General features: G+C 43.2%; 1 protein-coding gene across 1 annotated transcript; it reads right to left on the reverse strand.

The window, feature by feature from the left end:
* Window positions 1-39692: 39692 nt before the first annotated feature.
* Window positions 39693-222395, reverse strand: LOC124606016 (protein TMEPAI-like). Its single transcript, XM_047137979.1, has 4 exons — window positions 222158-222395; window positions 47743-47936; window positions 43753-43923; window positions 39693-40367 (listed from the first exon to the last, which is right to left on the reverse strand). Exons 1-4 carry the CDS (start codon window positions 222393-222395, stop codon window positions 40026-40028), a joined length of 945 nt encoding a protein of 314 aa, XP_046993935.1. The 3' UTR covers window positions 39693-40025.
* Between the last annotated feature and the right edge of the window lie 65963 nt (window positions 222396-288358).

Consider the following 288358-nt stretch of genomic DNA (forward strand, 5'->3'; position numbering starts at 1 on the left):
AAAAGAACAAAAGAGTACTGGCAACTGCCAAAATGGCAAAGCTGTTGCATTAAAATAAGAAACTGTGATATATTTCTCATGTTTAACTTAGACTCTTCTTCGTTTCCCAAACCCCTCCCCAGTGACTATAACATCACTCCTACAGAACAAAACAGCTATACATAGCCTGGAACGCAATCCATATTGTATCATCCTTCCCACAGACAAAGGCTCCACCATATTCATCATGAATCAGAGGGACTATGTGGATGAAGATCTCCATCAATAATTCTGACACCCCCTCATTTGAATTTCACAACAGTAGCCCCATCTCAGAATTCCAACGGGAACCCCAGGACCTCTTCAAGGTCTTAGGTTCATCCCAAAACCTCACACCAGCAACCCTTCACACTCCAACCTTTTGCCTCCTCAAACCCAACAATACAGGTCTCCCTACTGGTAGTCCCAATGTGGCTGGGTACAATGCTCCCATAGAACAAAACTCCACCATTGTTGACCAACACCTTCAAACTGTTGTCCACAACATCCCATACTACCTTAACTTTCTCCACTGCTTTTCCACACTTCCTGCCTCATTTCCTTCATACTTCCTGCTGGTCAGTGTGGATGCCACATCCTTATACACCGACATGGCCTTGCAGCTATGGAACACTACCTATCACAATGCCCTTCTAATGCTAAACCCACCTCATAGCCAACCACCTTCTCACCCACAATTATTTCACTTTTAAACACCAAATCTATAAACGAATTTGTATCAACTTATTTATGGGTCATCCCTACTCCAGTCCTCCTTCCAACACTTCACCCAAGGAGCCAAGTGCAAGACCAATCACATGCACCCACCCACCATCTCCTATCACAATCCAGTCACAGGTATTCCCTACTGTATAAAAGGCAGGACCAAATGTGAAAGCAGCTATGTTGTATATCAGCTATATTGCAGCTACTGTGCAGCATCCTGTGTGAGCATGACAGGAAACCAACTGTCTACTCATGGGAATGGACACTACCAACTGCTGGCTATCTGCAAACTGGGGCACCCAGATGCTGATCATGCTGTGCACCACACGACAAATTACTTCAACAGCTCCTTCACTATGCGAACCATATGGATACTTCCTTTCCGTACAAGTTCATATCCTGGCTTAACCTCTGATAACCTGTTTCCACTGACTCACCTTACTTTTTCACTTCACGCTGCTATCTCCACCACTTCTTCCCCATCCACATTATGTACTGACTCCCCCCCCCCTCCCCATGTGAGCATATTCTCTGTCTGTCTCTCTCTCTCTCTCTCTCTCTCTCTCTATCTATCTATCTTTCTCCTCCCCCCATCTGTTTCCCCATCTACCTCCCCTCTTTCCCAACCCTCAACCTTTTCCACTTCCCTCCCTGTCTCCCCCTTCATCTCCATGTTCAGTTCCTTTCCTTGCCATACTTTCACCCCTCCCTCTCTCTACCTCTTATATGCTCTACCCTCTGAACTCCTTTCATCTTGATGTGCAGCCATTGATTTATCTGTTGGAAGACCTGCCTCACACCATCCCAATAAACTCTCCTTACCTCATGCATGTTTCCCCATCATCTCCCCAACTCTATCTACCCAGGCAACTGCCCTCAAAGATCAATAACCAACAGCCAGTCTTGCCAGAGGTGTTAGCATTTGTGTGTCTGCGTGGTTGCGAATGTGAATGTGGACATTTGTACTTTTGCTAGAGAAAACTAGTGTAAATACTATATTCTCCATATAAAACAATGGAAAATTCAAGAAGTAATAATGATAATGTTATTCAAAGGAATAGATTGCTACTCACCATACAAAGGAGATGTTGAGTCATGGACAGATATAACAAAAGGACTGTTATACATTCGAACTTGTGGCCAAAAGGGCTTCTTCTAAATTAGGTAGAATGTTCACACAAGTACAATTCACATGCACATGACCTCTGACTCATGTGTGTGAGTTGTGCTTGTGCTGGTGTGAATGTGTTTGTGTGTTCTTCACTAGATCTTTTGGCCAAAAGCTCAAATGTATAGCAGTCTTTTTGTTGTACCTGTCTGCGACACAGTGTCTCTTTGTATATTGTATCCTCCATATATGTTTACTTCTTTTATTGTGATTAGGTGGGTTGCAGTTTATTCTAGAATGATTTTTCTCATTATCCAGAAATTTGATTACAGGGTACACTTTCTTGGAAGTATGGTCTTGGAAGCGTCCTCTCTCTGCCAAAATGTTTGGTTATTTTCTTGACATAATATGTTTCTCATTCACACCCAGAGAATAAATATAGTATTCACTTCTGCTGAGTTATTGCAGGAGGCACTAAAAAGAAAACAGGACAGCGCCTTAATGAAAAGAAGACGGGAGAATCCCTTGCCCTTAGATAAAACTTACTTAATCATTGTGTAGTAATATGTGCATGACATTTTTCGGTAGGTTTCCCAGAAAAATGAAAACCTAGGGCAACAAACTACAAATTCAAAGAAATACAGATATAAATTAAATAAAAATAGGTGTCATTTATGTCTATATTCCTACACAGGAAGTGTTCTTCTTACAATAAACTCTCTTTATCATGTTAGTAGCTGTTTATTCCCTTTTGATACGTTACTCATTTGCAAAAGAAAATCATGTAGATTTATTATGTGATTAATGGTGTTTAGTGTTACTTCTGATAACTGCATATTATTGGTATTTTTTGAAGCTGCTTTCCACCTGGAAACAGTCAGATCACTGGCTGTATATGTTTGAAGTCATTATTTAATTTGCTTTTGTCATCTGCGGATATCACAGTTTTCAAGAAGTTATTTAATGTGTTTGGTGAGTCTTATAAGAAAGTCATGTATAATAAGACAGAGCACAAATGCTCATCACATGCCTTATTTAACATCCACATATTGTAAATTTATTTTTACTCTGCTATGAAGCGTGTTAAGGTTAATCATAGATTCTGAAGTGGGTGAAGACTTCATCATCACCAAAGCATACCAGCAATGCCATAACATTTCAGTTCCTTTATCAGAGATGTATAATCTCTACAATTAAAGTCCTTTGAAAGATCATTGAATATCAACAGTACAATTATTAGCATTCCTCTCTGCTGGACTCATTTGTGATATGAGCATAAAAGAGTCAAAGTCAACAATAGCAGACAGAGTCAAAGCAATAGCCCAGCAAGTCTGTAACTGCTTCAGAGAAAACAGTTTAAATCTTACACATACAAAAGGACACAAAATCTGATTAATTCAAAAGTAATGAAATTGATTCTTAGCTTGGAGGATAATATTTTTAACCCTTTCACAAGTCATGGGGGACATACTCCCCACTCAATGTATTTCTGTTCAGCTTTTAAGGGAGTTTGTGTTACCACTTCTGTACACTCCTGGCATCTAGTGACAGTGTGCTGCACCAGCTGTAGTTTCTGTTTGTTGTGAAATATAGCATTCAGAACTGTGAGAAGTATATATTGCACCAAATAATGATGTTTTAATGGTTGTTGGGAAGCATGATTACCACCAAAGTAATTTCTGGAGGGGGCCTGGGAAGTATACGAACTACAAAATTAATCTCTCATTTGTGGTTCTCAGGAAGCGTGCTTATCACTGACTTAATGGTATCCAAAAGCTTTTGGGGATACATCTTACCACCTCTGTCTATGCCTGACATCGTGTGGTAGTACAGTGCACCAGATGTATGAAAACTGCTACAACAATCAGTTTCTGTTTGCTGTGGGATCACTACTGTTGTCAGAACACATTGCTTTGCTTCTGCAATATGCATTACTTGACCTGTATCAGCTTGTACCTCTGTTGTGTGATAAAGTTTCAAGGATTGTTTTCACATTGTGGTAAGTAAACTTTAGTACTGGTGACAAATATTTTTAAATAAATTAAAAGAAAACAGAAAATAAAAATAGAAAACACAGTTCATTATTTTTTTACATGTAATAGCAACATTTAACAGCTCATGAAAGGGAAGTGGGAAATCCATCTGTTATAACTTCAGGTTGAACAAATATATTTCAAGGCCGACGCAATACATGAAAGTCACAGATCAAGTAAACAGAGTAAGACGCGTGTCACTTTAACAGTCAAATCATAACTGAGTCCGAGTCTAGCGGCTGCTGGCTGGCTGGCCGCTTAGGTGGCGCTGCTGCTGCATGGCTGGCAGACAGCGCCGCATGTAGAGAACACGCGTAACTGCTCGGTGGCACTTTGAATGATCGGCGAGTCACAACACTTTTCCCCCCTTTGAAGTTTTTGGACAGATCTTGATTGAGGTGGCCTGTAGATTGCTAACGTCCATAGGTGTTGTTTGACTGGCCGTAAAGTCTCGAGGAGGAGGCTTCCCATACGGACGGAAGTGTCCCCGATGATAACGGGTCGAGATGATAGGAGATGTGGGGGTCAAATCTGCTGGGGCCCCATGCCCGTTGCAGCAAGTCTGGTTGTTATGACCGGGCGATGTGTCTGCGTCCATAGGAGAAGGAGGCGAGTAGAGTTGCTCCAACAGATGGTGGTCATCTGGTTCCTGCATGGGCACGTCTCCTGTTGGCATCAGTTCTTGTGCTCACACCAATGTGGTGGTGAGAAGATTGCGTTGTGAGTAATGAGAGATTCCAGGATCCTGAGCGTCAGGTAGAGCCGAAGGTGGTGTAGCAGCATCCGGAACAAGTGTTGCTGGCACACGAGGCCGAAGCTGGTCCGAGTGACGCACTGCAACACCCGTGTCCGTCTGGATTTCATACAGGTGTCGGCCACGGTGTCGTAAGATGTGGCCAGGACTCCATTTTGGCCGCCTGCCATATCCCCATACCCATACAAGATCGCCGGCCGTGAACCAGCCGAGGAAAGGCACCCGCAGCCGTGAGATGGAAGGCCACAGAAGATGAAGTAGCTTGCGGTGCTGTTGGCCATGTAAGAGCTCAGCTGGGCTGTGGTCGCCCATGGGGGTGAAACGGGAAGAAACCAGAAATTGGAGAAGCACATCATTCTGAGCCTTAAATGTGCGGACCAGTTGTTCAGCCTCACCGTTTGACTGTGGATGGAACGGAGGGGCCGTGACATGCATGACACCGTGATGGGCACAAAAATCCACAAAATCGGAAGAGGCAAATTACGGACCATTATCAGTAACAAGAGTAGAGGGACGGCCTTTCAAAGAGAAAACACAAACTAGAGCATTGGTGGTTGCCGCGGTGGTAGGCGATGTGCAACGGACAATGAAAGGAAAGTTAGAATAGGCGTCAATAACGAGAAGCCAATAAGCACCTAAAAAAGGTCCCGCAAAGTCAGCATGAATATGCTCCCAGGGCTTCTCAGGCAAAGGCCACGGTGACAAAGATGACTTCGGGGCGGCGGCCTGTGACGCACAAGGGCCACAGGCAGGAACCATGTGTGCGATTTCAGAGTCGATGTTGGGCCAGTACACATGACGGCGCGCCAGAGATATTGTGCGAGAGACACCCCAGTGCCCTTGGTGAAGGAGGCGCAAGACTGAAGCACGCAAAGACGCAGGTACCACAACACACAGCGAAGCATTTTCGGTGGAATGGAGGATAACACCATCCCTAGATGTTAGGCAGTAACGCAAAGCGTAGTAGTTCTGCAACGGATCAGAAGCCTTAGTGGACGGATGATCTGGCCAACCCTTCTGAATACAGCATAAAACCTGGGAGAGGGTAAGGTCAGAACCTGTAGCAGCTGCCAGCCGGTCCCCGGTGATTGGGAATCTGTCCACAACCCGCTGCTCAGCAACATCCAGGTGGAAACACAAAAGTTCGTCCCTATTGAATGCCAGATCGGGACCCATGGGAAGGCGAGACAGTGCATCAGCATTCACATGTTGAGCCGTCAGTCGGAAATGAATCTCATAATTGAAACGAGACAAGTAAAGAGCCCAACACTGGAGGCAGTGTGCAGCCTTGTCGGGAAGTGATGTTGATGGATGAAACAAGGAAACAAGTGGTTTGTGATCCATAAAAGATGAAATTTGGATCCATAGAGAAAAACACCAAATTTATGAAGAGCATAAATAATGGCCAAAGCTTCTTTTTCAATTTGAGAATACCTTTGTTGGGTATCCGTGAGCGTTTTGGAGGCATGAGCAATGGGTTGTTCAGAACCGTCAGAAAAACGATGCATAAGGACTGCACCGACCCCATCTTGAGAGGCGTTCGTGGCAAGAACAAGATGTTGGCCAGGTCAATAAGTAGCCAGGCATGGGGCCTGTTTCAGCATAGTCTTCAATTTCTGGAAAGCCACATAGCATGATGTGGACTAGTGAAAAGGTATGTTTTTATGCAACAGCTGAGCCACCGAAGCAGCAGACGGTAAAAACCTGTGATAGTATGCTATTTTCCCCAAGAAGGCCTGCAGTTCCTTAACAGATGTAGGGTGAGGAAGACCATTGATCGGAGCAACAGTTTGCTGAAGCAGACGAATACCATCCCGAGAGAGTTGAAACCCCAAGTACGTGATAGATGCCTGAAAAAATTTTGATTTCTGAAGATTACACTTAAGACCGGCAGTCTGTAAGACATGAAAAAGTATGCAGAGATTCTGAAGATGTTCTTCAGTGGTGGAACCAGTGACAACAGTGTCGTCCATGTAATTTATACACCCAGGGACAGTGAGCAATAATTGTCCCAAGAATCGCTGAAAGAGAGCAGGGGCGCTGGCAACCCCGAATGGCAATTGTTGGTATTGATAGAGGCCGAAAGGCATTTTTAAGGACCAGAAACTGCCGGGGAGCAGCGTCGAGAGGAAGTTGATGATAGGCTTCTGACAGGTCAAGTTTAGAAAAATACTGGCCTCCAGCAAGTATAGTAAACAATTCTTCAAGTCGAGGCATAGGGTAAGTGTCGATAAGGCATTGAGCATTTACAGTGGCCTTGAAATCGCCACAGAGATGAATATCACCATTTGGCTTAGCAATGACAATGACAGGAGAGGACCACTCACTGGAAGTGACAGGAAGCATGACCCCTGAAGCAGTGAGATGATCCAGCTCCCATTTGACCTGATCACGAAGGGCCACAGGAATGGGCCGAGCCCGAAAAAACTTAGGCCGAGCAGTGGGTTTGAAAGTGATATGAGCTTCAAAATTGTTTGCACGGCCTAACCCAGGAGAAAAAAGGGATGAAAATGTCGTCAACAATGAATTCAATTGAGCATAAGGAATAGCATCAGAGACGATATTGACAGAGTCATCTTTGGAGAACCCAAAAATGCGAAAGGCATCAAAACCAAAAAGATTCTCCACGTTACTATGGTCAACCACAAATATGGGAACAGTGCGAACGACAGATTTGTAAGATACCTCAGCATCGAATTGTCCCAAGAGAGAAATCTTCTGTTTATTGTAAGTCCGTAATTGCCTAGTGACAGGTGACAGGATTGGAGAACCCAACTGAAGATACATCTGAGAATTGATGATATTGGCAGCAGGACCAGTAACCACCTGCATGCGAACACCTCAACCAAGTATTTGGACAGTGAGGAATAACTTCCCTGAAACGGAAGAAGTACAATTGACAGACAACACAGAATCGGAATCAGAGCCATGTTCATGAACACCATGTATGCGGAAGGATTTGCAAACAGATGACACATGACCCTGTTTTTTTTTGCATTTGTGCCACATGGCACAACGTTGTGGACAATCCTCTCATGAATGTTTTGTAAAACACCGTAGACATGAAGGAAGTTGCCATGGGTTTTGCTGCAGTTTCGTAGAGGTTTGTTTACGGTTAGGCCGAGGCTGCGCTTGGGAGCATACTGCGGCCATGTCGGCCGGCGGGGACACGCCGCACGCTTCGTCAACAGCGCACAGAGGTTGTACTTCCCCGACGTCACCCCATGCCCCTATTTGCACTCCAGCAGTGCGAGAAATTTCAAAAGACTGAGCGATGGATAGGACTTCATCTAGAGTCGGATTTGCCAACTGAAGGGCGCATTGCCTAACTTCTTTGTTGGGTGCCGACCAGATAATAGCATCCTGTACCATGGAATCAGCATAGGATTCTTTGTGAACTTCAGTAACAAATTGACACTTTCTACTGAGGCCATGAAGTTCAGCAGCCCAAGTGTGATAGGATTGATTTGGTTGTTTTTGACAATGATAAAAGGCAACATGGGAGGCTACCACATGCGTGTGCTTTTGAACATAAACGGACAGAAGTGAACACATTTCAGCAAAGGACAAAGACGCAGGATCTTTCAAAGGAGCCAATTGCGACAACAACAGATACATTTGAGGTGAAATCCATGAAAGGAACAGAGACTTACATGTTTCGTCCACAACATGAAATGCCAAGAAGTGCTGTCGAAGACGTTTTTTGTAATCAGACCAGTCTTCTGCCATCTTGTCATAAGGAGGAAAGGGAGGTAGAGATGACAAGAGACGCTCCGCATTTGATGCCATGACGAAATCACGAATCGCGTTTGTGAGAAGCGTTTGCTGTTCTATGAGACCTTGCAATAGTTGCTCTAAAGTAGCCATGGAAACATGTGGGTCAACAATGAAAAAGAAAAATTCACTACCTCATCGCCAATTGTTATAACTTCAGGTTGAACAAATATATTTCAAGGACGACGCAATACATGAAAGTCACAGATCTAGTAAACAGAGTAAGACGTGTGTCACTTTAACAGTCAAATAATAACTGAGTCTGAGTCTAGTGGCCGCTGGCTAGCTGGCTGCTTAGGTGGCACTGCTGCTGCATGGCTGGCAGACAGCGCCATATGTAGAGGACACGTGTAACTGCACGGTGGCACTTTGAAAGATCAGCGAGTCACAACTCCATCCACCACAACAGTTTAAATACCTCACAAAGGTGCCTTGGTGATATATATACCGTCAGTTTTTGGTCCTGAATCACAAAAATAAAACTATCAAAAAATGAATATAGTCAGTTGATCACAATTCTAATAGGACAGCAAAAAAAATATCTTTGTTGAGGTGCAACAAAACATGGACCCACAGGAGGGTTCATCCATCAGTCTTTTGGATGAACTTTGCTGTCCTCCCCTCCTTCTCTCTTTGTTTCTTTGTGCAACCATATGTAATCTCTTCAGTAATCTTGCCATGTGCTCCAAGTTTGTCTCCTTGAACATGTTGTTCCCATCATTGTTTCCTCTTGTCCAAGTTATTTCCTACTACAACAATTAGTATTTTACACATAGATTTCTCCTATGCTAATTTTATAATACTTCTGATATTCAGTGTGTTTTTCCATTATTCCTCTCCAGATTTTCTACAATTGACTTCCATAATATCCTGCACAGTTTCAAAAACTTCATTGGGTTTATGGTATTTCGTTTGTTAAATGTTCCTTACAACACGTGAACAGTTTTTATTTATTAAACGATGTGAAATGAGTCGGTTTACAAGATATATATACATAACTAGATTTAACATTAAAGATCATATTATCTTTCAGTCCTCCTCGTGCAAATATGCCTAAAAACTAGGTTTTTTAATTTGTACATTTTAAAAGGCTACTGATTTTTAAATAAATATTTTACTATGGAATAGAAAGAGTTGTCAGGGATACCGGGTTTCAACTCTCATTTAAAACTTAAGTTTGCTACCTGTAAGACATTTTGTGTTATCTGCATCTACATCTATATGCTGCAAACCACCATGAGTTGCATGGCAGAGGGTATGTTCTATTGTAACAGTTATTAGGGTTTCTTCCTGTTCCATTCACATATGGAGCAGAGAAGAATGATTGTTTGAATGTCTCTGCATGTGCAGTAATTATTCTGATCTTATTCTCATGATTCCTATGTGAGCAATACATAGGGGAATGTTGTATATTCCTTGAGTCACTACTTAAAGTCGGCTCTTGAAACTTTGTTAATAGACTTTCTTGAGATAGTTTACATTTATCTGCAAGAGCCTTGCAGTTCAGTTCCTTTAGTATCTCTGTGACACTCTCCCATGGATTAAACAAACCTGTGACCATTTGTACTGCCCTTCTCTGTATACTTTCAGTATCCCCTGTTAGTTGTATTTGGAATGGGTCCCACACACTTGAGCAATATTCTAGAACCAGTCACACGAGTGATTTGTAAGCAATCTCCTATGTAGATTGATTGCACGTGCCCAGTATTCTACCAATAAACCGAAGTGTACCACCTGCTTTACCCATGACTGTTTGCATGATCAAAGATTTTTGTTAATGGATAGTGGAACTCCTTTCTGAGCCCCTGACAGCCTTAATAAAGGTAATAATAGCAATTTTTTCTTCTAGTGTTGTACTGTGGTTATCAGTATTCTTCTCAAGTTATGAATGATTAATTATAATAAATTTCATTACCAAATAAATGTATTGTGGAGGTGCAGTTAAATTAAAGCGTAACTCCTTGAACAGATATCTACAAGATGACTATGGCTGGACACCAAATATTATTATTCTTAATGCTTGCTTTTGTGCAAGCAATACTTTCTTTTAAGTGATGAATTACTCAAGAAAATTTCTCCCAGAGACATTATCATGTGGAAATGAGCAAAATGAGTTACAAGATTGATTTGTTTATTTCCAAGAGTAGCAATTATACAAAGAGCAAAAGTAGCTGCACTAACTACATGAACATCTCAGTGTTATGATTCTTCCAGTTCAAATTTTTATCAGTATGTACTCCCAAAAATTGGGAGCATTCTGCCCTGTTTACTGACTCCTGTTCATGCGCTATATCAATTTTAGCATGACTCTATCTACATCTACAGGGATACTCTGCAAATCACACTCAAGTGCCTGACAGAGGGTTCATGGAACCACCTTCACAATAATTCTCTATTTTTCCACACTCGAACTGTGTGCAGAAAAAATGAACCCCTGTGTATTTCCGCACAAGCTCTGATGTCCTGTATTTTATTATGATAATTGTTTCTCCCTATGCAGATTGGCATCAACGAAATGATTTCACTTTCTGAGGAGAAAGTTGATGACTGAAATTTTGTGAGAAGGTTCCACTGCAACGAAAAAGGCTTTTATTTTAATGGTATCCATCCCAAATCTTGTATCATGTCCATAACACTCTCTCCCCTATTTTGCAATAATATAAAATGTGCTGCTCTTCATTGAACTTTGTCAATATACTCCATTAATCCTATCTGGTAAGGATCCCAGACAATGCAGCAGTAATCCAAAAGAGGATGGACAAGCATAGTGTAGGCAGTCTCTTTGGTAGATCTGTTATATTTTCAAAGTGTTTTGCCAGTAAAACACAGTCTTTGGTTTGCCTTCCCCACAAAATTTTCATGTGTCCTTTCCAATTTAAATTGTTTGTAATTGTAATTACTAGGTATTTAGTCCAACTTACAGCCTTTAGATTAGACTGATTTATCATGTAACTGAAGTTTAATAGATTCCTTTTAGCACTCATGTGGATGAACATGCTTTTCATTATTTACAGTCAATTGCCAATTTTTGCACCATTCAGATATCTTTTCTAAATCATTTTACAATTTTTTATCTTCTGATGAGTTTATTAGATGATAAATGACAGCATCATCTACAAACAACCTAATACAGCTAATTAGATTGTCTCCTAAATCGTTTGTATAGATAGGGAACAGCAGAGGGCCAATAATACTACCTTGGAGGAACGCCAGAAATTAATTCCATTTTACTCAATGACTTTCCATCAATTGCTACAGACTGTGACCTCTCTGACAGGAAATCATGAATCCAGTCACATAACTGAGATGATATTCCATAAGAATGCAATTTCAAATAAAAGCTGCTTGTGTGATACAGTGTTAAAAGCCTTTTGGAAATCTAGAAAGATGGAATCAATTTGAAATCTCTTGTCAATAGGACTCAACATTTCATGTGTGAAGAGCTAGTTGGATTTCACAAGAACGATGTTTTCTAAATCCGTGTTGACTGTGTGTCAGTAGACAGTTCTGTTTGAGGTAATTCAGAATGTTCAGACACAATATACGTTCCAAAATCCTGCTGCATATTGATGTTTATGATGTGGGTCTGTAATTTAGTGGATTACTTCTACTACTTATCTTGAATATTGGTGTGACCTGTGCAACTTTCCAGTCTGTGGGTATGGATCTTTCGTCGAGCGAGCAGTTGTATAAGATTGTTAATTTTGTTGTATATTACTGAATATAATGTGTTTTCTCAAAATTCAGGTGGTAGTCTGGTCCTAGTGTCTTCCCCACTTCATTCACCTAGCAATATTGCAATTCTTACATATAATGACTTCTGAAAGTCAACTACCCAGCTGTTTAGCCAGGATTTCATCCTCATTGCCAACTATATTTGGTGTTTCATATGAGCGTTTATTTCCTGTAGTGTTCTCTAATATCTCTGTGCTCTCAGGATTTTGTGATTCTGGTAGATGGTAGGGTCATAAAAAAGTATTAACAAATCAAGTGGCAGCTGCATAGCTTTCAGATCACTGCCCCAGTTTATTATGGATACTGTTGTCAAACTCCAGAAACTACTAAGCTAAGACTGAGCTTCTTGACTGCTTCAGTCAGATGAGTGATTAGCAATCCTTTGAACTATTTTACTCCTTACACTATGTGTTTGATAAGGTAGTTTAGCAAGTTTTCAGCAGATTTTATCCCATTTCTTGCATAAAATAAAAAATAAAGAAAAGAAAGAAAAACCCGTAGTCGATCAATACCTAAAACGGATTGAAAATGCAGCTGAGTCTTACAGCATTGTCTTTCTTTAGAGTTAACACAAAACACACATACTGTTTGTTAGCTCTGAAGGATGTTGTCCAAAAGCTCAGTAACATTTTCAATCTTGCTTGTGTGCCTATCAATTGATCAACGTCTCAACTATATGGTGAATTTCTACCTGCCATTAACCCAAGACTTTCCATTATCGTACTTGCAAGAAAATTGTGTCAGTCACTTGTGAGATGCGTGTAGGGATAGTGGAGTCCTTATTTTCTTTACGATAGGGACAAAACTGGCTTGACAGTATTAGACACACCCAACATATTAAAATGGAAAGTCTAATTATTTCATCTTTATGTTAAATTTATTTTGGACATTTCCAGCTGTGTACATGGAAGAATTACCTTGGAAGATTCAGTCTCCGAATGGAGATATGTCTCGTTCCTTGAATGAGCATGGTCATCAAAATGTTTTCATAGACCTCATCAGTTAGCTTTCTTTTCCATGAAACCTCATAATCTGTAGGAAACGTAATACAACTGGCCATATTCTACAGCTGGAGGAAGATTGTCTGGATGTTGATTATACATAAACACATTCTACAGCTGAACACAATATGAAAGTAGACTTATCACACTATGTAACAATTTTATTTGTTGGCAGTCTACACCTCTTGCCAATTGCACCACTGAAACACCTTTTCATTCCAGAATGAGATTTTCACTCTGCAGCGGAGTGTGCACTGATATGAAACTTCCTGGCAGATTAAAACTGTGTGCCAGACTGAGACTCGAACTCGGGACATTTGCCTTTCGTGGACAAGTGCTCTACCATCAAAGCTATCCAAACACTACTCAAGACATGCTTAGGTAGCTCAGTTGGTAGAGCACTTGCCCACAAAAGGCAAAGGTCCTAAGTTTGAGTTTCGGTCTGGCACACAGTATTAATCTGCCAGGAAGTTTCATCTTTGCATTCATTTGATTTGTTAAAAGTTTAAACATAGAAAGTTTTCACATGTGTGCTGCTATAATGTAGATACAACACCTATACACAGTGCTCCATTTAAAATAATAATAATAATAATAATATGTTCAGTACTGTCACTTTCCAGGAGGGCGTTTTTGAAATTTAGATTTTTTAAAATGTTATTTTAATGCTTTTTTAAGCATTTTGAAAGTATGAATACAACATTTGTACTGGTAAAAATAAAATTCCCATGTGCACCAACATCAGTTATTACATGTTTTATTAACCAAGTTAAATTTTATTTCTCAGTTTATGATTTCATAGCAAAATGAAATTACAGTAAGGTGAACACATGTAAATTTGAACTATAAGATACTGAAAAATGGAAAAATCATAAATGTTTTAACCCACAGTTTACAAAACTGTCCAAAGTTTAAAAATGTTTTTGTTGCACATCCCTCTTCTCTCTCTTTCCTTGCTATTGGTGTCTATAGCAGAGTGCACCGAGCGAGGTGGCGCAGTGGTTAGACACTGGACTCGCATTCGGAAGGACGACGGTTCAATCCCGCGTCCGGCCATCCTGATTTAGGTTTTCCGTGATTTCCCTAAATCACTCCAGGCAAATGCCGGGATGGTTCCTCTGAAAGGGCACGGCCGACTTCCTTCCCCATCCTTCCCTAATCCGATGAGACCGATGACCAAGCTGTCTGGTCTTCCCCAAACCAACCAACCAATCTATAGCAGAGTGCAGTCCACAAAGCAGCTAAGATTCCATGTACTTTGAAGAGTCAAACTGAGTCACTGGCAAGACATTCAACTTCAGAAAAAGTAGTGAAGAAACAGTTTTTGTTAACACAAAGACTCTGCTGACAGTAATGATCATAGTCATTTGGAAAAATCCTCTCTCACATTCACTAGATGACACTGGAATTGTCTTACTGGTAGTTGCCAACAGAAGTAAACTTGTGGGATACACTTGTTTTATTTTTGCAATTTCCACTGAAGTTTTTCAATTAATATTTTAAATTAATTGATATTCATAATTTTCTTTAGTATATCACTCACACAAAGTTCAAGGCTATGATTACAGCAATGTCAAACAATAAAGGATGGAAACTTGTCTTTTACAAAAGCCCCATTTCCATATTTTTGTTCAGTGATCACTGTCGCAGCATTAGATGCCACAGAAATCAATCTACTCTTTAAAATTTTTCACGTGATTTCCTTCAAGACAATGAACCACAGCAAGAAAAATGCCAAGAGAAGTCACAGTTTCAAGTTCAGCTCGGCCTAAAAATAAATTTACATAGGATTCTATACTCAGTTCTGTAAGACAACTGCAGTGTATAAAATTAGAGTTAATTTTTTGCTTAAAGTAGTTGATTCATTGATGATGATCACAAACTAATCGCCCACTTGTACTATTTCCTGTATAATATGTTGTCTCAGTTTTGCACTGATATGATTATTCAAATGTAGAAGTCGACCCATATTTAATCCATTGAGCTCTTGAAAATCAGTTTCTGATTCAAAGTTGTTGAAAGATTGCTTCTCTTTTGCAACCTTATAGGCAGTACAAAATGTTCTTTCCCTTGCTTCTTTCTCTTTTGGTATGGTTTACAAACAAATGTTTTCCAGTGTTCCTTGTTGGGTCTCTGCTAAAATTTTTACAACTGCTCCATACCCAGCTTTGTCTTTGTGATCAAATATCTATTTTCTTGACATTGTTTGTTGCTGGGCTCTTGTTTCCCCAAAACTAATGGTATCACATCCAGTCCGCTGCTTAGATATTTTCATACCAGTTTTTGTCCCAACATCCTGAGAGAGCCAACTTTTTGACAAACCTCACAGCCAAATTTTTTGTTGTGTACAAGAAGCCAACTGTATTTTTAAGAAAAAACTCACTCTTTTGTTCAAAAGTCCAACATTCTGGTCACTATCACCTTCTTTGAAATCCTCAATAGAAGCAAATAAAGTGATGCTGGATGAAGCAGGCAGTGGTGAGTTTGGGTGTGACATTCAGATGTAACAGTAGACAGATAGGCTGTCTTATCAATGACATTACTTGTTGCGATCTGTTTGCCTTTCATGTACAAATCTATCTGTGCCTTTTGGCACCATGTTGTACAACTAGTTATACAAGGTGGGCAGTTTGAGAATGGATTAGTCAGCCCAAAATCAGTAACCACTGCTGCAATAAATTGTATATTCATGCAAATGAGATGGACAAAATAAAAATTTATCAAATTTTCCTGAATACTATACAGTTGTGGACCTACCATCCCAACGCAGCATGCCTTGAATCAGCAAAAATGGTGATTCCATTTCAATAGTTTCCATTGGCTGTGGCAGGCATTTTTCATCTACTTCACCTAGTTTTTGTTTTTTAGGTTTTTTACTGAAATAACTGGTTACTTTATCCATTGTAAATGATGAACGAAAACTTCACATGCTTTAATTTTAGAATGTTACTTGAGCGAACTGAGCAAGCACAACAGAACACTGATGGGCACTTGACACACCAAATCAAGTTGAATCAATACTGACTGTAGTGACTTATGGTAGTATAGTCTAACCCATAAAGAGAGATGGACCAGGCAGAGAGAAAGGAGAAGAATCAGCTGGCCACAGCCATCTCCCACTGCCTGCCACTGGGTATGTCTAGATAAAATACAGTCTAGTCTTGCACCAAGTAGGCACAGTTTTACATTGTTTCAACCACAACAAAAGTTTTATCGTACTACACCCCAAAAATCTTCGGTTCTGGTTTTATTTCATCAGAGGTACCTCTACAGCGCAACGGTGTGTATCATTACAAATCAAGCACTGCCTATATATACCATTAGTAAATTTGTAACTATTAACACAAAGCTGTCAACTAAATGAGCCCTTACAAATTGCCTTTGTTGGAAGTCTGTAAGATCCAACAACAAGAGTATACCCAGGATTTAAGGAAGGAGTATGGAGGCGAGGGGGTGGGGGGTGAGACAACGTCAGAACACTCATATTAGTACTGTGATGAATGGTGAAATAGGTTTGAAATTTTGCAACTCTGTATGCATTTCCTACTAATCAATATTCTAAGTAATGCTGTACTGATGTGCCTGTCTGTTTGGTGGGACAAGATGTGAGTTTATTTTGAGAAAAAGTTTCTACTGAAAGGGGGGGGGGGGGGGTATGAGGTGCAGCTAGCCTCTCCTGCCTCTCTACCTCACTGTATAACATGCTAACAGATTTATGTAACAACACCACAAGATTGCAGATGTCCTACCAGTACATAACACTTCTAGAGATATTATAGAAGAAGAGGAAAATGAAAGACAATATCAGTATATTGCAGAGAAGTTGGGTAAAAAGCACAATAAATATATTTTTGGAAAAAAATGACATACTGTCTTGGAAATTAAGTGAGTAACTTATATCCTTTCATATTCAAACTTCACATCACAAATGCATGATTCACAATATTATAAGCACTTTTGATCAGCTAATGGTCAGCTTCAGAAGAAAGGTACATGCTGCAAACAGTTTCAGTTTTTGAATGTCTTCTGATCAAATGTAGTTGCAGAGCATCCTATCAGTTCTGTGCACTGTGCACAGCCTCCATAAGCCAATTAATATTTATAATTTTTCCCAATGAATCTTTTACAATGTTCCAATTTTTATGCATTTCATATGCTATCTGGCAACAAGTCTGACAGGAGCAATGGTGAAGATTTTCAACCCTGTCTTACACTCTTAAAATTGAATTTGTCTTTCCTGATTTTTCCGTTCTTTTTATTCCCTGTTATGTAAATGATGTTATTCATCTTCAGTCCAAAAACCAGCTTAATGCAGCTCTCCATGCTAGTCTATACCATTCAGGTCTATTCATCTCTGCTTAATTGACTATTGTAATCCACATGCATTTGAATCTGCTTGCTGTAATCAAGCTTTGGTTTCCTCTACAATTTTTACACCCTGCACTTTCCTCCATTACCAAATTAATAATTACTTAATTCTTCATGATGTGTCCTATCAACTAATCTCTTTTTTACTCAATTTGTGCCATAAATTTCTTTTCTCCCAAATTCAATTCAACATGTGCTCATTAGTAATCTGATCTACCCACTGAATCTTTAGCATTCTTTTGTGGTACCACATTTCAAAAGGTTCTTATTCTCTTCTTGTCTGTAGTGTATTTTCATATAAGGGTACATTTCACACCAATATTTTCAGAAAATACTTCCCAACATACAAATTAATATTAGATATTTACTTACTGTCTTTTTCAGAAACACTTTCCTTTCTACTGTCATTCTGTCTTTTGTATCATCCCTACCTCAGCCATCATCAGTTATTCTGCTACTGATACTGCAAATTTCATCCATTACTCTTAGTGTCTTATTTCCTAATCTAATTCTCTTGGCATTGCCAGATTTCATTCGAGTACACTCGTTTAAGGGGCTCCAGAAAGGCTCAAAATCATGAAAAGTTCAATTTTTACTTTTTTGCGTTTTCTGAATCTGCAGACTATTACCTTTTAATAGATATATAATTTATTCAATTCCGAAGACTACAACTATTTTTAAATTTTTTTTTGAAATGTGTTCTACATGGGCGTGACCCACTGTGGCGCTGTTAAACTGCTGTCAAATGGTGTTATTATTAACGTCCGTGTTCATCAGGTACATTTTAGTGATGTGAGATAAAGTATGTGTTGTGGCTAACCTGTGATGGTTCAATATATATCGCTGGTGTGATTGTCGATTGTTTCATGTTTATTTACTCTGTCGTTATCTCGAAAATATTCGTAATTAATTCTGTTTCTTGAGTCTCTGTTTTGTTGAAGTATAATAATGAGTAAAAGTAAAGTTATTAGAAATCCTCTGAAGGCTTTTAAGAAAAGGAGAAATGTTGGAAAGCCAAAGGTATGTGTTATTACTGTAAACAATAAAGACGATAACCAAGTGAGTGAACCTAACCTCTCAAGTACACCTGCCCATAGCAGTCAAAGTGGGAAAGAAAATACTTCACAGAAGAAGCTTGGTTCAATGAGTGAAAACTATGAATGTTTTATGGGCGAATCTGATGTGAATGAAATATTTGATATGTCGGTTCTGAAAGGAATTTTTTCAAACTGTGTAAGATGTATTCATTGTAGTGAAGTTGGTCTGGAACTCTCCATAATAAAGCACGTAGGACTTGCTAGTGAAAGACAACTGAAATGTGATAAGTGTTCATACATGACCACCTTTTGGAACAGTGTTGCAGTAACTGCAACTGAAGAAAATGGTAGCAAAATCTACGAACACAACAACGAGCAATGCTTGCTTTAGACGAGGAATGCCTTCGGGCTGCAGACAGGGCTGTAAAGAGTCTAGAAATACAAGCAAGAGTAAACAGGAGGAGGAACAAGAGGAAGCTGGAGGAGGAGTTTGCAGAGGATGAAGATAATCCATCCTATGGACCTGGAATGCACTAAAAAGTTAATCCAATCTTTGTCGCTCGATTCCCAAAACTTTTATTTTTTCGTACTAATTACATGTTTTCTAAGGATCTTTCAAACATATTTGTTTCAAACTTTCAGTAAATGTTACACAGTACCTTCTGCATAATTTAACACAGCCTTTTTCCAAAAAACTGTATATTTTTAAATATATAAATAAAAAATTGCAAAAAAATGTTGTGAATTTTCATTACAATTGAAAAAAAAAAAATCATCTTTAATAACTGAACTAAAATTTTGTAAAATTCCTGTGTTAAGTTGTAGCCCATATTCCAATAAATAATCTGTAAAAAGTTCAACTTCCTACCTCAAATACTTTGTGAGGAAAGATGTAATTTATAAGCGTTATTTTAACATTGCAAGTATAGGGCGTTCCGGAGCCCCTTAATATCGTTACACCTTAGTCGACGTTCACCATAAAACCTCTTGCAAAACACAATCCATAATGTTCAACTGATCCTGGAAGTTCTTTGGCATTGCTAAAGAATTATTATGTCACTGGCAAACTTAAAATATTTTATTTCTAAACCTTTATCTCAACATTAATTCCTTTCCAAATTTGGCTTTAGTTTCCTTTACTGCTTGTTTAGTGTGCAGAAAGTATAACATTGGGGATAGGCTACAATTCTTTCTCCCTGCCTTCCCAACTACCATCTTCTGTTCATGTCCTTTGACTCTTATAAATGCAATCTAGTTTCTGTACAAGCTTCTGACAGCCTTTCACTCCCTGTATTTTGTTTCTGCTACCTTCAGAATTTTGAAGAGTTTATACCAGTCAATATTGTCAGACACTTTATGAAAATCCACAAATGTTACGAACATAGGTTTGTCTTTCTTAGCTAAATAGCTTACAGCATCTACAACTGTCCCCTCAGTACTTCATCCCCTTCAAGGTTTTGAACATCTTACACAATTTTACACTGTGACAAATTTCTCAAGGCTCATGAATGGCATGAAAGCATCCCGAATTTTGTTAAGTGTGTTTCCTTTTGACAAATATAGTCCACAATTGTTTCTTGGTTTATTTTACTTCTCTGAAGTCAGACTGCTGTTTACGCAGTATGACTTCAGTTGTTTCTGTTTATTTGTATTTTATGCCAGCTTATAAGTCACAAGTACTAGAAGTCAAGCCAACTGTAAATAGTCCTCACATCTGTCTGCCCATGTCTTTATTGACAATGTGTTTGATGTTAATGCATTTTTGAAATCTGATAATGTCTCTCATTTGTTACATATTCTGGTTGTTAGGCCAGACAAACTGGTTTCTAAATCTCCAATTGATTATAGTAGCTCTGTAGGTACGATATCAACTAGTACTGACATGTTTCACATTGAGACATTCAGATCTTTGAAACTTAATTTATCACCTATTTCTTCCTTTGAAACTTTCTTGTCTTTTCCTGGAATTTTCAACAGAAAACAACTGGAACTATTAGAAAAAGGCCTAGGAAAGTCATCCTGCTACAACTACGCTCAGAGATAATCTGCACTCTATGAAAGGAGTCCTTCACAATCAGTAACACCATACAGTTGAAATGCAATGAGTTTAGCGAACAGCAACATCACATGCTATATCAACTGAAAATCTCCTCCCGGGCACCATTATAAAGATGAATTTTATTCATGCTTACCTAGAAACATCTCATTAATAACTCCGTATTCTAGTGCTGTAAGATACCAAGTGGAACTGAACCAAACATTGGTACGGGGATGCGCACATGCTCTATTTGTTGGCATATATAGTGCACATCCCTGATTTGTTTAACAACTGCAGAAACAACCAGTCATTGGCTAGCAATTGACAATTGAATATGTGAAAGTGATAGTTGTTGGATTTTTGTGTTGTGTGCAAAATGACAGGAAAAGTGGAACAACATTACTGCATCACATTTTGTTTTAAGTGTGGTGATTCTCAAGTTGAAACAATTTACAAGATTCAACAAGTGTTTGAAAATGATGCAATGTGTATCACACAGTTAAAGGAGTAGTACAATCACTTCAAAGATGGCAGCCCATCAGTGAAGAAAGAAGTGCATTCAGGTAGGCCCTCAACATTAGTTGTTATTGATCACATAATGACCCTGGTGGTCCATGATCAGAGAACTTGCAGACAAAGTTAAAATTAGTATTAGAGTCATACATTTCATTTTAAAAGAACACTTGGACTTCAGGAGGTTCTCAGAAAAATTTGTGCCGAAGTTGCTAACAACTGAGTAGAAGCAACTCCATTCGGAGGTAGCACAGGATATGCCAGATACTTTCTCAACACAGTGACCACTGCTGATGAGTCCAGGTGTTCGTTCCTGCGACCAAAGAAAGTGAGGCAGGTCCGCAGCAATGTGAAACTCATCTGTCTGTCTTTTTTTTTACTCCAGCAGCATGGTCCATCACAAGTACACTCCAGAAGATAATGTCAATAAGGAATACTACTGAGAGGTTCTGCATCACCTTCATGAAGCAGTGAGATGCACACAGCCAGATTTGTGGGCAGTAGGAAGTTTGCACATTCGCCAAGTAACACACTAATTCTTTATTCTCAATTAATTCAGTTTTTTGGCCAAACACAACACAGCTGTGGTTTTTCAGGCTCTCTATTCCCCTGACTTAGCACCAAATGATTTATCACTTTTCTCTAAAGTGAAAAAGACTTAAAAAGCCACTAGATTTCATAACAGGGAAGATATTATTCAGAATCTGATGTAGCAGCTGCATACTAAAAGAGGCTTTCCAGTGATGCTACAGCAGTGGCAGTAGCATTGGGAGGTGTGTGGAAATTGAGGTGAATAGTGTCAAACAATTGTATCTGAATAAAGACTGATTTTATAAATAAACTTTGGATACTTTTTGAACAGCCCTTGTTTTAATACACCAGATATAAGTGTTTTTAATTCTGTGTTGGGCCAGGTAGTTTCTCTGGATCAACTAACACATTTTAACTGATGGGAACATCTGGCAGGGAATAACAGCATAGTGATGCACATGACATCCTAATATGACAGTGGAGCATAGAAATCACTATTGGCAAACATAGACATTTGTACAATAGGAGAACGACTTTGGCCAAGCTTGAGAAGGTTAAGTTCTTAATATTTCTGACATACACATATAAAAGCACAAGAAACCAGCCTGGTTTTTGGAACAAATAGTTCCTTCCTCAGCAAGAACAGCAGGATAGGCTGGGGAAGCTTATAAAATGGAGGTACAGATCCCTCACATCCCCGAACGAGAGGAGCTCACAGGTCATGTGGACAGGTGGATCCCTTTCATTTCAGGCTCTGAGTGGTCTGCTTTCCCTTTTTAGCCTTCAATAATTTTCCCCTTGTCCTCCTCAAGGAAACACATAATACTTCTGAAAGTTAGGACAGTTCCTTACACTTTTCGTCATACACAGGTATACATAAATTCCGGGAACACTTTCAATTATTTATTGCATGAGAACCAAACGTTGTACAGATATCATACATATGTCATTTTGAAGGGAAACCCTGAAAGGTTTTTTTCATGTATACCACCACAGTGTAGTTTGGTAATTTGCCAATAATCAGCACTAGTCGCAAACAGGGCGAGTTCAGCTGCGGAACGTGTTGGAGTTCGAAAAAAACAAGTGTGCTACAGCTGTTCAATGGATGTTTAGAACCAAGTACGGTAAGATGCCACCAACAAAGAAGGCCATTTACCACTGGCACAACAAATTCATTACGACGTGTTGCTTGTGTCTGGCAAAGAGAAGCGGACATCCCAGTGTGAGTGAAGTGAATGTGGAGCATGTACAAGACACATTCACAAGGAGTCCAAAGAAATTGGTGCATCATGCATTCTGTGAACTCAAAATGGCTCCACTGACAGTGTGGAAAGTCCTGTGACAGAAGCTGTCTATGAAACTATTCAAATTGGAGCTAGTGCAAAAGCTCAATAACAATGGCAAAGACAAGCGTTTTGAGGGTTTTTTTTCCCCCCCGACAAAGCCACTTTTCACACTAATGGGATTGTGAACAGGCATAACTGTCGAATCTGGGATGCAAAGCATCCACATGAACGCACTGAATTTGAGTGTGATTCCCCAAAGGTGACTTGTCATGTTGAAAACTGTACGGACCACTCTTCTTCACTGAGAGCAGCACTGTCACTGGATATTCCTACATGGACATTTTGCAGCAATGGCTGATGCCTCAAATGCAATTGGATTCTCCATTCATCTTTTAGCAGGCTGGGGCTCCACCCCATTTTCATCATGAAGTTCGTGGGTACCTGAACATGGAGCTGCTGGATCAATGGATCGGCCATGCTACAGAAGGGGCAGCTGTTTCATGAAATGGCCTCCCCAATCACCGGATCTCACTCCCTGTGACTGTTTTTCTGTGGGGAAACATTAAATATCTGGTTGATGTACCGCCTCTAACATATGATACAGCAGAGCTCCGGGAGAGAATATGGGAAGCAACTGCCATAGTCGACGATGCCATGCTGGGACAGGTATGGCAAGAATTCGATTACTATATTGACGTCTGGCAGGTCACTCATGGTTCGCATATCGAATGTATGTAGAAAAAGTTTCAGTGTTCCCGGAGTTTATGTACATCCTGTATATGCTTATGTATAATTCAACACCTTTCTTTCTTATACGGTTCGCATTCCAACAAGGTCTTTCCAGTATTCAGTTACTGTTCCATGTAAATCAGTCGAGGCTATACACCATTGTGCTTACATGATGATGAAACTGCACTGATATATCAGACATGACAGAGGTCATAACTCACTAAAATTTGCTGAGAAGAACAGCATATTTCCTTGATCAAATTCTTCCATAAGAAAACAAATATAAAAAGACTAACTAAGTAATAAAAAAACTGGCTATATTTTATCAAACAATAAAGAAATTGTGCAGAATATGGTGATCCTGAGTAACTTTCAAACTGTAATAAATTACAGACTACTAAGAAGTGAAGTAAATATAGATACAACACTAGAACCACACTCATAAGCCAGGGAGTCAGAAATGTAGATTACGGAAATTTATTTAAGAACAGAGAGGAATGTAAAATTAAATTAACCTTCAAGTACAACATTATAGATAATGGAGGTTATACAGAATAATCTTAAAATGACAGTTGTTTAACAAAGGTACTAATGCAAACAACAAAATAAACTGCAATTATGAAGAAAGTAAAAGAGCAAAATCTTAAATGGAACAAGGCAGCTATTAAAGGTAGGATGAGGATTCTAAATATATAAGAAGAATATTCAAAACCAAACAAAAAACTCGGAACAACTTCAAGAGTATGTGAAGATATACTGAAAATTTGGTAAGAGAAACAATAGGAAACAATAACAGCATGAAAAACACAAAACAGTAACTTATGGTGGATATGTCATATGACACCATATGTCATCAGTTAAGATAGCAGATGGCAAGGTGTGTACTAATAGAGAAAAAAATTGTACACACATTCCAAGACATTGTAAAAAGTTTATACAGTTTAAGAAATGAATCAGAAACACAGATAGTCATTCAGGGTACATAGAAAGGGATGGCAACTAGAAATGATGGTGTTTCTGTACAAATTATTAAAGCTGGAAGAAAAGTTATACAACAGGAACTTGCAGATTTAGTGTACAGTACAGCATGTTTACAAAAGAAGACAATTTTCAAAAAGAACTTAGGAAAAAGTCTGAATTTTAATAAGGCAAAGGAAAAAGCTAGGTTTTGAAGTGGTGAGTATGAATTACCACTTTTTATGGAAGTCATAGTTTAAAAAAAAATGCCTTTTGATTCAGAGTCAGTAGAATGTGTATTAACAGCTCATATGAAATTGATTCAGACTACTTTTATAAGGTTCGGTTCCGTGTGAGATGGGTGTGCTAGTGACTGTATTTATTTGAAGTTGAGAAAATGACCAACAGTCAGTCACTAATAATCTGTTTATTGCAGATCTAGATTTCAATCACTATGTAGCTATTATCAGTGCAGTAAGATGCAAGTCAGATTATCAGTATTGCTTGTCTATATGAAAATGAAATAATCGTATGGCATTGTTGGCCGGGAGGTCCCAGTAGGGCTCGGCTGCCAAGTGCAAGTCTTATTTCAGTTGGCGGCACATTGGACGACTTGTCGCTGATGATGAGCATGAAATGATGATGAAGGCAACATAACACCCAGCCCCAAGTGGAGAAAATCTCCAACCCGGCCGGGGATCGAACCCAGGCCCATTCCATGGGAGGTAAGCACGTTACCACCCAGCTAAGCAGGTGGACGATTGTCTATATGAGTAGTCCCTGCTAGACTATCACATCAGTACTTCAGTTAACTCTCAAGTCCTATTCCTTGATGTCTCAGGATGTATACTACCAACTAATCCCTTCTTTAGTCAAGTGTGAACTGAAATACTGACATGGATTGTCTAGTAGGGGCTATTTGTATAGACAAGTGATAAAGATAATTTGACTTGCATTGTACCACACTGATGATAGCCACACAGTGGTTGAAATCTAGATCTGCAATAAGCAGATCATTAGCGACATTGCTGCACATTTTCTCAATTTTAGATTCAGATAATGTTAATGAACTGAAGAGTGTACACACCAATGCCACAATTGCTATTAAACTTAATCAAGGCAGTGGTAAATTAAAAACTAAAAGAGGAGAGAGGAAAGAAGATACCATATCACCAAAATTGTTCTCAGCGCTCCTACAGAAAGTTAACAAAACCTTGATCTGGGAAAATGAAGAAGGAATGCATTTTAATGGACCATGTCTGTTAATGGTAATGTACTATTTGGCACTAGTGCAAATATATTTCAACAATGAATGCAAGAACTTAATAGAGCAAGTTGACATAAGCCTGAAATTGCTTATAACATGACAAAAATGATGTACAACCAACATGTTGATCTTGTGGTCTTCAGTGTGAATACTGGCTTGATACAGTTCTCCACACTACTCAATTCTGTCTTAGTCTCCTCATTTCCTCAAAAATACTGCAACCTGCATCCACTTTAACCTTTTACCATAGACATTTCTTTGTCTTCCTCTATAATTCTTATCAGCCAGACTTCCCTCCGTTACCAAATTAACTTTTCTTGATGCTCAGGATATATACCATTAACTAATCCCTCCTTTTAATCAAGTTGTGCCATAAATTTCTTTTTATTCTAGATTGATTTAGTACATTGCCATTTCAGTCATTAGTTATCCTATTTACCAAGCAACACCATATTTCAAAAGCTTTAGCTCCCTTCTTGTCTGTACTGTTCATATTCACATTTCACTTCCACACAAGGTTACACTTCAGAAAAAAGTTTTCAGAAAATACTGTTTATATTTTAAGTTTAAATATTTTCTCTTTATCACCAACACTTTTCTTTCTACTGCCAGTTTGCATTTTATACCCTCCTCTTCTCAACTTATCTACTTTTTTTAAGTATCTCATTTCCTAATCTAATTCCTTCAGCGTCGCCTAACAAAATTAGATTAAAATCAGTTAATACAGTCTCTATTTCTTCCGCATGAACTTTAATTCCCTTTTCAAATTTCTCTTTGGTTTCCTTTATTGCTTGCTCAACATACAGATTGAATACTGCCTCACACGCTTGTACATTTCTCAGGAAACATCTTAGCCCCATCTCAGATTCAGTCAGTCATTCCATTCTTTTGTGGATAATTCATGTTTTGTTATTATTTTTTTATTTTATTTATTTATTTTTGCAACCATGACTTATGGAACTGATGATTTGGTAACACTCACACCTATCACCACCTTGCTTCTTTGCCACTTTTTTGAGTCTAATGGTCCCTTGCCTGTCTCATATATCCTACATACCACATAGAACAGTTCTATCATGGTTGGTTCTTTCAAGGGTCTTAATCATTCTGAGGGAATGTCATCTATGCCAGATGTCTTGTTTAGACTTAGGTCTCCCAGTGCTCTGTTTAGTTTTTCTCACAGGACCGCATCCCCATCTCGTACTCTTCCAGTTCTCTTCCTTCATAGTGACATTATCTTCAGATTTGTCTTGTTTATAGAACTTTTCTCTTTATGCCTTTCATTCTTCAGATTTTTCTTCTCTGTTTAGTATTGATTTAGTGCCTGTGCTCTTGTTGTTATACAGCTGCTTCTCTTTTGTGCAAAGGTTTCTTAACTTTTCCTGTAAGTGACACTCCTTCTTTCCTTCCTTTCCAGTGCCTTTCATATGGCCATTGCTGGGTCAGGACTGGCATGGTGTGTCTCCAGTTTCATGGGGAATCCACCATACCTATTTACAGGCTATTATTTTGAAGTGGTCACCACACCCAAAGAGTTTTAAAGCTACCGACATCTCTCTCATGGGGAGGAATATGTATACCCCTTTCTATCTGCATCTAGTGTAAGCAAAAGGTTAAATGTGCCACCAGTTTCCACAGTGCTCACACATCACGTATCTAAGGTGGGGCATGGCAACCAGCCTGGTATTTTACTCAGTGGATGTAGAAAACCATATCCAGGCTGGCCAGCATGCCGTGTGGATTTGATCCAGCGCCAGTGCGCCTCCACTTGCCCAGAAGCGTGGTAGTGGTTTTTTACACTCAGCTCTCTGGATGGATTGTATGTGACATCTACCTTTAATCTTGTCTTGCATGCTCCTATCACTTAACATTTCATTTTTAGCCTTTTATGCTTTGCCACTCTATACTTCCTGCCAATATAATCTGTATACCCTTTTGCTTGTTTTGTTTTTGAATTTTCTTCTTTCACTGATTAAATTTCATGTCTCATGTCATCTAATGATTCCTGCTAAAACTCTTCTTTTTGCCAAGTTGTTTCTCTGCTGCTTTCACTATTTCATATCTCTAAGTTGCCCAATCTTTATTATTTTATTTCTTTCACCCATTTCAGTTAGTTGTTGCTTAAAGTTCCACTTGAAAGCTCAACAATCTCTAGTTGTTTAAACTCATCCATATCCCGTGTTTTTTTAATATATTACTTTTCTGCAACTTATTAAGTAATAATTATTGCAGGAGTCCACATCAGTCCTGAAAAAGTTCTGCAGTTTACATTCTGTTTTTCTAAATCTCTGTCTTACCATTACACAGTCTGTTTGAAACCATCCAGTATCTCCATATCTCCTCTGCACACATAACCTTCTTTCATAAGTTATAAACTTGGTGCTCTGTGTAAAATTACACCAGAATGTACTTAATATATTATTTTATCGTGCTATATGTTTTTCAATCCCTTCCTGTCCTGCAAAGCTATTAGGTGTACTACTGTGATGCATTGTGATTATGTCTCTCTCTTGGCTGTGATAATTCATTCATTATGTTGGTTTTAGTAACATAAATGTACTAAATAGAAAATAGTACAAATTAAGTATGAAATTATGGAACTCTTTAATGAGTTTCTGTATTAAGCTATTTAGCATGGTTGTAGGCTATTACTGAATGAACAAATAAATAAACTCAAGAGCAAAAATGGCTTGGAGTGCTTTTGATAAAATGAGTAGGGTTTACAAATGGCTTCTGATGTGTCTTAAAAGAAAGGTTTACAATCAATGTTTATAATCAGTTCTGGCTTATGGCTGAGAGACATGTACTTTTAATATAAAAAAACAGTTCAAAAACTGATAGTTACTCTCCAAGCAATTCAAAGATACATGCTTGGAACCATCAGGACAGACAAGGACACAAACAAATTTATGAGGTAACAGACTGGAGTGGAGGATATATTATGACCACAATTAATATGAATTGGAGGTGTAACCACATGCACCCACACAAACAGATGATTGATAGAGAGGAAGTCCTTAGCTAGATTTGAAGGGGTAAAAAAAGGAAGACTGAAACAGTAACCTAGTAGAAGATGGAAGTTGGGTAGGTGACATTAGTAGGTATGCAGAGGCAATTTATGTCCAAAAAGCTAAAAACTGTAATACACTTAAAAGTCTAGAAGAGGCCTTTATCTAGTAGTGAATGTCAAATGACTGGTGATAATAATTTTTATTAAATATATTCAACAAGAAATCAAGTTTTTCATTGTACTGAATAGGGCTATATGATGAAACTCTTTTAACAGTCTTCAGCTCTGAAGCGCCTCATTCAGAAATTAAGATCTTTTTTCTGCAGCAGCCACTTGGTCCTATGCCTCTTCTATTGGGTAAGTGATTATCTCTCTTCAGTTAAGTATTATATACAGTCCTGGATTTGACATTAGCTATAAGACACTCGCTAATTAATTGGATCAAAAGGAAAATCTACTTGGTAACATGGTAAATATTTAAGGAGACAGAATATCTGGTCAGTACTTACCCTTAGGAGACAGAATTCTATGTAGTGCTGACAGATACATATAAAAAGATGTCCCTCCATGTCTACATAACATGAGTCCCCCTCAACCTGAGGTCCATTGCTATTTCACCCCTGAAGAAGAAACTAATTCTTCCAAAAGTTATGATAATTGTTTGTAGTTTTATAAGTACCTATTAGGAATGAAAAATATTGTTGTGGAATCCACCAAACACAACAGAAATAAGTGAAGGGTACCTTGTCAGGCACTGAAAGCGAGCCATTGACATGCTTACTTTACGATAGCTGTCCTATGACAACGAAGATCTGCAGTTCTCAAAATATTGACAGTAAATAGCTCTATGATGTCCCTACCTTTAGCAGCTATCTTCAGAAACAGCCAATATGCTGAATACGCAAAAGTGTCAAAAATTATAGCAGCTTTCACACTGTGGCAAGTTCATCATGGTGCTTATGTGTGTGTGTGTGTGGGGGGGGGGGGGGGGGGGGGCAGCAGGGGGGAGGGGGGGGAGTGTGGTAGCTCGCAAGTGTGGTTAATTTCATTTGGAAATTTTTGAGAGTGCTATGTCGGAAAATTCATAACTTTCACTTACCTATCTGATCAGAACATTCACAGATATGCTGCTCTGAAATCAAAATATCCCTCTCCTCATTTCTTTACCCTCTACTGATTTAAGAACAAAAGCGCATAATGAGATTTAGTTTATTAAATGAGTATGTAATACAAATGTTAAAATTGAGTAATGTTCTTCATCTTACAATGAGAAGTGAACACTGCTTCCTTCAAGTTAACATAAACAGTAAACACAGGGTAGCACAAGAAAAAAGGATATTTCATAAATTTTGTTTAAAGCTAGTAACCTATAAAACATCTCTCTCGACATTATTGTATCATGCTGAAGAAGAAGAAGAATGTTCAAACTCAGGAATATAACAGAGAATAGAAACTTAATAACTGGCAGATTATGCAGCAAGAATTTAAACTACCAAAAAAATAATGTGTGAGAATAATTATCAGCAGTCACACACAACGAGCAACCAGAATTAGTATCTCATATTCATCAAGTGATATAAAATGGTAACTGAAAGAAACAATATATGCAGCTTTAATGAAGGAAAGTAAGGAATGTTTGATGAATATTTTCTGCACAGCTGTTTTTTGTGGCTTTCATTAAGGTGTGAGGTTTGGTAGTGTAGCTTCTACTGAGTACCTTAACAGCATTTGAACAGATTTTAGGATTGCAGCCAGTTGTCATAAACTTCATTCCATGATAAACTTGCCAGTCATCTTCAGGTGAGCCATCGAAGACTCTTCGATGGTTCACCTGAAGATGACTGGCAGGTGTCCATTTGTGGAATAAAGTTTATGACAAACAGCTGCAATCCTGAAATCTCTTTGAACATTTAATTCACCAGGAAAATTTTAAATTTCGCACACAGTATCTGTAATAAGTTGTAACAATGACTGTGGGATCTACAAGTCCCATCAACTGTGAAATATGAGGAGTAATTTGTTTATGCAATTGGAAATGTTAGACCTGTGGTATTTATTGCACCTTTGCTACATTTTATGGTGAATTACGAATGCAAACCAATGGCTGGGAGTAGTTTCATCACAGATCAGCAGAAATAAAGATACATCACTTTATTAAACAGTCACTGCTTCACCATTAGCTAAATGACCACAATACATGTAAAAGTTAAATTATTATCAGATCACACAATATGAGTCTACTTACAGCAGAGTCAAACTGCTAGAATGCATCATTTTTCAAATTGTCTGTGTGGAGAAGCAGATGATGTGTATTATGTTCTTGTAGAATAGTAAATTAAACTTTTTATGACAAATTCTTTGCATTTTCTGAGTGATCCTCACACATACGTTAGTGAACAGCTGGAATTTTTGACGTATACAAGTGAAATAAAAAGGAAAATTTTGTACTCCTTAATACAAATTGAAACAATATTGATATCTTTTTTCTGTTGTATCAACTAACTTCAGCAAATGGGACAACTCAGGACAATATACACCAAGTATGCTTTCTCTAGCTGTGTTTGGTTAAACACATTTTCTTTCATGTTTTTCTGAACGAATATTGGTGTACAGAAATGTGAATGTCATGTATTTCTGCCTCTAACCAATATTAATTTTAAGTAATTGTAAGAGTCAGAAAACAAATCAACTACTTTTGAATTAAAAAGAAAAAGAAAGAAACACAAGTGTATTACAGCACTTGTGGAGGTTCTCCCCCCTTGCTGATTTTTTAAACTCATTCTCTACATTAAGATTTTATGTAATCAACTGCAAACAAAAAAACTAATTACATTGACAGCATTCAAGTTTCATGTTCTGTATAAAACTTGATGAAAATGGGTGATGTAGTGTATCACAGCTTTGAAATACAGCTTACTTTGAAGAACAGTGAGGAAATGTGTTATTTAGCCTAGTAGTGGAGCTAACAATGAGTGGGTGATCTTATCCCAGTGGTAATCAACCTAGGTATGGAACAACGAATTCACCATGAAACTTGCACTTTTAAAGTTAATATGGTTTCACATCTTTGTTAACCTCTTTTTTTGAGGTATGGATTGCATGATACTTATTTTATGTAATACATTAATTAAGACTATCCATTTTATATTTAAGATTATGATGTTTTGCAGTGAAGTGCAGTGGTGTACACTGAAGTGTTGAATAACATTATGCATATAACATAAAAATAAGTGTTATATTGAAAATATGAAGCGAAAATCCAATTTTTGCTACACAGATTACATGTGGATGAGAACAATAATGTAACTGTGAAGGAGTACTGCAATCATAGTGTGATTTTTGTATAATAGAGAAATATGGTGCTTATTATTGCATGATTATTATTAACTTAAAATCACGCAACCTGTAAAGATAATAGGATAGTTGTTAGTTTAAGCCCCAAGGCAGTCAAGTCCCCAGTCAGTCCATTGGCAAATATTTTCCAAGAAAAATTGGATAATTTATCTTGTACAGCTTCAAATTATTTTTTTTACAACTACTGGTACACCTGATTAAAATTTCATAATTACTGAGCATTTATTCCATATGTAACACCAAACAATTTGAAAATACGTCTTGGGGGCTGCAAGAATGAAGAAAATGCCTATCTGTCTGCTCCCCTTCACTGAAAGTGAAAAATGTGAAAGAAAATTTAAATGAAAACATCATTAGTATTGAGATAATATATTATGCCTAAGATATTCCTGAATGCATCAGCAAGAAAGAGCATTTTCTACATGAAAAAAATTCTAATAAATTAATTGAATTGAAAATGCTAATACCTGCTGCCTTGAGAACAAGAGGAAATAAATGCACTCTCCATGAAAGAGAAAAGTTCAGCAGAAACATACAAGAACCCTTTACTAATGTTACTGACAGTTTTGCAAACAAGGGAAGTCCATTAAATAATGAGTTTTTAATTTTTGCTGATTTAATGGATCACTACCTGTGTAGTATGCATCCCATTAAATGAAACTGGGTGTGGAGAGGGATGTTATCACTTACAGAACACAGTTTTTTTTACTTGATGCCAAATGATGCACAAGCAAGCCTCTCATCAATGACAATTACAACATCTGAATTGCAATTCATTTACATTGGTACAACTTTCTTTCATTCAAGGTCAAAGTATCAAACATTATGTATTCTCTGTACCTCAATTAATTGGTGATTGTTCACAAATTTCTGTTTCTCCCCTTCTTCTTATTTAAAGCCACCAAAAGAAACATACAACAACAAATGACAAAGCGAAAATTTAAGCCACAAGATGCACAAAAGTCACTCTTGTGAGATATTTTTCATTCATTATGAAAGACTGAGGAGATTATCATTTGTTTATTTAATAAAGTGTGACAGGGGCATTATACTATTGTGATTAGTAACATGAAAGCCCATCTTCGCAGATGTGTGAATTGAGCTGCCAGCACTGCAAGTTGCAGGGAATAAATGAAAGAGTGATCAAGTAATACAAGGGCACATGGATGAGAGCATGTCAAGATTTTAAGCCAAATGTAGTTTCTTTCTTTCTTACTCAAATGATGACAGACCCAATAAGAGATACATAGTTGCTTGGGACTGACTGACAGTAACACAATGCTTTTAGAGTAATGGAAATCATTACATTTAATGGGTAATGAGGCGAAAGAGATGATGAGTGACCACTAAAAATACTATGACTGACCAGGGATTGAACTCAGACCTTTGGATCTGTAGTCTGCCACTTAATCACTCAAGAGCACATAAAATTTTGTGAACAATTTAAGTGCATGAAAGAAAAGCTGAAAGCAATGAAAGAGTAACTACCACAAAAGAATAAGAATCAGAACCTGAAAGAGATGAACAGTAAAATTAAGAGACTATTATACTACCACAGCATCATCTCCATCCCTCAAATCTGTCTCATTAAACTGTCTTCTTCACCACCACTGACAGAACCTGTATTATGGAAATGAAGAACACACTTTGTATGCTGTGATCGCAGTATAGAAACTTTTACTGTTCCAAGATGACTGATTTTAGCTATCTTATGCTGGCATCATCTGATCTTATGGAACTTGTTATAAAAATGCCATGTTACATTACAAGGAGTCAAAGCACAAAAGGCACTCCACACATATACATAGCTTAATAAAAATCACAGAGTTGATAAAATGCACTTTTTTAAATCAAGATATGTATGTCTGTCTGCCTTCTGTGTTTTGACTTCACATAATGTAACATGGCACTTTTATAACAAGTTCCATAAGATCAGATGATGGCAACATAAGACTGTGGAAACCAGTCATCTAAGAACAATAAAAGATTTGTACTGCGGGCACAGTGTACAAAGTGTGTTCTTCATTTTCAACCGTACAGATCGCCATAAAGCACAACATGTGTACTTTACCTATGACAGACACACCCATGGAAAAATTGTCATGTTCGAATTGATGTGTTACTGCACAGCTTTCTATGTGGATACAACGATCACAACGCTTTGGTGTGTATGGACACACTAAGAGTACAAAATGGGAAAACTTTTACACAGCAACTGAACATTCATTATGAATTACTCACATGCTGCACTAAATATGCTATTTATATCTTCCCATCCTCTTACTGGCTTACCATCTTTCCTTTGTTTTCACTCTATGTCAAGTTTCTAGGCAGTTCAATGAATAAATTTACAGAAAATTTTAAGTAAGTTTTTTGTGCTGGGAAAAACACAGAAAAAATTAAACATCAAAATGACAACTAGTGCATCAAACTGCTGTTCACCACTCTGATTTTCAAATCATACCTATCTTAATCTTGTTTTGCTGTATCTACCAAGAAATCAAATCCTGAAGAAACCACACAACTTCCTCCAATCTTTCCCTGTTTTACTGCTTGGTCAAACCCCTGGTTTAAAAGCTACTGTTTCAGTCAAGACTTGTTTATATGTCTCTGTCTGGTAGCAAGCAGTTTTTCATCTTTGTTTGGTCAAGTTTCTTCTCATAGAAATATCTAATATATGGAACTAAAATTCTGCTCTCGTAAATAACTGGATTGTTTCACGTGCTCGTCAGTGCAAAATGAAGGGGTTTGGTTTCAAAACAAAATTTCCAGTTGTATAGAATGCTGGGAATCATCATATAAAAATTTAAACACACATTCTTCTGAAAAAGCACATATACAATGCTCCTGTAGTTACAAAACTTTTGCACCTAATTTCAACATGAAATACATACTACATGATCAATCATAATTACTATATTAGTTGTAAGACTGATTCGACGAAGCTTCCCCTGCTAGTCTATCCTCTGCATGCCTCATCATCTCTGTGCAACTGGCACAACCCACATCCATTTGCAGTGCACTTGCTTCATGCAATCAACCTTTGATCTGCCTCTACAATTTTCACTAACCAGACGTCTCGCCATTACCAAACGGATGACTCCATGATGCCTCAGGATCTGCTCTATCAACAAATTCCCTTATTTAGTCAATTTTTTTTCCGTAAATCACTTTTTGCCCCCGGTTCAGTTCATAATCTCCTCATTAGTTAACCCAATCTTTCCATTTAATCTTCAGCATTCTTCTGTAGCACTGTGTTTCAGAAGGTGGCCTGTATTTCAAAAAGGTACTCTCTTCTTGTCTGAACTGTTCACAGTCCACATTTCACTTTTTCTCTGCCATACAATGCTACATTAAAAATTTCGGCAATAATTTCCATTCTGCATTTTGGCCATCATCAGTGATTCTGCTACCCAAATAGCAAAAGTAATCTACTTTTTGCATCTCATTTCCTAACCTAATTCCCTCAGTATTACATAATTTAATTCAACTACACTCCACAATTCTTGCTTTACTGAAGTTTATGTTACTCTTATCATCTCATTTCGAGATACAGTCCATTCTGCTCAATTTATCTTCCATGATTCAATGCCACCTCCGAGAGACTTAGTTATCAGAAAATAAAAGTTTTGCTTTATTCTCTATTAACATTAATTTGCTCTTTTCTTAACTGCTTGCTTAGTGGTACAGATTGGAAAACATTGGGGATATGCTATAACTCCATTATGAATTACTGTTTCCCTTTCATGTCCTTAGGCTCACAATCACAGTTTGAGTTCGATGCAAGTTTTAGATAACCTATCACTCTCTATATTTTATCTTTCTACTTTCAGAATTTCAAACGGTACACTCCAGTCAACAATGCCAAAAGTTCTCTCTAAATCTATATATACTGTACGCATAGGTTCGCCTTTCTTCGACATTACATTGTAGGGTCAGTATTGCCTCGTGTTTCTAAATTTTTCCAGAACCCAAACTGTTGTTCCCTGAAATCAGCATCTGTCAGTCTTTCCAGTCTTTAAATAATTCCTATCAGTATTTTTCAACCACAAAATGTGGTGCAAAGATTGGTAACTTTCTCTAAATGTTTAGAAATGTAAAATTTTTGCACTCCAAAAACTGAAAGAACTTAGTATCCTATGAATATAATATCAATGAGTCACTATTGGAATCAGCCGACTCATACAAATACCTTGGTTTAACACTTTGCAGGGACATGAAATGGAATGATCATGTGGTGTCACCGCCAGACACCACACTTGCTAGGTGGTAGCCTTTAAATCGGCCGCGATCCATTAGTATACGTCGGACCCGCGTGTCGCCACTGTCAGTGATAGCAGACCGAGCGCCACCACACGGCAGGTCTAGAGACGTACTGGCACTCGCCCCAGTTGTACAGCCGACTTTGCTAGCGAAGCTACACTGACCGATACGCTCTCATTTGCCGAGACGATAGTTAGCATAGCCTTCAGCTACATTTGCTACGACCTAGCAAGGCGCCGTATTCAATTGATATTTACTATGTGAAGCATGTATCATCAAGAGAGATGTTCTACAATTGTGGATTAAAGTTAAGTATTACATCATCTACGTACTTTATTTGCAATTCTCAAGATATTGTCCTGTTCCAGACCTCACGCCAGTCAGCGTGTAATTAAACGCATGCATTTCGGCCTCCTCTAGAAAAACAGTGTTGGCTCTTCTGCCAACACTACAGATCACATAGGTCTAGTCATGAGTAAAGCAGGTGGTAGACTTCAGTTTACTGATAGAAAACTGGGGAAATGCAATCTGTCTACAAAGGAGATTGCATACAAATCATTTATAAAACCGGTTCTAGGATATTACTCAAGTGTGGGACCCTTACCAGATAGGACTAACAGGGGATATTGAAGATATACAGAGAAGGGCAGCACAGATAGTAACAGGTTTGTTTAATCTGTGGGAAGAGTGTCACAGAGATACTGAAGGTACTGAACTGGAAGACTAAGATAGATGTAAACTATCCTGAGAAAGACTGTTAAAAGTTTCTAGAACTGGCTTTAAACAATTATTCTAGGCATATACTACAACCCGCTATGTATCACTCACAGATCGTGAGGATAATTTTAGAATAATTACTGCATGCACAGAGGCATTTAAACAATCATTCTCCCCACACGCAATATGTTAATTGAAGGGAAAGAAACCCTAATAACTGGTATAATTGGACATACCCTCCGCCATTCACCTCACGGTGGTTTGCAGAGTATAAATGTAGATCATTGGTAACACTCACATATCAGCAAAGACTTTCTCTGGAACTGAAATTATTACATTTTTTTGCATGTCTGAAGATATTTCATCTGTCTCATAACTTGCATACCATGTGGAATCTGTTTGCCATGTATGCTCTTCCAACGTTCTCAATAATTCTTACAAAAATGTCATCTAATACAATTGCTTTTTTTCGCGTTTGGTACTTCAGTGCTCCATTAAATGACTAGTATATTATCCACACATAATATAGACCAAGAATGTATTTCCCTATGTGCTCATTCCAATCTGTTATGGAGTGTCGTACCCTTGGCTTAAGTGAAGTAGCTAGTTTTTCTGTATCTAAAAAGAGAATCAGGTTGCCAGAGGCCTGATAATTTTTAAACTCAAGGCAACAATAGCAATGGTACTCTCCTTTCCCAATATTGTTCTGTATTAACTTCTTATGTGATTGGTGCTGTTAGCTAACTTGTTTCCATCTACAGCGATTCTCCACAAACTATTCAATCTATTCCATCAACTGCTATAGGCTTCACACAGCAACTTATTCTGCCACAATGGTTTTATATCATCTTCTATTGCCAGTAAATGTACAAGCATTCCCAAATTAAAGCATGTTACATTATTTTGAAATTTTGTGCTGCTATTTACAAAAATAAATATCCAAGCACATACCAATGAAATGTATCAACCATCAAAGCCACTGCAACTCTAAAACTAACAAGGTAATAACTTCTTATAAATTATGGTCTTGAAACGTCATGTGCCTTTATGATCAGAAATATGTAAGTTATATTTAAGATATTATTATTATTACATGGATGAAAAATTGTTTCCTAAGAGCAGAATACACATTACTTTCTAAAGAAGAATGTGAGCAAGCACTCATAAGTTTCCATGTAGTACAATCTCACTATCTGGAAATCAAGGTGTTATTCTTCTCTGCAATAAAAGATGTCAAATCACGAGGAGACTGAGCAGTACTGGTATTCCGCTCCAAGGGATGAAATCTTTAGTACTGTCAATAAACAATTTAAAAGTAGAAAACACAAAATTAACTTTTGTAAATGTTAAGTTTCTTCCTGAAAGAAGAAAATAAGGACAGTGTTGGAAAGGAGGGCTATCTGTTATTAGAGATGGGCTGCTCTTAATGCGTGGTTCACATGACTTACCCTGCATTCCCAACCTTTACCAACCTACTCCCTTCCCTCTCTTGGGTAAGGATCTGAAAGTTAGTTTTTCTTTCTAGATTTTCAGCAGTACTGTTAATGTGTTGGCTGCTGCATGCTCAGTGACTGATGTTTCACCACAGGCCAAGCCAGGCACATGGCGTTGTGCACGAGAATTTGCTGTGGCTGTTGGCAGTCACACGGCGTCAGGTATGTAGTCCTGTTGTGGCAGCCAGTGGCCCCAAGGCAGTCAATGTGTTGGTTTTGTCTTCTAAAGTGCTGCCTAACCATTCTGTCTCCTTGCAATTCTACAATTCTTTATAGTGAATTATTCTTTTGATATAACAGAATATGTCTCTGTTAGCAGTCTGCTTTTCTTTTCTTGTGAAAATGATAACTTCTGAATTTGTACGGTGGAACAATGTTTTACCATGATGACAGATGTTTAAATAATCAGGACCACAAACCTCTCCATTCCAGGTTGTAGTATGGTGGCCATATTCAAAAGAAAGGTAATTTATGTATGTTGTCTGCTGTCAATGAATACTGGTATTACACTGCTGTTTTGTTGTAACCTGCATCTTACTCTTAACATATTCTAAATAAAAATTGCTTTCAGTAAGGTAGTTTTGTCAGTTCATGCCAATGAGAAAAAAAGAAAAAAAGTCAGAAAAACTTACGACTATCTCTGCAAAGCTGTTGATGAGTCAAAATTCTTCTTTCAACAAACATAGAAAAGTAATTGCACAAGATTTATTCATTCATTTATTTATTTCATTTTAGTCTGAAATTTCTTGAGTCATTCAGTTATTCAAAGTTATAGTTCCAAGCAGCTCTGCTTCAGAAATACATTTTACAGCAAGAACTGACATTCAATATATTATATATATTAAACTTAAAACACAGGTACATTAGGGTATGAAGCCCCGCAAAAGAAATTTCTCTCAGATGAATATTGCAGAGCATTTTTAACTTTTTGAGGTCTGTATGGGGAATGGTGTATAATCAGGTTAATAAAAAAACAAAAATGCATTGTAATAACACACGATTTATCGAATCACATGTGTAATGTGTGCTGACCAGCCCACAAACTATATATTATTATCACAAAGTAATGTATCCCAGTACATCGTCAAATGCAGCTACTACTCTCAACAATGTTACACATGTTCATCAATTACACTCTTGCACATCGGTCACCTTCAGAATTACATCCTCCTTGAGATCTCAAACGATAGCTAAATCTATACATATACATACACATATATATATTTTTACACGCATCAGTGTCAGATGACCCATTCACACACTGCACACAATCCCGAAACATATGACACATGACAGCACACTGTCGATGCAGACTACTGCGCTGGGCCCCCTGGCGGAGTCCGCCGGCCTTCGGTCCGGCAGGGCACCAGTGTCAGATCGGACACAGCAACGGGGACGGGCGAGTCTGAGAAGGCAGAAAGTCGCCGTGCACGGGTGGCCACAGCAGACGCGGTGGATGGAACCACAACAGCAGGTGTGGTACATGGCAAACCTGCCGATGACAAGCTATGGCATCGTACGACATGCGTAGACGCCCAGTCCCCACCACCTCCGAGGAGACCTGTCGAGCTTGACCGATAAGGGGGTGGCGATTCCCCATCGAACACTGTTCGGTTTGGAGGTGGCCGGATGCACTTTTGGTAGATTTCACTCTCCTGTAAACAGAAATGCTTAAACTTTACACCTCACATTGTTGAACTAATGCGTTATACAGAACAAAGTATAAAAAAATTACATTCAAAATCTTTTGTTCTCACAAGTTGTGCGTTCTGCTGGAACTTTTTTTTTGTAAAGTGGTCATTTGGCTATGAAAAATTCAAACTCTGAAGCCAAAAGGCATATAGTGTTTGTTTCTTCACTGGTATCAATTTTAGCGTTTCCAGCATACGTGAAAACTTAACAGGTGTATGCAAGAGAAAAAGCTTTCATTTACATAGATGTACAGGTAAATCTTGTTATTTGCAATTGTTACATTCTGTGGAGCTTTCGTGCATACCAGATTCATGAAAATTGAGTCATTTTATATGTAAAATATGGGTTAAGTTCTCATCTACCCACATACTAATTTTAAAGTAGCACAGTATCTTGGTATTTTTACCAAAGATAACCATTACCATATCTCCAAATGCTAAATTTATATGCTAAAACACAGTAATACACAAAATCATTTTTCCACGTCCAATGAAATCTCAGCCTGCTCCTGACCCAACCCTTGAATGCCATAGGATTTTAAGAGTGATATATCATAAAGGGTTTTAATTTGTAATTCCCTGCAGCATTTCCTCCAAAAAGAAGGGTACATCAGTTTTTGGCAGTCTTAGATCCAGGTGTTTTCTCTTCAGTAGAAACGAAGGTGTGGCTTGACATTCATTTCCAAACTAAACCTGTTTCATCAAGATTGAATACCTCCATTGCAGTATAGCCTTTTTCTGCCCTGTTTCTTTAAACACCTTTTTAAATTCCTCGGCTCCATATCTGTCTGCCGCAGCTGCACTCTTTCCTGTCATTTTAATGTTGCAAAAGCCAACAATGCTGGAAGTGATCAAATCAATCTGGACCGGCCAAGAAAGGTGCTGTATCATCATCTTCTGTTCAATCTGCTTGTAAGCTCTTGGCTTTGACTTGAATACCAGCTGCAGGGAGAGACATGGTAGTGGTGATCAATCCAATGGCTTAATATTTTTTCCATTCTTTCCTTCACCTCCAAGATTTGGTCTCTCTAATCACACTCAAATCAATTAAGCATTAAGCAAATTTTCAAACTGATTCCACGATGTCACAAGCAATTCACACAGTGGATTCACAAAGTCCAAAAGCACATGGAATGTCAACAATATGGTCACCTATCCCATAGTGATGCAAAACCTCTTTTTTCTAATGAATACAGCTTTTGTACATACTTCTTTCTCTCAATAGGCACACTTTCTTTCCATTTACCTGACATTTTAAAAACATACGCTGTCAAGTACAACTTCACAGCTCTACTGACCTCATAAGATGACATGTCTCGACAAACATGACAGAAGACGCTTGCTGAGATTGCTGACACAGTAACACTTCCGTGTACAGTGAACAGATGGCAGCACATGACTTAAAACTAAAATCATGTGTATAGGAAAAAGCAGATAACGAATCTGTGTACAACAAAGTCAACCTGTACTACACAATCTATGAACAACAGAGAGAAAAAGTTCAGAAATATTTGAAAAAATTTGTAACTGGAGTCCAGATTTTTGTCTGTTACTATTCTGAAACTCTAATATGCATATAGTATGTTGATAAACTTAACACTCTTTAAACTTAACATTTACTCTTTCCACTAAGCACATTTGTAAAAGTGGTCCTCAGAAATACAGAATTTATAAATATTTATGTAAACAAGGCTCTTGGGAAAACTCTACAACCATGAGCACTTTGAACAAAACTACAATTATTTTCATGATTTCTGACTAAATTTGACAGCACATGGTACCAACTGTTATCACCTAAATAATATGCTGCATTATGATCACAGTAAAATTTCATATTTCAGCTGATATGTGAAAATACAAGCAAAAAAATAACACTAAATGAAAACAGAACAGCAACAATAGAAATATTAGGGAAATACAAAAATAGAAATATTAGAAAAATACCTAAAAATAAAAGTGCTTTTTAAATATTTACTTGTCATTCACTATTAACTTAAATTACCATAGTCACAATGAGATACCTGCCAAATCACACAGAAAGACACCAATCAAAATTCCGATTGCTTCTGCTTGTTAAACTGTTTGTAATGGAACCAGCAGTCTTAAGCAAACTGCTGTTCTTAAACTTATTCAGTTAATGTTCACTGCACAATCTTCAAACATTTCAAATTTGACATTTATTGAAGGAAGTCATTGTCCTGCAGATGATGTTTTTATTTTGGAAATAAAACACTTTATTTAATGCTTTTGTGTTATTTGCTAATTTTGCACCCTTAGTAATTTCCAACCTACTTGGTAGTGAAACAAATGACAGAAGCTACAGAAGCTTCAGGAATAGAAAAATTCATAAATGTACACCAAAAAAATTATATGTCTCCATGACAGCAAAAAACTGTAGTTGTTTAACTCAAATGACATAACTTACTTTCACAGATGTGAATTCCATATGTAAAATGATAAAATCCAACCCTCATGCACGTCTTTGTTGCCATGCCAGCATAAATCACGTCAAAGTCTCTTAGTTCACATGTCAAATAAAATTGCTCGACATAGTAAACAAGTAACAATCAAATGTCAATAGATTTAATTGCACGATTGTGTTGTCAGAGGTATAAAAATTGCTTAAACAAAAGAAATAAACATTCACTCAAAAGAATTACTACATATGCCTAACCTAAAGTAAAAGTTATGCAGAAAATCTCTTGTGTGAAACGTGCTGTATCAGAGACAGGTGAAGCTTTAAAAATTTTTGATGGTGTCCCAGGAATGTAAAAATTTCTTATTACATGTCTGAGTGAGCAACAAGCCAGCCAAAACACAACACAAATACAGATCAGTCACAAATTGTCAATTGGGCAACTACTGATGTGTATGGGGGTTGTGCCGATTACCATCACATTCACAAGTTAGTTTCATTAGGGATACCATTAGAAGGCTGTTTCTGCACACTAATTTGTGGACAAGATGTGTGACTGCAGCGTTTCAATGTGACAGGTGTGTGTAAAAAGTTTTTATGTATATTTGTGACTATCTATCTAATCTTGAAGCTGCTGTAACTTTTGCCATTTGTTTGAGTTCTGGTAGCTTGAAAATTCCCAAACGGGGCAAAATTAGCTAACTGTGCAAAATCATGAAATAAAATGTTTTTGTTTTTGAAGTAGAAAACCTATGCAGGATGACTTTCCTCAGTAACTTTGTAGCAACTGTGGACCCACACATACTATTAGGAAATCTGACATTACTTTACAGGCTAAAAAAAAAAAAGAGAGATCAGCAATTGCTTTAATGTATGATTTTCAATGATAAAATGTAGTGGTTTCGTATTGCATGTAGTATTTGCTCTACTGACCTGCTCCGGGTCCCGAATTTTCAGTCGTGTCGAACTGCCATAAGGGAGTTCCTCCCCATCTGGCAAGGCAATATTTGGTGGCAGTCCCAATTCCAAGTCTGTACTCACTGAGTGGAGGCGTACCTGTCTGTCCCGCAGCTCGCGGCTCAACCGTTCCATCCCCACCACCATCTGCAAGACAATGCAATCTTTGTTACTTAAAAATCACTTACATATTTAATTTTACCAATTTTTGACAAATGCAACATTATTTTATATTTAAGACAACTGGGTGAATCTGAGAGCTTTTGCTGATAACTAAAACAAGTTCTCACTAATAACCACTTATTAAGAAAAGGGTAGACTGCTACTCACCCCACAGAAGAGGTGCCGAGTCACAGACAGGCACAATGAAAAGACCACTAATTTACGCTTTTGACCAAAAGGTCTTTTTTGGAAACACAAAGCACACAGCCACTGCGGCCGGAGACAATGGCCATGTGCATGCAAGTTGTACATGTGTCAATACGTGCGTGCTTTCTATTTCCGAAGAAGGCTTTTTGGCCAAAAGCTTAAGTGCTTAGTAGTCTTTTCACTGTGCCTGTCTGTGACTCAACGTTGCCTCTATGGGGTGAGAAGCAACTACACTTTTCAGAATATTATTGTTAATCCATCCTGGACTTTCCATTTTTTAATTTTCGCTTACTGATGTCATCTGATGTGTGAGAGACAATCTTTCACTTTAAGTAAAAGCATAACACATTTATCAAACAAAGTAAGAGGCTTCGGGTCACCTGTTTTCACATAACAAGGTAGCTTACTCTAATATCACCTTTGAAAATCTGCATTCATCTCATGACAAGAAGTTTTTTTACTGTGCATGTGAGCTTTATTTACTAAACTAAAAATTCTAATAACTGCTGTAGAAATACCAACAACATGACACACAAAGTAACATGACACTAAAATAATGAGTTTTTCTAACAACAAAGCTAAGTACATTTTTTAGCACTTATATGTGCAATTCCACTTTATTTGTGTACTACAATTATCCTTAAAACAACTTTCTGCTATACTGCTTCACACTGTCTTGTGTTCTAATATGCAAGCTCCAGTCTGCTAACTTGCACTAACACTTAAAGAAAATGTTTTTTTTTATATATTTTTTCTTTTCCTCATTTATATCCAAACATCTTTCAACCAGAGCAGTACTGTCCCATGCATTACTCCCTCAAAATATTTACTATATGTGTTGTGCTTTGCAGTAATGAAAGCAAGTTATTCCCACCTAATCTTGATGACAGCATTTTACAGCCTGCTCTTCACCTACAACTAAGCCCTTTACTCAAAATAAACTTCTGCTTCTGAGATGTGCATGGTGCAATCACTGTCTATATTACGAGGGCTATCCACAAAGTACATTACGTTTTGGAATTAAAAATAAATAAAGTATTGGATTTTTTTTATTATATACAGATGAAAGCCACACTTAAATTCTACTTTTCTACATAGTTGCCATTTAAATTAAGGCACTGATCATAGCGATGGACGAGCTTGGAAATTCCTTCGTCGTAAAATTCGGCCGCCTGCGCCTTCAACCACGTGGTTACCTCTTCTTGAAGCTGTGCGTCGTCATCAAAATACTGCATAGCCAACCACTTCTTCATTGCTGGGAATAAGTGGAAGTCGCTCTGTGCCAGGTCGGGACTGTACGGCGGATGAGGAAACAACTCCCACTTAAAAGATTTGAGAACTTCACGAGTGGCATTTGCCGTGTAGGCCTGGGCATTGTCGTGAATCAGCAAGATCTTTGAGCCCAACTTTCCCCTGCACTTGTTTTGTATTGATCTTCTGAGGTTGTGCAGAGTTTGGCAATACCTTTGAGAGTTTGTTGTAGTGACTCTTTCCAGGAAATCCACAAAAATAACACCTTTTCTGTCCCAAAAGAGGTAACCACGTGGTTGAAGGTGCAGGCGGCCGAATTTTACGACGAAGGAATTTCCAAGCTCGTCCATCGCTACGATAAGTGACTTAATTTAAATGGCAACTATGTAGAAAAGTAGTATTTAAGTGTGGCTTTCATCTGTATATAATAAAAAAAAATGTCCAATACTTTATTTATTTTTAATTCCAAAACTTTGTGGATAGCCCTCGTATTTATAGTTTGTTTTGCTTCCAGCACTATAACATTCCTCACTAGTGTAGTTTCGTTTAGTTGGCTGCTCATTCTGCAGACCTCTCACTATGATGTGGAATGAGTAAATTTTCAATTATTTTACACTTCCTCAGCGAAAATATGGAAGTGTGGACATTGCTCAGGAGATAAAATTTTAATTTGTGTTTGAAGGTTATTTTATTATTTACTACATTCTTTACATCACTGGGTAGGTAACCAAAGATTTTTATGGCTAAAACATCATTCTTTTCTGTACCAACCTAAGGTTGAGGAGGTTATTTCTCCTTCTAATATTATAATTATAAATATAGCTGCTATTTTAAAACTGTGATTGGGTGCTGACAACATACTTTATAAAGGAGGTTGTTAGTATTCACAACTATTTAAAGAACCAAAAAGAGGTTCTAGAGTCCGCACCATAAATTATTGTTATTACTTGCTACAGTGCAACAAACACTTCTTTTCCTTCAATGACAAATTACCCCAAAATTTTCCACCATAAGACAATTGGAAAAGCAAGTCAATTTGATGATATTTTCCTCTCCAATATCTGATACCAGTAGCATAAAAGTTTCACAGCTTAAATCTTGTAGATGATCTGTGATATGTGATTACTGGTTTAGGTTCTTATCAATGATATAAAAATCCGAGAATTCAGAACATTGTTTCATTTATTTCTAATGATGTGGTCAGGCATACAGTAAACAACTGTATATAGTGTGTCTTATCTATGTGTAAAGACAATCCATTTGCAAAGAACTAGTTATTCATTTTTCAAGGTAATTTTATTTACATTTTCAAATGTTGAATTTTCTCCAATAGACTCAATTATAATACCTGCATGAACAGGAAAAAGAATTATTCCTGCTTCTTGGACATATAAAGGTGAATGATTTACATATAACCAAAGGAAGTAGTTTTCTCATTTCTAAAAGAAAGGAAAAATTGAATTATAAATCTATTGAGCACTAATGTTCCAATCTGTCTGTACGGAATACGTTTCTCGTGTCTAATAATGAAAAGACTGCATCCAAATCTTTCTTTTTCTTACCCACCACAATTCAAATTTTAGATGCTTTGATACAATATGTAAAGTCTGCTGTACATCCTGTCTACATAAACTGTTGCAGAATTTAACTGAAGTTAGAAGTAAATGTATCAACAACAGTTGAGGCCAAGGACAGTGCATACACCTGTAACTTTATCTTTAGTTGGTTTCTACTTGCATAGAAATTTTGAATTTTAATCTTAACTTTTAATGCACTGTTAATTAACAATCCTTCTCTGCATTTTGAATGTGTCTTGATCGCGGTCTTGGAGTGACTTTCTTTCTACCAGCATCCGCGAATCTAAGTTTTGCATCTGTCTTGTCATGACTGTGTGTGATGCAAAGATAGTTTTCTTGTTTTTCCACCACAATGACAACTACTTCTGCCAGTATCTCGTCTCCTACCTCCCAAACTTTACAGAAGCTCTCCTGCAGTTTGCAGGGGAGCTTCTGTAAAGTTTTGAAGGTAAGAGACAAGATACTGGCAGAAGTAAAGCTGTGAGGATGGGGCGTGAGTTGTGCTTGGGTAGCTCAGATGGTAGAGCACTTGCCCGCAAAAGGCAAAGGTCTCAAGTTCGAGTCTCGGTTCGGCACACAGTTTTAATCTGCCAGGAAGTTTCATATCAGTGCACACTCCGCTGCAGAGTGAAAATCTCTTTCTGGACACAAAAAATTGTTTCCTTTTGCACCATAAAAGTTGCTTGTTTCAGGAGGAAAGAACTTCATACATTTTACAAGGCAAAATAAATATACTGCCACTACATAAATGTTTGAGTCAGTACATTACCATACTTACGGGGGCAGGTGGAGGTACAGGTGGGCCGGCGGGGGCGGGGGGCGGTGGCTCACTCTTGTGCCAGGAGCGCGCGCGCCCCCCCAGGCCACCGCCAGTCGTTCGGTAGTGGCTCACGACGCACGTCACCAGGCCCAGAGTGGCCAGCACCACAGCCACAACCAACACTAATACTGCCAGCCCAGGCACTTTAAGAGAAGAAGAGAATACAAGGTGGTTAAAATACATTGAAGCATTTTTTTTTTTTTTTTTTTTACATTTTGTAAGTAAAACAAGAAAGTGAGTGTATACGAAGGATATCAGACTATAGGGTTTCTGTGTTTACTCTGAACATTTTGCTGAAACCAATTAAGCATTTTTAAAACAATTGCATGTCTCTCAATAATAAGATGACAAAAGTGGTATATAAAAGACCTGTTTGTAAAAAACAATGACTCTTGTACTGAAACGAGTATCAACTTAATGACTGACACTAAAAATTTATGTACACCAGTATCAGAACTCAAACCAAACTTTATCAGGGCCAGGTATTTGATGATTTGTATATACAACAAATAAGTCAAAAGTTTTCAATACTTGTATAATTTCTAAACCATATTTTTTTTTCTTTTTTCTTTCAATGCACATTATGCTACAGATATGGATACCTCATCAGCACCAAGATGATGATCGAAATAGTAAAGCAAAATGGTGACAATCTCCAGAACAAGTGCATGCTATGATTAACTGGATACATACATACATACAACTTTACTGCTATTAGCAGGTAGATCTTACTAACTTACTGCGAGTGTAACATTCCATACTAAGCGGCTCCATTTTGCATGAAAAATTATTCCTACAGGAGGATGAGTGGATCAAAACACACATGCAGAGAGAGAGAGAGAGAGAGAGAGAGAGAGAGAGAGCTATTTGCATGCTTTAATACACAAATGGATATGTACAATCTTTTCTATATTAAGCACACATTTTTTTGTAAGTAACAACGATCACTTAAGTCAGTAAACAAAAGCTTTATGTATTCTGTAAATTGAAACACCTTCTTGCTGCAACCTATATTTATTTATGTTCTAGACACATTTCGCTCTTTACGTTAACAGATCTTCAGTGTATTTAATTGGGAATAATACAGTTTTTTAATACACGATACTTCTAGATTAGAAAACATTTGACATAATTTTTACATCATTAATCTATATGTACCGCATATAAAAAAAACTATATTCTTTGCAATTAAATCTGCTGACGATGCTTTAAGGTAAGCAGTGTCTGGAACATGAATAAATACAGACTGGATCAAGAGAAAGGCATTTCAGTTTATGAAACTGAATATTTATATACTTGCTGCAGATAACAGCCACACCAACAAAGTTGTTAAAAGCTTTATTGCACACCTGCGAAGCCACTTTACAAAGAAAACAGTGAATTCTCAATAAGAATAATCATGCACTGTACATCAAACTACACAATCAAAAAATTCCTCATATGCAAACAATATTCTCAATGAACAAATTGAACAGGAATGAACAGACCAGAAGTAATATGAAACTGTGAAGAATTCTGACATACTGAAACAAAAATGAGATGAACTTCACTGCAAAGTAGTAATGAATGTTGCAGGGAAAGTTATGAGGGCTAACTGTATTTCATACTGTTCATGATTTTCCTAAAGATTTTAAGCAATCAACAAAAATGTGCCAATAAACGAAGAAAACTTTAAGCAATAAATCCAGAAATGTGCAAAAATGAGACTATTTAATATTAACTGCTGAGATAATCGCAGTACACAGGCCCTACATGTTCAAATGACAAGTGCACAGAAATACACAGATACTGACAGTGCTAAGGAAGTGAATTCATAGAGAATGCTAAAAGGGGGGGCTAACAATATTATGGTAGTAACAGCAGCATTTTGATTCCCAAGGAGAATAATATGGAGCACGAAAATTAATGACACACATGCACGCACGCACTCACTCTCACTCCCCCCCCCCCCCCCTTTCCAATACTGTATATACTTTAATTGCTGATACAGCTACCACAGATCTGTAGCAAGGCCTGTGAAGAATATATCACCACTTAAAGTAATGGCAGTGACAATTTTTTTCCAAAATAAAATTCATATGGAAAAGACAATAATGGTGCTATGACAACCACAATACAACGGTTACCACAGTGTTTTTATTGGCAAACTGGTACACAAAGTACGAGTTCCTACCAGTTAATGGCAAAATTAAATTTGGAATGAAGGAACACTAAAAAATATGTCAATGAAAAAAAAAAAATACATGATGTATGAATAATAATGGCAATATCAACATACAATGCACATAGCCTGGCCTTTTTGTGTAGGGTTGTCCCCGAAAATACAGTACAGTAGGCAATTATAAGATAATTAGGATGGTTTGTGTAAGTAAATATTACTTTCTGTGAATTACATGGCTGGCTTGAGATTATTTGTCACAGACTGTCAAACGTTAATCAAAAAAAGAGTATGACAGGATCCAACTTCAACATTCATCATTGATGACAAATGTTTAACAGAACATACAGTTTTCCTCTACTGAAACAAACAGCTCTCACTGACAACCTTACTGCCTACTTCTAGGTGAAATGACATCAAGAGTTGAATAATCATCTAACATAGTAAGAAATTCACAGCTTTGAAACCTCCAGTACAAAACCTCCTATCCTTCAGTAAACTTAACTACAGCAATGTACTGCCAGCATATACTTTTTTCTCTTTCAACTGCTTAACAAGAAGATTACCACAAGATAAATGAGCTTGCAGCCACAACAGTTTAATGATTTATATCACGCAAGGTAGAAAATAAACACCACAGCAAGACAGTGGTGTTAAAATGATACTACAAAGTGGCACATCAAAAAGCTTCAATTCAAATGCTCTATTGCAAAATGAGACTGCAGCTCAACCCATTCCAAAAGCAGAGTAAAAAGCAGAGAATGGTCATTTGCCAAAGAGAAGAGTGGAGCTCACCTCATCTGTTCGATCGTCTCTTGCAATACACACTTTGCTTCAACTGTGATGTCAACCTGAAAGTATACCAGGCAATCAGATGAATGTGGCATACTGCACACTCAATGGCTGACACTTCATATCTGTCTGATATGGAACTGAAAACTGTGGCGATATTTGGCAATAGTGTCTAGTGATATGTTGGTGACTCAATCATATATGTGTGGATAAAGTTAGGAAGGTTGTCCAAGTATTGCACGTGAATGCAAAAAATGGGGCAAAGGAGAAGGAAATTTATGAACTGTGTAATTTACTCTCGTCAATAATGAAAGAATATACAGATTCTTCAACACCACACAAAGACCTCTCTGACATTCACATACTGTTTATAGCGACAAAGACAACAGACTTTCAGTTGTGGTCCGCTCGGAAAAAGTTAAAAAAATTGGGAAACTTCTGCTACATAATAAAACACCTGGGATAATACGTCCACATTGTAACTATCTTAATGATCAAACGTTCCTGTAAACTATTTGACAATATAATAAAGAATGTTTGACAGGATTTGTGCTATGCACCGGCTATACATTTTTCCTGTTGCGACTTTAACACTGTATTCAGGCTACTGCTGATGTACCGCAACTATTTTGACGTACTGACATTAACTATGAGCTGCCTCAGTGCGTTACTTGATACTTCCAAAAATCTGCTTTCTTTTAATCTCTGGTAGTAATTAATCCTTGACGCTTTGCGTCCGCTTATTAATAACTGCCAATGCACATAGCTATATAAACGAAAACGTGTTCAAAAAAAGACTTACCGAATTAGAATCATTGCACTATAAATGGTTGCCTTTTTTTAACCCGAAGACAACACTGCCGACATAATCTCTTCTCATGTTTCTTTTCCTTCTTTTTTTCTTAACCGAGAAAACACCAAACTGGCCAAATGCCACTCTTGAAACCACTGAGGGCCAGGAAACACAATCGTTACCGAAGCTGCATGTTTCATTCGAACATTTTAAATAACAGAAAGAAATCATATGCACTTTGTTCAGCAAACGTTACTGTATATGAATGACATATCCATATCTGGGTATAACATAATTGACACTTTTCACAGCAACACGTTAATTTATTCATTAACAACAAGTACAGATTCTCAATTCCGAGCAACACACCACTGTACGCGCCCCCGCCCCTTCACCTGTCAAACAAAATATTCTATGCAAACTGTCACTCAAAGGGTGTACACACTGCCACCTATATTATTCTTATTTCTCACCAACACATATGAAATTACTGCAGCGGTTAAGTCTTCCAAAGCCATATATGAACATGTAACTGTCTCTCGTTATCGCAGAAAAATGATACCCGATGTGTGTTAAGGACATGAAAATATGAATTTAATGGCTAGAAAGCACAAAATACAATAACTTTAAGTACTAAACTATCCGCAAAACTTGTGATTGCAGCGTGGTATTGAACGATAACTATAGGATCAAATGTGTAGCACCAACATTAGAATTTAGGAACGATCTACGCTCAATGTGTTACAGACGGAATGCATATTTTCGCACAATTTCATTTCATCAAACTGTTGATCTAAACGATAACTTAAACCTCACCACGGAGAGGATGCATATATGAAAGCTGAGATCAGTGGAGAGTAGCCTGCCGGTGTTGGCAACACTGCTGCTATGCAGTGACTACCGCCTCTAGCGGCAGCTCCGGGAACTATTCTCAGGCTCTCGTGGGTTTCAAATTTTTTGATTGTAATACTGTATTTGGTATCCGTCTGGTCGAAAGAAGTACGATCGTATGTCATACAGATACATTCTGCATAGAATGATTGACATAAAAACATATGAAACGCTATACGGAAGTTTTAAAACAAGAGGCACTAAACTTCGTACTTACGACGAAACAATTTTTTTGCTTTAATATTGTGTCAGCAGCAGCTGTTAACTAACCTCTTGTTCTCCATGTAGAGATGAAATATTGAAGATTAAAAAATGATGTGCAAAGTTGAAGCAATTTAGTACAATTTGGCAACTACACAGCAAAAGGCTGCAAATGTTCATTTCTTGGGTACCCCGCCTTTTTCTCCCGTTTTAGCTAGTGTTTGATGCCGTCAGTTTCCTCGGCGTTGATCACTTCATTCTATAGGCAGTAATCTTTCGGAAACATTTCTACTATGTAGACGATGCGAAACCAAATAACAATCTGTCTGCGTGACTACAAGGGATGGAACATAAGTAAGCTATGAGTCATTACAGACGCGAAACTTGTCATCGTGGGAATAAATGAAGGTAGATGGAGCCAATCGTTCGTGACTTTATAATGGAAGAACTACAGTATTCGCTCGAAATAATTGTTAGTTTAAGAGCGAGTGTAAACCCAAGACAGCAGCTCTAAAATCAGTGGTATAGTGGAATGTTTTTCACAGGATGAATGGATGTGCGGATATGATCGTTGCAGATTAAGAGCATACATTGTTGCAAAAACGTTTAATAATCCAGCTTTTGACAGCAGCTAATCAGATCAGTTGCGAAGGATTCATGCAGAAAGCCGTGAAACTTGTAGAAAAATTGTGCAGGTAAAACGAGACCAGATTACGTATACCGTACCTGTACCTATACCAATAAACAAAACTGAGAGGGTAATTAGATCAACGAAGAATTAAAAAAAATACATTGATGTGGAGGATGTTTCACTTAGACTTCCGATACTGGAAATCTGCTGTTAAACTATTAGCAAATTACTCTCTCACATAGTCAATGAATCCTTTCAGCAAGGAACTGTTCCCAACAGACTGTCAAACCGCTATTCAAAACAGGTGATAAAACACACGATACAAAATTGCAGTCCATTCTTCCTATCGATAAGTTTACAAAAATATTAGAAATTGTATGTTCAGCAAGACTGTTAACCACACGTAACAAATTAACTATCAACACCACGAATGGCGACTTGTAAGTAGCCATAAAAAGTTCCAGTTCTGGCCAAGTTAAAAACCTGCGTAATACCAACTTTTAAATTATTTTCTTGAAAGAAAGCTGCTTGTAGAATAACCGTTACAGTGTCATATGCTTACCGCTGCATTCTTAGGTCTACAGAGCGATGAAGCATCACAGTGGAAGAATGAAACGCTTCTAATCTAAATTCGCGGCGTAGTACTTCATGATCCTATGAAAACATACGGTTAATACAGAAAGTCCAGTATGCTGTGGAACCGTCCATGTTGCGCCTACAGATAAATTTGTGCAACGCGTTGCGTTATCACAAAGCGTTGTTGTTTATTATTAATGGAGAGGATTTGGGGTTGACCTTTCGCTACGTGGCAATGACAAGATAAAGGGTTACAAGAACGCTCTGATTGTTTTTTATCGTATATTATAAAATGTAGCTTTAGAGCAGGTGATGTGCTTAGAAAAATGAATGGGGGTAGTGTCGGTACGAATGTTGTATAGTTGATGGTGAAACTACTTAACAAGAAAGGGCGTTGTGGTTGTACGATTTAACCAGTATAAAAACTAGCGCAGTTTTTAGACCGAACTACAATTTCACTGAAATGGTTGGAGACCTTTAAACTCTACAGTGCGTGCCAACATCTCAAAACGTTATTTTACTTGAAATAACAGCTTTCAAGTTCTTCTTTTTAAATTAAATTGCTGACACTCTCTCAATTCCTGAAATTTTGATTCTTCTAAAGTCCACAATATTATTTTTAAGTAGACATCGACGCTAATCTTTTTTATTTAATCTTAATGACTTTTTGCAGTTTCTTTGACTCGCGAAGAACAAAATCTTTGGATTCTCTGCTCTGTTGTCAACCCCGTGTTCTCTGCGATACAATTTCAAATGGAATTTGATACAAAAATTTAATTACTGTTTGCTTCTTCCAATCTTGTTTTCAAACGAAAAGTATTTATTTCGAGCTCAAGCTACAAGGTAAGTAAACATTTTGCCAACAGACATTGGGCATTAATGTAGAAGCATAAGGGCAAATACTGTATTTCCCTTTGTCTTTTCATGCTAATAGCTATGGAATTGCCTAGAACCAGCGTGACGCGTACAATATATGTGGATGTAGCTGACTGTCAGTGACCATGTTCTTGCGAATTATTGAAACTTCAAGCTGCAGATAACGGTGAGTGCACCACTAACGGTAAAATACTTTTTAACTGAGAAAAAATATTTTAATGATACTGTTGCTCACGGTGTAACGGACATTCCGCGCGAAATACTGAAAAATGTATTAGTCACGATTTCTGTCCGAGGTTACACAATTCTGTCGTGAAGATCACACGCTCAAATTCAAATTTCGACAACGTTAGCAAAAAATGATGGTTAATCAGTCTCGCAATACATTCCGTATTTACGATATCTTCATCAGATATGAATTTAAAACTTACAAGCAAAGATCTTAAGTCACGTATACAATCACTTCACCAAATCGAAGCACTCGGAACAGAATCAAGATCTATTTCGACATTCCACAGTTCGATGTATATTGTCGATGGAGGTGGCAGGAGACCAACACAGAGTACAAATACAGGGCTGTTACAAATGATTCGTTCCTTTTCAAGGCTCTGTTTTCCAAAGAACTGCGTGTACAAATATGATTGATTTATGAAAAGAACCGTAAACTCACCAAGTTTACATTTTGCAATCCACAGATGTTCTATGACTACCCGTTTGGTCACACGATACACATCCAAACGGTAGTCAGTTTCATACCACGTACCAACATCTTGCCAGTTATTATCACCGTAGAACTGATGCGATCTCTGAGCTGTTCCAGCGTTCTTTTCAGTGGAGGCACGTAAACACGGTCCTTAACGTACTCCCAGTGAAAGAGTCACGAGGCGTTAGGTCACACGTTCTTGGGGCCAAATAAACAGAGCCAAACCATCTTCACTATTACTTCCAATTCAGCGATACGGAAGTTCGTCGTTTAGGAAGTGAACATCGATGCTCGAATGAAGGGGAGCCTCGTCTTGTTAGAATATGAAATTCTACGAATCAGCAGTCAGTTGTGGAAACAACAATTGCAAGATAAGAGGTACCAGTCAGTCCTCGCACCAAAAAAAATGAAAAGCCTTATATACGTCTTCCATAGAAAACATTATTCTCTGGCGAATCTCATTCATGCGCCACTATTTCATGATGCTGTTCAGTGTCCCACACTCTTACGTTGTGGCCATTAACCTTTTCAGATAAATGGAACGTTTCTTCGTCGCTGAATATCAGCTTGGAGGCGAAATGTTCAAGTGCTGCAATACTGAAGGCGCCGCCCATACTGTTACTGCACGAGCTGCAGACGGCGCAGTCTGAAATATAACCTCTATCTCAAAATCGTCCACACAGTTTGCTGCAGTATTCCAAGTTCGTGGCTTGGGTGGACCGTTGACTTTTTCTGGACGGCCTTACCCTCCCCACGACTGCATCTGGCATACTTGGTCGAATAGTACTTTTCTGTTCACAAAAACAACCAGTGCCCCTAAATTGTCGATACCAACGCACACTGCTCCGTTACATGGCGGTTCTCTTCCATGATTCTTTCTGAATTCACGCTGCACAGAACAAATAAACATCTTGCATATTCCGATAAACAAAAGGTGTTTTCTTGCTTTGTTGCACTTTTGTCAAGGCACTGCGCTCGTAACGCCAACTGGTGAGCACAGTGCAAACTCTGTGAGCTTACGGTTCTGTCCATGCGCCAATCACATTCGAACGTGTGATACTTTGGAAAACATAGAACTTTGAAAACGAATGAATCATTTATAGTAGCCCCGTACTATGCAGACATGGATGTCTATAGAAACTGATCCAGGAGGGGAGGGGAGGGAAAGATTCTCAAATCATCATTTTTCGTACACATAACTGACTCTGAAGACGTGTCGTGACTCAAGAACAAGATTTGGTAAGAAAGTGACTTGTACGAAACGTACTGTATCTCAGAATATTGATAGATACCAATTCACATATTTCTGAATTATTTTAAAGACTAAAGATAAACACATTTACAGTGGAGTACATGAAGTTTACAGTGGAATATATGAAGTCCATAATTTTGTATTATTAATCTCTTTCAAGGTAATGTAGTGTGAAAACAGGGAATGAGCTTTACAAAATTTATTCAATTTTGATACCATTTGTATTTTCAGGACTTCCATCATTTTGTCCGCAGCTCGTGGTCTCGCGGTCGCGTTCTCGCTTCCCGAGCTCGGGGTCCAGGGTTCGGTTCCCGGTCAGGGATTCTCGCCTGCCTCGAGATGACTGGGAGTATGTGTTGTCCTCATCATTTCATCATTCATGAAAGTGGCGAGATTGGGCTGGGCGCCGCACAAAACAAACATCATCATCATGTTTTTAAAGTAATAGTTTTGTGTTACTGATATGAATTTTATCAATGCGAGAGTACCTATTCTGTTGCGTTTTCACGACTAAACCGCTGAACCGATTTCCATGGAATTTGGTATGGAGGTAGCTTGAACCATGGGGAAGAATTTTGGTTACTTTAGTAAGTTTTTTCTTAAAAAAAAAAAAGAAGAAGAAACGACGCCTAGGAGGTGAAGTTGGGAATGGAGCACCACTTCTTACATCCGTGAACATACGCCACGTTAAAGAATTATGAAATTTGTTACGTAATGTACACGTTGTATAATGTATAGCAGTTTCAATAGCTCAGTGCATAGGTAGATGGACGCTCCTTCCTACACCCCTCTGCACGCACCGCTCAGCAGCGAAACTGTGCGTGCCATGGCATGTCGTCTTGCGTACGGGCAGCCATGTTAGGGCAGATGACGTTATGTCATGTACGATAGCTTAATTACTTACCATCACTCATCATAACAAAATTACTGACACGCGAGTGCGATAAGTGTAACTTACAAGGTTCAAATGGTTCAAATGGCTCTGGGCACTATGGGACTCAACTGCTGTGGTCATAAGTCCCCTAGAACTTAGAACTACTTAAACCTAACTAACCTAAGGACAGCACACAACACCCAGCCATCACGAGGCAGAGAAAATCCCTGACCCCGCCGGGAATCGAACCCGGGAACCCGGGCGTGGGAAGCGAGAACGCTACCGCACGACCACGAGATGCGGGCGTAACTTGCAAGGAAACATCACCAACTTGACCTAATATTTTAGAGAGAAAAAGAGCACTCTTGCTGGGTATCAGCCTCAGAAATCGATCCCTAGAGAAGATCTGTGCCATAATTCTGTGTGAGATTGACATATTACATATCATACTCATATTATTTATTATTTCTTGGGTAAAATAACTTTTTCTTGAACGAGATTTCAAAACACTTTGGGCAGATGTGTCCACCTTGATGTGTCGACAGAAGTGCCGACACAGTGTGGTTTGAGGAGACCGAAATGCACGCTATAAGCTCACGCAGGCTGGCGAGAGGTCTTAAACAGGATACGTAATGAATGCTATAAAGAAAAGTACGTAGCTTCTGGAATACTTAAGTTTAATCCATCATTTGTATACAGCGTTCTTGATGATACAAGTGAGACTCTCTCTAGAAATGGTTAATGGCGCCTTGCTAGGTCGTAGCCATGGACTTAGCTGAAGGCTATTCTAACTATCTCTCGGCAAATGAGAGAAAGGCTTCGTCAGTGTAGTCGCTAGCAAAGTCGTCCGTACAACTGGGGCGAGTGCTAGTAAGTCTCTCGAGACCTGCCGTGTGGTGGCGCTCGGTCTGCGATCACTGACAGTGGCGACACGCGGGTCCGACATGTACTAATGGACCGCGGCCGATTTAAAGCTACCACCTAGCAAGTGTGGTGGCTGGCGGTGACACCACACACCTACTGCCTCCTCTTCCTTCAACTTCAACATCCTGTGAATAGCAGGGCTTCGGTTGTCACTGCACTCTCTACATTTACAAGCGACACATCTTCCGAAAGACGGAAACGGAATTTCGGAAACTGTTTTTCGCTGTCGTGTTTACATGTTAAAGTCTGAAGCGGATTTTCTAGCCCAGTTAAATATAGCGTCTGGAAAATAGCTGATCCAGTTTCTGATTCAGTCAACCCAATCGTTATTTCTCTTCACTTAAATAGAACAGGTAGATAGCTTCATGCTCAGTGCAATATTTCTGCTTCTCCTTCACTGCACAATAAGTCCATATTAACCGAATATTCTGTAAACAACACGTAACTTGACAACCCAAGCACGTTTCAAAACCGGTTGCGTTTACATGGAAGCAAAATCGATTGCGGATTCGGAAAATCGGCAACTAGAAGCAGATTTCCAGAATCTGTTTTCAAGAGTTTACATGAGCACCCAGAAGCGGTATTGAGAAATCGGTTTACGAAATCCGGTTTTGGGGAGCCCTATGTAAATGGGGTGACTGTATAATATTTCGCGCATGAGTATTAGGCGGCTGCAGTGGGGTGGACCGAGTAACAAGCAAGCAGTGCGCGCCAGAGTTTAAAAGCTGTGCTTTCAGTAGGTCAGAATTATGTCACAAATTTTCGCACAGGATAGATTGCTCGGGCTGATATCTTGTACCAATACGTTTTTCTCCTTAAAATATGGGGTCAAGCTGGTAATGTTTCCTTCTTAGACTCAGCAGTCGACTAAATGGATGTGGGAAAGAGGTCTGAACCAAGACGGCTCTCGTCCCCTCAGCTTGACACGTTATTGTGCGGATTTGCCGAGTGGACTGCAGAATTTGAAACTGTGTAGCTGCAAGTTGTACGGTGCTGCTCTTGTAGAGAACGCAGAAATGGACGAGAAAAGTTTTGGAAATATTTCTCGGATATGTTCTGTAAAGTTCGTGTTCGCCTTGACTGCAAGACACCGCCGAACTGGGAGAAGGGCTACAACATAATTTCATCAACAGTGTGACAACCGTACATAATTGCAAGTCAAGTGTGACAACCAAACAAGTCTAAGTTACGTAGCGATTTCTGAAGCCACAGTATTCTCGCCATGGCAGAGCTAAATCTACTCTTCAGTACAATGGCAAACAAGAATTGCGAAATTAGTGGCAAGTCTTTACACCAGATTTCAGTTGGGGCAAGCGCCGCTCTTGCCCCCTTTGGGGACGTATGTATACTAACCGTTAGCAAGTAATTCCTAGCTTCTGGTGAACCAAAATGCAAGGCTTCTATTTTGATAGAAATCGGAACAATTCTGCATATCCACGACTGTATTTAGAATATTGTAGCTGTTTAGTTTTTAATAATGAACTATTATGCTCGTTGCTGCTCTGTGGGCAACATGAAGGAGTTAGACAATGTCACCAGCAGGTGAAAGCAGACACCAGCGTTAGATAACACAACACTGTGTGTCTTATCTGACACAGTAAACAGAGAAAGCTGATAAAATATGCATTCGCAATCACTGTCTGGTAATCCAGGCGTGTCGCACACTGACTTAACATTTCCTTTCAAAAACAATCCATTAAAACACTTTTAACCTGACCAAAGGAACACACAGAGATCCTGCCATGGCACTGCATTGGGTTATCTTTTGTTACAGCAATAAAGATGCAGCCACATCTAGACACACAGTAAATGTGTGCTTTGCTTTATGAATCGGAGAAGAGAAACCCAATCTGAGATTCGTGCACGCGGAAAGGGGGGGGGGGAGGGGGGGAATTCAGCACGAAGATTCTGTGCGTGTCTATTTTACCTTTTTTTCTCTTAAGCTAACGCTATAAGCATTACACTCTACAAGCAGGTCTATCAAATCAGGTAGCAAATTGTTAAATTTGTCAAAGATATCCGATCTAATCCAGAAGCGAAATTTCTGGATTAAGCAAAATAAAAATATTCACTATAAAATTAATATCAAGGGATCAGCTACAAATAGCATAAATGCTGTCAATGTGAATCCATCCTTCTTATGCGGAACTTCAAATTCTGCGGCCCCTCAACTCTTTTAGAGAAGCGCATACGAATCTCATCCCTTCCATTTTATGCATATCCGTCTAACAGTAAAGTGCACGGACTCTGACTGTAATGTACCGCACATGGTGCAGTTCACATGTGTCTCATTGTGAGGATAGAAATAGTATACCAACTCCAATAACACACCTCGTCCAGAACAGAAAAGCAAGATTCCTGCATTGCTCGATGCTCTATGCATGTCGGGCAGAATATTAGTGTGTATTTATGAGTATGAGCAGATAGTGAAAATTAATTCCCGAGATTTGCAGCGGCACGCCAGTATTTCATACCCCCCCTTGTTGCCAAAGACAGTCTCTGATACCCGCAACTCGGCTGTGGGATTCCTTACCTCCAGACCGTGGAATAACAACTTCCGCAGCCGTATGCTGAATAACGCTGTAGTACAGATGATGAGTACATTTAATATCGCAGCTGCTTTGCCCGTTTTTGTGGCCAATACCGACCCCACAGAGGTCTCCTTCCCTTATAGACCCAAGCTGCTAAAGTGTCTTGATAAACAGAGCTCGAATCCAATTGGAAACCTGAGTTCAGATTTGATGCTAATGATAGGGCGCCTTATCGAATGATTTCGAGTGTTGGTAGACGGCCTAGCAGTAAGTCATCTTTCGCGACGAATCTCGACTGAGAATATATGAAGCAAATTCCTGCTGGGGACTTTCACCAACAATCGACATCATCGCCTGAAAACGACAAGCAGATGCTTCGTCGAAACATCACAAACTTTTGGTGATACCATCTGACGCATCACCAGTGTGTGTCATCAACATTTACTACGCGCAGGAAGCCGTCAGATTTAGATTGTGCTTAATTTCCCTAAAATGACTTGAGTCTACTACCAGAATTATTTCAACAAGACCAAGGTCAGTTCCCAGCCCCTACCCTTGTCCAACTGGCCTAATGCTGTGTCGTCATGATCTCAATGTCGATATCAAGTCCTAAGCCAACTTCCCTTTTTCCTTCGAATCAAGAACACACGACTGCGCGACACACTGCAATCATCTACTTTCAACGACTGCGAGAAACATTTCCAGTATTGCTGCTGCGAAATGCATATGGTCTCCCATACATTAAAACATGCAAGCAGGAACTTTTCAATTTCATTGGCCTTTACTATGCGTGCGGAGCGACTGAAAGAGGAACTACCACATAAAACAAATCGCAGGTAAGGTAGATGCCAAATTGAGATTCATTGGAAAAATCGTCGGGAAAAGTAGTCCATCCACAAAGGGTCAGAAAGCATTTGAAACAGTGTCTGACTGCAGACTGTTAACGAACGTCCGAGCGGACGGATTAGGTTCCCATATATATTTGACTCCTTGAAGACTTGTTAAGTAATAGAACCCACAACGTTTCCCCCGATGGCGAGTGTTCATCAGAGAGAAGAGTATCGTTAGGAGTGTCCCAGGGAAGTTTGGTAGGACCGCTCTTACTCCCTGTATACATAAATTATTTGACGAACAAGGTCTGCCGGCCGCGGTGGTCTAGCGGTTCTGGCGCTGCAGTCCGGAACCGCGGGACTGCTACGGTCGCAGGTTCGAATCCTGCCTCGGGCATGGGTGTGTGTGATGTCCTTAGGTTAGTTAGGTTTAAGTAGTTCTAAGTTCTAGGGGACTTATGACCTAAGATGTTGAGTCCCATAGTGCTCAGAGCCATTTGAACCATTTGACAAGGTCTGTTTGCTGGTGACGTTGTAGTGTATGGGAAGGTGTCGTCGCTGAGTGACTGTAAAAGGATACAAGGTGACTCATGCAGTATTTCTACTTCTTGTGATGAATTGCAGCTTGCTCTAAATGTAGAAAAATGTACGTTAATGAGGATGAGAAGGAAAAATGCTCCTGTAATGTTCGAATATAAAATTAGTAATGCGCTGCTTGACACAGCGACGGCGTAACGTTGCAAGAAGCGCATGTTCGAGTTAGTGTTATTGAGAGAATTTGGGGAAAGTGTAGCTCATACATAAAGGAGACGGCGTGTAGAACGCTAGTGCGACCCACGCTTGAGTACTACTCTAATGTTTGGGATCCCCACGAGGTCGGAGTAAAGGAAGTCATCGAAGCTGCTAGATTTGTTACCGGTAGGTTCGATCAGCGCCCATATTACTAAGGAGATGTTTCGTGAACTCAAAAGTGAATCCCCGGAGGGAAGACGGGGCTCTTTTCGCGGGGTACTACCGCGGAAATTTAGGGAACTGGCATTTGATGTCCACTGTAGATCGATTTTACTGTCACCAATGTACATTTCACGTAAGGAGCACGAAGATAAGATGAGAGAAATTAGGGGCTCGTCTGGAGGCTTATAGACTGGTTTTTCTCTCGCTTTTATTTGCGAGTGGAACAGGAAAGGAAATGCTAGTAGTGGTTCGTGGTACGTTCTGCCATGACCTGTACGGTAACTTCCGGTTTATGTACATAGACGTAGATGTAGATGTCAGTCTGAGATCCGCACCAGACAAGTATGATAAAGGAATAGAGGAAATACAAAGAAGAGCAGCGCATTTCTTTACATGTTTATCTAGGAAGCGTCGCCGATATGCCCATCCAGCTTAAGTGGCAGACTCTGTAAGAGAGGCATTCTGCATGATGATATGGTTTACTGTTGAAGTTCAGAGATCATATATTTCTGGAAGAGACACCCAATATATTGCTTCCTCCTACGTGTGTCTAGCGAAAAGAATATGAAGGTAAAATGAGAGTGTTTCGAACTCACACAGAGGCTTACAAGTAATCGTTTTACCCAACAGTCATAAGCGACTGTAACTGGAAAAGGGAGAGGTGACAGTGGTACGCAAAGTAACCTCCGCCACAAACCATACGACGACTTGTGGAATATAGATGAAGATGTAAATGAGACGACATTAAGATCACGGAAACTTAAGCTTTTTAGAAAGCTAAGAAAAGAAAATACATTGATGGGAAAATATCGCAATATAACAAAGTAGAGTAATGAAATTTCGGAAATACATTTCTCTAGGTATCATGTTTAAGTGATCACCATTGCAAGACCACATGTTAATGTAAGCGTGAGAAACTCGTAAGCCATTGCTAACGTGAAATACTGGTACATTAGTAGCAGGTGTAACCGCCAGAATGTTGAAGCATGCAAACGTGCATGCATTGTGTTGTATAGCTGCCGGATGTCAGTTTGTGGGATGGAGTTCCATGCTTGTTGCACTTGGTCGGTCAATACAGAGGCGGTTAAAGCTGTCTGTGGTTGACACAGTAGTTGTCGTCCGATGGTATCCCATATATGCTCGATTGGAGACAGATGTGGTGAAAAAGCAGATCCAAGGCAACATGTAGACACTCGGTAGAGCATGTTGGGTTACAACAGCGGTATGTGGGCGAGCGTTGTCGTGTTGGAAAACTCCCCCTGGAATGCTGTTGATGAAAGGCAGCACAACAGGTCGAATCACCGGTGTGACACACAAATTTGCAGTCATGGTGCGTGGGATAACCACGAACGATCGTTCAGGGTGTCTTTAATACAGACCCGATTTGCATTCTCGTAGTGGCACTACTAGTCCCACTCCTAAGCGACTGGCGCAAAATTTGAAGAGACAAAATCTTTCAGATGTTGTTACACGCCCACCAACTTTCTTTTATGTTGTACAACTCCTCTTGGTGTTGCGATTTTTTCCCCCAACAGTGCAGTTAATCTGTCTCGATGGAATCTGGGCAACTAATTTTTGAAGGCTGGCATATGAGGAAGCATCCACTGAACCCATCACCACCTAGTATCGATACAGCAGCCTACAGTAGACGGCGAAGAGACCGGCGGGCGTTATCTGTCGAAGGTCGCGCCAGACGCACCTCAGCCGTCGCATCGGCGCTGACTCAGCGTCTACAGCTGACAGCTGATGCCGGCGTAAATCTGGTCGGCCCTGGCTCTCTCTAGTGGGGACAGCCGCTCGCTGCGACAAGCGGCTTCTTATCGGGAAGTATGCGCCGCTGCAAATATCTAGACAACAATAGAGCGGTTGTTCATGGTCGCCAGACTAAGATACCGTTTGCGCACACGTTTCTACACACTTCTTCTCCATCGTTACTGTCTCAGCACGCAATGTGCGCTTGTATTATATTGTATCTCGCCACATTGGTTATTCAGAGCACATTGTTAGGTCTGTTGAAATACCGAGTGAGATGATACGACGGTTAACATACACTGCTGGCCATTGAAATTGCTACACCAAGAAGAAATGCAGATAATAAACGGGTATTCATTGGACAAACATATTATACTAGAACTGACGTGTGATTACATTTCCACACAATTTGGGTGCATAGATCCTAAGAAATCAGTACCCAGAACAACCACCTCTGCCGTAATAACGGCCTTGATACGCCTGGGCATTGAGTCAAACAGAGCTTGGATGGCGTATTCAGGTACAGCTGTCCATGCAGCTTCAACACGATACGACAGTTCATCAAGAGTAGTGACTGGCGTATTGTGACGAGGCAGTTGCTCGACCACCACTGACCAGACGTTTTCAGTTGGTGAGAGATCTGGCCAGAGCAGCAGTCGAACATTTTCTGTATCCAGAAAGGCCCGTACAGAACCTGCAACACGCGGTCGTGCATTATCCTGCTGAAATGTAGGGTTTCGCGGGGATCGAATGAAGAGTAGAGCCACGGGTCGTAACACATCTCAAACGTAACTCCACTGTTCAAAGTGCCGTCAATGCGAACAAGAGCTGACCGAGACGTGTAACCAATGACACCCCATACCATCACGCCGGGTGATACGCCAGTATGGCGATGACGAATACATGCTTCCAACGTGCGTTCACCGCGATGTTGCCAAAGACGGATGCGACCATCATGATGCTGTAAACAGAACCTGGATTCATCCGAAAAAATGACGTTTTGCCATTCGTGCACTCAGGTTCGTCGTTAAGTACACCATTGCAGGCACTCCTGTCTGTGATGCAGCGTCAAGGGTAACCGCAGCCATGGTCTCCGAGCTGATAGTCCATGCTGCTGCAAACGTCGTCGAACTGTTCGTGTAGATGGTTGTTGTCTTGCAAACGTCCCCATCTGTTGACTCAGGTATCGAGACGTGGCTGCACGATACGTTACAGCCATGCGGATAAGATGCCTGTCATCTTGACTGCTAGTGATACGAGGCCGTTGGGATCCAGCACGGCGTTCCGCATTACCCTCCTGACCCACCGATTCCATATTCTACTAACAGTCATTGGATCTCGACCAACGCGAGCTACAATGTCGCTATACGATAAACCGCAATCGCAATACGCTACAATCCGACCTTTATCAAAGTCGGAAACGTGATGGTACGCATTTCTCCTCCTTACACGAGGCATCACAACAACGTTTCACCAGGCAACGCCGGTCAACTGCTGTTTGTGTATGAGAAATCGGCGCCAACCTTGTGTGAATGCCCTGAAAAGCTAAACATTTGCATATCACTGCATCTTCTTCCTATCGGTTAAATTTCGCGTCTGTAGCACGTCATCTTCGTGGTGTAGCAATTTTAATGGCCAGTAGTGTAGTTGTTTAGTATTTGGGATAGGTTGAATTTCCCGTTTGATCATCCTGACTTGGGCCAAGCTCACATCTGGCCAATTCTGGGGAGATTCGTTCGCACCTTTTGTTTGTTTCCATTAAGTGATTTCTTTGTAGTTTCGTGCTTAAATCATACCGCCATCCCATCAGTTATGAAATGCTTGCCACGTTGCTTCTGCTCGTTTAAACGCACAAATTATTTTTCTCACTTAAGTGTAGTGATGAATACAAATATTCCTCGGTCATGCGGAGGACCCGTGAAAGCTGCAAGAAAGGCGTGTAGCACTTGCTTGGGGTACAGTATAAGTCATTTGGCCGTCTCCGTGTACAGAGAACAGGGAAATGTGCCTACTTACGGGTCTTCGACAAAAGGCTGATTGTGGTGGCCCGGCAGCGGGGAATGAGGACATGAAAACGCTGACACTCATCGAGTGTTCACATACAGCAGTGTAGGTGAAACGATTAGTTAGCGTTCAGGTGTCATTCAAGAAGCGCTCTCTCTCTCTCTCTCTCTCTCTCTCTCTCTCTCTCTCTCTCTCTCTCTCTCTAACATGAGAGTACACAAACATATGTGTAAAATGCTCGTGATTGTATATGTATTTGATTGTAACAAATAGATCGAATTAGGGATCTTCAGCAGGCGACTGTCACTCGTGATCTTGTTGAAGCCGGCCGCGGTGGCCGTGCGGTTCTAGGCGCTGCAGTCTGGAATCCTGTTCTGCTGGGCCGGCCGAAGTGGCCGTGCGGTTAAAGGCGCTGCAGTCTGGAACCGCAAGACCGCTACGGTCGCAGGTTCGAATCCTTAGTTAGGTTTAACTAGTTCTAAGTTCTAGGGGACTATTGACTTCAGCAGTTGAGTCTCATAGTGCTCAGAGCCAATTGAACCATTTTTTTTGTTCTGCTGCCCCTTTCACCCTTTCCATTTTTCCACCACAACGATGGTTCATGTCCCAAACCCAAACCTGTGTTACAACGAGTAACCCCGCCCCCTTTCCCCATCCCAGTCCCAACTCTTTAAGGAACTGAACGTCATTCTTGATGCTGAAGTTTTACCGCGTGAACAACGAACATTTAGTAAGCGATAAACTGTTTTCTTTCATTATTTTGTGCGACTGTAAAGCGTAAGCGAGAAAAAGTTCCGAAAAAGTTTGAAAGTATGTTTAAAGTTTGTTGGATGTCGCTAAATGCACTGATTATCGAAATACTGGATGTGTGTACTCTGGGTAATTTGCGCTCCGTTTTAAGAAAAACTATTTTTTCATACATCTCAATTTTTATGACATACCCTGTGAGATATGTGTCACACAATGTTGTAATTTTGCAGGTACATCCACTGGTATATTTTGATACTGTCTGAAAGTGTGCTGCGAATAGAGTTAGTAGTAAATAAGTAATAAATTAAAACATCACGCCTAGTGCTGAAATTTTGCCACGTGACCAGGAAGTCTTAGTAAGGGAAACTTTTTTCCGTTTATTGGTTCAAATGGCTCTGAGCACTATGGGACTTAACATCTGTGGTCATCAGTCCCCTAGAACCTAGAACTAGTTAAACCTAACTAACCTAAGAACATCACACACATCCATGCCCGAGGCAGGATTCGAACCTGCGACCGTAGCAGTCGTGCGGTTCCGGACTGAGCGCCTAGAACCGCTAGACCACCGCGGCCGTCTTTCCGTTTATTATTTTCTGCCGGAGTGGGTTTCGTAAAGTTTTGAAACTGTGAGTAAAGTTCGCTGGAAGTCACTAAGTGCTCTCATGAATATAGTCTGTAGTTTGGGCGCCGTAAGTTACTCTGCATCAAGATACCTACACAGTTTCTAACTTTAAAACTTGACTTAATGTGGTAAACCTTTAACACAAGCTTACACATCTTAATGAGTAGATTATGACTATATTTTAAATTTTTAAATTCGTTCAATAATTATATGAAATACTGAAAATAAAATTTTTGTTACACTTGAAAGTCATTATATAGTCAAACAGCAGCAATCTGTACCTGGTACCGTACACCGTTTTGGATGTTTAACACTGCAAGGGTGGCTTAAAGGATACCGCAATGATCACTTGTTACCCTGGTTCTAGTATCTCCCTCATGTCATCCCTAAAACGAATACATTTATGATGTTATATCAGGTTATAGACTGTAGCAACTTACACTTAGTACGCAGGAACTTCGTGACATGAACATGGAGGCCTGGTACCACGTATGACATATTTTAAGAATTCAAGCCAAAATAAGCGGCAACTGAGATGATACAGTCACAAGCTGTTAAAACTGTCAAAGGACAGGCTAACGAATGTTCTTCATAAATACGACTGCAGTACCTTAAGTACTGCGCCATCTTGCTCGGTGTTTGGTTAAAATAACAAGGGAACGTAATACAGTAGTTCACGAATATTAGAAGCACTAAGAATCTTCTGTTTTAGAACATGAAATTAAGACCCGTCTTGAAATAACATCTATAATCCTGGCTTGCAACAGCACATTGCACTAAAGAAAAGGACTTTAAAAGTCGTCGTTATTCTTAAAGCTCTTTGTTGTATTCGTAGTAAAACTCTGTCGGGAACACTAAACAGCTTTCTCGATTTCCTTGTGCCCCATAAATTACTGTGCATAATACAGCCGAGCAAAGGCCTTGTTTTGTGAGCAACGTCATTAAGAGTTCCAACAAAGGACGAAGAGAACTATCTGATGCTTGAATGCTGTGGGGGGAGGGGGGGGGGGGTGTAAGGTAGTATGATAAGGACGAAATAAAATGAGAATCGTGTCCCTGGAGTGTTTACTCTCCTGAATTGCATACTCTGCTGATCGTAAACTCGCAGTGGGGTTAATGAAACCAACTCCGCACCGTGTCAGCAATAAACGGTTCGCTCGTGATGTGTCACCCAACTGGCTGTGCTTGTTAATTATGTTCTTCGAGTATGCGTTTCACTAGCTGTAAGTACTTCGCGCAGCTCCAATTTTAACACCTGATTGTCCACTGTGGCGGACGATAGCAAAGGCAGTTGCGATGAACCTTTTCACCTTTTTTAGGTCTGTCTTGCGCAGTCGCAGTTTTACAAGTAATGTGTGAGTTATTCCGTCTTTTGTGACTATAAAGTCTTATTTTAAATGGAACGCTTTTCGATTTATTTAAAGGTATCAATAGAGTCATTGTAACATGTTTTTTTTTAATGTCAGTTTAACGAGATTACAAATAGTTTTCATGTTTTAAAATTTCTTTTTAGTATTCACGCATTGTTTACTCCTAAATTATTTTCATTTGTTCAGTACAGAATCGTCCGATTTGTAATGTACTGAGCTGAAATATGTACCAAATTTTCATGTTTTATATGTCCGCAATGTGAATATGGGTGCCCGTGTTTAAGAAAACACATGGAAGCAATGTAGGAGTTAAAAAAGTGTGTACTAAAAATCATTTTAAAGACCCGAACTGGTCGTAACCGTGTTAAATCGATTTGCAATCAAAACCGCATTTGTTACGGTGACCACCATGATACTTTTAAATAAAGTGAAACGCGTTTGGTTCACGTAAGGCGTTATACAATCGCGAAAGATAGCTTAACTCCCACATTACTTGTGTAACTTTTTTGATAGCAACTACACTTAACAAGTCTCAGTGTTTTTCACCGGTGCTTTAATAGGAGTAAATATTTTATATCTACCGACGTATTTCATATCCTCTTAAACTAGCGGAAGCGGGAAACTTCGTACACATTCAACGACAGAAACAGTCCGCTTGTACGCTATTCTGAACAGAACCAACGCTGAAGCAAATCTGAATCCTTAGCATCGGCAGTTTGAATTCTTATCATCATCTGTGCTTATAATCAAACAAAAGATTTTGTTATACGGAGAAACGTCCTCAGTTCACTTACCTAGCGATAGACATTCAATAGTATTAGTTATAGGACTAGGGACCGGCCGTTGACCCCGAGGGTAAATAAATGTAATGTATTAGGCATAAATAGGTGGAGAGATCCACTAGTTGATATACTTAACGGCAATCATCCGGAGCGACCGAAAGCGCAACAAGAAATTCCAGGAAAAGCAGGTACCAGGCTTAGATTCATTGGTAGAATGTTAAGGAAATGTAATTCATTCTCGAAAAAATGTGGCTTACAGAACACTTGCTCGACCGACTCTTGAATCCCGAGTATTGCTCACCACTGTGCGGCTCTTACCAAGTGGGAGTAATAGAAGAGATACGCAAGATCCAGTCGTCACGGGATCATTTAGTCGACGCGATAGCGTTACAGAGAAGCTCAACAACTCCCCTAGCATAGACAAGAGGAGTTGTAGACCACGGAGAACTTGACTGTGGGAATTCCGAGGGCATACGTCGCAGGAAGTGTTGCACAACATATTACTTCCTCCTTTATACCTCCACGATTAGGAAATGAGGGCTCACGCGGTGGTTTACTGGCAGTCGTTCTTCTTAACGAATCGAACAGGAAAAGGGAGAAACTGACAGAGGTACCACAAGTATCCTCAGCTACACAACTTGGTATAGCTTGCGGAGTGTAGGTGTAGATGTTAGCCGAAGCTGAGAAGGCCCCGTATTTTTAGTAACAGCGAAATTTTCTTCAAGATTCCTACACTCACCCTTCCGTTAGCGACAATTCGGTAACAAGTCCGATTACATGGGATTAAATTGCAGCCAGCATAATTAACAGCTTACGTGACAGGATACGCAGGTTGCTCTATAGCCCTTTAGTAGAGTGAGCAACATTCAGCACCGACTGCTTCACAAACATGCAAACAAGAACTCGCGAATGCTAGCTCGAGATACCTCTTATGACGTTCGGCACGCAGATGTCTCACTGGTGCAAAAAGTGCGTGACAATCACAGACAAGCTACCCGTCGCTCACTGAACTGCCCGAACATTAATTGCCTTCCCCTAGGTGCGGAGGTGCAGCGATGCGATAGCGGGATAAGATAACATGCCTCCAGAACGACTCCGTCTCGCTGAGTCTACAAGTGAATACACTGGCAGATAAAAGGCAGGGGGCCGGTCAAAAAGGGTACTGGTTAAGATACGCCATGCTGCGCTAAGAATCACGTCCTCTCTTCACATTGCCTTACGACGATCGGTACATCGTTCGGCCTATTCTGTTTTGATATTAATTCTACATGTTCCGCAACATGATGGTTAGTCGAAGGGGCGGTATCTCGGCACAGTTTGTATCATTTAGGAGTTAGCGTCACATAGTTCAGCAGTTTTCTTTTTTATTATTAATTAGTGCTGTCAGTAAACCCGCCCGGACAGCCAAGCGTGTTAAAGCGCTGTTTCCGGGATAAGGGGACGTGGTTCTGCCCTGGATCTAATCTGGCTCGCGTGTTAACGGCTGGGAGTGGTTAGCCGCCCAAACTGTATGAGGTTTTCGGTTGGTGTCCCACACCCATCTAGGTGAACGCCGGGCCGTTCCCCACTTTCTGCCTCAGGTACAATTACGAAAATATTTAGAAGACGTTCTCATACACACGTTTACTCTAGACGCAAATAAATGGGGCACAGATTCTGCCCCCCCCCCACCTCCACACACACACACACACACACACACACACACACACACACACACACACACACACCACTCTCTCGCGGGGAGTGGGGTGAGGGGTGAGGGAAAGTATCCGGCCGCTCATCAATTACCGCTAACACTGCCTGAACTCCGACCACGTAGTAGAAACACGGAAAGACAATAAGAAGAAGAGCGCTGTTAATTAGAAACTACTCTTTCTTTTACTCTTCTGTTATCTATACAAAGAACGTTAACTATTCATCTTGAGGTTAAAGCGCGCTTTCCACATCTTTGTTTGCTTTCAAATCAATTCCTTCTCGAACAAACATGCTTTTCCTGTTTTCCACCTACACATGTTCCACTGAAATTTCACAATCACCAGTGGGTCTCAGGACTAATTTCTTTTTCCTTTCAACACCAGCATAAGTAATGTAGTGTAGAAAATACTCTTTCACGCAGAGAACTCTATAATCAACGTAGCTCCAGGTGTCGTCTTACGCCAAAGTGGGTCACATCACCCGTCACTATCAAGCGAGTCAGAACTAGTCGCAATAGCAGATAAAAATGAGTATCTATCTGGTACAGCTCTTCCAATAACAGTAGGCCATCCAGGGATGGTGTGTTCGAAATAAGCGATGTGCTAGGCAGATACACGACTACACGAGGGAAAATCTTGCACATGTGTCTCTAGCTGAGAAAACAGTTTGATCGATGGATACTAAAATATTAATCACTGATCAAAGGTAGTCAGCTATCATGAGTCAGATAAGTGTTTAGCGCTGCTGCAGAGAAACAGTATTAAATTTCTTACCATATACACTGTGTGGCCGAAGGTCGACGGACACACGTTATGGTGATTCCAAAGACGTCAGTATTAATAAATAGTGTGCAGCACCTTTTTTTTTACTGTGTGTAATCTTCGAGAAGATTTTCCAGTACATTTCTTTAAACTGAAGATGGAATTCGACTCCGTTGCACCTGGCGCATGGACAGTAGTTGTACTGGATTTCGCAACAAATTGATCCGACGCAGGAACGACGAATATGTACTCTCCGTCCGAACAGGCCTCACAAGGCCAAGTGGTAGCGACCGACCGCCGTATCGTCCTCAGCGATAGGCTTGTGTATATACAATTGCCCAATAAAATAGTCGGTAACGGATTTAAATCCAAATAAGCGCGATATTTTACATATGTTCTGCAGAAATGATATTAGATATCTTTTGACGGACATCATCCTCTAAACCATTTTTATTACACTAAAAAATTTTAAAAGCAAAAACTTTTAATGCCTAGACCGCAATTTTCCTATCAAAAAGTTCGATAACCAGTTTCGGTAGCTATTTCAACCATCTGCAGATCGTTCAAAATTTAAAGAGGCGTGAATAAACATTGGAAATCATCATTAGCTGTAGTCGCGCAACAAAATGGATTCGTAAATACCAAATCAATAACAGTACATAGTTGAACACGTCACCGTGAGCAAATCAGGTGGTAGACGGTAATTTCGCAGGTTGACGGTCATATAGGAAATTGTCCAGTTGCATGAGTAGAAGCTGGATCAAAAGCGCATTACTTGCAATAGTGTAACAGGTATTATCGTTGAGAACAGTATATACAACGGTTCCAGAAATTGGCAGTCGTTCTGTAGCATGGCTCGTGCTTATTCACCGCCTTTTCACATTTTGAACGATCTGAAGATGGTTGCAGATAGAAATCGAAATTAGTTATCGAACTTAAATTGTGATAGAAAAATTGCGCTCTAGGCATTGGAAGTTTTTGCTATAAAAAATTCTATTTAATAAACCACATTAAAACCGCCGTCTCCCCTCTGACCACGTCAGGATTCACTGCTAACCCATATTATTCAGTATAAAATTTCAATGAACTTTTCTTTGAGCAAAACTGTTGACTTAACGTAAATGTACGTATTTCTCTAGAGGTGACTTTTCTGTATGAAAGCTCAATTTTTGTGTCCGTGTTTGCTTCAACAATAATTATGATTCTAAAAGATTTTACTCTAGATTAAAACATGCTTTCTTTTTTCACCCGCACATGTTTCGGTGATGTTTCATCATCACTGGGTTCCATTTATATCCTTTTATACTGCTTAACAGTACATGCTGCTGTTCATGTTGCTGTCTGTCATCTGCAGCACAGCTGATATTTAATAATAGTATAATATTATGGAATAGCTCTGCGAGTAAAGTTTCATCATTGGCACCAATATATCTGTCGCAGTTGGATTACTACATCAGTTACATCTCTCCAGTTTCGTTATTTCTTCGGGAACAGGTGTTTTCTTGACTGTGACAAGGATGGACGTTGTCGAAAGCTGGGATTTTTGTAGAGAACTAGCTTTTTATCCGGGGTTTCTCGCGTGTATGCGCATGTCTAGTACATTGCGCTCATGTACACAATGTGATCAAAAGTATCAGGACACCCCCAAAAACATACGTTTTTCGTATTAGGTACATTGTGCTGCCACCTACTGCCAGGTACTCCATATCAGGGACCTCAGTAGTCATCAGACATCGTGAGAGAGCAGAACGGGGCGCTCCGCGGAACTCACGGACTCAGAAGCCATACGTCTGTGCGCGAGATTTCCACACTCCTAAACATCCCTAGGTCCTCTGTTTCCGATGTGATAATGAGTGGTAAGCATCAAGGGACACGTACAGCACAAAGGCGTACAGGCCGACCTCGTCCGTTGACTGACAGTTACCGCCGACAGTTGAAGAGGGTCGTAATGTGTAATAGGCAGACATCTATCCCGACCGTCACACAGGAATTAGAAACTGCATCAGGATCCACTGCAAGTTCTATGACAGTTAGGTGGGAGGTGAGAAAACTTGGATTCCATGGTCGAGCGGATGCTCACAAGCCACACATCACACCGGTATATGCCAAACGACGCCTCGCTTGGTGTAAGAAGCGTAAACATTGGACGATTCAACAGTGGAAAAACGTTGTGTTGAGTGACGGGGTACACAATGTGGCGATCCGATGGCAGGGTTTGGGTATGGCGAATACTCGGTGAACATCATATGCCAGCTTGTGTAGTGCCAACAGAAAAATTCGGAGGCGGTGGTGTTATGGTGTGGTCGTGTTTTTCATAGAGGGGGCTTGCACCAATTGTTTTGTTTGGCACTATCACAGCGCAGCCTATACTGATATTTTAAGACCTCCTTGCTTCCCACTGTTGAAGAGCAATGCGGGGATGGTGACTGCATCTGTCAACACGATCGAGCACCTATTCATAATGCACGGCGTGTGGTGGAGTGGTTACACGACAATAACATACCTGTAATGGACTGCCCTGCACAGAGTCCTGACCTGAGTCTCATAGGACACCTTTGGGATGTTTTGGAACGCCGACTTCGTGCCAGGCGTCACCGATCGACATCGATATCTCTCCTCAGTGCAGCACTCCGTGAAGCATGGCCTGTCATTTCCCAAGAAAGCCTCAAGCGCCAGACTGAACGTATGCCTGCGAGAGTGGAAGCTGTCATCAAGGCTAAGGGTGGGCCAACACCATATTGAGTTCCAGTAATACCGATGGAGGGCGCCACGAGCTTGAAAGTCATTTTCAGCCAGGTGTCCGGATACTTTTAATCACATAGTGTATCTGGAACACGGCGCCACAGTTAATTCACAGCGGTACGTGGACACACTAAAGGAACTGGAGCGCGGTGTTTAGCCCACACGCACGGGAATATTGACGGACGGCGTCATTCTGTTGCAGGATAATTCTCGCCTACATACTGACAAGGTTGTTTCGATCACGCTGTATAAGTTTCGGTGAGAAGCCCGTACTCGATCTCCACATAGTCCTGGTCTCTATCCATGCAGTTTCTATATTTTAGGAGCCCTGAAGAAAGGCACTCACGGCCGTCGATTTGCTTCGGACTAAGAGGGACAGACTGTGGTACATCTGTGGTTCCTAGGCAACCGCAGACATTATTCCATGAAGGCACTGATCCTCTTGCCGCATAGCGGGATGAATGTATTGACAGTTATAACGATTACTTTTGAAATAATAAACAGTCTGTAAAGACGAAACCCCTATAGGATCGCTCTGTTGTCCGCCCGTCTGTCTGTCTTTCTATCCGACTGTTAAGGAATTCTGTTTCTCATGGACAGGTGGACGTATGGAGTTCAAATTTATGTCACGTATTAAAGTCTTACGTCCTAGGAGCTTCTAAGTTACTTCATTCGAAAGATAAGGTCATTTATGTGACATGTTTCGATACTCTAAGACTGCCTCCTGTAGGATGGTTCCCGTTGACCTAGAATCATGAAATTTGACAATAAGCAAGGAAGAAATCCAAAAACTGTTAATTTGTAATTATATATCACGAAAAATACTTTATTTTAATTTTTTATCCGTATGTCTGTCTGTCTGTCCATCTATTAAGACATTTTTCTCTGGAACAGTTTGACGTATCAAATTTAAATTTATGTCACCTACGGAAGTCTATGCTCCCTTGGCGGTGTAAAAATTAAGCTAATTCAATGCAATCAAAAAATTCCATCATTTATGTCATGTATTTTGGATCCTCGCGAACTCTCTCATCGAAACCTATGGGGACTTCCCGTTGATCTAGAATTATAGAAATTCGGCAAGAAACAAGGCTTTAAACTAGAAGTAAAGTAAAAAATCTGAAATTTGTTAAATTGCCACTTGAACGTACATTGCATTCCTCATTTATTAAAAGCACAAGGAAATATAAAATGTAAGTTGCGGTCATGTTTTAGTAAGTACATGAAAAATTGATTAATAAATCTTTTCTCAGTACCCTGCTCGCTTCTTTTTGTATGTCGAGGCTAGTCTGAGAAATTACTGTTGAGATTTTGATGCGGTCTTGGAATTCCCTGGACCAATACCAATAACAGACAAAAATCGTTGAGATTCTCGGTTCCTTGGATGGATAAACTACATATCGCGAATCCTTTATGCAATTAGCCTGTTTTTTACCCCACCTACCCCGTTTTCATTTGGCTGCCCCGTATAGCTTAACGTGACAAGTGCGCCGAGATTTAATGGAACAAATCTGTAGCGAAGTACTTTCGAGCTAAGGAACGAGCACTGCAGTTTAGGTTTCTAAGATGTGAAAATATGCTGGTATTTAGGATTTTACAAAAGCATATGATTCAGTATTGCAATCAAAATTGTACAGAATTCTTTTGGAACTTGGAATACCAAAGAAGTATGTTAGACTTATAGAAGCGAGTTTGAAAAACACAAAAGGTAGAGTACGCGTCGGGAAATTGGAGTCAGAAGAATTTGTAATAAAGAACGGACTTAAGCAGGGAGATGCCCTCTCTCCACTACTTTTAGTCGTAGAATATATTGTACGAATGGCAGCAGATAATTCAGAGGGTATGGAGTTAAATGGAAATATTAAGATATTAGGGTATGCAGATGATCTAAACATCATTAGCGATAGGAAAGAATCTGTAACAGCAAATGCGAATGCGTTAATCAAGGCTAGTGAAGATGTAGGTCTAAGGATAAGCGAAGACAAAACTAAATACCTGGTTACTACTAGAATGCCAACAGCAGTAGATCAGGAAATGTTAAGAGTTGGAGACATGCAGTTTGAAAAAGTGAACACATTTAAGTATCTAGGCGTGGACATCACTTCGAGAAATGAGATTGAATCCGAACTGAAGAAGAGATTACGGGCGGGAAATGCGTGCTACTTCTCACTGAATAGATTACTTTCATCACAGATATTGTCTAGGAATTTAAAGATTAGAATATACAAAACTATTATTCTATCAGTTATGAAACTTCCTGGCAGATTAAAACTGTGTGCCGGACCGAGACTCGAACTCGGGACCTTTGCCTTTCGCGGGCAAGTGCTCTATCAACTGAGGTACCCAAGCACGACTCACGCCTCGTCCTCACAGCTTTACTTCTGCCAGTATCTCGTCTCCTACCTTCCAAACTTTACAGAAGCTCTCCTGCGAACCTTGCAGAACTAGCACTCCTGAAAGAAAGGATTTTGCGGAGACATGGCTTAGCCACAGCCTGGGGGATGTTTCCAGAATGAGATTTTCACCCTGCAAGAAGTAAAGCTGTGAGGACGGGGCGTGAGTCGTGCTTGGGTAGCTCAGTTGGTAGAGCACTTGCCCGCGAAAGGCAAAGATCCCGAGTTCGAGCCTCGGTCCGGCACACAGTTTTAATATGCCTGGAAGTTTCATACTAGCGCACACTCCGCTGCAGGGTGAAAATCTCATTCTGGATCTATCAGTTATGCTGTATGGGTGTGAGACTTGGTCTCTCACTGTGCAAAATGAAAACCCATTTCGAGTATTTGAAAACAAACTTTTGAGGAAAATTTTCGGAGCAAAAAGGGACGACATTAGCGGAGAGTGGCGAAAACTGCATAATGAAGAGGTTCACGAACTCTATTCAAGACCTGACATAATCAGTATTATTAAATCACGTAGGCTGCAATGGGCGGGTCACGTAGCTCGAATGGATGAGGGCAGGGCAGAGCGCAGAGTACTGGTAGGGCACCTAGAGGGAAATCGTCCTGTGGGGAGACCGAGGCGTAGATGCGAGGACAATGTGAAGGCTGATTTGAGGAGCCTAGGTATTGAAGGTGAATGGAAGGAAACAGCCTAAGACAGGGACAGATGGCGAAAATACGTTGCTGCAGTAATGGACTCTCGAGTCCGGTATGACCAGTGAGTAAGTAAGTAAGTATTTAGGATCGTGGAGACAAGGCAAATCCTAATATTTTCGTGACTGAGTTTTCGGGAGAAAGTGCTGTCTATTTCGGCCCGTAGCGGTATTTTTGGAAATAGTTTTGTCTCGAAAGAGAACTAACAAATACGGTTGTAAGGTAGGTGCGCGCAAGGAGTTTTTAGCGGGCTTTGTCGCTGTCAGAAAGAAGATCGGCCGGCTGCAGCGAGAGTCGAAGCGTGGCCCGTGCACAGTGACGAGCGGGGCCGAGCGGGCCCGAGCGCAGCCGAGGCGAGGCGGGACGAGACGGCGGCCGCTGGCGGGCACGCCACGTGTAGCTGTGACCCTGGCGCGCGAGCAATGACCTTGCGCGCCGCCGCGCCGCGCCGCGCCGCCTGCGTTCCTTGACCCGCGCACGCTGTGCGCCGGGCCGCTCGCACCTCGCCGAATGCACCGCGCCGCGCACTTCGCAGGCGACACGGCCACGGGCGCGCCCGCACCTCGCGGCGCACCGACCCCTCGACTGACGCTCTTAACTCGCTGCCGCGCTGTCAAGTATTCGCCGCACGGCACGAAAAATCGCCGCACCTGCCTGCACGCCTGCCGCCTAGCGATTTACACACCCGATCGGCGGGCGTGATAATCATCGCTACGACCGGTAATCGCCGCGGTGCAAGCGAGGAATCTCGTTACGCCCCGCCACTGTAAATCTCCTCGCGCGCGCGCCGCGAACCAGTAAGGTACTAATGCATGGGCGTACCCAGTGGGATGCAGAGAAGGATAGGTGAGCGGGGGAGGGGCGGGGGGCAGCGTGAATCTTGCCACGCTCCCCAGACAGACGTATCAATTCAGTAACAGTTGGAAACATGCGTTGGATACTCGTAGTAACAAGTGTGACGAGAACCATTTGTCGTGAAATGTTAACAGTAGTTCACCATGTAAGTAGGCTGTTTAGGTTCAAAAATGGTTCAAATGGCTCTAAGCACTATGGGACTTAACATCTGTGGTTATCAGTCCCCTAGAACTTAGAACTACTTAAACCTAATTAACCTATGGACATCACGCACATCCACGCCCGAGGCAGGATTCGAACCTGCGACCGTAGTAGTCGCGCGGTTCCGGACAGAGCGCCTGAACCGCTAGACCACCGCGGCCGGCGGCTGCTTAGGTTTTTTATTGGTAACGCCACGTAGCGCTCTGTATGAAAATCACTGGCTGTGCTGTGTGCAGTCTGTGGCTGGTTTGCATTGTTGTTGGCTGTTGTAGTGTTGGGCAGCTGGATGTTAACAGCGCGTAGCGTTGCGCAGTTGGAGGTGAGCCGCCAGTAGTGGTGGATGTGGGAAGTGAGATGGCGGAGTTTTGAGAGCGGATGATCTGGACAGACAGTAAATTTGTAAGACTGTATGTCATGAACTGATATATATATATTATGACTTTTGAACACTATTAAGGTAAATACATTGTTTGTTCTTTATCAAAATCTTTCATTTGCTAACTATGCCTATCAGTAGTTAGTGCCTTCAGTAGTTCAGAATCTTTTATTTAGCTGGCAGCGGTGGCGCTCACTGTATTCCAGTAGTTCGAGTAACGAAGGTTTTTGTGAGGTAAGTGATTCATGAAAGGTATAGGATGTTGTTAGTCAGGGCCATTCTTTTGTAGGGATTATTGAAAGTTAGATTGTGTTGCGCTAAAAAATATTGTGTGTCAGTTTAGTGATGATCAGAATAAGTAGAGAGAGAAATGTCTGACTACGTTCAGTTTTGCTCAGCTGTTTGAAAATCAAATAATATAAGAGGTTTATCAGCACAGTCATTCATTAATTTTTCTAAGGGGACGTTACAACCACTCACCCCAGACTTTTCGTAGCTGGTGTAGTTATCTATAATGAGCTACTCTCTGAAGAATGAGCACAAATAAAATACTCATTTACTTCTGGATAAGATCTGAAAATGGTGCCAAGATTGACTACTTCTCTTAGATATTCAAAAATGTAAAATTGTGTACTAAATAAAACGAAAAACCATAGTGTCTAAAGCAGAGTCTAATCCATGACTTTGATTTTGGTGACGGGGGAGGAGAGGTGGGGGGGGGGGGGTGTCAGAGCTCACAGAAATTTTGCATCTCTAGAGCTAGAGTAAACGAAAGTGTTTTCTTTATCGATTATGATATACCAACTACAACAGCGAAAAATTTTAGATATTGTTAAGTTCAAAATGGCTCTGAGCACTATTGGACTTAACTGCTGAGGTCATCAGTCCCCTAGAAGTTAGAACTACTTAAACCTTACTAACCTAATGACATCACACACATCCATGCCCGAGGCAGGATTCGAACCTGCGACCGTAGCGGTCGCGCGGTTTCAGATTGTAGCGCCTAGAACCACTTGGCCACTCCGGCCGGCTATTGTTAAGTCTGAAAGCTGTGCTGCAAAGATTTTTTTCCTTCTTTTGAGATTAAAAAGAAACATGTCTATTTCGGGGGGAGGGGGGAGCAGACTGCAACCACATAGCTCCCCTCCCCTGGATTCGCATCTGGGCTCCTATGATAACCATATCAATGAGTCAGAATTGGAATATGTCAACTCGTACAGGTGGTGTTGCAATTTGCGGGGATATGAAATGGAAGCTATCATAGACTCAGTCGTAAGGTAAAGCAGATGGAGGATTCCAGTTCATTGGTAGAACATTAGGGAAATACAGTCAGTCTGCAAAAGAGATTTATTACAAAACACTCGTGCGACCCATCATAAGCTATTGCTGAAGCATGTGAGACACGTACCAAATATGACTATTAGGAGAAAAGAACGTATAGCCGGCCCTTCGTGGCCGAGCGGTTCTAGGCGCTTCAATCCGGAACCGCGCTGCTGCTACGGTCGCAGGCTCGAATCCTGCCTCGGGCATGGATGTGTGTGATGTCCTAAGGTTAGTTAGGTCTAAGTAGTTCTAAGTCTAGGGGACTCATGACCTCATATGTTAAGTCCCATAATGCTTAGAGCCATTTGAACCATTTTGAAGAACGTATACAATGAAGTGCAGCAAGAATGGCTGGCTCTGAGTACTATGGGACTTAACAGCTGTGGTCATCAGTCCCCAAGAACTTAGAACTACTTAAACCTAACTAACGTAAGGACATCATACATATCCATGCCCAAGGCAGGATTCGAACCTGCGACCGTAGCAGTCGCGCGGTTCCGGGCTGCGCGCCTAGAACCGCGAGACCACCGCGGCCGGCGCAACAAGTATGGTCGCAGTTTTGTATGACCCATGGGAGAGTGTCACAGAGATGCTGAAGAAACTCAATTGGCAGGCCCATGAAATAGACGCAGACTATCCCGGAAAAGCATACTTAGAAGTTTCAAGAACGAGCTTTCAGTAAAGACTCTAAGAGTGTACTACAACACCCTGCGTATTGCTCCTGCGGATATGTGGCGCTAGGTGGGAGTGTGGATAGGCCGAGAGGCGTAACGAGGTAGTCCGTGCAATAAACAATGTGTCCAGGTGGCACATTGGTTAACGCAACTACCTAGTAAGCAGGAGATCCCTTGTTCAAATCCCGGTCCGGCACACATTTTAACTCGTCGCCGCTGATTCCGCATGAAGTCCCGGTGCAGATGACATCATTAACCCCTTCCCTTTCCTCCCCCCCCCCTCTCCACTCCACCTTCAATTTACATAATGCGAGAGCTGCTGATTCCGCGTACTGTCTCTTCTGTGGGACACGCATTCATGTAAGATTAGACTTATTACAGCTCGCGCTCCTTACGTGAATGGAACGGGAAGAAGCTATAATAACCTGTGCAGAGGGATGTACCCTCTCCCATGCACTTCACGGTGGTTTACAGAGTGTAGATTAAGATGTATAAACCAGTATGAGTAAATTTACAGTTATTTATACGTTCCCGTCTTTCTCGCTGTGATTATTACAACGCAAGTACATAACAGCGTTTGAATCAATCATAAACTTTGACTGAATTAAAAATAGGGAGACTCGTTGCGGCGATTTCCAGTAGCGGGGGAAAGGCCGGCCACCATTCCAAACAAGCAAGGGGGGCGCTGAGCTGTAAATGATACAGAGTGGAATGTCGACTGGGAAAAGTTTTCGTTTAACAGAGGAGCGAAGGTAGTTTCAAAAGTGTATAAAAGTGTATACCCACACGTAGGTGTGGGTAGGCTGCAGCAGGAGAAAGCGTGGCAAGGAAATGGTTTTTCTGGTATCAAGAAGGGCCGTATTAAAATTACCGACTCTTCTCATTTGGTCAGGCCTCCAGGATTTGACGAGTTAGTTTAATCGCTTTAAACTATGATGGTGGAGAGCAGTTTGGCTGAGAATAGTTATATTTGATGAACTGTGATCGTTCCACAGAAGTGAGACATTTTCTTGTGATGGACAAGGTTCAGAATTCGGATATGATAGTACAAAGATGCTCTAATCCAAATTAACAAATATAAATCGGTGCTTATATGTGCGTTTTTGCTTTCTCGTCATTGGTTATTTCGTGATTAACATCGCCCATTCGCATCCTATATCGTAACTGGCGTCGAGAAGTGACGCATTTAAGTTGCATTCGGAAAAAGAAAGAAATAAAGGAGCCCTAACACTAAATAATGTCCCCAAACAAACGCCAGAGCCCATCAATAAGATAATATTAATCATATGTTGGGAGAGGGAGGCTGTTAACCATTACTATATACATTTCTTGCCGACCGTTGAATCGCCTTGGTGTCGCAGAGCAACGGCAATGACCAAGACGGCTGCATCAAGCGTTGCTATTGGACGATAACACCCGTAATCATTCTGTTAACCCGACGAAAAAAGCTATGCTTAAGCTTGGTTGGGAGGTCATTCCATACTCCTCTTATTCTCTTGAATTCGTGCCCTCAAATTTTCATCTTTTTCTTCTCTATAGCCAACACCCACCTTCATATAAGTTTCTTTTCGGACGAAAATGGGTTTCAGACTTGTCTTTTCGGATTCTTAAAAGCCAAAAATTTCTGCAGGCATTAAATCTAAAAACTACTCGACCACTGGCAAACTATTTTAGGCCATTCAGGAACATGTATCATGAATGATTAATTTATGTCCCATAAACATCTGAATATAGCAAGTAATTTGTTGATATTAACACTGATGTTATTAAATCACGTAATTGTTTATCTCTTGCTTTTTCTTTTTTAAAAGCTAGAAATTGAAAAATGAAAACAAGAAAATTGGAAGTAGTTCATTACAGAATTTTGTCGCAAACAATTCTGATACCTGTATCATGAATATGTTCTGAATGGGATGAACTATATATAAAATAATTTAGAAACTGTAGACTCTTGTTAAAGCTTTGATCGATTCCAAAAGAAACTTTCGCAGTTTCCAGCAGCTTCCTAAACTTCGCCAGTTAAGATAAGTATGTTGTTGTTGTTGTCGTTGTGGTCTTCAGTCCAGAGACTGGTTTGATGCAGCTCTCCATGGTACTCTAGCCTGTGCAAGCTTCATCATCTCCCAGTAACTACTGCAACCTACATCCTTCTGAATCTGCTTAGTGTATTCATCTCTTGTTTTCCCTCTACGGTTTTTACTCTCCACGCTGCCCTCCAATACTAAATTAGTGATCCGTTGATGCATCAGAACATGTCCTACGAACCGATCCCTTCTTCTAGTCAACATGTGCCAGAAATTTCTGTTTTCTTCAATTCTATTCAGTACCTCCTCATTAGTTACTCAGCAAATCTTCAGCATTTTTCTGTAGCACCACATTTCGAAAGCTTCTATTCTCTTCTTGTCCAAACTACTGATCGTCCATGTTTCACTTCCATACATGGCTACACTCCATGCAAATACTTTCAGAAACGACTTCCTGACACTTAAATCTATACTCGATGTTAACAAATTTCTCTTCTTCAGAAACGCTTTTCTTGCCATTGCCAGTCTACATTTTATATCCTCTCTACTTCGACCATAATCAGTTATTTTGTTTTCCAAATTGCAAAACTCATCTACTACTTCAAGTGTCTCATTTCCTAATCTAATACCCTCAGCACGACCTGATTTAATTCAACTACATTCCATTATCCTCGTTTTGCTTTTCTTGATGTTCATCTTATATGCTCCTTTCAAAACACCGTCCATTCCGTTCAATTGCTCTTCCAGGTGCTTTGCTGTCTCTGACAGCCGGTCGTGGTGGCCAAGCGGTTAAAGGCGCTACAGTCTGGAACCGCGCGGCCGCTACGGTCGCAGGTTCGAATCCTGCCTCGGGCATGGATGTGTGTGATGTCCTTAGGTTAGTTAGGTTTAAGTAGTTCTAGATTTTTATTTCTCCTCCATGGATGTTAATTCCAACTCCGAATTTTTCTTTTGTTCCCTTTACTGTTTGCTCAATTTACAGCTTGAATAACATCGGGGTAGGATACGACCCTGTCTTATTCCCTTCCAACCACTGCTTCCCTTTCATGCCCCTCGACTCTTATAACTGCCATCTGATTTCTGTACAACTTGTAATTAGCATTTCGCTCCCTGTATTTGACCCCTGCCACCTACAGAATTTGAAAGAGAGTATTCCAGTCAACATTGTCAAAAGCCTTCTCTAAGTCTACAAATGCTAGAAACGTAGGTTTGCCTTTTCTCGATCTATCTTCTAAGATAAGTCGTAGGGTCAGTAGAGTGAAGGAGAATAAAATGTTCCGTTTTTATCTTCTGTTTCTTTTTGTATTTGATCTTTCCTTTGCCGCCTCCATCGTCGTTAAAAGTTAAATCGGGAATTTACATAAACATTAAAATGAGCATTGGCGAGTGAGTGATTACAGTCTAAGATCTCTTAATTCATAAGAATACCAATCCAATATCTGTGCCTATGTGCCGGCCGGAGTGGCCGAGCGGTTAAAGGCGCTACAGTCTGGAACCGCACGACCGCTACGGTCGCAGGTTCGAATCCTGCCTCGGGCATGGACGTGTGTGATGTCCTTAGGTTAGGTTTAAGTAGTTCTAAGTTCTAGGGGACTTATGACCACAGCAGTTGAGTCCCATAGTGCTCAGAGCCATTTGAACCATTTTTGCGCCTATGTATTCGATTCAGTTGCCCATATGTTTATGAAGAGGAAGACGACTTACACGTAGTTCAGTTCCTATCCGCCATTAGACGAAAAATTAGGTAACAAAAGCAGTTGTAATGATACTGAAAATAATAGTCAGTGGAGGACACTGTTTCATTGGTGCACCATAGACTCAAGGAAAGTAGGTACGATGGATAGTGTTTGCTTTTCTCTTTATTAGTATTTAACGTCCCTCCACAGCGGCGTAAATAGACCGGAAAATCTAAATCACTCAGAACGATGATACTCAGATTCGCGTGACAACACCTACAGAATGATTATAGCGTAATTTAAGGGAATAGGTATTTGAACACGGCTCCTCCCGACTCCAAGTCATTCTGTTTAGAGCTATGTTGAATCATTTGATTTCGTAACTCTTCAAATAAAATTTTGGTGCAGCAACTGACATGCAGTACTGATGACATACGATGCAAGCGTGTGTGCATACTCCACCGGAAGCACAGTGCATATTTCAATGGCATTGTTGTTTAGTTGTTTTTTAAAACTGACGAGCACTAAATTAAATCCGAAATTCCTCGCCTAAGGGCTGGCATGCTCGCCATGTGCATGGAGCAGCACTTTATCTCTCCGTTCTGCAGCCGCCTGGGACGGCGCCTAGCGCGGGCGGAGTGACGTCAGACATATTTTTGCGTCGAACGGCAGGCAGGTGGGTCGAGAACCGCTTGTCGTCTTCCCAGAGACATCGATCGTTTAAGGGCGTCGTTCAGAAGGCGTGTGTGTGTGTGTGTGTGTGTGTGTGTGTGTGTGTGTGTGTGTGTGTGTGCGCGCGCGCGCGCGCGCAATTTTACGGATTAGATGAATATGTAGGAGCTGGCCGGGGTGGCCGAGCGGTTCTAGGCGCTACAGTCTGGAACCGCGCGACCGCTATGGTCGCAGGTTCGAATACTGCCTCGGGCATGGATGTGTGTGATGTCCTTAGGTTAGTTAGGTTTAAGTAGTTCTAAGTTCTAGGGGACTGATGACCTCAGCAGTTAAGTCCCATAGTGCTCAGAGCCATTTGAACCATTTGAATATGTAGGAAGATGAGTGGAAGCATTATTTACAGGAAAATATTTTTTAAAATTGCTCTTTTTTTCTCTTCATATTCTTGAAATGAACTCCTCTGAGTCACATAGTCAGGCGATATGCACTGAGAATATTGGGGTATCTCACGTTTCTTGAGGTGGTGTTGTCTTCACTGAGATTTAATCTGTATCGTCTGTCTATATGAATGATGAGTTAGCATGCAGAGCAATTTGTACTGTTATGAACGGACATCGAATCAAAGAAGAAGGGTGAAACCGATCACCAGCATACAGCTTCCTTCTCTTCAAATAGCTCCGAAGAGTTATCGAGCTTTCAACTACTCTCGTCCCCTCCCCTATCTCATCAACAGACGATCATCTTTATTCGGAATGTCTCATAAGAGTGAGGTGTGGAATTTAACCCACGGTATTGCTGAAAAGTCTGCAGAGTACACACTTTACGTCACTATCGGTCCTCTCCTTGCGGGCCGAATACTGGTGAGGGCCTTTTTTTTTCACCTCTAGTATTCGAACAGAGTACATCCGCATAGTGCTCTACGGTTTATTGGCGACCTCTCCCACTGCAGCATGCATGCACACCTTTACTCTCATTCAATTAGAACAGATGTGTCAAGGTAATGAAAATATTAGAAACCATAGCAACGCAAAGAACTGAACAGAAACAAATTGCGAGGACGGGTCGTCAGTCGTGCTTGGATAGCACAATCGGTAGAAGACATGCCCGCGAAACACAAAGGTCGCAGGTTGGAGTAATTGTCCGGAACACAGTTTCAAACTGCCAGGAAGTTTCACAAGAACACATAATCTTAACTGAAGTAAAAAGGCGAATGGTTTCATCAGACGCCTGGGAACAGGTAAATGTCACGAAACACTCAAAATCGCAACTGAAGTTTGATAGTTAATCTGTCAGGCGCCAGGGGAATAAAGACCATCGATGAGACAGCTAACAATGCAGGACAAATCAGTAGCTCTGCATATGTACCTCCCTCTCCCTCCCCCCCCCCCCCCCCTCTCTCTCTCTCTCTCTCTCTCTCTCTCTCTCTCTCTCTCTCTCTCTCTCACTCTCTCTCTCTCTCTCTCTCTATCTATCTCTCTTCGAATGTTTGAAAGCTAGATATTCCAGAGCTCGCACGATGTTTATAGGTTCCATAATATAAACACGGTTTAAAAAAAAAAAGAAACGGAGAAGTAAGTTAGGGCGCTGAAAAATCGAAGGGACCGGTTTCTGTTACAGTGTAATAAACCAACTAATAATAAATCAGACTAAAAATTATTCCTCACTTAATAATCATGATTGACACTGAGTGAGAGATTACGTCCATTAACTGAAATATCTCATTCTTTTTCGCTATAAATGACAGGAAAACGCTATGGCGATGAGTGATAAGTGCTCTCTCTTTTCCACTCGGAAAACTGCATTTTTCGAGAAAATCTCTCAGAAAACTTATGAGAGAGAAAGCACGAATTCAATTTGTACAAGGATGGCGAAAGAAACCTGACGTACTTATGCTGAACGTATCGTCTGAACTTTCATACGCCAGACTATTTTAAGGAAACTTCGGGAAATCTAAATCGAACGATTTCAAGTAAATACTTGTTGAATAAGAATCGAGGTTATGATGTTCAGCATTGCAGTCGGTTTTATCTTTCTTTCATCGTCGGTTGTATTCTCCATAATTAAAGTTCCAGTTTCTAAATGCTGTAAAAGAGAACCACTGCTCAGAATGGCGTCAAATTTGGACAGCATGTTATTGATGCAGGGGGAAACGTCGTGAGGAAAAAAAAAAAAAACGAAAATTTGACTCCATGAAGGATCGCGCGCTGCTGGTAAAGCTTTTTTACAAGTACGGTGACTGTGCGCCAGTAGCCTTGCAGAAACCAGTGAAGCTCTTGCTGCAGAGGCATTAAAATTATCAGCCATCATTTCCATATAGCCTGTCCGTCCAGATCACCTGTTGTTCTTAAACCGTGTGACTTCTCGCTGTGGGGTTATCTGAAAGATGTGTTAAACGACCCATCTACGAAGGCGCGCACTGCGCAACGCATTCTGAATGTGATCCCCTAGACACTCTGATCCGTTGTGGAATGTGCTGTTTCTCGACTTCATAGCCGGTCGTTTCTAGCCGAGTGGATCTAGGCGCTACAGTCTGGAACCGCGCGACCACTAAGATTGCAGGTTCGAATCCTGCCTTGGGTATGGATGTGTGTGATGTCCTTAGGTTAGTTAGGTTTAAGTAGTTCTAAGGTCTAGGGGACTGACGACATCAGACGTTAAGTCCCATAGTGCTCAGAGCCATTTGAACCATTTCGACTTCATATTGTGGCAGAAAACCGTGGGCGGGATATTGTACGTGCCTTGCGCAAGTCTCGTGACAATTAGAAACCGATGTAGTTTTGCTATTTACACTGTTTTTGGCCTTAGGACAATTAAAAACCGATCTTTCCCATCCGATGTGATGCGACGTTGGTGTAGCGGATGGCCTCACCTAACATTGCCACAACTGTCGACTGCCGAACTTGTGCACATTGAACAGTACCGATGGTATAATATACTACTCAAACCATATCGGTCGTATTGCGATTCAGCTGTCATTTGTAGCCGACCTCATAGATAAAATCTGCTGGTAAAATTTTCGTTAATTTCATTTTATTTTAATTCGCTTTTTTTTGTTGTTCCGCGGCGTTCCCTCCCGCCTCAATAATATAATGTTCAAATGTAACGTCAGCCTGAGCAGTGGTTCTCTTTCTACGGCGCTTTGAAACTGGAAACTTAATTATGGACACTGTTTATTTAGCAGCTGAAGCATGCCTCTGTTGCTGGTACTTTATTGCTGCAGTGTATATTGCAAGAGCACAGGAGAAAACTGCGCTACGTCACTGTAGCTTGCGCCAAAATTAACGATGGCTATGCGGAGTACCTATCACGTACGAGGCCGTTCGACAGCATCTGCGAGTATGGCGGATCGGAGGCCCGTCCCAGTTATCTAAATTGGGCCCCAAACTAGACGTCGGCGCGGTGCTTAACAGTCTGGTGGCGGCGACAGATAAGGCCCCAGCTAACGAGTCTGCGTCAATGAGGCCCGAAGCGGCGCGTGAGGCCAGGCCGAGCCAGTCTCGACGTCACTAATCACCCACAGCCCGACATCTGCCCCGGTGGCTGACCCTGCGCTTGCATTAAGCAGGAGTTACCAAGGACGCGCTGTCCTGTGCAGTACCACAAACCACTGCTGCTTTCACCTCGCTGCCAACTGTTGTGCGCTATTTTTTTTATAATTCTCAGTTGATTACTAGGGCAACTGTCTAATCAGCTTTTCAAGAATTTGGCACTTGCATCTGTCACTCAACGTTATACAGGGGTTGGGCAAAAATACGGAGACACCAAAAATACATCTACATTTATACTCCGCAAGCCACCCAATGGTGTGTGGCGGAGGGCAGTTTACGTGCCACTGTCATTGCCTCCCTTTCCTGTTCCAGTCGCGTATGGTTCGCGGGAAGAACGACTGCCAGAAAGCCTCCGTGCGCGCTCGAATCTCTCTAGTTTTACATTCGTGATCTCCTCGGGAGGTATAAGTAGGGGGAAACAATATATTCGATACTTCATCCAGAAACGCATCCTCTCGAAACCTGGCCAGCAAGCTACACCGCGATGCAGAGCGCCTCTCTTGCAGAGTCTGCCACTTGAGTTTGCTAAACATCTCCGTAACGCTATCACGCCTACCAGATAACCCTGTGACGAGACGCGCCGCTCTTCTTTGGATCTTCTCTATCTCCTCTGTTAACCCGACCTGGTACAGATCCCACACTGATGAGCAATACTCAAGTATAGGTCGAACGAGTGTTTTGTAAGCCACCTCCTTTGTTGATGGACTACTTTTCTAAGGACTCTCCCAATGTATCTCAACCTGGTACCCGCCTTACCAACAATTAATTTTATATGATCATTCCACTTCAAATCGTTCCGCACGCATACTCCCAGATATGTTACAGAAGTAACTGCTACCAGTGTTTGTTCCGCTATCATATAATCATACAATAAAGGATCCTTCTTTCTATGTATTCGCTATACATTACATTTGTCTATGTTAAGGGTCAGTTGCCACTCCCTGCACCAAGTGCCTATCCGCTGCAGAATACCATCCGTAATAAGGCGTAGCAGTTTCTACTCGTCTCGGAATGGTTACATTCAGTTCCTGTATGTTTTCACGGCAATTTTATGCCACTCTCCCTGGAAACTATGGGCAAGTTCAGGTAAAGATGATGGATGTGGATAGCGATCGCACACCCTTCTCTCCAAAGTAGACCACAAAAGTTCCATTGAGATCTGGTGAGTGGTGGCCAGGAGAGATGCCGACAATTCTTTCTTGTACTCAAAACCAGTCGTGGACGATGCGAGCTGTGTGAACAGGGTCCTTGTCGTCGTGTAGCACAGCATCACCACTGGGGAATAAACGCTGCACCATAGGATGTACCTGAACAGCCAAAATGGTCACATAATTCTTGGCAGAAATGCAGCTTTGCAGAGTACCCATGGTGCCCATGGAACACCACGCTATGGCTGCCCAAATCGCCAACGAACACCCGCCGTGTTTCACTCTTGGGACGTAAATTCGGCCATAAGTTGGAAACAGTGTGCAACAAGACTCATTCGATAAGATGATTTCCTTCGAACGCTCCACAGTTCGGATTTTATGGCTTTGGCACCCATTTTTTCCTGATACGGGCATTTGCACTAAAAATATGTGGTTTTTGCAGTACCAGCTCGCCCTACAATTCCCAGACTCGTGTTGTTTTGGTGCTGACAGGGTTCGCGAGTGCAACATTCAGTTCTGTAGTGAATTTTGAAGTTGTCGTCTTCTTATTTTTCATCACAATCATCTTCAGTGACCATCTGTTACTATCCCTTAACACACCCTTTCGTCCACGTTGTGACTTAGCGGATTACGTTTTTCCGCTTTCCCTGTATACGGTATGTATCTTCGATAGAGTGCCTCTTGAAACACCAAACACTTCGGATACCTTGTTTGTGTTAGCACCAGCCATACGAGCACCAGCAATTTTCCAGCGTTTCAGGCCACACAGAACACTTTCTGACCACGACTGACACTTGAAACGTACTTATATCGCTGAGGCGCCGTTCGTGGCCAGATACAACAGCGCAACCTATAGGCTTAGCTCGCATCTGAATTTACACTATGTGATCAAAAGTATCCGGACACCTGGCTGAAAATGACTTATAAGTTTGTGGCGCTCTCCATAGGTAATGTTGGAATTTAGTATGGTGTTGGCCCACCCTTAGCCTTGATGACAGCTTCCACTCTCGCAGGCATTCGTTCAGTCATGCGCTGGAAGGTTTCTTGGGGAATGGCAGCCGATTCTTCACGGAGTGCTGCACTGAGGAGAGGTATCGATGTCGGTCGGTGAGGTCTGGCACGAAGTCGGCGTTCCAGAACACCCGAAAGGTGTTCTATAGGATTCAGGCCAGGACTCTGTGCAGACCAGTCCATTACAGGGATGTTATGGTCGTGTAACCACTCCACCACAGGCCGTGCATTATGAACAGGTGCTCGATCGTGTTGACAGATGCAATCGCCATCCCCGCATTGCTCTTCAACAGTGGGATGCAAGAAGATGCTTAAAACATCAGTGTAGGCTGTTCTGTGATAGTGCCACGCAAAACAATTGGTGCAAGCCCCCCCCCCCCCTCCCAAAAAAAAAACACGACCACACCATAACAACACCGCCTCCGAATTTTACTGTTGGCACTACACATGCTGGCAGATGACGTTCACCGGGCATTCGTCATACCCACAACCCGCCATCGGATCGCCACATTGTGTACCGTAATTCGTCACTCAACACAACGTTTTTCCACTGTTGAATCGTCCAGTATTTACGCTCCTTACACCAAGCGTGGCGTCGTTTGGCATTTACCGGCGTGATGTGTGGCTTATGAGCAGCCAACCAACCATGACATCCAAGTTTTCTCACCTCCTGCCTAACTTTCATAATACTTGCAGTGGATCCTGATGCAGTTTGGAATCCCTGTGCGGTGGTGTGGATAGATGTCTGCCTATTACACAGTACGACCCTCTTCAACTGTTGGCGGTCCCTGTCTGTCAACAGACGAGATCGGCCTGTATGCCTTTATGCTGTACATGTCCTTTCACGTTTCCACTTCACTATCACATTGGAAACAGTGGACCTAGGGATACTTAGAAGAGTGGAAATCTCGCGTACAGACGTGACACCCAATCCCCTGACCACGTTCGAAGTCCGTGAGTTCCGCGGAGCGCCCCACTCTGCTCTCTCACGATGTCTAATGACAACTGAGGTCTCTGATATGGAGCACCTGGCAGTAGGTGGCAGCACAATTCATATAATAAGAAAAACGAAGGTTTTGGGGGTGTTCGGGTACTTCCGATCACATAGTGTATGTTCAAGCATGCATTTCTCGCAGTGTTTCTCTATTTGTGTCTAACCCGTGTATTTATTTGTTAAAATTAATTTCTTTGTTTTTCAATAGCATGTTTTCACCGTCCCTCTTCATCCTTTTTCCCCTCTGCTTTCCCATGCACATATCTCTCTTTTGGTTCTAATATCATAGAGCATCATATCTCTTACACACGAACAAGGGGAGGATCCAAGGAGGGGTGGGGGTGGAGATGGGGAATCATTATTCCACCCACCAAAAATAGCAAAAGCAGTGCACTAACCGCCGATGAACACAGATTTTTGTAATTATATTTAAACAGTTTATTTGTTTCATTTTTATTAAAATCCGAGGAGTCTATGCCACGTTAAACTTGAGAGTGACAGCAAATTGTATTGTGGGACGGGTGGGGGGACAGTAAAAGAATGTTATCCTCACCCTACCCCTAACCACCGGAAACGAACCATTGACCCCAGCCTGCGCCATGCCATAGGTGTAATCTGCGAAATACAAGGCAACAACGCCAGTCAGAGATCCTTATGGTCGGTTGGAGATTTAAAACCCGCTCCTCCCGAAGACGAGTCCACAGTGACTTAACGACTGCACCACCTCTCCTACTACGCTACCAATAAGGAAGCAAAACTAATCACGATGGGGTTTAATGTTGTGTTGTGAGAGAACGCCTATTAGGTCGATTAAGTGGCGTTAATTAAAGTACGGAGTGAGTAGATTAAGAGGTGATGCGGTGAGCATGAGTCGAAACATGTGCCAGCGCTCTACTAGGGGCGAGAGGATTACCAAAGTCCATTTTACTAGTTGCACTCCAGAAGTAAGGCTACGCACTGCTACATGAAAATTTGGGAAGTTTTCTAATGCCATTGGCTGCTCGGAAGCGGCCATGTCAAGATTGGTGTTCTAAGCAACCCCTTCTATGCCCCATGGAGATGATGGATCAAGCAACGTAAAGTGACCTCAGCCTTGCTCTGCGCTCTAACAATCCAAGCACGTGTATTGCGTGCAAATAAACGTCCACTGTTATCGAAGTCTGAACGACAGCTACAAATCTCGGCTGGACGTCTATTGAACCAACTTTACCTTGTTCAAGAGTGAGGGAACGTTTAGAGCGCCCCAAGCTCGTTCACTTCGTGAAGATCCGTCCAAGAAAGCAGACATTTGCTTGTAATCATAGATAGTATTATATGTTGTAAGACGTGCGTAGGATCTTTGCACAATGTAACTGGTTGCTAGCTCATAGCTTTCAGCTAGGGAAACACTAATGACTGCACTACTTATTCATAGATTTGGGCTAATTAAGCATGGTTTAGTATCGGGCGTATTGTATACTTGGAGTGATGCGATTCGAGATCTCAGGCTAACGAAACATACCTACAGTTAACAATACACCTTTTCTGTCTACTTCTTTCGTGAGCGCTACCTCCTAATTGATGTCAGTGTTACTTCCAGACAGGGTCTGGCGGTGACCGTTTAGATTTTCCAAGTGTTCATGTGTTCGTTTCTCAGGGACTTATTTTCGGTTCAGTCCGTTGATTCATAGAAGTCAAAACAAGTTGACGGATTATACGAAGTGCTACATCAAGCGAGGAACATGGAGCCGCAACAATACCAAACGCATGAAATTTGATGGCAGTCCACCGTAAAGAACAGCGTCATTAGAGACGAAATAAGTAAACAGCTGTTCACTACAGGAAAATCGAGCTTGATCAGGAAACTTGGTTTTTACCTGTAGATTGAAGAAAACAGTCAAGCATGCCAAAACTCAAGATACTTTTGTGCAAGTATGTGCGGTGCAACTAAAAATTAAGAGAACGAAATACAAACGATAAACCCTTCATTGACCTTAGAAATAATGGAACCGTTAAACAAAAAAGCCTCGCCAGCCCTCAAAGTATCTAGAAGGTGACGGTACAGGACTCTTGGGGGAGGGGGAGGGACAGAAATGTGTATGTTTCAACGTCCTCCACACCGAAAAAAGGCCGAGACGGGCAGGGAGCGCTGAATAACCTGATTGCTGATTCTACCCTTTCCTATTTGGCATTTCCTAAAATATCACGAAAACCTTCACTAGAAGACCCAATTAAAAATTCGCAACTAACTACTTGCAGATCACAGTTTGGCCGACCAGGATTTACTAAGAAGTTCTTTCCTGTATCTTGCAGCAACAGAACACGCTTTTGAGGTCCTTGACACAAACATTAATCACCGCACTGTACATCTTCTGTAGAGAGAAGATTGTTTTGTGACAGTTGCTGAAAGGAGTTATGGGTTTAAAGAGGACTGTGTATCACCCACCAGAAGCAGAAAAGAGAAACAAAGAGGCTCTGCTACTCTGAGGTCTTAGCTAAACTACACCAGTGGCAAGAAGAAATGGAGGCATTGCACGTGAAATGATTTTGTCTGATACGCTGTATGTTTAGAGCTACGGAACTCGAGGAAATTAAGAATGCGAGGGAATTTTTAGGAAAGTGTAATTCTTAGTGAAAATCAGTTACCAGTTTTAAATACGGGATAAAGGCGGTGCTTGAAACTTTCGAATACTTACGCTTTTAATGTCTCACTTCGGCGAAGTTAACTGTGTAATTTTTTTTCGTTTCCAGTTTTTTTGCTAGATGATAACGTGTGTTTAAATAGGATACTGCTGAAAGTTATCGTAAGATAATCCATTTCTTTCTTTCAAAAGTGCTTGCGGTGCTGTATTCGGTGCATATACGAAGTACTCACTTGTTTCATTTCCGTACAATATATGGAAGATATCTTAGTAAGTTGGCTAAAGAATGCTGTATATTTGGTTCTTCGTGTCACAGTCATTACCGATATTTTGCTCTTTTTCCCAGACGATATACGTAATTACTTGAGTAAAGTGGGGCTCCTCTTTTCGAACCATTTATACTGTACCAAATTTAAAAGCGATAACAGAAGGAATGGAATCAGAATTTCGGCCACGACAGGGCTCCGTCTACATAATGAGGTATTATTTTCGGTGATGGAGCGCTAAGACAAATGGGAAGACAAAACTCTCTCAAACGAGGGCAGTAGAGAGAAATGTGTTCAATATCTATGATACAAACTAATAACACTAATGTTTCGTAGATCTAAAAATATAATAACACATTAAACATCTGTTATCTCCAATCATCTCCTCATAGTTTGTAAAGTTAAGTAGTCCTGAACGATAAATCTCATTCTTCTGTCTGTATCTCACTCCGATGTATCGTCGATTACCTAACCTGACACTACATAAAAAAGTAAGGAAAGTGACCACAGATACGTACTTCAGCATCCTCAAAAGAATTGTTATACAAAACACAAAGTTTCTCTTGCGAAAGTGTGGTAAATCTGCAGTATCCACAAAACGCCCGATGAAGTTCCCTCTCACTACCAGCGCGACAGTCAAGCTAAGCGGGCAGCCTGCCACCAGTAAGTTAGGCGCTTACCTTAAAATTTCATACTTCCTCCTGGAGAGAGTGGGCAGAGCGATATGAATTTAGTTTCGCTAGAAATTAATCACCGCTATTTCCACATGACAGACTAGTCTTACTTTTATCTCTGCAATTCAGATACATGTTTTCAAGGTAAAATTTATTCTACGTAACGCACATTTGTTCCCATCATCTCCTATTGGAGAGGATTTCCTAGCAATTTTACAAGGATGTTTGATTATGTAGTTGTTCTGCATCCTTCCTTTCCTAGTCTAGTGATTGATATGCTCAAAATAAACAAGAATAACAGCCACAAATGGTCAGTTTTACGGTAGGAGAAAGGTAATAAGTTGCTGACGCTGCGATGTGGATTATCACGAACGAGTCCTGCTAGTTTCATGGCACTGTGTGGGGCTGTTCAGTGAACAGCAAAGTTATGACGATGACAAATATTTCTCTTTCGATTATAAAATTTCGAAGCTTGAATGTCACCATCGTATTTCAGTGAGTACATCTCTTTCGAAATATCAAGTAATGGTTTAATTTATATTGGAACTACAATGTGTGCAGACATATCACAGGTAGGGAAACAGAGGAAGGAAATGATAGAAACATTAAACTTAACTTCTGAAACAGCGAAAATACCCTTAAGTCATTTCATATTGCCTAGCATTTTACTACCAGGAATTTGTAGACACGACGTATTTGTTATGACTTACTAATATCGTATTCACTGGCAACCGCTTTCTTAGCTACATCTGGTGAAGCTCGCAATTTTAAATTTCTGAGTAGTTCAAAATCTCTGCACCGCTGATATTTTATCTGCATATCACTGTAATTTTTTAGATACGGCACCATCATAGAAAAGTCTGAAATTGCGACCGGTAGTATCGAATATGTCATATTAATGACATAAACAATAATACGACAAACATACTTAAAAGTGGGGCTCACTCAAAATTTCTTTTGTGCCTGTGGGTAGCTATACAGACTTAGACTAATATGCGGTACTGCGTTCGATCTGTCAATGTATTTAAAAATTTAAATTTATATATGTACGATTTTCTCTAGGACACGCACTGAAGTATTGGATGTAACGGTTTCTGAGATTTCAAGCCCAGCTGAGAACTCACTCTTCGAAAACATAATAATTTAAATGTTTCGTTACTTAGTTGACTTCAGAACGGCTTTCCTTGATTGCTCAGTGCCTCAAACAACACAATAAGTTATCGATCTTTTTATTTATTTTTTACTGTTCCACAGGGAACAACTGCCACTTGCAGACTAGAAAAAGAAGGGAGATTTGTAGGTGGTCTGTATGGAGCCCTAACCAGTTTGAACTTACGCAACAGGAAGAAGAGTGCTGAGCTGTTTGTCAGAGTATATTGAAGTAGTATGATTGCGTCTGAGAAGTGCGCAACAAAATTCTATGGTAAACATCGTGCGCTATGTGTCGTGGAGAGCTTTGAGACCAATATTCCGAGAGATCACGCTCCAATACAAGACAAGAAAGTATTCTTTCCTCCAGCTTACATCTCACATGATGGCCACGAGGGAAAATTTAGACAAATTAGGGCGTCTGCTGAGCAGACGAGAAAGAGGGGTGGGGGAGATACCCGTAACCGGTATATCCTCCGCCACACACAGTCTACTTATACAACTACATAGTCTGCAAATTACTGTGAAATGCGCGGTGCAGGGTACTTTCCATAATACCATATTTTAGAACTCCGCCCCATTCCATTCACCTACAGAGCGCAGAAAAGAAAAACTGCTTCTATGCCACTGTGCGTCATGTAATTAGTTATCTCTATCTGTCCTGGAGCGGTACGTTGGACGTTTTACTGTATTTCTAGATTTCTCGTACAAAGTTCGTTCTTGGGACTTTTCAAGGTGGTTTTCACGGGATAGCTTGCTATCTTCGAGCGTTTGTGATTTCAATTTATGCTACATTCTCCTATCATTTCTTTGCACATGTTTCTACATACCCTGTTAGTCATACTTGGTGTGGATCCCACATAACTGAGCCACAAACTAGGATGGGTCACAGTAGTTGCGCAAGCAATTTCCTTTCTAGACAGACTGCATTTTTCCAGTATCATACCAATGAACCGAAGATTGTCACCAGCTTTACTTGCGGCTGAAGCTATCTGACCGCTCTATTTCTTATCCGTACAAATATCCAGGCATTTGTACGAGTAGACTAATTCTGTGACTTGTCGATATTATTGAGATATGATACATTTCTGATTCGTGTGAAGGACAAAATTTTACATTTCTGTACGTTTAAAGCAATCCACCAAACTTCGCACTACTTTGAAATCTCCTCAAGAATTGCCCGGATATTTATGCAGCTTTTTCGTACAGTACTTCACCATAGATAACTGCATTGCATTACAACAGTCAAAGTTTATTACTGATGTTGTCTGTCAAGTCATTAAAGTACAGCACGAGCAACAAGTGCCGACCTCACCTCCTCGGCGCACGCCTGAAGTCACATTTACATCCGTCGAAGACTCTCCCTCTAAAGTAACGCATTGCATCTATCCTAGTTCCCAATTTTTCTAGTGGCGCACAGATCATAAATGTAAATTCAGATCTAAAACAGCTTTCTGTTCGCTGAAAATTGAAAGCTCTGTGAAGATCCACTTTACACAGTGTGCGACCTGACACGGGAACGGAGGTCTGGTAGCCGGGATGCTGTGCGCCTCTTTTGTAAGCGTTAATCGGGTAAACAGGGCACAAAGAGCAGACGTCTGGAGCACGCGATATCGACCCGCGCCTACCCGGCCGCCGCCGCCGCCACCGCCGCCGCCGCCGCCGCCGCCGCCAGCGCTCGCAAGGACCCGCTCGCTGCACGCGGACGTTGAACCCGCGGCGCAGCTGCGCTACTGTCTGGCTTTTACCGGCACGACACCTGCAGCTGGCCGCCGTCTGGTCTTCCACGCTCGTCTTCAAGTGGCGCTGTCGGGTTTTGCCTTTCAGGCACCTTCCAAACTCTTGCAATAAAGGACGGGAATCCTGCGGACTGTCTGTTCCTGAGAACAAAGGGATTCGACAGTGACTTTTTATGCTTGAGGTTCATGGTTCCCCACAACAGCGTACGTAGACTCCAAGCTATGGGGCGGCAAGAGTGTAGGCAGGGACGAGAAATGGGGTGATGGGGGGTGGGGGGAGAGCAATAATACACTACTGGCCATTAAAATTGCTACACCACGAAGATGACGTGCTACAGACGCGAAATTTAACCGACAGGAAGAAGATGCTGTGACATGCAAATGATTAGCTTTTCAGAGCATTCACACAAGGTTGGCGCCGGTGGTGGCACCTACAACGTGCTAACATGAGGAAAGTTTCCAACCGATTTCATACACACAAACAGCAGTTGACCGGCGTTGCCTGGTGAAACGTTGTTGTGATGCCTCGTGTAAGGAGGAGAAATGCGTACCATCACGTTTCCGACTTTGCTAAAGGTCGGATTGTAGCCTATCGCGATTAGCAGTTTATCGTATCGTGACATTACTGCTCGCGTTGGTCGAGATCCAATGACTGTTAGCAGAATATGGAATCGGTGAGTTCAGGAGCGTAATACGGAACGCCGTGCTGGATCCCAACGGCCTCGTATCACTAGCAGTCGAGATGACAGGCATCTTATCCGCATGGCTGTAACGGATCGTGCAGCCACGTCTCGATTCCTGAGTCAACAGGTGGAGACGTTTGCAAGACAACAACCATATGCACGTACAGTTCGACGACGTATGCAGCAGCATGGACTATCAGCTCGGAGACCATGGCTGCGGTTACCCTTGACGCTGCATCACAGACGGAGCGCTTGCGATGGTGTACTCGACGACGAACCTGGGTGCACGAATGGCAAAAGGTCATTTTTCGGATGAATCCAGGTTCTGTTTACAGCATCATGATGGTCGCATCCGTGTTTGGCGACATCGCATTGAACGCACATTGGAAGCGTGTATTAGTCATCGCCATACTGGCGTATCACCTGGCGTGATGGTATGGAGTGCCACGTCTCGGTCACCTCTTGTTCGCATTGACGGCACTTTGAACATTGGACGTTACATTTCAGATGTGTTACGACCCGTGGCTCTACCCTTCATTCGATCCCTGCGAAACCCTACATTTCAGCAGGATAATGCACGATCGCATGTTGCAGGGCCTGTACGGGCCTTTCTGGATACAGAAAATGTTCGACTGCTGCCCTTGCCAGCACATTCTCCAGATCTCTCACCAATTGAAAACGTCTTGTCAATGGTGACCGAGCAACTGGCTCGTCACAATACGCCAGTCACTACTCTTGATGAACTGTGGTATCGTGTTGAAGCTGCATGGGTAGCTGTACCTGTACACGTCATCCAAGCTCTGACTCAATGCCCAGGCGTGTCAAGGCCGTTATTACGGCCAGAGGTGATTACTCTGGGTACTGATTTCTCAGGTTCTATGCACCCAAATTGCGTGAAAATGTAATCACACGTCAGGGCTAGTATAATATATTTGTCCAGTGAATACCCGTTTATCATCTGCATTTCTTCTTGGTGTAGCAATTTTAATGGCCTGCAGTGTAGGTATTACTTTCGCTTTGAATGACGACATTGAATTTGAGATTTCACAATGAATAGCTGGGTGCTATGGCTACTACTAAGTGTTCATTACATGCTGTGCCTTACTTCTTACTGATTCAGAATTAATGCATATGCGTTTGGCTAGGTAAGATGCGAAATCGAGTAGCGAAGATTCTTTTCTCGTGGGAGGTGGGGGTGGGGGTGATGCCCTCTCCTGCCTCTCACTGGGTACTCTCTCTCCCCCATATATCATATTATTTCTGACATATTACTGCATCATCGCATTCGTATTAATAACTATATTTTCTTATATATTCCTTACATGAAACTTCACGCTCTTCATCAGCCTATGCTGGCCACAACTTTGTGGTTTCTTTTTAAGTCCATCTTTATATAAAAGGTTGCGGGATCTTCGGCTGTTCAATATAGAATTAAAACACCTTCAGCCGTCTAAATTTCCAGTTATTAATTTATTTGAGCGTCCAGTTTTGTACTACATTACACCACCTTCAGGTCCTAATTTTTTTCTAACAGTCGGCAAGTGATGATCGAGGGATCGCTGCGTCAAAAATCTGCGGATACCAGTTACTGAATGCTGGCTCGGACCAGAGTTGGAATTCATCCTACACGTCGGTCAGGGGGTCTGAAGATGGCGTCATATTGGGCTAAACCTGGTTGCTCAAATCAATTAACAACCGGAAATTTTGAGGGCCGAAGGTGTTTTGATTCTACACTTTATTTTCTTATGTGATTTCAAATGGTTCAAATGGCTCTGAGCACTATGGGACTTAACTTCTGAGGTCATCAGTCCCCTAGAACTTAGAACTACTTAAACCTAACTAACCTAAGGACATTACACACATCCATGCCCGAGGCAGGATTTCGAATCTGCGACTGTAGCGGTCGCGCGGTTCCAGACTGTAGGGCCTAGAACCGCTCGGCCACACTGGCCGGCCTTTGTGATTTGCTTGAAGTATTCCTAGAAGGCAGATCACACCTCCTAAAATAGAGAACTCTTCAGGTGTAAAAGTGGCGTTAGATTACCACAAGGAAGCGTTACGGGGCCCCGTTTACAACACAGGATGTTTCTGAATACACATGAAAGAAGATACATTGAAACTAACATTTACCTTGGCGCCAGTTGTAAGATGCCGATTTATGTTTGCCGGTAGGGGTCTGTCTGGCGCAGCCAGCTCATCTGCTCGTTCGTTACCCAGTGTGTGTCGAGTTTGCCACCATTACGAAAACATGAGGAAAATTTTATTTTTCAACAAGACGGAGCATCATCACACTGGCACCTGCATGCAGGGTGATTCCGTGATGATACTGCAAATTTTCAGGAATGATGGAGAATGGTACGTGTATCCGTCTGAGCTAAGAGATCCTGGTCCGGAAACGACCGGATCGAAATATATGAGGGAAAATCTCTCTCATACCTCTGACAATGGAATACATGTACCGGTACTATTGTTGCTAAGATTGCAGAGTACGCAATTTTCGGAGGTGGTAGTCCGAATCAAAACAAGAAAAAAAGTCTGGGCTGTCTTCACTGCTGTCAAACATCACCTCTACTGAAGGAAGTGCCCTTAGCTCTTAAAGTGTCCATTGTAGAGGCAATATTTACTCGACATTTTTTCTTGTTTTGATCCATACTAACGAGCCTGAAAGTTTCCTACGCTGCAATAGTAGCAACAACTGTACCTGTATACGCATTTCACTGTCAGAGCTATCAGAACAATTTTTGCTTCTAACTCTCGACTCGGTCGTTTCCGAACTAGTTCCTTTTCTAATTGATACATTTACCCCTCTCCATCATCCCTGAAAGTATGTAACATCATCACGGATTCACCCTTATAAGATCATTTCTTAACAATGATCTGCCTTAAGTTAATTGAGAGGCTTATGGATCTCGCATTGCCTGACCTTAGGGTATGTGGTTTTTTCTTTTTTTTAAGAGATCCGTCTATGTGTCTCTCCGTCCAACAACTTAGAATTAACTATGACGTCCCGTAACAGCAGCTGTCAATGCATTAATTCCAGAAATGATCGCGAAAGTGTTGGGCGAGTTTAACTATTGTATAAGTGCTTTTTTTGAGTCCAATGGAGAGCACATAGAACATTTGTGGAAATTTGATGAAAACTTTAATTGTAATTGTAAAATGTACACCAAAGTTGTATCTGCATGCATATAAAAGATGTATGGTAATAATGTAGGGGTGGTACTTTTGAGAATGGTTCAAATGGCTCTGAGCACTATGGGACTTAACATCTGTGGTCATCAGTCTCCTAGAACTTAGAACTACTTAAACCTAACTAACCTAAGGACATCACACACATCCATGCCCGAAGCAGGATTCGAACCTGCGACCGTAGTGGTCACGCGGTTCCAGACTGATGCGCCCAGAACCGCACGGCCACACTGGCCGGCACTTTTGAGAATAAAACCCTTGTAGTCCTCTGCGTAAGTTAAAATCCACCCAAAGTTTCTGTATTCAGCCATGTACGAGGGCGAAGCAGCAGGACTCTGCCCCTATTTTTTTTTTAGCCGAAATAAGATATAAGCAGGTACTTACGATTATAAATATGCGCACTATTTATTCTACGTACCTTACACTATTTTTTCACATAGCCCGCACACTGGTTCAGACATTTTTCCCAACGCAGCACTAAATTTGAGGTACCCCTGTGGCACGATTCGTCCAGCTGACTGAGGAACCACCGTCAGACTGTTGTCCGGGCTTCACCGTTGCTTGTGATTCGCTGTCTTGCCAGGAACTTCTTGAGCGGACCGGAAACGTCGAAATCATTAGGGGCGAGGTCCGGAGCTTGTCGGCGATTATGACTGCCACATGTGACCTCGTACTGTCGTCGAGAAAAAACAAGTTGTCCACATCGAGAATCCATCAGAGCTTCTTCCTTGTGGCAGCCTGCAGACGTAACAGTGTGGCTCAATAACAGTCAGCATTGATGGTTGCACCTAGTAGCATGAAATCCAGCAGGAGCGGTCCACGGCGATCCCAAACACCGTCAACATCACTTTGCCAATAGTTGACGCTGAACGGAATTTTTCTGTGACAGGTGATCTCGGATTTCCACAGGATGCTCTGTTGCTTCGATTCCGGAGTGAAATGCAACTTCCATGTTTCATCACCAGTAACAGTTAGGTCCAGGAAACTGTTAATTTTCTCGTCATACCGTTGCAGATGATTTAGTGAAGTGATCATTCGCTTGCCTTTCAACATGTCATCCAACTACTTTGGCACCCACCGACGTACAACCTTCCTGTACAGTAAGATCCGCGAACGATGTCGTAAACACTCCTATACGAAATGCCAAGCTCCCGGAAAACGTCCTTGAGGTGAACACGCCGATCCGCTTTCACTATTACATCCACGCAGGAAATGCCGTCAGACAGCGACGAACGCGGCATTGTCATGCAAGTGCTCGTGGCCTTTTACGAACTCACACCATCACCTCACACTTCTTCAAGCGACACACCTTTCCCCATACGTGGGCTGCATTTCCCTGTTCATTTCGATGGGCGTTCGTCCCTAGCTCCATAGAAAACAAATCCGACTTCGTTGCTCGTACGCCGTGGACCTGTGAAGTACAACCGCAAAAAAGGGGAGAAAGACTTTCTGATTCGCGCTCGCAGAAGATATAGTCTCGTGGAAACGGATGAATATTTTTGAAACGCTCTGTATATCTCAACAGCCTAGTGGATACCGTCGGAAGCTCCGCGAATGATGATGCTGTTAAAAGAGAGGTCGCAACTCTACAAAATTGTAGCGGACTGCAGGAAGACCACAGAGTATTGTCGTATGGTGTAGGGATTGGCAGCTGATCCTCAGCATAAACAAATGTAGCGTAGTGTGCAGAAATACACGAAAAGACTCATAGTTTCATTGCACGATTGGCCAGCGATCACTGGAAACAGGCACATTCACAAAATATTTGGGAGTGCGGGTACGGAGCGATTTAAACTGGAACAACGACTTTCTGAGTATTGTTCCAGAGTGAAGCGCCTAGAACCGCTCGGCCACACCGGCAGGCCAACAGGAAAAGTGACGAGAGACATTGATACATGAGGCACCCTCCATCACACACTGTAAGATAGCTTGCGGAGTATAGATATAGGTAGCAACCAGACGTGTTCTAGACAAAAGCATTAGAGTAAATATGGAAGGGGAACGCTTGAACTATGTTTACTTTAATGTACGCCATCCATCGAAATTTGTCATTTTTGCACAGTTGTTTACAAATGTTTGAACCGCTTTCGGCAAGGCTAGTAGTAAAAGTAATGTGACAAGGGTGTTTTCTCCCAAATGTGTGACTGGAGGAAAGACGTCTTATAGTCAGAGCTCAATAATTTATCTACAATAGCGAATAATTTTAAGAAGCAACAAGTGGAACTTAAAATGTACTCTTAATGTGAATCATCTATCACACGTTCGATATAAATGTAGTCTCTGAGAGACTATCGAGTGTTCTCGTTGGTAGGAACGATACGGCTCTTTGCAGAAATATACTGTCATTAAAATGGTGTAAAAATACGTTCTGAAACATCCCCGTCAGGCCATAAAGATAAAAGTTCTTCGTGATTCCCCAATGTTGATTAACACGAAAGCCAAGATGGTTTGTTTGTAAAGATCGAATTAGATTTTTGTAGCCACTCTCGTCCAGTCTATTCTTGTGCTCCGTCTAATGACCTCATCGTCGATTTGACGTTGAAGACTGATTATCCTTCCTTCCCTAACTTACTCATGTACACCATGATAACGAAAGTGTTTGTTTGGGTAATTTCTAAGATTTCTGTTTGAGTTCACTCTTCGTGAAATGGCGGTAAGGTATGCGCGAAGTTGAAAGGAAATCGTTGAAACAACTGTATTGCCTCGCGAACCTCCGAGTTTGATTTTAACAACACTGTGGTAACATTTGCGGATCGGTTGAGGGTTAGAACTGTAAAAACGATATAAATCTGGATTGATATAAAAGCTGCTTGAATCTGCCACTTGGATTAGCAATTAACAACTGCCATATGGTGGCTTTGAGAAACTGCTACATCTGGGGTAGTCAATCTTTCTTGCTTACCGCCCAATTTTAAATCCCTGTTACCAGCAAATGTTTCCAACCGTCCACTTCTTTCACAGTAAAGGTGATTTATAAAGTAGGAAAGTAATTATAGTTAATAAAATTTTTAAAGCAAAGTTACAGGAAGTTCAAGCACATAATAATAATAATAATAATAATAATAATAATACTTACCAAATACTTCATGTAAAAATTTTATGACAGTGTAATGAAAATGTTTTTAAAAGTCCTACCGACTAATGCGCACCAAGAAAGCTGGAACGCCCATTAGTGGACAGTAGGGACCAGATTCGATACCACTGTTCATTATCAGTACAGGACTATTTTCGAAGACATATCATATGCTAAAAGGAACTGTTAAATTGTGTACGATGTAGAGAGAGGGATGAGCTCATACTTTTGTCCACTTACACTAGGTTAATGTTGCGTTTACGACTCAACGAGGCGAGCTACAAGGCATTGCAAGTGGAATTTTGTACAAAACATTGAATGCAAAAGTAATGGGAACCACTTCTTAGGAAGATAACATTCGTGTAAATTAATTGCGTCTCTCTCTCTCTCTCTCTCTCTCTCTCTCCATTGATGAAACCATCACTTCGTTGTTTTTTGCCTATAGCTGTAGTAAATTTTCAGTTGTGGTTGCTTACATATACAGTCAAGCATTATCCACTACCCCACTTTGTCGAAAATTATCATGATGAGACCGTGTATGTTGACGAAAAAGTGAAAGCAGCACTTAGTCTAACTCCGTTTATTAAGTAGAAATAGCGTCGTTACCTGTTTCGAAACGGAAAGGGACATCGTCAGCTGTTCGGTTTTAAAATTACATTTGGATTATGCTGTATTTTTTGTGACGATAGTTGTAGTACCATCTAAAATTCTGCCTTATTTCATGGCAATTTTGGCTGCTTTTAGAGAATTTCATATTTCGCGGAATTTTAAGCAAGATTCAGCACTTTTCTGAAACAGAATATTTCGCCAGACGGTTGTTTGACGCCACCACACCAAGGAATTTTGGCAACAAAGAGAAACAGCAAACATCGCATGTGCAGCATAGACCACAGGTAATTTTAAACGTGAACATGCGCCTGTCAATGACGGCGCTATTTGATCTTTATAAATAGCATTATTAACAGTGGTTGGTTGCTGTCTCTATTTTTGTAAGAATTAACCTTTTATCCACCTTTTGTATTGCACTGATGTCGTCTAGTTATTGATTAGGTAAGGCTGTCGTGAGATGCTTCAGCGATTACTGTCAATGCTCGTGATATGAATATCACATTAAGAGATGGGCGGGTCTTTTCCACAACCATTAATTCTGTAGGTTATCTAGGACTTATTCTGAGAAGACTTCTGCCGCTATTGAGTTGTGCAAGTGCTGCCACTGGGTCGAACCCAGATGCGATAGCGGCCGTAGCCAGCCAGGGTCAGATGAGTCGTGGCTAGGGACCCGACCGTCAGTTCCTTCGGACTTGTCTACTGCCCCTCCCCCCTCTCTCCTCCCCCCCTTCACCCACGTGCCCCACCCGACGTCGGTTTGAGACAGGCTCGCGTGCGCACGCGCAGAACGCAGCAGTCTGTCAAGTCGGGCCGACCTCTCCTCTGCGCCCCCTTCCTACGCCGGCTTGGTCGTTTTTATCTTATTGTCGGCCCGTCGCGCCGCCTCGCCTCGGCGGCGCGGCTTCGGTATCATTTATCTGTATTCAAGTGCGTCGAGTGCATTTCCCCAGTGGGCGCGCTCAAGGTCAGCCTGAGGTCGGTCGCCAGCCCACCGGCTCGCCTGGTTTCGGCCGCGCCACGCCGCGCCTACCCTTCTCTTGCTGTTGCTAATTTTCAGCAAGCATCTCGTTGGTCAGTCGCACCACTCACATGTCTTCTCACTTTAGCAATGCTGCATTCCAAAGTATCTCCCCTGCATTTCAACTTCTCGTTTATTCGTGTCCCTACATACATTCTTTCAGGCTATTTCGTAGGTGGGGGAAGAAGGAATTTCGCAAATCTGCTTAGATACAAATTGGATTGCAGTGACAGCAATGAGTCATATTTTTTCCACGGGCTTACTATTGCTACACCAAGAGCGGTTTCTGACATTTCCCTCTCGTCTTCTGATAGGTCACTTTCATCGTAGACGATTCACGTGGATGGTTCACACTTCGGTCCAAACACATGCTCTACTGACTCAATACAGGTGGTTGTGAGGTAAGGTGGTAATACGCTGTGAATACTAATCGAAAGCTACGTTATACTCGCTTGTTACCTTGCTCGTTTTCAGGTCAATAACGCAATTAAACACGAATGTCGTCAAGTATTCCTGTAAATTAATGTGAAATACCTCTTACTTGAATATCTAGTATTCTCATAAAAATTGTAGATAGACAAGTGGGAGTTCATCGCATCCTCGAAGAAAAGTATGATGAAATTTTAGTAAAATTTATTTTAGTCACCAATGAAAATTTCTACTAACTGAATTCAACTGCAAGGATTCTGACTTTTTAAATACTGCTTGGTAATATCAAGAATTGTGTGGTGTCTGGCGAAGCTTAGGTACGAAACACAACGAATTAGAGGCTTCCTTAGAGAATCTTCCTTAGTGATAGGTGTTTTTTTTTCACGTTTCTTGTCTGTTAAGAGCAAAAAGTTCAACCAAGAATAAAAAGGAAATGAACTACTGATGACTACTACCTTTGATCTGAACGAGACCGTAACAGATAGTCTCAGTAGATTTCATTGAAGGACCACACAACAAAGCCGTCATCCAGCCCTATGTACTTTAATTAAAAATTACGAAAAAAATGTTTTCGGAAGTCAGAAACAGATTACCAGCCTACGTACATATTCTGCAACGGCAACAGTAATCAAGTACGGAATTTACGGTACACATAGGACACAGACAATTGGTTTTCTCCACAGTATAAATATACAGCACAAATGAAACGTATAGAAAACTAAATGATGGCGATACCGTGCATCCTCCATCGCACAGCGCACGGTAGATTGCCGGTATTCGTGTACATGTACTGTCCATGCATGTTTGTAATTAAATTACGATATCTGCCTCAGAACATTACAGGTATAATTACGTGTACGGTATTGTATACACAGCAGCACACTGTGTGCCATCGTCTCAGAGTGCAGTCACACACACACACACACACACATACACACACACACACACACACACACACACACACACACTGTTCATTTGTAGCTGTGCGGATAACTGCGTGGCGGTAAGTAGTATAAGAATGTTAACGCTATTAGGTATACGTTGTAAGATGTCAACGCAATAATTCCAAGCAAAAAGAAGGCACAAACATAATGTGTAGAAAAGAATTCGTATCGTATCTGTGTGAGGATGCCCTCAAGTCAGAAGACTAAAAAACAAGGAATACTTTTCTCTGGTTACTCTTGAAGCTGATGACATTCGAATCTGTCTGAAAACAGCCGGAATGTAGGTCATTTAGACATAACACACACCAGTGTTCAAATTAACTAACACAAAAAGACGGTAGAATCTTGCAATAGACGTCTAGAGAAAGTCTGTGTCTGATTTTCTTTAAACTGATGGTGTCTGCCTAACGCTTCCGTAAGTTGACTTCTCCTGGGCCGCGCAGGATTAGCCGAGCGGTCTATGGCGCTGCAGTCATGGACTGTGCGGCTGATCCCGGCGGAGGTTCGAGTCCTCCCTCGGGCATGGGTGTGTGTATTTGTCCTTAGGATAATTTAGGTTAAGTAGTGCGTAAGCTTAGGGACTGATGACCTTAGCAGTTAAGTCCCATAATATTTCACACACATTTGAACATTTTAACTTCTTCTGGGGGTGAGCACATGGGCAACAAACAGCATGCAAAACTGAAAATATCGGAATATTGCGTGTCATTTGACGACGGAGGAAGTATTTTCGGAGAAGCAAATGGTAGCGGGGAGTTGCATGCTCTGCATTTTCTTCACAGGTGCAGAAGGCGATGAAATGTTGAAGCAGTATATGTTGGGGCGACGAAAAAAACTTTATAACATGCTGGAAGAAAAGAGTTTCTTCTGTAGTTTTGCGAACCGCTGATAAGCATACATACATACTTCGACCGAATAAATAAATGCCAGAGTGAAACGTCTGTTGCAACATTTATCTTGAGCACCGTTTGTAAATGTCTGCTGACTAGAAAGAGAAAAATGACGCATGCTGTATAAGCGAGACTTCAAGGAGCCATTGCGAACGATTTTAAAGCCTGGCGCAGAACACACTTTCTCGGGTACTTCCCTATAAGAGACACGGGGTGACTGGATAACCAAGTGATCGAAATCTTTATGTTGAATGACTTATCCTCAGCTCATCGCACAGAACACGTTTAGGGCAATTTCCTAGCCAGAATTTTAGAGCATTCGGCCAAGACGTAAGCTACGTACTGACGTCCAAGATCTGGGTAAGGCTACTGCACTGGATATGTGACATATTCAAAGTCTTTGAAATAAATAAATCGAAGCAGAATAAAAAAACTCAGTTCAAGAGGGCGCATTGCTTAAGGCACTGGATTCGTTTTCGGGATGAGCTAAGTTACTATTTCCGTATGCCCATTCACATGTAAGTACTGTGGTTTTCCTAAAATACTTCAAGAAAATGTTAGAAAGAGTATTTTGAAACGACGGGAGCGACTTTCTTGCCGATCCTTGCCCTATCTATAACCCAAATCCTCTTTACTTTGGCTCGCCATTAGCACACCGCAACACAGAAACACCACGAATCAATATGAAACTTGGAATACACTTCGCGTGCACAATCGAGTAATAGGTACGAACACAGCCTGTTTTTGCACCAGCGGTTAACGTAATAGATATGAAATTCTGTATTTAAATGTTAGTGTACAAACAGGTTGTGCTCACACCAACTACGGTAGATCTGAATTCTTATTATATGTCGTTCTTTCCATAGTGCTGTATGGATCATGATGTAATATGAAGCATGTTCAGAAAGTAAGTGTTCTAGATCGTTACATGTTTTTCACAAAAAGTATATTTGAAAAAAGTTACAGGATATTGTTGACACACTTGTTGACCATTTTTCCAGATAATCTCCATCCCGTTCAGTGCATGTGATGAGCCGTGGCACAAGCTTCTTTATGCCTTCCTCGAAGAACTCTCCCGCCAGCTCTTTCTCCACTTCAGAACCTCTTTCTGCGCCTGCTCGTCGGTTGAAAATTTAATTGGTTCAAATGGCTCTCAGAACTATTGGACTTAACTTCTTAGGTCATCAGTCCCCTAGAAATTAGAACTACTAACCTAAGGACATCACACACATCAGGATTCGAACCTGCGACCGTAGCGGTTGCGCGGTTCCAGACTGAAGCGCCTAGAACCGCTCGGCCACACCGGCTGGCGAAAATTTAATTCCACTCACATGTACCTTCAGAGGGGGGAGGGGGGTGAGAGGGGGTGAAAAGACCATAACGCTGGCATACGTAGGGGTGGTGCAAAACATCCAAACTTAATAATGAGTCCAAGAATGCCTTGGTCGCTAAGGCTGTGTGAAGACGGGCGCTGTCGTGCAACGAGCAGCTCTCGTCAGCATTCCCCTCCTTTTCGGTCCCAAAACACGGAGGCCATGATTTTTTTGCCCGAAATTGTGGTCTTGAATTTTTTGGGCAGATGGGGAATTAATTTGACGACACTATAACGACTGCTTTTTAGTCTCAGGCATGTAATGAGCCAATCACGTTTCATCTCCAGTCACAATAGAGCTCAGAGAATCCTAACCTACCATTTCATCCACTGTCAATCGACGGTTTTCACGAACAGTTTCCTCCATTGTTTGTACCAAGTCATCAGTCAGAATTGAGGGTCTTTCACTCCTCTGTTTGTCGTGAACATTTGTTCTGCCTCCAGCGAACTTCCTACATCACTCAAACGCATTCGGTCCGTTCAGAACACCGCCGCGAATCACAGCACGTGGCTAGCACTTTGCAGGGTTCCTTACCGACCTCATTCTCGCAACCGCATACTACAACGCGAGTTTACATTCTACCGTGTTCCTGCTATGCTCGCTTTGTTCAGCCCCACAATCACTCAGTGTTGCCAACCCTAAAAAAACACACAAGACGCAGCCCGTTATGGTCGCTGTACACTTACTTCCTGAACATACCTCGTGTACGGATAACACATTTGTTGTGATGTAGCTTGAATGCCCAAGGGGGTGAAATTAGTTGATCCCTAAAAGGAATGAAATAAACTGGTTATTTCAAATCGAAAACAACCTAAAGCAAGACAAAGACATCTTCCAAGATGAGGTATTCAGTCGCCAGTGCCACCCTCTTTCTTAGGGCCTATCCATCATCTCCACACAGCGTAGGAATGAAGTTGCCCTCTCTTCGACGAGCTGAGATAGTACTTCGTGTATGACGACTTCGTCCTCAGGCCAACAATTACATCAACACCCATGCTGAACAATAATCGAAATTGGATAATATTATTTGATTACAAGCAAAATGTATGACTTTAAGGACAGAATACGTACGCTAACCTGGCGGGCGTCATGTGTGTGGGCTGATTAAAGTAAAGTAAAGTTAAATAATTAATTATTTGTTTGTTTGCAATCCTGATACACATTGAAATCCTCGCGGCTCACCTCCGTAGTACGTCGCTAGATGGGCCAAATCAAAATGGCGCAGCCCATTGATAAAATCAAATATCGTGCAGTAATTCGTTTATGCATTTGAAGGGGAACAAAGCTGCAGCTATCCAAGCTGAATTATTGGAAAGTTATGGCAAAAATGTCTCAACATGTGACACAGATTAGGTAGTTCTGACGCATCCAATGTGATCAAACAGATCTGCATGATAAAGAACGAAATGGCAAGGTGATGTAGGGGCTTTCTTGGCATTGCTGTGGTGTGCTTCTAACAGATTGTGCTTTTAGGGGGAGCAAACCGTCACAGGAGCATACTAGCGAAATCTTTTGACGAGGCTAGGGAAAGCTGTGAAGACCAGCAAACCGTCACAGGAGCATACTAGCGAAATCTTTTGACGAGGCTAGGGAAAGCTGTGAAGACCAAGCGTCGCAGAAAGCTCCACGACCACGCCCCACGTCTGTACAGGACGCATTCACACACTCGCTTCTTTGGTCGATAAAATTTGTCTCCACTTTCCGTATTCTCCTGACTTCTTCCTCTTTCCTCTGATGACGACACCACTGCGTGGCAGGCTTTTCAAGAATGATGATGTACAGGGTATCCATCAATTATCTTTACAACTTATGACTTTAATAACTTTAAAACTATACTGGTTATTAACCAGTGGTTTTCAGAATGTGACAACATAACTCAAAGTTGCTTTACCTTCCAGGTGAGGCAATTTGACAAAAACTGAACTCGAAAATGTGATACAATGTGGATGTCACAGGAGGAAGCTCATTGCGTGGCCTGGTTCATACAGACGATGTCCGATATCCAAGTGCAACGAAACTTTCGAACATGGAATCGAAGGCAACCACCGCCCCGATCAACTATTCGGGCTTGGAATATGTCATTTACGAAATCAGGTAGCGTTCTCCATAAAAAGATGGCGGGTCGCCCATCTCCTTCAGACGCCAACGTGGCCAATTTACAGGAGGCGTTTGCAAGGAGTCAGAGAAAATCGGTGCGTGAGGCCGCCAGAGAGTTGCAGATGAGATGATCAACAGTGCACAATGTCTTGTAGGACTATAAGAGGTTGTGGCTATTTCACTACAAGGTCCAGCTGCTTCAGGCATCAAAGCCCACAGACAAACCTCAGCGCGGACAGTTCTCAGTGGACATGTTAGGCGAGAATGACGTAAACAATGAGATTTGTTTGTCCGATGACGCAGCGTTTCACGTATCCCGCAAACTGAATCGGTATAACGTTCATATATTGGCATCGCACTATCCTCATACTATACTTGAAATGGAAGGAGACAGTCCCTAGACAGACTGACGCACAGTTACATCAATGATCCATTCTTTTTCATCTAGTCTGCCGACAGTGATGATGTTTACTTGGACAACTGGAACAGCTGCAACCTGATATATTATTCCAGCAGCACTGGGCACCACCCCATTGGTCCCTAAACGTCCGTCAATTTCTGGATGAAAAGTTTCTGAATATGTGGATTGAGCGAGATGGTCCACTTTGATGGCTGCCACGATCCGCTGACCGGCAAAACCACTAGACTTCTTCTTGTAGGGTTTTGTGAAGGTTTGGTGAACCAAACCAAGGTTGGAGACCTACAGCACTTCAAAACATGTATTCGCAATGCATTTGAACATGTCAACGTGGTGATCTTCAATCGTACGTGGAAAGAAATGGATTCCGGCTAGACATTATCGTGTCACTAAGCTGCACATATTGGTGTGTATGAATGAGGAAACTAAACCTCATGAGTTATCTTATCACATGGTGAAAACCATTCGTTAATATCTAGTATTGTTTTAAAGGTGTTAAATTCTGAAGTAGTAGAGCTAATGTATCGACACCTTGTATTTTTCGAGGTGGAACACTGAACAGCTAGAAAGCACGCTTCTAGAATTAAATTCTCTGCCTTTGGGAAACGTGTGTGAATGTGTAGAGGAGAACTACCACCACCACCACCAAATTGTATGCTCACAGCTCGACCGTTTTTGGAAAATATGATGAAAACTTCACGACTCCCTCCTCCCCCGTGTCTTCTTGCCGTGACAGTGTGGACACAGGGTGTTCAGACAGCTAAGGTACTTGGCCAGTGTACCAGCCTGGGGGCTAACTGCGAGAGCGCATAGCCTGCTCCTCAGTGCAGTGCGCCCCAGTTTGCGAGCCGAGATAACGGACGTTTACGTAACCGTCTCGCAGACAGAGAAAGTACGCACGATGTCTATTTTTGCGCTTGAACGCGGCTTACGAGGTTCTTGCTCCGCCGTCTGCGAGTTCTCCCCAAGTGCGGCTTAATAAGCGGGCAGCCGTTTATTGCCACCTGCTGCGCACCCTTTGCACGCTCTTAATGGCCGATAAAAGTCAAGGAGAGACAGTTAATGCTCGGGCTTACTATGGGCTCAAAGGTCGGCGGTCATTCGACGGTCATACGTGGCGTACGAGAAGAAAACGCTAAAATACGCCTTAAACGTTATTCGAAGCACAATGTATGGGTTTGGAGTGAGTCCTGCACGGGGTGACGTACTTCGCCAGACGTATGACCAGATGCGCTGTCTGGTACAGCCTCTCGTCACGCCAGTCAGCCGCCATTAGTCGAGTCCACGCGACAGCTCGGCACCATGTGCAAAGGCAGTATTTTTGTGGGTCTTGATTAATGTGAAACAGAGTTTCATGACAAAAGTTTACAACTGCCTTCTTTCTAAAAAAAATGTGTATTTCTTCACAGTTTTGTTAGATATTCTAGTCCATTGTTAATCAACCTGGTCCTACTGCCCACTAGGGGGCATTCTAGATTTTTTAGTGGGTGGTACGGTGTTTAAAAACATTTTCTTTAGGTTTTCATAAAATATTGACAAAGTATTTGGTAAGTAACTATTTTTATATCCTTAACTTACTGTAATCTGCTTTAAAAAATTTATAATGTAAATTTACTTTCCTACTCCACGAATGACAATTACTGTGGAACCGGTACGCGGCTAGAAAATTTTATCACTAACAGAGACACAAAAGATAAAAAAAGGTTCACTACCCCTGCTCTAGTCAGTAGTGCAACGCACGCTCATTTTGTGATGTGCGTTGGTTTTGGAGCACATCACACATGATCAACGATAGTATATTGTAGTGGAAGAGTCTTCGTCCCTCAGTGAAATGATATAACGTGTTTAAATATAAACTATTTTTTGCAACGCTTCCTTTTCATAGTATCGTCCAAATATTTGGAGTCCTAATTCCGAATCAGAAACTGAAACCGCGGTCACACGATTCTCTGTGCTGCGTGAGTCATATATGACTTATATAAAATCGGCGTTTTTTCAGCTCTTACCTGCAGAGAATCAGATGGGTATAGCAGTTGCAATGTTACTTACTAACACGTATCTTTATTTGAAATGCATAAATCGAACACTCAAAAAAACATGTTAACAGTGAAAACTCTCCTCCTGTAGCTGTAAAATCCTGTGCGTTTACATGATTATATAGCAAAGGTCGACTCTCTAGCGACAGAGCCTTGTTTTTTTTTCCTGACCGAGTGATTATCTCCTCTTGAGTCAATAGGTTAACAGCTGTCACCTGATGCACTTGTTTCTATTCCCAGTACCAGTTTTAGACATTTCTCGGGCGGAACGATCTGAAATGATGTCCACTCATCATCATGAGACTATATTAAAAGCTTCTTGCATATAAAGCAACTATCTTTGACAACTCATCAAAATTGCGTCAAACTGAAATGCTTGCTGTAGACTGCGCATCAAATGACATTAATTTATTTCTACCTTAGTGATGAGATGGGGTATAATATATTCCTGCGAGAGAAATCGAATTGAATTCCGTGGTCACCAGGCCCGTCAAGTTTCTCATAATTTTCTTTAATAAACATTAAATACATTCTTAAATAGCAGTATCGATGGAATGCCATGGTATGCTGTTGAGTGAGCTAAATTTCCATCCCCAGATAAAAAAAGGACACGGGGGAACATAATAAGAACCTTAGGTATTATATGGTTTGTGGATAGGAGGTAGACAGTGGTGGCATATAAATGGGCTTTGGACCACGTGGCAGCGTGAGTGATGAAGGTGGTTCGCACGGCGTGGCAGGAGAATTCTTGCGGAATCCTGCTCACCTACAGGCACTACAGCCGTTTCCTTAAGCGTCAAGAGAGCACCATCTACGGTCCCTGCGCCTGCGAATCGCTAAGGACAGACGTACGAGACCTTCTTCTTCAGCTCTGTGCTAAATACCACAAGGATGAAAGTTGCGAAATGGCCGTAGTTAAGCTAATAGTCAATACATAATGACCGCAGTATACTGAATGAAATTCAACAGTAGAGGAGCATCTTTGATACAGTTGTAATCCAGTTGATGCTGTTTGCCGTGACAAGCTTGCCAGTGACTCTGTCGACATTACCGGAAGCAATCTATAAATTACTATACAGAACCTTCCATTCCCATACTCTCGCCGCTACAAAACATACAGTAGGAAGTTTCCTACTGTTGTTTCTCCTAATATATATATATATATATATATATATATATATATATATATATATATATATATATAGGGTGATAGGGTGTTACAAAAAGGTACGGCCAAACTTTCAGGAAACATTCCTCACACACAAAGAAAGAAAATATGTTATGTGGACATGTGTCCGGAAACGTTTACTTTCCATGTTAGAGCTTATTTTATTACTTCTCTTCAAATCACATTAATGATGGAATGGAAACACACAGCAAGAGAACGTACCAGCGTGACTTCAAACACTTTGTTACAGGATATGTTTAAAATGTCCTCCGTTAGCGAGGATATATGCATCCACCCTCCGCTGCATGGAATCCCTGATGCACTGATGCAGCCCTGGAGAATGGCGTATTGTATCACAGCCGTCCACAGTACGAGCACAAAGAGTCTCTACATTTGGTACCGGGGTTGCGTAGACAAGAGCTTTCAAATGCCCCCATAAATGAAAGTCAACAGGGTTGAGGTCAGGAAAGCGTGGAGGCCATGGAATTGGTCCGCCTCTACCAATCCATCGGTCACCAAATCGGTTGTTGAGAAGCGTACGAACACTTCGACTGAAATGTGCAGGAGCTCCATCGTGCATGAACCACATGTTGTGTCGTACTTGTAAAGGCACATGTTCTAGCAGCACAGATAGGGTATCCCGTATGAAATCATGATAACGTGCTCCATTGAGCGTAGGTGGAAGAACATGGGGCCCAATCGAGACATCGCCAACAATACCTGCCCAAACGTTCACAGAAAATCTGTGTTGATGACGTGATTGCACAGTTGCGTGCGGATTCTCGTCAGCCCAGACATGTTGATTGTGAAAATTTACAATTTGATCACGCTGGAATGAAGCCTCACCCGTAAAGAGAAAAGTTGGACTGAAATGAGGATTGACACATTGTTGGATGAACCATTCGCAGAAGTGTACACGTGGAGGCCAATCAGCTGCTGATAGTGCCTGCACACGCTGTACATGGTACGGAAACAACTGCTTCTCCCGTAGCACTCTCCATACAGTGACGTGGTCAACGTTACCTTGTACAGCTGCAACTTCTCTGACGCTGAAGAATTGCCTCGTCCATTGCAGGTGTCCTCGTCGTTCTAGGTCTTCCCCAGTCGCGAGTCATAGGCTGGAATGTTCCGTGCTCCCTAAGACGCCGATCAATTGCTTCGAACGTCTTGCTGTCGGGACACCTTCGTTCTGGAAATCTGTCTCGATACAAACGTACCGCGCCACGGCTATTTCCCCCTGCTAATCCACACATCAAATGGGCATCTCCCAACTCCGCATTTGTAAACATTGCACTGACTGCAAAACCACGTTCGTGATGAACACTAACCTGTTGATACTACGTACTGATGTGCTTGATGCTAGTACTGTAGAGCAATGAGTCGCATGTCAAGACAAGCACCGAAGTCAACATTACCTTCCTTCAATTGGGCCAACTGGTGGTGAATCGAGGAAGTACAGTACATACTGACGAAATTAAAATGAGCTCTAACATGGAAATTAAGCGTTTCCGGACACATGTCCACATAACATCTTTTCTTTATTTGTGTGTGAGGAATGTTTCCTGAAAGTTTGGCCGTACCTTTTTGTAACACCCTGTATATGTCGTGTCTGTTCTTTCGAACATGCTTACTAGGCAGACGTGCTGACCGCTAAGCCACCCAGACACACTACTTAATCTAACTTAAACTAACTTACGCTAAGGACAACACACACACCCATGTCCGAGGGAGGACTCAAAACACCGACGGGAGGAGCCGCGCGAACCGTGACAGGACGCCTGAGACCAGGCGGCGATGTCTTTATTGTTAATTCCCTCTACTAACGCCGTTGAGAAATATCCGTTGTTGGATAACCCACCGAACTTGAGCCATTTCATATCTGAGTAAGGCTGAACATCCATATGACGCTGCAGTGTAACTTAAGTTGTTCGTAACATACAGGACAATAAATTGTATGAATACCGTAAGCAAATACACAGTTCTCTTCAGTTTACTGAAGGGATTACATGAACCTCAACTTCTTGTCATGACCTCCACGAGGAAAAGAGGAGGGTCTTTTAGCATTTACTGAAGGCTATAGGAATATTCCTGAACTTTTAGATACAGAATGTGCTTTATGTTCATATCGCATTAAAAAAAATGCGGCCGCGTATGATATCAAAGTAAATTTTTTTGTGAAAGCTGATGCGACTCGTGATAGTGCAATGAAGAAAATAAACAACCTTTGATCCGTCTTTCGAAGAGAAAGTATCAACACATCTGAAAACGCACGACAAACTGGGACTCCTCTCTATCTGTCACCGATTTTCGCTTTATCTCACGAAGGCTATGCGAAACACCAGAACTGAGAGAAATAGTGGGAAAACCGAATGTACCGTCTTTTCAGATAATTTTACAGATTTGTGACTTTGACAGATACTGCGCAGTTAAACTGAAGGTGAATAGGCGACTTATAACTATGAACGAATTATAATACTGCGAAAGAAACGGCAGAGTATGACAATAGCGGGGAGAAATGGCTTTCTAAAAATATTCTAAAGAATCAGCCGGTGTTATCGCTCAGCGTAGAACCTCCTCTATCCGCTGTGCGTCGGGAAGCGCGGGAAATTTGGTGAGAGAAGCGGAGAGCAGTGGCCACTGCGACGGCCTTCAGCGGTGACGTCATCGGTGCAGCCCACCGAGCGACAAATTAAAACTCGCGGTCAGCATCAACAAGTGGTTACCGGCGGCCGTGGCGGCAGCAGCGGCGGTTGCGGCTCGGCCAACGACTCCTGAACCGCCTCTGCGACCCCTCCGCGGGCTGTCGTTCGCTACAGCTCGCAACGTTTCGAAATGCTGGGTAGGCGTACTTCGTATGCTGATGATTAACTAACGCCTTATAGAATCCACGATATGAATGCCATCGTATTAAGGCCAATGTAGTAACAGGAACGCTACCTATAACGAGCAGATTCTTACGGTAGTGTTCTGTAGCAAGAGGATAGAATACCTTCGTTTCGGAACTAATGCCACGATAAAATTGATGAATAGCGCCTGACGAAATAATTGCACAAAAAAAAGAAGCACCGCGGAGGAATTAGTCGAATGGGTCGCAAATCGGTAGATGTGATGTACAGGTAGAGACAAATAAATGATTACGCTACCATAAAAAGTGGATGACTTGTGCAACAGAAAGAGCTTCACAAACTAAGTCAGCAACGCGTTGGTCCACATCTGGCCCCTAAGCAAGCAGTTCTTCGGCGTGGCACTGATCGATACAGTTGTTGGATGTCCTTCTGAGGTATATAGTGCCAAATTCTATCCAACTGGCATGTTATGTCGTCAAAATCTTGAGCTGATTGGAGGGCCCTGCCCATAATGCCGCAAGCGTAATCAACTGGGGAGATATGCGGCAGCTTGCTGACCAATGTATGGTTTGGCAAGCACGAAGTCAAGCAGTAGAAACTCTCGCCGTGTACAGGCCGGCATTCAAGCCCAGGATGGCTTCCCTTGATGGGCAACAAAACGGGGCATAGAATATCATAGACGTTCCGCTGTGTTGTAAGGGTGCCGCAGATGACAACCAAAGGGGCACTGCTTTGAAAAGAAATATCACCATAGACCATCACTCCTGTTCATAGGGCCGTGCGGCAGGTAACAGTCCGGTTGGTATCCCACCACTATTCGGGTCGTCTCCAGATACGGCTTCGGGCTCAAATCTCATTGACTGGAGTATGTCTTCAGTGACGAGTCCCGCTTCGAACGGAGCCCTGATGACCACAGAAGAGGTGTCTGGAGACGCTCCGGACAGCGGTTGGATATCATGCTGAGCCTCGCTCGCCATACGTCCTGACATGCAGGAGTGATGGTATGCGGTACCATTTCATTTCATAGCAGGACTTCACCCTTACAGCACAGGGGTACGTCGACGAATTCTAAGCCCAGTTTTGTTGCCCTTCATGGCCAGCCATCCTGGGCTTACATTTCAGCAAAATAACGGCCGCTCGCACACTGCGAGGGTTTCTACTGCTCGTCTTCGTGGTCGCCAAACCCTAGCTTCGCCATCAAGGTCGCCGGATCTCTCCCCAGTTGAGAATGTTTAGAGCATTAAGGGCAGAGCCCTCGAACCAGCTCGCGATTTTGACGATCTAACGCACCATTGGCCAGAATTTGGCAGGATATCCCACAGGATGACAACTCTATCGCTTAATGTCAAGCCAAATAACTGCTTGCAAGAGGGCCAGAGGTGGATCAACGCATTACTAACTTGCTCAGTTTGTAAAGCTGTTTCTCTTGAACAAATCACCAAATTTTTTTGATACTGTAATCATTTGCTTGCTTGTACATGTACATCACATCTACCGATTTCCGTCCCATTCTAATAATTCATTCGTGCTGCGTCTTTTTTTTTTTTTTTTTTTTTTTTTTTGTCCCTTCTTCTTCCTTAGAGCGAATCTCCATAGACCTCCGTAATCAATATTCAATATCCGTATGTGGAGATGAACAGTGAGAAATTTTTCTGGCACCACACCATTATCTGGGGGATACATTTGCAGTGCACTGGGGAATACCAATCGAGAAAATATTGCTATGCTTCAAAAATAGAGAAAAATACTGTTTCAAGAAACCGATTAAAGATTAATAGCTCGTTCCATTACCTCTTGAGTAAAATTCGTGACTTCGTATGTTTATGAGGAAAACAAGTTTATAAGTTGCCTTGATGTGTTAAGAAGTGACATGTGCGTCTCTATCGTGTAGATGTGCTTACACTGAGGTAATGTAGTGCGTGTGTTGTGGATGAGGGAAACAATGCCGGCAAACAGGCGACGCCTCCCGAATAGCACGAGGACTGCCGAGCGTCGATAGCGATCTCGGCTGCGGAGGCGAGTCAAACAGTACCTGACGTCTCATAAACATGAATTCATCGGTTGGACCCAGTACTGCTAAGGGGATGTAGGGACAAACGTTCAGTACTACACACCATGTACCAGCATTTACTAAATCGATTCTGAGATCAGACCTAGGGAACCTTGTAATCTAGACAGACCGTTGTGTAATCCACATTATTAAACGCAGTACTGAGGGGCGTGTGTCGGCCGGAGTGGCCGTGCGGTTCTAGGCGCTACAGTCTCGAATCGCGAGATCGCTACGGTCGCAGGTTCGAATCCTGCCTCGGACATGGATGTGTGTGATGTCCTTAAGTTAGTTAAGTTTAAGTAGTTCTAAGTTCTAGGGGACTGATGACCTCAGAAGTTGAGTCCCATAGTGCTCAGAGCCATTTGAACCATTTTTGAGGGGCATGTGGTCAACAAAGTCCGACCATTTATCTCGGCCTTGCCAATCGTGGCCGTTACTTCTTCAGTTGACTCCTCAACTGTCGTCAATAGAATAAGTGTACATTACTCCAGTTCTTCTCCGAAGAAAAATTTTTGGCTGGAGCGAGAATAGAACAGGTCTCCACGTGGTGATCAGGTACTCTGACTGCACTGCTATAAATTAAAGAAGTTTTATTCCATCAAGAAAAGATACCCTGTTAAAAAGTATATAAGCTAGGTTCTGCCATTACCAGTTCTTCCAGTAGAGTAACACAACAATTTTACTTAAAAAAACATGAGAATGCAGTAGAAGGATAAAAATTGTGGTAAGTGTGCACAAAATAGAGACCTCCATTCCTTACTGCGTAGTAGTGTTTTATTGTATGCGCTTTAGATTGAAACCATGACATGTAAACCACCATGCGAAAGAAGGATAGCTACTTAATCGCGTAAAAATGTCAGGACATACAGGACGGAAGGCAATTTTTTGCAAAGTATTGTAATCTTTTCTTCCCCCCGTTTGCATAATAACCGAGGTTACGTTCATTCGCTTCATAAATCCAAGGGTTATGAGACTGCTATAAACATATTTTTAAAGAACTAGCATTCGACTATTATGCTATGTAGCAATCATATGATCCAGCACACATGTCCCAGCAATCTCATCACTCCCTGTTATTTGCCTCGTTTAGACGGATTTCGTTATTTTTCAGTTGTGTACATTTTTGTAAGTCGATTCTAGAAATGTAAGCGACGTATCGGATAACGGGGCGTTTACATCAAAGACTCGACAAGGCCCTGAACCGAACCGGCCACTTCCACTGTACGACGGTAAGCAGAACGCCAGCATCATTTCTGACACTTAGTGAGCAGACACTTTCAAATTAACTGCATTTGTAAAGCAACTGATAAAGCCGTAATGCTACCTAAGCATTCTGTAGCGCCTCTTCAGTTGCCTGTGAGGTGCATACGGTCGGTGGCCGGACCAGTGAGAACATCGAGTGCAAGGGCGGAGGAGGAAAGACAACTAGGAGCGGAGGCCGGCATTTCCATGAGCGGTCCTTCATTTGCGTCTTGTTTTACATGGCGAGGCCTTGAGTTATTTCTTGTGCTGCATCTTGCGGCGCCGTATGCTGCTGCTACGTTCGCTGTAGCAACAGCATCGCCGGAGCCCCGACGACGAGAGCCGAAGTTAGCCGAAGGTGCAACCTACATTTCGCAGCCTCCAGCCTTTTCCAGGTCGCGAGCGCTTGGCACTCGATCCTTCGTGGGTGCTGAGACAGTCTCTGTTCAGATTGTTTTCTGGGCTGTCAATGGCTACTTTCTGAGAAGCGACGCCGTACCCGATTTGCTAGAGGTTATAGAATGCTTTCTGCTGTCGACATGCCCTAACTCTGCCAGTGCTGTAATGTTTATTTCGTGTTAAGGCTGATACCGGGAACGAACAGAAGGCCTAACAGAGACACAAAACTCCGTTGTATTCCACACTTTCTTAGAAACTAATTTGTTGTTAGCACACATATTACTGGCGGACGTCCTAAAAGCAGAAAACTATTCGTCGACATAAAACGATGCGTATATTACTATGAATAAACTGAGCATTTGAGGAAATGTCTCACGACACATGCTGTTGTCCAATAGTGTACAGCATGACGTGATGTAGAAAGGTAGCCGCGCGGGATTAGCCGTGCGGTCTACGGCGCTGCAGTCATGGACTGTGCGGCTGGTCCCAGAGGAGGTTCGAGTCCTCCCTCGGGCATGGGTGTGTGTGTTTGTCCTTAGGATAATTTAGGTTAAGTAGTGTGTAAGCTTAGGGACTGATGACCTTAGCAGTTAAGTCCCATAAGATTTCACACACATTTGAACATTTTTTTTTTTTTTCGTAGAAAGGTAATTGATATATCTATGACGTCAAAAATCACGGGTTTAACTTTGCCAATTCTTCTTCTCCTTTCATCCTTTCCACATTACACTGTTCCAACCAACCTTTCTCCCAAAAGAAAAAAATTCCCCCCCCCCCCTCTCTCTCTCTCTCTCTCTCTCTCTCTCTCTCTCTCTCTCTCTCTCTCTCTCTCTCCACTTGCACTCACCTGTTCGTCACATATGCTGATACGTTACGTCATTTGCTACCATCAACACAAAGTCATACGCACAGATGCCACTCCTGCAGTGTGTTTCTGAGCTGAGTCACTAAATAGCTACTACATGAGCAATTTTTCTCAGTTGACGTCACAACTTGTCTGATGACCTGACAGGAGGAATATAAAACCTCACTTTCACATGGACCAAATCTCTCTATACAGAAAGGCGTTACTAAGTTTCTTTCTTCCACACAATAAAAGTTCGCACCCCTCCCCCACCCTCCGCACGCACACAAACGCGCGCGCGCACACACACACACACACACACACACACACACACACACACACACACACACAGAGAGAGAGAGAGAGAGAGAGAGAGATAATGTTCACGATGCTATCGAGCGTTTACACTCGTGGACAGTATAGTATACACTGTAGAAAACGCTATTTATTTGTAGTTGGTTTATTTTTTTTTATTACAGGGACAGACGTGTAGGAGGAGGAGTGATTGCAAAAGACTAAGGTACAGTAAAAACTGGCAAAACAAATTTAGTGAACAATAAAGCACTATTTTAACTTAATACTTTTAAAAAAAAGTCTCACTCATGAGACATTACTAGCTACGGCGTTATTCCTACACACAAACAGGGTAACTGCTTGTTACAAAGCTTAATTATCCAAAAGTCTGATGTTTCATTGCTTCTCAGAGTTTTCTCTGCCATTCTCTCTCTCTCTCTCTCTCTCTCTCTCTCTCTCTCTCTCTCTCTCTCTCTTCCATCTTTTCTCTCATGTCAATTGCTGCTAGGCATCATAGTTTGATTGTACTCCCTGTAATGTGTATTTATTGTTATAGTTTTCATGAACGAATGTAAGTTCTGTGTTTTCCTGCACTCTCCTAATTTCTGAAAGCTGTACACTGTATTCGATATAGCTTACAAGATACTTACCACTTACTGTAATATATGTAATGTAAAATACGTAGAATACCTGGTTAGGTGTAAGAGAAGACATGTTGGCCCTAATTTCGCCAGGTTAAATAGATTAATATAATAATATGTTCATCTGTAACAATATTTTGTGTGTATAGCAAATTTCACAGGTTCTGATCGCATATTTGACAGTACGCCTCCGCCACCGTATTCCCACCCCGTCCTCTCCTTCTCCCCTTCCGCTGTCCTCACTTCATATGTGTTTCCACAAGGCCAATGTTAAAAAGAATACTAGGTTGTACCAGTTCTAATAGATCCAAGTGCCGGCCGGAGTGGCCGTGCGGCTATAGGCGCTACAGTCTGGAACCGCGAGACAACTACGGTCGCAGGTTCGAATCCTGCCTCAGGCATGGATGTGTGTGATGTCCTTAGGTTAGTTAGGTTTAAGTAGTTCTAAGTTCTAGGGGACTGATGACCTCAGCAGTTGAGTCCTACAGTGCTCAGAGCCATTTTTTAACCAGGTCCAAGTCTAACAAAGTACTGTGCTGTTAATACTGCTAGCTCTATGTGCAGAATTATTAGTTATTACTGCTTAATATAACAATATGTTGGTGGTAGAGGAAAAAAAGTCCTGATTCTTCCTGCTCGTAAGCCGAAGAGGGCAGCAGGAAATAAGCCACCGACACAGGAATGGAGAGGAAAACGGGGTGGTAGGAACCTAGTAAGGTTAGGCCAACAAGCACGACATTTTATATTTTTGCCAAAAGCAGTTAGAGATGAAGTCGGACATGAAATCATTAAGTAGCTCTACAATATGTCGAAAATGATATACCAGTGTTTCGACTCTCCCAAATTATTTGGTGCAGTTATAGAGTTCATCAGAGATCTTACTCTCAGATACTCCCATTTAAAATTTAGTCAGGTAAACAAAAATTTAACAGGTGACACTGTGTTAACCAATCTAGCAAGATTCTTTCAATAGCATTTATACAAATGAGAAGTTATCAGTAATGTTATTACTAGTACCCTTGTATTCTGTTACATTCTGAAAGTGATACTCAGACCGCAACGCTCCATAAGTTATTGGGGACTAGGCTGAACTCAGTATGTTGCAGTTTAGATTTTAACCCCATCATCTTCGTATTGTTGCTACTCAGTCACAAGTGATCTCAAATTACGCGTGCGTATCAACTTCGTTTCACACCGTACGAAAAGGGAAAAAAGTTCTCTGTTAAGATCACTGTTATGAGTATCTAATACAGGTTTACCCTTAGATGTTAATTTTATTTTGTTTCATTCGGTCATGGTAACGCATTTATCAGTTGATTTAATTTCCAGTATTAATTTCATTGTCCTTCTCAGCGAGCAAATGTTGTTTGACGTGAGGTAAGAATTGTCTGAGATACGGTCAAAACTCGAAATTGTACGTTATCACAAGAACAGTTCAGCGCAACGAGTGACAGAAGCTTGAGTGTCCAGGCAATCACGTCAGCGACTTTACAGTCAGCTACATCAGCGAGAAGCCAGTCAATCAGGTCAGCTATAAAGGGATTACGCAAGTTTGCCGGCCATCATGTCAGCATATGGGTTTCTGTATGTGTGACAGCAGAGTATACACATCTGGACGCCAAGATGTAGACCTGAAGACTACAGAGTGGGAACAACATGCAGTACCCGCCTGCCATAGTGGAGGTAGTATGTACATTCTGCCAAGAGATCCGAATTGTTATTGTGTGAAATATATCTCACGTAAGAAAAGTGAGCGGAAGGAAGCCCGTTCGGATTGGCAGTTTCAGGACAACGTACCACAGAAAGTCGTCATAATAAAGAATAGTGACTGCTGGAGGAAACCGGAATAAAAAGGTCCTCTCGGAGAAGGGAGAGAAGTAGCACAGTCTCCGCTGAACTGCGATGTAGGACAGAATTTGTTGTAGCGGTGTTGAAAAAAATGTATCTGCACATTCCGGAAATAACCCAAATCATGTTGGTCGGAAATGGATTTGGACCCTGCACAGTTTTACTGACGGTTCAATGTCAATCACTAGGCCACCTCGCTCGATGAACTAAAATAGGTGTATGGTATCCTATACATAATCTGAATAGTAGAAAAGAGTACGTTAGTCGAAACAGCTACAGATAAGGTAACATTCTGAGGAATCTTTCCAAACAGGAGTATCCTTTAAAGCAAAGAAACAATAGCTCTATAAACTAATGGACAAAAAAATTACATGGCTGAAATAATTATATCAGAAGTTCATACCAGTAGTCTGCTTTAGACACACTAAACGTCGTGAGTGTGCATCCCTAACAAAATTAAGCGTTCTCATTATCATAGCTTTATTAAAAGAATAATTCGTCTATGTAATTTTATTTATACGTTTCGTATCTACGGGTAGTTACAAATGAGTATGGAAATAGGACACATACGGAAATTCTTAGTTTACATGCAATGAGAACAACTGGTCCTGGATCTAATTTAGCGTTGGGAGGTGGAGAGGGGAGGGGCAAACCATGTTGATTACACCACGAATGACGAAGTAGTTTTGAGATTTCGTGACTAATGGCTCTTGGAGCACTTGCAACTAGCAAATATTTATAACGTGTTTTAGTTTTCTTCAAACTGATATTTCTATTTATAAAGTTTTTTTTTTTTTTTTAGAAGGGGGAGGGCGGCACAGCAACTGTTGCCCATTACCCTCGCTGGGTATACGCTTCTACAGTGAGAACGATAGTCTGCTTCTGTCGAAAATGTCCTGAATTCTAGCGTTAACGGAACGTGTCACTGGATTCCACAAAGATGTAAGGTTCCACCTTTAGAGATGGAGAAGATGATGAGCGTTCCTCGATTCACGATACGTGTCCACGTATAGGATGTACGGCAACAAGAGACTAAGACAGGTCTCACGACTAACCCATACCACCTAAGAACACTTATCTGAAGCAATCACCAGTCGCACTCTCAACAATAATCTTGTAAATAATACGGGTGGTGTTCCTCAGTGTTCCACAGTACATTTCCTCTGAGCGATCTTGCTACTTTTGTTGTGTAATGACGCGGTGACTCCAAATGAACACACTGCAGTCCTCGATCTTCTCTGAGTCAATTACCGAGCGACCTAATGAAGCGATTAGCACACTGGACTCGCATTAGGAAGGGTGGAGGATTCAACTACCCGTCCAACCATCCAAATCTACGTTTTCTGTGACCTTCCTAAATCGCTGAAGGCAAATGCCGGAATGCTTCCATTTGCAAAGGACACAGCCGATTTTCTTCTCTATCATTCCGTGTTCAGAACTTGTTCTTTATCTTCTCGACGTCGACGGGAGAAAACTCTAATCGTATTTCGTTGTTCCGTTTCAATGTCCCAGACTAGTATCACAACTGCCCTACCTGCACATATTGTTTATTCTCTATGTTCTTAACTGAAATTTTATTACCGCTTTTGGTCGAGAAAGCTGGGAACCTCCACATGGACAATATTTTAAATTTTCACACTGACGTTTAGCCGGCAGCCTTAAGCTCATACAGTATCTGATCAAAACTATGTGGAGATCTATTAGGGGACATCAATATGAGGTGTGTCTTTCGTTCGTTTCGACGATGGCGTGAACTCTGCTGCGGTCACTTACCATGAGATATCCGAATGTCTGTGGAAGAGTGGCAGCCCATTGTTTCTCAAGAGCCGCAACCAGAGAAGGTAGTGATGAACGCTGGAGTCTGTAGATGAGTAAACGTTCTAGCTCGTCCCAAATGTGTTCCATTGGGTTCAGGTCGGAACTCCGAGCAGGCCAGTCCACCCTAGGGATGTCATTGTCACAAAACAGTGTCCCTAATATGCTGCTTTATGAGAGGTGCGTAGTCATGCTGAAATAAACTACTATATGCATTACATAATGCTGTGAAATGTGTTTATATCGCTGGCCGGTGTGGCCGAGCGGTTCTAGGCGTTTCAGTCTGCTACGGTCGCAGGTTCGAATCCTGCTTCGGGCATGGATGTGTGTCATGTCCTTAGGTTAGTTAGGTTTAAGTAGTTCTAAGCTCTAGGGGACTGATTAACTCATATGTTAAGTCCGATACTGCTCTGAGCCATTTGAACAATTTTTCTTGTGTTTATATCCTACATGAAGCGCAACCACGACAAAAATCCCCCCCCCCCCCCCCCCCCACCAGTATAATACCATCTCGTCCGTACTTCAGTGTTGGCACTGCACAGGATGGCAGGTAAAGCTTACAGGAATTCGCCTAACCCAAACCCTTTCATCACACTGTGAAAGGGTATAGCGGATTCATCACCCCAAATCATTCGTTTCCCCCAGTCATCTATTGTCGAGTGGTGTCTCTCTTTCACCGCCTCATGCGTCGCTTAGCGCTGACTAGATGAATGTGTCGCTTATGAGCTGCTCGACCATTCTTTTTAACTCCTTACGCACAGTGATTGTGCTAGCTGGCTACTGGTAGCACTTTGGAACTCATGAGTGGTTGCTTCCGGTGATTCCGTGCGATCGTTTACAACCATCCCCCGCTACGTTTGAAGTGCCCTGTGCGTCATTACAGGTGATCGTCGCGGTCTTGGTTGAGCTGTGGTTGTTCTTTCACGTTTCCACATCACTGTAACATCACCAACAGTCGACTTCAGCAGCTTTAGAAAGGTTAAAATGTCCGCAACTCTGGTAACATCCAATGACTAGTCTACGTTCAAAGTAACTGAGCTCTCTTGACCGAAACATTCTGCAAAAAAAAATGGCTCTGAGCACTATGGGACTTAACTTCTGAGGTCATCAGTCCCCTAGAACTAAAAAAAAAAAAAAAAAAAAAAAAAAGCACTCCGTCTTCAGGCGACGAGTGGCCTACCGGCACCATCCGACCGCCGTGTCATCCTCGGTGGAGGATGCGGATAGGAGGGGCGTGGGGTCAGCACACCGCTTTCCCGGTCGTAAGATGGTATTCTTGACCGAAGCCGCTACTATTCGGTCGAGTAGCTCCGCAATTGGCATCACCAGGCTCAGTGCACCCCGAAAAATGGCAACAGCGGATGGCGGCATGTATGGTCACCCATCCAAGTGCCGCCCACGCCCGACAGCACTTAACTTCGGTGACCTCACGGGAAGCGGTGTATCCACTGCGGCAAGGCCGTTGCCCCCTATAACTTAGAACTACTTATACCTAACTAACCTAAGGACATCATACACATACATGCCCGAGGCAGGATTCGAACCTGCGACCGTAGCGGTCGCGCGGTTCCAGACTGTTGCGCCTAGAACCGCTCAGCCACCCCGGCCGGCCCAACATTCTGCAGCTACTGCTTCTGTACACACAACACAATACATCCCGCCTCCTTTTGTACTGGTGGGTCGGCCTTTCGTGATATCTAGAGGTCATTTCTGCATTAACAGGAGTATCCGGACACTTTCGATCAGGTAGTGTAATCCTTGCCAGAAGGAGCTACACAGTGAGATGCGAAATTTCACGGTGTCGTACTGCACTGCGACCCGGCACGTGTGCATTCCGAGGGTACGGCGGAGAAAACGGACGTGCGAGAGGACGAGCCTCCGAGCCAGCGTAGTCGGCGGCGAGGGAGGCGAGGCACGCAGCGCGTCGATTCCGGGTACACATGCCGGCGTACCAAAGATAGCGGCAGACGCCGCGGCCACACCGAGACCAACCGGCTGCCGACACGCGCGCGGTCAGCCACAGCTTGCCCTGCGCGCTACACAACTCATCGGCGTACGAACTCATCTCACAAGGTATGCGTCACTCCCTGGAGATATGACTGCACGCATAGCCGACCGCTCACGATAAGCGGGACACGCGGATTCGAGTCCAGGTCCGGCCTAAATATTCATGTGCCCCTGATGAGCAGAAAACTCTACCTAACACAGCTGATGTCAAAGAACTCGCAATCGGCGAATTAATTTCGTAACAATTGCATTATTCACAAATAGATGGCGCACATTATATTCCTGTCTTACGTCAGCTTACGACTGTGGCGACATGTAGAACATCCGGCCACAGAATTACACTACTGGCCATTAAAATTGCTGCACCACGAAGATGTGCTACAGACGCGAAATTTAACCGACAGGAAGAAGATGCTGTGTTATGCAAATGATTAGCTTTTCAGAGCATTCACACAAGGTTGGTGGCGACACCTACAACGTGCTGACATGAAGCCGGCTGAAGTGGCCGTGCGGGTAAAGGCGCTGCAGTCTGGAACCGCAAGACCGCTACGGTCGCAGGTTCGAATCCTGCCTCGAGCATGGATGTTTGTGATGTGCTTAGGTTAGTTAGGTTTAACTAGTTCTAAGTTCTAGGGGACTAATGACCTCAGCAGTTGAGTCCCATAGTGCTCAGAGCCATTTGAACCATTTTGCTGACACGAGTAAAGTTTACAACCGATTTCTCATACACAAACAGCACTTGACCGGCGTTGCTTGGTGAAACGTTGTAGTGATGCCTCGAGTAAGGAGGAGAAATGCGTACCATCACGTTTCCGACTTTGATAAAGGTCGGATTTTAGCCTGTCGCGATTGCGGTTTATCGTATCACGACATTGCTGCTCGCGTTGGTCAAGATCCAATGACTTAGCAGAATATGGAATCGATAGGTTCAGGAGGGTAATACGGAACGCCGTGCTGGATCCCAAAGGCCTCATATCACTAGCAGTCGAGATGACAGGCGTCTTATCGTGCAGCCACGTCTCGATCGCTGAGTCAAAGGATGGGGACGTTTGCAAGACAACAACCATCTGCACCAACAGTTCGACGACGTTTGCAGCAGCATGGACTCTCAGCTTGGAGACCATGGCTGCGGTTACCCTTGACGCTGCATCACACACAGGAGGCCCTGCGATGGTGTACTCAACGACGAACCTGGGCGCACGAATGGCAAAACGTTATTTTTTCGAATGAATCCAGGTTCTGTTTCCAGCATCATGATGATCGCATCCGTGCTTGGCGACATCGCGGTGAACGCACATTGGAAGCGTGTATTCGTCATCACCATACTGGCATATCATCCGGCGTCATGGTATGGGGTGCCATTGGTTACACGTCTCTGTCACCTCATGTTCGCACTGACTACACTTTGAACAGTGGACGTTACATTTCAGATATGTTACGACCCGTGGCTCTATCCTTCATTCGATCCCTGCTAAACCCTACATTTCAGCAGGATAATGCACGACCACATGTTGCAGGTCCTGTACGGGCCTTTCTGGATACAGAAAATGTTCGACTGCTGCCCTGGCCAGCACATTCTCCAGATCTCTCACCAAATGAAAACGTCTGGTCAATGGTGGCCGAGCAACTGGCTCGTCACAATACGCCAGTCACTACTCTTGATGAACTGTGCTATCGTGTTGAAGCTGCATGGCCAGCTGTACCTGTACACGCCATCCAAGCTCTGTTTGACTCAATGGCCAGGCGTATGAAGGCCGTTATGACAGCCAGAGGTGGTTGTTCTGGGTACTGATTTCTCAGGATCTATGCACCCAAATTGCGTGAAAATCTAATCAGATGTCAGTTCTAGTATAATATATTTGTCCAATGAATACCCATTTATCATCTGCATTTCTTCTTGGTGCAGTAATTTTGATGGCCAGTAATGTAAATAAAAATAAATTTGCAACGTCGCGAAAACAGCTGATCCTGTATGTCGGGGTCACAAACAGGAAAGAGATTGCACGACCAGATCTGATGTCAGACTAACCTGACACAAAATCAGTCTGTCTTCAGAAGAAGATGTTTTTTTCTTTTCCTGGAAAGTCTGAGGCGCGCGACGTACGTAGGCACACTTAACATGCATTCACGCACCGCTTCCCCACGAACATGCCACCGCGCCACAGATAACGTGCCCACGGGCCGAACAACATCGCCGCGTACATCAGCTCGTGCAGGCCGCAGCCGCGCTGCGTCGCAACAGACATCATACGCACGTACACACGTGCCGACTCAGCCCACTTGCTGGTAGACAAGCACGCGTGGTAGAGATAGCACCGACTGGGAGTGAAAGCCGTAACTACGCCGTCTGTTCTCTTATGCCGCCGCATAATTTGGCCCTTGCGATTCACCTGTCAACGACCAACCGCATCTTTGGTTTATTCGCGCTATGCAACGAATTCTTTTAAGCGCGACAATTGTTGATATCTTGAGTTTAAAAACTTTTCCGTCACTTGCGATGCAAGTGACTATGCCGTAAGTAGGATATGACCGTCTGGAGCGTGCGTTTCTGGCACCGTTTCCACGGAAGCACAGTTTAGTGACATACGAAAAAGACGAGTAAGAGGAAACGAAAATAGGAAGGGGGAGAGAGAAGTAGGAAGAGAAAGGTAAAGAAGAAGAAGAGGGGGAGCAAGGGGATGTACTGAAGGGCACTAAAATAGAAAGAGGGTTGAGTTTATGAAATTTAATCTTTGAAAGATTCGTAGGGTACTGGATTGAAAAACAGTTCACTATGGCCTGCTCTTCTCTGATTCAGAGACGGTTGTTAACTTTTCCCGCTCTTATATGGAGCCACTCAATGGCAAGTGAGCCAACGCAATCAAAGTGTAAAGGGTATATTTTGTGTTTCTTCTTTTGTTTGTTGCAGCTTTACATTGATCAGCAGAGAAACAGTGAGAAATGAATCGTTTCACTGTTGCAAGCAATGTAACGTTTTACTGTGTGATCTTCCACGTCTTGAACAGTATCACAAAAACGAACATAGAAATGTATACCTACTACTTCATTGCTAAGTTATGGTTATCTCAATAAACGAATAAACAGACCAAACAGTGTTGAAGATTAAACAAAAAAAATGTTGTGAGTCTGAAAGTGGAGGGGGAGGGGGCGGGGAGGGGAAGAGGTGTTAGACGTAAAGTCGATGTTTGTTCTGGATGCCAATTAACAAGTTTATATCCATAACCGTACAAGAACTGTTTGATTTATACAGCACTTGCGCGTCGAAAGGAAAGGTCCCAGGTTCGATTCACGATCCAAAACAAAGTTTTAATCCGCCAAGAAGTTTCATATCAACGCACACTCTGCTGCGGAGTGAAAATATATTATGTATTTATAGTTTCCGCGGGATCCTTCCAGAACATAAAAAGCTCACCTTCGGAAAGCTGCATAATTTAGGAATAAAGATAAGATTTATTTCGAAATATAGTTGTCTAATATTGCTTATTGCTAAAGCTGAAGGTTAGTTTGAATACCACAGTGCTTTGGTAGACATGGTTCTCTTAGTGTGGTGGTATGTCCTTGCCTCCGTCCGACCTTTCAACGGACTTACCCAGCCTGTTATAGGGGGATCCTATGATTTTAGGTGCATTATGAACCAGGGTACAGTTCGGCATTTTTTACACAAAAGAACCATTACCAGAGGCGAAAAAAGTGATAGGTGACAGAAAAATCAGTGGACCAACTGAGGACTGAACCCGCTAACGAAGTATTATTGGTAGTAATTAGATATGGGTCTGAAAATTAGCTCTAAATAGTACGAAGCTGATAATCCTATTAAATATTATTAAATTAAAAGCGTTCGCAGGTCATGTCAGACGTCATGTAAACGATTATGATACTTCCGACTGTGTCAAGCTGTTTTTGGCATAGTAGAAAGTGTCGATCTGTGAGGTGTGGTTACTCATACGTTTGTAAAAATGGAATCGCGCAACCGCTAAGATCGCAGGTTCGAATCCTGCCTCGGGCACGGATGTTTGTGATGGCCTTCGATTAGTTAGGTTTAAGTAGTTCTAAGTTCTAGGGGACTGATGACCTCAGAAGTTAAGTCCCATAGTGCTCAGAGGCATTTGCACCTTTTTTTTTTTTGTAAAAATAGCTGGGTTCATTGTGCATTCGAAATGGCGGTGAAGGTAAGGCGGTTAGTGTGTCGCTAAAAAGAAATTTGTATTGAAATTTGTGCAATGCATTTAGAACAGGTAGGCCTACATTAAAAATAAGAAGAGTAAAACAATTAATGACTCGCTCATTGATTTTTTTCTGAAACAAACTATGACATCAGAATAGTGGATTTTGGGCCATGTTTATGTAGACTGTTGTGTTATTACTCCCACGACTGTCCTCCAGATGTTTATACTATTATTTCTCCAACATACTCTTGGAAACAAAGGTGAAAATTATTATTCAGTGTGATTTACTCCTCTGTTGTAGGTCACTTCCCAGCAGTTATTCCATGGTGGCAGGATTCTACCTAGCCGCAGTGCTTTTAGTCGATAACAGGAAATATGGAACCGCAGTGGCAGCTTTGGGACGAGAGAGAGAGAGAGAGAGAGAGAGAGAGAGAGAGAGAGAGAGAGAGAGACCCAGCCTTGGGGGTGGAACAGGCGTGCGCGTCCCAGCCGATTACTGTTAACGCGAATTAATGCGAGTCAAACAGCGGTGGACGCACTAATGAAGTGGGCAGCTTAATTAACGGCGCGACGCGTTCTAAATTGGAGTCACAGTGTCGAACAGGGGCGCAAGTGACTCGCACACCCTGCGGGCGCCAATCATCGGTTAGCGCTAGCCAGATATCAACCAATATGCTCCCCCCAGTATCGTTCCAAACGGCTTTTCGGGACGTTTCAACACGTTAACTGAGGATTGAGGTTTTAGTAATGATCGTGATTCTGAAGATATTAATGGTAACTTAAAGGTATTGCGATTATTCAGTTATCTGTCTACCGGGAGGACATAATTCAAGAGTGCAGCTACTCACAGAGGTCCAGTGTGGGCCGCAATTATCGTATGGTAGCGGAACTTAGTGGATATTCTAATGCGTTAATAATTTTTGAGAACGTTTCTTTAGGAGAATGGCGGTCTGGCAAACTGTACTTCAGAAATGGACACAGACAGTCTCGATCGCAAAAACATTTGTTTTACCATCCTTGACGGTAGGTGGTGGCAGTGAATGGAGCGAGTGTTACCAGTCCACGAACGTCAACTAATACGTTAATGTGGAAGTGCTATACGCCGGAAAAAAATTAGTTCCTGTTTTGGCCACCAGGTGCAAATGTGGCACTGTGAATGAAAGGAAAACACAAAGAAACGTATCACGCTCTCCTACTCCACCGTTAATCATTTCTCTCTTCCGCTTTCTCAGCCTTATAGCGCTTCGTTCGTTACATTTTTGTAACTTTTATTTTAATTGATGCTTGGTAACATGAGAACTTTAAACTGAACGCTAGCGCACTCCCCTTTCAATTCTTAATATTCTTTTTCTGTTGCTGTCTACCTGTTGGGTACAGAATATACGGCAGTTAAGGTTCCTCTCTTCCTGTTCACCTACTTCCCCTTGCTTAGCTTTGATTAATCAATGTTCAAAGTGACTGATTCATGTGTGAAAGCACAATCGTGCGAGATGCTTCCGAGGCCACACGGTATGGCACGAACTTCTTTGCGTTCCATTTTTTAGCGGAAGCGATGGGCAGGTGGGGTTTAACTTCACATGTTGTTGAACTTGGCTCAGTTTGAAAACGTAAGAGAAAAGGAATACGAGTTAGAGGCTGAGAGTGTGGCAACAAGGAGAGTCCAGAGGTTCCGGTAACACAGCACTTCCCTCGAAAGGCAAAGGAATTAGATTCAGTGCTCTGTGCGACATACTATTGGAATCTGTTGGGGAGATGATCGCTTTGTTGAATGCCTGGTTGGTTACAGAAATTTCGTCGTTAGTTTTACAAACGCCGGCCGGTGTGGACGCGCTGTTCTAGGCGCTACAGTCTGGAACCGCGCGACCGCTACGGTCGCAGGTTCGAATCCTGCCTCGGGCATGGATGTGTGTGATGTCCTTAGGTTAGTTAGGTTTAAGTAGTTCTAAGTTCTAGGGGAGTGATGACCACCGATGTTAAGTCCCATAGTGCTCAGCGCCATTTGAACCTTTTTTTTTTTAACATACTGTGCTGATCAAGATGAGCGACATGAGAAGGAACGAACAGTTAATTTCAGTCATACGAGACCCTAGCTGTGCACCCTTTCGCCTGCATTTCCATACATCGTGGTCTGCTGTATACAGCTATTCAAAAAGAAGGAACAGATTTCGAACATTTATTGCTTACAAACTACAAAAAATAGAAACACAATTCCATCGTTCCTGGCGAGAGAAAAGTTCAAATTTTTTAATGAATTCAATGTGAGCACCATGTGTTATACGGCTAATATCAAATCTGTGGCCACACACGAAGCAGCTGGTCTCTCGCTATCGAATTTACAGCTTCAGCAATGCGATGTCGCAGACTTTGAAGAGTGTGAGGCATGGGAGGGATAAAAACGCGGTCTATTACGTAACCCCCAGATAAAATTCACAAGGTGTGAGGTCTGGGACGTTGGATTGGAAGAGGAGCAGAATATGAACATCTCTGGTGGTGTGAAAGACCGCGTTTTTATACCTCCTATGTCTGGACACTCTTCAAAGTCTGCGGCGTCGCATTGTTGAAGCTGTGAATTCGGGGGAAATGAGCCACTGCTTAGATATTTGTCTGTAATACATGGTGCCCACACTGAGTGCACACAAATTTGAGCTTTTCTCTTTCCAGGAACGTTGGAATTGTGTTTCTATCTTTCGTAGTTTGGAAGCAATAAATGTTTGAAATCTGAAATCATCTTTCTGAATAGCCCTGTATTTATGGCACTTCTGATGGATTGTGACCCTCGATCTAATGGTTAAGCAGTTATTTTCGGCCTACTGTCGTCCTTTCGGGATTCATGGCACGCTTGAAGAATCGTGAACCCAAGCTTTCTGCTTATCTGACAAACCGGTAATTGCCTCATTTATTCATAGTCAAGGAATATTCCGTACCTTCCATGTCACAAGTTTAACCCTTGATTACTACAACCTCGTAAAATTTACGATGCAGTAAGGTATAAAATAGGGCACGTCGTTCTTAATTTGTTATGTGACGTACCACTGGAGATCTAATAATTGTAATTAAATAATGCATAATCTATAAATTATGGCTTCTTTTGAACAAGATGTGGAGCAGTAAACACTATTGTGGTTTAGTAGCAATGTCACATTTTCCCCTCCTTTAGTGTTCTAGGGTTAATGTCATGATTCAACATATGTAACCTGACGACACGGCTTCTAAGCTACACAACCTGTCTTCCAATAAAGTATGTACAAGATGTCTGCTTATGGGTGCGGTTGTCCTCTTACAACATAATGTGTCAAATTAGTTACACACACAAAATAATTAATGAGTTTAATCTGTATCAGTGTACGTCTCTTCTTGGCCCTAGGACAAGTGCAGGAATCTGAGGAAAGTGCCGTGAACCATATTTTTCAGGTTGAAAACTTTCCCGCCTTAGCGCCGTGTTCTGTGGGCGTTACTAAGCAATATTTTGACAAAGTACTGTAGCTTCAAGTGATGATATGGTTTGTTGGTGGAAGAATCCAGAAACTTCTACTGTCGATATGAAATACCAATGACGGCGTGCTGAAAAGTAATGCCTCCGAATTTCTTATGTCAAAACTATTAAAGCTTTTTAAACAGCACAAACGTTATTAACATTCTACATCTTAATCTTTCGAGTCCACATAGTTGCAGCACTCTTCCGCTAGAGTGCTCTGAATTTTAATGTGTGGCATGGCGGTGTGTAACGCAACAATGTGAGTGCGTGAGAGACACTGCGCTGCAATAGAGGTTCGAATTCGAAGAGCTCGCCCACACATGAAGCGCACGGTCCTTCACTACTATAACACCAGACCACACACGAGCGCTGCCAGATCTGCAACAATCCGACGCCTTGGTTTCTCTGTCAGCGATCATCCTCGATACAGTCCCGACTTGGACCCATCCGATTTTCATTTTTTCCCCAATCAGAAAACACACCTTCGAGTATTTACTTTGACTGTGATGACGCTGTGCAAGCTGAGATGAGGTTGTGGCTCCGTCAACAACGTCAAACATTCTACATAATGGTATCAACAAACCAATTTCTCATTTGGAGAAATGTGTTCGTAATTACGTTGATAAATAAAAGTGTGGACATGACTGAATAAAGCGGCAGAATGGTAATAACGCTCGTTTTATTTAAAAGTTTTTAAGATTCGAAGGCAATACTTTTCAGCACACACTCGTATGTGCAGCCGCCAAACAATTATATTTAGCTTCGGCACTCTGATAATAGCGCGCTCTGCCCAAAGGCTGGATGAACCTCAACAACAGTTATGTTTATCTTTGGTATTCCAACAAGGAGTTGCCTCACTGCCGATACCCGTTAAACGCACCGATACGCGGTGTACACGAGAATGTTGTTGTAAGATCCCTCATGCTTTGCTATAAATAGGCGGACAACATGCGACGCAACACAGAAAGGCGGGACACAACAATAGCTCAGCAAAATAGGCGGTGGCGTTGCCAACCAGCGCTGACGCGGGGTCACACGACGCCGTCGGGGTATATCAGCCGAGGCGCAGTACGTCTTTGCCGACGCAGCAGACTCCGCATCTCCACGTGGCTCGTCGGAACTTTACTGTTGAAAAGCGAGCGCGGCCAGAAATGTGATAAGCCTCTGCTAAATGCAGATGCAGAGGCAAATGAGGCCACCAATGATGGCTTCACTGAAGTAGGCACTGAAGATCTTGCAAGCCGAAGTTGATAAACAGGAGCTCGTAGAGGATGTATATATCAGTACCAGAAATATCGCTTAAATCCCGAGCGATTACCCTGTCATGATCAGTACGTAAGCTGTTCCTAGCTTGAACAAACTTTGGACTTAAAAAATAGTCTGCACCTTGATAAGTGAAACAGAAGGTAATATACAGGGTGATTCTTATACCGCAGCGACAAGTAATTCGATATAAAACACATGAGGCTGCAATTGTTCGTAAATACCCAAAAAGTGAACGACAGGTATTGAACATGTGACGTCACCAGATAACGTACCTCGCCACAAATGCATCGAAGGAGCCTATACGTCTGTCGCAACTGATCATTCCTATCCAAGTCAAGTATTCACGTCGGTGTGGCTCCGGGTTTACATGCTCGACTTCAACGCGTGGGGCTCAGGGTTCGTGTCTTGCGTCTGGCAGGCAGTTTTTTTTGCGTTAGACAACTGTGTGTTTACATTGATAACTGTGTATTTACATTTACATAATATTCATTATTTTATTGCCTGTCTCGAGGTCTCCGCTGGTTAATTGCAAAGTGAATCACTGTCCCCTACCAGCAAAGGTACAGGGGCCAATTAGTTAACTATATGAAAGAAAACGTAAATTAGTTATAAACTACGGCGTGCACACACTTTATTCAACATGTAACGTCCTGACAGATATTTGGATTTAGGTTATGACATGTTCGATATATTTGCCATCATTGAAGTGATGTGCAGACGAACAGCGAAATTATGCTGAAGTGTCGAAACATGGATGCTGTAGACGACCTCCTAAACGGCTGTATTCAGCTTAAATGGCTCTGAGCACTATGGGACTCATCTGCCGTGGTCATTAGTCCCCTAGAACTTAGAACTACTTAAACCTAACTAACCTAAGGACATCAACACACACCGATGCCCGAGGCAGGATTCGAACCTGCGACCGTAGCAGCAGCGCGGCTCCGGACTGGAGCGCCTAGAACCGCACGGCCACCGCGGCCGGCTGTATTCAGCTTAGCAATGGTTTTGGGGTTATTGTTCTACACCTCCTCTTTAATACCGCCCCACAAAAAGGAGTCGCATGTGATCATATCCGGAGAATGTGGCGACCAATCGAGGCCCATGCCATTGGCCTCTAGGTACCCCAGAGCCAGAATGCCGTCCTGAAAGTTCTCCTCCACGACATCACGCACTCTCCTGCTTCGATGGGTCAATCTCCGTCTTGCATAAGCCACATATTCTCAAAATCAGCGTCACTTTGGACAATGAGGACGGAATCATCTTCCAAAACCTTCACGTACCCTTCGGTAACCATCGTGCCATCAAGGAATGTCGCACCGATTATTCCATGATTGAAAACTGCACACCACACAGTCACCCGTTGAGGGTGAAGAGACTTCTCGATCGTGAAATGCGGATTCTCAGTCCCCCAAAATGCGCCAATTGTGCTTATTGACGAACCCATCCAAATGGAAGTTGGCTTCGTCGCCAAAGCAAACCATACAGCGCATACTAATTCCTATCACCCCCCCCCCCCCCCCCCCCCAGCGGCCAAATGAAAAGTGAAGTTTGAACGTCCTAACGCAAACCGTTCAGAAGTTATGTCGATTTTATTCCATATAGTTCAATAATAATTGTCACCCTGTCGGATTGACAAGCCCAGTCGCTGTACGTGCGCCGAGGTACGTCATCTCGTGACGTCACATGTTCAACACTTGTCGTCCATTTTTGGAATATTTCCCGACACCTGCGGCCCTATGCGTCTTATATTAAAGTTCTTGTCTCAGCGTCATTTACGTCGCTTCGGGGTTTTTAAACGTTAATGAGAATCACCGGTTAACCCAAACTGTGGTATGTGGCATTTCACAGGCTAACACGAAGTATGGATATGGGGAGAGGTATCCAGAATGGGAAGAGGTAATTAAGTTATATTCTGTATTCCACCTTGTAATGGTACTTGAATTACGTAACCATTACGGCACCTCACCTGAACCTCTCGATACCAGCAATATTCTACTGTGTTTCTGTTAAGTAGTTAACATATTTCTGATACAACATTCAGATTTGATTTCATTAATGTAGACGTATTTTGATACATCGATATGTTTATGTTGCAATGATGTTATTCTTATGTGAATTCTCTCTTTTGTCACTATGATCTTTGACGTTCTTGTAACTCTGTTTTGTGGGCGCGTAAGTGGTTATTAGTTTGTTAGAGAGTCGAACCTAGAGAAGGTCTTGGACGTAATGTTGGAAAGACGCATATTGCAGTCAGCTTATAAAACGTGAACTTTAACAGTGAGGAAGATGTTTTCAAGTATGTTTTGTATTGTGAAGTGAAGTTTTGTGTGTTACGTGATATTGCAGCAAAAGTAATAAAAAAGAAGTGTAACTTAAATTCGGAGTGCTGATTACTTTTTTACATCACCATTGTGCTAACTTTCAAAGGTTTAATCTTCAAGAATGGTTTGTGAAGCGCATCTACAAAACTTTTGAATATCGCAGAATAAAACCTAGGCCTCTTTGCATCCGAGCTTGGAATCATCACCACCTAGATTTTCGACGATTGAGCCATGATTTTACAACGAGACCAGCGTGGGAAACACGAAAAGATGAGTGCCTAGTTTATTCATTATTAAATGAAATGACTTTATTAACTGTGCTCTAATGACACCTGCCACAGGTCCGCAGCTCGTGGTCGTGCGGTAGCGTTCTCGCTTCCCGCGCCCGGGTTTCCGGGCTCGATGCCCGGCGGGGTCAGGGATTTTCTCTGCCTCGTGATGACTGGGTGTTGTGTGATGTCCTTAGGTTAGTTAGGTTTAAGTAGTTCTAAGTTCTAGGGGACTGATGACCATAGATGTTAAGTCCCATAGTGCTCAGAGCCATTTTTTTGAACACCTGCCACATAATAACTTTGCTGTTGCCCGAAAATGCAGTATTTAGCAGCGTGAGCAACACCACAATCATTATTAAATTTTGACCTTTGTTGTGGTAGGGTTGTTAGAACCTACATGCTAATCATAGCAGACACAGTTAGAACACAGTTGGAAGAGGCTTGTGACAGTAATCGCCCTTTCAAGGATTTGTATTAAAATTTGCTTGAGGTGATTTTCGGAAACAGGAAACCTACTTGAGAACGGCTGGAGCGGGATTTGGAGGATTACCTTTTCTCCAGTTAGTGAACCATTGCGTCCCCTCGTTTGCCATGCTCAGCACAAACTTTCCCAGCAGAAGAGTAATCAGACCTTTCTTTGTCGGTGCTGGTTCATTAGCAGGCAAGAAGATTAGATCAGCGTCCCGTCGACGATCATGTCATTAGAGACGGAGCACAACGTCGGAATGGAAATGTGTGGGGAAGCAAGCCGGGCGTGGCTTTCTTAAAGAACCATCCCGTGCATTCATCTGAAGTAATTTAGGGAAACCACGAAAATCTTAGCTCAGGATATCCAGAAGTGAAATCGTGACGCGAGTACGTGCAAACAATTAGGCTTGTTTTAAGTTCGAAACTGCTGTCTTGAGTATTTATAGTCTGACGATGTCTACAGTATTAGGAGACGAAACGATAGGTACGGAAATCGATCTTTGACCACGGCATAATGGCTACGAAGTAAAATTCACCAAGGTTCTAAATTCCTGGCATCTTGCGAATGATTTCTAGACACTTCCAAACACGATCGCTTACCGAACAAATTTCCGCTTGCTCGTCGTAGTTTGGCTGTCGTTTTATGACACCACAACGCTTATTTCCGTTGTAAGTAGGCTGTTTAGGTTTTTTTATTGGTAACGCCACGTAGCGCTCTGATGAAAATCACTGGCTGTGCTGTGTGCAGTCTGTGGATGGTTTGCATTGTTGTTTGCTATTGTAGTGTTGGGCAGCTGAATGTTAACAGCGCGTAGCGTTGCGCAGATGGAGGTGAGCCGCCAGCAGTGGTGGGTGTGGGGAGAGAGACGGCGAGAGTTTTGAGAGCGGATGATCTGGACGTGTGACCATCAGAGACAGTAAATTTGTAAGACTGGATGTCATGAACTGACATATATATTATGACTTTTGAACACTATTAAGGTAAACACATTGTTTGTTCTTTATCAAAATCTTCCATTTGCTAACTATGCCTATCAGTAGTTAGTCTCTTCAGTAGTTAGACTCTTTTATTTAGCTGGCAGTATTGGCGCTCGCTGTATTGCAGTAGTTTGAGTAACGAAGATTTTTGTGAGGTAAGTGGTTCATGAAAGGTATAGGTTATTGTTAGTCAGGGCCATTCTTCTGTAGGGATTATTAAAAGTCAGATTGCGTTGCGCTAAAAATATTGTGTGTCAGTTTAGTGTTGATCAGAAGTAAAGAGAGTAATGTCTGAGTACGTTCAGTTTTGCTCAGCTGTTTGTAAAGCAAATAATGTAAGAGGTTTATCAGCACAGTCAATTCATTAATTTTTCTAAGGGGACGTTTCACCGTCTGTCTTAGGGCTATCTAGAAAATTTTTCCGATTCTACGTCCCTCACTCCGCTCTGACCTTATAATCACGTCGTTTTTCGGCAGTCTGTTAAACATCATTTATACAGCTGTACCTCGTGGACGGAAGAAAAGTGTATTAAGAGTGACGGGAAGCCAGCAGCGACAGGCGAGACAGCTACGGCTCGAAAGCGGCCGCCCGTGCGATAACATAGCCCCGTGAGCTGCAGCTGCGTTACAGTGCCCCACTAACGATCACGTAATTTTTATCGTTCCAGACATCGCACCTAATTTTCCAGGGTCGTACATTCCGCGGCGCCGTCACGCAGTAGCGCTCGGCCGAGGAGAACCGGTGTAAACCTATACAGATTACGGCTTTCGACGACGAGCCGGGGGAGCGCTTTTGGTGTCTATTTCCGTGACGTTCAACCATCAAGGCACCCGAAAGCTGCCCGGTGCGTGCGGAGAACGCGTTCCCGCGGAGGTTTATGAAGTGGCTGAGCGGCGATATTTACAACGCGATCCTCCAGCTCCTTTCCATCTCGTGCGCGTTTCTGTCCGATGCGGAGAAGAAAGCGTTTCAAAGTTGTTGGTTGTGATTCTGTCAACAAAACTTACACCAACAGCATCATTAATGACCGGAGTGGCTGCGTGGAATTTTTATGGTGTCAGTCTGCCGAAGATTCTCTATATCACAAGCTGTATTCTTCTAAAAGAGCTTACAGATGTGTTTTAACATTTTTATTGGCGGTGAATCCGAACTCTACAGACAAAATTTCTGTAGTTGTTTAGAGATATACAGGGTATCCCAGGAGGAATGGTCAGTATTCAGGAGTATGACGGAAACATTCATTTGAAGCAAAAAACTTCATAAGGGCATATGGAAACACATTTAATGTACATTCGTTTATGGGTAGAAGCGCACATATATGTGTCTTACAACCAAACATCTTTGACGTTTTATTGCAGCCCAGACAATCTCGTTGCTTTCAGTCTCACTGGTCGGAATGTGTTCCTGCCATTAACCCACAGTTGCACATAGTGTCGACAGTCAGTAAAGTGGTGTGAGGGATTGAATGTGTATTAGAGAGTAGCATCGGTTAACTGCGCTTGTACACGCGCTGGCTAAAATACCGCACGACTACACTAATAAAGAATATGCAGGTATTGTGTATGTTTACGGTTTTTGCGATTGTAGCGCTCGTCGGCCCATTGCGAAAAGTAGAATTCCTGATCGTAGAGTGTTTACCAGCTCTTTCAGCACATACACTGAAACAGGTATTCTTTCGAGTTTCCATTTTTCGTCTGAATGTGTAGTTCAACAATTTGTGCAGGAACAGCAACTCATTGCGTGGTTCTACTACCAGCACACGGCGATTTTCTACACGTATCAATGCCCCACGAACGCGCCTTTGGCGAATATCACATGCGGAAAACCTGTACCTATATCACATACAGTGTGTCCACAATCTTCACACTGATGACAATGCCACATGGCTCAAATTTTGTCACTGGTTAATACTATTTCCCGACAAAGCCACGTTTACACGGATTGGAAGGACACGTAGTAATCATCGACGGTTGCAGGTAAATCTACGCCCTACAGGTGAAACCAATTTCCAGGTTAGTTTTTCGATCAGTGCTTGGCGCGGCACCATCGGTACCGTGTTGATAGGTCCAGTCATCTTAGAAGAGCGGATGACGGGAAAGAATTTCTTGCATTTTTTTGGAAAATTTGTTAGCTGGACACATTTAGAACGTTCCTTTGGCCACGCAGAGTGCAATGCACTTATTGTACCTCGAATCCCTCCACATTTTTACCAGATGTGTGACGGAACATCTCAACCGCACTGACACGAATCTCTGGATTGGTCGTGTTAGTACAGTTAACTGCCCACCAGGAGTGCCAGATCTCACACCGTTGGATTTTTGTTTATGCAACAATTTATTCACAGCGAATCCACGTTTCGTCTAGTTAAACTACTGGCCACTTTACTTGTGATGCTTCATTTTTTATTATAATCTAGTGTATCCTTTATTATTTTTTTTTATTTTTGGAAATATTTAGTCCAGAGGACAAATTTCTCAGAGTTTCTTTGCTAGTCTGAAAGTCCAGTTCTGTGCGACAAAAGTTATGTAGTTTCTACGAAGTTGCTATTTCCTTGTATTGCTCAAAATATCGCAGAAATTGCTCTTTATAACACATTTATCCATGATATTTATTGTCTGCATATTGCTTTTTCTTCATCTTCGTCTTCTTCTTCTACTTCTAGGCAGTCACACATATATCAAACCGAGTGCCTCGCTCCTTAATTTCAAATCATCGAATTAATCAGTTTTAACAGTGCTTGCACGTTCTGTCACCTTTTCCGTCTGCACTGTCACTCCTTTCTTCTCTTCATCAACAATAAATTTAATGACGTTAAAAGCAAGCCAGTAAGGCTGCCTTCGAAGGCATTTCCGCGATCACTTTCTTTGCTTGAGTGCGAGGTAACAACATGGACCACCTTGAACTAGAACCTAGCTGTACGTGGTCACGTGACGAAGTTAACTCCTCCTACCCAAATAAATAAATAAAAATAAAAAGTCACGTCTATGGCGGGTCTACTGTTCGCTCTGTCGAGTAATACTCTTCACTTTCAGGCTTACATTCAGTACCGCTCGGTTATACGTCAAGTTTTTCTTCCGGCTGCGTTCGTTCTGGTTAAAATGGCTCTGAGCACTATGGGACTTAACATCTGAGGTCATCAGTCCCCTAGAACTACTTAAACCTAACTAACCTAAGGACATCACACACATCCATGCCCGAGGCAGGATTCGAACCTGCGACCGTAGCAGTCGCCCTGGTTCCAAACTGAAGAGCCTAGAACCGCTCGGCCACCGCGGCCGGCCTGCGTTAGTTGTACGGTTTGATACACAGAAGTACGGATAGCTTTAGTGATGAAGAATTGATTGATATCCACCTCGTGTATATGGGTTCACTGAATGCAATGGAAGCGCAGCACCACGATGCTACGCTAAGCTATTCCCGCAGCGCAGGAACCACATCGCAGCACTGTCACATCTGTACATAGACGCCTACGAGAAACAAGATCCTGTGTTGTGTGTTGTACATTTTTGTGACAACTTCGCAGTGACAACGAACCACTGACCTGCCATCACGCTAGAAATCTTCATCAGACTGACACAGTGCTTTTTCATTATTTTAAAATTCACCGCTGGAAGTTGAGTTTCGTGATCCTTGGTTTGTGTGATGCAACTTGCTGCTGAGGACTAACTGTAACCACATCATTGAATGACAAGTTGTTTATAGGCGCTGTGTTTTAGTTTATAACTGTGCTTGTTAATCGGATTTCCCGACACGCTGGAGGCGCCATGTTTAGTATGCGTCAGCATTGTTGGTATTCCTTGTCATAATTAGTTGTTTACAGTAATTTCAGCGTCATTTTCTGATGTTAGGAGAAGTGGGAGCGTTGGAACAGGGTTAAACAGAGAGGGAAGTAGGAAAAACACACACACACACACACACACACGCACGCACACACACACACACACACACACACACACACACACACACACACACACACACACACACACACACAGAGAGAGAGAGAAAGAGAGAGAGAGAGAGAGAGAGAGAGGGGGGGGGAGAAGCGTAGGAAGTGGTATTGAGGCGCCTAAAAATTAATGCTTCTCTATTTTATCTCGGAATGTACATCCGCGGCGGTCGCTATTTTTAAATCCCTCGTTTAAATTCCTCTCCGGTTGCGCGCTAACAGCTACGTTCCAAAGCCGGGTCGCGTTGGGAATCCGGGTCGACGAGTGGCCCTGGAAACGCAAAGTGTTTCCCAGCTTGTCCAACACCGAGGTAGTGTACTGAATGATGTACCCAACAACAACAAGTGAGCAAAAGCATTCGGCAGTATACCTCAAATAACAGGCAGAGGTTCCACATCCATTTACGTGCTGCAGAGACGTTCAGTTTCATACTGAACCATGCTTTCGTTTTTTAGCACCCTCCAGCCTTTTCACTATACTGTCGATAAGGATACGAAACATAACCCTGCGAAAAGGGAGTCCATTCATATGGACCTGTTATTAATTATCCTAAAGGACGCACACAACATACCGAGCGCCACTGAGTGTTCCTATGCAGTCGCAGACAGACGGATGTAACTAGTTCGAAATGAGGAATGATGTGGAGGATAATTATCTTCTGTATACTGAACCGCGTGTCACTCACACTGTAGGTAAATTCAAGGAAAGCGCGTAAACAGAGAGGGAGATACGGTTTTCAGTTACTACATCTATGAAACGCCTTTGGATAAAACGATCTCACTCCATATATAAACGTTCCAAGTGACAAAGTCAAGACATATGAAATCAATTGCGGAAAAACCTAAGGCCAAAGCCAATACTCATTGGCAATTCAAGGGATGAGACCGGTTATTCAGAGTTGCGAATAACCGTCCTTCACTACTGTTTCAGCTCCTGGTATGCTTACGAATTCATAATGAAGGACAGCTGCCTGTCTGTGGACCATTCTGCCACCTCATGGACTTTAAAGTTCCACAAACCAGTGAGATGTTCTGGCACGTAATCCTACCAAAAGTAATGTCCATCATTTAGATCGGTGATAATTCTGGTGTTAACAGCAACTGAGACATCGTTTTCATCATTTTTGAAACCAACATATCATTACTGTACTCGTAACTAACCGACAGAGGGAGTCTAGAAGTGAGAACGTAAAGAGGTTTTGGGAATGGAAGAGTCAGGAAACCGAACAGCACAAGCTAAATATAGTCCACAGAAGTCCCAAATGAAAATTAAAAAATTATATACAAAATTTGCCGCTGTAGGCAGCATAATTTCTTTGTATGTTCTTTGCACTCGTTAACTCGTAATACACAATCTTTGCTTAGTTCTGTTTAAGAAAGCGTATTTAATATAAACATGATTTGAAAAGCAACCTGTGCCCTCTGGTATGTATTTATATTTATAGTAGTGTTTAACTATGCAGGCATAATATGTACATAACTTTGAGCCATAAAATTGATCCCAAAAAAAATTGTACACATCGTGTATGTGTTGTTAATTTAAATAATATCCGGCGGTGGACGCATAATCCTTTGAAAGACATACAAGACAGGTCAGTAGACGAGACTGGTTCGTTATTTGTATTATTCGAAAAAGTCACAGTAAGGCTTGGCCTAAAATGCAAAGAAATCTTCTCGGGGTTCCTATCGCGGCAATTCACATAGTGTCCGGAAGGCACACACTTCCCTACCATCTTCTAGAGAAATCAGCTGCCAATATGAATTGAGGCAGCAACCAGCCTCTTGCCACCCACAACAATAGCTTTTAAAGAAAGTAAAAAGTAACTCCGCTATCAGGCCCAGAGGAGCACGGGATACCGAACATGCCTCTACCAATGGCATCATTGCGATATGGTGTGGAGGTGTATGGGGTCAGCACACCACTCTCCCGGCCGTTGTCAGCTTGCGAAGCCACATTCTCCAGGGGTGAATTAGGTTAATAGAGATTATCAAATTTGAGGCTCACTATGATATTCCTAAATGAAGAAGTTAATTTTGACTATAAGAGTATTCATGATTTATGTGTGGTGAGAGGGCAGACGACAGATGGCTAATAGACAGTAATGATGCCACAAGTATATCGGTATTGTCCATAATTTTTGCTGGTGATCAATGTAGCTACTTCAGAACATGGGATCTTCCATTCTAAGGGTGACCTTGTCTCAAGTTTGAAGGGTCGTTCGTGCATGAATACAGCATACAGGCGACAGAGAAGCAGATCTGGTCATTAGAAGAAAATAGTGCCTGGCAACCTAACATGACTGAGCAGTCTCCTAAACTGTGCAGATGAGCACAGTAGGTTGGCGATAAAAAGCAGAGCCTTCTGTGCAGTCAGCCGTTTTCTTCATAACTCGAGGTTTTAAATAAACATCACAGCAAGAGCTTGGGCTCACTGAGACTCGAGTTGTTCTGCCTTCAAGACGCGTTTTCATGGTTGGCACAGTCTGTCCCAGACCACATAGTCCTGCCGTTTACGAGCCATGATGAGACAGTTTAACGGAGTGCTACAGCCACCAGAAGTCGATAAGAAATTGCCGTTTAGTCATAGGAACAGTTAATGATCGACAATCAGATCATCCAGAATTACGATGGCAACTCGTAATTGCGATCGCAGCCGGACCACATACGCCTTAGTGTCGCTTCTAAAGTGATCTGCGAAGTTGCGCTACCATGTCTTCCTCTCGCTCGCACCCAGTTACAGGTTTTAATTCTTCACTTCGTATGCCTCCACTCATGTGTGTGGTTTTACTTGACTGGTCGAGAATTTATCTCCCAGTGCAGCAATAACTATCCTGTATACAGGCACTTTCGCCATATATTTCAGTTCCTTTTTACATTGTTCAATCGTGTGAACTTCTTTATTAATACATTTGTGGATTTTTTATAGTAAATACACATACAGAGTGATCTAGCTGCCCCTACCCTTGGGTTCTGTACAACCCGCAGCACCTTCAAGTACCACACGCTCGGTTTTCATATTCCCTCACTCTCTATGCACAAATTATTAGTCCTACTGAAAAAATCAACAGGACCTTTTTGTAGGAAATTTAATGAAGTTAAATTTTGTGCTGGAATACGTTTTTGCTAGAGGCCGCAGTTTTCGAATTATTCGATAAAAACGTCCAAAAGTGGCCTTCAGAAGCGTTTTTCTTGAATAATTCGACAACGATGGCCTTCAGCAAAACCGATGCAAAGTACAAAGTTTCAATACAATTTCCTACAAACAGGTCCTGTTTATTTATTTATTTATTTATTTATTTTTTTTTTTTTTTTTTTTTTTGTAGGACTAACTGTTTGCGTGTAGCGAGCACATGGGTTTTGAAGGCGTTGGGGTTGCATAAAACCAATCGGTAGGGGCAGCGAATCAGTTTGATAATTGAGTCTGCAGTCGACTCACATAAAAGTAGAGCTGTGCTGTCTTCTTCTGTCCTGTATCATCATACCTGTCTACTCCACTGTGACTGTGAAAACAAAAGTCAAAATTCGCCAGTAGTAGGAGCTAAATTACATGCTTTAGGCACAGTCGCGGATGTGAACAAGGTAGTGGGTGCTCGTTCCCGAACCACACACCTAGGAACGCGGTTTCATCTTTGCGCAGCCTTCCCAGATTCCGAAACCGTTGTTTCTCGTTCAAGTAGCTCCTCGATTGACCTCACGAGGTTGAGGTGACCCACTGCAATCTTCCCAACAAATAAAAATCCATAGCAGTACGAGAAATTGAATCTGGACTTTCCATACGACAGTCAATCACACCATTCGATCAGCTACGATAACGCACTTGCATTTAGGACGTTTGCGAAAATTTGTCAAATCTTTGTACCGGATGGTTATAATCAAAGTACAGCTACTCACAGATGTCCAGCGCAGGGTGAACGCGTTCATGCGGAATCGATTTACGCTAGAAGAAATTAGTTCCAATTCTAGCCACAACAACAAGGCACTGTGCCAGGTTGCACAGTGCCTTGTTGAAAACTTGGGTCCAGGGTTGCATCGAGTCTCCGCCGCACTCAAACCCTACCACAAGTGTATACCAACTCAAATTGGGAATCGTCTGACCAGACTCGGTTTTCGAGTCGTCTAGGATCAATCGACATCGATATGCTCACGAGCATAGGAGAGGCGCTGCAGTCGATGTACTGTTAGCAGAGGCACTCGCGTCTGTCGTCTGATGCCATAGCCCATTAACGCCCAATTTCGCCGCACTATCCTAACGGATACGTTCGTCGTACACACCACATTATTTTCTGTCGTTATTTAACGCAGTGTTGCTTGCCTGTTAGCACTGACGTCTTTACGCAAATGTCGCTGCTGTCGGTCGTTAAGTGAAGGCCGTTGGTCACTGAGCTATCCGTGGTGAGAGGTAATGCCTAAAATCTGTTATTCTCGGCACTCTTGAGACTGTGGATCTCGGAATATCGAATTTCCAAACGATTTCCGTAATGGAATGTTCCATGCAGCTCGGTCCAACTACCACTGCACGATTGAAGTCTGTTAATTGCCTCATGTGCGGCCATTATCACATGGGAAACCATTTCAAATGAATCACCTGAGTACAAATGACTGCTCTGCCAAGACACTGCCCTCTTATGCGTTGTGTAGGCGATGCTGCAGCCATTTGTGTATGTGCATATACGCTACTGGCCATTGAAATTACTACACCACGAAGATGACGTGCTACAGACGCGAAATTTTACCGACAGGAAGAAGATACTGTGATATGCAAATGATTAGCTTTTCAGAGCATTCACACAAGGTTGACGCCGGTGGCGACACCTACAATGGGCTGACATGAGCGAAGCTTCCAACCGATTTCTCATACACAAACAGCAGTTGACCGGCGTTGCCTGGTGAAACGTTGTTGTGATGCCTCGTGTAAGGAGGAGAAATGCGTACCATCACGTTTCCGACTTTGCTAAAGGTCGGATTGTAGCCTGTCGCGATTGCGGTTTATCGTATCGCGACATTGCTGCTCGCGTTGGTCAAGATCCAATGACTGTTAGCAGAATATGGAATCGGTGGGTTCAGGAGTGTAATACAGAACGCCGTGCTGGATCCCAACGGCCTCGTATCACTAGCACTAGAGATGACAGGCATCTTATCTTCATGGCTGTAACGGATCGTGCAGCCACGTCTCGATCCCTGACTCAACAGATGGGGACGTTGGCAAGACAACAACCATCTGCACGAACAGTTCGACGTCGTTTGCAGCATCATGGACTATCAGCTCTGAGACCATGGCTGCGGCTGCCCTTGACGCTGCATCAGACAGGAGCGCCTGCGATGGTGTACTCAACGACGAACCTGGGTGCACGAATGCCAAAACATTTTTTCGGATGAATCCAAGTTCTGTTTACAGCATCATGATGGTCGCATCTGTGTTTGGCGACATCGCGGAGAACGCACATTGGAAGCGTGTATTCGTCATCGCCATACTGGCGTATCACCCGGCGTGATGGTATGGGGTGCCATTGGTTACACGTCTCGGTCACCTCTTGTTCGCAGTGACGGCACTTTGAGCAGTGGATTTTACATTTCAGATGTGTTACGACCCGTGGCTCTACCATTCATTCGATCCCTGCGAAACCATACATTTCAGCAGGATAACGCACGACCGCATGTTGCAGGTCCTGTACGGGCCTTTCTGGATACAGAAAATGTTCGACTGCTGTCCTGGCCAGCACAGTCTCCAGGTCTGTCAGCAATTGTAAACGTCTGGTGAATGGTGGGCGAGCAACTGGCTCGTCACAATACGCCAGTCACTACTCTTGATGAACTGTGGTATCGTGTTGAAGCTGCATGGGCAGCTGTACCTGTATACGCCATCCAAGCTCTGTTTGACTCAATGCCCAGGCGTATCAAGGCCGTTATTACGGCCAGAGGTGATTGTTCTGGGTACTGATTTCTCAGGATCTATGCACCCAAATTGCGTGAAAATGTAATCACATGTCAGTTCTAGTATAATATATTTGTCCAATGAATACCCGTTTATCATCTGCATTTCTTCTTGGTGCAGCAATTTTAATGGCCAGTAGTGTAGTTATCCCATGACCTTATTCCCTTCAGTGTATTATGATATGGGTATATCTCTTTGTGCACAGCAGCTTTAGGCTACAAAATAGTAATTCGCCATGTGCAACTGTTATGGAAGTATGCCGTCGACATTAGATTCCAGCCTCGCGATCTGAGCCCTCTGAGAGGACAGGCAGTGCGCGGCTGTTGTCCTAGACGCGGTCGGTAGTAAAGCACGGCACGTAGCGGCGGCGGCGGTGCAGGCGAGCTGGCCTAGGTGTGGCCGCGTTGCGAATGCAGCCGCTGCCGCCGCCGCCGCGGGGTGAACGCTCGTAGCCGGCAGGCTGCAGCGGCGACAATGGTGGGCGCGCCCGGCGCGTTGTGCAAACACGGGCCGTCCATCACGGCGCACCGCGCCTCGCCTCGCCTCGCCGCCCATCCCCGCGAACGCGGCACGCCCAGGGGTCACCCTTAATTATACGGCCCGGGGTGCGTGCTGCTGCTCCTAAATCACCGGAGGAGTAAATAAGACACGTGCCCATTATACCCTCCTCTGCTCCCATCTCGGCAACACTCGTGAAGTATATGGCAGCGGTCGTCTGCGATTTCCATCTCTCCTCCGCCACCGCCGCTGTGCGTAAATTTGAATATTGTGGATTTTTTTTCTGAAATAGACTACTGTAGCATACTATCATTCTAAACTATCTGAATAAAAGTACCGGACACCCCTATGTAATGCGGAATTGACCACTGGATGTGACAAGAGGCGGACCTGCCAGTATAAAAGGAAGCGGCGAGTATCGGTTTGTCTGTGGAGAAGCAGTAACAGCAGAGTGGATCTGTCAGCTCAATGACTTCAAACGTACTCACTGAATGTGAACTGAGTAAAAAATCCATCAGACATTTCAACCATTCTAGAGCTGCTCAGCTTGACTGTTGGTGATGTGATTGAGAGCCGGCCGCGGTGGCCGTGCGGTTCTACGCGCTCCAGTCCGGAGCCGCGCTGCTGCTACGGTCGCAGGTTCGAATCCTGCCTCGGGCATGGGTGTGTGTGATGTCCTTAGGTTCGTTAGGTTTAAGTAGTTCTAAGTTCTAGGGGACTGATGACCACAGCAGTTGAGTCCCATAGTGCTCAGAGCCATTTGAACCATTTTTTTGTAATTGTGAAGTGGAAACGCAGACCTCATGTACCGGGTGATCAAAAAGTCAGTATAAATTTGAAAACTGAATAAATCACGGAATAATGTAGATAGAGAGGTACAAATTGACTCACATGCTTGCAATGACATGGGGTTTTATTAGGACAAAAAAAAATACAAACGTTCAAAAAATGTCCGACAGATGGCGCTTCATCTGATCAGAATAGCAATAATTAGCATAACAAAGTAAGACAAAGCAAAGATGATGTTCTTTACAGGAAATGCGCAATATGTCCGCCACCATTCCTCAACAATAGCTGTAGTCGAGGAGTAATGTTGTGAACAGCACTGTAAAGCATGTCCGGAGTTATGGTGAGGCATTGGCGTCGAATGTTGTCTTTCAGCATCCCTAGAGATGTCGGTCGATCACGATACACTTGCGACTTCAGGTAACCCCAAAGCCAATAATCGCACAGACTGAGGTCTGGGGACCTGGGAGGCCAAGCATGACGAAAGTGGCGGCTGAGCACACGATCATCAGCAAACGACGCGCGCAAGAGATCTTTCATGCGTCTAGCAATATGGGGTGTTTTTTTTTTGTTCTAATAAAACCCCATGTTATTCCAAGCAAGTGGGTCAATTTTTACCTCTCTATCTGCATTATTCTGTGGTTTGTTAAGTTTTCAAATTTATACTGACTTTTTGATCACCCTGTACTGACAGACACGGTTCAAAAATGGTTCAAATGGCTCTGAGCACTATGGGACTTAACATCTGAGGTCATCAGTCCACTAGGCTTAGAACTACTTAAACCTAACTAACCTAAGGACACCACACATATCCATGCCGAGGCAGTATTCGAACCTGCGACCGTAGCACTAGCGCGGTTCCGGACTGAAGCGCCTAGAACCGCTCGGCCACAGCGGCCGGCCGTAAAAGTAATCTTGGGCATACCCCAAAGGAGCGTTATAGGTCCAATTACTGTTCACGTCGTATATAAATGACCAAATGGATAACGTCGGAAGTGCTATGAAGCTGTTGTCAGATTCTTCTGTTACAGACAGGGAATTTGCAACGCTGGAAAAATGTAGCAAAATATCGTTAAGATCTTTAGAGGAGACTGTAACAGAGATTAGCGGTCGACCCACAACATAAATATAAAGTATTGCCTATAAATAGACGCAAAGACTAGTTATTGGGTGATAGACGATTGCCTGAATCACTGGAAGCAGTCACACACATTAAATATCTGGCGTTATGCTTATGGAGCGATTTAAAGGCGAAACGACCACATAAAGCTAATCTTAGGAAAGGCAGATGCCACACAGAGTTTTTGGAGGAATTCTCGTCCAATAAGGAGACAGCGTACAAACTCTTCGTTTGAACAATAACTGAGTACTGCTTGTCGGTCTGGTAGCCTTACCAGATATGACTGATGGAGGGAAAATGGAAGATCGTTACAAAAAAAGCGCGTTTCTTCATGGTTTCGTTTACTAAAAGTGAAAGCGAGGTGATGTGCTCATCCAGCAACATTGGCAGACGTTGTAACAGGCGGTGTGCATCATGGTGTGATTTAAAAGTGCATTGTGCATCACGGAGCGGTTTATTGTTAACATTCCTAGAGCGTATGTCTCTGGAAGTGTCGACCAAAAGTACTTCTTTCTCCTACGTATACTTCGCGAAAAGATATGAATGAAAAATTCGCGAGGTTTACTGATAACCCTTACCACGATCCACGTAGCACCCTAGTATGAAGTACATATAGTGCTGAGAAAATTATGTCCGTTGCAAACTCAACATTTTACTTCACATTCACAAAATAGTAAAAAGCTTAAGTTGAAGTACTGAAATTGGGACAGTTGTGAAACAAAGGGTTTTAAAATTCCTTTCTCGTTAAAACAAACTCAACGTCTCGGCCGTGCATGCTTGTTTAATAGCAAAATTTACGATCTCCAGCATTACAGATTAATTTGTAATTGCCATAATTGTATCAGATTTACTAGCTATAACGAAACTGTTCTATACATCGATGTTCTCAATGGAATAAAATAAGAATTATACTCCCATGGGAGAGTAAAGATTACTTTTTTCTCTCTTCTTACCTCTCCTACTTCTTTACTGTTACACATAAATCTGCTTATAGAGATCCGTGTTGGTATGGTGTTGTCTTCCCCACAGTTGGTTTATAAAAGTCAGATTTTGCAATCTCGTTCACCAGCCAGTAGCAGAAGACTGTTATCCGGCAGGGGTCCCTAAATCCCACATCACGTTCTCGGGCGGAGAACTACCTCTTAAGCTGCTGTTACTGTGAGCCAAGCAAGTAGGAATGTTACGAACGTGACCAACGGATGAGAAACTGAATGGTCATGGATTGTGTTAACAAGAGTTTATCATCGTACAACAGCAGAGAAAAAAGAAGAAAATCTACGAACTTCAGTAATTTTGCACGAATGAATGCTTGGAAAGTCAGGTTAGAGAAAGTTCTAAAATTTTCTTACATCTCGAGGGCAGACAACTTCAGTTAATTGCCTACATCAGGAAATAACACTATAATGTTCTGACACCTTCCTAGTACTCCTCCCCTCATATTGCAGAAGCAGTAATTCCATTCGTAATAAGATAAATACACTGAAGTTTTCTTCTTGATAAATGCAGCGCAAAGATGAAGAAAGAATTCGGCAACATCTTTCTCTAAGGAACTATACCGACATTGGCCTTAAGATATCTAGGAAAACCATGGAAATCAGTATGGTCAGACACATGAGTTTGAACTTCACTTCTCCAAACCTGAGTCCGTTGTTTTAAAACTACGCTACTCGCTGGCTCAGAGAACAAGACGAAGATCAAAAGTGGAAGTTATTCGAGGGCCGCTTTCCCTGCTTATAAGAACGGTTCAATGCGTTCCATCTTGTCCTAAACCAGCGTAAGATGTGCTTCAATTCAGACTCAAGTGCTTTTACGGAATCTCAGACTTGTTTGCAAAGCGAAAAAGACAAACCCCTATGTCTACAGAATTTTTTATGACACAGATTCAAAGATTTGTGCTTCCTCGTCAATTTTTTATTCCCGCAATCTCTCAAGAATTTAAACAGATTCCACAAGATTTTCGCATGCTACTACGAACATAGTGTCTCCGTATTTTTACAAGGCCATCCTCCCACCTCCTTCGGTCAAAGAAAATATGCCGTTCGCAGATGTAATCTGATTGCGGCGACGCAGCAGTGGCTGGAAATATCTGGTATAGCATTTTATTTTCGAACGAAGATGTAAAGAAAAATCTAATAAAAATGTTCGCCTTCTGGGGACAGACTTTTGAAACGACAAGCAAAGTGTTCATATTTGTTTTGCGGAAGAAAATTTCCACTTCTTTAACAGTACGCATACCACAATTTTCTTTTTTCACGCTTTGTGCCAATACTCAAATGCGGCGAATTGCATTTGTGAAATAAGCTTAGCTGTGGATAGTTAAATTTAGAATGATTGCAGTTCAAATGGAGCCCATAAATTTTGCGCTTCGACGATGCTAGTCGAATCAGCGAAAGCGCACACCGGTACCTAAAAGGACGTTAATAATTCTCAAGTATGTTTTTGTGCTATATTGGCATATTGCGTGCCCAGAGATTAGTATTTTGTTATGAAGGGGGTTTAGGCTCCTAACAAGTATGTAGTCAGCGAGCTCAAGACGGAACTTTATTGTATAACACGTGACATATGCAAGAGAAACAATGTTCCGAGAAACATGCTTATGAGACATTCCGTAGAATGAAGAGTAGTGTTGGGTACAGTGAAAATAATTCTGAGAAATAAACTGTGGCGTGTTACAATTGCGTCCTAGTGGTCACTGTATCCACTGTGCCGGCCGGAGGGGCCGTGCGGTTCTAGGCGCTACAGTCTGGAGCCGAGCGACCACTACGGTCGCAGGTTCGAATCCTACCTCGGGCATGGATGTGTGTGATGTCCTTAGGTTGGTTAGGTTTAATTATTTCTAAGTTCTAGGCGACTGATGACCTCAGAAGTTAAGTCGCATAGTGCTCAGAGCCATTTTTTTTGTACCCACTGCGGTGCTGTAGTAGTGACTACGCATCTGAAGCACTATCGCTCCAAACAAGGAGGTTTAGTTCTTTTTACAGATTACACGAGTACTGCTGCAGATTCCAATAGACAAACGGCAACAAATAAAATTGTACCTAAGGTATTTCAGAGAGATATCTATTTCTTTAGGACAAAGAAGTAGCATACAGTTCTGCACATACAGTGGTACAACAATCTTGACAAATTTATCTATGTGCAAGGTAACATCTTTAAAATCTTTCAGTGTGAATATTAATGAGTATTTCAATAGGCAGTGTTCAAGGCACTGGATTAGCAGTTGGGAGGAACAGAGTTCGAATCCCTGTCCGGTCAACAAAATTTTCTATAGCTTCTCTAGATGAATTCTCTAGAATGACAGGATGATTTGAGGACTGTTCAAAAGAATAATCGGATAAAAAAAATTTTACGCGGCATTGTAAACGCCAGAAGCCCTCGATAAACTCACTGTTTGATATTGGTTGCGTCTCTATGAGTTTAGAAGCGACTGTTATTTGAGTTAAAAGAACTAGAGTTTTCATGGTGATTTTTCGCAATTCCTGAGAAATGGCTGCAAGGATGTAGCGTGCAGCGTTTTGAGAGAAACGGGAAAAATATTTACTGAAACCTCCCGATTCATAAGTTCTTGTCAACCAATTAAAGATCATAAGTGCTTGTCAATCAATTATAGATGGCCCCCGACAAGTTAGACCTTCGAACTCAACTGGTGCCGTTCACATTCAGAAAAACTGAGGGTCTAATGTGAACCGACCATTGTCAGACAACTTCTAAAAGAGGATGGAGGTTGAACTATTTCGTGTCGTCAGATTTCAACAGAAACACTGAATATGCATAGAGTTGCAGTAACATTTGTTCCACATTTGATGAATGAAGAACAAAGGGAAAGTAGAATGAAAGTTTGTAAGGAAATCTCTGAACAAGACGACGAAACATTCGTCCAAAGACTCATCACAAGAACCGGGTGATGATTCTATGGTTACAATATGTAGATAAATGTCACGTGATCAGTGAGATTTGGTATTGGATCCAAATGCCAAAAAAATGCTCGACAATCTCTATCCAACATTGACGCGAGCTAATATTTTGATTCGCGGCCAGTAAGTAGTGAGAATTTCAAATTTTTGCCTCAAGGTCAGTCAATCACCATTACACAGGAAACTATTTCAAACGGTTTCACAAGAAAATTCGAAGAAGAAACTCATGGTTGTTGCACAACTAGTTGCCCGCATCTCGTGGTCGTGCGGTAGCGTTCTCGCTTCCCACGCCCGGGTTCCCGGGTTCGATTCCCGGCGGGGTCAGGGATTTTCTCTGCCTCGTGATGGCTGGGTGTTGTGTGGTGTCCTTAGGTTAGTTAGGTTTAAGTAGTTCTAAGTTCTAGGGGACTGATGACCATAGATGTTAAGTCCCATAGTGCTCAGAGCCATTTGAACCATTTGCACAACTAGTGTACTGACCAATCCAACTTTGACTATTCGAAATTTTTGTGCTGAAAACCAGATGACTAACCTCCCCAGTAACGCTGCTACTCAGGCCTTGCTCCATGTGACTTTTATTCCAGATATTAAAGGAAGTCATTTCAGCATCATTAAGGAGAACTTGTCACGAGTAATTTTTTTATGACATTCCAAGAGTTTCCTGAACTGCAAGACGAAGTGCAAACTCCGCTAGGACAATTGTGTTAACAGAGGAGGGGAGTAAATAGAAAGGGATTGAGAGTAGTCATCTGCAAAATGAATTACTGGATTATTAAAAAATGCTGATCTAGTATATTAACCCATCTTAATGCAATCTAAGTGTGTGCTCTGTCGCTAAAGACTTCCTCGTCGATGAATCTTAAAAATTACATTCGGAAGTATCTTACACAACTCACTCGAGCCACCTTCTCCCTCCGTGTCATCGCACGTCTCTGAGAAAAGCAAGACATCAATTTAACAAATTTTACTTATTTTCATTAGTAATTTACTATTATATTATTCTCTGGGGTAGTTCACTCTTAATTAATTTTTAATTGCATATTAGTGCACAGTAAATAGTATGGAATTCTCCCGCATGATCACAATTTAATCGACAGTCTAAGGAACTAGATAGTTTTCCTACGGCATCACAGTAAATATTGTATTCTTTCATGAGATTTGTCGTAAAAGTATGCTAAAGCACAAAAGCAATAAACAAACACATCATTACTACAACAGAAGCAAAGATTCATTAAAAATAGGAAAAGAATTAATAATGCAGGTACCTGATCACTTTCCCGAAGACGATAAATATCTGACACACCAGAGGTAAATTTGAAACCAAGCAGCTTCACGTCAATACAAGAATTTTTATTTAGAATCTCTTAGGTTGTATTGTGGCAAAGATATTTCTGTTATTAAGCTTTTTAGATTATTCAAATCATCGCCATACAATCATACTTAAGTACAGATTTAGCGTTAATTGCGGATAAAATACGAGGTCAACTTAGATTAGTGACTACGGGAAACCCCTTCCCCGCATGATGTTTTATAGCCATAACTGACTTGCCTGTCTTCGGCCGTGCAATCAAATGGTTCAAATGGCTCTGAGCACTATGGGACTCAACTGCTGTGGTCATAAGTCCCCAAGAACTTAGAACTACTTAAACCTAACTAACCTAAGGACATCACACACATCCATGCCCGAGGCAGGATTCGAATCTGCGACCGTAGCGGTCGTGCGGTTCCAGACTGTAGCGCCTTTAACCGCTCGGCCACTCCGGCCGGCACCGTGCAATCTCTAAAGCATGCCTGCAAGGGAGAGAAGAGCGTCTTTTTCCGCGAACTGCTTGGCTATGCGCCACCGCTGTCTCTGTCTGAAGGGTATACAAAGTATTGGGACACGTGTAAGTCTCGGCCACTGACTGTGCCAAAAAGCGAATTGTGTTTCGGCTAGCTCTACATCTACGTCCATACTCTGCAAACCTCTGAAGTGCATGACAGAGGCTACTTACCATGGAACGGCCGGCCGGAGTGGCCGAGCGGTTCTAGGCGCTACAGTCTGGATCCGCGCGAGCGCTACGGTCGCAGGTTCGAGTCCTGCCTTGGGCATGGATGTGTATGATGTCCTTAGGTTAGGTAGGTTTAAGTAGTTCTAAGTTCTAGGGGACTGCTGACCAGAGCAGTTAAGTCCCATAGTGCTCAGAGCCATTTGAACCATTTTTTACCATGGAACGACATGTTTGAATTTCTTCTCGTTACAATCGTGTGTGGAGCGCGGGACGTTCGCTGTTCATATGCCTGAGTGTGTGCTGTACTTGAGTCTAATCTTGTCTTCAGGGAACCTATGGGAGCGATACGCAGGGGGTTGTAGTGTATTCCTACGTAAGATTATGAAGAATCTCTGTAGATCCTTAACACTGGTTCTCCACTTAATACTCACTAAGCAGGCTTTCTCGCGATAGCTTGCATCTATCTTCAAGTGGCTTACAGTTCAGCTTCTTCAGCATCTCCGTAACACTCTCCCATGGGTCAGACAAACCTGGACGCATTCGTGCTGCCTTTCAGTGTCCCCTGTGAGTCCTATTTGGTACGGGTTCCAAACGCTGAAGCAATTTTCTAGTATGGGTTGCATGAGTGTGTTATAAACAACCTCCTTTGTACACTGATTGCATTTTTGAAGTGCCCTACCAATGAACCGAAGTCTGGCACCTGTTTTACCTACGACTGAGCCTATGTGATTGTTCCTATCATATCCCTACAGACACCCGACTAAAACTGTGACTCATTGATATTGTAGTCATAGGATACTATGTTTTTTTGTGATGTGCACAATTTTACATTTCTGAACATTTAAAGAAAGTTACCAATCTTTGGACCACTTTAAAATCTTATTAAGATACCACTGAATATTTGTGCTGCTTTTTATAGATAACCACATCATCTGCAAAAAGTCTGACGTTATCATTAATGTTGTCTGAAAGATCGTTAATATAGAGGGTGTTTCAAAGTCTTTACATCAAACATATAGTGGTGATAGCAACATCATGGGGGACAACTTTTGTTAGAGACAAAATGTTCGTCGACTCTTTCCTGCAACATCAGCCCTGCGACGAGGAGATTTCATCGAACTAGTAGGGTCTACCCAAACAGGTGTGGTGCATCTGCACACTACCTAACCTACCAACTTGATAAAATGATTTTCAGCAGGTACACCTTAAGAAGCGGAGAAAGCTACTTTTAAGAGCGAATCTTTTGCTCAGTCAGCCGCTTTCCACACGGAGCAGATGATCGGGCTATAGGCAACACACACAACATACGCACGCCTCTTGGGGGCACAATAGCAAAAAGATGCTTAGCGTCGTTGGGAAAGCGTCACCGAACATTTGATCTCTAACAGATGGTGTTCCCCATGACGTGACCTATCGCCCCTAGACGTTTGCTCCAAAGTCTTTGAAACACTCTGCATGAACAGCAAGGGCCCTACGCACTTCCCTAGGGCACACTATAAGTTAGTTTTACATTTGTTGATGACTCTCCATCCACCTGCTGCGAGCTAATTTTTTTTCGCAGGGTATTGTTGCACTTCCAAGAAATGAAGGAAGGAAGGCAGTCCCATCGACGAGGCATTGACGTCTACATTTACAAAGCTATTTTTCAGTTGGGTTGCATGGGCGTATGGTAAATATGTTTCATAACAGCTACCAACCATTAAATTAATGACGTTTTTCGATCATTTGATTTGCTTCTTACCATGGTCGATTTCTAAAATTTGATGATTTTTCATATTTATGCATTGTATTTACACGACGAAGCATTTATCACTTCCCGTATGTTTACAGCGCCATGATCCAGCAAAAATGCCACAGTTATTTCGGAAAACAGACTTTCCACGCAGCACGAAATACGTCGTTGAATCACTTGTCATTGTAGTGTGTTTTTTTATCAGCACAACCACGAATGTTTTGAGAGAGTGCGTCCCTATTAACACTTTGGCACTGAACAACCTGATAACATATTACCATCACGTATTTTAACATCTGTTTGTTAGTGATATGTACTCAACTGAAGATAAAATGTTCGAAACCGGTGCAGGGTGGCCAAAATTCCTTGAAAAATCTCGAATCTAGGCATGATGCGCACATACTGTCTTGACCCATGAAACTAGTTAGTTACGGGAAAACAAGGAAGCAGCCTTCGTCCAACATAAAAGGTTTTAAAAATGTCAATTCAGCTGTCGGTATTACATTAATTTTATTTATTTTTATTTTATTTGTATTTTTATTCATTAATTAATTTTATTTACCCCGTATATTAATATTCCGCACGCCACGAAAGGGAGAGTTACAGAGCGTATGTTACATGCACCTCTGCCATTTACTTATCTGCATAAGCCCTACTTCATTTCTAATTTTGAAGCCAATGTCAGGTAATAACCTTATAATGGAGGGTGGATGTCGTCTACTGCAGTCTTTCAAGTGGTCCCAGTATTCGCCTGTAATTAAGTGGCTGAACCAGGTTGCCTCCAAAACAAAGCGGCAGCCATCCATGCGTATCTCAGCGATGATATCCTTCTGACATAAAGTGAAGAGAGCATTCACTGAGTGTGGCCAAAAGAGATGTGTGCACTTTCTTCGTTGTATGTGGACACATAGCCACTACCACACTAAAGCAATACAGTAAACCGCAGAGTGGCGTGACTGAAATCTTTTAAGCTTTTAGTTCGTTATTTCCGGTTTCCCTGGATGACATTGGTGAACCTCTCGCTATAATGTGCAACGAGTCAGTTTGACAATTTTAGCACAATTTTGAAAAATTTGGCACCATGCTGTCCATTTATTTTTTACGCGATTGTCGCAGGTATTTTGTGTAGAGGAACCGTACGGAAAGCGTAAGCCACGTTTTCATAATGTAGTGCTGTTATTGGATGCCGCACGCCAAGAACCAGTGCGCGCTTGGCACTTCGATTTTCACCTAAGAGCTGAGATGTGCCATCTTTTGCACTGGCAGGCTGAGTAACTTTTTTTGGATGCTGATACAGAGATATGAAACTACTTTTCAACGCACTCACAAAATCTGTAAACAGCGGTCGGAAAGTTCTACCAACCATTCAATTTCTCAGCGACAGAAATCCGCCTCTTGGTCACGGAGTCATTCGAGAACCGCTGTGCGAACGTTCTCATCGTCGGAAAATCTACCACTGCCGCGAATTAGTCCCTCGATTGCCTGGACATTGTTGTCTGTAGTCGATATAGATTGCCTTCTCTCCCTATTAGCATCACCAGTGCCTTTGAGTCTTGTTCAAATTGTTTGCACTATTTCGCTATGGCTGGACGCGACACTGTATTTGCAAATATACCGCCAGAATTTCACGGCGAATCTACACTACTGGCCATTAAAATTGCTACACCAAGAAGAAATACAGATGATAAACGGGTATTCATTGGACAAATATATTATACTAGAACGATCATGTGATTACATTTACACGCAATTTGGGTGCATAGATCCTGAGAAATCAGTACCCAGAACAATCACCTCTGGCCGTAATAACGGCCTTGATACGCCTGGGCATTGAGTCAAACAGAGCTTGGATGGCGTGTACAGGTACAGCTGCACATGCAGCTTCAACACAATACCACAGTTCATCAAGAGTAGCCACTGGCGTATTGTGACGAGCCAGTTGCTCGGCCACCATTGACCAGACGTTTTCAATGGGTGAGAGATCTGGAGAATGTGCTGGCCAGGGCAACAGTCTAACATTTTCTGTATCCAGAAAGACCCGTACAGGACCTGCAACATACGGTCGTGCATTATCCTGCTGAAATGTAGGGTTTCGCAGGGATCGAATGAAGGATAGAGCCACGGGTCGTAACACATCTGTACGTAACGTCCACTGTTTAAAGTGCCGTCAATGCGAAGAAGAGGTGACCGAGACGTGTAACCAATGGCACCCCATACCATCACGCCGGGTGATACGCCAGTATGACGATGACGAATATACGCTTCCAATGTGCGTTCACCGCGATGTCGCCAAACGCGGATGCGACCATCATGATGCTGTAAACAGAACCTGGATTCATCCGAAAAAATGACGTTTTGTCATTCGTGCACCCAGGTTCGTCGTTGAGTGCACCATCACAGGCGCTCCTGTCTGATGCAGCGTCAAGGGTAACCGCAGCCATGGTCTCCGAGATGATAGTCCATGCTGCTGCAAACGTCGTCGAACTGTACGTGCATATGGTTGTTGTCTTGCAAACGTCTCCACCTGTTGACTCAGGATTCGAGACGTGGCTGCACGATCCGTTACAGCCATGCGGATAAGATGCCTGTCATCTCGACTGCTAGTGATACGAGGCCGTTGGGATCGAGCACGGCGTTCCGTATTACCCTCCTGAACCCACCGATTCCATATTCTGCTAACAGTCAGTGGATCTCGACGAACGCGAGCAGCAATGTCGCTATACGATAAACCGCAATCGCGATAGGCTACAATCCGACCTTTATCAAAGTCGGAAACGTGATGGTACGCATTTCTTCTCCTTGCACGAGGCATCACAATAACGTTTCACCAGGCAACGCCGGTCAACTGCTGTTTGTGTATGAGAAATCGGTTGGAAACGTTCCTCATGTCACCACGTTGTAGATGTCGCCACCGGCGCCAACCTTGTGTGAATGCTCTGAAAAGCTAATCATTTGCTTATCACAGCAAATTCTTCCTGTTGGTTATATTTCGCGTCTGTAGCATGTCATCTTCGTGGTGTAGCAATTTTAATGGCCAGTAGTGTATGTGGAATTCAGACGTTTCGCCCACAAGATCGTACTGTCTCGTGTACCTCAATCTCGGGTTGCGTTTCTAGTTGCCGCGCCATTTCAGTCCCACGTTGTGAGGCATATGTTACCCGTGCCGTACCAGAGCTGTGCCTGCAGGGTATCCTCTCTCTTCTGACAGTTCACCACTCTTGTTGTGCCATGGGCGACCATGGGACGGCATGTGTGTCTTACTATTCGAAGTCCCCTTGTATATTTCTCTCCCTACGCGGTAGGAAATACCTGTAATCATCTTTAAAAGTCCCCAGTTTTTTTCCCCACGTTCCTTTGCGAGGATACGCAGACGTACACCACTTTTAAGGGCATTAATTTGACGAGACGCGCAAGCCTGTTTTCGGGAAGGCAAGACTTCACACGAATTTCACAAATCTTTCGGAGTCGAGGCGACTTCTGAAACTCGTTACTATCTTGCTGGACGGATTGGAAATCAAGCAAATAAGACGGATTACAGGCAGCAGAAGAAGGGAGTTGGTCGGAACAGCAGGAAACGATACGCAGTGCGGAAGTCTGCGAGATGTCTGCGCGAGATATCTGCACGCTGACGCGGCTGGGAGAGCGCCCTCCCCCCCCCCCCCCTCCCCCCTCCGTACCGCCCCTCGTCGGCTGCAGAGACGCTCTTGGCCCTCTCCCAGTTGCTACGCGAAAAAATATTTCGCCCGCCTTGCAGTGACCGCACCCGTTCCCGGAATGCAAGTGGACGTATAAATGTTGGCCCGGTAAACGGCCGGCCGCTACGTGCTGTGACTGCTGCTGCATGGTGGTTGCGATACGGTTTCATAGCGTTCTCTCAAATCACGTGTACACCTTACAGTGGGTACGTGCTTCTCATAGTTCGTGGGTTTCCTCTGCAAAGGGCGTGCCGAGAAGTAATTGTTAAGAAAGAAATTCGATACGTTGCGCCGTTTTCGAGTTAATTAGCACTGGAGTTAGCCAATCAGGCCCGTTGCACGCGCAAATTCAAGCGCCGCCGCCAGATACAATTAGTGTGAGTTGTACTCGTAGCGTAAATGACAGCGCACGATACTGTTCTGCTTGTCGCTGGAGTTCGGTACTTACTACCGCCCCATGTCCAATTTCTGTATCGCTCTCTTGTTCGACTTTAGCAAACCCACGGATGAACACATTTTGCGACCCCGTCTCTGGCAAGCCGATTAAATCAGCGCGCACAACGGTCTGATTGGCTAATTTCACTGCCAATTAACTCGCGAACGGCGCAATGTATCGAATTTTCTTCTTAACAATATTTTATCTGCACAACCTACCCTGCAACACCCTCATAAGATTTTCAGCCTGTTCCTGATCACCCTGTGTATACATTATTTTATCAAAGGTATCCGGACGGCACAAAGTAAAGTTTAAAACAAGCGGGGGGTTATTACGTTTCAGTAGTAAAACAATAACAACAAAATGGATCGGTCGGGACGCTTGAGCGACTTCGAACATGGACCATTTATTGGATGTCATCTGAGTAACGAATCCCAAGTCAACTGTTGGTGATGCGATTGTGAAGTGGAAACGAGAAGAAATAACCATAGGCAAACCAACACAAGGCAGACATATGCTGACGGAAGGAACCGTTGAGCATTGCGGAGAGTGGTTGTAAAAGATGGCATGAAATCAGGGGAAGGAATCATTCGTGAGTTCCAAAAATGTTGCACCAGTCCAGTTAGCACAATTACTGGGCGTAAGAAGTCAAGAAGAATGGGCTACAATGATCCAGCAGCTCTTCATAAGCAACATATCTCCGTACTCAATGCTAAGCGACGCTTATGAAGATGGTTTAAAGAGCGACGGCACTGGATAGTGGGTGACTGAAAACGAGTGGTTTTGAGTTATGAATCACGCCATACCCTATGGCAATTCGATGGAAGGGTTTGGGTTTGGCGAATGACTGGAGAAAGGTACCTGCCAACATGCTTAGTGCGGAGGAAGTGGTGGTACGGTACGGGGATGTTTCTCGTAGTTAAGGTGCAATCCTCTTATTCTGCTTAACAAAATGCTAAATGCGGAATGATACGGACACATTTTACAACATTGTAGCGCGTAGGAGAGGAACAGTTCGAAGACAATGATTCTTTGTACCAGCATGACAATGTACCCTGTCTTAAATCATCAATTGTGAGACAATGGTATGTGGAAAATAACAATCCTAAAATTGAGTCCGGTAATGTACCCAGTGGAACATCTTTGGGATGAAATAAACGTCGAATTCCTCCACACTCCGGCGTCCAACATCAGTACGTTCTCTCGTTTCGGCTCTTGACGAAGAATAGAGTGCCTTTCTTCCACAGCCATTCACAAACCTCACTGCATCTGTTCCCACCAGAGGCCAAGTCGTCATAAAGGCGAAGAGCGGACGTACTCGATAGTAATATCCGCTAATAGGTGTGTGAATACTTCTGTCCAGATAGCGTACGTGACAGGTGCTGCATTTGATAATATTTATCTGTCTGACGCCAAGGATCCTTTCTTTAACCTGATATACTGTTTCTCCGTGGCTTGAGGGTCGCTTGATCAAAACTGAATGTGAATAAATACACACTACATCAGCATTTGGTAGGTGCCTTGGTGCCATTTTTGTAGTTTAATTAATTAGTCTTAGTTCATTGAACAAATGGGATGAGCCTATTGTTACATTCGGCATTAGTTTCTGCGATTCTCAGGATGTTTTAGCTGTGGACAAAACTATTGTAGGCCAGCCGTAGTGGCCGAGCGGTTCTAGGCGCTACAGTCTGGAACCGCGCGACCGCTACGGTCGCAGGTTCGAATCCTGCCTCTGGCATGGACGTGTGTGATGTCCTTAGGTTAGTTAAGTTTAAGTAGTTCTAAGTTCTAGGGGACTGATGACCTCAGATGTTAAGTCCCATAGTGCTCAGAGCCAAAACTATTGTAGCCCCAGGAAAAGTTCTTTCAACGGTACTACACGAACGGCGCAACAATGACAGTGGTCTCCCTAGCATGACCGACGAACATGTCAATAAACTAGTAATGTTTCCTACAGAACACTCGAAGTCTAATCTTGAGAGGCGAGCTTTTAGACTCTTTTTGGAAGGAGGTGTGCTGCGTTATGAAACTCCAGTCCGGACACTGATATTCATATCCTGTAAGTATGAAGTCCGTAGGGTTCTGTTGTTGGTGTAATTCAAGCACATTAATATTTGTGTTCACATTCATCATCTCATCAGTATAATCACCTTTATCTCCAGTTTAAACATAGCCATGGTGAGCGAAGCTACTGTTTTTGTTTAATTACCTATGAACTGGAAATCGGAATGAATCTTCCCTCCCTTCGATTATAACACACCATATATTTCTCGGCAGAATTACGCCACATAACCACACTTTCACACACAACAAATAGATAAGTGGCGTATGTAGCCATACAAAATAGTTTTAATGAAAAGATGTGCAGTTCATGGCAGCATGCTGTTGAAACTCGTCGTACTAAATTAAATACACTATTGGCCATTAATATTGCTACACCACGAAGATGACGTGCTACAGACGCGAAATTTAACTGACAGGAAGAAGATGCTGTGATATGCAAATGGTTAGCTTTTCAGAGCATTCACACAAGGTTGGCGTCGATGGAGACACCTACAACGCGCTGACACGAGGAAAGTTTCCAACCGATTTCTCATACACAAACAGCAGTTGACCGGCGTTGCCTGGTGAAACGTTGTTGTGATGCCTCGTGTAAGGACGAGAAATGCGTACCATCACGTTTCCGACTTTGATAAAGGTCAGATTTTTTCCTATCGCGATTGCGGTTTATCGTATCTCGACATTGTTGCTCGCGTTTGTCGAGATCCAATGACTGTTAGCAGAATACGGAATCGATGGGTTCAGGAGGGTAATACGGAACGCCATGCTGGATCCCAACGGCCTCGTATCACTAGAAGTCGAGATGACAGGTAACTTATCCCCATGGCTGTAACGGATCGTGCAGCCACGTCTCGATCCCTGAGTCAGCAGATGGGGACGTTTGCAAGACAAGAACCATCTGTACGAACAGTTCGACGACGTTTGCAGCAGCATGGACTATCAGCTCGGAGACCATGGCTGCGGTTACCCTTGACGCTGCATCACAGACAGGAGCGCCTGCGATGGTGTACTCAACGACGAACCTGGGTGCACGAATGGCCAAACGTTTTTTTTTTTTTTTTTATAGATCCAGGTTCTTTTTACAGCATCATGATGGTCGCATCCGTGTTTGGCGACATCGCGGTGAACGCACATTGGAAGCGTGTATTCGTCATCGCCTTACTGGCGTATCACCCGACGTGATTATATGGGGTGCCATTGGTTACACGTCTCGGTCACTTCTTGTTCGCATTGACGGTACTTTGAACAGTGCACGTTACATTTCAGATGTGTTACGACCCGTGGCTCTACCCTTCATCCGATCCCTGCGAAACCCTACATTTCAGGAGGCTAAAGCACGACAGCATGTTGCAGGTCCTGTGCGGGCCTTTCTGGATACAGAAAATGTTAGACTGTTGCCCTGGCCAGCACATTCTCCAGATCTCTCACCAAATGAAAACGTCTGGTCAATGGTGGCCGAGCAACTGGCTCGTGTCAATACGCCAGTCACTACTCTTGATAAACTGTGGTATCGTGTTGAAGCTGCATGTGCAGCTGTACCTGTACACGCCATCCAAGCTCCGTTTGACTCAATGCCCAGGCGTATCAAGGCCGTTATTACGGACAGAGGTGGGTGTTCTGGGTACTGATTTCTCAGGATCTATGCGCCCAAATTCCGTGAAAATGTAATCACATGACAGTTCTAGTATAATATATTTGTCCAATGAATACCCGTTTATCATCTGCATTTCTTCTTGGTGTAGCAATCTTAATGGCCAGTAGTGTATTACCATTAAACGTTTCTGAAGCAGCAGTTTGTGTAGGTTATAAAATTCATTAGATAATCGCAGACCTCACTCAGATACATTTAAGTGACATAAGTGTAAAAATATCTTGTCAACTTTCACGTGGCGACCCAACAGGCCAATAGGCATTCCCCCAGGGTTCGTGAAGCATCGAAAACTTGTGATGCGAATCACAAGTGCCAGAAGCTGCAGCGACATCATAAGCCACCCTGATTCGTGTTTTCCGCTAGAGAGGGACCGAAAGCGATAACGCTGGCCTTTCTGAGCCGGGGGGCGTGGGCTGATCGGTGGATCACTCGGCTGGAAACTGAAGCAGTTTGTGCGGCGACCGGTGCACGTAAAGGTCGGCTAAATGTCGCAGCCACTCTGCAAACAAATTCTCCGTCCCCAGCGCCATCGTCAGGTACGCAGCAATTTAGAAGGCTTTGTCCTTTTCCCGGGCGCACGCGTCGGCGCGAATGCGAAAGGCAATAGGCAGAGCGACGTTTAACACCAACGAAACGTGCGTTGTTCTTTGTTTTTTCTGCTCTATATTTCTTCGAGCGAAATCGTTGCTTTCGCGGTGAAATGATTTAATTACGTATTTACTCCTCTTTTCATTGTAGTGAGAAATGCAGTAGCTTGAACTGTAGTGTGTGTACACAGAGTGTTTCAGAAGGAATAGTAAATATTTTAAGGGAGTGGTGGTACTGACAGTTCAGCATGAAATATTCCATATAATATCTTTCCAATTTATGAGATCCGTAGCAGGCAGGGCTAATGGAAGAGGTAGCGAAGATACAACGATGAGCGGTGCTTTTCGTCGCGGAATCGTTCAGTCGGCGTGAGGGAGTTACCGAGATGCTCAACAGTCTCCACTAGCAGATGTTGCAAGACGGGCGTTAGGCATGAGGAGATGTTTACTAATGAAATTTCAAGAGAGCGTTTTCCGATAGGATAACGTATTATTCTTTCCACATACATCTCGCGAAATGAACACGACGAGAAAATTCCACGAAATAGAGCCAATACAGAAGCTTACCGACATTGTTACATTGTTCCCACGCGCCATTCGCGAATGGAACAAGGAAGGGGGGGGGGGGGGGGGGGGGTGAAACCAGTTAGTGGTACCAGAAGTACCCTCCACCACACACCATTAGGAGGCTTCCGGAGTATGATGTAGATGTAGAGTCTACTGCAGCGTTTAAGGGTGCCGTACTTTATCTGTGAATGTAGTGTGTGCCGTTATGGAATGTGTGTCCAGGTTTTTTAATGGACACGCTGCGACTGCTTGTAGAGTATACGGTACAAGATTTCCTAATCGCAGAGTACAAAATTAAGAAATGTTTACTCGTGTTTTCACTAAACGCCGGAGACTTGTGCAATGCCCAGTGGTCATATTTCTTTTGAACATGCAACTGAATAGAGCGTGGATGAAGTAGAGGATATTATTCGGTTGGTAGAACGTATTCCTTCAACAAGCACACGCACTGTTCTACAGGTCTCGATGTTCCACATACAACAATGTGGTGGACTTAACGTATGCGCGGCCCCTGTCCGTATCATTTACAGCGAATTCGACACCTCCGAGGTAGATATGAAGGCAGAGGACTGGAATTTTGTCGTTAACACTAATGGTAGATCGCATAGTATTATTAATAATATTTACTCATGAAGTCACTTCAACTCGTAAAAGTATTACTAGCACTCTCAAATCACACCGGTGCTTCGACGAAAACCCACATGCTTTTGTAGAGACATGTTTCAAGAACGTTTGTCCGTAAATGTGTTACGTGGTGTGATAGACGTTCGGACAAGTCGCCCTGTAGTTTTACCACATAGTCTTACGGGGTCCCATTATCTAGATTTTGACAAGGAGCTTCCGGCATTATTCAAAGAGTTCCTGTGGCTACAAGCGTGGGTATCTTCTTAAAGCATGAGGTAACCTCTCCACATTCTAGTCGTCAAGCGACATGTCGCCTGTACATAACATTGCGTTGAAGATGGATCGGCAAAAACGGTCAATTTTCTTGGCCAACAAGGTCTCCGAACCTTACTCCTTTAGATTTTTTGGCTGTGAGGGTGATTGGAAGGCGAAACTTACGAAGAAAAAGTAAACATAAAAGATGAATTGAGCGTATCATGAATAGTGCTGCCCTCATAAAAGAACGCCAAAACGACCTCTGAAGAGCTAACGTTGTTTTGTCAAGAGAATTCGAAATTGCACTGAAGTCGGAGGTGAAATTTATGAAAAATAACTTTGAACTTAATTATTTGCAGTAAGCCAGTGTCTGTGCTTAACAGTGTCTGCACAGTTCGATGCAATGTTCCGTCGGACATGCATACATGCAGTAAAATGCAGGCATTGTCCTGCTGTATTTCATGCTAAAGCAAGTCAGTCTCACGAGCAAAACAGTGTCTCTCCCTGTGCGGGAATGATACGATTTGATGCAATCACCCTGGGACGTAGACACTATGACTCATGGAAGTTTGGACCTGGCCTGCAGGCGTTCTCGGATGGCTGAGGTGTAAAGCGAACGCTCACGTAAAACGGCTAATCCGGGTTCCAGTCCCAATCCAGCACAAATTTTTGTGACTTACTAGTACATCTTACAGATGTTGCACAATCGTATTCGTAATTTGCGAATGCATTTCATAAATTATGTGCCTTTGCTTAACATCTTCTGTGAGTATTTGTTTGATTACATTCGAACAGTTGTATCTCTGCAATCAATAAAAACATGTGATATTTCATTCGAATTAGTCTGTGCTATCACCTCGTGAAAGTCTTATTGTTCGCCCCGAAACATGTTGTATTGAACAACGCCACCACGTCGTTATTATCACATGCGTTCTGTGGAACAAGTTGCGATGCGGAATAGACTGTTTAATACAGAGTAGCAGGTTGATAATGACTAAAGTAACCTGTACTAATGGCATATAATTATGAACCCGTCGGCTTGGAAAACGTAGCATGGAAACGGCGAAGTTTGTCGGCCGCACGCGTGCTATCATTATTAGCATCTAGTTTCAGTGGCCTAACAACTTCAAACAAAGTGATGTACATCAACCCTCAATATGAGAACATAGGAGCTGAGTTTGTTCCGGCTCCGTAGGGCAGAATCACAGAGGAGGACAATACTGGATAAGTCTCCATAAAGTGAACAGCGTGATGTCGAAAATGAACCTCTGCAACACAATACCTAACATGTGCTTCAGCAGCATTGATAGCATTTGCATGAGCCGCATGAAAAATTATTTATTCTGAGGCAACTCTCAACAGTGAACAACTTTATCGGGGTGTACAAAATAGCTGCTGAAGAATCCGAAAAATATGATACCTTCCATATCCGTATAATATTATGATGACTGGGAATGAAACTGGATGGCTTAGCAACCCAATGTGGAATATGCATTCGAACAGGCTACGTCATTATCAGCGTGCAGCGTTACCATGGTAGCTGACGTTAGCCACCTCTGCTAAAGTACGCGTTTGTGGTGGAACTTGACCATAAAAAGTAACCAGCTGAAATCGTGCTGGCTGAAGAAAATTTCATCCACAGCATCTGGCTGGGAAGGGAGGTTCCTTGGCTGGGAAAAAAGGAGTGCAGATCCTCGTACACCTCACAATGTGCCAGTGTTTGGGATAAATCCTAAATCCCTCTTTAGTGTCTCTTTGTATCTTGGAGCGACTCCATGTGAGACAGTTGACGGTGTTATTCGAGAGTTGTAGGCAGTAGGCCAGTATCGGTTTGCACCCTCGACCTTCTCTTATAATTAGACAACAACAATACTAGCATTGTGCGCTCCCAACAGTCTTCGATGCTACGGTTACGCATCTGCGACCACCGGCACCAGCACTAAATTATTGTGTTTGTGTGTGTGTGTGGGGGGGGGGGGGGGGGGGATTCAATAGGTCTAGTATAGATCACAAGGGGATCTAAACGGGAGCTCCTCTTTAAAAAAAGAATTGAAAAAATTAGGACCTAAAACCACTTTCTGGAGCATTCTGGATGTCTGAAACGATACATTTTAATGACACTTTAAACTCTTAAAGCATGCCAATTTAAGTCTGGATTAAAACTTTTTTTGCTACGACCTAGTATAAAAAAAGTCACATAATACTAACACTTAAATTAATCGACATTGTGTGTATGATTATTATATCCTAAACAACCGTGCAAATTATTTCAAACTGAATAGTTTTTCAAACTAAGTTATGTTTCATTTTTGTTGGAAATGTAAATGAAAAGAGTATTACGTACACGATTTTATTTAGTTTATTTTTCAAACAATAAAAATAGATTTAAAAACACAAACGGAAAAGTATTAAAAGTAGGCATAAAAAGGTAAGTAGTTAAAAAGTCAGAAACTAAAATTAAATACGATGTCAGGAGCATAAGGTAAAATAAACTTAAAATGTTCATCGTACAGTGCTCCAAATACATTTCTCCTGTTGTCAGAAACTGGATAAAAGTATTCTCGCAATATTTCTTAAGTCTGCTTGATCCAATACTTGTGCACTCTGCAAACTGCTGCGTGATTGAGCCTCTGCTGTGTCATTGTTGAATGCGGATAGTTCTATAGTCTTTGCAGAGCACTAAAACTGCGTTCTGCTTTGCAGCTTGAAGCTGGGCGCACGAGCGTATTACCAAAGCTTCAAAATTAGCATATAATTCTGGGGCTTCTTTTTTCGTAGAAACCAAAACATCTTTTGTGTCTTTCAGCCATTCTACGTTGTACCATAGATGAAAAAGATGAAGTTCTGCATTCAAAGAATGATCATCGATTTGCGGGGATGGAGCTGCCACATAGTGTCCTTTCTTTCACCAGTGACACTTTTTCTAACGAAGCTTGTTTTCTCATGCCAGGTTCGTCAAGTATTCGATATCTAAGCTCTTGGACAGGCATATCAGTGATTTCAAAATATTCCTTCCTGTAAAGTTGAAGCGATAGAAGTTCATGAGGATCCGTCCTCTCGGACCAACCGCTTAGGAACTCCTTTTTTTCTTTGGAAGTTGTCGCGTGGCGTTCGTTTCTGAGACATCTGGCTCCTGGCCACCCCTCCTACAAATGGTTCAAGTGGCTCTGATCACTATGGGACTTAACATCTGTGGTCATCAGTCCCCTAGAACTTAGAACTACTTAAACCTAACTAACCTAAGGACATCACACACATCCATGCCCGAGGCAGGATTCGAACCTGCGACCGTAGCAGTCGCGCGGTTCCAGACTAAGCGCCTTAACCGCGAGACCACCGCGGCCGGCCTCCCTCCTACAAACTCCGAACACAACCAAGAATATTCGTGCTTAGCTGTCCCGCTCCTTCATCACTCGTAGTCGTACCAACATAAGTCATTAAAGCTTAGAATATTGTCTTTTTAGCGAATAAGTGGATTTGATTTACTGTCACGTTAGTAAATTCTGCAAATCATCATTTGCTACTGCACAAGAACTTTTAGTATGTGTATTTAGCTAAGCTTGGATACATTCGTTCAACGGTTATATTTTTCAAGATTTTAAACATGGCTGAAACAGCAACTGTTGAAATTCTTCACAGGCGAGATAATGATGCTATGCTGCGTTCGCATCAACCCTCTGTCCATAATTATGTTGTATGAATGGAGACCATGTTTTAACTACTGACGACGCCTTTGGCACAATTGTTTTATGTATCTCCAGTGCAGGATGTGATTTTAGTATATTTTACTTCTGATGAAGGTATATTTAGATATACCGAAACCGTGGTCAAGAATTTTAACCACTCTTTACCCTGCAACTGTTTGGCTGTTATCATTTGCCGTGATGGTGATATTTTTTGTCAACAGACTCAAAGAATTGAATTTACTTTTCAAAAAAATGTTGAGGGGGAGGGGACACACGCCCGCTCCAACCCCTTCCTGTTATTGAAGCCCAAACCTGAGAACAAAATGGAAACCGCCGAATGAAGTTCAGTAGAAGGCCTTACACATTGCCAACTTGCACCTGTCCTTATAACGTGACCTCAATAAGATTAACGATGAAAATCTCCCTCTAAGCAGCAGTTTAGACCGTCTTCATTTCTACAATGCATAATCTTGTATACGTATAGCGGCGATAGGTAGTACGTGTTAGAAACATGAGTGTGTTTCACCCCTGTAGGCTGTACGCTCATAGTTTTCGAAAATTACGGTTTTTAACATTCTTATATAGAGCGCGAATTCGCCTTCGGCATTTGTCATATATTTGCCGAGCTACACTGTCATCGTTAACATGGGACCCGCGCGATATTTAAAAAATAAACAAGCAGAGAAAAAATTCTGCGTAGCCGGTTCACATCGGGTTACAAGGTAAACCACGGCAACGAGTGCCAAAGGCGCGCCGCCGCAGACAACTGTTGCACAATGCGATGGCCATTTGGGCTGCGCCGCGGCACGGCACACGGCGCAGTATTACCACGTTGCAGCTGGCCGGCGGACATTATGAGTTGGCAACAGTGCTGGAGCGGCGGCAGTCCGGCTCTGCAGATAGCGGTACCGCGGCGGGCTCGGACGCACACGCAGCGGTATGCCCGCCGTCTCCGTTCACCTACCCGCAGTCGTAATAACAAAAAAGAGGGGCAGAGATAGGCCGTGGGTGCTCGCGCTGGTCTAGGCGGGCAGAATCGTGACGCGGTGTTCGGCGGTCTTCGGCACGGTCTCGTGCGTGGCCCTGTTCTGTCGGGACGTGGCTCCAATCCCGAGGCCAGCAGCCAACAGTTTCACCGCCAGGCGGCGCGCCACAACCGCTACACCGCTCCGTGAAATGCATCTGGCGCTGTTCAGGCTACTCCAATAGCACCAATAACAACGTTGTGCATCCACTACGCTTTACCGTGTAATAATTCCTTTGCAGATAAAAGCCCATATTTACAGCAATATTTACTTTGTGGTTGAAAGTTAAAGGACAATGCTAGTATTACGATTTTGGTCTATTTGCGTTACATGCGATCGATGATAATTATCGGTTTAGTTCGCTATTGTTACCCATTCGAAGTCCGCAGCTCGTGGTCTAGTGGCTAGCGTTTCTGCCTCTGGATCACAGGGTCCCGGGTTCGATTCAAGGCCGGGTTGGGGATTTTCTCTGCCTGGGGACTGGGTGTTTGCGTTGTCATCATTTCATCGCCACCATTGTCATTTGTGACAGTGGCTGGATTTGACTGTGAAAAAAATTGGGACTTTGTATGGGCGCTGATGACCGCGCAGTTGAGTACCTCCACAAACCAAACATGATCATTGTCCATTAGAGTCTTAGTGCTTGACAATGGTGGTGACATGCCCTCTTTCGTAGATTTCCACAAGTTACGCGTACGTCCTGTCAAACAAACTAACTTCCTGTTTCGTTTGCATTAACAGGCGTCATTTACGGGACTAGCGAAAGCTGCCAAAGCAGTATGTTATTCCTTGATACTCCATCCATTGTAATTTGCGCTTTATGTACTGACTCCTGTTTGTGTGGCATAAATAATTCTCTGTGGAATATCAGTGAAATTAATATTTCTCTTAAATATATTTAGAAGTACAAAATGCATCACGTTCAGAACAGTACCATTCTAATACGTTTACCATTTCCGTGAATTAACGTACCCTTGATAAACGATTACCACGTACTAGAAATGAAAAATTCTGCACGCTGTCACAGCACAACGTTCGTGTTTTGTTTACGCAAACTCTAAAGCTATTACTCCCTTCGCAGTTGTGTTCAACTAATTCAATATTATTAGCGTGGTGGGGTTTGTGCAACCCAGTACGAAATTTTTTATTTATTCCAAACATTGCAATTTGTTGCAAATATTGGTGAAAACATTACTAATGGATCTTGAAACAAAAATTACAAAGAAATTGGTTTTTCCAAAACAGCATTATTCTTTTAAGGTTCTGAAACGTTTTCTGTTTTTCAGTCGTTTTGTCAAAAATGAAATAATAAGTACATTTATATTGCCCTAATTTTATTTGTGTTGAATAGTTCGCTCACGTCTAGTATATGGAGCAAACAATATTAATTCAATGTCTCTTTACTGAAACACTGTTTACACATTAGAAAAGTGTGTTATAAACACGAAACTTTACTGCATATACGACATAACGTGTTTTTTTTTTTTTTTTTTTTTTTTCGTCTGGAGTGTGCGAAACTGCAGCACAGCGACGAAGAGTTATCAGCTCTTCTAGAGAAAGACATTTGTGTTTTCGGTTCACGTCTGTTATACACCAGTTCAACGTTGACTCCAAACCTCGGTACAATTCATATTATTATTGTTATTATTATTATTACGTTCAGATGCATTGCCATAGATGAATGGTGTGATAAAATTTTGTTACATCGCACAATTATGTTCTCCAAGATAAGGGGCGGACAACTTCTCTTTTTCTTCACACACCACACTGCAAAACATAGCAGTAATGTATGAGGGTATGAGGATTATTGAAGAATAAGATAGAGCACGTCAGCTTTGACCAGTGACGCTTTCACAGGGTATGATGATCCTGACATCATAGAATACAGAAATTCAAAAACTATCGGAGAATTGGGTCAGCCCCCACGAAGTGTACGACTTTTGAGTGGGGATGTTAGTGTGTGCGCACAAGGAATAAATGCGATATTGCAGTGCCTGTGTTGTTAAGAGGAGCAATACAATATTCCTTCTTATCAACATAGGTACTGCAATATCGCACTTATCCGCCGATGCCGGGCAGCGATTTTCAGTTACAAAGTCCTCCCCTGTACGGAAATTACATACTGTGTGTACGAGTACATGTCGTGACACAGGAGTGACGACATATGGAAGTTTGGGTCTGGCCGTGAGTCATGGACGGATAATGAAAGCGGTTAAGGCGCCCGCTCGGGTACTGCGGGAAATCCGGGTTCGAGTCCCGGCTCGGTACGAATTTTCATTGTCATTCCCGTATGCAATTTACGGTTGTTCGTACTCGCAACTGCGAAAGTATTTCATGTAAAATAAACACTGCCAAGGGCACAATTAGCTTCATCAATTCAAAGCCAAATTATTATCTCTTGTCTCGCTACCATAACTACAGAGAACTATCTGAGTAGCAAGGGGCGACGAAAGAGAAAGATCCTAACAAAACAAATTCACATCTTGCTCTATGAAACAGACGGACGTATTAATTCAGTATTATCGCGAAAAAAGCCAGACCATGCAATGGATATTGACATGCAGCAGGAGTCGCTACCTCCCACGGCTCCTTTCCCTTTCGCCTACCCCTCTCCGTCGTCCTCTTAGTTCTCGTCCTCGGTGCTCTCTTACCTAGACCTCTGGCTATGCTACAAATCAGTCACGTTACAACTACCTTCATTTAAATAACTAGTTTTTGTAACGTATTCGCTAGACCTTGGGCTACGCAACAAATCAGCCTGTCACAACAACGTCGATAATAGAGAGATCGATAGATAGTGCTGGTTACGCCACTGGCCAAAGCAGAGCAGCTGTATTGCTATCTGCAGCTATAGTATGATAGCGAGTCCCCTGAAATCGTAGTTGCGGCAGACTGATTAGTAGCATCGCCCGAGGGATTGGATGGGTTGGAAGGCGATAACTCGACTGGGAGGAGCCAACGAATGCGAAATAGAGGTTAAGGTAACAGGCTGATATGTAGTGTGGCATGTCGTCTACGTTCGGCCATATTTAATACACTTCGTCGTATTTAACACACTTTTCTAGTGTTCAAAAACTAAAACGTAATTTCAGAGAACCTACATTTGGCAACAGTCAACTGTCCGACGAAGTATTTTGCTGTATAATGTGTACTACGTATATGGTACATAAAATATGAAAAATGGACGGCTGTGGTCGGGGGGTGGTGGGGGGGGGGGGGGGGGGGGCTGGTAGAGCGGGAGGCCACTGCGCAGCTTTTAACACTTTTCTGTTTAATAATGTTACTTATAATCCGTCTTGATTGCAATTTATTTTATTCGTATGACCGGTTTCGGTTCATTCAGAACCATCTTCAGATCTGTAACAATAACGATACTAATTTACTATTTCACGGAAGCAAATCTTTTTCATCCTATTTAATCAACATCAAATGTACCAGAACGTACCTGATATTTCAGTTACAGGAGTAACCCGTCCAAATCCAGCAACTTTCACATGCTGCGTCACATAAAATTGGTTGGCAGAGTGCAAGTCATTTATATTAATTATAACACTATTACCGACAGGTGGCGTCTGGTACATTTGTTACATTCCATTTGCACATACTGTATTCAGTAGATTTTTTTTATTAAAAAATACTTAATTAAAATACGTAGATGTCAAGGTTAACATCTGTACTTATCAAAATTAAAAAACAGTAAAATTATTTTTAGATCGTATAAAAATGATTATTTTTAGATCGTATAAAAATGATAATTTTACTGTTTTTTAATTTTGATAAGTACAGATTTTAACCTTGACATCTACGTATTTTAATTAAGTATTTTTTTAATAAAAAAATTATTTTTAGATCGTATAAAAATGATAATTTTACTGTTTTTTAATTTTGATAAGTACAGATTTTAACCTTGACATCTACGTATTTTAATTAAGTATTTTTTTAAGAAAAAAATCTACTGAATACAGTGTGTGCAAATGGAATGTAACAAATCTACCAGACGCCACCTGTCGGTAATAGTGTTATAATTAATATAAATGACGTGCACTCTGCCAACCAATTTTGTGTGACGCAGCATGTGAAAGTTGCTGGATTTGGACGGGTTACTCCTGTAACTGAAATATCAGGTACGTTCTGGTACATTTGATGTTGATTAAATAAGATGAAAAAGATTTGCTTCCGTGAAATAGTAAATTAGTATCGTTATTGTTACAGATCTGAAGATCGTTCTGAATGAACCGAAACCGGTCATATGAATAAAGAGACTTGCAATCAAGACGGATTATAAGTAACATTATAAAATCACTGATTGCTGTTATCCCATCAGACATTGTCTCTTTTTGCAAAATTTTCTGTTTAACTTACATAGTAGAATTTAATAATTAACTACGTACAGCACCGGTGTAATTTCTTTGCTTGTTTTTCTGTACATTTGTGACAGACACAATCAATTCTCTGAAGCCGCGTAAAGTAAGTGCTGCCGGAAACCGAGCACTGTCGTTCATTGAATGTTAACGCGGAACACTAGGACACAAATTGCAAATATGGCGACGTTTTAACCAAAGTGGCTAGGTCGTATCGGTACACGCACCCGAACAGATTCCGTCGGCTGGAGACGTGGTGAAGGAGCAGCTACTCACAGAGTGCAGGTGGCGGCGAACCACGGCTTGCTGAACTACAGCGGAGCGGGCCCGTAAACAGCGCGCCGGTTCGGCCCTGCTGCAGTACTCAGGGCCGGCTATCGCGGCCGATCGCGGCTATTAGCATGCTGACCGGATGGGCGGTGCATAAGCCGGCGCTCTGCGCGTGAACAGGCACTTTTCCATCAATGGCCGCGCCGCGCGTGTCCGCGACCTCGTCCGCGTTTCTCGAGCTCCGTTCCTTCGTAAACACGGCGGAAGGGCGAGCCAAACACCGCCGCCCAAGCACGCTGTAACCGGCTGTGGGTAACCAAAGGGTTGTATCCAGAATGAGATTTTCACTCTGCAGCGGAGTGTGCGCTGATATGAAACTTCCTGGCAGATTAAAACTGTGTGCCGGACCGTGACTCGAACTCGCGACCTTTGCCTTTCGCGGGCAAGTGCTCTACCAACTGAGCTACTCAAGCACGACTCATGCCCCGTCTCCACAGCTTTACTTCTGTCAGTACCTCGCCTACTGGCAGAAGTAAAGCTGTGAAGACGGGGCGTGAGTCGTGCTTGGGTAGCTCAGCTGCCGGCACGGTAGCTCAGCGTGTTCGGTCAGAGGGTTAGCTGCCCTCTGTAATAAAAAAACTGAGTTAATCGATCAACAACGAACTTAAAAGGATGTCTTACGACGTCCGCCCCGAGCAGATGCAACGAACAAAAGCGAACAAAATGAGATTAAAAAAAAAAAAAAAAAGTTGATAGAGCACTTGCCCGTGAAAGGCAAAGGTCCCGAGTTCGAGTATCGGTCCGGCACACAGTTTTAATCTGCCAGGAAGTTTCAAAGGGTTGTAGTTCGAGACCTGTCTTAGGCATGTTTGTGGATTTTAACGAGTACCTGCTTATTACAGTTGCAAAGACTTTGATTTATTTTAATATTCTTTTTCTCGGCTTTCTCTTCCTGTTTGAAAATCAAGAGATGTGGCGCACTGCTTAAGGTGTAACATACCTAACCACGCCCTTGAGCTCGTCCTCTTTGCTGCTGTGGACGCCAGGGCCGGCGTCAAGTATCCCAAGGAACCGGACTTCGTCCAGTCGGAGGTGATGGGTCTATCAGTCTTCCTGTTTTACATCTCAATGGGTCACAGATTTCTCTTACTGTACGCCGCATCTATGTGCTTTTTCACATTGCATTTGAAGGTTACATGTAAGACAGCTGCTGTCGTGACCGGTAGCATCGTGCACTACTGCAATGCATCGGGAGGCAATTTCCACAGCCGGAGCGCAGATATCCAGTACGGTCACGCCATATTTCGCTGTAGGTACGCTGGTGGTATGAGGAGCTGATCAATGTCTAAGGGCGTATCTGTCATAGCTAGGGTGTCCGACTTTAACCGGACAAGTCCGATATTTCACGATCATATTCAGCCGCATATATATGTGAGAGACCTGTTCGGCTTTTGTTAGGCTTTCCAGTGACGAAGTACGGAAAGCACAACTAAGGCCCGTTCCAGGCTAATGGTGTAAGCGCGAATGAGCCTAACACTCAAACCCACCCACCCACCGGACGACGGTTCAATCTCGCGTCCGGCCATCCTGATTTAGGTTTTCCGTGATTTCCCTAAATCGCTTCAGGCAAATGCCGGGATGGTTCCTTTGAAAGGGCACGGCCGGCTTCCTTGCCTAATCCGATGAGACCGATGACCTCGCTGTCTGGTCTCCTTCCGAAAACAACCCAACTCAACCCCCCCCCCCCCCGCCCCCCGCCCCCCGCACACACACATAAACGTCACACCCAGTTACACGCAGAGCTAGCGAGGCAAAGTTGAATGTCCCCCTCAGCCGATGTCAACTAGACACCCCCCCCCCCGCCCCTCCCCCCCCCCCCCCCCCTCCCACGCTCATGCGTAGTTCTGGAAGTGCAAACGAAAGTCACTCTGCGCTGCGCCTTCGCTAGCAAAGCGTGTAGCGACTCCCTTCGCATGCACCAGATTGGAGGAAAGCGCGAATTGGTACCAACTACAGTCGTAAATTTTACGAGGGTTTAGTAAAAAATGGTTCAAATGGCTCTGAGCACTATGGGCCTTAACTTGTGCGGTCATCAGTCCCCTAGAACATAGAACTTAAACCTAACTAACCTAAGGACATCACACAAATCAATGCCCGAAGCAGGATTCGAACCTACGACCGTAGCGATCGTGCGGTTCCAGACTGAAGCGCCTTGAACGACTCGGCCACTCCGGCCGGCAGGGTTTAGTAATCTAGGATTAAGAATGACCCGCTAGGATAGCCAAGAGCGCTAACGCGCTGCTTCCTGGACTATTTGGATTATTAAACAGTGAAATAATATATTTATAGCCCTGGGTTCGGTGTGGAGCGGCGGTGGGGTGGGTGGACTGCTGTGGCCTGTTGTGGGGTTGTGAACCACTGAGGGCTACGGCCGGACGAAGCCTCTCCGTCGTTGCTAGTCTGCGGTTTAATGCATGCATGCATACATACAAATAATATATGAAACGTGGAAACTGTGTTCACATAAAAAATAACTTCTTATGATTATCACAACAATCACCAAGAATCAAGTTTGTTGAAATGTTATAAACAGGAACGCTAAATTATACCTTTGCAGATATTGATCAGTACGAAGAAGTGGAGGTACTATATATTACATATATATGTCCTACATTTAACGTAAATTTGAGCGATTATTAGCAAACTGCGTAAAAAAGTTAAAATGCGAAAGTTCTATTGACTTTGAACCAAGTGGAACACAGGACATAGGAGTGAGATTTGTGGCAATAAGTGTTCAGAGACAGACTGTTTGTATAAATTTTCCTTATATTACGGTGTTGCGCGATGTTAGCCCTTTTGCAACTTTTTTATTTCTGAAAAATTTGCGGAACAGGAAGCTTAAGTAAATCACGAAGATCACTGAAATTAAAGGCCGGCGTTTTGTTTGTGGCAACTAAATTCGTTATGCCAGATCCTGCAAAGCTGCGACTGTGAGCCTGCAGATATTAATTACGCAATTTCGACTTCTACGAGACCGTCGAAAACAAAGATAGGTATTCGGTGAACAAGTTTTCTTAAACAGCAGCGGAGTTCGTAGTACTGGGCACATGTCATGCGTTCAGCACTTGCTAACTCCAGTCGAGAATTCGAATAACGGTCGCATAATGTAGAGGATTAATTTAGGTCCGCCGATATGCGTTTCCGAGTAAATCTGCGAAGCAATATGTAGTGTAATTAGTCTCGCGCTCCGCACATCGCTAAGAGTGCGTGCATTCCAGCCCCTAGCCGTGAGTAGCAAATCACGCGACGCCGCGGAACTTCAGAGGGCGCACGAAAGGAACGTTTCAACTGCACAGAACCCAATGTGTACGAAATACTGATTTACAAAATATTTCATTATGTTCTTAATACAATTAATAAAAGTGATGCTGTGCTCATTAGACAAATTGCTTCGAGCGAACCAAGAAAGAAGGTCGAGCGAAACCTAAAATATTGCTCATGTGAGACAACGTTCGCAGGCGACAAACAATACGAGTAATTTGTTTGTCGATGAAGTTTTATCAGCCTCTCTTCTCTCTCCTACTTCCTCCCACTGTTTCCACTCCTTTCATTATAACTAATCACTCAGGCCGTATTAAATTCTCCTTTCTGACGCTCCATTTATTACTCACCCAGTGCATAGCCTCCAAATGGAAATCTTTCAAATTTTCCCAATTTCCATACGTGAAAGGAAATAAGGAGAGACAGGGATTGACGTCCCTTCGACGACGAGGTCATTACAGACTGAGTACAAACTCCGTTATGGGAAGGACTGGGATAGAAATTGGTCATGCCTTTTCAAACGAACCATCCAGACACTCTCCTATATCGCTTTAGGGAAATCACGGGAAACCTAAATCTGGATGGCCAGACGGTGATTTGAACGGCCATCCTCCCGAATTCCAGTGCAGCAGTGTCTTACCTTGTGCCATTTCGCTCGGAGTTGCACACTGGGCGGTTTTTTCCGGGATTTCGATGATGTTCTAATGTGGAGCCAAGAATTGTATCGGGTGCTACACTGCTTGAAAACTGCTAAGGAACAACTGCCTAGTGTCACAGAACAAACAAAAATTTAAAAGGAAAAGTAGAGGGTGGGAAATGTTGGTCCACAGTTCATTCAGTGTTGTAAGGTGTTTGTCGACGGTTACTGTGGCAGCGATTAGTACATTTCGTGTGGTACGGCAACATGTCGGCACGACATGAGTGCATAAGTTCGTGGACATGAAGTTCCACGATTCGAAGTCGGTCGAAGTGTAACTGCTGTGGCCACTGTAATGGATGTGTGCAAGAGTGTCTCTGAAGGTGGGAATGCCATGCGGAAGCACTCCAGTGCTCTTAGACGAACCAACAGACCGCAAGAGGATCGATGTGTAGCTCTAGTGGCGAAAAGAACAGACATCCCACTCCTTTACAACTGCTACCACGTGCCTCTCCCAGAACCATTTCACCGCGGTTAAATCGGGCTGGCTTGTAGGATTGGAAGCCTATTAAATGCATCCCACTTCAACCTCGCCATCGTCGAGAAAGAGTTCGTTGCTGTAGAATGCATACTGGTTGGGGTCAACAACAGTGGTCCAGATTGATGTTCTATGACGAATCCCGCTTCATTGTGGCAAGTGATTCTGACTACCAGTTAGTGTGGAGAGAGAGGGGAACACGTTACACACCACAGACGTCCATGAACATATTCGGTACGGCCAAGGCATTATGGCGTGAGCAGGCGTTATACACAGTGGCTGAACACCGCTGCATATCATAGCGCGAGGTAACGTTACTGTACAGTGGTACTGCAGAGAGGTTATTTTGGATCATGTCCGTCTGCTTAGGAGTGCGGTAGGTCCTGAATTTTTGTTTGTGGACGACAGTGCCCACCCACACAGGACCGCCGAGGTGTTGCACTCAATGAAAAGTGAAGACATTTGCACGTATGGAATGGCCTGTGTATTGCTCGGACCTAGAGCCTATAGGACAGGCCAGGGATACTGTTGGCAGATGTGTTTCTGTATGAATGCTTCGTTCCCGAACCGTACAAGAACTCAAAATTCCAATGAGAGAGGATCACTCCTCAACAGTTCGGTAGCCAGCATGAATAACAGGTGCAAAATGTGCATTAGTGCCCGAGGAGGGCATATTCCTTACTGAGAGTCAGATATCAACCTTTATGTTGGGAGTCTGACCTGTGTCAAACATGAACGTTTCGTGAAATGTGTACCACTTTCCGTTATAAATATACTACTCTGCCTCTATTATGTATGAACTATGAACTGTATGTACCCATCATTGCCTGTGATTATTCCTGTCCGACAATTATCTGTGTTCCTTAGCGACTGTCAAGCAGTTCCATAAACATGATACAGGATTTGGGGTGGGCATAATTAAAACAAAGGCGCTTCTCGTTGCGGCGGGATCTTTTCACGAAGTTTCAATCATCAGCTTCCTCCTCCGAATGCGAAAATATTTTGTTGACGCCAACCTACATAGGGGAAAACGATCGTCATAATGAAATAAGGGAAATCAGAGCTCGCACGGAAATATGTAGGTGTTCATTTCTTCCGTCCGCTGTTCGAGAGTGGACTAACAGAGGCTCTTGAGTGTGATTTGCAGACTGTCCATGTAGATGTAGATATAGGTAAAAAAGGGGGAAAGTAGAATTTAACGTCTGCTGACGACGAGTTGGTCACTAAGAGTTTCGTATGGGGAAGGTAATCGGTTGTTTCTTTTCAAGAAAACCATCCAACTCTTTTTGTTTCAGAACAAAAACAGTCTCGATTGCGAAATAATGTAATGATATTAAACAATTTCGCAACCGAGACTGTTTTTGTTCTGACACACTTTTAAACCGGTGGTTTTAACAGCCTGCCACGATGGAATGGGAAAATTTTTACATCCCACTTTTGTTGAAGGCGATTTAGGTACAGCACGGAAGACCCAAAACTGTGGGGAGAGGGGGGAAAAGGGCGAGGGGGGGGGGGGGGGGGGGAATCGGCCGGGTATTTAAACCTGCAAGTGTACCTCCACGCCGCCTCACTCTCTTGTAAGTATGAGGTGGCTTCCAGCATACATTTACGACCAAAGGACGGCGTCGGAACTATGCGAGAGAAGTAAGTGCCACGTTTTGCGTCAACAAATATTCGACCCTCCGGAATCCTGCACGGAGTAAATGTCAACCTTAAAATTGGGAGAAGCGTACATTATATCTGTTCTGCACAGACACACATGTCCCCGCAAAAGCGTTAGAATAATCCCAGGCTCGCCGTACTCCGCGGCAGCGAGTCGAGTTTTTTCCTTTCGGCTGCCACGCGAGCACAATGCGGCGCACCCGGATTTCATGCCCCGGCGCCTGAAGTGTGGCGTAGGGCGTATTGTGTGCCAGTCTAAAAGGGCAGCGGAGGTGGGCGGCACTCGTCACAAGAAACCGGCTAGTACGTCACAGCGCAGGGCCACATTTCTCCGCCCGAAGGGCCGCACACAAGGGGCTGCAATTTATCGCGCTTTGTCTGCCCTCCTGTAGCCGTCGCATTCGCTCCTGCGCGGGCCGGCCTCATACTCGTAAAAACCGAAACGCTACCTCGGAATGCGTCTAGGCGCGCACGATAGAGCAACGAGAACGCCGGGTAATTGCGAGTTCCCAGCGGCCGTGACCGTGATATTTTAACGACGGGAACGTGCGAGCCTCTCCCACTCGCCGCTGGCCTTAAGGAATTATCTACGGCACAGACAAAGCAAACAAAACAGCTTGTTAACAAGACTAATTAGCGCCATGTCTCGCTACAGTGCTCCCTACTGAGAATGTCTACAAGTTTTCCCTCATTTCGTTCTGTACGAATCTCATTGTCGCTCCAGACAGTTTAGGTAGCGCAACCAACATCGTTTAAACCCCATTCGTAACACAGCGAGTATGTTCTCTATTCCATAACGTAAATGCTCCTAGGCTCTTAGAATGACCTCTGCAACATGCGGTACACCAAACCGGCCATCAATTTAGCTCATCTTTGGCTCAACTGCAATCCATGCTTAGATTTAACGAACGTTTCTCTTGTGTAATAACCTTCTAGCGCACCCGGTTAAGGCAGCAGACTAGAAGTCTGCACGTATTGCATTCGATTCAGGTAATTTAATTTCTGTTTTCCCTGATGTGGCTCAAATGGCTCTGAGCACTATGGGACTCAACTGCTGCGGTCATTAGTCCCCTAGAACTTAGAACTAGTTAAACCTAACTAACCTAAGGACATCACAAACATCCATGCCCGAGGCAGGATTCGAACCTGCGACCGTAGCGGTCTTGCGGTTCCAGACTGCAGCGCCTTTAACCGCACGGCCACTTCGGCCGGCCTTTCCCTGATGTTCCACCAAACACTTATAGTGCTACAAATAATCATGTTTCTTCAGAAAGGAACAATAGTGACGACGATAGTCGTTATGGAACATTCGTGGTAAGGTATAATCCAATAATATTAAAGAAACGTGTTGAAATAATTATCCATATGCATGTTTGCTAATATAGTACAGATTATTCAAAGCAGTTGTAACCCGGAATGACTTCAATGCGATACGTGCATTAACGTATCGATAAATAAATGATCATTTCATCTCGATTCCATAATTTACACCACAATGATTATCAAATGTTCCAAATGGTTCTGAGCACTGTGGGACTTAACATCTGAGGTCATCAGTCCCCTAGACTTAGAACAATTTAAACCTAAGGACATCACACACATCCATGCGCGAGGCAGGATTCGAACCTGCGACCGTAGCAGTCGCGCGGTCCCGGACTGAAGCGCCTAGAACCGCTCGGCCACCGCGGCCGGCTCACAATGATTATCACTATTACAGATCTTCCTATTAGAAAGAAGATGATTTGTTGTAGCGGTACAAGTTTTTGCTGGAAGATTAGGGGGAAAATGGTGTGACTCGAACGCAGTACGGACAGAAAACTCGTCTGCCGCCTCGCTAACATCGCTGCTCGAGGCTTCCGTTCTCATATTGTATTCAGTGGACACGAAAAACTGTAATTCTGATTTCTCGAAAACACATCGTACTGTAGCAGTCTTCCCTGCGTCTGTGTATTGCAACTGTGCGAAAGATGATCAAAATTCGAGGGGCGTTCAATAACAAAGGCAACACTTTTTTGTGAAAGAAGGTTGGTTTTGTTCAAGATTCCAATGACCATATTATTCCCCACTGCCGACCGGGGTGCCCGAGCGGTTCTAGGCGCTACAGTCTGGAACCGCGCGACCGCGTCTGTGACGATGTTCGACAGCCAGTCGTTGTGGCCGATCGGTTCTAGGCGCTTCAGTCCGGAACCATGCGACTGTTAAGGTCGCAGGTTCGAATCCTGCCTCGGGCATGGATGTGTGTGATGTCCTTACGTTAGTTAGGTTTAAATAGTTCTACGTTCTAGGGGACTGATGGCCTCCGATGTTAAGTCCCATAGTGCTCAGAGCCATTTGAATCATTTTTGACGTTCGACAAAAAATTGTCACCATCATGCCCGTAACGCGCGAGCAACTCCACACTTTATGGTCACCTATAAGGCAGCGAGGAACCCAGCGGATGGACGAGTGTATCATCACTACCAACAGAAACGTTCGCTTGTGCAGCGACGTGTTTGTGATCCATCGATCACCTCGAATAAGTGTGTCCGCACGTTCCCAACATTGCAGGAGTTACTGCTGCGTGCTGCCTGGCGGCATGCGGAAATTGGACAGGTTTGCCCGACCTCGCTGTGATGATGACAGACGTCTTTACCAACGACTCACCGTGCTTTTGTTCATTGTCAGTTCTCCGTAGACACTCTGTAAGGGCTTATGAATGTCTGCGATGCCAAAAGGAACTCCGTGACAGCTCTCTACTTGAAACGCGCCTCCGCTAAAGACACCATTTTAAAGGCTGCGTATAGCGCCGCTACCTGTCGCAACTTCATGAAACGACAGGGCTCAAGCGGGAATGTTGTAAGATGTCCCACGACAAATTCTGCATTTTTTTCAACCGAAACTGGCCGAGAAAAAATACGTTGCAATACCTATTGAACGCCCCTCGTACAGCAATCGGTGACTCTCCATCTCAGGTAAAATGTACGTCCTCACTTTCGGAAGTACTGCGTGTACCCGACAGGTTTGATTCTTGGCCAGGATGGCAAGAGAGAATACAGCGATTTGGGTTTGGCACGAGCGGCGTTTTGGGACTGCACGGGGGCAGCAGTGGCGGCCGCGGGATGTCCTTCACCTTGTGGAAGCCACGGACGGAGGCCCGGCGTGCGTGCGCGGCCCGCGCAAGGCCGCAGCTGCAGGTCTTCGCCAGGCCCGCCGCTGCCGCTGCTGTCCCGCTATTAGCTCATTAGCGGGCGCCACAGCGGCGCGTTTAAACGCGCAGCGAGGCGAGGCGCTCGGGCGGCTAGGCCTCGAGCGTCCTGCGTGCCGTATTCGCCGACCACGTATTGCAGCCATTGGTAGTAAAGTAGCGTCCTCATACGGGATACCTGGAGTGCGAGATGTATGAAATCTACGAAATACACTCAGGCTTAAGTAAGAGCGTAATAATTCAGACTCCAAGGAAGACACAGTTGAATATTACCTAGTTACACTGACGGATAAAAATCGAACACCAAAAAATAGTTAATGTAGAGTAATGACATTTCTGTCTAGGTAACATATTTAAATGATTGACATTGTAAAATCAAAGGTTAATGTAAGCGCGAGATAAGCCATTGAAAATGTGAAATACTGGTACATTGCTACCGGTGCCGGTAGCCGGTGCCGGTGCCGGATGTCAGTTTTTAGGATAGAATTCCATGCCTGATGTACTTGGCTGGTCAACACAAAGACGGTACTGGTTACGGAAGGCGCTGGTGTTGTCGTCCGTGGTGATCGAGCAGGTCAAGACAATACGTCGTCACTCTGTAGAGCATGTTGGGTTACATCAGCGGTATGTGGCCCAGCGTTATCCTGTTGGAAAACACCGCCTTGAATGTTCTTCATGAGCCGGCCAGAGTGGTCGAGCGGTTCTAGGCGCTACAGTCTGGAACCGCGCGACCGCTACGGTCGCAGGTTCGAATCCTGCCTCGGGCAAGGATGTGTGTGCTGTCCTTAGATTAATTAGGTTTAAGTAGTTCTACGTTCTAGGGGTCTGATGACCTCAGAAGTTAAGTCCCATAGTGATCAGAGCAAATTTGCAGTCAGTGTGCAAGGGCTAACCACTAGAGTGCTTCCTGTCATACGAAATCGCACCCTAGACCACGTGTAGATCCAGTGTTTCTAGCACGCAGACAAGTTGGTTGTAGGCCTCAACTAGCTTCCTTATAACCAACACATGGCCATTACTGTCACAGAGGAAGAACCAGAGTCCATCAGAAAATACAACAGACCTCCACCCTGCCCTCCAATGTGCTCTCGCTTGACACAACTGAAGTCGCAAATAGCGTTTGTTTGAGGTCAGTGGAATGAACGCTATTTGTAACAGTACGTTGTGTCACTTTGGTGCCAATTGCTGCTCAGATTGCTGCTGCAGATGCAGTACGATGCGCCAGAGCCCCACGCCGAGCACGAAGCCCTTTCCTCTCCGTAGTGCCACGTGGCCGTCCGGAGCCTGGTCTTCCTGCAATCACGTGAACACCGCTGCCAGCAGTCATGTACAATGGCTACATTCCTGCCACGTCTTCCTGTAATATGGCAGAAGGAACGTTCAGCTTCTCGTAGCTCTATTACACGACATCGTTCAAACTCAGTGAGGTGTTGACAGTGACGTCTTTGTCGCCTTAAAGACATTCTTGACTAACATCAACTCATCACGTCTAGTCTCAAAGCTAACTGACGCTCACTACCGTTCAGCATGTATTTAAAGCAAACCTGATTTGCATCACCATCGTGGCGCTACTAGCGCCTCTCTTCAGATGTCATCTTCTTCAGATGTAAAAACACGCCTACGAACTTCCGTCTTTGTCGCACAACTCCTTCTTGGTGTTGCGATTTTTTTCGGTCAGTGTATGAGATGGACGAAACACCCGCAGGCTTCAGTAAGAAGACAGGTATGAATAATACTGAGTTATTTACAGGAGAATGGAAAAACTGGTAGAAGCCGACTTCGAGAAAGTGAGTTCGGGAAAAATGTAGGAACACGCGAGGCAATACTGACCCTACGACTTACCTCAGAAGATAAACTAAAGAAAGGCATATGTAGATTTAGAGGAAGGTGCGTGGTGTGATATACTTTAATGGAGCAAAAAGAGAAATGGTGATATTCCAGCTGAAGTAAGTATATAAAACATAACTGACACAATAAAACATATCAGATAAGACGGGAAGAAAACAGAAACTGTGTGCTAGATACAAGAATCAGTGAAACAATAAAACAGCATAAACTAAGAGGCAAAAGATCGTAAGGAAGATCAATGACGTGAAGGCTTATTAATTTTGAAGGAAACTGAACGGACCAAAAGGCAAATATCTGCTGTGTAAAGCAGATCACAGGGCTTGTTTCTTTGCTATGAAAATGCAGCCAGTCTCCATGGGAGATTGTTCTGAAGACACATAACTTAATCGCTGCAAGTGTGTGGGATCCACATCAAATTGGATACCTTTACTATGTTACTAGGAAAGTGCAGCCAGTCTACACGGGAGATTGTTTACAAGACACTTCCACAACACTCTATGCAAAATTGTGGACTCCACATCAAATACGTTACTGGCCTCAATGGGGTCCTTGTCAGATTCTATTTCCAGCTAAATTTCCTCCCAGTCTAATGATACACTACTGGCCATTAAAATTGCTACACCACGAAGATGACCTGCTACAGACGCGAAATTTAACCGACAGGAAGAAGGTGCTGTGATATGCAAACGATTAGCTTTTCAGAGCATTCACACAAGGTTGGCGCCGCTGGCGACACCTACAACGTGATCACAAGAGGCAAGTTTCCAACCGATTTCTCATACACAAATAGCAGTTGACTGGCGTTCCCTTGTGAAACGTTGTTGTGATGTCTCGTGTAAGGAGGAGTAGTGCGTACCATCACGTTTCCGACTTTGATAAAGGTCGGATTGTAGCGTATTGCGATTGCGGTTTATCCTATCGCGACATTGCTGTTCCCGTTGGTCGAGATCCAATGACTGTTAGCAGAATATGGAATCGGAGGGTCCAGGAGGGTAATACGGAACACCGTGCTGGATCTCAACGGCCTCGTATCACTAGTAGTCGAGATGACAGGCATCTTATCCGCATGGCTGTAGCGGATCGTGCAATCACGTCTCGATCCCTGAGTCAACAGATGGGGACGTTTGCAAGACAACAACCATCTGCACGAACAGTTCGACGACGTTTGCAGCAGCATGGAGTGTCAGCTCGGAGACCATGGCAGCGGTTACCCTTGACGCTGCATCGCAGACAGGAGTGCCTGCGATGGTGTACTCAACGGCGAACCTGGGTGCACGAATGGCAAAACGTTTTTTCCGATGAATCCAGGTTCTGTTTACAGCATCACGATGGTCGCATCCGTGTTTGGCGACATCGCGGTGCACGCACATTGGAAGCGTGTATTCGTCATCGCCATCGCCATACTGGCGCATGACCCGGCGCGATGGTATGGGGTGCCATTGGTTACACGTCTCGGTCACCTCTTGTTCGCATTGACGGCACTTTGAACAGTGGACTTTACATTTCAGATGTGCTACGACCCGTGGCTCTATCCTTCATTCGATCCCTGCGAAACCCTACATTTCAGCAGGATAACGCACGACCGCATGTTGCAGGTCCTGCACGGGCCTTTCTGGATACAGAAAATGTTCGACTGCTGTCCTGGCGAGCACATTCTCCAGATCTCTCACCAATTGAAAACGTCTGGTCAATGGTGGCCGAGCAACTGGCTCGTCACAATACACCAGTCACTACTCTTGATGAACTGTGGTATCGTGTTGAAGCTACATGGGGAGCTGTACCTGTACACGCCATCCAAGCTCTGTTTGACTCAAGGCCCAGGCGTGTGAAGGCCGTTATTACGGCCAGTGGTGGTTGTTCTGGGTACTGATTTCTCGGGATCTATGCACCAAATTTGCGTGAAAATGTAATCACATGTCAGTTGTTGTATAATATATTTGTCCAATGAATACCCGTTTATCATCTGCATTTCTTGTTGGTGTTGCAATTTTAATGGCCAGTAGTGTAATATATTGATCGTAGCCCTAGGGTCTTTAAAAGGCCTTAGTATGTTATGAATTTCAGAAGTGGTAACGAGTATATCCGCGGCGAGGAGGCAGTCTGGGAGGGCAAACGGAAGGGATAGAGGAGCTAGACTAGGGACAAATGCATGGCAGGGCTCGCGAGGTGCCGCGCGACGGTTGCCAAGTCGGCGCGCGCAGGCTCCAGGTGTCGACTGCAGCGGCGGCGGCAATCGCAGGCTGCGCCCACGGGCCGCTTCAAGGACTCGGTCTGCGCGCTCGTTGCGCAACCGGCGCGTAATTATAATTCCGATATATCGGGTGACGGGCGGCGGTGGTCGGCGCCGGATCGGACCGGGCCGCGCCTCCTTACCCTTACACTGCGTCTGCCCACACCTATGCAAATTGCCGCTCGGCGTTACCGACGCTCCTTTCCGCTCCTTACGTAGGCCGCACGAGTTATTAATTCTCCGACCTCTGATCTGCCACCACTTCAGTGTCACTCCGAGAAATTTATGTCGACTGGTGCACAAGTTTCGGGACGGACATCACTCCTTAGGGTGCAGCCACGTATGCTTCCTTTGAAGAGTGCCGGTTTGCTCTCAAGGTCGACAGTGCCGTCTGTAGTCTGGACGAGTCGGCTCCGTGCATGCCGCGCGGGAACTCTTACAGGCGGCGCTGACTTTATGTCGCCGTCGCTGCTTGTACAACTCCGAGGTCGAAATGGACAGCACTTTTAATCTGTTTTGTAAGCAGACTGTGTATCCTACTATTATGTGGACAGTTTACCATGTCAGTTTTAGCTGCGGGCCGGGGAGGGGGGAGGGAGGAGGGGGGAGGTGTTTTGAGTTACGGCTGCTTAAGATACCACTAGTGGTCGGGCCTGAACTACCACGTTTACCACTCAGCAAGCACTGCACGGAAGGCGGTAACAAACGCTTACGAGGGGCGTTCAATAAGTAATGCAACGCATTTTTTTCTCGCCAATTTCAGTTGAAAAATCGCGGATTTTGTTGTTGGGCATTGTGGAATATCCCTCCTGCAGCCCCCTATAGTATACTGATTGAGGTGGCGCGGTGGTTGGCACACTGGACTCGCATTCGGGAGGACGACGGTTCAAACCCGAATCCGGCCATTGTGATTTAGTTTTTCCATTAGTCACTAAATCGCTTCAGGCAAATGCCGGCATGACTCTTTGAAAGGACACGACGGACTTCCTTCCCCATCCTTAACTAATCCGATGGCGTCGATGACCTCACCGTTTGGAGCCTTCCCCCAAATCAAGCAACCAACCCCTACAGTTTCATGAAGTTCCGATAGGTTGCGGCGCTATATGTAGCCTTCAAAATGGCGTCTGTAACGGAGGTGGAATTGAGTTTCTTTTGGAGGAAAACCACAGCATCGCAGATATTCATGGGCGCTTGCAGAATGTCTTTGTAGACCTGGAAGTGAACAAAAGCACGGAGAGTCGTTGCGTCTGCCATCGGAACAAGATCGCACAAAACTGTTCAATCTTCCGCGTGCAGGCCGCCGCACACAGTTGTGACGCCTGCAATGTTGCAACGTACAAACACTCTCATTAGACATGATCGATGCATCACAATCAAACCCCTCCACCACAAAGCAATACGTCTCAAAATTCTACGCACCCGAGAATACCTCACAAAACTTCATTGGACTTTCATCCACCCTTCATCTCGAATCTCGAGCGTTCCGACTTCCACTTTTTTGGCTCAATGAAAGATGCAGGCCGGCCGGTGTGGCCGAGCGGTTCTAGGCGCTTCAGTCTGGAACCGCACGACCGCTACGGTCGCAGGTTCGAATCCTGCCTCGGGCATGGATGTGTGTGGTGTCCCTAGGTTAGTTAGGTTTAAGTAGTTCTAAGTTCTAGGGGACTGATGATATCAGATGTTGAGTCCCATAGCGCTCAGAGCTATTAGAGCCATTTTTTTGAAAGATGCAGTCCGCGAGAAACAGTTCGTGGATGATGAGCAGGTTACTGATGCAACAAAAGCGTGGTATTATACAGGCGCACAGGCCCTCTCAGAGATATGGCGTACGGATACCTCAATGAACGGAGATTATGTTGAAAAATAGGGTTTTGTAGCCAAAAGAGTGGGGAATAATACGGTGTATCTTGGAAATATGCTCTATCCACTGATTTATATCCTCCTTCTCCACGTCTTATAGTATCTGTGCACTTGTGTTCTGAATTCGTGGAGGTACGGATGAATAACCCTAATGTCCAATCCCACCCCTCATTGGAAAATGAAACGGCGCGAAATATTTTTTCATATTGTTGCGTCTGGCTACACGGTAATTCAAATATCTATACATTATCGTCTTTCACTCTGAAAGGGTTACGGTACCTTTCAAATTATATAAATGTAGAAGTTCATGTTCTTCATCTGTCTTCGCCAGAAGATGACCAATATTACACTCTTCCAAAACGTAGCTGCTTTTCAGCGCTGCCACCCTGCTGATAACATGAGAGCTTTTCATCAATACGAAGTTTCTATAAAATCCTATTAAGGTAACGAACTGGCTTCAGAGAAGGTCATACATTATTGTCGAGTTGTAGAAGACAAGGAAAGTCCCTCTATGGGTTATATTTTGCTGTCGACAGTAAACCCTCAATCCGTACTGTTTATTGATTTATGTTTGATTATTACTTGCTATAGTCTGGCTTGTTGGAAAATTATGTGTCGGACTTCATAAGTAACCAGTTTTGGAGGGCGAACTTACTCCCTAGCTACATGCGTCGATAACTCAAAAGTTTTGACCGTGAGCCTACGACGCATGCTCTGTCTATTCTCTCACACTGTTCTGTAATTCATTCCCTGTCAAAATATTCTAATAATAACGAAGAGGTAGTAATATGTGAGCACTTTTGTACGGTACTTTTAATTTATTTTATTTTAAATTCGGATGTAAGTCCCTACTTGTTCTGATCGCACCCGCTCTACATTTACAGTCACTCACCTATCACTATCTTATATGAGCTTACCATCACCGATTCCTTACTGTACGATCGCCTTTTCATTATATAACAACTCCTCCGATACGAAATTAATCCTGAGCTTCAAAATTGCTAATTTATCCATGATCGCTTCTCTCGCACACACACGCTTCCTACACGCGTGATGGCTCTAGCGCGACTGACTCTCTCCTTCGCGGCAAGCGATCTCCAGGCACCAGTCTGTCCCTTCTAGAACTATGGGGCATCCGCATCAGCGATGCAGCTGCACTGTAGCAACGAATCGTGAGGGTAGGCTCAATCCGTCAGGTAAACAATCGATATCTGTACCCTTACAACTGTCACGCTAGGTGAAAAAAAAAGATAAAACTGTGTTTCATAGTGGTAGACGGTCCTAAGCCACTAACCAAACTTGCAAACCAATCACGTCTGATGTCTGGAGTGTTATTTGCGTCTCGGAAGAAGATGTAGAAGTTTCACGTGGGAACATACCACAAGTAATTGCAGAGTATGCGGTTATTAGCACGCACTCTTTTTTTTCTGTTTGTGAGTATACAAACAAGAAAGCTGTTTTGTGCCACTGAGGCATAAGATCGTGTCATGTAAGTTTTTTCTGATGTTCCTAACAGCACTAATATTGCACCGTTCAAGGTATCAAAACTCCTGAAGAGTCGCGTCGGCTGGTGTGTCACGAAAACTTCGCAACATTTGGACGGAGCCATTTTCAGGCAGTAATTGGTAACAAGGCTGGAAGAAGGTAGTTTATAAATAATTTCGTTCAGTAGTGCCTTTAACAGTTGTAGAAAAATAGTTTTTTGATATATTACATGACAAACTTGAATCATCTCCCAAGATCTGATACATTTTTTAAATATTAAGAGTCATGGTTTGTTTTTGTTTTGCTTGTTACATATTCGGACAACAGCTTTCTTTTTAAATGTTGACTTACTTGTCATAATTAAAATAAATGATGATACGTAGTTTCACAAATGAAAATCTTTGTTTCAAGTTCAAGATTTCCTCTCTTCTGAATGAATCAGCTTCGCACATTAACGTTCCAGAAAATTGTTTAAGCCACATACTTTCATTTTATCTTACTACCTGAAGATCTTTAACGAATTTCATTTTTCGCCTTTTAATTCTAAAGCAAGCTGCGGTTCTAAGCAACATAGTGATTGCAAGGATGACGTAGTATTTCAGCTACTGAAATCCATAATAGGGAACAGCGTTATAAACCATACACACTAACGCAGCTCCATCTGGAGGATTATGTGACACACTCTGGACTGAATACTTACGTTGTTTTGCGTTTGGCTTTCTTACCAACTGATCTGCGATTCGAATTTCTAGAGATGAGTCGGAAGTTTTTCCAATCTTGTTTCCGCAATCTTACGCAATATTATCTATTGATGTCCTCGCTGTTACATATTTTCTCCGTCTTTAAATGTGTGTGACGGTCATAAAAACTTTTCGGTTGATGAGTAGTCACTTTCCTCCTTTGATATATCAGAATAATACGATGGTTCAGATCCTGGCGCTCATTGTACTCGCCTTTAGGGGTCAACAATTGCACCTAGAAGTGAACCAACCAAGACAGAACTTTAAGCTGCGCATCGCACGACGTCTGTTGGCGATAGCGTAGTACCATTTTGGTAGTACACAAAGTACGCGCCAGAGGACGCACTGATGCACTTTACGAGATAACGGCGTATCTGGAGCTGCACTCTTCAACCATCCGTGTCGTCCATTGTGACTGTTGGTAGAATTCGTCGGGAAGTCAAGAATTTAAGTTCTGGGAAATATGGAGTGTGCACACCGTCCCTGGTGCATCACATTCCTCTTCACGATAAAGAAATTGGAGTTCGGTGCGTTTTCTGGGAATCGTTTATCTTCTAACTTCGTTGAATGAATTGAAGGACAGTTCTGCTCGTTGTAGCAAGCACGTGGCACAAGTCTCATCACTCGCTGCCTCGTATTCATGAAGCCTTCACAGAAAAAGTGCGAGCACAAATTTGCACAGAGGTGCAGAGCAGCCTTTTCCAATATATGTTATGGTTATTAAATTGTGTAATTTTTCAAAATATTTTGTGGTTTGAAATAAATTTGTTTTTCTATGACTGAATGTTCGTATTATTGACGCGGGGCGCTTTGACCTTGCGCACAGGATGTATGTATTCAATTGTTTTTAAAAATCATGAGCAGCTGTAACTTAATTGTGATACAGCGTTACACCCGAAAAGCCCTCATGAATGTGTACCGCTGCTGCCAAATTCAAGCCGTCAATGTATAATACCTTTTGTGTTTGCCCTTTTCAAATAATCTGCGGTGGGCTAGCAAACACGTAAAGGCGTTAAACGTAGATGCAGAACCACGTAACACCCTGTGCGCCAATCGCAGCGAGGGGGCAGAGTGTGTCAAGAGGTTTTTATGCGAGAAAAAGTTTATAGCGCGACTAAACTCCCAAGAGATGTAAACATGCAGGCCCATCGTCGTAAAAATCTGCGTCCTTGAGTCGAAACGATCGAGCCAGAGTTCAATGGACATTGTTCGGGAACAGTCCCCAAATTCTCGGCGGCGGCTGCTCTTTCTCTGGCCCTCTCTTCTCCCTTTTGTCGGCGTGACAAGCCGTAGAAGATGAACTGTAATGCATACAGACCCGGCCCAGCATTGTCTGCTGACGGCCGACGACTCCGCGTTGGACAGCATAACTTCAGCGAGGGCACGACGATGGAGGCGTAACAAATTTCTCGATTGCGCTCTGATTCAGATTCTTTAGAACTTTCCAATGCCAGGGATATTTGCAGGTCACGACCTTTTACTGTTTGCACAGTCTACCAAAACAGAATATTCTCTCTTGCTGACATCGCGTTTGGATCAATGGCGAAAATATCTTACCTACTGGATACCGTGACGTTAATACCGGCCCTTTCCTGTATGATGGAAAATAGAAATAGTGTGGTGGAAAACGATACGAGCAACTCGTCTATTGCCGGCCGGAGTGGCCGTGCGGTTCTAGGCGCTACAGTCTGGAACCGGGCGACCGTTACGGTCGCAGGTTCAAATGGCTCTGAGCACTATGGGACTTAACATCTGAGGTCATCAATCCCCTAGAACTTCGAACTACTTAAACCTAACTAACCTAAGGACATCACACACATCCATGCCCGAGGCAGGATTCGAACCTGCGACCGTAGCGGTCGCGCGGTTTCAGACTGAAACGCCTAGAACCGCTCGGCCACACTGGCCGGCACGGTCGCAGGTTCGAATCGTGCCTCGGGCATGGATGTGTGTGATGTCCTTAGGTTAGTTAGGTTTAATTAGTTCTACGTTCTAGGGGACTGATGACCTCAGAAGTTAAGTCGCATAGTGCTCAGAACCATTTGAACCAACTCGTCTCAGTTGGAGTGAGATGGATCATGGTTAAGCAGGTAAACGATTCTTGTGCAGGGGGATGTAAGATACACAGCCTTGTCAAGCCACAATGATTAAGTACTGCCATTTTCCCCAAACCACTCGAGGTCACAGCTGATTTTACCAGAGTCAGGAAAGTGTCCATGACAAACTACCCGACGTCGACCGGACATTAAACAACACATTTTTAAATACACTAAAAAAAATCTATTTTGCTGTTACTAGTTTCTTCATTTCCGGCAAATTTTAAAACTTGAAATGCTACATACCCGTTATTGCAGTCAGATAATGACGAAATAGTCTGAACTATCAGCATGAAAATAAAGTTCTATATCAGCATTTGGCGGTGTACATAAAAACGTTCTTTATCGAAGCTTCGGAGAACTACTTTAAAAAATTCTGACTTTCCTTTTTTCCTTCGGTTTTGAAATATTTTATGTCGTTTATTTAGGTTTTCCATATCCTTCTTTCTCATATTCCTAACTTAGTATGCGACTCATGACACGTGTATGGCAAATCTGATTAACATGGAATACATTCAGCTAATGCAGAAGACAGTATCTTGGTAAGCCATTTGCGATGTTGTTTGATATACAAACGTTCACCCACCCAAATGGAGCAGCCTACTATTAGAATTAGAGAAAAACTCAAATTTATCCAAAGGAGTGTCTACAATCACTTAAAACTCATCGTTAGGCACCTTTTTGCTCTCCTTAGAGCCGTTGTTTCAGACCTGTTCACTGCACATCTTACTGAAATAACATTTCTTGATTAGTTCAGATTTTTGCAGGTTATGAAAGCGGATATACTACACTAATTTGTTCACTATCAATGAAGTTTTGAATGTACTACTGTCTTATTTTATTTCAAATACGATTCAACAACTTTTGTTCCCATTTTCCAACACTCATCTAAAATTTTTTATCAAGTTTTGATAAACTCTAGGCTATCTGTGTATATAGCTAGCAGTAGAACCTTTCAAAAACGGTGCTGTACCAGGATGATTAATCTATCCGGAATGAATAAATATACCTTTGAGTTCGGAAATGCGTTCAGAGAATTTACTGTACACTGAAGCTGCTGTTCTTTCAGATAGTATTTCCTAACCCCTGGAGGAGGCAGCTCTGGACATGTAGAAGAGACAAAGGAGCAGCAGAAGCTTAGATGCAGGAGTGAAAGCGAGCTATAAAGCCTCGTCCACACGGGACGCGTCGCCCACAAATGTGTGGCGCAGGGAAGCGCAGAATGGAGAAGAGTGCTCGTAGGGGTGCAGCAAAGTTCCATATTTCGCTCTCGCGTTACTAGAAATGGAAGACGAAACTGAAAATTGCGAGTGTTGCTTTCATAGTTGTTTATCATAATATGAGTGGGGGGAAAACGTAGAAAACGCCGTAATTTGGGGACACCGGAGCTGAAAAGTAGAAAGATATATGTGGGGCAAACAAGGCTTTAACTGATTTACATATCTGTAGTGATCGATAGAATATCAATGATCAGATTCGCTCATGGCATTTCTACCCTCAGTGGAAGAAAGGACGACTTATAGGATACTGAAAGGAATGAACAGTCTACTGAACAAAGACTGTGGATCGAGGAAAACAGAAGAAAGAATAAAATAATGAGAAGCAGGATAAATGAGATTAGTGAGAAACTTAGCATCAAAATGGGGGACAACGAAATAAACGAAGTGAAGGAATTCTGCTATCTCGGAGGCAAAATAACACGACGGAGGTAGCCAGGGCATAAGAAGCATACTATTACAGGCAAAGAAGAGGTTCATGGTCAAAATAAGACTACTAGTGTGAAACAACTGCGTTAACTTGAGGAAGAAATTTCTGAGCATGCAGCATAACATTGTATGGAAATAATCATTGACTATAGGAACAGAAAAAAGAGAATCGAAGCGTTTCTGATGTGGTGTTACAGAGGTATATTGAAAATTAGGTAGACTGATACAACAAGCAGCGAGGAGAATCCACGAAGAGAAACAGTGACAAGGAAAAAGGACAGGAGAGAGGACGTGTGTGAAGACATCAAGAAATAACATCCATGGTATTAGACGGAGCTGTTGAAGGGTAAAATTTATAGGAGAGAGATGGAAAGTGTGAACATTTTTATCTTATGTTGTCAGAATACTTCGGACACTTAGTCGGTTTGCTTGAACCAGTAATGAAGAAACAAGACTAATAATAGAAATTCAGTATGATTGAAAGATAAAATGGCAATAACACTGTGTTAGCTAGATTCAGTTACAAGCTTGATGTATCCCTTCAAAGTATCTAAGCAAAGCATGTCAATAAGAGTGCTTCGTATCCTGATCTAACACAGCAGGAAAATGTCAGTAGCGTTGAAACCACAGTTCTGGAAAATAATAAGGGAGTGAATGCATCTACGTATTAGATATATTCTAAAAGTTGATTAAACGCTGTTTCGACATGTAATATACTTAGTTTTCTCACTGTCAAGAATGTCAAAATAACTATATTTGTGCTGTTGCATCTTAATAGCTACACATACAATCTCTTTTGGTTCAAAAATGGCTCTGAGCACTATGCGACTTAACTTCTGAGGTCATCAGTCCGCTAGAACTTGGAACTACTTAAACCTAACTAACGTAAGGACATCACACACATCCATGCCCGAGGCACGATTCGAACCTGCGACCGTAGCGGTCACGCGGTTCCAGACTGTAGCGCCTAGAACCCCACGCCCAATCTCTTCTGGTCTAAGAATGATAATCAATATGGCAAAAACGATTGTTTTTAAAATTGCGACATTTCAAATAATTAGTGACTTACAGTCTTTTATCTCGGATTATGGAAGGCTGGGGAAGAGGACGGCCATGCCCGTTCCGAAGGATCATTCTCATACTTGGCTTAAGCGATTTAGCGAAACCACGGAAAACCTTATGCGGAATTGCCAGACGGAGGTTAATTCAGTGTCTTGCTACTGTGTCATCTCGCTAGGTGAAAGAAGAAATCTTGACCCAATGATGAATGGGTTGAAAGGAATCCTCTTGAGGCATCCAGTAATAGTTAACAAGATAATGGAGTGAAGTGTTGGGGACAAAAGTTGTAGAGGAAGACCAGTTCTTGAAGACAGTAAGGAGGGCCAAATGGTTGATAGTCCGATTTAATATCGTCATTTGGCAGCTAGCGGGCTAGACTGCTGCCATTACATCAGTATGGACCTGGCATTGCCGGCTCCCACTGTGCTCTACACAAATCACCGTGCCTGCCAGTACCCTGTGAGCTGTTGCAGAAAATGATTTGAAACGTTTAGCTTCACGTGCCTTACGAGCTGTGATGAAAGTAGGCGAAATAGGAGCATAGGGGAGAAGACACAGCAGAGATCTACACTATCGGATCAAAAGTATCCAGATACCCCTCTGCAGTGCGAAATTGACCAGTAGATATTACGAGAGGCAGATCCGGCAGCAGAAAAGGAGGCGGGCAGTATTGTGTCGCTAGAAAAGCAATAACAGCAGGATGGGTCAGTCAGGTCAGCTCAGACTTCGAACATGGACGTCATTCGATATCTCCTGAGTAACAGATCCATCAGCGGCATTTCAGTCCTTCCGAAATTGCCCAAGTCGACTGTTAGTGACATGATGATGAAGTAGAAACTGTGAAACCAAAACCAGGCAAACCTCATATACTGTCAGACAGGTAGCGTCCAACATTGCGGAGGGTGGTTGTAAAAAATCGCATGAAATCAGTGGAAGGATTCGCTCGTAGATTCCAAAAGAGCTACCAGCAGTCCAATTAGCAGAATGACTGTACATATGGAGGTAAAAAGAATGGGATATAATGGTGGAGGAGCTCCTCATATGCCTCACATTTCCGTAGTCAATGCAAAGCGACACTTGAGGTAGTGTAAAGAGTGACGCAACTGGGAAGTGGCTGACGAAATGAGTGATTCCGAGTGATGAATCACGCTATACCCTAAGGCAATCCGATGGTAAGGTTTGGGTTTGGCGAATGCCTGTAGAATGTTACCTGGCATCATGCGTAGTCCCCATTGTGAAGTACGGAGGAGGTAGTGTTACAGTGTGTGGGTATTTTTTGTGGTTACGGTGAGGTGCTCTTACTGTGCTGAAGAAAACACTGAATGCGGAAGGATATGAATACGTTTTACGGCATTGTGTATTGCGTACAGTAGAAGAATAGTTCGGAGATGTTGATTGATTCTTGCAGCATCTGTGAGGCGGTGGTTTGTGAAGAATAATATTCCTCAAATGGGCTGGCCAGCCTGGAGTCGCGCCCTGAAACCAATGGAACATATTTGGGATGAGTTAGAACACCCTCTTCGCTCCAGCCCCGAGCGATCAACATCATTGCCTTCTCTGGTTCCAGCTATTGAGGAAGAACGGACTGCCATACCTCCATGGACATTCAGAATCTCCATTGAAAGAGTATTCAGAAGAGTTCAATGCGTCATGAAGACGAAGGATGGACAAACTCCATAAATGTCCACTAATAGGTGTCCTATTACTACTGATCATGTAGTGTACACCGTAAGTGAATTTTAGGAGATACTGACATTGAATTCCACATTTGTTACCAGTTAAATATTGACAAACTTGAAAAGAAAAAAAGCTAATATATAATGCAATGTGAAGTGCAGCTTTGGTAAGAACCGTTGCTGAGAGGAGTATTTTGGTAATAAATGAAAAACAAAATATTTCAGAGAGGTCTATAGTTTTAGAGGTAAGATGTGATCAGTTTCATTAATAATATTCTAGCCCTAATTAGAAGTAAGAAGAAATTTTTGACATGCCTAGACACGCTATAGAGATCTATAACACCCGCGAACATCAGAATTTTTACGTGTGTTTCCGTCAGAGGAAGAGACTTCGACGTGATTTTCTATCGCCCCGGAGAGTGGAACGCTGTGGCGGCTGTATTCAGACAGTGCTTATCACGACGTCGTCACATCTTCGCTCCTTAAACCTCAGGTAGCAACTATTTTAAATCAGACTACAGGTTGCTGAGGTTATTCATTTAAAATAAGTGCACAAGATAGACTAGCGATCAAAGGTTGCCCGGTATGTGAGTGGCTCGAAGATCGCAGTTTTTTCTGTATACATAAATGATCTGGCGGACAATGTAAGCAGCAGTCTGAGGATGTTTGCTTATGATGCTGTGATGTATGGGAAGGTATCGTCGTTGAGTGACTGTAGGAGGATACAAGATGATTTAGACAGACTTTCTAGTTGTTGTGGTGAATGACAGCTAGTTCCAAATGTAGAAAAATGTAATTCAGAGCAGATGAGTCGTTTCTGAGAGTATTTGTATGGAGTGTAGCCATGTATGGAAGTGAAACATGGACGATAAATAGTTTAGACAAGAAGAGAAGAGAAGCTTTCGAAATGTGGTGCTACAGAAGAATGCTGAAGATTCGGTGGGTAGATCACATAACTAATGAGGAGGTATTGAACAGAATTGGGGAGGAGTTTGTGGCACAACTTGACTAGAAGAAGGGATCGGTTGGTAGGGCATATTCTGAGGCATCAAGGGATCACCAATTTAGTATTGGAGGGTAAAAATCGTAGAGGGAGACCAAGAGATGAATACACTACACAGATTCGGAAGGATGTAGTTTGCAGTAGGTACTGGGAAGAACCTTGCACAGGATAGAGTAGCATGGAGAGATGCAGATTCAGATGGTTCAGATGGCTCTAAGCACTATGGGACCTAACATCTGAGGTCATCAGTCCCCTAGACTTAGAACTACTTAAACCTAACTAACCTAAGGACATCTCACACATCCATCCCCGAGGCAGGATTCGAACCTGCGACCGTTGCAGCAGCGCGGTTCCGGACTGAAGCGCCTAGAACCGCTCGGCCACAGTGGCCCGTGGAGAGTTGCATCAAACCAGTCTCTGGACTGAAGACCACAAGAACAATTAGAGTACAGCATCAGTAGTGTGCTGCCTGACACGGTCACACCGATTAAACATCTAGATGTGACGTTGCAAAGCAATATGAAATGGAAAGAGCATCTAACTATTGTAGTAGGGAAGGCGAATGGTCGACTTCGGTTTATTGGGAGTATTTTAGGAAAGTGTGGTACAACTGTAAAGAAGACAGCATGTACGACACTAGAGCGACCCATTGTTGACTACTGTTCGAATGTTTGGGATCCGCACTGGGTCGGCTTAAAAAAGACATCAAAGCAGTTCAGAGGCGGGCTGCTAGATTTGTTACCGGCAGGCTCGAACAATACGTAGGTATTCGGAGATGCTTCGGGAAGTCAAATGAGCAGTATTAAGAAAATTTAGAGAACTGACTTTTGAGGCTGACTGCAGAACGATTCTACTGCTACCGACATACATTTCGTGCAAGGACCATGACGATAGGATCAGAGAGATTAGGTCTCGTCCATAAGCATTCAGACAATCGCTTTCCCATCGCTCTGTTTGAGAGTGGAACAAGAAAAGTAATGTCTGGTACTGGTGCAGGCCACAGGGTATCCTCCACCACGCACCTTACGGTGGCTTGTGAAGTATGTAGATGTAGATGTAGAAACGTCATCGGGTGTGATGTCTACAACGACAACCACTAGTATGCGAGTGAGGGGATTGTTGCTGCGAGGTAATGGGAGAGAGAGGAGCTTCCGCGACGGCACGGGCTGTGCAGCAGATGGAGATAAGAGGGCCCTGCAGCGGCAGTCGCGAGGAGAGAGAGAGCGGAAATATTTCTGGCGGGAGAGGCGGCTGCGGCCCGCGGCGGTGACCTCGCCGGCAGCACAGCGCCGGCGCGGCTGCACCGAGGCTCCGCGCCGCTGTTGCTAGACGCTCCGCCGGCGTCGCTAGGTGGCGCTCGCCGGAAATAGCCGTCCGCGCCAATCTCGCGGTGCACTGTCTGCACAGTCTCCAGCCCCGCCGACGCTTCCTCTGCACGGCGATCGTGTGCGGCTGCGTGCGATGTTAACATCTAGCCGCTCATCGGCGAGCGCTCGAGACCGCAGTGAAGCCCCTTCTGTACGAGATACATCCTCGTCTCGAGAGACCACTCGTGGCAAGCGAGTCCGCTGCAGCGCTCCTGATGTTTCATACCTGTACTGAACCTCGCCTGCCACAAATTGTCGATTTCGCTTACGCGTGCCAAAATGGCGTGTGCTGTGAGAGGTGTCTGCTTTGCAGATTGGCATCTGAACGTTGAAAATGTTATGAGGCCCCATCCTTATTACGAAAAGTCGACGTATAGTAACAGAATGCACGAACAAGCTATGATACTGGACGTGTAGACTGAAACATTGAATGAAAATTTGCACCAACGCCAGGATTCGAACCTGGGTTCCTACGCACTAGGCAGATGCGCTAACCTATGCCACCCTGGAATGAGATTTTCACTCTGCAGCGGAGTGTGCGCTGATATGAAACTTCCTGGCAGATTAGTACTGTGTGCCGGACCGAGACTCGAACTCGGGACCTTTGCCTTTCGCGGGCAAGTGCTCTACCAACTGAGCTACCCAAGCACGACTCACGCCCCGTCCTCATATCAGCGCACACTCCGCTGCAGAGTGAAAATCTCATTCTGGAAACATCCCCTAGGCTGTGGCTAAGCCATGTCTCCGCAATATCCTTTCTTTCAGGAATGCTAGTTCTGCAAGGTTCGCAGGAGAGCTTCTGTAAAGTTTGGAAGGTAGGAGACGAGGTATTGGCAGAAGTAAAGCTGTGAGGACGGGGCGTGAGTAGTGCTTGGGTAGCTCAGTTGGTAGAGCACTTGCCCGCGAAAGGCAAAGGTTCCGAGTTCGCGTCTCGGTCCGGCACACAGTTTTAATCTGCAAGGAAGGTTCTAAGCCACCCTGCACTGTGGCTTTGCACAACTGCAAGGGATACAGTAACACGTCTCCCTCCTCAATCCAGACTCCATTAACGACTCAGACCACTTGGTACCTCCGCCAAACTCGTACGTGATTGCAGCGACTCTCTAACTGCACTGGAATAGCACCTCAGCATTGAACGAAATGGGTGTTCCTGTCTGGAACCTAGGCATAGGCACTTTAATCAGATGAGGAGAGAGGCGTGATACGGTAGTCAGTGCAGTTGTGCAAAGCCACTGGGCGAGGATGACGCAGTCGTTAGCTCGTCTGATAGTGGGCAGGAGACCCAGATTCGAATCGCGGCCTTGGTACAAATTTTCGTTCACCACTTCAGTCTGCATGTGCACATCATAGATGTTTGAGATTTGAAAAGGTCTCTAGAACGAAATAGTCTCATTTGATTAAAAAATAATACAGTTTATTGCCGATAATGATTATAGGTTTAAAGAGACTAAACATCCATCGGTCTCTTATTCAGCTCCCCCTTCCCCCCCTCCCCTTCCACCCCAAACACTCGAGAATCTGTGTACCGCATCAGTGTCCGTCTAAAATAAATCTCCTCTTCAAGTGTGAAAACATTTTCTAAACGTTTGCTAGCATGTATCTGAGGCCGGTCGTAGGTTCAAATGGTTCAAATGGCTCTGAGCACTATGGGACTCAACTGCTGAGGTCATTAGTCCCCTAGAACTTAGAACTAGTTAAACCTAACTAACCTAAGGACATCACAAACATCCATGCCCGAGGCAGGATTCGAACCTGCGACCGTAGCGGTCTTGCGGTTCCAGACTGCAGCGCCTTTAACCGCACGGCCACTTCGGCCGGCTCCGGTCGTAGGTGCCAGCCGGATATTAACCCAATGGGATGCGGGAAACCGCCTAAAAACCACTTCCAGGCTGACCGGCTCACTAGCTCTCGTAGTTGATCCACGAGGCGGATTCGATCGGGTCAAGCTCGCCTCCCCGTATCCCGAAATTCGCACGCTAACGCTCATGTTCATCTGGGAGCACAGAGTTTATTAATGTAGATGCTCTTGACAAAGGATAAATTCTACACACTCTTGAGAAAGTAAGGAATATGAGATTTGTCGTCCTCACATTTTGAAAAATCTACATTTATCTGTTCGAGAAAATACATACTTACGAACAAGTCAAACAATATTATGTTGGAAATTTTCATGTTACGTCCGCTTAATTTTAACTGGATAACACGATATTTTTAGGCCATACTCGTTTCACCTTCATTTTTTGAAAGACGTCTTCAGTGGTCTGAAATATGTACTATTTTTTTCCTAGCCTCAGTGTGCTACGTCTAATGTGTGAAACAAAATTGTATAAACTCAAACCTGTATATATTTCAGGCCACTGATGACGATTTTCAAAAAACGAAGGCGATATGTCTATGGCACGAAAAATTTGTTTTATTCATTGTAATTAGGTGGAACTAACAAATTATCGACGTAATATTACGCACAACTGTGGAGACACGACAACAAATGTTTCAGATACCATGTAATATTTAGAAAACGGGAATTAGCGCCTTTTTACTTCACTCTTCGTATTTTGTTTCCTTTATAGGTGCAAAATAACTCGGAAAATTATTTTTCTCGTTAAAAAGATATGTTCTTTGCACTGTTCAAATAATTTTCATTAAAATTTTGATCTGTTCATGTTCTCATTTATGTACAGTAGGCTTTTTCTTTGTCTAGGTATTGTAGAAGCTAAATACCTTTATGCTTTCAGATATTTCGTCTCTCTTGTGGGAGAACAGTATTAGGAAAAAGTACCACTGCAACCTATGCAGTGTCTCGCGAAAACAAGGCAAGCAACAAAATAGAGATTTAGAATACACAAAAGCATGAAATCCATTACTGCAGAAGGAGTGAGTTCGGCGTGAACAGGTTAACTTCTGATGTTAGCAGATGACGCCAAAGCCCCTGTTTCTCCACATGTGGAGTCCACAGCGTATTCAGGATTTTGAACTGATATTACCTACCCACTCGCGACGTGATTGGCGGCTGGTTTGCAAGAAGGTACCTGACGGACACCAATAAAGAGTAGTCGATTTTGAGCAGACAGTCACTCCTTACCAAGTCGATGCATGACTACGAGGAGCAGGAATCATTCTGGAGAGATACCGATGATCTACACATTTTGCAGCGCTACCCACCGTTGTTCTTGTGTAATTGGTGCTGAGTTCATCGAGCGTACACGAGTATCTACAGTGTCTCATAAATGCTTCTTCCACGCATCGCTTTCCTGCTCATGGTGCTAGACTGCCGTAATTATTACCTGTACTAATTGACTGTATCTTTTGATTACTGAGTTCTGCGTAAAAACTTGGAAAGAGATAAATGGAACGCCATGAGAACTATGGCAAAAATTTTGGCAGGGATGCGTGCGCGCGCGCGCGTGTTTATGTGTGTGTGTGTGTGTGTGTGTGTGTGTGTGTCGGCTTTTACAAGGCGCAGTTCTGATACTGAAATGGATCTATGTTGCGAGCAAACAGAGATCCAGTTGTTCCACGCGTTTAAAATTAAAACTCGTTGTCTAAATCGCCACTAAACCGCACATCTCATAAAGACAAGCATAGAATTTATTTTTCGAGACCTCATATGAAAACGTAAGGTTAGCGAAATAGAAAGCTGCAGTTACTTTTCAATGATCCCAGTACTTTTAAATACTCTTACCAGTTTTTATAAAGTTCCAGCTCTCTATTAAAACATAGTACAAGTTTTTTAATGCTGAAAAAAGTTAAGAAAGAATACTGTGCACAGAAAATGAAACACAAAAACTTGGTGATAAAACCATCTAAAGAGGAAAGAAGATAGACCGCAAGGACAAGAGGGAAAACTTACCAGAACTTTCTGCTAACCCGAGGTGGCGCAGTGGTTAGACACTGGACTCGCATTCGGAAGGACGACGGTTCAATCCCGCGTCCGGCCATCCTGATTTAGGTTTTCCGTGATTTCCCTAAATCGCTCCAGGCAAATGCCGGGATGGTTCCTTTCAAAGGGCACGGCAGACTTCCTTCCCCGTCCTTCCCTAATCCGATGAGACCGATGACCTCGCTGTCTGGTCTCCTTCCCCAACCAACCACAAACCTTTCTGCTAACCGATAAAGCAGATGACGATGGGCATTGCCACTAGGACAAATTATAAGAAGTAGGAGATCTTTGAGACATGAGAAACTACGAAGTTCGCAAGATACAAAAAGGGAATTCATAACTTACCCCTGTAAAGTAGACGATGTTATAAAGCATGGCTCACGTCCATACAAGGTACACGACCATAAGAAAAATGATTTAGTACGAAACTGCAAGATGAAACAGTTGATAAAATATAAACGGCAGTAGAAAGTTGGTGAGTAAAGGTGTCATACTAAGATTACTGAATGTGTAAATTATTCAGTACACGAAATATTATGGGAAATAATGTAAGAAAAGTACATGCAACAACGTTCACATCACGCACTGACATATGACGTTTGTATTCACGATAAAAACAGGGAAAAGAGGTAAATTTTATAAATCGAGTGAAATGAAAATATCGTGAATTAATACACAAAAAATGCATTAAATGTAACTTTCACTACGTAAAAAGGTACTTCATATTCTGCAACACTAAGTCTAAATCACAAAAAACAAACATTTCCGCAATAAGTCCCTTCTTCTTCTTCAAACAATTGACCGTTTATAAGGATTTATAACGAACTACCTTATAAGAGTGAAAATATTATGTTATGTACATGCACTTATAAACATTTGTAAAGATCAAAAAAGTTATACGAAAATGTGCAACTTCAATAGGCAAAGGGGCTTGAAAATCGAACTTTTAATTTTGCGATACATAAAATGAATGTTAGACACATTACAGATCGATAGAAAAGTCAAAGATCGACAAGGTGCAGAGGCTGCAAAGCAGTATTGGAGAAGACTGCTTAACGACTTCCGTCATAACAAAAATCTGCAGGACACATGCTAATTAGCGTAGGGGAAAAAATTAGGAAAATACAGATCTAGAAATCGGACAGATTTAAGACACACAAGAATGAGAATTAGAAAAAATGACAGAAACAAAAAGTGCAAGCTTGCGCCTACGCCTACTCTGATTTCAATTTATCTTTGCGACATACCGAGCTAGTCTGCAGTATCAGATTAACCGTTGATTTTATGTGTAAAATATGATTCCAAATACGTTTCGGAGACCAGTACAGTCTAACGCACGGGTAAAACCAAGCTTAGTTTCCTGATATCGTGAGAAGGCATTTACGGCGAAAGCCACTTATAATTTCTACCCTCTCTTAGCAAGTTTATATTATGTGAAAAAACTTTCATATCCAGTTACATTTTTGTATCTACATGATCTATACCTATTTAACAGACAACCAACATTTGTTAGAAAAACTTACAACAGAAAAATGGTAATGAACTGCTGCGGTAACGTGAAAGTGCTTTGATAAAAGAAACACAATATTTAGACTGAAACAAATAACTAGTTGAAGGTATCATTTTTAAGCTGATACCTTACTAAGAACAAATAACTTGTAGGCTGTGATTCATATCCAAATAATGTCAATGTACGATTGTACGAACTCACTGTCCATATTTGATTGTACGACAGGAATGAGACAACAATGTAAAGCTTACTCTCTCTAAGTCTTCCAAAGCACAAATGGAATTCCGACAAAAAAAGTAAACAAATTCAATATTTAGATGGAAGGGAGAGTAGATCTTGACGGGTGATGAAAATATGAAAAATTTTTCTTTGAAACATAAAAAGACAACATGAAGAACTAGTTATGAAAAAAAAATAGTACCAGAAACTCCAGAGAAAATGAGATGATGAAAAATCTTCACACTATGTTATCACGAGAGACAAGGTAGAAACATGGTGTGCAAGGGGCGTAACGGAAAACAAATGAATAATTAAATTATCATTTTGGGTCTCATTGTAGTGCTTATAGTCAAAGAGGAAGTAGCTAAAGTATAAGATGAGGGTTGTGGCAACTGCCAAGAGGTAAAAAAGAAGAGATTTGGAAGCAGGCCCCTAATCGTTTCCTTACAACGGTAATAATGAAAAGATTTTTTTCAGCGGCCTTTTGCGCTAGAAGAATAGGAGAAAGATACATAACATAAAATTTACGTCAGTCATCTTAGCTATTAAGAAAAATTTCTTCTACTAGTATCACTGACGACGAATAGACAGCAGAAACCATCAGAGTTAATTTAGAGAAGTGTGCAGAAAAAAACGTACAATTCGTTGTCACAGTTAGTCCTCTTGACAAATTGTGTTGCTTACCTCGATATTCTGTGTCCCTTTTGATGTAATTCTCTATACGTTAAAAATACGAGTCCACTGTAATTTCCAAAAATGTATGTCTACCAATGAAACAGGAAAGAATAAACACATCCATACCCAGATCACGGGGAGGATATTGTGAATCCATTCTGTGATTATGTAGAGATGGGTGAAAGGTGTGCTTTACTCGTACGCGACTTCGATAAAAGGCGGACACAGAGGGCCCAGTGGCTGGGAACGGTTGGCTTGTAAGAAATGAAGGCTTCCTGATGTTCATTTGTTGGTGTCAGCAGCATTTGTGGAAGACAGACAAATAACTGTGAAATCCTGTTTAGCGACAAAACGTAGGACCTCTGCGATTCATCCGATGAACTGGATGTCGGTAGCTCGCCCGCTCTATAAAGCGAGAGGGGAGGATCCGTGGCGCATCTAACACAGGAAACGCCAAGAAAGCCACAAGTGCTTTTTAGCAGACAATTCATCTCACAGTTTTGCAAAATTAAGGACCTGAAGAAGTGCCAGTGCTGATCCAGCCGCATAGATAGGCGTCAGAGGAACTTGAAAGTCCTGATGAGAAGATAAAACAAGGGAAGCTGTTGAATCATCAACGACTTTCGTGTTGCATCATGTCCACGGTCATGTCAGGATACGCCGTTATCCATATGATCAGTCTGGACACATGTTCCGCAGCACATACTTCGGCCAGTTATCGTAGTACCATGCTACAGGGTTTTTCCAATTGCTTTTCCTGGGATGTCACGGTTATTACAGAGGTAACCACGAACGCTGTGGACTACTTGCATCCTTCAGCGTCGGAGGTCCCACCCGTCGAACACGCCGCATGCCCACAGTATGGCTAAAATGATTTTCAAGACCATAATGCTGAAATCCGATTTCGTATAGACTTCCTAGTTCGCCAGTTATAAACCGTCATGAAATCCTCTAGTATCTCATGGATGTCTACCTCAGAAATTACAAACCAATTCTCAACAATCCACAAAAGTTACCGAACTTATTAAGTGGATGGATTCGGTCACGTACTAAGGAAATGTCTAATCTATACGAAATGTAAAAATGTGTCATTCAAATGAAGGACTAATATGCTGACAGGAATCCTTATCCTGAAAAAAAAAACTATGATTGTTGATAATATTAACAGCGTTTCATCCTCGTCACCTAAGGTATTAAACGATTACTGCTTGCTCCTGGAGGCTACATTAACACTGGTTGCCGAGTACAAATACCGAATCTAGAAAACGCGCTTACACTCGACAATGCCCACGAATAGGATCGCTTAAATAACTCGAGTATTGAGACTGCAGTAGCAATATAGCGTTAGAAAGTTTAGTCATTCGAACATTCTGTAACAGCTCCATTCTAGAAATTTTAAAGCAGACGTTTGACTTAAAATTTCTTCAAATTTATTTTTTTGTCGAGTTAAAAGAAGCAGGGCCTACGTATAAGAAACGCCTCACAACAAGCTGGTCGATCCAACAGAAAATTATTTCAGCAGGTATCTACAGCATTAACAGAAGCGGTTTCGACAGTGAAACTTGAAGTTGGTCCCGTCACCGAAAAAATATTTCGAGCCAGTAGTATTGCTGTCACGTGTGCCTCAAAAAAATGGTTCAAATGGCTCTGAGCACTATGGGACTTAACTTCTGAGGTCATCAGTCCCCTAGAACTTAGAACTACTTAAACCTAACTAACCTAAGGACATCACACACATCCATGCCCAAGGCAGGAATCGAACCTGCGACCGTAGCGGCCGCGCGGTTCCAGACTGTAGCGCCTAGATCCGCTCGGCCACCCCGGCCGGCCCGTGTGCCTCACTTTCAGTCAATACGTGCCCTTCACCTGTGACGAAACAGTTACAATAAATACATATCTTATATCGAATGAAGCAGCAGTATCCGTAGCAAAGAATACAGGCAATAGGCGGTTGCTCTCAAAGCCGATAAATCAGTATTGACAGAAAAAAGCGGAAAAGTTGGCTGCATTTATCTTAGGAAATTGTGACGGCACAAGGGAATCATGGAGCAACATTCACTAAGGAATGCTGCCATATACAAATACGTTGATGATAGCCTACAGCTGTACATATTGAGGAAAGGAATGGGATTGTGTTCCTGCAGTTCTGAGACTACAAAAATACTACATCGTTATTGTGTAAAGCTGAATGTAAGTACTCTGTATAAAAATTGTTTAAATTCACAGTTGGTGATACTAGAACGCTATTTCGTATTTACTTCAGTCTATGCCCAGAGCAATTAAATTTTGCCCATGGTGTTACACTTAGTTCGTGCTAGGGTCTAAAGTTATATCCAGTAGCACGAAAAGTAATTTGATGTTACAAGAAAGTGCCTAGTTCAAACATATGAAAGACTACCACAAACTACATAAAGACAAGTACTATACTTTGTAATTTTATTTTACCTAAGAATACGCCAAAGATATTACGAGCAATCTACAGTGCTACTAACAGTCGATAGTCTACTATAAAGGATTACTACTAACTAATGAAAATGTATTCTAATATCCAATAGTATTTTACTTCATATCACAGTAAGAATCATGTGGGTGACAAACTACTTAAAGACAATACTACCATCTGAAACAAAACCTTCATAATCTGCATTGTAGCTATGTCGCACGGCACACCAGTTACCACTCTTGGTTTTGTATAGAGCTACTAGGACCATGTTGGTTGTTGTGTGGTGGCTATGCATCTTCCGCTATGAGGGAAGGAAATAGCTTAATTTTTTCATACTCAGAAACGAAATGGCCACGCACCCCAGGTAATAGCACTAGTCGGAATAGGCCGCAAAACGAAACCGAGGCACACACAGATCCTATTTTTTTCCCACATTTCTTTAGAAATCTTTTGCGCTACGGTATCCGTACACCCCCTTAGTCCGACAGTTAAGTTGATCAACCGCGTGCCAACCACTTCTGAATGGTGTTTAGATATGTGAGAAACAAAAGTTCTATTTCTCGAGAGCCCATCCTCAAACAAAAGTGAATTCTAAATGTGCCGCCGCTATGGTGGACGTCTTAATGATGCAGCAACAACTGTTAGTTTTTCTTCTAAAATGTCGATGGTAACGGTAGAAGGGCGCTCTAGCCCGCAAGAAATTAAAACTCGCCCCTTAAACTTACATCAGAATCTTACATACTGCCTCTTCACTGTTTTCCGTGATCTTTTGTTAACGACATAAAAAAGAAAGTTCGATTTTCTCGAATTACTTTTGAACGATTCCCGTTTCTAAGCCGTCATCCTCAGTTGACGTCTTCTGACAACACTCTGTCTGCTACAAGGGCGCTCAAACTTCTATTCTATCGACATCAACATTTTGGTAACACTTACGCTAAATTGAAAAATAAACTGCGTCACCGCTTATTGCGTCGTTTTTATCTTACCAGATGCAGCGTATTAATCATCGAGGGTATCGATATAAAAATTGCAGTTTATATGATAATCTTAGCTCGGAACTAAATGAACGCATTTAATACTTGTACGTAGCGTGAGTAGCGCTGTATTAGTAGAAGCTTACGGGGAGACTCACTTCACACACAGCGAAATATGTAAGGGAAAGTTAAAAATCTAGAAAAGCGGCTTTCAGTGATTCAGTAGATCTTCGCAAAATTAGCTTTGAAAATCTAGTCGATGTCACTTGAGTTGTACGCCTACCGACTAACTGAAGAACAGTTGAAGTGACTCTGCGTTCATATAAGAATAGTTTGCGATTGGATGGGCCCTTTTCATAAATTTTTGTCTATGCTGACCAATAAGCTTTTATCAGCATATGGGCTGTGTAGCCGTCGGACTCCTCCTTACTTTAGAGCGGGTGACACTGCCGTGACAGCGTCCCCGGTGGACAGAACGACGTAAGGTTAGTAACCCGTTCTCGACTGCCAGCCTTCTACGTGTTTGAGCTGTGCAGTAGGGAGCGCCCAGCTGCAGGGAGGGGGAAGAGGTGAGAAAGCTTGCTGGGGAAGGGAGAGGCGAGGCGGGGGAGGAAAGCCTGCAGCGGCGGAAGGGGTAAGGCAAGGTGCAGCAGTCACGGCCGACACCGGCCTAGTTCTGTCGGCCGACGGCGGCATTCGCAAAGTAAGCGAAGGAGGTGACGAGTCGCCTGCGTTAGGAGGCGAGTGCACTCTGTACCGTCCCGGACGTACCGTTTGCAGCTACCAGCAACAATCAAACCATATCAGACCACACACCAAAACCAAAGCAAAGCCATCAAACTCTACGACAGACCAGTCAAATGAAAACCACACCAAACCAGGCGGCACGCCGCGCCGGCCACAGGCCGCCGGGCGGACGCACACTTACGTGCTTCCATGGACAGCGACTGTGGCGACATATAGGAGAGAGCGTCGGCCAACGTCCTCCTTTCCAAGGGCCGCACGGGCCGACACCGCCAGCTGCACCGCGGCACACACGCCCACGTGCGCTTGTTCTCTTCTCTTCTCGCTCCGCACACGGCCCTTGTCGGTTTCCGCAGGCTCCAGTGAACGCCCTCTACAGTCCTTCTTACAGGCGAGCACTGTAGAAATCGACGCCGCTGATGCACAGTTCAGGCGAGCTGTACTGCTCCTCGATATTCTCTCTCCAGTCTCTTAGTCTAGCCACTTCGCGTCCGTTTCGTGTCCACTGTTGCTGTCTCACTCACTCTCTGTCTTTCTCCATTGTCTCTCACAGAGATCTCTTTTTGACAATGTTTTTCTGTCTCTTCTTCATTTAGCAAATACTGGGAACGGCGATCGCTGTCTTGATGCTGCTGCAGGTTTCAGAATTTATTAATGACATGTATATGTCTCTCTCTCTCTCTCTCTCTCTCTCTCTACAGACAGACACACACACACACGCGTACAGATAAAATGATATATGAAAGATGAAAAAAATAAAGAGCTGCATTAGTACTCTTCGAGACACCGCAGTATCGTATAATACTCCTGCAGCTTGCTATGTATAGCTATAGCTCTCTCTTACTTCCTTCCTCCCTCTTACACACACACTCACACACACACACACTGTTACATTACACTTCAGACATTCACAAGCTTCACATTTAGTATCTCGTTCCAGCCAAAAGATTCTACTGTCGTACAGTGAACCACAGCTACCAACCACAATCTCTGTTACTGTTCTCAGGGGAAAGTTTTAAATACCTACTTCGCCACTGCTGTAGAAGTCGTTCGGTGCTAGTACTGAAGCAGATTAACGTCAAATGGAAAGGATCACAATGTATTTACTAGTTGCAGTTGATGGTCAAACCGTGTACGTCGTTGCGGAAAATCTATCTCTGTGTGTTTTAGAATCCTCCAGGTAAATAATGGACTACGGGCAGAAGCAACGTTCGGAAATCCAGATCTTGTTGGACTGCTGCAAGCTGTGAAAGAACCATACTTGTACGTAGATGACACTATTAATAAGACAATAATGCATGGATGGATAAAGAAGTCTATGGGAAAATGTGTCAGCATTAACGATAGAAGTTATCAGTGGGCGAGCACCACTTGGACACTTGGCTCTCTTTTACGATGGTTCAACGAAAAATGCATCACTTTTTCTACAGACTGTCTTTGTGTAAAAGCAAGTCAACCCAATAGGAAGTGAAATTTCAAAAATAAAAAAGCTATGAGTGAGTACGTTTGCATGATTTTCAATTTGGCCCTTGTAATTCGACCGGCCACGTCCTGATAGACTAACCACGTAAGAAACGCAAGTATCACAGCACTGTTGTAGTACATAATGTGATGATGAAACATAGTGCGCTCCCTCTCTCTCTGTCCAATATTGCGAATGCAACTATTCACCAGGGAGGGTAACAAACATTCAGCTGAGACCTGGAAGCTGTACAGCTGACTACTCAACGGAGAGTGCGTGACGCAACGAGTTACACAGCGAAAACGGATGAAAGAACAAATCGTGGTTTTGTCAGTGCAGCCGAAGAAGTCGTGTGCTGTAACGCTGTCTACTGAAAAAAACGACTTGAAATCGGACTTAAAAAAAAAACAAAGTGCATCGGACCTATGTTATCACAACGTGTGCATTTGAGAACGTGGATAAGCTGGTTGAAAAAAAAAAAAAAAGAAAATGCGAGAGAGAAGGTTGACGAGCGACGCATGTAAAGCAGAGTTGTACATACAGGCGGGCGTGCGACGGTTGTTGAAAGAGAAAATGTACTGCTGCGCCAGCGACGGCGGCAAAAGCTGCACCGGAGGTGAGCCAGACGGCGGACGGCGGCGCGCTAGCAACACGTACTGCGCGACGCCCAGCCGCCGCTCTACGTACGTAGTGCAGCGCGCGATAAGGGAGCAGGCGGCGGAAAGGTCGCCCACATGCTCACGGGCGCAGCATGCATAACGGGGCAAGGCTAGCCGCATACGCACACCATTCCAAAGCTACATACACAACACACGCGCGCGCCTAGTTGTTAGAAACCACCCAGCTTGCCGTGTGCCCATATCCTCTACACTCATCTGTACATAAGTTAAGACGTGATCGACAGCTTGTAGTGACGTCTTTTTTTTTTTTTTAATGCTTAAGAAAGGAAATTAGACAGTCCACATTTTTAAACTTTCTGTGCAGTACAAACACCATGCAAGGAAAAAGGAAAGCAGACCACGATTCACTGTACAGGCGGATAGAGAGTTGGCTTTCCAAGGACAGGAAGGACATGGATCTATCTCCGCATGCAAGCTTAGAGTCAGGAACACGGTTATGCCTGTTCGCAGCTCACAGCTCAGTCCCTCTATATACCGACACACACATTTATAGTACATGAAAAAAAATAGTACTGGAAGTGTCTCAGTACTTACCGTGGTAATTGGTCTCCAAGACGGACGTGCCGTCGGCTGCGGTGCGTCGGACTGTTACGGCACTTCGCCTGGACTGTGGCTTGCCTAACCACGGTTACTTGCACACGTTCTCAGTCGCTTCTATAGCTATCACTAGACGAGGGAGTTTATATGATAAATATGCAACAACAGTTCCGCGCAGTTTGTACGAAGTGAACGACGGGATAAATAACGCGAATACGCACCTACCACTAAACAGTCCGTAACGGCAGAGTCGGAGCGCGTTTCACTCGAGAACAGTGTGCACACCGTGGATTTAATGTGAAGTTTTACGACACCGCGCTGTCAGTAGAACAAATGCAACGAAGCGTGTGTGTTACCTTGAGGGGGGGAAAATCAGTCAAATTAGTCTTAACAGGTAGAAAAATACTCCGTTACGATTCAACTAAACTAGTCTACAATTAGCACTCGCACAATTACAACGCGCGTACGGGGAGGGAAGTGTCGCCTCGGCCACGGGAGAACTGCTCCTGTATTCGGTGTGTGCTGAGCGGTACTGTCGAAGCTACAGTGGAGGGGGGGAAAGCCGTCTACTGTCCGGTTGCCGCTTGTTTTTGTTGATGTTGTTGTTGCGTGGAGGCAGGAGGGAACAATTTCGAGCTATCTAGAGCGGCACACTGTCGTTAAGATTGCGCGCAGCCGGCGAGTGCGAGGGCGGCGGCGGGCGCTTGCAGCCGCGACGGCCGCGGGAGCAGGTCGCAGCGGGCCCGGCGGCGGCTGTGGCAGTGGCAGCGGCAGCGGCCGTTCTGCCAGCGCGGGCGGGCGTCGCAGCTCTTCTGGAGGTCGCACGCGGAGGAGCTTCGGCAGTGGCGCCGGGCTCGGGACCACATGCTTCGCTTCGCTTTACGGTGGACACCCGCGTCGGTCCGGCTCGGCTCTCTCTGGCTGGCTGCTGCTGCCTGCTGCGCCCAAGCTCAGGTTGCTGCCGGACTCCTCCGTTTTCTGACCGCGTGCCCGCACGACGGGTTGTGCGCCCGTCGCTCCGCTGCGAGTGCGTCTCAGTGTGTACGGGTGTGTGTGTATGTGTGGGTGCGCGCGCGCGGCGACGTGCGTGCGGCGGCGAGCGCGCCGGAGGACTGACTGGCTGCTGCCCGGGTGCGCTCGCCTATCGAACTGACTCCGCTCCGCGCGGCAGGCAGACTGGCTGGCGAGCTCGGCTGGCCGGCCCTACCACCGGCGCGACACTCACACAGACACACACGTAAATACACACTCACTCACACGTATATGCACACAGGAGCGCGCGCACATACACACGTACACACACACACATAAGCGCGCACGCTCACGATCGCACGGAGCAGGCCACACGCTTCTGCTACCACCACCACCACCACCACCTCCCCTACCACCACTACCACCGCCGCCGCCGCCACCTCCGCCGCAGCCACAGGCCGCAGCCGTCTGCTCCGTGTGCAGTGCTGCCAACCACGCGCCGTCGAACCTGTCTGGCGCGCCGGCGCTGCCAACCTCCTCTCGCTCGCTCTCTGTCTGGCTTCCCCCCCTCCGGCCGCGCCCCCCCTCCCCGCTGGCGGTCGCGCCAGACGCGTCGGCGTCTCGTCGTCTCGTCTCGCGTGTTTGCCGTCGCCGCCGCCGCTGGCGTCACGGACGCCCCTCCCTATCTCTCCCCACTCCACACCCCGTCTGCCTCCCTGCCCGGCGCGTCCGCGCTTTGCACTCGGCCTGTGCAGCGAGGGAGCTCTTGTCCGCCGCTACTGTTTCACTTTCTGTTTCTCTCCTCTCATCTATCCCCGCTTGGTGACCTCTGTCACGTAGTCTCCGTACCCAAAATATTTCCTCAAGGGCATCGTCCCTGTTGTTGTTGTGGTCTTCAGTCCTGAGACTGGTTTGATGCAGCTCTCCATGCTACTCTATCCTGTGCAAGCTTCTTCATCTCCCAGTACCTACTGCAGCCTACAGGCTTCTGAAAGTGCTTAGTGTATTCATTCACCTCTCGGTCTCCCTCTACGATTTTTACCCTTCACCCTGCCCTCCAGTACTAAATTGGCGATCCCTTGATGCCTCAGAACATGTCCTACCAACCGATCCCGGCTTCTAGTCAAGTTGTGCCACAAACTCCTCTTCTCCCCAATTCTATTCAATACCTCCTCATTAGTTATGTGATCTACCCATCTAATCTTCGGCATTCTTCTGTAGCACCACATTTCGAAAGTTTCTATTCTCTTCTTGTCCAATCTATTTATCGTCCATGTTTCACTTCCATACATGGCTACACACCATACAAATACCTTCAGAAACGACTTCCTGACACTTAAATCAATACTCGATGTTAACAAATTTCTCATCTTCAGAAATGCTTTCCTTGCCATTGCCAGTCTCCATTTTATATCCTCTCTACTTCGACCATCATCAGTTATTTTGCTCCCCAAATAGCAAAACTCTTTTACTACCTTAAATGTCTCATTTCCTAATCTAATTCCCTCAGCATCACCCGAGTTAACTCGACTACATTCCATTATCCTCTCTTTGCTTTTGTTGATGCTCACATACATCGCCTAAAAGTCAGTCAGGAGCCTGAGTGCACTTGTAGGGAAACTGCATTCTCGGAACACAGTAGATGCCACAGACGAACACGTCAACACGAAAGAGTGGCACCGAGTGACCTAGCAGTCTCACTGTGACATCTGCATATACAGGGTGAACCCTAACTCCAGCGACAAACTCTTAGTTGAGGGATATCTTCATAGGTGCCCCCCACACCCGTGCAATCTAAAGTACAAAGTTTTTATCGATTTATTAGGTTGGTGCATAAATTCGTAAGGTTTTTGTTTTGCATACTGCTGTTCTGGGTGGTATGGGTTTAGTTATCGATTGTCATTTGGAGATAGTGAGTGGAGCTGTCGACGCTAGGAGAAAGAGTGTTAAGTGGAGAAATCCTGACATTTCTGACATATTCTGTTTCGGTTCAATAGAGGGATGACAGCAGCGGCGGCAACCAGAAACATTTGTGCCCTGTGTGGGGATAATGTCACTGGACAGAGCGCAGCAAGAAAATGATTTTCTCGTTTTAAGGGGGATCGTTTTGACATTAGTGACTCTCCACGTTTTCTTCAGGGTTAGATGAATATCGCTTAAACGCATTAACCCACAATAATCTACAAACGGCAGATATGCTGAAACGTGATCATTTCACCATCGTGCGACATTTGCATGCAAAGGGGAAGGACCAAAAGTCGGTTGTGTGGGTATCGTTGTATGATATGAGCGAAAAGCACAAAAATCAGCGGGTAGCCACACGTGCATCTCCACTTGCTCGTCATCAGTTGTCTCGCGAACAACACCAACCATTCCTATCCTGTATCGTTAGTACTGACGAGAAACAGTGTCTTCATCTTAACATAGAGAAAGAAATGAATGGTTAATCCCAAACAAATCAGCAACTCCTCGTACGAAAACCTGCGCGCATCCTCAAAAGATAAATCTGGTGGAACAGCGATGGTATGGTATTCTATGAATTGTTCCCTCGAGGTGTAACCATCACTGCTGACATTTATTGTCAACAATCGAGACGTCTTGCAGACGCAGTCCAAGAACAAAGCCTAGGAAGATTGTGTGGAATGGTGCTATTCCACGATAACGGCCGCCCGCATTAGGCTAGACGCCAAAAACACTATATAGGAGTTGGGTTGGCGAGTCATTTCGCACTCACGTTATTCACCGGATGTTGCACCCTCAGGTTCTCACCTTTTGCGTTCCCTGTCGAACAACCTTCAAGGAACTTCCATTCCGGATGAAAATGGGCTCTGAACATGACTCGACGAATTCTTCGGCTCAAAAGCCACGTGATTTCTAGAGTCGCGGAATCGAAAAGTTATCGCAGCGTTGGCAGTCTGTTGTGAATAGTGAAGGAGAATATATTATTGATGACTAAAGTCTCTGTTATGTGTTTCTGTTGTGTTTATTAAACTTCCGGAAATACGCTACGAACTTATGAACCAACCCAGTGTACTGTGGATACAGAATAATACTGAAATTATGATTTATTCAGTTAGTTGCCCTAATCACCCTTGTTTTTCTGCCAATACCTCCACAGCGGTGAAGAAACTTGTAACATGGCATAATCAAATCGTACGACACACAACACGGAGAATGCAACGACCTCAGATGCAAAAGTATGATGATGTGATTGCCATCTGTGCGGGAACACCTCAGCATAGCGTCTTCGTGCCGCGCTTCAAAAATGTGTGTGAAATCTTATGGGACTTAACTGCTAAGGTCATCAGTCCCTAAGCTTACACACTACTTAACCTAAATTATCCTAAGGACAAACACACACGCCGGCCGAAGTGGTCGTGCGGTTAAAGGCGCTGCAGTCTGGAACCGCAAGACCGCTACGGTCGCAGGTTCGAATCCTGCCTCGGGCATGGATGTTTGTGATGTCCTTAGGTTAGTTAGGTTTAACTAGTTCTAAGTTCTAGGGGACTAATGACCTCAGCAGTTGAGTCCCATAGTGCTCAGAGCTATTTGAACCTATTTTTGAAACACACACACCCATGCCCGAGGGAGGACTCGAACCTTCGCCGGGACCAGCCGCACAGTCCATGACCGCAGCGCCATAGACCGCTCGGCTAATCCCGCGCGGCTGCCGCGCTTCCATTACTCTTAGTGAACCCTTACACGAGGTGCATATCGGCCAACTCTTCCTCAGTAATCCTGTCCATAGTACTGCGGTGCATCAAACTGTTAACGCACAACGAATACTTCCAGAAAACAAAATCTTAGAACGCAGAAGTGCTGAAAGCAAACCCAAGGGTAACGAGTTGAAGGGGGCATTACTGTTGTCAACAGCAGATAACGTGAGCGAATGAAAGCAACACACACAGCTCAACCTTCGACACGTACAGTGTTTCCAGTGCAGCATAGATACAAAGCGAACTGCGGCAAGAAACCAAACGAAATGCAACAACTCTTTAACGAGCCGTCGGGGACCGTGAATCCATTGTACCAAAATACTCAGAAAGTATCTCGGAACAACCGCTGAAATTCTGTAGACAGAGTTCTGGTCCATCATATATACCTCACAAGTCACTGAGCAGTGCATGGTGGAGGGTACGTTGTATCGGTATTATCAAATTTCTTTTGTATTCCACTCGTGAATACTCCCTGACCTCCCTTATCTTATACTCGTGATCTAAGGTGAGTATATTTCTGGAAGTCGAAGGTAGGACGAATTCTAAAGCTTCTCACTTCTCAGAATGCAGCAGTGCACTGACATTGTTATGCACTACAACGAGATACACAGCGGGCAGCAAATGATAATATAACAAACATAATCTAAAATATAAGCACGTTCATAGTTAACGTCTAATTATAATACTCTTAAACCGTATAAGTTAGTAAACAGGACACAACACATTCGTGCGCTGCGGGATTGTTTACAAACAAAGTGAATGAAGAACCTATTAGGTATGTTATACGTCCTACAATACGAACGCCAACGGAATACAGGCGAAAGCATTATGGTTACCTCAGTAATACCAACTTCAGCGCAAGAATTATTGAAGACAACGAACTTGAGCGCATCGTCAAGTAGTCTTGCGCGAATGCCTTATGGCTTATATAATGCGGCGCGTCGAAGCTTGTTAGATTAGAGAGACGATATTGAAATAACGTATAACCTTTGCAATTACACAAATATAAATAGTTATATTTTGAAGCCTTATACGATCAAGAATTTGATTTGATTTCGAAAACACGGAACATTTAGGAGACCCAACAGAGACCAATGGGGTCAGGGGACTAGACTCCAAAAATCGGAACGTCTGATCACTTTACGTGATCCTATCTCCAAATCAGCTAATCCCGTTTCCAATTTAGTCAGCACGACGGCTGTTTCTGTTAGGTTCAGTATAAGAGGTGTATAACTTCTTTCTCAGTCTGGTATTTCTTCCTCTTCTCCGCTGTGCAAAGTGTCACTTCGCTCAGATTAGTGGATATTTTGGAAAAATACGGAACATGATAAATCAAGCACATTTCAAAATACTGTTGAGCATTTGAATGGGAGCACAAATCGATTGTGCTGCTGGAACAGCTTTTCCAAAATCAACGTTGCAGTGTTTTCACGACCAGGCAGACGCCCCTGTTGGGAGATCGGAATACGAAAACAGATTTTGGGTTCAAATGGCTCTGAGCACTATGGGACTTAACTTCTGTGGTCATCAGTCCCCCAGAACTTAGAACTACTTAAACCTAACTAACCTAAGGACATCACACACATCCATGCCCGAGGCCTAGAACCGTTCGGCCACACGGACGGCAATGACTTAACAGTAAGTAAGAAATTCTGTAGCGGATTGTCAGGAGATCAGTAGTTCAGAATGACTTAACAGTATTGTATCCTGAGAATCTTCCTTGTACATAATTACTGCGGCGCTTCAGTCTGGAACCGCGCGACCGCTACGATCGCAGGTTCGAATCCTGCCTCGGGCATGGATGTGTGTGATGTCCTTATGTTAGTTAGGTTTAAGTAGTTCTAAGTTCTAAGGGGCTGATGACCTCAGATGTTAAGTCCCATAGCGCTCAGAATCATTTGAACCATTTGAATTACTTCGGATCCTCATTACGTATTTTTTTCTGTCATCTACATTTACAGTCGACATGGCACGATGAAATGTGTCGCAGAGGACACTTTATAATGTTTTCTCTGTCTCAGACAATATTTTTTGTAGCTTTTTAAAATGATTAATTTCTTCGAGTGACGCACGAAATCACTGTGCGCCTGCAATGGACTATTAAATGTGTGATTTTTCATAGAAAATCTTCAGCGTCAAACAAAATAATAGCTTTGGTACTGAAATTTCTGTCGTGTAATAAAAGTGGCTAATGTTGGAAGTGTCGGAATTTCTATTGGATAGTAAATTGCGATTGTTTATGGGCATTCAGTACTTTTGGTCTCCAATTTCAGTTATTAAAACGGAATGAAAGTTACCGTCGACATCAACATCAACGGAGATGGATTAACTGGCAGAATAACTTGAGACGGTCCTAAGTCAGTTCATCCATCTGGACAAATGCATCCAGGAACGTGACGTGCGTTGCGGTTAACCATTATTCGCCTCATCATGAGCCTACCGGTTACATCTAATAGAGCATCATAATCGGGAGAGGACAAAACTTTTGCTCGAGGGTTTTGTCTGGCAGCCGAAAGTGCTTTTGTCTTCGTAAATACCTTTTATATCGAAAATATTTTAGCTGCGTTTGTTATTAAGATTTAACATTAAGTTGTATGTCCCATAATAACTGTCAGGTGGAAATGGCTGCTAGGTCAGGAAAAAACAGAATGCAATTCTGCGTCATTAGGACCATGGCTGTCAAAGAGCTGTGCCTGCATATCAACGTATGTGTTGATAACTCCTTCACGTGATGTTACTTGTGATTTGAACACAGGCTGTCTAATGCAAACGCGGTGTGCAACTTTTTCTATTTAACTAGCTTAGTACCCTCTGCTTCGCTCTCATAGACTGTGTGGTCTGTATTTCTTTAATTGAACTTATGTGTTGTTACGCCCAATGTCCATGTGTAGATCTTTACATGGCTGCCAGTCTTTGCATAACTGAAGTGTGGATGTAGCGAGTCAAAAGAAGAAAGGGTTCTATCGTTATTAGCGCCCGTCTTACGCTCCGTCCTGAATTCTCTCATTTCAAATGGATATCCCTGTACATGGAATCGCATTTAAACTTGCTATCTATTTTGTCATCAGTAACGATTAGTTTACGTTGCAATTACAATAAGAATAATTTTGTAACATATATTACGCCTACTGAAAAAGTAATGTATTAAAGATCTGTTTCTTTTTCTATGTTATCCTGACAAAGCGGAATTGTGGTGGTGACTATTAAATAGCTTTCTTTGATTTAGTTCACAAATTGTAACACCTTCTACACTTTTCACGCTAATTAAGGCCACAGAAGCATGGTCTTTTCCGAATATACTTCTGACCAAAAAGCGATTCTGCTTTCATAATGAAATATTTCCGGAAACTTGTCATCCCCTAGTTCACCCCCTTCATCTACATCTACATCTACGTGATTACTCTGCTATTCACAATAAAGTGCCTGGCAGAGGGTTCAATAAACCACTTTCAAGCTGTCTCTCTACCGTTCCACTCTCGAACGGCACGCGTGAAAAACGAGCCCAGCCCTTATTTCTCTTATTTTATCGTGTTGATCATTTCTCCCTATGTAGGTGGCTGCCAGCAGAATGTTTTCGCAATCGGTGGAGAAAACTGATAATTGAAATTTCATGAGAAGATCCCGTCGCAACGAAAAACGCCTTTGTTTTAGCTACACTCCTGGAAATTGAAATAAGAACACCGTGAATTCATTGTCCCAGGATAGGGAAACTTTATTGACACATTCCTGGGGTCCGATACATCACATGATCACACTGACAGAACCACAGGCACATAGACACAGGCAACAGAGCATGCACAATGTCGGCACTAGTACAGTGTATATCCACCTTTCGCAGCAATGCAGGCTGCTATTCTCCCATGGAGACGATCGTAGAGATGCTGGATGTAGTCCTGTGGAACGGCTTGCCATGCCATTTCCACCTGGCGCCTCAGTTGGACCAGCGTTCGTGCAGGACGTGCAGACCGCGTGAGACGACGCTTCATCCAGTCCCAAACATGCTCAATGGGGGACAGATCCGGAGATCTTGCTGGCCAGGGTAGTTGACTTACACCTTCTAGAGCACGTTGGGTGGCACGGGATACATGCCGACGTGCATTGTCCTGTTGGAACAGCAAGTTCCCTTGCCGGTCTAGGAATGGTAGAACGATGGGTTCGATGACGGTTTGGATGTACCGTACACTATTCAGTGTCCCCTCGACGATCACCAGTGGTGTACGGCCAGTGTAGGAGATCGCTCCCCACACCATGATGCCGGGTGTTGGCCCTGTGTGCCTCGGTCGTATGCAGTCCTGATTGTGGCGCTCACCTGCACGGCGCCAAACACGCATACGACCATCATTGGCACCAAGGCAGAAGCGACTCTCATCGCTGAAGACGACACGTCTCCATTCGTCCCTCCATTCACGCCTGTCGCGACACCACTGGAGGCGGGCTGCACGATGTTGGGGCGTGAGCGGAAGACGGCCTAACGGTGTGCGGGACCGTAGCCCAGCTTCATGGAGACGGTTGCGAATGGTCCTCACCGATACCCCAGGAGCAACAGTGTCCCTAATTTGCTGGGAAATGGCGGTGCGGTCCCCTACGGCACTGCGTAGGATCCTACGGTCTTGGCGTGCATCTGTGCGTCGCTGCGGTCCGGTCCCAGGTCGACGGGCACGTGCACCTTCCGCCGACCACTGGCGACAACATCGATGTACTGTGGAGACGTGTTGAGCAATTCGGCGGTACGTCCACCCGGCCTCCCGCATGCCCACTATACGCCCTCGCTCAAAGTCCGTCAACTGCACATACGGTTCACGTCCACGCTGTCGCGGCATGCTACCAGTGTTAAAGACTGCGATGGAGCTCCGTATGCCACGGCAAACTGGCTGACACTGACGGCGGCGGTGCACAAATGCGGCGCAGCTAGCGCCATTCGACGGCCAACACCGCGGTTCCTGGTGTGTCCGCTGTGCCGTGCGTGTGATCATTGCTTGTACAGCCCTCTCGCAGTGTCCGGAGCAAGTATGGTGGGTCTGACACACCGGTGTCAATGTGTTTTTTTTCCATTTCCAGGAGTGTATTTAGCGATAATACAAACCTAGCTGCCCTTCTTTGTACTTTTTCGATGTCATCCGTCAGTCCCACCAGATGCGGATCCCACACCGCACAACAAAACTCCAGAATAGGGCGGACAAGCGTGGTGTAAGCAGTCTCTTTAGTAGACCTGTTGCACCTTCACCTTCTAAGTGTTCTGCCAATGAATCGCAGTCTTTGCTTTGCTGTACCCACAATATTATCTTTGTGATCGTTCCAGTTTGATTTTTTTGTAATTGCAATCCCTAAGTATTTAGCTGAATTTACAGCCTTCAGATTTGTGTGACTTATCGCGTAATCGAAATTTAGCTGATTTCTTTTAGTACTCATGTGAATAGCTTCACGCTTTTCTTTATTCAGGATTAATTGACACTTTTCGCACCATACAGATATCTTACCTAAATCATTTTGCGAGTCGTTTTGATCACCTGATGACTTTACAAGACAGTAAATGACAGCATCATCTGCAAACAATCTAAGACGGCTACTCAGATTGTCTCGTATGTCGTTAATATAGATCAGGAGCAATAGAGAACCTACAACACTTCCTTGGGGAACGCTGGATATTACTTATGTTTTACTGATGACTTTCCGTCTATTACTGCGAACTGTGACTTTTCTGACAGGAGCTGAATTTCCAAAAACACTGAAACACGTATATTTTATTTCTAACCGAGAAGTCAAATACCATTCTCATAGATGTAACTTTAAGAATGATTTAACGCAAAAAAAAAAAAAAATAACACTTCCATCCACTATTCCATCCATTTAGGGGTTGAATTTCCAAAATGCTGAAACACGTATTTTTTGTTTCTGATTGAGAAACAAGATTATGGTTTTCGTAGTTTTAGTTTAAAAATTGCGTTAATACCTTTCATCCCATATTTCCCGCGTTAGGGACGAAATTTTGAAAAATATCTTCCTAAACGATACCCACAGTATAAAATCAAAAGCCTCTCCAAAGGTTTGGGCTGGGCTGGGCGATGATGAGTCAGTGAAACATTCAGGATGTTTTCTTTTCGAAAACGTAAGAAACTCGTGAACAAACGTGGCGGTATGAATTGGTGTTCAAAATGGCTCTGAGTACTATGGGACTTAACTTCTGAGGTCATCAGTCCCCTAGAACTTAGAACTACTTAAACCTAACTAACCTAAGGACATCACACACATCCATGCCCGAGGCAGGATTCGATATGAGAGATTTACCCCTAGTTATATGATCCATTTGTAAGGAGTTTTGCAACAATAGTATTTTATGAATCGAGCCAAAATATTGATCATACTTTTGTATCTCATTGTTAAAACGAGTTTCAAAGTCAGTTGACTAATAGGTTATATGTCAAGACGATTGTTAGCGCTGTTCTGTTGGCACGTAGTGGCAGTGACACAGCATTGCCTGGAATTATCAAATATGTGCTTAGTGACCATTTGTAATACAAATATTAGTGCTAATGGGAGCTTAAGAAAGGTGACAAATATCATAGGGTAGAACTGTTTATCTAGGCTGTTGGTTATTGTTGTGTCGGTAGCTGGGCCGACACCGTGAAGTTGAGATGGCTGAAAAGGCAAGCTAGACTAACGCAGACGGGCGTGAAGTACTGGAACAGGATACGTAATTAATGTTAGGAAGAAAAGTACGGAGCAGGTTTAATACTTAACTTTACTAAATCATGGTGGTACATCGATCTTGACGATACACAGGAGACTTTAAGTACAATCACTGTATGGCTAATGGCGCCTTGCTAGTTCGTAGCCATTAACTTAGCTGATGGCTATTCTGTCTCTCGGCTAATGAGAGAGAAAGGCTTCGTACATCTGGTCGGTAGCTAGGTTCTCGTACAACTGGGGCGAGTGCTCTCTCGTATCACGAGACCTGCCTTGGTGGTGGCGCTAGGTCTGCGATTACACAGTGGCGACACGCGGGTCCGACATGTACTAAATGGACCGCGGCCGATTTAAGCTACCACCTAGCAAGTGTGGTGTCTGGCGGTGACACCACAGTTATCATTTAGTAGTTGCAGTCCTGTGATTCTTTCGAGAATCTGGATCATCAGATATATAGAAACTTTTGACGCTTTAGATATATCGATTAAGTGTTCAGTGCTTCTCTGCGTATTACTTTGAACATTGCCTTTTTCTCGTGTTATTGTCCAGTGCGCTTCTTGAAGATAAAATTTGGTCTTCAAGGGTGAAGCCAGAGAGGGACAGCAGAGAACTGCTGGTCCGCCATCCCTCCCCCCACCCCTGCTTCGTTCTGTAGGAAGCTAAAACTTGCAATTGATGTTGATTGGTAGCAAGTGAACCCAGAGCATTTGTCGTGAAGTCTCAAAGCTATTTCTCCGACCGCATGCGTGGCGGGTAAAGTCAGTGTTCCAAGGGACTCGGGTAAGGCGGCCCTGTTTCCTGTGGCGCATGTTTCAAATCGGGTAGCGTACGCGGCCCATTTCCTTCCCCACCCTTTCCTAACGACCTTTTCGAGACGTAAAGACCGCTACACAAGTAACTGCATGCTTGAGAAGGACACATCGTCAAACCTTTTGCACAAGCATGCAGAAGTCCCACACACCGCCACACGGCTTAGTCACATTTGTGCAATCATCAGTTTCAGTTTTTTTTATTTCTTTATTTTGGCTTCGGGTTACAAGTACCATGTAACCAACAATGGATATAAAGTGGCAAAGAAATATAACCGCAAAAGAGCAGAGTAGCACAAAATTGCCAAGTTAACATATAAACACACTCTTAAAGTAAAATAAAAGCGTAATTAGGCAAACAAAAGAGAGCTGACGGCAGTGATGACAATTATATTGGGCAGAGTTACAAATAGCACTATACAGCAACATTATGACAAACATTCATATGCTCTTATTGGAAAAACACATTATAGGGCGAACGCCGTACATCATGTAATAAGTACAACAATAGCTGAAGAATAGAACTGCAAATAACATCATATAACAATGTGAGAATTTAGCATATAGATAGACGTACTTAAAATAAAAGAAAAATTATCTGCCTCGTGATGACTGGGTGTTGTGTGCTGTCTTTAGGTTAGTTAGGTTTAAGTAGTTCTAAGTTCTAGGGGACTGATGACCATAGATGTTAAGTCCCATAGTGCTCAGAGCCATTTGAACCATTTTTGAATAAAAGAAAAACCCAAAATGACAAATACAATACAACCAACGGTTGTGCCAGTAGAGCAATGACATAAATTGCACTAGAGAACAACAATGAAAATGTAATATACAAATAGAGGTCCGTACGCAAATTAAAACACGAAATTACGCACCCGATTACGAATCTGGCTGATACCATTTGAAAATGAAAACCTCGGAAACTCTTAATTAAATTTGGATGCCGGTGGTGTTCAGATAGCCTGTGAGCAAGTTACGTTTATCAAAACGGTGGAGTAAAACAGGGACACGTAGGGAGAGGGTAAACTCTCGCAACCAGTTTTTTACACACGTCTGATTGTGCATTCGTGCACTTGGAACATGCCAATATGATGTGGTTAAGATCCGCTACTGACGTTTTGTCGTTATCGGAGTGCTCAGACGTGATAATCTTCAACTGATATAGGTGCGCATGGTAACACTCGTGCCCCAGCCTCATGCGAATGGCTGAAGTCACATGACGTCTACGAAGCAAAGCACAAGTTTCGTACCTTACATACGCGGAGCGCAGATGATGATGTTGCATGACTGGCTCAAGACAGCGGATGATTTTGCAAAGAGCCGGGATTTTCCGCACTGTGATCTCAGCACTGGTAAAAAGCATACAGAAAGAGCTAGGGTTTCTCCAGCTGCAAATAGCTCATTTTATATTAATTACTAACATACACACACTGTGGTTGTACTTGCCATTACAGATGCAAAATATAGATTCATTGGGTTAAATTTCGGCGCAAGTGGCAGAGTATAGGTTGGAGGTACGACTCAGCCACGATGTTACTGCATATGAACGTGGGTCTCACGGGAGGCGTGCCAGAGATAAGTCCCTGCAATCGCACTATCCTCTGTGTCCTCGGTGGCTCAGATGGTTGTCGACACGGTAGCTCAGCGTGTTCGGTCAGAGGGCTGGTTGACCTCTGAAATAAAAAACTATCTTGAACGGATGTCATGTGACGTCCGCAACGACCAAACGCCGCGACGATCAACAACGAACAAAAAAAAAAAAAAAAAAAAAAAAAAAAAAAAAAAAAAAAAAAAAAAAAAAAGAAAGGTCGATAGAGCATCTGCCATCTAAGCAGGAGGTCCCGGGCTCGAGTCCTGGTCGGGGTACACATTTTCAACTGTCCCTTTGACTTATATCAACGCCTGTATCCAGCTAGGGATATTCATTTCATTGTAATTTCATTATTGCATTTGGCCATTACCGCAAACACGCGGTGACGTTGCATTAGACAAGTTCAGAGATGACTAAGGAAAGCGCATCACACTGTCAGTGTTGACTCACGACCAGTCGACTGAAGCGCCGTCACTCCTTGGTGCAATAATATTGTGATCTACCAATATTCTGCAAAATACAGATTTTTTAGGAGACTTTTGCAAGTAACTTGAAAGTCCACGAAAATGTCGTTTGTATTCATAGGAGACAATGGTTTTCCTTTCAGGATATGCTAAAACTATTCTGAGTGACTTGAACTGCATAGAAAGAAAAGCTGCCACTTGTGCAAAGAGCTCATTGTTGACAATGTATTGGGACTTTTCTAAGGACTCTTTAGGATTTTTCACATTACTATGAATCTGGAAGAAGCCTTTCTTCTGCTGCTTTACGTAATTATTTCACGATCAGTGTGGATCAAACCAACGCTCATGTGACTTTCTAAATTGTGAGGACAGAGACCATGGGATAAGTGGTGCTGGCATAACGTCAGATAATTCGAGTATGTTACGTTATACAGGTATATCGCTGGAAGCATTTTCAAATCGCTCAACGTTCGTGGTATACGCGTTACGGAAACTGTACTACGACTGAAGAATGTTTGCACAAGCCTTTCCATTCTTGGTACACGAGATCAAGCATGCACACGCTTGCAGGATTACACGGGCTTGCATAACTGAAATTCGATCAAGCTTCAAGCACCTTGTACAGTTCTGAGGCTTGCGCAGCTTTATTCTAACCGCTGTCAAGCATGCTTGCACAAAAACGCTTGCGCGTGCGTACTTTCAAGCATGCAATGACATGTGTGACCACATTTATAAATTTGTGTTTTGCATACTTGCGTATTATATGTATCTCCGTTGCTGGTTCTCGCAATTTATAAATAAACTTTAAGTTTATATATTCCTTGATTATAGTGAGACCTAAGTCTTCGCACTAATCTCCACTGACCGTGGAGGAGAAATGCACTCCAACTTAATTTATTTCTTATAATCGCCTGCGTAGCTGAGTCGTCAACGCGTCTAATGGCGATGCGGAGGAGCCGGATTCAATTCCCGGTACTACAGGGGATTTTTCCTTGGTGGGAGGACTAAAACGGGATCCACTGAGGCTCATACTGCCAATGCAGGAACTGCTTGAAAGAGAAATAGCGGCTCCAGTGTTTGTAAAGTTGAAAACAGCCAGGACAGTGGTGTGCTAATTCCGTGTCCCTTCATACTGTGTTCAAATGACGCCATATGGCAAAGGATGATACGGTGGCCGGCCGACATCGCGCAGTTCTGTGGGCTGGATTGCAGGCTTAACTTTGTATTTTTTAGATGCTCTTCTCGATACGCCTTTTCATAAACATGTACGTGCACGCATCGTAACAAATAGTGATGGCGTTTTCCTCGACTTCAGGAAGGTGTTCGATACAATTCCGCACTGTCACATTATGAACAGAAGACGAGCGTACGGAATATAAGGCCAGCCTTGTGACTAAAATGAAGATTCCTAGCAAACAGAACAAAGTATGTCATTCTTAACGAAAAGATGTCATTAAACGTAGGAGTAAATTCGAGAGTACACCAAGGGGGTGTCTAAAATAAACATGGTGTTTATAAATTAGTTGTATAAAAATAACCTTTAAGTGTTAGAAAGGGCAATAACTTTCCGAAATGTTTGATGCATCTTTCAATGCAGTGTATCTTCAAGTTTTATTTACAAATGTTCGCTGTGGATATCTTTTGTAACACGACAAATGTTCCACCTGTAATCAGTTTCCTGCCAAATCCTATGAAGCAAGCCTTGATGTATGGTGGCAACTGCTTGTGTTATTCGTTTTGTATCTCGTTGACGTTTCCGGAAGCGGAGGAACACACTGCCTTTAATGTATTCCCTATACACAGAAGTCCATTAGGGTTACATCAGGTGATCGTGGTGGCCAGGATATCACGTCCAACCCAATCAGCGCATTCTTACGTATTATGCGACAACTTCTCGATGACAGTGCGGTGACGTGCCATCTTGCAGGAAAATAAGTTCAGTGCCCATATCCCGTTGTAGTTGAGGCATTAGATACTGTTAAAGCATGTCCGGGTACGATATGCAAGTTACAGTTGACTCGGCAAGAAACGGAGAGTAATAAATCTTGTTACAGATGATGCACAGCCAGTTTCGATAAAACGATTGTACCAATTAATAAGAGTTTCTCTTTGAGGATGTGTCTGCGATATTTAGTCCTGAGTTTTCACTGAACTGTAGTACCGGATATTGATACATGAAATCATGAACAACACTGCGCACATTCTGCACCGTTATACGATTCCGTGATGACTATTGGAATAACCCATTCGCATATGACACCTAGCGGTAACGTCGGGAACTAACGTTGTTAGGTAAGAATAAAACTTGTAGATATACGGCATTTAGTGCTGCATGAAACATTTCTGTAAGTTATTTACCCTTTTCAAAATTAAATGTTACTTTTGTATACCTAATTTATAGGCACCCTGTATGTAGACAATGTCGGGACTTCCATGATTCTGTTCGCTAATGATGGCGTTGTATACAGATAAGTCACAGCGCTACAAAATTGTATGGAGCTGGAGGATGAGCAGCAGAGGGTTGTTGCTTGGTGCAGGTATTGGCGACTGGCCCTGAACTTAACCAGATTTGCCGTATTACTCATAAATAGCCACCAAGACGTATTGTCTGATTAAATGACTGCCGGATGATCACCTGAAGCAGTCATACCCATTAAATATCCTAGGATTAAGCTTACGGAGCAATTTATAGTGGAACGACCACATAAAAGTAATCGTAGGGAAGGCTGATGCTAGGCTGAAAGTCATTGGTAAAATCCTCAGAAAGCGTAAACAAGGGGTAGCTTACTAAAACCTCATTCAGCCAATACCTGAATATTGCTCGTCAGTCTGGGATCCGTACCAAACAGAATTCGTCCAGAACATAAAGAAGATCCAGAGAAGAGGAGCGCGTTTCGTCGCAGGTTCGTTTAAAAAAGAGGGAAGGAAGCAGGACCAGAGTTTAACTTCCCGTCGACAGCGCAGTTATTAGAGACGGAGCACATGCTCGAATTACGAAGGGATGGGGAACGAAGTCGGCCGTACCGCTTTCAAAGGAAGCGTCCCTGCATTAGCATCCGAATGCGAGTCCAGTGTGCCAACCTCTGCGCCACCTCGCTCGGTCACGGATTCGTTTAGTGAGCGCGAAAGCGTGACGGTGATATCCAACGATATCCAACTCCAGTGGTAGAGGCGTCGCGCATCATGTTGCGGTTCACTGCTGAGCGTACGTTCCTGGAAAAATCAAACATTATATTGCTTTCTCTTAGTTCTAACTCGCGAAAAGCCCACGAAAGTTAGAGAGACTGGAGCTCACACGGAGACCTACAAATAACACAGGCCAACGATGGAAAAACGTTTTTGCTGAAAATACCTTATTCTTATGTTTTTTAGAATGGGAAATCCAAATATGATACTTAAAAAACTGTATCACCCACCATTTCTCCACATTTTACAGTTAAATTTATTAAATTAAGCGATTTTTTGAAAGAATTTAACAGCTTTTATATAGTTAAAATAATTTAAAAAGGTGTAATAAATGTAGATGACGTTGGTAGCACTGCTGAAAAACATTTCCTGGCAAAAAAGGTCGATTCTGTTTTTGTGTTAACAGATGGTGTTTTGTTTACTGCCAACTTAACCTCACTTTCCCATTTCCTGTACATGTGCTCAGTACAGTGTCTAATTGTGGCTGTAAAAACTCTGCTGACAGTTTTTGTTATATTTGAGGTGAATTTGTGATTTAAAAACACCAAAGAAACATTACAGACTTGGTGTATACTTGGTGATCAAGAGCAACCTTGAGAGCCGCATGAGGTATGTTATCTGTGTTGAAGATCTAAGAAAATGGTCCAAAAAGGAGAAAAAAGCCTTTAGATTTGCTGTCCTTATGATACGGAGGGAGCCAAGAAATCATTAGGTTGATTGCTACTTTTGCAGTGTTGATATTACTGGTCATAATTCGAAAAACAAGAAGGTAATAAGCTACTCTAACCTTCTGTCCGCCATCCGACCAGTATGGTATGGTGTAGATTTGCCGGTTCCTGAACCACCAGATAATTTAAATTCTATTCCAACAGAAGAATTTTTTGTCTGATGTACAATCTGATTTAGATGAACTAGATGATGATGAATTCCATTGTAAGTCTAGAGCCCAAATTGTTTACTCAGACCGAGCTTAACGAGTTGCTTAGGAATCTGGGCTTAACAAAAGAAAATCTGAATTGCTTGTCTCTAGAGTAAAAGAAAAGAACTTATTGGCAGTTGGAACCAGCATATACATGTACAGAAAGAGAGAGCAGGAATTTTCCAAGTTTTTTCAACGAGAAGGTGATTTAATTTACTGCTCAGACATTCCCATTCTGGTGAATGAATTTGGTATTGAATACAAAAAGGAAGACTGCAGGCTGTTTATTGATTCATATAAAACTGGTTTAAAGACTGTTTTATTACACAGTGGTAAGACGTATGCATCTATACCTGTTGGACATTCTGTACATACGAAAGAAAGCTATGAAAACCTAGAAATAATGCTAAATACAATAGGCTATTCTGCTCATGATTGGATGATATGTTGCGATCTAAAAGTAACATGCAAGCTCCTTGGTCAGCGAGGTGGCTTTACCAAATTTCCATGTTTCTTGTGTGAATGGGGACAGTAGGGCTAGGGCTCAACACTGGTTCTGAAAGAACTGTCCTGTGAGGGAGTCTTTAAAACCTGGTGAGAAGAACAGTCTACGCAAAAAGCTTGTAGATCCAAAAAACGTACTCCTACCACCTCTACATATAAAGTTAGGCCTAATGAAACCGTTTATAAAGGCTTTACCTAAGGGTGGACCATATTTACGTATCTCTGCCAAACGTTTCCACACCTTTCAGATGCTGAATTAAAAGAAGGCGTCTTTGTCGGACCTGACATTAGAAAATTGATGTTTGATGTTAACTTCGAATCCACAGTGACCTTAAGTGAGAAAGAAGCATGGGTATCATTCAAGCAAGTCGTGACAGAGTTCTTAGGATACGAAAAAGACCCAGAATATGTTTCTATTGTAGCTACAATGTTAAAGTTTAAAACTTCACTTTCCAAACAGTCACCTTGATTGCTTCTCCGACAATATGGGAGACGTTAGTGAGGAGCAAGGAGAGCGATTTCACCAGGATATTCAAGTGATGGAAGAACGCTACCAAGGCCGCTGGAACACCAACACTGTTGGCCACTTCACCGAGAAGTTCAGCAAGCGACTCATCGTAGATAAAGCTACATAAGAAGCTTCAAAGAAAGAAGCGAAAGAAAATACAAACCAATTCCAGCTGACAAGTGAAACCTCTATTGTTTTAAGTAGCTTACTGTAAACACAAACCATGCTTATGTTGTAACAAAGCGTTTCATTAATTTCCCCGTTCACTGTATTGTTAGTAGGCTGTTTAGGTTTTTATGTTGGTAACGTCGCGTAGCGGTCTGTATGAAAATCACTGGCTGTGCTGTGTGCAGTCTGTGGCTGGTTGGCATTGTTGGAATATTCGCTATTGTAGTGTTGGTCAGTTGGATGTGAACAGCGTGTAGCGTTGCGCAGTTGGAGGTGAGCCGCCAGCAGTGGTGAATGTGGGGAGAGAAATGGCAGAATTTTGAGAGCAGACGTTCTGGACGTGTATGCATCAGAAAGAGTAAATTTGTAATACTGGATATCATAAACTGATATATAATGACTTTTGAACACTATTAAGGTAAATACATTGCTGTTCTCTATCAAAATCTTTCATTTGCTAATTGTACCTGTCAGTAGTCAGTGCCTTCAGTAGTTAGAATCTTTTATTTAGCTGGCATTAGTGGCGCTCTCTGTATTGCAGTAGTTCGAGTAACGAAGATTTTTGTGAGGTAAGTGATTCATGAAAGGTATAGGTCATTGTTAGTCAGGGCCATTCTTTTGTAGGGATTATTGAAAGTCGGATTGCGTTGCGCTAAAAATATTGTGTGTCAGTTTAGTGTTGATCAGAATAAGTAAAGAGAGAAATATCTGAGTAAGTTCAGTTCTGCTCAGCTATTGGAAAATCAAATAACGTAAGAGGTTTGTCAGCACAGTAATTCATTAATTTTTCGAAGGGGATGTTTCAGTATAGCATAGTATTTTTATACTATATAATAAAAAGCATATCGCTGAAAACTATCGGTAATACAAAAAAACTAAGACTGCATTTGGATTCAGCTCATAAAAATCTACAAAGATCAGCTATCAACGTAAAAAAAGTTTTTTAAAAATTTTTTCGTGGTCTTGTGTAATCGTTCTTCGCGCGCAACATTCGCGACTGGAACAGCAGAAGAGGGAAATGACAGAGGTGCATAAAGTACCCTCCGCTACATACCGTAAGGTGGCTTGCGTAGTACAGATGTAGATGTAGATGAGGATCATGTACTGAACGAGGTGGGTCGGTGACGGAAATAAATGCGCGTTCGGGAGGAACCTGGGTCGACCACTCATCTGGCCATCCGTATTTATGGGTTCTTTGGTTTCTCCATATCGCTTCAGACAAATGAGAGGATGGTTCGTTTTAAAATAATGGGGCCTGTTCTACAGCTCGAGCTTGGGTTCTGTCTCAAATGATCATGTAACTAGTTGCGAGGGGCGATCGACAAGTAATATAACATTTCTTTTTTCTAAAATGCAGGTTGATTTTATTCAGGGTTCCAATAAAGCATGCTATTCCTCTCTCTTTTGACTACAAAAAGCTATTTTTCAACATAATATCCTTGCAATGCGACTGCTTTACGCCAATTTACTAGGAGGGCCTGTACGCGCGCAAGGTGCCGCTTTACTGGTCGACGTCGGAGCCAACGTCTTGCTGCATTAATAACATCGCCATCATCTACGTACTGCTTCCCGCGGAGTGCACCCTTCACTGGACCAAACGGATGTATGTCGGAAGGTCTGAGATCTGGGCTGACCGGTGAGTGAGGAAGAACTGTCTAATGAAGTTTTCTGAGTTTGTCTCTGGAGCGCAGAGTTGGGTGGTGCCTTGCGTTGTCATGGAGAAGGAGAAGTTAGTTTGCATTTTTGTGGCGACGAATACGCCGTAACCGTTTCTTCAGTATCCTGAGAATAGCACTTAAGAGTTGAATGTTTCACCATGAGGCAAGGACATCAAACACAATAACACCTTCAGAGTCCCAGAAGATCGTCGTCACGAAGTAGTGGCTGGGGCTGTGGCTTTGAACTTTTTCTTCGGAGGAGAGGTGGCGAAGCGCCACTCGATGGATTATAGTTTTGCTTTCGGTTCGAAGTTAATGAGCGTATGGCATTGGTGGCCGGGAGACCCCTCGCGGGGCGAGTGAATGAGGATGAAAGGATGATGAAAGACACAGAACACCCAGTCATCTCGAGGCAGAGAAAATCCCTGCCCCCCGCCGTGAATCGAACCCGGGACCCCGTGCGCGGTAAGCGAGAACGCTACCGCAAGACCACGAGCCGCGGACTCGGCTCGAAGTGATGAACCCGTGTTTCATGACCTGTGACGATGTTCGACAAAAAATTGTTACTATGAGCTTCTTAACGCGGGAACCAGCTATACACAGATATGGTCTTTCGTTACCTTTTATGCTATTCTCTTAGGCGGTGAGGAAAGCAGCGGACACATACGTTTGAGTATCCCCGTTGGTTGAAGAGTGTGTCAGCACTATCAGTGGAGACGTCCTGTTGTGGAGCGATGTGTTTCATTGTAATCCGTCGATCGCATCGAATGAGGGTGTCCGCACGTTCCAACATTCAAGAGTCACAGATGTGTGTGGCCGGCCGGCATCTGGTAGATCGTGTAGGTTTGCACGACCTTGTTACGATGATGACAGACACCTCGCCCAACGACTCACCGTCCTTTTGTTCACTGCCGGGTCTCCATAGACATTCTACAAGCGCCTATGAACATCTGCTATACTCTGGTTTTCCGCCAAAAGAAACTCAATGACAGCTGCCTGCTTTAAACGCACCTCCGTTACAGGCGCCATTTTGAAGGCTACGTATATACCTATCGGAACTTCATGAAACTATAGGCGCTGAAGCGGAAATGTTGCATTATGTCCTACGGCAAATTCCAAAGTTTTTCAACCGAAAATGGCAGAGAAAAGAAACTGTGTTGCACTACTTATCGAACGCTCCTCGGTAGATATCTACACTACTGGCCATTAAAATTGCTACACCAAGAAGAAATGCAGATGATAAATGAGTATTCATCGGACAAATATATTATACTAGAACTGACATGTGATTACATTTTCACGTAATTTGGATGCATAGATCCTGAGAAAGCAGTACCCAGGACAACCACTTCTGGCCGTAATAACGACCTTGATACGCCTGGGCATTGAGTCAAACAGAGCTTGGATGGCGTGTACAGGTACAGCTGCCCATGTAGCTTTAACACGATACCACTGTTCATCAGGAGTAGTGACTGGTGTATTGTGACGAGCCAGTTGCTCGGCGACCATTGACCAGACGTTTTCAATTGGTGAGAAATCTGGAGAATGTGCTGGCCAGGGCGGCAGTCGAACATTTTCTGTATCCAGCAACGCCCGTACAGGACCTGCAACATGCGGTCGTGCATTATCCTGCTGAAATGTAGGGTTTCGGAGGGATCGAATGAAGGGTAGAGCCACGGGTCGTAACACATCTGAAATGTAACGTCCACTGTTCAAAGTGCCGTCAATTCGAACAAGAGGTGACCGAGACGTGTAACCAATGGCACCCCATACCATCACATCGGGTGATACGCCAGTATGGCGATGACGAATACACGCTTCCAATGTGCGTTCACCGCGATGTCGCCAAACACGGATGCGACCATCATGATGCTGTAAACAGAACCTGGATTCATCCGAAAAAAATGACGTTTTGCCATTCGTGCACCCAGCCATCCTGATTCAGGTTTTCCGTGATTTCCCTAAACCGCTCCAGGTAAATGCCGGGATGTTCCTTTCAAAGGGCACGGCCGACTTCCTTCCCTAATCCGATGTGACCGATCTCCTCTCTGTCTGGTCTCCTTCCCCAAACAAGCCTCCCCCCCCCCCCCCCCACCCGATTCGTGCACCCAGGTTCGTCGGTGAGTACACCATCGCAGGCGCTCCAGCCTGTGATGGGGTAACCGCAGCCATGGTCTCCCAGCTGATAGTTCATGCTGCTGCAAACGTCGTCGAACTGTTCGTGCAGATCGTTATTGTCTTGCAAACGTCCTCGTCCTTTGACTCAGGGATCGAGACGTGGCTGCACGATCTGTTACAGTTATGCGGATAAGATGCCTATTATCTCGACTGCTAGTGATAAGAGGCCGTTGGGATCCAGCACGGCATTCCGTATTACCCTCCTGAACCCACCGATTCCATATTCTGCTAACAGTCACTGTATCTCGCGCAACGCGAGCAGCAATGTCGCGATACGATAAACCGCAATCGCGACAGCCTACAATCCGACCTTTATCAAAGTCGGAAACGAGATGGTACACATTTCTCCTTCTTACACGAAGCATCACAACAACGTTTCACCAGGCAACGCCGGTCAAGTGCTGTTTGTGTATGAGAAACCGGTTGGAAACCTTCCTCATGTCAGCACGTTCTAGGTGTCGCCAACGACGCCAACCTTGTGTGAATGCTCTGAAAAGCTAATCATTTGCATATCACAGCATCTTCTACCTATCGGTTAAATTTCGCATCTGTAGCACGTCATCTTCGTGGTGTGGCAATATTAATGGCCAGTAGTGTATCCGGTTGTCGGAATTTTCCAACAGATTTCACAGTATTTTCGTCAACTCCGCGAATAACAGATGTCTCACAGTAAAAGAACGATGACAGTTTTCTAGGTATTGCTCTCGACATTGTTGTGTCCGACGTACTGCGCAGTAGAGCGAAAACTGCTCCGTTTGTGACACAGTTTTGTCCGGCGGTAACGTGCGGCAAACAAGGCGGCGTCGTAGCGTGGACTGCCTGGGCCGGAGTGTTTGCTCAGCGCGCGAAATAACAGCGGAGCCGGGGAGGAGGCGCGTCGTGGCGGACACTCGCGTGCAGCGCTGCAGCGCCAGGCGGCCGCCTGCGCCGAGTGTTTGTTCTGGCGCGGCAAACAATCCGCCTTTCTTGTGCGCGCCGAGGTCGCCGCTCGTTTCCTGTGCGCCCAGCCGCTGCCTGTCACGCCGAGCGAAATGTCACTTCGAGCGGCGACTGGGCGCCACCAGGCGCACGTGCAGATATGCAGCGACGTACCACTAGGTACTGAGCCACTAACGATTTTATGTAAATTGAAGGTGGACCGGACGGGTGGAGGCGGAGGGGAAGGGGGATAGGAAAGGAAAGGGAAGAGACTGTTGATGTCAGCTCCATCGTGACTTTACGCGGGATCAGCGGCGACAAGTGAAAATTTGTGCCGACCGGGATTCGAACCCGGGATCTCCTCCTTACTAGGCTGTTCCGTTAATCACTCCGCTACCCGGAGACGGTGTTTATCGCAACTGCGCAGACTGTCTCGGCACGCCTCTCAGCCGACCTAGCGCCAACTGTCCACAATCCCTATCCGTGTCCTCCATGCTCGCTACATCGAAATTCCCGCAGGATGGCGAACGTAACTGTGCATTCGTACTGAAGGTGGTGGATTCATTGCCCATTGAGGCGAATAAGTTATATGAATGCGCGGTGTCTGTTCTAAGGACATAGTTCCGCATACAGTCCCGAAGCAGCTGACATCATTAGTCCCTTCTCTTTCCTTTCTTCCCCCACCCAACCCTACACCTTCAGTTTACATAATATTACAGCTGCAGAGTGCGTACGGAGTCTGTTCTTTCGGACAAGTCACAACAGACCCCACGCATTCACATAATTAAGGATTTTGTTTTCATCAAGATTACGAAAGCACTGCTGCTGAGCAACTGCCGGTTCATTGATACAATTAAAAAAAAAAAAAAAAATGTTCAAATGTGTGTGAAATCTTACAGGACTTAACTGCTAAGGTCATCAGTCCCTAAGCTTACTCACTAATTAACGTAAATTATCCTAAGGACAAACACACACACCCATGCCCGAGGGAGGACTAGAACCTCCGCCGGGACCAGCCGCACAGTCCATGACTGCAGCGCCCAAGACCGCTGGCTAATCCCGCGTGGCTGACATAGTTCACCGATGAAAGGAAAAAGTATAGCAGAACTATCCGAGGCTGCATACTTGCACCGGTTTGTGGACATACCAGGTGGTTATAATTAAAGTACAGGTACACACAGAGCCAGCCGCGGTGGCCGAGCGGTTCTAGGCGCTTCAGTCCGGAACCGCGCGACTGCTACGGTCGCAGGTTCGAATCCTGCCTCGGGCATGTATGTGTTTGATGTCCTTAGGTTAATCAGGTTTAAGTAGTTCTAAGTCTAGGGGACTGATGACCTCAGATGTTAAGTCCCATAGTGCTCAGAGCCATTTGGTACTTTTTTTTTTTGGGTCATCAGTCTACTGACTGTTTTTATGCGGCCCGCCACGAATTCCTTTCCTGTGCTAACCTCTTCATCTCAGAGTAGCACTTGCAACCTACGTCCTCAATTATTTGCTTGACGTATTCCAATCTCTGTCTTCCTCTACAGTTTTTGCCCTCTACAGCTCCCTCTAGTACCATGGAAGTCATTCCCTCATCTCTTAGCAGATGTCCTATCATCCTGCCCCTTCTCCTTAGCCGGCCGAAGTGGCCGTGCGGTTAAAGGCGCTGCAGTCTGGAACCGCAAGACCGCTACGGTCGCAGGTTCGAATCCTGCCTCGGGCATGGATGTTTGTGATGTTCTTAGGTTAGTTAGGTTTAACTAGTTCTAAGTTCTAGGGGACTAATGACCTCAGCAGTTGAGTCCCATAGTGCTCAGAGCCATTTTGAACCTTCTCCTTATCAGTGTTTTCCACATATTCCTTTCCTCTCCGATTCTGCGTAGAACCTCCTCATTCCTTACCTTATCAGTCCACCTAGTTTTCAACATTCGTCTATAGCACCACATCTCAAATGCTTCGATTCTCTTCTGTTCCGGTTTTCCCACAGTCCATGTTTCACTACCATACAATGCTGTACTCCAGACGCACATCCTCAGAAATTTCTTCCTCAAATTAAGGCCGGTATTTGATATTAGTAGACTTCTCTTGGCCAGAAATGCCTTTTTTGCCATAGCGAGTCTGCTTTTGATGTCGTCCTTGCTCCGTCCGTCATTGGTTATTTTACTGCCTAGGTAGCAGAATTCCTTAACTTCATTGACTTCGTGACCATTAATCCTGATGTTAAGTTTTTCGCTGTTCTCATTTCTACTACTACTCATTACCTTCGTCTTTCTCCGATTTACTCTCAAACCATACTGTGTACTGATTAGACTGTTCATTCCGTTCAGCAGATCATTTAATTCTTCTTCACTTTCACTCAGGATAGCAATGTCATCAGCGAATCGTATCATTGATTTCCTTTCACCTTGTATTTTAATTCCACTCCTGAACTTTTCTTTTATTTCCATCATTGCTTCCTCGATGTACAGATTGAAGAGTAGAGGCGAAAAAGGCTACAGCCTTGTCTTACACCCTTCTTCCTGCAAGAAACAATTTCCACCTCACACTTCTACAGACGTCAGACAGACGCTCCTAATGTAAAAACAAGAACTGCTTGAAAAACATTCAGCAAAAAATATCTTCTGGAGTCGTCCGCTGTAAGGAAAAGACACAAAAATATTCTATATTCTTACATAACTAGTGGAATACTTGGTTACGGGAGTATTGCTAGTTACTGTAAGAAAAACATTAAGGAACGAAAAATATTATTTATTGCAAAAAAATTCTGAGTAATCAAGTGAAACTTTTTCTTATAAAATAATGCATTTCCGGGTTCTTTTCGGAACAGACATGACCTCAGATGTTAAGTCCCACAGTGCTCAGAGCCAACCCTTTTCGGAACAGTAGATCGCCTCTTATGGATAGGAATGCATTTATTTTACAAAGTATGGAAAGGTTCTTTTCTCCCTTTTCTTATTTACTCGGCAGAACGGCTGAGAGCTGCGCCTACGGTCAAGGCTGTAGCGTGAGAAGTGTTATGTAGTGTACTGCTATGGAGGACAGTTGGGGCTCGCATTCGCTGTAGCGCACAATACCGTGAGCTGCGACGACTGCTGCCTGCGTCGCTCGTTGCTGACAAATAACGCAACTATCTCTTTCTATCTGGATTGACCTTCGCCAATCAAACTCTTCCTACGCCTTGATCAAGTCAAGGACTCCTATCCGTCCCTAGTCTAAATATTAGCATGGTACACAGGTCAGATGACCAGTCCACCGTGATGCCACTCAATATTCGCTCGCAGGCGTTTAGCTAGTACTCTGTCCGTGTTCACACAGCACAATAAGTTCAAAAATGGTTCAAATGGCTCTGAGCGTTATGGGACATAACTTCTGAGGTCATCAGTCCCCTAGAACTTAGAACTACTTAAATCTAACTAACCTAAGCACATCACACACATCCATGCCCGAGGCAGGATACGAACCTGCGACCGTAGCGGTCGCGCGGTTCCAGACTGTAGCGCCTAGAATCGCTCGGCCACACAGGCCGGCGCACAGAAAGTGTGGCGGCCAACACAGTGAACAACACTAAAGCGTGAGCGACTCAATATAGAGTATCACTCCGATTCGCTAACGACAGAGGTGCTCTCCCAGTGAAGTACTGAAGAGAGACTTCGTTCCTCGCTCTTTGCGTAGACGTGCGAGCCCACTTGCTCTCGTTACGTGTTCCCGCTCCAAGAGCGACAATGGAACGGCTCCACAAATAACTTACAGGTTTGCTGCCGGGTGACGTCGTCGACCACCGCCGGTATTTCGACAGGAGCACGCCCTGCCATTCTCAAGGCACAAATGCAAGGAGGAAGCAATGTACAAGGAAATTTAATACGTCGGTTCACAAAGGAGAAACAAGGAAGATACCACACACAGAACAAGTGTCAACACAAACAAAGATAACCAACATCAGAAATATCGATAGTGACTATTAATCAACAGGTGAGGTAGCACTAATTCTGTCCCCCTGTTTTTTTATGAGAGCCATAGCCAGATTCGAGGCAGCATTTAAACAAAATCCACCATCTCTGTTAATAAGGTTGCTTGATAGTCTGACTTCAACAGCTTCCTTAAAAACACTATCCCAATAGCTGGACGTGCAAGCCAGAATCTCTGTGGTGTTGTATTCCATAGGATGACCGGTGTCAAGGCAATGTTCGGCACTAGCGGATTTGCTCGGCTGTTGTAAGCGTGTATGACGTTTATGTTCAATACAGCGGTCTTCCACAGTCCTGATTGTCTGACCAATATATGACACGCCACAACTGCAAGGAATACGATAGACACCAGCCTTACGCAAACCAAGATCATCTTTACGGACGCCAACTGGGCCTTAATCTTAGAACGTGGTCGGAAAACACATTTCGCACCATATTTCTGCAAAATACCGCCAATCCTGCTGGAAATGCTTCCTGCGTAACGCAAAAAGTCCGTAGAATTAGGTGCCACTTCGTTGCTATCGTCACTCACCCGTTGCACAAAAAGCTGATAGCGCAACGCACGTTTGATCTGCCTCTCACAATGGAGGTGGAAAAGAATGGATGCCTTCCCTTCCTTGATGTGTTGGTCGGAAAGAAGACTGGTTAAGGCCCAGTTGGCGTCCGTAAAGATGATCTTGGTTTGCGTAAGGCTGGTGTCTATCGTATTCCTTGCAGTTGTGGCATGTCATATATTGGTCAGACAATCAGGACTGTGGAAGACCGCTGTATTGAACATAAACGTCATACACGCTTACAACAGCCGAGCAAATCCGCTAGTGCCGAACATTGCCTTGACACCGGTCATCCTATGGAATACAACACCACAGAGATTCTGGCTTGCACGTCCAGCTATTGGGATAGTGTTTTTAAGGAAGCTGTTGAAGTCAAACTATCAAGCAACCTTATTAACAGAGATGGTGGATTTTGTTTAAATGCTGCCTCGAATCTGGCTATGGCTCTCATAAAAAAACAGGGGGACAGAATTAGTGCTACCTCACCTGTTGATTAATAGTCACTATCGATATTTATGATGTTGGTTATCTTTGTTTGTGTTTACACTTGTTCTGTATGTGGCATCTTCCTTGTTTCTCCTCTGTGAGCCGAGGTATTAAATTTCCTTGCACATTTCTTCCCCCTTGCATTTGTGCCTTGAGAATGGCAGGGTGTGCTCCTGTCGAAATACCGGCGGTGGCCAACGACGTCACCCGGCAGCAAACCCGTAAGTTATTTGAACATCCAATTCGCCGGGAAAAGTTAAGATCTCACATTGTTTACCTGTACGGGGAGGAAATGTATCGTTGCTTGCGGAGGTTGGATAAATTACGCAGCAGTAGAGTAAGGTTGGAATGTGCATTATCGTTTTTATTGAAGTGTCGAAATCATATTGTGGTTACAACGTCTGCTAAAGTTGTGCATCATATTCTCCTGCCGCCAGTAGCAACAAGCAACGTGCTGGTTTAGGTCTTGTTCGTGAAAGGATCCACTATACTCGCCGTCGATTAGATTTAATTTCTAAGGAATTATTTCAGCTTCATTTAATGATGGCGTCTAATATTTCTGAATTTTTTTGGGATTGGGTCGACGGTGCCTCTTTGTCAGCTTTGTGACTGGGAATTTCAATCTGTAACTGGTCGTCATTCGGCGAAGTTTGAACGTTTCCTTGGCTCAGTGTCTAATTATAATTTTAATTCTCGACGTTCTGTGATCAATCTCAGGGAGAAAACGTTTGACGTCGCAGCTTTGTCTGTGCTGGGGAAAGGTCTGAATTTCGCACTGACGCCTAAGAGTTTGCCATTCGCTGATTTTATTAGTTCCATTGAACAGGCTGTTTAAAAACTACCTCCCGAGGCTGCGGGAGAGGTTAGGAGGAAAGCTTGTCGTGTGTTGACTGGGGCCCATCCACCCAAGTGTAACATTACAGCAGCTGAGGCGGCTTCTTTACGTTCACTCAGCATGGATCCTGATATTGTTATTTTACCTGTGGACAAGAGGAATGCCACAGTTTTGCTGAACAAGCACGATTACATTCAAAAGATGTAGTGTCTACTTTCTGATTCAGCGTATCGCAGAATCGGTGCTGACCCTACTAAGAGTGTTGAGAGAGAGACTAATAACCTTCTGAAGAAAAGTTCTTTGTCAGAGGAGACTATCAAGAGTCTTAATTCTTACTGTACTGTACCACCTAGATTATATGGCCTCCTAAGGTCCATAAATAGGCTGTCCCGTTGAGGCCTATTGTTTCTAATATTGGTGCTCCGACATATCGTGTAGCTAAAGTTTGCTAGTTTGGTGAGCCCACTAGTAGGTAGGTGTGTACACCACATTTAGAACTCTGCAGATTTCTTACGTCCATTGCAGGAATTGCGTTTGAATGACTCTGATATTTTAGTCATTTTGATGTGGTTTCTCTTTTCACTCGCGTTCCTCTCTCTGATTCGTGGCAGCTAATTTAGGTTAAGTTTGGTGTATAGTTAACAAATTTATTTCGACATGTGCTGACTTCCACTTACTTTTTATTCAATGGTCAGTACTACGAACAGACTGATGGAGCTGCAATGGGAAGTCCGTTGTCATCTATTGTGGCCAATTTGTTTATGGAGGACTTTGAGGATCGTGCATTGGAGTCAGCGACCTTGAAACAAGCGTGTTTTATCAGATATGTAGACGATACTTTTGTTGTATTGCCTCATGGTTGTGAGAATTTAAACTGGTTTTTAGAACACCTGAATTCAATCCACCCGAATATTCAGTTCTCTATGGAGGTGGAAAAGAATGGATGCCTTCCCTTCCTTGATGTGTTGGTTGGAAAGAAGACAGATGGTACGCTGGGACATTCTGTTTATAGGAAGCCTACTCACACTGACTTGTATCTGCGAGCTGATATTTGTCACCATCCAGCTCAGTGCGAAGGAGTACTTCGTACCTTGGTTCACAGGGTCCACGTTATCTCAGACCCTGAAGGTTTGGCAGCTGAGCTATCACATCTCGAAGTCACCTTTTGTCAGAATGGTTATAGTGAGAGGCAGGTTAAACGTGCGTTGCGCTGTCAGCCTTCTGTGTAACGGGTGAGTGATGATAACAACCAAGTGACACCTAAGTCTAAGGCCTTTTTTTATGCAGGAAGCATTTCCAACAGGATTGGCCATATTTTGCGGAAATATGATGTGAAATGTGTTTTTCGACCACGTTCTAAGATTAAGGCCCCGTTGGCGTCCGTAAAGATGATCTTGGTTTGCGTAAGGCTGGTGTCTATCGTATTCCTTGCAGTTGTGGCATGTCATATATTGGTCAGACAATCAGGACTGTGGAAGACCGGTGTATTGAACATGTCACACACGCTTACAACAGCCGAGCAAATCCGCTATTGCAGAACATCGCCTTGACACCGGTCATCCTATGGAATACAACAACATGGACATTCTGGCTTGCTCGTCTAGCTATTGGGATAGTGTTATTCAGGAAGCTGTTGAAATCAAGCTATCAAGCAACCTTATAAACAGAAATGATGGATTTTGTTCAAACACTGCTTGGAATCCGGCTCTGTTTCTCATCAAAAAACAGAGGGACAGAATTAGTGCTACCTCACCTGATGATTAATAGTCACTACCAATATTTTTGATGTTGGTTATCTTTGTTTGTGTTGACATTTGTTCTGTGTCTGGTATCTTCCTTGTTTCTCCTCTGTGAACCGATGTATTCAATTTCCTTGCACATTGTCCTCCTTGCATATGTGCCTTTAGAATGACAGGGTGTGCTCCTGTCGAAATATCTGCGGTGGTCGACGACGTCACCCTGCAGCACCGGCCGCGGTGGTCTCGCGGTTCTAGGCGCGCAGTCCGGAACCGTGCGACTGCTACGGTCGCAGGTTCGAATCCTGTCTCGGGCATGGATGTGTGTGATGTCCTTAGGTTAGTTAGGTTTAAGTAGATATAAGTTCTAGGGGACTGATAAGCACAGCAGTTGTGTCCGATAGTGCTGAGAGCCATTTGAACCATCACCCTGCAGCAAACCCGTAAGTTATTTGAACATTCAATTCGCTGGGAAAAGTTAAGGTCGGAATGGCTCCTTTTTCTGGAAAAGTTGTAAAGTTATATCATTCGTGGTCTTCCCCCACTCTACTGGCTCTTTGTGTCAGAAATATTCCGACAATCAGCGTTGCTCTTTTAAAGGGGAGAATGACGTTTCGCTTAAGTCGACCAATGCGGAGTTACGTAACATCTTTGTTAGGCGTATACTTTCCTCATATGAGAACTTTGTAACTACACATTTGGTCCGTCAAAAAATGCGTCTTCTGGGTGCTCCCACACAATGTAAAGGAATTCTGCTTTTAAGTCGAAGACGAGTGTCATTATCCCTTTGCTCTGGCAAAAGCTGTCCTCTCTCTGGGCGGTCGCTTCGGCGGAAGTAGGTGTGTTGTTGACCCACCTCTCTGAAGAGACGGACCTCCCAGCGGGCTGGTTTCCTCTTTATAGCGAAAATTCCTGTGGCCATCATGGTATGTAAGCCAGCCTCGAATTTTTAAACCTCGGTGCGCTCTTGCGATTTACTTATTAGATTTGTATATTGCTTACATGAATTCATACGAAATTGACGCTACCTTATCGAGTTTGGGTTTGAATGAAGTGTCTAAATGTGCAGAATACGATTGTGAGGACGGAATGTGTAAGAAATGAAGGTATGACGACCACGCCACCTGACATACCCCCTCCCCCCCTTCCCCTTGTTACCAAATTTTTGTCTGGGGTTTGTCAATGCTGAGGCAAAAATTGTTCTTTTAGATTTTTCAATAAACTTTCTCAGCCATTCTTCAGTATTTTGTAATTACTTCTAAATAGCTATTGTTTCTAGTTTTTAATTATACTATTTGTGTTTTGTTGTTTGGCAAACATAGACTTTACAAAGGTTTATTTTCTTTGTCGTTGCCATTACGTGTCTCTGTTTTTCTTTGTCGTTTCCAAAAGCTGCGTTTACAATATTAATTTTTCTAAACTCATTAGTGTACAGTGTATCATGTCTTAGTGTGGTTATTTCTCTTTTTTAATTAAGCTTTGTGTGAATGTTCGCAAAAGTTCTGTTGTGTCAATTTGTTTCATTTATTTATTTCTTTTATGTGTCACTGTTTTTTCATTTAAAGAATGAAGAAGCTTTTCTATTAATTCTATCCTCAATACTAATGTTATAATTACAATAATAATGTATTATGAATATTCTTTACTGAAGGAAAATACTACATAATTCTTTTTCTAATTCTACATATAAAGGAAATAAGAAATTGTATGACTATCCTAATTTAGTTTCTTTCTCAAAAATTTTGAGGTATGTATAAATTAGGGGCTTTAGCTATTTAATAAAATAATTACTTTCACAAATAAGAAGGTAAGTATTATTCGCATATATCTAATTTTTATAGTCTATGCTGATTGTGTTTACTCTGTCCATTTCTTTGTTCGACGGTCCCCATGGCAGTGCTGGAAGGTGTCGACTCATTTATATGGGTGTCACAAATCATGTGAGAAGCACTCTAGCAAGTGACGCTGGGTCTTATTTGTTAATGTTATCATGAAGTGGTATTTTTAACCGATGATGATGACGGGTTTATTGAGTATGCAGTGATGTCTTGGTAGTCCTTTGCTGTCACACCTGGGGTGGTATGGCAGTTCGATGATTGTAGTAAGTTGGTGATTACCGACGATCGTCACCTAATATATGTGCCGTGACGTCTTGGTACTCCACACCTGGTTCGGTATGGCAATTTGCTGATGTGGTAGGGAGAATGATGTTCATTTTGCTGAATCCATTCCTGCATAATGTTTGTTGGTACCGCTTAATATTCTGTTTGCCATTCGTTTGTATTTGTTTGACTATTCAAGGTTTATTTTTGGAGAGGTGGTTGGTGTAGTTAGCAAGCCTCAAAGTTCATTAAAAGACGTTTGTAACAATTTTCTTTGTAGGATAGGAGAGAATGGTATCTTGCTGTCTTCTGCCTTTCTTTTTCTTGCATCTTCTTTCCTTCTCTTCTTTCTTGCATTCTTCTGTTCTTCTTGGGTTAGGAATATGTGAATTTTAATGTAGGAGAGATATGGGATTTGTAGGATCTGACTGCCTTTCCAAATATAAGTTGATGAGTTTATTTCTTGTACCTTCTTTGTAGTCTCGTATCATGATTCTCCCCACACTTGTCCACGAAGTAGCAGTGTCGTGGCGTATGACATGTCCACGCTGCGTGTTGTTCTTCTGAAGTCCAACCTGGTTGCAACCTGCATTTCCAGTGTGACTTTGGTCTTCATGTTGTTGTCATAGTCCTAGTGCTTTCTCAACATGTCTGTACCCTCTCCATCGCTATCTCGAAGCATCTGGTGTTGAGGGAGCTGGCGATTGATGTTGGTGGTAATGTCCCTCTGATGCGTAGAAATATTTACAATTTTAGTTTTACATACATTTGTTATTGTTATTTACAAAAAATCTCTGATTTTATGCAATGCAAAAATTATTAGATTGATATATTTCTTTATTCTAATTATGTCCTACCACTTCTTCATCCTTTTATGGGTTGTGTGTCATTTCTTGTTTGTGTGCTTGTTGCAGGATACTCAATGCTACAAGAAATTGTTAGTCTGTTTTGTGTCCCTTTTTTTCTTTTAATTATGTTGTTCAGTTGATCTATTAATTTAATTTTGATTTAGTGGTTAGTATAAGGTAGCGTGGATGTTAGTTTGCCTAACCTCTTCCTCATTTTTCACGTGAATCTTTACGTTTTGCAGTATTCGGTGGCCTAACTTCTACTTCTGGTTTCTGTTTGCTGTGTCTCTGTGGACTATAATTTCCTCTGTAGTTATTCGCGCCTTGGTCTCGCCATTTGCTGTTTCTGACATCGTGACCTCTTTCAAAGTACCCTTGACCGCTGGCATTTTGATTCCTAAACCCATATCCACCACTGTATGAGTGTCCATTGCCGTTCCTATTTCGGTACCAATTATTCTGGTTCTCGTTTCTATGCCAATTACCTTCATTATGCCACTGTCCTGGTCTGTTAAATTGCCTGAAATTATTGGTATTAAGCTTACGATTATTATTATCGGAATATTCGTTCCTAGTCCTCTCCTTTTGCTGTTTCCTCTCCTTTCTTTTTTTCTTTCGCCTCGTCTTCTTTAAACATGAATTCAATTTCCCTCAAGACCTCTCTGAATTCTTCGGTATTTTCATTTTTTCCTACTGTTGCCTGTTGATATGCTACCGGTAACGTCATTCTACACAGACGTATCAGCTCTCCATTACTGTATGGTTTGTCTAGGCATTTATTCTTTTTGTCCATTGTGTCAAAGACTTTTACCACGCTTTTCTCCCCTGAGTTTTCATATGGTGTCATCTGATGTAACTCGTATTTAATTTTGTTTTGCTCCTCCTTAGGCCAATATCTTTCGAGAAATACTGTTCTGAACTGTAGGTAAGACGTAGAGGTAGCAGCGAGCTTTTGCATCACCTCCGCTACTTTTCCTGACATGTGTGCACAAATGAAGGCAAGTTTGTGAGCCACGCTCCAATGTTTTGGCAAGCCTACTTGGAACTGATCTAAGAATGTGCGTGCATGCAAGCTACCTTCTCCTTCATCGAAATGTTGAAATTTTCTAAGTGTTGGGAAGTGGTCTGTATCAATCTACTCATAAATCCGGTTTGTGGCTGATGCATGGACTCAAATAATCTGCCACTGCTTGTGTCATCTTGCCTATTCTCTGGTAGTCTATGCCTGTCTGCATATGCTCAGCTTCCTGCCCCATAGTTGCATCATATCGTAACACTGGTGAACAAGTGTTGTTCGTTTGTCTCTACTCTCGTAATTCGCGGTACTGTACCTGCGCTACTGTTATATTGTGTCATTGGATTTACTGGTTCAGTCGCCTGTCTTTCTATTGGTATCGGCTGACTGTGTGTGTCCTGTTTTTCTATATACTGTGCCTAGTCAACATCGACTCTAAGGAAGGCTTCGGCGCTTGTTCGTGACGCCACGTCAGCTAGGCACGGCGAACGCCAGGTCTGTTGCAGGCAGAAACGCCTGGGCGTGCTTATCACTATAAATCTCTTATTTTTGGACCAAATGTTTGGTATTGTTTTGGATTCTGCAGTTTTATTTAGATGAAAGATTTTCTTACATCCTCTTTTGGAAAATGTAGTTTACATACCTGAAAATAATTTCCAAAATAATGACTGAAGTTGAACACTAATTCGATTTTATTAGAGATCACAACTTAGAATCTACACATCGTACTATAATTTTCAATGGAAATCTTTGCTAAAACCCGACTTGTCACAACGCAGCTAACTGTATGATCTTTACTCTGAAAAGCAGTCTTTGCGTACATGCAGGTCAAATAAATCGTGCCTTCGAGTAAATAAAAAATAATGTAGAAAACGCGATTTCGTCTATTCAAGTGTGAATGCTAGTTGCTGAACTTCGTTTACTACGTAAGACTGACGACACAAAATCAGTAGTGGTGCCTGGGTACAATATCGTACAGGTCTTCAAAAGGTATAAATAAAGAATAAAGAACTATAAAAACTGAAAACATGGAAAACTATCGGATTTACGTACTTTGGAATATTTGGTTGGTGAAAATGCATCCCTGTGAATGGCGGCAATCCACTTGCGACGAAGGTTTTCGTCGTTAGGAAACGAAAACACATGGACCTTAGGTCCATTTACATAATTCCCGTTACAGCGAGGAACACAACACTTGTACACCATGGTGAAAACTCTAACTGCTGTAGTCGAAAAAAACACAATATGTAACACAAAAGGAACGGCACTGCACAACCGACACTCCCGATCATATGCCATGCGGCATGCCTAGATGTTGCGACGTCACTAACGACTGATGACGTAGCGTCAGGGCCTTCTATAGAGTCGATGCTGTCCTGGTTCTGTGGTATGTCACGTATTACTTTAATCGGGGTTTTCTGTTTCGATTTCTGCGCGAGTGTTACGTCTGGCCTTGGTTCTAATTGAACTTTCTTAGACGGCGCGACTTTGTGTACTGAATTAATGCTTGCTGTATCAGTTGTTTCGCTACAGGTGTAATCGTTCTCAGTCTTTTCTTCGATGGTTTGTATCAACTCTGTTCGAAGCTTTTCAAACTGATCTTTGTTTTTAAGTTCTGTCTTATTGATCCGCTGATCATATATTTCAGTGCAACTTTTGCGACCTTGCTTTGAATTGCTTGTTCTTCCGAAATTTGTATTGCTGTTCGAGTGACTTTTTTCGTAAAACGTTCCACCTTTTTGTCAACGTTTACGATGTCCAATTGGACCTTGTCCACGTCAGTGCGTAATTGCTGCTGATTTTGTGTTAGTACCTGAATTCTTTCTCTAGATTCTTTCACGTCTTTGTTTATCTGTGTGATCTGACTATCAATTATAGCGATCCCTTCTTCCATCTGGATTTTAACGTGTTGAATCTGTGTCTTTATCTCTTGTCTCAAGTTCTGATTATCCTGCTTCAATTGCTGATGCTGTTTCGCCATCTGTGTATTCTGTTTCGTCATCTGTGTATTGTTTCATTATACTATAGTTCATTTTTTGTAACATATCAATGATCGCGTCCTGTCCTGTAACACTGCCTTCTGCTGAACTGTGTGCTCTCGTTCTATTGTTTTAAACTCGGTCAGTTACTTCGTTTACTGGGCTATGCTGTGGCGTTTCTAAGTTTGATAACTGCAACAATCAGTGGTGTCTTCCCTTCTCCCTGTGTTCTTTGTGTTGAGGACTAGTTGTGTATGTCATTGAACCATTACTTGGCGCAAACAACTCCGCCCACTGCCCTCTCTGTTGTGTATGTCTTGTGTTTGCAGCTATAGTTGCGTCTGTTACGGAACCTTTTCGTGGAGCTCGTTACTCCACAAAATTCTGTGCCTGTTGCCGAGGCATATTGAGAATGTGTACGAGAGGTTCGACGTATTCTAAATGTTCCCCCTCTTTTTCACTGTCTGCTTCTCTTTGGACGTCAGCTAACTGCCGATTCATTGACTTTATTGACGCGAATTCTGTCTCCGGATATGCGCCAAACAAACGCGTTTCTTTAGCTCGTTTCGTTGCTAATCTTTGCCATTTCCTCCGTGGGCTGTCTATTTCTGGCTCAGAATGTGATCTACACGGAATTTCGTATTCTGGAAATTCGATCTTCTCGTCCCTTCGATTCCCATCTGTCTGATCTGTCTCAATTCTATCCCAATCTAACTGAGCCTGCTGATGCTGCAGTTCACCAACTGTCCTATTCTGTGATTCACCGTCTGTCCTATTCTCAGGTTCACCGTCTGCCCTATTCTCAACAAGCTCGTTTATTTGCTGTTTATCTGATTTTTCCCCATCTTGTCTACCTGCTGTCTATCCTGTAACCTTTTGGCTTGTGCTTTTGTAACATGGAAGTTCTTTCAGCACACCATAACCCTATATACAAAACTGTACGACCACTTATCATTTGGTTGAACCAACAACAACGACGTCGTGACTTCTCGGCTGTTCTGTCTGCTCTGTTACAGTCTCCAATCTCCACCTGTGCACTTGCAAATGGCAAAAAAATGTTATTTCTTAATTCTAACTCATTTGATACTGCGTCACTCTGCGTCTCTGTGTCACTCAGCGTCTTTGCCTATCACCTGAAACTCCTATGCCCTAACAGCTACTCAAAAATTGTAAAAAACCAAAATTTTCAAACACACTAACACAAGACCTTGTCCCTAAAATTCTGCTTTCCTCGCTGCTGTTATCTATTATAACCCTAAATCTTTGCAAATATCTCTTTGCGATATGAAAAAAATTACCAACTATGATAGCGACCTGCTGTACCTACTTCTGGTTTTACCTATCCTGGCAGGGTCGCCATTTCCGGTGAGTGTATGGGTTTTATTTTGTCAAGTTGCACAATGGATTGATCCAACAAGTACCCTTTGTCTCCTGCAAGAAGCAATTTCCACCTCACACTACTACAGAAGTCAGACAGACGCTCCTAATGTACTAACAAGAACTGCTTGAAAAACATTCAGCAACAAATATCTTCTGGAGTCGTCTGCTGTAAGGAAAAGACACAAAAATATTCTATATTCTTACATAACTAGTGGAATACTTGGGTACTGGAGTACTGCTAGTTACTGTAAGAAAAACATTAAACGAACGAAAAATATTATTTATTGCAAAAAAAATTCTGAGGATTCAAGTGAAACTTTTTCTTATAAAATAATAAATTTCTGGGTTCTTTTCGGAACAGTAGATAGCCTCTTATGGATAGGTATGCTATTATTTTACAAAGTATGGAAAGAGTTCTTTTCTCCCTTTTCTTTAAGAATGTTATGTACTCAGCAGAAAGGCTGAGAGCTGCGCCTACACAATTTGAATAACTTTTCTAGGTACAATAAAGGCTGTCAAGTGAGAAGTGTAATGGAGTGTACTGTTATTGACGACAGATGGGGCTCGCATATGCTGTAGCGCACAATACCTGAGCTACGACGACTGCTGTCTGCATCGCTCGCTGCTGACAAATCGCAACTATCTCTTTCTATCTGGATTGACCTTCGCCAATCAAACTCTCCCTATGCCTTGATGAAGTCAAGGACTCCTATCCGCCCCTAGTCTAAATATTAGCGTGGTACACCGGTCAGCCGGCCGGAGTGGCCGAGCGGTTAAAGGCGCTACAGTCTGGAACCGCGCGACCGCTACGGTCGCAGGTTCGAATCCTGCCTCGGGCATGGATGTGTGTGATGTCCTTAGGTTAGTTAGGTTTAAGTAGTTCTAAGTTCTAGGGGACTTATGACCACAGCAGTTGAGTCCCATAGTGCTCAGAGCCATACACCGGTCAGATAACCAGTCCACTGTGATGCCACTCAATATTCGCTCACAGGCGTTTAACTAGTACTCTGTCTGTGTTCACACTGCACAATAAGTGTGGTGGCCAACACAGTGAACAATCCTTAATAATGAGCGACTTAATATAGAGTATCACTCCGATTTGCTAATGACATAGGCGCTCTCCCAGTGAAGCACTGAGGACAGACTTTGTTCCTCGCTCTTTGCGTGCATGTACGAGCGCACTCACTCTCGTTACGTGTTCCCGCTCCAAGAGCGACAATGGAATGGCTCCTTTTTCTGGGAAAGTTGCAAGGGTATATGATTCGCTGTCTTCCCTCACTCCTCTAGGTCTTTGCGTCAGAAATATTCCACTGGTCAGCATTGGTCTCTTAAACGGGAGAATGACGTTTCGTTTAAGTCGACCAATGCGAAACTATGTAGCATCTCCGTTGGGCATATACTGTCCTCATATGAGAACTCTGTATCTACGCAGTCGGTCCATCAAAAAATGCTCTCCCACACAATGTAAAGGAATTTTGCTTTTAAGTCAAAGACGGGTGTCGTTATCCCTTCGCTCTGGCAAAAGCTGTCCTCTCTGGGCAGTCGCTTCGGCCAAAGTAGGTATGTTGTTGACCCACCCCTCTGAAGGGACGGACCTCCCAGTGGGCTGGTTTCCTCTTTAGAACGAAAATTCCTGTGGCCATCATGTTGTGTACGCCAGCCTCGACTTTTTCAACCTTGGTGCGCACTTGCGATGTACTTATTAGATTTGCATATTTCTTACATGAATTCATGCAAAATTGACTCTACCTTATCGAGTTTGGGTTCGAATGAAGCGTCTTGATGTGCAAAATACGACTGTGATGACGGAATGTGTAAGAAATGAAGGTAAGGAGACCATGTCACCTTACACAACAGGAATGTAATTTGACTTACTAAATTTTTAAAGCAAAGTTACAAAAATCTCTATATCTCAAAATTTCACGAAAATCTATTGAAAATGTTTTTAAAATTGCTGCCACCTGCCACGAAAACTGAAACACTCACTAGTGGGCTGATTTAAACCATTTAATTACATCATGCCTCTTCTCAGACCTTTCAGTCGCAGATACTTTCTAATACAGCACTGTAATTGCTGCCTATCACACGAAACAATTTCATTAACAGCGCATGGCCACACTGTTAACTCACTTTATGGCTTCTCGAATGACACTGTGGGTGGCACACTGTCATGCAAACAGTCTAAAGCGCCAGATTTGCATCTGGTGGCTAAAACTGGAACTAATTTTTTCCAGCGTAAATCGCTTCCACATTCAAACATTAGCAAATATAACAACTATCGCTGCCATACATTAATTGGAGTCCACATCGGACCACTGTGACTAGTTGCACTTTAATTATAACCACCCGGTGCTTTCGTCCTATTGCAGTTTTGTGAGGGATAGTCAAAAAGTTTTAATCATCACCTCAAAAAAATGTTACGTAATGATATCTTTTTTGTTGGCAATTACAAGTCTGCAGTCCTCGTACACACTGAAATCCCCAAGCCAGAGTACTGTAGAATGTCACTACAGAAACCAGAACAAAATGTCAATAAAAAGAGAAGACAGAACTGTCATCAAGCCGAAGGTTGGTTTCAGCACCACAGTACATCACCATACCTGGATTAGAATAGCAAAGTGATTGACAGTTGGGTGTAGGGAGGTGGGTCACCGTTTCGCGCAAGTGCAATAGGCTCTTGTAGCAGCAGCTGCGTACTTTAGTGCTGATAGCGTTCATATCTTCACCTTTAACGTGCAGTATTGAGTTCGCTTTGTAGGATCATAACAGCAATTTCACAGGTCACTTAAAATATTCCGTAAAGGAAAAGTACCACACTGGGAAACACACACAAGAACAAATCACAAAAATTTTTTTTTAGGTCGTAGTTGTCGTCCTGCAGCTGAGGTATAACGAAGGAGCGCAGGAGTGAAGGTGTGACCAAACTCGTACTCTGATTGGTTGCTGTTACGACTGCTGTCCTCTAACACGGCTGTCTGTCAGTCACAGGATGGAGGAGCCACCAAGATGAAATGTCGCAGGAAGCTAACTGAGGGATTGTTTTGTTCCAAGACAACGGCCCAGCTTATTCTGCACAGAATACAGGCATCTACACTGAGGTAACAAAAGTTATGGGGTATCTCCAAATATTTTGCCGGACGTGCTTTTGCCCAATGTAGTACAACAGTTCAAAATAGCATGGACTCAAAAAGTCGTTGGAAGTCTCTTACAGGAATATTGAGCCATGCTGCCTCTATAGCCGTCCGTAATTGCGAAATTGTTGCTGGTGCAGGATTTTGTGCACGAACTGACCTCTCGATTATGTCCCATAAATGTCCGATGGAATTCATGTCCAGTGATCTGCTGGCCAAATAATTCGCTCGAATTGTCCAGAATGTTCTTCAAATCAGTGGTGAACAGCTGTAGTCCAGTGACGTGGCGCATTGTCATCCACAAAAATTCCAACGTTGTTGCACTAGAAATGCTCTGCAAGTAGCCGAACATATCCATTTCCACTGAACAGTCGATTCAGTTGAAGCAGAGGAAACAATCCATTCCATGTAAACACAGCTCACACCATTATGGAGCCATCACCATCACGCACAGTGACTTGTCGACTACTTGGTTCCATGGCTTCGTGAGGTCAGCACCACACTCGAAACCTACCATTAGCTCTTATCAACTGAAAGCAGGACTCATCTGACCAGGCCCCGGTTTTCCAGTCGTCCATGGTCCAACCAATATAGTCACGACCCCAGGAGAGGGGCTGCAAGCGATGTAGTGCTTGTTAACTATGGCACTCGAACAGGTCGTCTTCTGCCGTAACCCATTATCGTCAAATTTCGCCGCACTGCTCTAACGGATACGATCGTCATACATTCCGCTTTAAATTCTGCGGTTACTTCACGCAGTGTTGCTTGTCTGTTAGCACTGACAATCCTACGCGAACGCCGCTGTTCTCTGTCGTTAAGTGCAGGCCGTTGGCAAATACGTTGTCCTTGGTGCAAGGTAATGCCTGAAATTTGTTATTCTCGGCACACTCGTGACACTATGGGTCTCAGAAAATTGAATTTCGAACGATTTGGGAAATGGAATTTTCCATGTGTCTAGCTACGACTGCCATTCCATGTCAATGCACTACCCTTTTATATCTTATGTATGCGATACTATCTCCATGCTATGTGCAGATCAGTATCCATGACTTTTGTCACCTCAGTGTATATGCTGGTTCTCTGATCTGTCAAATTTTGCCTCAAACACATAGCTTCCTGCGAAATGGAACCATTTAATGACATGACATGATACCCAATGACATCTTCGCAGAATGAGGAAGTAGTGATTTTGGAGCGGAACGTTTCCTGAGTAGTCAAAATGCTGACTTTTACGGCTAATGTCGCCACCAAGTATTTTTAAAAAACTTTGTTCTGCCTTACGGCAGGTCCTGTCACAGGGGAAGCCTCGTCAGAGAGGTCTACTGCATGAGCGTCTAGGGAAGTGATTCCAGTGGTGGTTTCCTGTTGCCTTCCACTGATGATGGATGAAATGATAATGAGGACAACACAACAACCAGTGCCTAAGCGGAGCAATTCTCCGACCCAGCCGGGAATCGAACCCAGGCCCCTTGGCATGACAGACCACCGCACTGATCACTCAGCTATCGGGGCGGACGCAGGTATTCTGACATCGGGAAAAGAATGACGCATTGAAGGATGAACATACTGGGTGTACATAGTCCAGGAACACTATCAATTAGTTACTCCCGAAAAACGTCGGACTCCCGAAAAACGTCGGACTCCCGAAAAACGTCGGACTCCCGAAAATTTTGGTATCTCGAAAAAATGTGGATCTGTCGAAAAGTGTCGATCTCTCGAACTTATTGATGTCTCGAAATTATCAATCTCTAAAAATATTGATCTCCAAAATATCGATCAATCGAAATATCTATCCCTTGAAAATGTCGACCAGTCGATGGATGTCGATCTGCCGAAGCATGTCGGTGTGTCTCGACGTGTGTCTGTGTCTCGAAGGATGTCGGTGTGTCTCGACGTGTGTCTGTGTCTCGAAGAATGTCGGTGTGTCTCGACGTGTGTCTGTGTCTCGAAGGATGTCGAGCTCTCGAGAAGTTGAAAGGTGGTTACACTGAGCCACAGCGCCAGAGATTGCGCCAAAGAGTATTATTCCGCCGCCTCCACTGGCAGTGCTTGTCGAGAACTCGTAGTAGTCAGTGCTTGCTGAGATGTCGTAGTGAAAAGTTCTTGTCGAGAAGTCGTAGTGGAGAGTGCTTGTTCCATGTTTTATGCAGTTGTTTGATGGGATAGACAGCAGATGTTGTTCGAATGGAAATATTGTAATGATCAGAGTGCTTTTCGTCAATATATATGAAGGTAAAATATTCCCAGTTTTTTCATTATTTCCATGTCTTAAATAATGCGTCATTACAGGTTCAGTCAACAAAGCATCTGGCTTGTGTTCTTGTATTAGAATGTAATTCTGGTTTTCTTGAGCAATTATAGTATTTCTATTTTTTTAAATTACTTCAGTATAAATGGTATTTAAAATTTCTTGTCTTGTTGAAGAAGAACCGTGCCAGATGTGTACATTGAATCACACTCCCACACACAGAACAGTTACACTTGTGCTTTGTTGTTGCGTTGGTTTTATAGCTGCTGGGGACTTAATTAATTAATTGTGTTAACGGAAAATTTCATTCCGTTCTTTGTTGTTATTCTATGCAGTCAGATTGCGTACTAAAACTAGTCAGGGCCAACCGTTTACGAGACTTCGTAATCGGACATACAGCGACTAATTTAAAAAGTATTTCCATTACATATTTATATAATTAAGCCCCAATGCAAAGTGTCGATCTCTCGGGAAATGTCGATCTCTCGGGAAATGTCGATCTCTCGGGAAATGTCGATCTCTCGGGAAATGTCGATCTCTCGGGAAATGTCGATCTCTCGGGAAATGTCGATCTCTCGGGAAATGTCGATCTCTCGGGAAATGTCGATCTCTCGGGAAATGTCGATCTCTCGGGAAATGTCGATCTCTAGGGAAATGTCGATCTCTCGGGAAATGCCGATCTCTCGGGAAATGCCGATCTCTCGGGAAATGCCGATCTCTCGGGAAATGCCGATCTCTCGGGAAATGCCGATCTCTCGGGAAATGCCGATCTCTCGGGAAATGCCGATCTCTCGGGAAATGCCGATCTCTCTGGGAAGATGCCGATCTCTGGGAAGATGCCGATCTCTGGGAAGATGCCGATCCCTCGGAAAGTGCCGATCTCGGGTGAAATAACGATCTCTCGAGAAATGTCGGTCTCTCGGAAAGTACCGATTTGTCGGAAAGTACCGACGTCTCGAAAGGTATCCTCATCTCGAAACTGAGCCATGTCTCTAAAAGTAACGGTATCTCAATAAATATCGATAGCTCAGTAATCACCTATGTATCGAAAAGTGTCGATGTATCAGAGAATGTCGATATCTCGACAAATGTCGATGTCTAAAAAAATATCTACATCTCGGAAAATGTCGGAGTCTTGGAAAATGTCGCCCTCGGGAAAATATCGATCTCGGGGAATATGTCGACCTCTCGAAAAGTTAGATCTGGGAAAATGTAGATCTTTGGAAATATCGACCTTTGGGAAAACATCGATCTCTATGAGAAATGGAGACTTCCCGAGAAATATCGACATCTTGCGAAATGGCGACGTTTCGAGAAATAATTACCTCTAGAAGTCGACCTCTGGAGAAGTGTGGATCCCCCAGACAATGTAAGGATCTTGAAGGATATCGATCTCTAGAAAAGAGTCGGTCTCTATAATAATTTCGATATCTCGAAAATTACTGGCCTCTCAAGAGTACCGACGTCTCGACGAGTATCGATGTCATAAGTGAAAGTGCCTGCCTTTCTCTTGGGAAAGTTTACATTTATTGGGTAGAAATATATGTAACTTACTGAGGTATCCACTTTCTCTCATAAAATATCCATGTCTCGGAAAATATCCATCTTTTGGGGAATACCAACCTCTCGGAAAACAGTGCACTCTCGGAAAACAGTGCACTCTCGGAAAACAGTGCACTCTCGGAAAACAGTGCACTCTCGGAAAACAGTGCACTCTCGGAAAAAGCCGACTCTCGGAAAAAGCCGACTCTCGGAAAAAGCCGACTCTCGGAAAAAGCCGACTCTCGGAAAAAGCCGACTCTCGGAAAAAGCCGACTCTCGGAAAAAGCCGACTCTCGGAAAGCGGCTAAGTCCAGAAAGTGTCGGTCTCTCGGAAAGTGTCTATCTCTCTAGAATAATTATCTTTCGAAAGGGATCGATCTCTAGAAAAGTATGATTTCTCAAAAGTAAAGATAACTCTTGAAAGAGACCAGCCATCACGAAATGTTAATCTCTCGCAAAACGTCGACCTGTCGCGAATATTCGGAAAATACCGATCTCTCCAAAAATATGGATCACTCGAGGGATGTCGTCCACGGGGAAGGTACCGAATTCTCAGGAGGTCTGACCTCTCGAGAAGTTTCGATGTCACAAGGAAGTCAAAATGCCCGCCTTTCACTTGGGAACGTTTACGTTTATTGGCTGGGAATATATGTAATTTACTGAGGTTTCCAGTTTCTTCATTCTATAGAAAATAGAAGGTTCCAAGTTAATGCAATGAACAAGTAATCGATATTACAGGTGATGTTTAAGTTATCGAATGTTCAGTTACAGACTGCTTGAAGTGCCTTGAGTTGACCTAGGACCTTAAGATTTTGCACAAGACTAGGTGTAGCAACCACATTAGACGAGAAGAGGCGTGAAATTATAATTTGTACTAAAAACGAATTGAAATCTCCCGTTTTTGTCTTTTGCTTTCGGAATTAACGTAATGCCAGAACATCACATTGCAAGCCTTTCTCACGAGTAAACTAACATTTATCGGCTGGAGTTAATGTCGTCCTCTCGTATACTACCAACCTCGCAAAAACATCTATCTCTCGAAAAATATCGATCACACGAAAAATGTCGGTGCCTCGAAATATATCGACCCCCTAAAAATATCGATCCCACAAAAAAGAAAACAACTCGAAATGCATCGAGCTCTCGAGAAAATAATGGTCACTTGAAAAATCTCGATTTTTCGAAAAATATAGATCTCCCGATAGATTCGATGCTACGAAATATATCGATGTCTTTGAAGATACCGACCTCTAGAAGATTATCGAACTCTCGAAAAAAATCGATCTCGGAAAGCATCGACCACGATAAGTATCGATCACTCGAAAAACATTGACTTCTCGAAAATTTCGACATCTCATAAAATATCTACAACTCTTAAAATACCGATCTCTCGAAAAATACCGATCTCACGAAAAATACCGAAATTATCAAAAATATCGACCGCCCTAAAGTATCGATATTCCATGGAACACAGAGCTCTCGAAGAGTGTCGATCACTCGAAGAACATTGGTCTCTCGAAGAATATAGTTCTCTCGATACATATTTCTCTCAGAGAATATCAATCGCGCATAAACTATCCATCTCTCGGGAAATATCCATCTCTCGGGAAATATCCATCTCTCGGGGAATACCCATCTCTCGTAAAACAGCGAACTCTCGGGAAACAGCAAACTCTCGCGAAGTAGCGACCTCTGGGAAAGTGGCGACGCGTCTGGGCGAAGTGGCCGTCTAGAGCGCGGCAGCGCGGCGTGCGGCAACGGCAGCGGCAAGCGTTTTCCGCTTTGACGCGGCGGTTCGCGGAATTGGCGTTCCCATCTAGAAGCAGCAGACGCTAGCGGTAGCCAATGACGGACAGCCACTGAGGTACGGGGTGGGACCCACCGAAACGACCGGTGTGTTTGAATAACTATATCTTACACCTAAATCAAGGAAAGACGAAGTTGGGTGAAGACATACCAATTTTTCATTTTCTGTACAATGTACTCTTTCACATATTTCATTATTCATGTTTTCTCATTTCAACATAAACAGATTTCATGACTACCATTCATGATTGTTCACTATCTCCTAACACATTGAAACAATGTACGATAAAAGAGTTATTCAGATAGTTAAGCGAGACAAAAATTTAAAATGAGATACGGTAGCAGGTACACGAAAACAGTAAGAACACAAAGGCTAGATGGAAGGGATGAAAGTGGAAGCCACCTGATAGAATTTCCCACAGAGCATGATGTAATCATCGCCAGCAGCTTGCTTAAGAATCACGAAAGAATAATATATATTTGGAACAGAGTTTTCGAAACCAGATTTTAAATTGTAAGGCATTTTCTGGTGCAGACGCAAACCTGACTGAAGACTGTCAATAGCAAGAAAAGTGTTCTGAAAAAGAAAATTTCTTCACACCAAATATAAATTCTAATCGTTGGATACTATTTTACAAAGGTATTTGTGTGGAGTGGACAATGAACAGTTCTGTCAAGACGACAATGGACGCTTTCAAAACGTGATGATCAATAAGAATGCTGAAGATTAGATACGAGGATCGTGTGACTAAAGAAGAGATACGGAATTAAATAGAGGAGGAAGAGGAAATTATGGCATAACTTTGACAACAATAGGGATTAGTATTATGGGGCGTCAAAGAGTGAGGACAAAGGGGTTAGGTGATAGTATTCTGATAATAATCATCTGTTGAAATACTATTCTACTATTTTATCTATTAATGTAAGCAGTGAATTTACTCTTCCATGCACTCCTCCACAAAACATTTAAACCAAAACTGAAATCAGCTGAACACCAAATCTTTCAACCACTGTCTGACAACTACTGGATTCACTTTCAACTTTCTATAACTATCACTGGCTAGCCACACACACATACAGATATAAGGAGAACAAAAATAAACAAACATTAGTTTTCAGCATATAATTCTGCAGGTTGGCAACATGTACATAAACAAACCAGACAGGAAGGGACATGAGGTGAACACACTGTAGTTACGACTTCAAACCAGAGTTTTCGGTAAAACGTCTACTGCTAGTGACAGAAGAAAAAAGAGCGAACATGAAAATGTGCTTATGTTCCATAATCTAAGTTTTAGTTCAACCTCTAGCATGTGACCAGGTGAGTGGAAACGTATGTGTCTGCCAAAAACTCGATTCACTGTAAGTAATCAGTCATTCACTTAAAAAAAGATGTCAACTGTTTTATAATCTGCATGTATCACATATCAAAACAAAACTGAATCATTCTAGATTCCACCAAAGATGCCTTAAAGTAAAAGGCGAAACGCGTCTTGAATCAGTAAAGTACACTGGATAAAGAAAAAAAAGTTTGTTACTTACCAAAGGAAATAATCTATAGCTATAGATATTTAGTAAATTACATCTTATGACATACCAGAAAATTAGTTTCGGTTTAACTTCTCATTCCACGTGCTATTAAATGCTATTGAAAAAAATTCATCTATCCCATCTGAAAAACTGTAGTTACTTTCATATCTCGGTAGATAAACAGATTTAGGATATTTATCATGCGACGAAATACATGACTTTTCACAAGTTATCGTTTGCAAAATAACACGTTTCGATTTCTTGAACCGTGTACGAAATTTGCGGGTGATACAACCACATGGTTTACGACGAGCAGGACGAAGTACCGGTCGCGTCGCGAGCAACCCGCGCGCGATCACGGCACAGCCTGTCCGCCGACATATCATTCAATATCTCGAGAACGGTGATAGCTATCGACTTGCTCTCAGCTTTAAAAACAATTTCGATATGTTGACTAAATTTCATACGCAATAATGTATTACCTAAAATGAACTGTAGGCAAAGTCCACGCAATGCGTTTTTACCTCTGCACACTCATTAAAATTTTGTGTAAAGGTTTACGTAAATGCGATACAGGAGGTAACCACGACGAGTAACGAAAAGAAATTCGGTCCTTTATCGAGAGAAGATATCAGGCTGTAACATGCCCAAGAATCAAATTTTTCTGCCGAATAGTTTCCTTTGAATCGGATGATAAGTATTTCATAGCTGCTGCCGCGTCCGCGCCAGCGGTTCGGCGAAAGTTCGTGTGGCCCGGGGTTCCGTACCTGACGTCACGCTCAGCGCGTTCTGTGATTGGCGGCGCGGAAGCGGTTCGACATGGTCAAACCGCGACGCAGAGCCCGCCGCGCCGTGCCGCTGACGCCATTTCCATGGCAACCACGCCGCTGACGCGCGGTTTTGACGCGCGGCAGCCCTAATGGGAACCGGCCTGAAGTGGCGACGCGTCTGTGGGGGAAGTGGCGACATTTATTGGCTGGAACTAATGTCGTCCTCTCAAATAATATAAATCTCACAAAAATATCGATCTTTCAACAAATACCGACCCGTTGAAATGTATCTACCGCTCGGATAATGTTGCTCTTCTGACAAAATTGACCACAAGAAAAAATATCAATCACTCGAAAAGTATCGAAAACTTGTGGAATTCCAATCACTCTAAGTGTGTCGATGTACAGAATGTTGACTAAAAATATCGATATCACGATATATAATTCTCTCTACGAATATTAATCGTTCAGAAAATATCAGATCTTGGAAGAAAGCGACGTCTCGAAAAATATCCACCTCTCGAGAGGTATCCACCTCTTGGGCAGAATGGACCCCTCCGGAAGTGTCGGCTTCAGGGGCTGCGTCGACCCCTCGGCATGCGTCGATCTCTCTGAAAACATCCATCTAACGAAATTTATCGGTGGCTATCGATTTCTCGAAAGGTATCGGAATCTCGGAATTTTCTGATCCGTTGTATGGTACCGATCTCTCGGAAAATATCTAGCTTTCGGAAAGTTCGATGACTCGAAGTGTCCTGACCTCTAGGAGAGTATCAACCTCTTGGAGATTACCGATATCTCGGACGGTTTCGACTTCTCGGAAGGTATAGACTTCATGGAAGGTACAGACTTCTCGGAAGGTACCAAATACTCGGAAGGTCCGACCCCTCTAAAAGTATCGATGTCACAAAAAAGTCAAAGTGCCTGCCTTTCTCTCGGGAAAGTTTACATTTATTGGCTGGAGATTTGTGTAACGTACTGAGGTTTCCAGTTTCTTCATTCTGTAGAAAATACAAGGTTCTAAGGTAATGCAATCGACACCCCCTGCGGGTTCGGGGGTTAGAATAGGCCTGCGGTTTTCCTGCCTGTCGTAAGAGGCGACTAAAAGGAGTCTCAACTGTTTCGGCCTTTAATGTGATGGTCCCCATTGGGGTTTGACCTCCATTTTTCCAAATTCAATAGAAGTATGAGCCTTTTGGGGAAGGACACCTTACGTGGTGCACCATGAGTCCTCTGTGCCCTAGGATCTTGGCACTCTATATCGTCTTGGCGTCGTCACTGCACCCTCCATCCCTCATTTTGGGTATACACACCTGATGGTTTGTGTAAGTTACGCCCTTAGTGCATCACCATCTGCACCCACGATCACTATGAACTACCCATGGCACCCAAAATCCAGCATGGTAGCCAGCCCATTGTGGTGGGGTCGTCATGTACCCTCTAGGTTGTAGCCCCCTGACAACACAGGGATCGTACTGCTGATGCCTGAGCTGACACCTCCCCACGTAAGCCAAGGAGTAGATGCTCGTCTCTCTGGGGCATCCTGCCAGGTGGCCTTTGCTGTGGCTGGGTGGCACCCGTGGGGAGAGCCCCTAGTCAGAGTGGGTGGCATTGGGACGGATGCCCCGCAATGAAGCGGGTGAAGTCTCAATCCGGTGGTTGCATGACCGCCAACGTCTCTAAGCGACATATAACCCCAAATCGTTCCCTTCGCTAGCCACGCCATGGGAGGAATGTAGGGCTGCGGACAGACAGGAGCCGTATTCACTGCGATACCTTGTGTTCAGCAGAACTGATGGGGATTCGTTTTTGGGGACTAAGCCTCTCTTCTTTGTTCACCATCTTGAAGATAAGTTTGGGGAAGTGGCATCTGTTTCCAAAATGAGGAGCGGGGCTATTTTGATACAAGCAGTTTCATCTGCACAGTCATGGGCGTTACTCGCCTGGGAGAAGCTCGGTGACATCCCCATTAATGCCACTCCCCATAAGTCCTTAAATTTGGTCCAGGGGATTATCTTTCATAAAGATCTTCTGCTGCAGTCTGATGACGAGCTACTGGAGAACCTGGCACGACGAGGTGAGCACTTTGTCTGTCGTGTCTTTAGGGGGCCCAAGGATAATAGGGTCGCTACCGGTGCCTTCATCCTGGCCTTTGAGGATGACTGCTTGCCTGAGAAGGTCAAGATCATGATCTACCGGTGCGATGTCAAGCCCTATGTCCCGCCCCCTATGTGATGCTTCCAGTGCTGGAAGTTCGGACATATGTCCTCCAGATGCACTGCCAGCCCCACTTGTCGTGATTGTGGACGACCTTCACGTCCTAATGCTCCATGTGCTCCGCCTCCCACCTGCGTTAACTGTGGGGAGCATCATTCTCCCTGCTCGCCAGACTGTGCAGTCTATCAAAGAGAGCGGAAGATACAAGAAATTAAGACCCTGGACCGTTTAACTTACCAAGAGGCCAGGAAGAAGCTAGAACGGCTCAATCCCACATCTATGTTGAGGAGTTATGCTGCTGCAACTCTGCCGCCACCAGTTCCTGCAAAGACTCCCTTCTCAGTTGGCCCACAGAACAGTAAAGTTACGCCTGCCCCACTGCTGGTAGGGGCCACACTCTCTTCCACTGCTCCCAAAACACCTGGTTTGGGAGCAGTGGACCCCGAACAACTGGGGACATCCAGCCCCACCTCTCAGCTGGAGAGGCACCAGCCTCCTCCGGCTACTCAGCCGGAGAGGCAAAAGCCTCTTCCGGCTCCTCAGCTGGAGAAGCAACAGCCTCCTCAGGCCTCACTCGTTCGGAAGGGGTCCCTTGGGGGAATCCCTTCCAAGGATTTTACCAGTGTCTCGCAAGACGCTAGCCAGTGGCTGAGGAAGCCATCAGCTGCTGGTCGAAGGGCTTCACACTCTTCCTCTGTTCCTGACAATGCGTCAGGAAAGCCCTCCCAGCATGCGAACCCTCTTCCCAAAGACAAGAGAGAGAAGAGGAAGCTCTCTAAGAAGCCTAAGCAGCCAGTGGTTCCTGCGCCACCGCTTCCTGTCAGCTCAGCCTCGGAGGATGACCTCGATCTCGCCGTCTCAGAAATGATGGCAGTTGCGACGTCAGTCACTCAGTCGGTGGCAGCATGTCACTGTGTGAAGTAATTTGCTTTTTCAGTGCCTTCATGCCCCTACAGGACACGCTTTGTACAATCCTCCAGTGGAATTGTGGCGGTTATTTTAGCCATCTCCCTGAGATACGACAGCTTCTAAGCATGACACCTGCTTTCTGCATTGCCCTCCAGGAAACCTGGTTCCCGGCAATGCGGACCCCTGTCCTTTGTGGACACAGGGGTTATTACTGCAACCGTAGCACTTACAATAGTGTGTCAGGTGGAGCCTGCGTGTATGTCCTTACCTCTGTATATAGTGCTCCTGTGCCCCTTCAAACATCAATGGAAGCTGTGGCTGTCCACGTAAGGACTACCCAGGACATAACCATCTGCAGTGTCTATCTCCCTCCAGGTGGTACAGTCTCCCCGACCGAATTGGCTGCACTTGTCGCCCAACTCCCCACGCCTTTTCTTCTCCTGGGGGATTTTAACGCCCACAATCCCCTGTGGGGTGGAACGAAGGTTACTGGCCGAGGCAGAGAGGTCGAGAATCTCATCTCCCAACTCGACCTCTGCCTCTTAAACACTGGCGCCGCCACACATTTCAGTGTGGCGCATGGCACGTTCTCAGCAATAGATCTGTCGTTGTGCAGCCCAGGGCTTGTACCATCGGTCCACTGGAGAGTCCATGACGACTTGTGTGGTAGTGACCATTTTCCCATCTTCCTTTCACTACCCCAGCGTCGCTCCCTTGAACGCTTGCCTAGATGGGCATTTAGCAAACCAAACTGGGACAAGTTCTCCTCTGCTGCCACTGTTGAATCTCTCCCCCACGGTACCATCGATGTGGCGGTTGAGACACTGACTGCAGCGATTGTTTCCGCTGCGGAACGTACCATTCCTTGTTTGTTAGGGTGCCCCCGGCGAAAGTCGGTGCCTTGGTGGTCTCCAGAGGTCGCTGAAGCCATTAAAGAACGTCGGCGGGCTCTTCAGCGACATAAGCGGCACCCATCTCTGGAGAACCTCATTTTATTCAAACGTCTCCGTGCTCAGGCGCGGCGGCTCATCAAAAGGCGGAAACAGGAGTGCTGGAAGAGGCATGTTTCCAACATTGGTTCCCGTACTTCACCATCCCAGGTGTGGATGAAGATTCGGCGCATCTTTGGATTGCAGCACTCTACAGGTGTCCCAGGGCTTACCATCAACAGGGCGGTATCCACCGATGCCGATGCAATCGCCGAGCATTTCGCACAGCACTATGTTCGGGCCTCTGCGCCGGGGAATTACCCGCCTGGGTTTCGCTCGCTAAAACGTCGGGAGGAAGGCAAACGGCTTTCTTTTGCTTCTCGCCACCTTGAGGCGTATAACGCCCCATTTTGTTTGTGGTAACTCCAAAGCGCCCTGGCACAGTGCCCTGATATAGCGTCTGGGCCAGATGGCGTCCACAATCAGATGCTCAAACACCTGTCCCCGGACTGTCAGCGATGTGTTCTTGCCATCTTCAATCGCATATGGGGCGAAGGTGTCTTTCCGTCGCAGTGGCGCGAGAGTACCATCATTCCAGTGCTGAAGCCTGGTAAGGACCCGCTTAATGTGGATAGCTATCGGCCCATCAGCTTGACAAATACTCTGTGCAAGCTACTGAGTGAGTATGGTGAGTCGACGGCTGTGTTGGCTGCTCCAGTCTCGGGGTCTTCTGGCTCCGTGCCAGAGCGGCTTCCGTCAGGGCCGTTCCACCGCCGATACTTTGGTCTTCCTTGAGTCTGCAATCCGCACTGCTTTTTCCAGGCGCCAACACCTCGTCTCCGTCTTTTTCGACCTCTCCAGAGCATATGACACGACGTGGCGGCACCATATTCTCGCCACGTTTCACGGATAGGGTCTCTGGGGCTCTCTCCCCATTCTTATTCAGAATTTTTTATCTGTTCGGACATTCCGCGTTTTAATTGGCACATCCCATAGTTCACTTCATATCCAGGAGAACGGCGTTCCACAGGGCTCTGTATTGAGCATGCCCCTTTTCCTTGTGGCCATTAATGGCCTTGCAGCAGCAGTAGGGGGGTCGTCTGTCTCACCCACGTTATATGCTGACGATTTCTGCATTTTTTTCAGCTCCTCCACCATTAGTGTTGCAGAACGTAGGTTGCAGGGAGCCATACGCAAGGTGCAGGCGTGGGCCTTAGCCCATGGGTTTCAATTTTCTCCTGCGAAGACTTGTGTTATGCACTTTTGTCGGCGTCGAACTGTCCATCCCCACCCTGAGCTTTATCTTCAGGATGCCATGCTCAGGGTCGTTGACACTTACCGTTTTCTGGCATTGCTGTTCGATGCCTGGCTTACTTGGCTTCCACATATTCGTCAGCTCAAGCGTCAGTGCTGGCAGCATCTGAATGCCCTCCGCTGCCTCAGCAACACAACTTGGGGTGCAGATCGTAACATGCTGCTGCAGCTCTACAAAGCTCTTGTGCTGTCTCGACTGGATTATGGGAGTGTGGCGTATAGCTCAGCGTCGCCCTCAGCGTTGCAACTGCTGGACCCCGTTCACCACTCTGGGGTTCGACAGGCGACAGGAGCATTCCGCACCAATCCTGTTAATAGCCTACTTGATGAGGCTGGGGTTCCTCCGCTCCACATTCGGCGTCTACAACTCTTAGCCAACTATGCTGCCCACGTTCGTTGTTCACCCCAACTACCGTCTCCTTTTCGCTAATGCGGCAGTCCATACCCCACACCGGCGGCCGCGATCAGGCCATACCATTGGGATCCGTGTTCGGTCACTCCTTAGTGAACTCGAGTCTTTGCCTCTTCCATCTGCTTTTCAGGTCCACCCACATACACCACCTTGGTGTATTCGTCGGCCGCAGCTTCGGCTGGACCTCTCACAATGGCAAAAGGATTCAGTTCCTCCTGCAGTCTTGCGCCGCCAATTTCTTGCTCTCCTCGACGCATCCCGCGACTCGGAGGCTATCTATACAGATGGCTCGATGGTTGACGGCCGTGTGGGGTACGCTTATGCTCATGCGGACTATGTAGACCAGCGCTCCTTGCCGGAAGGCTGCAGTGTTTACACCGCAGAGCTAACAGCCATTTTTCGTGCCCTTGAGCGTATTCGTACCAGCACTGGAGAGTCTTTTGTCATTTGCAGTGACTCTCTCAGTAGTCTACAGGCTCGACCAGTGCTACCCACGCCATCCCATTGTTGTTGCCATCCAGGAGTCCGTTCATGCTCTTGAACAGTGTGGACGTTCAGTGGTGTTCATATGGACCCCGGGACACGTTGGGATAGCGGGAAACGAACTCGCCGACAAGTTAGCTAAAGAAGCCACCCGCAAACTGCCATTGGAGATCGGCCTCCCGGCAACTGATCTCCGGTCGGTGTTACGCCGTTGGGTCTTTGGGATGTGGGCAGACGAATGGCGCACTCTGTCTGTACCCAACAAGCTGTGGCAAGTAAAGGAGACCACGACCGTGTGGGGTTCCTCCATGCGGGCCTCTCGCAGGGATTCTGTTATTCTCTGTAGGCTCCGCATTGGTCACTCTTGGCTGACGCATGGTCATCTGCTGCGTCGAGAGGACCCCTCTCATTGTCGCTGTGGTGAAAACATGACGGTGGCCCATATATTGTCGAAATGTCCTCTTTTAACCGCCCTCAGGCGAACTTTTAATCTCCTAGGTGATTTATCATCTCTTTTAGGTGACGATGTCTCTATGGCAGATCGTGTTTTAAGTTTTATTCGAGCAAGTGGCTTTTATAGGTCCCTCAAATTTTATTGCGTCACCCTCCTTTGTGCTGTATATTTTACTTAGTTTTGTGTTGTCATTCGACTCCACCCTAATCTTTTAGGCTGGAGGTTTTAATGTGTTGCAGAGTGGCTGTTTCATCCTATTATTTTCGTGATCAGCCAGCCACAGTCCTCTGCTGTACAGTTTTAATTCCTTCTGCCTTTCTTCTCTATGTTGTTTTTGTTGCTGTGCTCCGTTTTCCGTGTTGTCTTACCATTGACCTTGGGGCTTTTCTTCCCCTGGAATTTTTATTTTAGAGCTTCGCCTGACTGGTGGATAGTTTCACTGTGCTCTGTGTTTTCATGGAACAAGGGACCGATGACCTTTGCAGTTTGGTCCCTTTAATCTTTAAACCAATCAACCAACCAATACAATCGACAAGTAATCCATATTACGGGTCATGTTTTAGGTATCGAAACTTCAATTACTGACTGCTTGAAGTGCCTTGCAGTTGACCTAGGACCTTAAGATTTTGCACGAGACTAGGTGTAGCAATCACATTACACAAGATACGGCGAGAAGTAATAATTTGTACTAAAAACGTACGAAAACCTCCCGTCTTTTTCAATTGATTTGTTACTAACGTAATGCCAGAACATCACATTGCTAGCCTTTCTCTTGAGTAAGCAAACATTTATCGGCTGGAACTAATATCGCCGTCTCGAAAAATATCAACCTCACGAAAAATATCGTCCTCTCGAAAAATATTTATCCCTTGAAATGTATCTACCGCTCGAAAAATGTTGTTCTCCTGATAAAAATCGACCGCACGTAAATATCGATCACTCGTAAAATACCTATATCTCGAAAAATCTCTCGAAAAATGTCTGTCTCTCGAAAAATGTCTGTCTATCTCCCTCTTTGCATCAGAGCCACGAGAATGACGCCATCATAATCCCAGAAGACTGTCTCTATGACTTTTTCGGCAGAGTGGGTTGTCTTGAATTTCTTCTATTGCGGTGAATGAGGATGATGTCACTCCATGGAGTACCGTTTTGTTTCCGGCGCAAAGTGGTGCACCCAGATTTCGTTTCCCGTAACGAACCGTGACAGAAAGGCCTGTCTGTGGGTGTCAAAACGCTCCAAAAATTCAGATGGAATGGCCTTTCTTTGAATTTTGAGGTCCGTTGTGAGCATTCGTGGAACCCATCGTGGGCACATCTTTGAATATACGAGAGTCTCGATCATTGCAGACGCACTTCCAATGCTAATTGTCGAGTTTTGATGCACCGGTTGACATCCGCACGATTCAGCATGTCTGAACCAGAGGCTGTGACAGGAAGTCCCGAGCGTGGTTGATCATGGAGCTCTGTTTCTGCATTTCCTGAGGCTGTAACTTTCTTTGCCCATCGCCCAACTGTACTCCTATCAACTGCAGCATCCCCATACACTGTACACAAACCTTTATGGTTGTTCACCACGGTTTCTTTTTCTGCAAGTAAGAATTCAGTAACAGCACGCTGCTTGTAACGTGCGTCGTATGTAGACGCCATTTTGACGCGGTTCGAAATTTCACTGGCGCACAGAACAAAAATCAAATGTGAAGCACCAACAAGGACATTTGTCTATGTATTATAAAAAAAAAATGTGGGGCATTATTTGCTGAACGACCCTCGTATTTTTGTAATGTGATCACACAATCAAAAATGTACATTCAGGCGCATTGCGATCCAATTGAAGACAGTATGTTTTTGATAATCTTAAATGAAACTTTGCGTAATTACTGTGGAATTTACGGGACTTATAATTCCAATAATGTTTCGACAGTATGCCTTGACCACGAAGTACGTCGGTGTATAAAGATATGCGTAAAGTGTAACTCAGCAGTTTGGATGATGAACTTCCAGATTATGCACAGGAGAGTTCACAGCTTGTTGAACATTACTGAGTATGAATTCCAACTCTACAGTGTAGTGGTCATACATGGGAAAACAAGTCCACAACTGTACAACTACAGTATTGACGAAAATTTCGGGAAACAGTATCTACAGTTAAATATCTAGGAATAACTATCCAGAGCGACCTCAGGTGGAAAGCTCGTGTAAAATAAATAGTAGGAAAAGCAGATGGTTCAAATGGCTCTGAGCACTATACGACTTAACTTCTGAGGTCATCAGTCGCCTAGAATTTAGAACTAATTAAACCTAACTAACCTAGCGACATCACACACATCCATGCCCGAGGCAGGATTCGAACCTGCGACCGTAGCGGTCGCTCGGCTCCAGAATGTAGCGCCTAGAACCGCACGGCCACTCCGGCCGGTGGAAAAGCAGATACCAGACTGAGATTTGTAGGAAGCATCTTAAGCAAATGTAGCTCATCCTCAAAAGAAGTGGGTTACAAGGCTCTTGTTCGGCAGGGTCTTGAGTATTGTTCATCAGTCTGGGGCACTTACCAGGTAGGAAAGATAGAAGAGATAGAGAAGATCCAACAAAGAACGGTGCGCTTTGTCACGGGATCGTTTAGTCGGCGCGATAACGATGCCGAGATGCTCAACAAACTCGCTACGATAGTGGCGTAGTGCGTCACTGAGAGGCTGACTACTGATATTCCGAGAGAGTACTTTCCGGGAAGAGTCGGACAACATATTACTTCCTCCCACATACAACTCGCGAAATGACCAAGATGAGAAAGGAGGAAGGAGGGATCAGTTAGTGGTACCAAAGGACCACAAGTACTCTTCACCGCACACCGTCTGATGTCTTGCGGAGTGTTGATGTAGGTGTAAACTTCATGTTCTGTACGGAAGAAGCGTGGCGTGTCGTTGAGCTGCGAATCAAAAACAAAGGCGAGTAAGAATGAGATTTTCACTCTGCAGCGGAGTGTGCGCTGATATGAAACTTCCTGGCAGATTAAAACTGCGTGCCGGACCGAGACTCGGACTTGGGACCTTTGCCTTTCGCGGGCAAGTGCTCTACCGACTGAGCTGCCCAAGCAGGTTAAATGAAATCTCATTCGGAGGTGTCCCAAAGCCGCTGTTGCCGCAGTTTATTCGCGGCTGGATCAGGAAAGGAGGGAAGTGACAGATGTACCCACAATATCCTCTGCCACATACTGTAAGGTGGTTTGTGGAATACAGAGGTAGATGTAGAAGATTTGCAGCTGTGAGGTAACTCGGTTCTGAACCAGGTTACTGTTTGCTTTTCATTGGCTTCTTCACTGCACGTTTCTAGTTGAACACTGGAAACTGAAACAACCCACCAGTGCCTATGAAACTACATTGGTGTGCTAAACTTAAAGGACGAAAGTAACTTTCGCATGAAATGTCACTCTCAAGTAACATAATCGGTTGAACATGGACCACAAATGGAAAGAAGTGCTAAAGTGTAATACAGAAGGTAAGCGAAAGAAATACAGAATGGGACGAACTAAATTACACTTTTATTCAAAGACAATAATTACACTGACTTGACCACGATTCATGATGGTCTCCTGGACGTGACAAAAAAAGGGGTCATGGACCTTAACATGGTGCATGATCACCGCGGACAGCAATGCATGGCCGGTCACTGTGGCCGAGCGGTTGTAGGCGCATCGGTTCGGAACCGCCCACCTGCTACGGTCGCAGGTTCGAATCCTACCTCGGGCAAGGATGTGTGTGATGTCCTGAGGTTAGTTAGGTTTAAGTAGTTCTAAGTCTAGGGGACTGATGACCTCGGATGTTAAGTCCCATAGTGCTCAGAGCCATTTGAACCATTTTTGAGCAGCGCATGCTCTGTAACGCACTCCCACAAGGTTGGCAAGAAGTTCTTGTGGCAGGGAGTTCTATTCCTCCATCGGAAGGTTGATAACTGCTGGACGGACGTCGCTGCAATCCGTCTCCTCAACGTGCCCCACACGTGCTCGATGACATTTACGAGAAGGGAGATCACGTGCTCTTGTTGGATGAGAGCAGATTCAGTCTGAGTACCGTAGTGATTATGGACGTACCCTCATACGGCGGGAGGTGGGAACACGTAATGAACCTGTCGAACATTATCGTTTTGTTGGTCCAGGTGTTGTGGGGTGAGGAGGCATAACGACCGTACTGGCCTCCAAATCTTTGAACGCGGTGCACTCACCGCTCAACGTCATTGTGGCGCTTTACTCTTTGCCCATGTGCGTCTTCTCAGCGGTGACTTCATTTTTGCACATGACAACGGACGACCTCATCGAACGGCGCTGGTGGAGGAGCTCTAGCAATGAGAGCATGTTCGGCGGATGAACTGGTCTGCCCTTTTCTCCGACTTAAATCCCACCGGGCACGTGAGGGATGCGTTGGAGAGAAGTATTGGAGCACGTCCACATGCCCCAAAGACCATCCAGCAGCTATCAAGCGTGCTAGTGGAGGGGTTGGGGATGGGTTGGGTTGTTTGGGGAAGGAGACCAGACAGCGAGGTCATCGGTCTCATCGGATTAGGGAAGGATGGGGAAGGAAGTCGGCCGTGCCCTTTCAGAGGAACCACCCCGGCATTTGCCTGGAGTGATTTAGGTAAATCACGGAAAACCTAAATCAGGATGGCCGGATGCGGGATTGAACCGTCGTCCTCCCGAATGCGAGGGTAGTGGAAGAGTGGGTCGCCCTATCTTGTGGCTAGCATGAGAGTACGTTGTAGAGCATGCGTTGCCGTCCGTGGTGATCACCCATCATATTAAGTAACATTTCCCGCCTTTTGTAATGCCCAGGGCGCCGCCAAGAATCGCGGCGACTTCAGCGTAATTAAAAATGTCATTTCTGTTCGTATCATTGTGAATTTTTTCTGTTATCTTCTGTACTATACTGTAACAGTTCTTTCTATGTGTAGTCCAAGTTTCATCGATCTACGAGTACGTTATATGGCAAGGACACATCACGCAAAAGTTACTTTCATCCGTAAGTTTAGCACACCGGTGTTCTATCAGTCCAGGCAACGCTTCTGCCTTCGTAGATTCTTCCGTTGGGCACGAATTGTTTACTGTGGTGCACATCAATCAGCGTGCGACTTTTGTGTTTTTGTAAATACCAAGGTTATGCATTTCCAACTAACTGTACCCGACTTATTGACATCTTCTTGTCTCATCACTCCGTAATCAATATAATAACTCGATTTTCTTTTAGATTACTCAATCCGTTTTTCTTTTTAGGGCGTGTAAAGATGAATTACAATTAGATAGTAGGTGTTAGGTTCAAATGGTTCAAATGGCTCTGAGGACTATGGGACTTAACTTTTGAGGTCATGAGCCTCCTAGAACTTAGAACTACTTAAACCTAACTAACCTAAGGACATCACACACATCCATGCCTGAGGCAGGATTTGAACCTGCGACCGTAGCGGTCGCGCGGTTCCAGACTGTAGCGCCTAGAACCGCTCGGCCACTCCGGCCGGCAGGTGTTAGGTCTTTTACGCCATTTAATCACTGAAAAGTTCCAATGCTGACAGTTAAGGAGTTTTAATTCCAGATCATCCAATCTTATTCAATTTTTCATACTTTACGTACGTTACTTGAGGTGACTTTGGGGTTGATAATTTGCAGGATAAACCCGAACTCCACCCAGAAAATTTCAGTGACCCGTTACAGATTAATTGCATGTAGTTTGATTTCTTACCCTCATCTGTCTTTATATCTGTATTGTACAGAAAATATTTGCACAATAGTTCAACTGTCGCCGGTATACGCTGTATATCACGTTCTATTAGCTCAAGATATTCTCTGTTGTCCACTTTATTTTTCACCCTCAAGCTTACGATTACAAGGAAAGTATTTGCGTTCGAATGAACATATCTGTATGAAATTTTGTTTAAAGGACCATTACATGCCGCTAAATGTGCTGGTAGGTGTCGTTTTTCTGAAAGATTTTGCAGACGTGCTCTACATATCAATGCAGATGTCGTTGTAGAAGGCAAACGCAATGCAGGTATCTTATCTGTAAATGCAAATGATGACTTTCAATAAAATGCTCAAAGCAATATTCACGCGTAACGAAGCATTGTTCTATACACTTCCGCAGATAATTGATTGTAAATGACAGAATGTATTTTATATTGAAGAATCTGTCGTGGTATTTTCACTGTCTATTCGTGGAACGTAGTTTAGGAAGTTCTGTTGTTCTCTTGACCTTTTTTTTAATGCCTGAAGAAATGCACTTCCAGAGGTTGCGTATATTTTGTAGTTTTAAGTGGAATGATTTTTAAAACTATGTATTCTCCTCCAGAGGCTTTCAGGAGTACATCCTTATGTCCAGACCAAGAGCCACACAGTACTAGTCACTTTGTCGGCAAATGTGGATGCAAAATTAACAGAAAAAACGTCTGCAAATGTACTTTGAACATCTTACAGCACACACTTACACCAACATTTAAGGGCACCGTTTCCCTATTTCCCTTGACACGGCGTACGAACTTTCCATTTGGTTCTTGGAGGTACATATAGAGTTTGTCGGCCAATCATCCGTCCATTGATACAGCAACATCCTATCGTCTAGCTGTGTATCGCACTGTTAACTGATTACAACGTCTCCCCTTTCATGGATAGCGTTCTTTCGGAAGAAAGCTTATAGTTGAACTCAACTCTGATCACAATTCCACACAGAACCTATTTAGATATTTTCTACTGTGATATGCGCGTTTACTTCACCAGAAAATGTTCGAGATCTTGGAATTCTCTCTTCTTCGGCGTCCTTATCTTTTCGTGCTTGGAGCATAGTTAGGCGGCGCGATTTTAGTCCTAAACTGCTTTTTCAAATTAGTGATAAATGGCAGTGACACTGTAAAGTTTGCACACCCGAGATTTCTGTCTATGTCCAATGCCCAATGTTGTAAATACCAACAATGACGGAATAACCGTATTCTCACACTTCATCAAACTTCAGCATTACACGCTACTTGTGATACTGAACTGCAGCGTACGATGTCCTTCGAAAAATGTATCGCCTTCTCTTTTCTTTGCCAAATAGTCCAGTAAACTTTTAATATTGCTTCTAATCTCCAGTTTAGGACATCATTTGAGGAGCTTGTCATATGTATTGAAACCTCTCGCGTCATAATCATCGTATATGTTCTGTTGCGTGTTGTCATCAAACGCCATGATGACACTTTCGACTTAAACTTCGAATCAGGAGAAAGTTGGAATTCACTTTCACTGCTTCCATCGCCTCTTCAAATGGTTCAAATGGCTCTAAGCACTATGAGACTTAACATCTGAGGTCATCAGTCTCCTAGACTTAGAACTACTTAAACCTAACTAACCTAAGGACATCACACACATCCATGCCAATCGTAATCTCACATAGCCTAACTGCAATATTTTTGTGTATTTATTTAGGAAGAAGATCTCGGCGCATCTCAGAAATAAAATTCTGCCGTATTTTGTGACAAACATACAGAGTGAAGGTTTACATAGTAATGTAGAAACTTATACTGAATTAACATTTCATTCCTGGGTCTATAAGGACGAGTATTCAGAAGAGTAATTATTACATGATTTTGATTTTAATAGCAACAGTCATTTTAAGTTCATTTGGGCCATGGTCTTAACTTTCAGCGAAGCAACAAACGTCTGCCGGTGTAATTTCCGCCACTTTTCCACTTTTCCACTTTAAGTGGTTCGGGGATGCTTGTATTTGTTTGCAACCTGTTGTATAGCTAGAGAAGGCCGAAATGCACACGTTAAACTCAAGCAGGCTGGCGTGAGGTCTGAAACAGGATACGGAATGAATGCTATAAAGAAAAGTACGTAGCTGCTGGAATACTTAACTTTAATCCATCATTTGTATACATCGTTCTTGATGAGACATGCTTCATACGATAACTATCAAGTGCTATGGCGCCTTGCTAGGTCGTAGCCATTGACTTAGCTGAAGGCTATTCTAACTATCTTCTCTGCAAATAAACGAGCCTTCGTCAGTGTTGCATCGCTAGCTAAGTCGTCCGTACAACTGGGGCGAGTGCTAGTAAGTCTCTCTAGACCTGCCCTGTGGCGGCGCTCGGTCTGCAATCACTGATAGTGGCGACACGCGGGTCCGTCGTATACTAGCGGACCGCGGCCGATTTAAAAGGCTACCACCTAGCAAGTGTGGTGTCTGGCGGTGACACCACACAACCCAGAGCAGATGAGCTAGTCTTCCCTGATCCGCGGAAAGTGGGTTGTCAAGCAGATGCGCAATGCCTGCTGAGTGTTACCTCTCCTAAATTTTATAGACTTCCCAGTTACGTCAGTATTTCTCCTTACAAATATATCTGAGGAGTAATTGCAATGCGTCCTTGCAAGGGCAGCAATTTCCTCTGTGGAAAGGGGATGGCCAATGACAATGTCTGCATTTGCGTACAAAGCCAATCATTCTGCTCCGTATGCTGTCTGTCTGGAAAGATTCAATGTTTAAACTATTTCACGTGTTCAGAAGATTGTCATCAGCTCGAAAAAATTGAGTGTGAGTCCTTCTCTATATATTCACTCTTTAGCACGATAATTTTTTTCCTAACTCCAACGACTTGGTGGAGACTTGATCAAGCA

The sequence above is a fragment of the Schistocerca americana genome, chromosome 3 (assembly GCF_021461395.2).
Source record: "Schistocerca americana isolate TAMUIC-IGC-003095 chromosome 3, iqSchAmer2.1, whole genome shotgun sequence".
Classification (NCBI taxonomy): Eukaryota; Metazoa; Arthropoda; class Insecta; order Orthoptera; family Acrididae; genus Schistocerca; species Schistocerca americana.

Bases quoted from the DNA above. Each gene is read 5' to 3' on its own strand.
- LOC124606016 (XM_047137979.1), bottom strand. From the start codon at position 222,395: ATGCGGCTAGCCTTGCCCCGTTATGCATGCTGCGCCCGTGAGCATGTG. The intron at 47,937-222,157 runs GTATGTACAACT...CTTCTCTTAAAG, and splicing joins CAACCGTCGCACGCCCGCCT to TGCCTGGGCTGGCAGTATTA. The intron at 43,924-47,742 runs GTAATGTACTGA...ATTGTCTTGCAG, and splicing joins CACCTGCCCCCGTAAGTATG to ATGGTGGTGGGGATGGAACG.